The sequence below is a fragment of the Falco punctatus genome, assembly GCF_963210335.1.
Source record: "Falco punctatus genome assembly, chromosome: 7".
In the NCBI taxonomy this organism is placed as follows: domain Eukaryota; kingdom Metazoa; phylum Chordata; class Aves; order Falconiformes; family Falconidae; genus Falco; species Falco punctatus.
In genome coordinates this window covers 38159734-38387762 of record NC_137587.1, presented here as the reverse complement: position 1 = coordinate 38387762, position 228029 = coordinate 38159734, and the positions used below count along the sequence as shown (strand labels likewise).

Below are 228029 nucleotides of genomic sequence, written 5' to 3'. Positions count from 1 at the left end.
TGTATTAGCTGGGACATGACCGTGTAGCATGCCTTGCCCCGCTGGAGCAGCTATCCTGCAAACAAGCATCTCCCACCCCCCACCCCCACACCAAACTGCTCTGCATCGCAGGACAGTCCCTGTCTGTTTGATCTTCTGGGATGCAGGAGAGCAGAATTTCAGCAGCCTTTGTGCCCTCTCTTGTAGCACTTCCCATTTCCTACAACTTTGCCTGGAAAGTTAACTCTGGGCTTACCCACACCGGGAGTTTTCCCCGCAGCCGCTCTGCTGGCACGATGCTACAAAATTATTCCAGCTGAGTGACTCCCCAGCCATGCGTCCCTGGGTGGTGGGTCGATGGCAGAAGACACATAAGGGCACCGTGAGTCGTCACCGCAGGGTGGCCCTACCTGGTCCTGCAACCTTTCCCAGGGACAAGGAATGGGGACTCAGATCCTGCCTGCCCTCCTCAGAGCCTGAGAGCTGTTCTTCCCTGTGCCGCTGGGGATGTCACACTGAGATAATGTGCCATGACCAAAGCCGTTTGTCTACCGAAGGTGGCAATCGTGGTGTCATGTGCCAAAGCCACCTGAGATGCCAGCCCTGCTCCCAGGGCTCAGGCTCTCACAAGAAGGGGCTTGCTCTGTTGGACAGCAGGATCCATCCTCACACCAAGGTCCCTTCCAAGGTAGGACACGCCATTTATAACCAACCCTCCACATGCTGGTTACCCACATGGCCTTGGTAACCTCTCCTTTGTAATTCAGGAGTGACTTCTGCAAGATGGTGCCTGAATTTCCATGCAATTTGACAGAAATTTGGGGGGTTTTGCTGTGGGTTTTTTTTTTTCCTTATTCTTTCCAGTGCTGCTATCGCTGTTTTTTCCTGGCTGGACGCTGTCACCATCCAATGTGTCATCACTTGGGAGATGGAAGAGGAGGGAGAGGTGTTTCTTTGCAAGGAACAAATGTTGTAATAACCCATCTTTGCTCCGCTGGCAGCACCTCCAGTGCCCAAAACACACTGGAGAGATATAAGCAAAGCCTGGCCGCACCACAGCCCCGCAGGGAAGGACAGGGGGCTTGATGCTTGGAAAAAAAGTATTCTGGCAGCACAGTCTCCTGGACTCCGCCTTTAAAAAAAGAAATCTCCCAAAGGAACTCTTGGAACCCAACATTTTTGTTATTTAAAACAGAGCAAAATAAAGAGCTGGAGGCTGCAAGCTCAGTGTGAACAGCAGTGGCTTCTCAGGCCCTTAGTTAAAGCCCCCTGGGGAGGAAAAGCACATTAGATGGCCAAATAGGTCTCTCCTCCTCTCCATTGCTGTGTTTCCGTGTAGTTGGGAAAAGGGGTGAGGTCTTGGGAATACCTTTTGCTGGCTGTGCATTCAAACATGCAGTTGAGATACTTCCCTCTGCCACCTCCCCTCCCTCCGGTTCCCTGCCAAGCAGAAGCATTTGGGATTTGCCCTTCCCCATCTGCGTGGCCACCAGCGCAGGTGACAGCACTGGATGCAAGGTGCCACGGACCTCCAAGGGTCTGGCCAGTGCCAGGCAGGTGTGTCAGGATTTGGGCCATTGGATAGAGATGGGGCTTCCCAAAAGCACCCAGTGCTCGGCGTTGAGAGCTTTGGGGAGTCAGCACCGGGTCAGCATGTGGGCACAGCACCTCTGCGTAGGGGGGCTCACAGTGAACGCCGTGTCTGCATACCCTGGGCCTGTTTGTCACTTGACAGGCCAAGATGGGTGGGCATCAGGGGCTTGGGCTGGGATCCCAAATCTGCCCAGTGCCCCCTGTCCATAATCTAAAAGGTGACACTAAACATCCCTCCTGCTCATGACTTCAGTTCACGCTCCCCAGGGCTCTTGCTGCATTTGTGCCACCTGTGGAGCAGCAGTCCCAGCTGAAATCATGACATCCATCCTGGGCAATAACCACCCCCATCTTGGTAGGACAAGGGCAATGGCTTTAAACTAAAAGAGGGTTTATTCAGGTTAGGTATAAAGAAGACTTTTTTATGCTGAGGGTGGTGAGACGCTGGCACAGGTTGTCCAGAGAGGTGGTGGATGCCCCATCCCTGGAAACATTCCAGACCAGGTTAGACGGGGCTTTGAGTGACCTGGTGGAGTTGCAGATGTCCCTGCTCATTGCAGGGCGTTGGGCTAGAGGGCCTGTAATGGTCCCTTCCCACCCAAACCGTTCTGTGAGTCTACGATCTCTGCCGTGGAGACCTCTTCTCACACAGTGCATCTCCCCCTTCACCGGTCTCCTTCTCAAGAGCTTCCTGATGGCCTGTTAAGCCACTTCAGAGCATTGACCTGATTTTCTCCTCTTCCCCGTGCATCCCCAGGCTGTTTCCTATCATGCTGCCGTGGGGCTTGGCTTCTCCTCCCACCTTCCCACGGCTCTGCGCAGCCGCTGCTCACAGTGCATTCCTTTGCATCGTAATCTCCGCCTTGCTATCTAAGGAGCTGAAGGATATTTCCAACCCAAAATGCCAGAACATACTGGCATCCACCTCCGGCTACCTTCCTCTTGTACACGCATCCAGCTCCTTAAGCTCTCTGATACTCTGCCACGTTTAAACAACCATCACTTACAGTCAGCTCTCAATGCAGCAGGTTATTTTCTTTTCTGTCTGGGATTTTTTTTTCCCCTTTCCCAAGCCCCAGCTGGTTTCTGCAGTTTCTTGCTCTAGTGACTGGGCCTGACTCTTTGCAATGAGCACCTGCACCATGCCTACTGCACAAGGTGTAACTGGGCTGCAAAATATGCAGCACAATCTTGACTCGACCTCTCCGTTTTCCAGAGAGCAGCAGGTCCAAGATGTGACCAACCTTCTGCCATCATTGCCAATGCCATCGGTATCGTCCTGCGGCACCTCAGGAGCAATCCTAGACCAGCTTCCTATGGTGCTAGCTGGCAGCAGGGATGAAGGGTGCTAGTCCCCCAGCACATGCCACCTCTCTGCTTCCACCTGGCCTGTGTCACTGGTATTTTTGTTGGCCCATGGGATGCTCTAGCAGCGATGTGCTCTCCATCCTGAGGTCTTAGCCACACACAGCTGCAAGGACATGAGTGGACATCCATCTTTTCGGCGTACGGTGGGGTTGGGGCAGCCACAAGCAGTGGAGCACAGAGAGTTACCTGCAAGCAGGAACTGGGCCAAGTCTGTGCACGGCACTAATTTCAAGCCCATCTTTGGAGAGAATGAAGCTGTTGCTCTTCAGACCAGGCAGCAGCTCCAACATCCCCTGGTTTAAGCAATGAGCTGCCAAAGGCTTTTACTGATCAGAGAGGGAGGGAGAACCCCACTGACACAAAGCACGCATGTAGACCCTCCAGGACGTGTACTTTCAGGCTCAGCTTTAAAAACTGCTGATGGTGGTGATTCCCTTCCTTCTGCAGTCCTTCACATAAACAGTCTCCCCTGAGACCTAACCTGAATCTTTCGCTAGGTGATATGCCCACTGCTTTTGCCTGTCCATTGTGGAAATGGGAACAGAGCATTTTCTCCCTCTTCCATCCCTCCCTCTTCAGGTAAACCCTCATTTATCTACCTGAAGATGTTATCAGCCGTCTTTCTTTCTCTAGGGTAAACAGCCTGAATTCTTTTAACCTTTCCTCATCAGTCACCTTCCCGACTCCCCTCACGTGGTGATGAACTGGGAGTGGGGGTCTCCAGCAGTGACATCATTAAGCCCGCCTGTCCCCAGTTTGCAGGGGATGTGGGGCTGCCCCAGAAACTGCAGGTGCATGATGGCACCCTTGGCTACAGACCGCAGTATGTCTTCTAGGAACTCGCAAGTCAACACAATTTCATGCTCCGGTGGGGTTTTGGAGATTCCCGTCTCCCCATGTTGCCCATTCCTGGCTGGCTAAGCACCCACCTCTCCTTCTGACAGTAGCTGCTTCAGACTGCTCTGCTCAGAGGGGAAGTCCATCCCACCCGGCTGATTCAATAACATCTACCTCATTAAACCACTCTGATCTGCTCCGTCTCTATTTTTTCAGCACTAACGGCATTACCATTCCACTTGCATCTGACCTTTCTGGTGAAGACTGAGGCTGAAAAAGCACAAAACCATCCAGCTGTCTGGGCATCATCCGTCTCAGGCTTCCCCACGCGCAACAGGCTCAGCTGCTGCAGCTACACAGGGCATCTCGGGTGTCCGAGAGGCAAGACAAGGGATCAGCCCCCTCCCTGTTGAACAGATCCTTTTGTTTTCTGCTTGATGTTCCCCAAATGCCTTTATTCAGCTCAGAAAACTTTGGCGGAGCGCTGAGAGCTGAAGTCAGCCACAACTGAGAGACGTGGATTGTGGCTGGGAAGTGCCCACCAGTGTATGAACCCTCCTGTTTGTCTGCAGCCTCCCGGTGTTATTTCTCTGCAAAAGAAAGCAGCTTGGGGTTATTTTTGAACCCAAACCTGCACACAGGAGCTGTTTTGCTTTTCTACCATACCAAACCACACCAGCTATCCCAGGCAGCACGATCCCAGCTCCAGCGGGGAGCTGCATGGTTGAAAGTCACTGCTGTGCACCCGGCCTCAGCATCTCCATCTGTAAAATGGGGAGAAAATTTCTGCAGTTTCCTTGGCTGCAGCCATTCATACCCAGGTTTGACTGGGGAAGTTGGGTGACCTGAGCCCAGAGAGGCTGCTCACAGACATCCCAAACCCAGCGAGAGGAGCCGAGCTAGGCTTGTCTTGGGTTAAAAACAAGAGAGAAGAGCGGTCAGGTGGGAGCCCCATAGATGGCCAAGGGAAGTGGTTGTAGGGGATGATGCTGGGTTGCTCCCCCTGAACCCATGATCTGGGGTCTGGGGCAAATGTGGGTGATTCACACAGGGAAAAAGTGCCCTGCATGACAGCCCCAGCAGGGCTGCACAGCCAAACACTCCCTTGTGCCACGGGTGCCCGCGTTGTGTCCATGCCTTTGCTCAAGGACCTGTTATCAGTCCAGCTTTCACAAGCTCTGACGTGCGTTTCGATAAAAACACTTGTTTGGAGTTTTTTGTTCTCTGGCAGTGCATGAGCAAAGGCGACCAAATCTGAGCGTCTCCGTCCTCAGTGCCGCCCTCCTCCTCCTCCTCCTCCTCCTCCTCCTCCTCCTCCCCTCCTCCAGCCTTTGCAGCTTCCCACAGCAGGGGTGGGATTTATCAGGAGTGTGTGATTTATAGGACAGGTGTGATTTATGGGGCTGCTGCTATACTTGTTTGGCCTCTGGGGCTTTGCAGCCTTGAGGAACTCCCTGCTCCCCACACCAGTGTTCCTTGCTCTGAGTCCTTTATTCCTGAGGCTTTGGATGCTTCTTGGATCAGACAATGGGAATGAAGTGATGGTGTTTCTGGGGGGCTGTTGCTGCCAGCCCCTCCTTCCTTCTGGCTGGGCTTGGAGGCAGCAGGCAGTTCCTCCTCAGGGAGCCCAGGGCCACAGGGCTCCTTCCTAGGATGTCACATGAAGGGGAGGTGTAGGGTTTTGGGGGCTAATTGGTCCACGAGTGTGTCCCAGCTGCCCACTATTTGCTCTCCACATCATGGTGGAGTGTCTGGATTTCCCTATTCACCCCCCAAGCTGCTGCTATCGTACCCCTGCTCAGGGAGATGAAGAACAAACCCATCTTTCTGGGGCTGCGGGGTGGGGACCAGGACACCAGCACTGAGAGGGTCGGTGATGCAGCCACTGTCGAGCATTCCAGTACTGGTCAGAGGGGATTGGTGGCCCAGGCTGGGATTTCTGAGGTTTCCACAGTGAGAAAATCATCCCGGTCCCTCCTCATCCTCATGTCCCTTGAGCACCGCTGGACAGCCAGTCCCCAGGGCTGGATTTGCTACTCCATTTCACAGTTTGGTGATTTTTTCAATGCCATGGGGCTGAACAGCACCCTGGGGAGCTTATCTGAAGCTGAGCACAATTTGCACAGGGTGGGGGATTCAAGCAATGCCTGCAAAGAAAAACTGGCATGCTGAAACCCCAGGGCTGGGCAGGACACGAATCTGCTCTCGCTGGGCTTTGCCTCTGACCCCCGCGTGTCTTGAATTGATTTGGACCCCACTCCAGAGCACATCCATAGGGGTGGGAATGGTCCAGCATATCTCAGGATGCCCTGCACCTCCGCAGCCCTCGGGCCCCCTAATGAAGCATGACAGATGAGCTTCATGTCGCTGCTCCCTGCGCTGATAGAGGGAAAACCCATGGGCTGGGAGCCAGTTTCCCCAGACTGTTGGGGAGAGGAGAGCTGGGGCTGGAGAGATAACGGGAAGCGTCAGTGCCAGGGCTCAGGGTGGGGGTTTGGTGCTGCAGCACTTTGTGATGCCAGCTATGGGGGTGCTGCTTTGCAAATACACAGAAGGGGCTATGCAGGCTGCTGGGAATGGTTTTCCTCCCCTCCTTCATCACCTGGGGAGATCTGCAGGGTGCTGGGTGCCAACACAGGGTGCTTTCCTACAGCTCCACATCCCATCAAGTGGCTGCCCCAAAAGGGCCTGAATAGCAACTGTGAATAACTGGTGGTGTGACTTGGATCATCTTTTCCCCCCCTACTGCTTTCCAGTAAATCACTTCCAAACAGACATTTTCCACTCTCTGGCCAGCTCTGCAGATGATGGTGTTGGAGCCATTCAGATGAATTATTTTGGATTTTGGGGTTTTCTTCTTGCTGAATAGCTGTGGATAAATGATGCTGGATGTTTCTTCTAACATCCCAGAGTGACCAGCTTGAGGGATGGTGATGGAGCGTTGCGTGACATTTGAGTTTTCTTTGAGCCCCAGCTCCATGGGAGAAATTCAGTCTACTGGCCTGTACTTTGTATTTGTAGAGTCAAATGAATAGGAGGCCTTCTGAAGGTGGAGCAAAGCCAGAACGGGAATGGCAAAGGCTCAAAAAATCTGATGGACAATAGAAAGTGGTTTAATATGTTGTACATTACAGGACAAGTGGGTGTGTGTGAGATATTTGAACCTTTGGGCTAGAGTTACCCCCTTTCTCTTGGGCAAGCTCAAATCAGCAGTGTGCTAAAGTACCCTTCAAAGTCACTTTCAGACAAAAAACTCTACAGACTGATCCATTCTGGGATTACCTCACCAAAACACAGCCTTTTCCATCCTGGGTTTCTAGGAAATGCATTCTGCTGGCCACTTGCTGACAGTTCCATGCAAAGTATCTGCAGCATCCACAGGAGAGACGCCTCAGGGAGCTGGTAAAAGCAGCCAGGGAGAGCTACATTTGGGATAGGTTTTGCCAAAATAATTTGGAAACCTTGGCATTGGGCTGCATGGGGGCAATGGTCCAACATCCCTGGGGCTGTCTGAAAGACTGATGAGGATGACAGCAGCTGAGAAGGACACGTTCCTGCATCCCTGTGCAGCATTTCTGCCCCACCCTTTGCTACAACACAGGCTATGCACAGCAGCATGATCTGCTGCTGCAAAGACATGAAGAGTCCAAGGTGAGGATGATGAGAGGTGCCCAACCCATGAGCCAGGCACAGGAGATACAGAGGAAGATCAGCAAAGGGTGGGGGCACGGCCGTTGTGAGACACTCAGGCACCGCTCAGGGAGCTGGAAGGACATGGGGATGAACCAACTTCCAGGAGAATTTACCTGGGATTTATCCAAACTCTCCATCACATGGATTCAAGTGTTCAGCTAACAACTCCCTCTGGCCAAAACAGATGTCAAGAGGGAGCCACCATGACTTTCAGAGAGACACAAAGTTCAAGGACCCTTTTGACCCTGGGGATGACTGGAGAATGATTCGGGGCACGTTGCCTCCTTTCTGGGCCAAGGCAGGAGTCACACACAGTGGAGGTCACTCCTGGCAGCTGGAAACATCAGAAGAACAAAACCACATGACAGAAAAAGGATAAAAGACAAACGACAGTGCAGGGATTCATGTCAACAGGAAACTAATGCCTGCCACAGTCAGGAGAGCCAGCGGAGTTATTTGTTATGAAGAGCTGATTGCCAAGGAAGAGGTTGGGAAACAAACCTCCCAGCCTGAGGCTTCAAGAGCTTAATTGACACCAATTCCTGGAAAGAAGGTGAAGAGGGGGCAGAAGAGCCCTGTAGCAGGGTTTGTCCTGCGGCACAAGCCTAGCAGGCTCCAGTGCACCACAGCTGATGTTAGGCACATGCAGCATGGAAATGAGATGTGATTTCATAGCTGTAGGGCAACAAAACCTTGGCTTGACTTCTCAAGGGAGGAGGTAGCTCACTCGGGCTTTGTGTCTCTTACCTGAGCGTAGCTATCTCTTGCAAGCTAGGATTTATTCCAGCTGCAGGGATGTTTCTTGTAACCTTTGGGCATGAAGGGCCAAGCTGAATGGTTGTGATAGTCTTGAATCTTGGTCCCTGGCTTCATCCCGCTTGTCCTTGGCTATCAGGAGGAGAGCACCAGCCACACAGTCCTAAGGTCGATGGCTCTCACTTTAAGTAAGGACACTCACCTTGGCACCAGTGCTTCTCGCCCAGAGCACCCAGCTGCATTTCCACACCAGGTTGCCTGACCTTCCCTTGGGGTTACCAAGACAAACATCCCACTCTGAAGATGCAAGTACTTGAGCCTACAGCCCGACACATCCTTCATGGCCCTCAAACTCTATGAAGATACTGAAGTGCTGCTTTGTGTGTTCAGCCCTGGGCCCCCACGTAGCCCTCCAGCTCTGATACCGGCTGTCATCCCTGTTCTGCCCCGCAGCTGGTGGGAAAAAGCCGAAGACACCTTCCCAGGAAAGGGTGATGAGGCTCTGTTACGTACAGGCTCAAAGGGGAGACAAAATCCTGGGAATTCTGACTTCATTCATCAGGAGTAGACATTGCATCCTGCTGAGATGGAAGGCAATGCAGGAGCAAAGCAGTGGGATTGCACGGGTGGAGTTGCATCCTAATGGACATAAGCAAGTAGTATTTTACTGCTGGGCAGTGAGGTATGCAGATGCTAAACGATCTTTGCAAGATCACAAGACGGAATTGCTACAATCTAGAAAGACTAAACCTCCACATCTCAAGTGCCTCTTCAAGAACTTCATCAACATTATTATTCATCCTTTCATTACAAGGATACTGAACGACTCTACACATATACCAGGTGATTGCACATTTGTCCAACATGTAGCCACGACAGCTTCATTACTTTGCGTATACACTCAGAAAAATAAAAAAGCCAAGTAATGTGGACATTTCCGAAATGACAAAATTAGGGAAGAACGAATGTTGCCAGGAATAATCGAGGAAGTGGAGTTACCCAGCACGTTTCCTTTGCGACCTTCACTTTGCTGGGAAATGATCGTTTGTGAAAAGTGAACCCTGGCTACATCCAAAAGATGCTTAGAGGTGGAAGGGGATAGAGACACATGGAGAAAACCACCCAGGTGGTTCAAACCTCTCTCACTTGCTGTCATGCGGCACCGGAGATGCAGGACCAAGCAACAGGCAGCTCGTGGTGCTGGTCGGTCCCTGCCTGAGTTTATTTCTAGTGGTGCATTTTTTCAAAGGGACTCAAGCAACGCTCCAAGTCACTTTAGGGTTGTTTGTGAAGAGCTCAGAGTAAAACTCAAGGAGAAGTAAAGGGCTTGCAGACCCTCTGTGAAGAGGAGCAATACCAGTGGCAGTGGGCTGTAAAGGAGCACATCAGGCGTGAGGTGTTAGAGAGGCAAAAAGTACCACGAGGGGGAAAGCCAAGCATCTGCATTTCTCTTTTTTCGGGGTGGGGGGGTGGGGTGGGGGTGGTCTTTTGAAACTTCTCCCTTGTTAAGGAAGAAGCTGCAGACAGGGAATACTGAGACCCAAGTGAACTGGTGGGATGATGGGGGCAGAGCAGGGGCTGCCCACCACCGGGTCAGAGCAGATCGCTCTTGGCTGTGCTGGAGCATCTGAGGAAACAGAGCTTTTGTTTATAGAGATGCGGGGAATTTCTCTGCCTGTGTATGTGGAGCCGGGCCGGGTGCTCAGTCACGCTGCTTTTCCTCCTCCAGTCACCCAAACGCACAGGGCAGGTTTCCATGGCTGGTCACCCTGGAAAGAGCCAGTCCGACCGGCTTGCCGGCAGACCTGCAGCAGCCAAGCAGGAAAGCCAGCTGGTTTCAACAATTGCACATAACAGTTTAAACCCCCCAAAAAGGTCATGAATAAAAAAAGGGGGCAAAACAAGTCGAATAAACCCACAACAGAGAAGGAGCCACTCAGGTTCATTGCTGATTTCCGAAAGATGCCCGTTGAGCCATTTCATCAGAAAATCATCCCGGTTTCTGCAGAGTGGAGGCAGAAGGAGCGGCGGGCCAGGAGCTGTGCTGCAGGCAGATCTGGTAGGTATCATCCCTGTCCCGATGGAAGCGGCTGTGCGTTTCGGCACCTTATTTGGCTATTGTTGCTCGTAAGGAGTGAGGACTTCTTGCAAACAGTGGGAAGAGCCCCGGGGATGCTTGGCTGCCTCTGACGCAAGAGTCACGGCGGCCGGTGCATTTTTGACCTTGCTTTGCCTCTCGAGCCAGCATCAGAGCTGACGCTGCCTGCCTCTCCGCACACCCACCGCCCAGCAGCGGCACTGGGAGGAAAGGGGAGCCCCAGGAATGGCAGCGCCCAGCACCAGCTGGGATGGAGAGGGCAGAGAGAGTGGCTCTCCCCATCCTTAGGGAAAGAGAAACTCTGCAACTTGTCTGAAGAGCACAAGAAGCCAGCAGCCTGTACCTCACAGCATGCCATCAGCTGTACTAAAAGGTTACGAGCTCCGGCGGAGCCGTATTGAATTGCATCAGCTGGGAACCTCATCCAAAACGTTCGGGTTGAGAGTAACCCTTTCTATTTATTGCCCTATTGTTTTACGCTGGAAGAACACGGTGATACAATCTGCAAAAGCTTTGTTGTTACAGACTGGCTTTCCCCTGCCCTCCCAAACCATCACCCTGTGAATTATGGTCCAGTTTCCAAGTTTGGGGGGATGAAATGGGGGTGACACTGACAGGGCTTAAGGCCCCAGGAGGATTTGGGGGGGTGGAGTTCTGCTGCCCATCCTCCCATCAGTCAGGGCGATGTTACCCGTTTCCCTCTGGCAGCATTGGCCAAGTTAGCCCAAATCCCCTGCGCTGCTCGCGGGTAAAACCTGGTTTATGCTGCCCAGAGCAAGCTCGGGAAGTTTTTTATTAATGCATATGGGAAAACAAAGGAGGAGCCCTTTGTAAATATCTCCATTATAACAGCAAAAGCAAAAAGGTGGCAAAACCTTTATCATCCCCATTAAGAAGTTTTTGTTGCCTCCCCGATGGCAAAGCGCCCACTGCCCTTTGCAGCACAGGACGTGGGAATGGCGCTCGTGGAGAAAGCCCTGGGCTGGCAGAGCCATCCCAGAGGCTGGCGGGGAAGGCACGGTGGCATCGGGATGTGGCATCCCACTGCCTGGCATGGTAGCATCAGGATGCGGCATCCCAACACCTGGCATCCCACCGCCCAGCATGGTGGCATCGGGATGCGGCGTCCCACCGCCTGGCATCCCACTGCCCAGCACGGTGGCATCGGGATGAAACATCCCACCACCTGGCTCGGTGCTGGGGACATCCCGCCCACCACTGCCGACCACCGCGCTGGCCCTCGCCACGCACCGCCTTCCGAGTGACGGTTTTTCAGGAAGCCCGGCGGCCTTGGCGGGATGTATGTATCATTGGGTGGGGAGCTACAGGAAGCAGAGAATTTTTCTTTTCTTTTTTTTTTTTTTCTCCATTTGTGCCCGTTCAGACCCTTATTTAAAGACAGTTCCCATTTCCTAGCTTGGCTGATGATGAAGATGGAGGGAACCAGCATATCGCCCAGCCTCAGCGCGGGCACAGCATGGGCCCTGGGCTGCGATGCTGAGCTAAGGGCTTTGCTGAACGAGAAATACTTTGTTTATGAATTTAAGGATTTTAAATGGGCAGCGTTAAATATATATATATATATATATATATATAAAACCCAACAAAAGAAACCAAACCCTGAAGGCAGCAGCAGGGCGGGCAAGGCTGCCACGGAAAGGCGCTCCAAGCACTCACGCGTGTTTGAGACCCGGGGCTCCCACCGGCCACAGGGGCCGCTCCCCGGGCCGGCTCAGCGAACCGAGCCGAGCCGGGCCGGGCCGGGCCGCCCCCCGGAGAGTCCCGGATGTTGGAGCGGCCCCCGCTTGCTCCGTCCTTCGCTTCCATAAAAGGCCAAGGGGCCCGGCGGCGCGGGGCGCGTTTTTCCTTTAATTATTATCCCCCTCCTCCTCCTCCTCCTCCTCCTCCCCCCCCCCCCTCCCCCTCCCCCTCCTCCTCCTCCTCCCCTCCCCTCCCTCCTCTCCCCGCCCGCCCCTTCTCTCCCGCGGCGGCCCCGCAGGCAGCGGCTGGGGGCGGCGGGCAACGCTGCACCCCCCGAGCCCGCCCCGCCGCGCCCCCAGCCCACCCCCCGGGCGCGGAGGCGGGCTGTGCCGCGCCGTGCCCAGCCGAGCCGAGCCGAGCCGTGCCGGCGGGCGGGCGCTGAGGCGCGGCTGGGGCGCAGGAGGCCGGGGCCATGGCGCTGGACGGGATCCGCATGCCGGACGGCTGCTACGCCGACGGGACGTGGGAGCTGAGCGTCCATGTCACCGACCTGGGCCGCGACGTCACCCTGCGGGTCACCGGGGAGATCCACATCGGCGGCGTCATGCTGCGCCTCGTCGAGAAGCTGGGTGAGTCCCCTGGCACCCCCCCATCCAGCCCAGCACCCTGCCCCAGCAGCCAGCACCCTGCCCCAGTGCTGTTCCCCAGCACCCTGCCCCAGCACCCAGCACCCTGCTCCAGCACCCCGGCACCCAGCACCCTGCCCCAGTACTGTGCCCCAGCACCCAGCACCCTGCCCCAGCACCCTGCCCCAGTGCTGTTCCCCAGCACCCTGCCCCAGCACCCTGCCCCAGTGCTGTTCCCCAGCACCCTGCCCCAGCACCCTGCCCCAGTGCTGTTCCCCAGCACCCTGCCCCAGTGCTGTTCCCCAGCACCCTGCCCCAGTGCTGTTCCCCAGCACCCTGCCCCAGTGCTGTTCCCCAGCACCCTGCCCCAGCACCCTGCCCCAGTGCTGTTCCCCAGCACCCTGCCCCAGTGCTGTTCCCCAGCACCCTGCCCCAGTGCTGTTCCCCAGCACCCTGCCCCAGCACCCTGCCCCAGTGCTGTTCCCCAGCACCCTGCCCCAGCACCCTGCCCCAGTGCTGTTCCCCAGCACCCTGCCCCAGCACCCTGCCCCAGTACTGTGCCCCAGCACCCAGCACCCTGCTCCAGCACCCCGGTACCCAGCACCCTGCCCCAGTGCGGTGCTCCAGCACCCAGCACCCTGCCCACCTTAGCACCCATCCTAGCACCCTTCCTGCCCCAGGTCCCAGCACCATGCCGGTGCAGCCCCTGCCATAGCACCCCATCCCAGCCCTAAGCTGCCCCTGTCCCCCGTGCGCCCTCCCAGCTGCCCCCAGAAGCCCCCAGTGCCATGGGTGGCAGGACCCCCACAGCCCCCACACTCCCAGCCAGTGCCCTGGGCTGCGTTTCCCAACTGCCTCGGGCCAAACCAGCCAAACTTTCATACGCTGGGACCCTTTGCCTGCTGGTGGGGTTCAGCCCCCCCTCCGTCGGCCACTTTGCCAGCGGGGTTTGATACAGAGCAGGGTTTGATACAGAGCTGGGAAATGTTTTCATTTACAGGGTGCTGGAGGGGGAGCGGGGCGGGTTTTTGTGGGTATTCTCCAGTTTACAGAAAAAAAAATGAAATCTGAAGTTAAAGCTGGTTCAGCGCTGCTTTGGATGAGGAAAGCACCTCCAAGGGCCCTTCGCGAGCATGGGGTGATTAACGGGGTGGTGTGGGTCAGGATGGGGGGTTTGGGGCTGGGAACACCATGGTGTCCGGTGGCTTTGGGTGCATACCTGGACAAAGAGCCCATTTGTCTGGGACGCGTGGGAACGCACGGCCGAAGCCGCTGGGATGGCTTTGTGGCGGAGGAGCCAGCTTGGACGAGCTCCCTGCCAAAAGTGAGCGGCTGACCTGCCGGCCCTGGGGAGCTCAGCCCCGCCAACCACCCCCCACCCCCCCCCCCCCCGTTTTTTTTTTATCAGCTCTTTTTATATCAGCTCGGGTGTGTTTACTCAACGGTATAGACTGGGCTGATGACTGTAACTGCTTAAATGAAATATTAATTGCAAGGGCCCCGCGCGTGCCTGCGGCTGTGGGAGTAGTGGACCTGTCAGCTGTGCCTGCAAGTCCCGGTTGAGTGCAAAGCCCTCGTGTGGCTTTGAAAATACCATCTTCCACCATACTTAGGTTTTGATTTATTAATTATCTGAAGTTACAGGAAGGAAGAGATGGATATAAATATGCTTGTTTCGAAAGGAAGCAAGTGCTCGCATCAAAGGGTCTCGTGCTGGAGATAGCCTTGACTCTCCAAAAACTTGTTTGGTTTGTGTTTGGTTTGGGGTTTTTTGTAATTTTTATGCTGGAGCTGCAGAAAGATCAGCTGAAGTTGAGGAGTCAGTGGCTAGGGGGAAAAAAAAAAAAGCTTTCTAGAAATGATAAAAACCCCAACCTGTTGATCACAAATGAATAAGCGATGCTCCCCTCAGTTCTGAGCTGAGCTGGGTGTTGGGGCCAGCAGATGCTGAAGCAGAGCTGGGGCCAGCTTGTGTGCAGAAAGCTGGGCGCATGCACAGGGACAGAGCCCAGCGAGGACCTAAATTAGCGCTTGATGTAATGCACAACACTCCCCCCCCTGAAATGCGTTTGCCCAGATCCTCTCCACTTGTTAAATTAGGGATTGTATTAGAGGGAAGGAATGCAGTGGCTGCAGTGCTGGCCCCAGCGGAGGGAGTGGGATGCTGCTTCCCCGGGGGCTCAGCCCCTGTGCCCCCCTCCCTGGGATGGTTGAGACCTGCAGATATCTCCGGCTATTGCCTTCCCTTTCCCCTTGGCCTTTGTCAGTGAGCCAAGCTATACGTATTTAGTTCCTTTTCATCTTCCTGCATGTCAGCTCTTCCAGCCTTCTCATTATTTTTATGGTTCTTCTTGGAGCTCCTGCCAGGCTATTGGGGTCAGGTTTAGCAGAGCAGGGTGGGCCAGGGCTTGCTTCTTACCCTTGTGTGCCTCCTCAATGCCCTCCTTCATCCAGCCTCTGCTGCTGCTTTGTCTCCAAATATATTAATTTTGCAATTTTTCCATGTTGAAACCATTTCTCTGGGTTTTTAACCTGTCCCTCCCCATCGTTCCTCTGTCCCTGCTGGTGTTTTTTAACAACTCCCAGCATTACAAAAATTATTCATTTGCAAAGCAGATTTTTTGCTGACAGTTTTAAGGAAATTTCTTAAAAATCAAGTTTCCTTGCAGCTCTGAGATCTCCTATGGACTGCTCCACTTGCACATTGCAGGGGGAGGAAGGAAAGGGGGTTTGTGCCTTGGGCAGGGGGTTGCTGGCTCCATCATTTGGGACAAACCTCCCATAGGCTTTGTGCTGCCAGAGGGCCGGGAAAGCAGATTTCTGTGGGCTGCCCAGAGTTTCACTGATATTTAAGGCATTGCTGTGAATTTGCAGCAAACTGGCCCTGCTCTGCTGGCAGGATGCTGGTTGGTAGAAGTTCTCCAACCATTAGTAAGCAGGGGGAAGAAATGCCTTCCCTTCTGCCAGCAGCAAGGAGAGCTTGGAAAAGGGAAAGTGTAGATTAACGGTAGTATTTTCTGATGCTCGTAGGAGAAAATGATTGCAGTAAATAGCCCTTTGCCTTGGAGAGGACTGGGGTGGCATGCTGAGAGCAAGAACACAAGAGAGTCTCTTACCTGCAGCCTTGCCATTAGGGATATCAGTAAATCTTGTAGATTCAGTTCTTGCCTGTGCAGAGTCGCTGCAATTGGCCTATTTGGGAATTGGCAATTAAAATCTGTCACTAATGCAGGCAGGGATTGGAAGAAACCCAAGCAGCAGATAGGGATTCTGGTTACTCAAGTGAATTGCAATGACCTGATCACTCCCCTGTTATTTATCACCCTGCTGGATTAAACCACTTGATTAATTAAACGTGCCCTGTGCTTGGCAGAGTCATCTCTGAAAAACAGGCAAAAAAACCTGCTGAGGTTTTAAGAGCAGTAGCATTTAGTTGGTCTGTGTGGGTTGGGGTCTGTACTGGAAACTCCTGGTGCTTACCCAGGGGTTTTTAGGAATTTTGCCACTATTGACTTACAAACAAAAAAATGAGGCTTAAAATCACTGGGAGTAGAGGAAGGAAGGAAGTGAACGCAGGTTATTGTTGTTGTCAACTTTAGGCTGTTTTAAACACATGCAAGAAAAACCCCTGCTTTTTTGAAATGCACAAATGAAACGGAGCTTTGTAGGGTAAACATTAAATGCGGGATTGTGTTTGGGCAATGCTCTGTACGGTAGTCGGAATAAAATAATAGCTCACAGAATCAGGGAAGGGGGGGACGAATGTTGGTTGGCAGAGGAATGGCTTCAGACAGTTGGCCTAAATGTGCACTGAGCAGACTCAAAAAGTCTGTGGATAGAAGTTTTGCAGTGGAAATGCAGATTTCTCCCTAGGTGTCTTCTACAGGCAGCATATGCATGGCAGCCAGTTCCAGCAACGGCAGCTCGCTGGGAGCACTGGGTGGAGAAGTGAGCATCTTTAGGGGTTTGTACCTGAAGAAAACTGGGAAGTGAATGAAACCAACCCAGCTAGGTTTGCAATTACAGCAGTCCTTCTGGATCAGAAGGTGTTAACAGTTGCTGCATGGCCGAGCCAAGGCAGGAGGATGGCTCAGGTGCTGCCTGGTGGTGCGCTGGTGTCCCCATTTTATCAAGCCAGGATGGGCACACAGGCTGCACTGGGACTAAATGTCGAATCAAGCTCTCTGCCTTCAGAGAGAGCAGCTGATAATGCCAGGCACTGATGACATCTTCTGAGGCCTTGGGGTCTTCTGTGAATCACATCTTGGATAAGAGTTTGGGCAACTGGTTTGAACGCCATTGTTCCCCTTGGCAGCTCCTCCGCTATCTCCTTTCCATCATCTGGGAGAGGGCGGGATGTCTCCTGAGGACTGGCAGGGCAGTTGTCACGTGCAAAGTGTTTTGATTTAGGTGACATAGCATATTGTAGCACATCAAGCTCTTTTCTTTTGCTGGTTTTAGCCTGCAAATGTGCCTGGGATTCACCTGAGGGGCTCTGTTCACCGTCGAATGGACTCTGCCTGTGCTCTCTTGCCAATGACTGCAGCTGTACTAAGTGCAAGATCGATTGAAAATATTAGTGTTCTCCCTGTAAAATCTCTTTTTCTTAATGGACCCCTTAAAGGGTTATGAATAAAACACCAAGGAAGTGCAGCGTCATTGATTTCCCTGGGTTTGTGTTTGAGGTTTTGCAGTGCTTATAAATGCTCCAAGCCATCGTAAGACTAGCCGGGGAAATTCTTTGCCTTGAAACTGGAATGAACTCTTTGAAACAGCTTAAGGCTATGTAAGAGAAATGCAGCCCATTTCTATTGCAAACACAAGGCAGGATGAATCTGCAGTGCTGTCTTGCTGCTTTTGCTTTGGACTTCTGCAAGGAGACTTGCGTAGGGCCTCACTAGGTGACAATGTGTGCTTTGCTGTTAGAGGAGGCAAGAGAAATGGTTGGAGGCTAAAGAGAAATAAAGGAAGGGTTTCATTGTAGGCATGCTTTCCAGAAATACTTATTTGAGCATCAGTGCTTGGTGCCTGGAGTATGGTTGAGGCATTTCTCCGGTCCATGCTGCCAGGATGACAGCTGAGCATCTTGATTTGCAAGATCTGCAGATGCTCGTCTGGCTGTCAGTTGTCAGTTGAGATGAGAAGGATGTTTTGCATCAAAATCAGTGCTTGGTCCCTCTTTAGTATGGCTTTTCAAATACATGGCGTTCACAAGGGGACTCTGAGTGCCATTGAGTATGCTGGGATGCTTGCAAGAAGCTGTTTGTATTCCCTTTGAGGCGGGGTGGTGAGTGCTTGTCTCAAATAATGTGATAAATGGTGGCTGTGGTTGCTGCTGAGGGCAGCTTGGGCTGCTGCAGTTTGGGCAGGCAAGAGTCCTCTGATGCTCTGCACTGACCCTGCTCCAGTTTTCCCTGGGAAACCTCATCCCAGGTTTTTAAACAGCGAAACTTGCACAGCCGGCAGGAGGTGAGATGGTGAGCCCAGAGGCTGGAGAGGATCTGGCGTGGTGCTGAGCACAGAGTGCTCCTGCGCTAGAAACTGGCAGGTTTTTGGGCCGTTTTGAGGTGGAAGTGGTACCCAGGCAGCTGCTAGGCACTGCCTGTCAGGGATGCTCCCAGCAGAGATGCTCCTGCTTCAGCAGCATCTTCAAGGAGACCGACGGAACTGCTAACATGCCCTGCATTTACATATTGCCACTTGATTAATACCTTTGCTAGTGACCTGTGCAGAGTCTTTGTCCTCCGAATAACACATTTTGAATAATACTTAAGTAAGAATATGTAAGTGGCTGTTAATGCAGATACTCTCTGGCTATGCACATAGATCTGTGCAGGGCTGGCTCTTTACATCTAACAGGAAGCTTCTACGTAGGCTCACACCAAATCGCAGGATTGGCTCAGATAATGTCCTCTTTGTTAGCCTAAGTGGAATATTCAGCTGAACTGCCAATGACCAGAGGAATTCGGGGCGGGGGTAGGTAAAAGCTATACACAGGCAGCTCCAAGCTTCGATCACAGCAATTAGTACTTTTACCCACAGTGGTGATGACTCTTTGGAAAAAAAAAAAAAAATTTTTATTCTTTCACTACAAACCATCTGCTTTGGCTCAAAAGAGTCCAGCTGATGACACAGGTCCCGGTTGGAGGGGGAAGAGAGTAGGGTGGGAGGCAGCGGTGCTGTTCCCGCGAATACCAGAGACTGGGTTTGTCATACCACAGACAGGAAATTGTTGGGTTTGCTGCTCCCACCCAGCCCAAATCAGTAGTTTCCTCTTCCAGCTCCCTCAGGTTTCGATTTGACATAAGGCGCGCGGGGAAGCCGGTGTGGGGAGCTGTGCTCATGTCAGTCCGGGGGAGCTAAAATGAGAAATCAGCATGTTCACACACTTCCCTTTTGTCTTTCTGTCTGTCTTTCTGTCTGTCTTTCTGTCTGTCTTTCTGTCTGTCTTTCTGTCTGTCTTTCTGTCTGTCTTTCTGTCTGTCTTTCTGTCTGTCTTTTTTCCCTGTAGCCATCCTTTCCTTTTCCCCACCCTTCACCATCAGGGCTTGCATTTTGCCCAGGTATCTGGCTGAGTATCTCTTAACCATATAAAGGCCCAAACAAATTGCAATCAAAATAAAATCATAGAATAGTTTAGGTTGGAAAAGGCCCTTATGATCATCAGGTCCAACCATTAACCTACCATGACCAAGCCCACCATTAAACCCTGTCCCCAGGTGCCCTATCTACACCTCTTTGAAACAGCTCTAAGATGGCACCTCCACCGCCTCCCTGGGCAGCCTGTGCCAGTGCTTGGCCACCCTTTCAGTGAAGACATTTTTCCTCATATCCAGTCTAAACCTGCCCTAGCGCAACTTGAGGCCATTTCTTCATCTGTCACTTGTTACCTGGGAGCAGAGACCAACCGCACCTCGCTACACCCTCCTTTCAGGCAGCTGTAGGGAGCAATAAGGTCCCCCCTGAGCCCCTTCCCTCCAGGCTGACCCCCCCAGCTCCCTCAGCCGCCCCCCATCAGCCTTGTGCCCCAGCCCCTGCCCGGCTCTGGACACGCTCCAGCCCCTCGGGGTCTGTCTGGTGCTGAGGGGCCCAACGCTGAGCCCAGGGCTCGAGGTGCAGCCCCCCCAGTGCCCAGGGCAGGGGGACGGTCACTGCCCCGGCCCCGCTGGCCACACTGTTTGTGACACAAGCCAGGACGCCGTTGGCCTCCTTGGCCACCCGGGCACGGTGCTGGCTCATGCCCAGCCGGCCGTCCCAGCCCCCCAGGCCCTTTCCCCCCAGGCCTCTCCCAGCCCCCTGCCCCCAGCGCTGCGGGGCTGGTGTGACCCACGGGCACGGGGCGGGTTGAGCCTCACACCACTGGCCTCAGCCCACGGATCCAGCCTGCCCCGACCCCTCTGCAGAGCCCCCTGCCCTCCGGCAGGTCAGCTGCGGGTGGTACCAGCCAGGCAGAGGCTGCGCTGCCATTCAGCGAGGCCTGGGCAGGCTGCGGAGCTGGGCAGGTTCAGTAAGGGCAGGTGTCAGGTCCTGTGCCGGGGGGAACAGCCCTGCTCTGCCCTGCTGAGGCCGCACCTGGAGTGCTGTGTCCAGTGTGAGCTCCCCAGTTCCAGAGAGAGGGGGAACTGCTGGAGAGGGGCCAGCGGAGGCTACAAAGATGATGGGGGGACGGGAGCATCTCCCTGGTGAGGACAGGCAAGAGCTGGGGCTGTTGAGCCTGGAGAGAAGACTGAGAGGGGATCTCGTCAATGCCTACAGATATCTTAGGGGTGAGCGCCAAGAAGACGCGGCGAGCCAGGGTCTTCTCAGCAGTGCCCAGCGCCAGGACAAGGGGCAGTGGGCACACACTGCAACACGGGGAGTTCCACCTGAATGTGAGGAAAAAGGTCTTTACCGTGAGGGTGCCGGAGCGCTGGGCCGGGCCGCCCAGAGAGGCGGTGGGGTCTCCTTCTCTGGAGACATCCAAACCCGCCTGGGCTGTGCAGCCCGCTCTAGGAGACCCTGCTTGAGCAGGGGGTTGGGCTGGGTGAGCTCCAGAGGTCCCTTCCAGCCCCATCAGGCTGGGGTCCTGTAACACTCCTGGCAACTTGGTGTCCTCTGCAAACTTACTGAGGGTGCATTAGATCCCCTCATCCAGATCATTGATAAAGTCATTCAACAGGACTGGTCCCAGCACTGAGCCCTGGGGGACACCACTTGGGACCAGCCGCCAACTGAATTTAACTCCATTCGCCACAACTCTCTGGGCTCGGCCATCAGCCAGGTTTTTAACTTTGCTTTACCAGCGGAGAGTGCATCCATCCAAGCCACGAGCAGCCAGTTTCTCCAGGAGAATGCTGTGGGAAACAGCTTCAAAGCCTTTACTGAAGTTCAGGTAGACAACATCCACAGCCTTTCCCTCACCCACTAAGAGGAACAGTTTAATACAGCTATATAGAAGCCAGACACTTCCCAGTGTTTCCTGGCAGGGATTTCTGAACCCTCTTTCTGTGCTGTTATGTGTGTGATGGTTGCATTTGTAGCAGGCACATTCCTCCTCTGGCTACCAGAGTAAAATCATGCCCCACCTCTGATTTTTTTTTAGTTTAGAAAAATGGCATTTAGTACTTGTCAATCGGCAGCTTGCAGACTGCTGTGGGTTTATGAGCAATTTCTTGCAACCCAGCTATGGGACATTGTAAAGAGCAAACCAGGAGCCTAGATTTTAACCCTTGGTCTCTGATTATGGCAGGATTGTGGATAACTGCATGAAATTATGGATGTTGGGAGTGTTTACTGAGTTGGGAAAGAGAAGAGAGATTATTTGCACTGCAAACTTCAGTCATTTCAACATCACTGGTGATATCACCACTGCAAGGTCCTGGTTTGGGTGTTCGGGGGATTTTTTTAAATTTTTGTGTGTGTGTGTGGTGGTTTTTCTTACAGACAAGGAGAAGGAAGATGATATACAGTGCTTGAGGAGCTCTTGGCACAGACACACAGCCTAGCATCCAGCCCTGGGTGTGCTTGGGGAGGGAAAAGTCTTGTAGTGTTGAAACATCTTAAAGGAGATGCATTTCTTTGGTCTCATTCTGAAATGTGGATTAACCATTAGCTTAAAAATGGGCAGAGAAACAAAACTGAGCAAAGTTTCTTAGGTAGTGGGATTCAGTTGAGTGTTCTCAGTGGCTTTTATGGGCTTTCAGATGTTACAATTCGGAAAAATACTGAGAACCCCAAGTACTACAACTCTGCTCAAAGCCATTATTTCTCCATTCGGCAAGTAACTTAGTTGTCTTGCCCAGGTTTGCTTTTTGCATGTTGCTGTCGTTGTCCAGGCCGGAGCTTCCACTAGGTAGAACTGATGGGGCAGGGGAAGAAAAGTGCCCAGCAAACTAGAGGAAAGCTTTTTTCTATTTTTTTTTTTTTTTTGAGAGCTGTGCTTCTCTGCTTTTCTTGGGCTCAGCCATTTTCCAGTGAGGTTGCAGCAGCCCTGGGTGCAGCTCACACTCAGTGGCCATTGAAACATGAACCTTAATCTGGAGCTGTGTGCATGGCATGTCTGTGTGCCAGCATTCATTCCTCTCTTGCAGAGCAAGTGTGATCTTGGAGACCTCCAGTTTTTGGTAAAACGTGGCTGAATGTGGACAACAGGTTGAGAACAGCGTTGGGAGGGGATGCACACAGGCAAACAAGCACACCAGCACTTGCATAAACCTTCCTCTTCATAATCTCAGCTGGTTTTTAGCTTGCAGAACAATTAGACAGCAACCAAAACCTCTTCTTGCCAATTAAACATTTAAAATCTCTTAACAGTTGATTATACATGTTTGTTTGGTGGTTGTTTTCTTTTTTATTTTTTTCTCCTCCTCCCTGCAGGCATATGTACTTTTGGAAGGGTTAATTGCCAAAACTCCAAATTCAATTAGAAAGTCAGTGTTTTATGAAATTGCCTGGAAAGAGCTGTGTTGCTGTCTTGCTGAGCTTCCCTTCCTCGCTGATAATACACAGAGCTTTGCTTGACATGATGTCTGGCTTGAGAGCTGTCTGCAGCAGAAATTGTCCTTGCCGCCATCCTTCATGTCCTGCCTGGTGGCTTTTGTGCCTGAGCTTGGTGTGTGATGGGTGAGGTGAACCCAAACTCGGGTTAAGAGGTGTGAAAGCCCTTCAAAAGCGTGTTGCGTGCATCAAGTGATTAAGAAAAATGGTGGGGTTTGTCCCATGGCATCTCCCCATGGCTCTATAGAGGACCTATGGCAGAGAACAGCTGCTTCCCCCAAATCATGCTTTGCCCCAGGAGCTCACCCCAAAATGCATGCAAGGGAAGGCTGGTGGCATATGAAGTGCTTTTGGCTGCTGTTGCTGCCACAGAGGGGTGAGACGCTTTTCACTTATTCTCTGCCTGCGGGGATGCAATTTGGGTGAAACCGGGACGGTTTGGTGGATCCCACCAGGTCTGCAGGAGAGGTACCAGCACTGACTCACAGGTTTGGTGTGGGGTGCAGCTGCCCATGGTATCTTGACCCTGTCAGACCTTTCCAGGGGGCTGAGCTTTTATCAGAGTGATGATCATTAGGCTCCCTTGTGGAATTGCCTGGTGAGACTGAAGGTTCAGATGAGAGGTTGGGAATTCAAGTTGCCAGTCCTCCTTTATCTGCCTTATGCATCAATGTCCTCTGGCTCCGTTATTTGGTATGATGTCTTTTTGGCATCCCCATCTTTTTGGACCAGCTCCCCTCTGTGCTGCAAGTTCAGTGGGGATGAGTCAGGATTGCAGGCTGCTGGTACCGTCACCCTGGGGCACTTTTCCTTTTTGGTGAGGGAAGTGTGATACATGGCGGGAGGGTGACGGAGCACCCAGGCTGGTAGTCAAGGCAGTTGAGTGCTCCCTGGAGAAGTGGTTTTCCTTCCTTCCTTCCTCTGCTGCTGTGTTTCTGTCTGATGCTTCCTATTTTGTGCTGGATGAATCATGGAAACCACAATCCTTAATTGAGTTTTCTCCGATTTCTCGTGATTCTATGGGAGGCAGGGAGCAGCCAGTGAAAGCCTCCTCTGGAGGGGTGCTTGATAAGTGAGGGGGAAACACTCAGCAGAATCAGGCTGTAAAGATCCTGTTTAAAAAAAATAGAATTAAAAAAGCCCAATAATCCACCTTGCTCTCTTTATTCCTTCCTATAGGAAAATGAGCAAGCCAAATTGCTCTGAGGTGCTGGTGCAAGGATTTACATCAAGTCTGCACAGTCCTTGCAAAGACCTTCCTAAGCCAACTGATGCTTGTTAGCGTGGCCCTGTTGGGGAGCTGAGGTGGCCCCAGCTTTCAGCTCCTCTGGAGGGTTTTCTGATGTTTCAGCTGGGTTCAGCATCGCTGCAAAACAGCTCTCCCTGCTCAGGGATTTAAACGGGGTTGGGTATGGCTGTGCTCACAGGTGAGCAGCTCAGAGAAACCCAGAGACCCCCTGCTGCAGTAGATGCTAAAAAGTAGAATAGGGTTTATCTTATTTTTTTTAATTATATATCTATATATAATAAATTTATGCATAAAACTATAATAAAAGTATGCTAAGTACCACCAGGGCAAACACCATATGCTCAGTTCACAGCTTGTGGTACAGATTGCCAGTGCCTTTTGTATTTGTGGGATAGCATCAGAGCCGTAAAGCAAATTTAAAGGAGGTTTTGCTGTTCTTTCTGCAGGCGAGTGGCATCCGTTCAGGGCAAAGGAGCTTGCTTGTGTGGCCAGCACGAGATAAATAATTTCAGCCTGGGGAGGAGGAGGTATTTATGTTTCAGTACTAGTAGTGCAAGTAGTAGATACTGCTCTGGCATCTTAATGAATTAAATTTCCAAGTGCTAGTTGAGTGATCCTATTAACACTGAAAAGAGCTTCCTTCCTAGAGTTGACTTTACAAAAAAAGTAACTTTCAGGCTTGTCGCGATTTGCTCTTCTCCCTGAAGCCTGCGTGCGGACCTGGCTCTGACAGAGGTGCTTGAAGGCTCAGTTTCCCACGGGTGGATCAGCTCAAGTGCGGAGAAGCAAAGCGCGGTGGTGTCAGGAGCAGTATTTCAGGAGGGCATTTGGGTTTGAAGGACCAGCCTCATGCTTTTGATGCTCATTGATGCTGTGGGCTCATAAAATGTCCCTGCTCTGCACACGGGTTATAAAACAAACCAGTTGTAAAATTTCAGTGCCTCGTTGCTGGCCTGTGTAGGGGGTGAGCTCTTCAGGGCAGGGTGCGGGTTTTGAGCAACAAAAAGATTGGCCGCTGCATTTTTTTGTCACTTTTTCGGTGCTTCGGTTACCATCCCTGCCCCGTCGAGACATGGGCTTACCCTTGTAAACCTCACTTATAAATCAAATAAAAGGACGCTTCATTTTCCAGCAGTGCAGTAGCATGTTCCCTCATTAACAGAAGACACTCCATAATTTTTCAGAGCTAGGACACATTGAACATCTGCATTCAGCGTTGCGTCCTGATGTTCTCAGTGTCCTCCATAGGCTGCTTTGCTTTTTTTTCCTACCTCTTTTCCTTTTTTCATTGCTCTTGAATGACTCTCTGCAACTACATGGCGTGCTTTGACGTCAGGATTTTGTGGCGGTGAACCATGAGCGTGTCCCTTGGCACGCCAGGACGAGAGGGAGGCCTCCTGCACTGGGTCACGCTCACAGGAATCACAGCATTGGGAACAAGGCTGCTTTTGTCCCTTTTTTTTTTATTATTTTATTAATAAGTCAAACCTTTTCATGCAAGAAATGTTCTTCTTAAATTTAAATTCCAGCACAGGTCCACCCTGTTTTGGACACCTCTGTGGGGGTGTGCAGATGTTTTCCTGAACGTTTTTTCTCCTGAAAACAAAGTGGGATAAAATAATGGTGATAGTTGCCATTGACAGATGTAAATAGAGGAGAATTTGAGGTACCACTTCATATTTACCCATGGGTAAAAGCCCTTCTGCAGGTGGTTGCTGCAGATTGGCTGCTGTATACCATATTTTTCATAGCATGTGTCAAATATGTGTGGGGCATGCGATTAAAACCCCCTGTTAGGTATCATTAGTACCAAGAGCATCAGATTGGCGAAGCTACAGCTTTATTACAACAGTCTGATAATAATTTTATAGGATCTGTATCTCTGTGTTTCAAAGTATACTTTTTCAAGCATCATAACCAGAGGCTGGAAGGATTTTTGTTCCGTTTTGAACTTTGCTCTGTAATTAAATCCCTGTTGGGGGGTGGAGGGAAGGCTACTCTAGTACACACCATACCCCAAAAGACTTAAACCTGCACTAAAAAATAGATTCTGCCCCACGACAGCAGCTGTGTCACCCAGCAGAACACATCAGCATTTCTGTTGAGCTCAAGATAAATGAAAACAGCTCAGTTTTTAATGTTGGGTTTGTTTTTTTTTTTTTCCATAATTGTCCTGGAAGGAGTGGCCTTGGCATGTTTAAAGGAATCTGGGTTTAAAGAGGTCAGTGTGAGGAGGCTATGTCCCATCCCTCCACGTAGAGAACACTGTGTTCAGCTGTATAGATACGTGTGTGTATACACACATAAAATATAAATATACAAACACACAGCTATGTGTATACATAAATATATATATTTTAAAATTTGGGTTTGGTTTTTTTGCCTTATTTTTGACCACAACGGTGTTAGCTCAAAATAAGCTGGTCCACTCGCTGCATTGTAGGGTCGCAGGGCAGCTTGGGCACATCTCTCCCATCAAATCCCAGTCCCAGCAGTGGCTGGGAGGGTGTTCCAAAAGCAAGCGGTGATCCTGCAGCCATCCCCAGGAAACCATGTGCGTCTGGATCCCTTCCACTGAGATGCAGAAGCTGATCCCTGCACCAGCATTTGTAGGTGGGGGAAGGAAACACAGCAGTATTTAATGGTTGTATCAGTAGTTTCTGAAAAGTAAATAATATTAATGACCATGAAAGCGGCTGCTGGCTGGAGCAGGACCTTAAGCAGCGCTTCTGGCTGTAAAATGCTTCTTTATTCTTGCCCTACCCTAGTGCCTCTGTCCTGCTCCATGCACTGGATTAGCCATTTTTGGGTACTTCTGAACGTTTCAGGAACATTTGCAATATTCTCTGATTTTTTTAGTGATGTGAAGATAATGCCTTCAGACCTTATTGACACATGCCACTTGATAATACGTGGAGAAGGAAAAAATGCCAAAGCAACCACATGGTTATGCGCAATTATTTTTTGTGGGGTTTTGTTTTGGGGTTTTTTCCCCTCTTTTTTTACTTTTAGTCTTAAATTGCTTTCCTTTTCAAGTTTTTAAATATTTCTGCCTTACTTTCAATGAACGGTGGCTGTGCAGTGCATCCTGAGGAGACAGGAGGGTGGAGCAGAGGGTGCATCCCCTCCCTTCGAGCTTGCCCAGGGCACGCGAGGCACTCCCCAACTATTTATTGCTGGAGGTCTCTTTTCCTTTGAAGGAGTTTTTCTTCCCCACCGATTCCCGATTCCCAAGAGGGGTGTGTAACCAGCCAACACCCAGCCTCTGGTGTGGAGAGCCCCTGGCCGCTCCTTGGGGCTTGCGAGTGCTGGATTAATGCGTTATCAGCAGGTATTTGAGCTTAAAGGTACTTTAAACACCCAGCTGCCTCTCGAGCTGTCTGCTGCCTGCAGTCGGGGTTTTAAACAAGCTGTCCACATCTGTATTTTTTTCAATAAAACGTGTGTTGCATATTCATTTAAAAAAATGCAAACCCCCCCTTTTTTTTTTTCTTCCATCTTTTTTTTTCTTCCATCCTTATAAAAACTCTCGAGCGATTTCAGCCTGTCTGCACCAAACTCACTAAAAAGCTGGAACATTGAGGTGTTTTTTGTTGGTAGGTTGCCAAGTACAAAAATCACTTTTTGCAAGAGGAAAGGCTTGGCTTGTGAGTTGCTTTCGGTCCTTGCACTGTATCTTACATATACAGCATTTATATGTGTGTGTGTGTGTGTGTATGACATATATACATAAATGCTGTATATGTAAGATACAGTGCAAGGACATATTTTTATATGCATATATTTTATGTGTGTATATAATTATGTATGTGTATATTTTATATGTGTATATATGTTATGTAAGTGTGTATATATGTATATTTATATCCATAATGTATTTTTTACATACATGTATGTTTTGAGCAGTTTGAGGTATTGTGTGGCTGGCAAAAAGGCATTTTGCAACCCTGACTTCCCAAGCGTGACTAGACGAGAGCAGGACTAGCCATCGTTAAAGCCACCCCTGGTGCACAGTCACTGCTGGGGAAGAGCCAGGACTGGGGAGGGCTGCTGTGTAATTCTGCTCCTATGGAAAAACAACCAGTGGGATGGATGGGCTTTGGTTCTGCATGTTTTGTACCGGAGGAAGATGGTCCTTTCGGATTGCTCCCGTGGGAAGGCTGAAGATTTGAATCCATTGCTCTAAAAGCCATCACTTATAATTAAGAAATGAACTGAAACCTCTGCTGTGGCTGCATCCGCTGCCCCTTCTAAAGTGAAGAGAGTTGTAGGGAAGCCAGCTTCAGCTGCAGATCTTTGTTTCTAAAACTCAAACAAAAATGCACATTGTAAACCAGACAGGCTTGCAGAAGTTCCCTATGTACCTACTGAAGCTTATGCAGGAGCTTTTTATAATCTGCCTTCAGTGTTAGGGTGGTGGAGGTATTCGTGGGCTCTTTGCTGTCCCGTGGATTTAATCAGGGATGTGTGTGTGAAAGGGCAACTGGTGCTACCCCGGGGTAGCCTTGCCCAGAGGTAGGGACCGCCAATGCTGGAGTTTCCAGCTCTCCAAATATCAGCCTAGTGGAGTTTAACCGTGTTCTGGGGTGGGGAGGAAGAAAAGAGGTTTGTTTGGTCGTATCAGGGCTCTATTGTCCTGAGCGGTGCATGGAAGGAGAGCCCGTCTGCAATAGGGGATATCCCGAAATAACAAGGCAAATACAGTGTTTATGTAACGCTGGAGGCTTGTATCCTACTGCTAGTGAGTCGTAAGCTTGCCCAGAGAGCCTGCCAAGTGACAGTAATGCTGCTGAAGAAAGGAGGTTCAATAGCTGCTGCAGGAAAGGAGCAGAAAAGGGACTTTAGAAAGCCACAGATCGGCAAAGGGAAAGTGTTTGGAGCAGCTGGCCTCTGGGATAAATGGGCCATCAGGCAGAGCGGGTGCGGCTGCCTCAAGGAAATTCAGCTTTCTTGCTGAAGTGGTAAGTGTGTGTGTGTGTGTATCTGTGCAAGAGCAGGCCCAGAATCAAAATAATACACTTTGTGTGCATCTCAATTAAGGCTTACTTTCTGCTACTTTAATTCTAGATGTGAATTTAGTGGTAGCTGTGGGAATGAAAATCTGCAACTGTAATTAACGCTGGACAAGCTGGTGTGATGTGACTGTGGCGAGGCACTGGCATGAATTCAAAGCTAAGGATGTTTGAAGTTTAAAACACTTTATTGAGCAGCCCTTCACCTCTTCTCTCAATGTTCTGTCCTCGCAGAGGTCTCTGCAGCTGTCTGGATGATTTAAGATGCCTCTTGCATTTGCAGGACAGTCTGAACAGCTTTTCAAGGTGAACAGCGAGCTTGCTTCGTGGGTTTTGCTGTACAAAATGTCCTCAGCATCACCCGTCTGCCTGTCTGCCTCTTGGTGAGGTTTTGGGAGGCAAATGCAAAACCAAGTTCTTCCTCAGGAAAAAAAAATAAAAATCACATCTGGGTTCCCCAGCCCTCCTGGGCTCCCAGCAGCTGAGGTTTCAGGTCAGGCTGTGTGTGGGGGTGGAGGAAGCAGGGAGCGAGGTTTATTTTTGATGCCGGGAAGGAAGCTCTGTGCTTCCCTTTCCCGTGGGTGCTGCTGTTGGGGTTGGGCTCCTGGAGCTCCCTGTCCCCAGCCCGTGCTCCAGCTGATGCTGACAGCTCCATCCTCCACGTCTCCTCAGCGTCACCTGGCAGGTTCTTTGCTTGGAAGCAGAACATCTGTGCCAATGCTTTGCTGTGACCCTAGCAGGTGTGTGCAGCTCATTTCCAGGGTTCCCTCTGTGCTTTCCTTTGCTCGAGATGACCATGGTGGGAAGATGCTTTTTTATTGTACTAAGGACACCTAAATCCTGGCGTTCCTCTTCCTGTGCTGTGCCATAGGCAGGAATCAGCCTGATTTAGACTAATATGGGTGGATGTTCCCATCCCACTGAACAAGCGTGTTTCTTTTGCTGTTTACTTTGATTGAGATGCTGATGAATGCTTGCCGGCTTTGACCATTTCTGCTTTGCCTAACAGCATCGCTGTAAGGCTGGTGCACTTCATGGCTGGGAAGAGCAGCTCAGGGATGTGCAAGTTGCATTTCACAGCTCAGAGAAGCTTCTTGATCTGCAGACACCTCCACTGAGATTTGCAGCATGGCTTTGGACCTGTAGTAACCTTTTGAATTTGAGGTCTGGGATCTCTAAAATGAGCTTGCAGTGCTCGGTGACTTAACTGGGGTCTGATAAATAAGAAACAGCCAGTCCTGTGACTGACAGTAGTAAATCGGAAAAGACTGAGCTGAAATAATAACCCTTGTCGTAAAGCTGTAACCCCGACAAATCAGTAACTTGTGAATTGGGACCCTGGTGAAGATTTATAAACCTTTGATCAGATTTAACCAGGCAATTGGCATTCCCTGGCATGCAAGAATTGCTCTGAGCCCTGGGTTGCACCCACTGCCTTGCAAAGCACTGAAGGTTTCTTGTCAACATGTTAAACTCAACCCCACAAATCAGCTGCTAAACATTTGCCAAGTTCTTTTATATGTAACTACCCTGTGGGGCAGCCACGCCACAGACCTTTACCTTTCTGGCTATAGCCAGCATCTCACTGTTAATTCAAAGTGTTAATTGCTCTCTGGCCAGAAGACGATGCTGTGCATATTTGTGCCATGGCCTGAAAGGTTAATCTGCAGCGTAAACCCAAATCCCCTTCTGTTAGGCAAAAATGTTAGTGATTCAAAATGCCTTTTTCTTCCTCCCAAGACTTTCGGTGCCAATTTGTTCAGCTTTCAGTAGGGCAGAAGTTGGACTTCATTACCAGAGTCCATTGTAATGATTTCTCAGATTTTTTTGAGAGTAGCCAAGGCTTGTGCAAGTTTGCATGCTTTTCTATATTTGGTTTTGTTTAATTTGATTGTACAAAGCTGTTGAAAAGTCTAGCTGAACGTTTCCACTTTATGGCTGCGTGATTATGCCATTAGACCAGGAGTTCAAAGAAAAAAAAAGCTTCTGCTGGGTTTTCTCAGTAACCCGGAGCTTGAGATCCCATTTTCAGATAGGGACAGAAAAAAGTTCATTTGTCACACTGTTCTCATCTTTCTCATCTTGATTAAGTTCAGATGTGGCTCATGGGGATAATCATGATGTTGGTTCTGGAGTACATTCCTCAATACCTTCAGCCTGTTTGATGGTGGGTCTCCTGGGGCTGTGCCCCCTGGACTCGGCTGTGTTTGCCCTTGGCTTTCTGGCTGGTGCCCTGGGATGCACGAGCATCGCTGCCGAGGGGTGGAGAAAGGAGGCGTTGTGATAAACGTCAGGTGGCAGTTTTAATTTGGGTGAAACTGATGTTTTATGGTAGGAATAGAGGATCACAAGAGGATCTGGAGCTGAAAACTGAATTATTGTATCACTGGTTTGCTTTCAAGCTTCTTTTTTATTATGAAAATTAAAATAATCTTCATACAAAGTCCATAAGCTCAAAACTTATTGGTAACTCTATCACTTGCAGTATCAAGTATAGAAATGTCCCTGCAGCTTGTCCTGCAGCCCCTTGAGGTCCTTGTGTGCTTGCCCAGATGACAATCTGCGGAAACTTGGGATTTTCATTTGAAATGAGAGCTTTGGCTGTCGGCATCGGTGCTGACACCCCCCCCACACACACACCCTCCAGTCTGTATTTTTGGAAGCAGAGGCTAAACAGAGCTTTGCAAAATGTAGCTGCAACACCTGAACCATTCCCTTCCTCCTGTGTGGTGGGGGAACATTGCACAGTTAACACTGGCCAGTGGTTGTCAGAGTGGAAGATGCTCTGTGGGAATGCTAGGGGGCTGTGGGGAGAGCAGGGCAAGTATTAGCAAAAAATATTCCATGTATTAGGGAAAATACTGCGCGGTAGCTGTCTTTTGGAGTTACGACCATGCTTTGGTTCCCCAAATGCTTCCCATTTTGGACATGACCTTCAAAGCCCCGATGGTTACACCCCTGCTGGAAGGAGACGTGGCTGTTGGGTTTTGCACTGGTTTTCCTTTGGGAAGTAACTTTCCATTTGATTTGGGAATCTTCCTGGGGTTTTTTCTAGATACTGAAAAGACCTGGAGGAGACACAGTGTTTCTATTTAATTCTTCTTGCAAACCTCATTCTAGTTCTGCTTTCTGTGTGTGCTGAGGTGGCTGCACTTGTCTTCATGTAGTGCAGGTGTCTGATATGGTGGGGAAGAGGAAACCCAAGAATTGAGGTTAACCTGAAAATCTGTGCAAAATCCCTCCTGGGGAAGGTGTCAGGTCATTCATGACCCCCTTGGTTTCACACTCCAGCTTCATCACCGTCGGGCTGAGCGATCCATGTACACGTTGTGTCTCATTCTTACTCCTCTTGGGTTCTTCCGTACTTTCCGAGGTGGCTTCTGGATGCTACTGAATACAAGCAGTTATTTGTATCTGAAGAGGGCCGTCAGTGTTTTTGGATTGATAGTTGCTCTTCACTTAAATGCATTTCAACTTCAGCTTTTGTCTTTTGAAGGCTAATTCTGGTCCTAGTTTTAACTGGTAAAATGGTTTCTTTGTTCTAGATGTTAAGAAAGACTGGTCTGATCACGCGCTGTGGTGGGAAAAGAAGAAAACTTGGCTCCTTAAAACACACTGGACGTTGGACAAATACGGGATACAGGCTGATGCCAAGCTCCAGTTCACACCTCAGCACAAGCTGCTTCGCCTGCAGCTGCCCAACATGAAGTACGTCAAGGTGAAAGTCAACTTCTCAGACAGGGTCTTCAAGGCAGTTTCTGACATCTGCAAAACGTTCAGTAAGTAGCGAGTACCGAAAGCCACCGGTGGGGAGGTTGTCGTTTGCTTTGGCTCCTGCCTCTGCTTCAGTGCACGTGCTGTCTCATAAACTTACTAAATCGCGCGTATTTTCCAGCTTCAGACAGCCAACAGTCACTTGGGCACCAAGCAGCCTGGATGTCCGCTCTCTTTCCCTTGTGAATCTAACCTTTTATGTGCAGATAAATAATGAGACCAATTGTACCGGAAACATAAGAAGAAATACATATTCTGTGCTGAATTCTGTTCTGCAGCAAGACTGTTCCCGGTTTTGTCTTAGGCGAGGCAGTAGCAGCCCTGCTTTATGTTAAAGCTGCTGGTGTTGGGTCGTAATTTTTTTCAGCAAATTTATGTGCTAGATGAAAAACAAACTCTGAAGTAGGAAACCTGCCAGCTCCGTGGGTTCTTTCCAGTGGAAAATCATATTAGAGATTAAGTGATGATGCTTCACTGTAAAACTGTCTGGTGGAGGGAAGGAACCGAGTCTCCCTCTCTCCTCAACTCCATGCTCCTTTCCCACATTGAGAAGAAGCCCCAGAAGAAAGGGTGGATCATTTTCTACCAGATACACAGGGCTTTTGTCAGGCTGCTGCTTTTGTGCATCACTTTTTACTCTCTTCACAAATTTCTCATTCCAAAACCCAGTGCTTCTTTCTCCACTCCCGAAAAAAAAACCACCCAGGAGATAACTCTGCTCCAAGGAACTCGGATAAGTGCTCAGCACGGGCTCCATACTGATATCCTTCCTGGTTGCTCACCTCCGAAAGGAGCCTGCAACCTGACCTCAGACATAGTAAATCTATTTCTGCTCTCAAAAAGCAGCAGCTAGGGTTACTCTTGGCTGACCCAGTTGTTTCGTGAGGCAGGAAGAGCTCAGCTGTACGTGTGGTGTTACGGTGTGGCCACCAGTGCATCTGTGGTTAGGTCGGTATATATAGCTGATTATGAATCTTTGCTATTTCTTTCCTGGGTCTTTTTAAAAATATAAATATTGGGCAATTTCTCCTTAAAATAGAAAAGGCTTAGCCAGCGTTATTTCTGAGTCGATTTTGCTTCCCTCCCCCCGGTCTCCCACTGCCATTTTTACTGTCATGCTAGACAAGAGAGGTCACAAGCATCTGCTTGGTTGCTGATGAATCTTTCTAGCAGTGAGTCATGTCAGGAAATTCTGATACAGTTAATCACATAACAAGAGATCTTTCGCTGAGACCACTGAGCAATCAGAACCTTACATGGGTCTGAAGCAGCTATTTATTCAATTCCAGGTCCCTCAGTGTATTTATGAACAAACCAGCAGAATAATGCTAATATTTAAAGATGTGGAGGGGGAAAAAGCCGCTCGGATAGCTGCAGCCCAGCTGTGGTAGGGGCTCCCTGCAGCAGGCAGGCAGGACACATCTGTTGGAGATCGTTCTGACTTCCCTTCCATGGCATCCATACTGAAATAAATGTTCCCAGCTTTGGGGAAAGCAGGATTTTTGCTGGAAACTTCACTCTCCTGTTAGTGACTCTTACCAGCCCAAGCTGTTTGAGGACAGATGGAAAGTATGTGGCCGAATACAGCGATTAAATCTTGCTTAGCCCTTGTCTTTATGTTTACTGGGAGCCAGATGTTCAGCAGAGCTATGGGGAAGGCGGCCACATCAGCTTTTTATTGGCTTGAGGGGAGGGGGGATCAGGATGCGGGGAGGCGGCAGTGCTGGAGCTGGAGGGGCTGGGATGCTCTTTCCTGGACCGCAGAGGTATTTGGACACCTATATTTTTATTTTTAATTTTTAGGTACATGTGAAAGATGTAATATCTAACATACCATATATATTAGATATAATATACAGATGTATATTTTCTATATCTTTAAATATGTGTTCAAATACTGCTTTTTTAAAAAAAAAAAAATATATATATATAAAAAATATAGGTGTCCAAATGCCTCTGTGGTTCAGGGAGGAGCTTCCCAGTGGAAAGAGATACATATGTGGTTTGGTGCTTGCCCCAGGAATTTCTCAGTTCATGTGTATGTATGATCCAAAAGCTCCTCAGGGCAAACACCAACCCACTCCATGCACATGCCCATCACTGCCTGCCCTTTCTTCCTCTGCATGTGACCTTGGTGCTGTGCCATAGGTCAGACATGTCCTCAAGTGTGGGGTCCTGGTGCTGAGCATAGACGATGGAGGCAGGAGCTAATCTCGGCTGGGAGGTCACACACTTGCTAGGCAAGAGGGGCTGCTGCTTTCTACCATGCAAAATCATCCTGAGGGTGTCATGCTGAATTTGCACAGGACATTTCATTCCTGGAAGGCATGGGAGATATCTGCCTGCACCTCGGTGCCTGTGGCAGCTTGCCAAAAATGAGAGCAGCTGTAGGATGGTGGGGTCATCCTGGCTTGGGGAGCTTGCATTTTTCTTTTTTTCCAACGTAACCGTTTCTCAGGGTTGTACAGACTGTGCTCTAACACTTTCCCAACCTACCTGTTTCACTTTTCTGGTCCCACCCCCCCCCAGATTAGTGTTTAGGCTGCCCCATTTTTCTCCATTTATATTCCCCTGCCCTCCGCAGCATCTCTGCACAGGCTGGTGCAGAGAGCACTCCTAACGTGTATTAATCATGCTCATTGTCTCCCTAAGGAAAACTGAGTAGATATTTCAAGGCACAAGGGGAAAGAAGTAGTCGCTGCTCTAACAGCATAGTTTTGGTCTCTGCACATCCCCTGAGTTCTAAAGTTAGGGTCCAGTGTGGCCAACGTCCAGCCGACAAAACTGTGCTTGTGAGTTGCTCGTATTTTGGCTGTAAGTGTTTGCTGTCTTTGCCCCTGGAGCATTTAATTACACACTTCAGTAATTTTAGCGTATGGCATGATTAATGAGTAATTTAAGTAATTCCTCATGTTGCCGGGACTCTAGCTGGTTGCATTTATAAAACCCTCTATACACAGGCAGGAACACACTTGAGTGGATTATTTAGGGTTGTGCCTTATATTCCCTTTATATTGTACCCAGAGGTGTCCCCATTGCAGCGTACAGTTGCTTTTTAAAGAAAAGTCTCTATTCTTGTGCAGAGTGGAGTTATTGCAAAGGGCAGCTTTCGACACCGGTCAGGCTGCGGCTCCTGGGGGGCAGCTCGGAGGTGGCTGTGGGAAGATGCTGGAGCCACTCGCACATCCCTCGCTTTCTTGGAGGTCGTGCGAAGCCGGAAAAAAACACAATCTCATTCCCAGTCCCTGGATTGCAGCCCCTCAGTTCCCACAGGCACAGTCGGGAGGGTTAACAGCACGAGTTGACCCTGCCTGTGGTAGCACAGGCAGGAGTGGGCAGGAGGAGAAGAGCAGGGTGGTGGATGAGACGGGCAGCCCTCACCCGAAGGGTGGCCTGGAAGCCTGCCCGGGAGCAGCTGCTGGCAGGCAGTGAAGGCTTGAAGGGCCAGCTTTGATCTGCAATTAAAAACCAGAGAAAGAGAAAGTAAAACTTCACCTTTTTTTTTTTTTTTCTTTTTTTTTTTGAGCAGCACGGGTTTGTGCTGCCTGCCTGCCTGCCAGCAGGATGTGAAGGCTGGGATGGCATGCCCCCTCCTCTCGTCATCCCACTGGGGAAATATTTCTGCCCAGCGGACAGTCCTGTCAAATACACAAATGCAGTTTGATGGGGCCGCAATCAACGCTTTACTGGTGTGGGTGGGAGTATCCGCATTGCAAAGTGGGATTTGGGGAGACAGGAGATGTGGCTCCATTGCAGAGCTCCCACTAACCCATCATCCTACATAATAATAACAAACAGAAAAATCCTCTTTTCCTCCACGATGGCTTCGTTTGATTCCAGGACAGCAGACGCCTTGCTCATGCCCTTAAGCTGCTCCCTTAGAGCGATCACTTTTCTCCTGCTGCTGCCTGAATTTTTTTTCCATGTGTCCTGGGAGCAGTAGGGGACTCCAAGGAGGATCTGCTGCTGCTGTGTGGGCATGGGGGAGAGGAAAAGCAAACAACAAGATGTGAGTGTGATGGTTTTTTCCCATGCCTTGGCGTTTCCTGCTGCAGCGATGCTACTTCTCGTGGGGAAACAGTGTGTGTTGTGGAGCTGCAGGGAGAGGAGAGATGCTGTGATGGCATAAAAGGTTGCATCCTTCTCTTCTGGCTGTGAAGATTTGGGACCTGTGCTACCTTCCAGCCTGAGCAGAGGAGCAGGGTTTGTTCTGGATGATGCTGGTGGGAGCCGGGAGGGGGATGTGGTGCAGGAGCTGGGAGGAGGCAGCTCTGGGAGGAAGCACTCCAAAATTCATGACTACTCCCTCCCTTACCCACCCTGAGGCTGTGGAAAAGGAAGAAATTCCCTTCAGGTTTTTGTGGGGTTTATTTCCCCAGAGGCTGGTAGGGCATCACACCCAGCTCCTGCCTAGTAATCCTCAAAGAGCTTAATGTGAATTAATCACCTGTTTTGGAAAACAAAGGCCGCAGAGCATCCTGTGGTGAGCAGCAGCAGTTTCCATGCCCATATCCCCTCTTGCTCCAGTCCCCAGCTCTCCAGGAGCGAGGTGCGCCATGAAATGGGGACCCTTCTTGCATAAAGTTGTCCCATCCCAAGGAGCTTGTGGGGCAAGGGAAGGAGGTGTGGGGTGCGGAGAGTCCCACAAGGGTGATGGGCTGCTTCCCCTCACCTCTCCTGCCCCAAAATAATGAGGTGCCCATGACTGTGTGACTGATGGGAAGTGACAGTCAGTCTTCCTGCCTTCAGCCTTCAGCCACCCAGCGCAACCCGAGATGAGATGTTGGTGGCATTTGGGAGTGGCATGATGCAAGCCCAGCCCGAGGAAGGTGACACCATCCAGCAGTCTAGATGCCGAATGTGACCCTACCTTTTTTTTTTCTTTATAAATGGTCTCTGCTCCAGTACAGAACGTCCTCTGACTTCTGAAGTATTTGTAATATTTCCACACCCAGTTGCCAAAAAAACTTCTATAAAAAGCCACTGGTGGTTTTTTTTCTTTCTTTTATTTTATTTTTTTTCCCCAAAAACTGAAACCCTTTGGTAGTCTGAGATGCGCAGCATCCCCAGGGCTCTGCCAGTGCCTGTTAGCACACAGAGCCACAGCCCCGGCATGGTTGCTTTCCAGGAGGCAAAGCTGCCTGGAGTTACTCCTCACCATTGCAAACCTCTTCAAACCCTTTTTTCTTCCTTCACACCCCGCTGGTAAAGTAGCATTTTTCCTAAACTAGTGGAGCTGAAATGGAGTCCTGGTAGATGCATGTGCGCATCTCAGGCAGGTACTTGGGAGTGACTCCAGCATCTCGTGGTACAGCTCAGTAACGTCGTGAAGATGCTTGGAGATGGCATTTACATACCGGTGTGGAGACAGATACAGTGAAATACAGATGAAGGGTTTGCAGCCTTTTCCTGCCACAAGCAGAGAGGTTTGGCAGTAGCACAGCTATTTCTAAATATGTCTAGGGGATGGGTGTGGAAGGAAATCTTACCATTTAGAGAGTCGGCCAAATTGCAGTGTACTCAGCTTTTTAAATGGTGAGATCCAAGTGTACTGCTGCCAACTTCTTCATTTCGCTATTTTCCTCTTTTATTGCTTGCCTATATTCAGCCGCAGCTGTTGCGTAGGATCCAGATGAATACCAGAAACTGGTGTAAGGGAAATAATGAGATTTAATTGCAAAGTGTCTGAAATGGAAAAATACTCCCCTTATTCCCCCCTCCCCAACCCGGCCACTGTTCTGCCTGTCGAGTAGCATCAGGTTGCATGTCACCGTGTGAGTCAGTGAATTTTTTCTTCCTTACTCTGCTGTTGACAGCGACCCTTTAAATAGACTTTCATCCTGAAGACATTAGGAGATGCTGACAAACCCAGTGCCACTGCCTTCCTTAAGATTATTCCGATTGCTCTTTATGGTCTGATGCAGAGGGTGTAAGTGTATTTTTTCTCTTGTTTGTGGTGCTTAATTTAATTGAGTTTAATTTGAGTTTAGCTGCAGTTCACATACTTCAGGGGCAAGGCTTGAAGTACTGGCTATATTCTGAGAAGCATCCAGATAACTGGAGTCAGGATTTTGTCCTACTTGCAGAAAAAAAAATGCAAACATTCAGCATTTGCTGATTCTGTCTCTCCAATGGCCCTTTTTTTCATCCTTGCAATAGTTCTCGGCTCCGTCACCACTGGCTGCTTCCTCATATTCCTCCTCTTCTGGGTCTGTCCCAGACAGTGGTGCCTGGTTTCAGCTCTGGGTACCACTTGCACAGATGGGATTTGTCAGCTGATGCAAACCCCGCTGATTTCGGGTTTTGGGTGGGTTTGCACATCACTGCTCTGACAGCAAGTCAGCAAGTTAATAGGTACTTGGGTTTTCCACCCTGACGTAGGGAAGGCTCTGGCAAAACCCCTGCCACGGTCAGCCCCAGTTTGGTCTGTGCTTGTGGCACGCATTGGGCATCTCAGGAGGCTTTATGCGATGTCCTAGCTGTGTGGCCTGGGGCAGCAAGTGGGGAACTTGGCTTTTACCCAGATAAATACTTAAGCACCTGGGCAGGTGAAGAACCCATAATAAAATGTTCTGAATGTAGGCAGGTGTACAAACCTAGTAAACTGTGCGAAGGGGGTGAGGACCTGCTCCACCCTCCACCATCAGATACTGCCCAGTGTCCGGTACAAGCACCATCTTATCTCCAGGCTCGTCTAAAGTTATGTAAGCCTTTTTTTTTTTTTTTTTTTTGCCTCTGGTCTGTTTTGCGAAAATTTATCTCGAGTGAATTTATGTTGAAGATAAGTCAGATATTCAGTTCTGTAAATTTACACTGTGAAACACGATCCATAGGATCACTTATTCCAAAGAAAAATACTTTTTTTTTTTTTTTTTTAAGTCTGAAATGGGAGAGAAATGGGACTTGAGGTCTCATTTTTCCAAGAATCATTGTAGTGATGCGCAAAGGCTGTAATTTTTATGAGTCATTGCTTCAAGACAGTGGTGATCCAGTGCAGAGATATCCCACTTCAAAACACATTTCCTGATGGAGGGTAACTGGATCAGCATTAAAGAGAGGATTTCCCCTAAATGCTGTCTGCGCTACAAGTAAAATTACGGAGTTTTTATGGTTCAAGAGCTAACCAGGCAAACAAGCCCTCTAGCCTTTTAAGGGAGCCAGAAATTGGGTAGAAAATGGATGCTGAGAGAGCTTCTGTGGAGCATTAATTTCCTTGTCTACCAAAACTGTGAAACTAGTGTGATTTCCCATAATTTCAATTTTTGGGGAAGTCAGTACATGCTCAGAGAGCCCTTCCAGTCAATGTTGTATTGTGTATGTAGGTGATGCAAGAAAACTACAAATCTGATTTCTCATGGGAGTGAGTGCCCATCCCTTGGGGAACAAAAATCATCACTGTGTCCCCCTGACCCCTTGGTCTGCTGCTTGGCAGGATCTGGGGACCTTGCATCTTGGATCAGGACAAAGCAGCAAAATCACCCCTTCTTCCACACTGAGACACATGAATTTCAGTCCCATCTCTGACCGTGACTGCTTTCCCATCACAATACACCTTGGTGGTTAAAGGCGCAGCAGCTGCAAGATATACTTGGTGAATTTAACGCAAAAGAGCATAAACTGTGAATTTCACACCCTGTAAGGCAGGTGTGGTTTTTTTTAAAGCCAGTTTTCTGCATGTGGTTGGTGCAGTGCCCTGTGAAGAAAGGAGGGTTTCATCCCAGCTCTGCTGTTCTTCTCTGGATGGGAGATAAATGGGCACAGCTGGGCTGGGGGAGCTGGGCAGTGGCTGGATGAGAAATGAGGGATTACACGGGGGAAAAAAGGCCAAGGGTTTGCCTTCAGCAGGAGACAGCACAGGCACGAGTAGGCTCTTGCAGGCAAATGGAAAAGAAGATGGTGTAGAGGGTAAAATGGCTTCATCCAACAGTTGGAAAAATTTCTCTTGGAGGTTGAAAGCCACCTTCCCGGTCATGTTTTTAAAATGCCTCCCATGAAATGCATGTATGTGTGCTCCTCTCACCAGAGGGCATTTCCCTCACTTGATAAAATCATAGACTCACAGAACGGTTTGGGTGGGAAGGGACCTTTACAGGCCCTAGCCCAACACCCTGCAATGAGCAGGGACATCTGCAACTCCATCGGGTCACTCAGAGCCCCATCCAACCTGGCCTGGAATGTTTCCAGGGATGGGGCATCCACCACCTCTCTGGGTTGCAAATCCCCTACATTTGATGAGGCCCTTCTGCTAGGACATGGACATGGAGCTCAGCAATGTTAGGGATCAGCTGCAGCTGGTTCAGCGTGGGCTAGAGGAGATGTCAAAATACAAATGGTTCCTGCTCAAATCCAGCTGAAAAATAGTTTTGGACCAGTTTTTGGTGGGCGCTCTCCCCTCTGTATGGAGGACGCCACATACTGTCACAGATGGTTTCTGCTGGTGGCTGCCACCAGCAATGCTGGAGATGCTCAGTAAGGGGCCAGATAGCTGGGTTTTCACACACTTGCATAATAAATAGAAATAAAATGCTAAAAGGATCATTTACAGTAAATTCTAGTAGACGTTGCCAGTGCCATCTGTCTTGTGTGTACAGACAAGGAGTCTCTTTTAAAGCAAACACAGCCCTGGCCAACGCCATCAGTTGAAGAGTCAACACATCAGCCTTGTTTAGATGGTCACTTCTCCTGGTCCACCCACATTTCACTGACCCTTTTTCCTTCAAAGTGACCTTTGGCAGGAGCAGCCTGGCTTCAGCTGGAAAATGTGGCTGGAATAATTTACAAAGGATTTTGAGTGGGAATTTGGGGCCCTGGGGAGATGTTTTACCCCAGGTGAACAACTCTAGCAAATGGGCTCCTCCAGGTACAGTGGGACTTCGTAAAAAGCCCAAACCTGTATAAAAGACTTTAGTTTTTTGCACCACTTGGATACTTTTGGATTCTTCTCTTCCTGTTATAGCCAGAAAACAGGGGCTGAGGCTCTGGAGCAGTTCCTTGTCCCGGTTTCCAGTTAACTGGAGCCCTACCATCTGCAAGCCCTTCCATCCTGGGATAGGCTCTGCTTTAGTTACAGTAACTAAACACCATGTTTGCCAAGCCCAGCTCCATTCAAAACACTCTTTAAGACCCTTTGTATGCTTATTAAGCAGCAGCAAACATTTTTTTCATCAGTAGTTTACTGAAAGATTGAAACGTGCAAAGTTGCTTCTCACTTTTTCTCTAATTCTGGGGTGGGAGGTAAAAACCAGTGTCGCTCTTCTGCTGCTTTTCTTCTCTCTGCTTTTTAGCATAGCCAGCTTTATTTTTAATTTCCCCTGCAGCCCTCAGTTGGCTTCAGTAGGTTTGCAAAGTCTCGGGAGACAAGGGTACATCCAGCAGACGGCTGTTTGGGAGAAATTTGCAGCTTAGCAATGGGAAACGTGCTCGGCTGCAGGGGAGTGGGCATGCTCTGGCATCGCAGGGATGCCACTGCCTTTGCCATGTCCCACAGCCATGCGCTGTTTTGAAGCAGCTGCCGAAAACTTGCCTGTATCCTTTGTAATCTGACGATAGCGTCATGAACGACTGAGAGACTATAAAAAGTCGCTTTGATATCAGATGGTCAAGCTTTGGGCAGTCTCCAACAGATTGCTTTCAGGAGCCGAGCTTGGCCCGGAGCCCTTCTCTTGGCCTCTCTGAATGATTTCAGCGGAGAGGCTGTATCAGTTGCTAATGCACCATAAATAAACATCAGAGTATAAACCTTGCTAGCAAAATACCAGGGGAACTCCTCATTTTAGGCTATGCTGCATGTTGTCCCTTGCGCATGCCCCTGGTTGGCCCAGCAGATTTTTTCTCCATGAGGTAAGCTGGCAGTGATAAATGGGAATGCGTAGAGCTGTCTGGATTCATACTGTAGGTATTTATTGCTAGAAATGGTCAAAACGTTGTGCAGTGAAACTAACTCTTGGTTAGTGGTACAGAGACGGGCTTTAAGTATGACGATGTGTATGTAGTAATGATAAATCAATGTTAAATTCAAGTTTAAATTAAGTGAGGCTTATATATAAAAATAAGTTAAAAATACCAATATTAGATCAATAAATAGATATAAATATATAAATAAAAATAAAGCTTAAATTAAAGCTGTGCCAGATGAAGGTTTGGAATGGGAGACCTGCGATATGGCAGATGGTTAAATCCATAAGTGCCCAACCTTTGGATTCGGGAATGCTGGGGCTGGCGGGATCTATCCCTGGCTGTCACCTAAAGTCAGATCCATCAAATGCGACAGGCATGGCAGGGGTGGTGCACAGGCTGTTATTTAAAATAGCAGAAAAAATAAAGGGAAAAGCACAGGTTATTTAAAATAGCATCACGGGGAGGCTGTCACTGTGTCCTCCCCGGGAGGGGACAGTCCGTGTGCCAACCCCATGGTGCTCACTGTGTCTACAAACAGGGAGGTGAACCCCGGGATGTGACCTGTCAGGGAAGCCGTGCTTCAGCAATTTTTTTAAAAAAAACCCAAGTTTTGGAATGTACTGTTTGTAATGGCAGCCATCCCCTGACAAATGTGGGAAAGCACTTTGGGTTCATCGGCTCACAGTGTGTCCCTGGATGGGGCGAGTGGGGAGCAGAGCCTGGCTGCCAGGGTGATGTTTCCCTGCTTGTTTACACTAAAAAAAGGTGCTGGTGCGGGCAGGTGTGAGTTGGAGCAGTCACATCTGCCATGGGGATGTGTCCCCTTTGGTCACAAGTTGGGGACCAAATTCCAGCTTTAATTATAATCCCGCGCCTGGGAGCGTACAGCAAACTCCCACTGCTGCCAGTGTGGTGGTGAGATATGAGCCCTGTAACTTTTCCTTGTTAGAATAATGAGTTATTGTCTCGTTCAGCATTCCTCTCGGTGGGAAAAGTACAGCCTGGCTGCAGCGCAACCAGCTCCCTGTCCTCTGTCTCCTGACCTCCCTTGCAGCTACAGCTGCGGGCTTCGACGTACAGCCGGGATGGGTCTGGGGGCTGCTTTCCTTAGGGCATCCCAGGAGCAAAGCTTTGCACATCTCCCTGCAGCTGAGCATTTTCAGGCAGTACATGCGAAAAACCAGAGCTGAACGTGGACGACCAGCTGCAGAGGAGAGCTCTGAAACTCTTCCTTCCAGGCTCAAGCATGACCCATAATCTCTTTTCCAACCCAAGCTGTACTTCAGAGCTGTCCGACCGCCTTCCGTCATTGCAATAGGATGGCTTTGTGCCCAGGTGAATGCTTTTCCAGGTCAGTTCCCACATATCGACAGAGGACAGTTTAGATGGAGAGGGTTTTTTGCTCCTCTCTTGGTTTTTGCAGTGCCGGCGAGGGACTCCTGACTCCCCTCTAGTTCCTCTGTGGTTTCAGTGGTACGACGGATGGTGGGCTCCACGTTCCCAGAAAGGTCCTTCCCACTTAGAAGCGACTGCAGCAGGCAGAAGCAAACTCAGAGTACCGCCTTAGTGGGAAACGGCCCTAAAATTCTCTTTTTCATTAGCTCCCCATACTCCGATGGCTTAAAACACAAACACGCTGTGATGCTCTTCATTTTAAATAACATGGTTTTGAAGTTTTTCAGGCTGGTTCTGGGCAGGGAAATAGGAGAGATTTGCTGTGAAAAGGAAACACTTCGGCCAAGATCTCTTTAAAAAGCGGGTGCCTTAAATACAGGCTCTAAAATTTCCAGTCTTAGGTGTAACTAAATGGTTTAACTCTTGGATTGCTCCTATGGAAGTGAGAGTACCTGGCCTGTTGCCTAGGTGCCTAAATAGGGGGTTACATGCTGATTAATACATATATTTTTTTATATTAATATTTACGGTAATGGGTGGGAATGGTACTAGGCTCTGTTGCAGGTTCTGGCGGTGCTTATATTTGCATTTGAGTGGCTGTGCCTGGGCAGTTCTGCATTTTACCCAAATGCTGTGTTACCTCTCCAGCCAAGGACCATGTTTGTTTCTGACAGGCTTGCAGGGAAAATGTGCTCAACTTGATTTTTAACCACTGCAAAGCAGGAGTATCAGCCGAGGGACATACTGCACATTGCTGGATATTGTTTCTAATGGGAAGATATTCTTTTTTCCCCTTTTTTTCCATCCTGCCTTTATAAAAGTGGTCCATTTTCTCCCCAGACATCAGGCATCCAGAAGAGCTCTCCCTTTTGAGGAAACCCAGAGATCCATCAAAGAAAAAAAAGAAGAAGTTGGATGATCAATGTGAAGATGATGCCTTCGAGCTGGAGGGTCCGCTGATCACACCAGGGTCGGGTGAGCTGGGGCTTGCTTTGCGAGGATGAGCTTGCAAGAAAGGGGTTAGCAGGAGGCAAGCAGATAATAAAATGGGGGGAAAAATAACATAGCGGTGTTGGTCTGACCTAACTCCTTAAGGTCTGTGCAAGGAACGGACCCCAGATAAATCCCACGGATCATGCAGGGCTGCAGCACTCAGTCACGGTCACACAGATGCATGCCTGAAGCTGTCACGCATATAGGGGAGCAGAAGAATGCCAGACTTCATAAAATAAAACAGAAGCCAAGTGTGACCACTTTAACACTCAGATTGTGTTACTGAAAGGTTTTCTTACCCTATTAAGAAAGGAGTTAAATGGAAAATCTTTCCCAATGTCAAATTCCAGGTTTGTTTTAGGCAGTACCACTGCTCTACTCCTTATAGCCCAGCAAAACCCATTGCATTAGTGTTTGCTTATGTTAAGGGTGTAGCTATAGATCATAATGCTAAAAAAAACCCCTTTTATTGCTGGGAGGGTAGTTTACCAGTCTGGCTTACAGAACCAGAGCAGCATTGGTAAGAGAATTACTAACGGAGTAACATCACTAATGGAGTAACATTGCTGATGGAGTAACATCTCTTGCCCCAGGCAGCAAAGTGATACAGGGAGGTGTTTGCAAGCAGAGGGTTTTTTTGGCTCTGCTCCGTGGCTGCTGGAGGTCTGGTGTTTGAAGGCAAATGGCAGGAGTTTAAACCATAAAGTCGGCCAAGTGGGAGCACTTTAGCCCAAATGGACTTGTGGAGAAAGCCGCAGTGATGCACACTGCTGGGCAGGCAAGACGTGTCTGGCTGCCAGAGCTCTTGGGTTTAAATCCAGCGATAAGAAGGAAGCAGGGCAGATTTAATTAAAAAAAAAACCAAACTTGGAATTTCATAAAGTTGTATTAATTGGTCTTAAATTAAATGAAGTACAAGTGAAGGTCATGCAGTGTGGTTAGTGCCACTTGTGACTCTGAGCTTGCAAGGTTTTGGCTGTGCAGGGCACGGGCGAGGGCAATGATGCCCTCGAGCTGCCGTGCCAGAGTGATGTGCACATGGGCTCTGCAGGGAGCCATCAGCACGGGTTCGTAGCAAGGGAAAAATAATTCTTCTTTTGCTCCGGTCTTGCTCTTTCTCCTCTTAGTTACTTGAAAATATTTCTGGACTAGTCCTCTCCCACTCCTGACTCAGGCAGTTTTCGCTGCATCAGGCAAGGCTCAATTTTCATTTTCATTTGGCATTTTCATCTTGAAAGTCCATAATTAACCTTCCCAAAAGTCAGCATTCACAGAGGGCATCTCCATTAGAGTAATAGGAAATACTTGGCCTGCTTCAAGGGAAATATATGCAAAAGATAGCTTTTTATTTTAATTAATTATTGGTCTTTCAGTGAGTAGCTTTGAACTATCTTGCTGGTTTTGCTTTCCTTGTGAATGAAAGTACTTTTGCTGCAGGTTTTAATTACTGCAGCTACCTGCCATGTTTAGGTGCCATTAGTTAAAGGTCATGGTTTTAATCGGAATAAGCTTTTTGTAGTGTTCCAACATCAGTTTGTGTGCCGAATACTTCTGGAAAGTGGGTTAATATTTCAGGATCTGCTTATTTCAGTGCATGAAGATGTAATGGGCATGTTTTGTCACCGAGCTCCCTGTACCTGGCAATGAAACCATTTAAATCACTGTAGGCAGAGCTGTCAATACACCCACAGTACATGTTGCCCAACACTTTCCATTAGAAGACCTGTATTCACTTGTTTATAAGTTTGCCAAACTTACAGCTATTTCACCTGGAACTTTCCGTGACATTGCCTGCCCTCAGGCATATTCTTTAAGGGAAGCTTCTTCTGAGATGTTTCAGATGTTTGGAGAAGGTCATGAGGAGAACATCCGAGGGGAAGCTTTGCTCCTCTGGAGTAGACACTTGAACGGAGGAATGTGGGGAGATGTCCATGGGAAAATCTGCCTGATTTGGGGCAAGAAGTGGGGTTTTCTTCTGATGGCCCAGTTAATGCTCAGCCCTGTCTGCTTGAGCCACGTGAAGGTGGAGGCTGGCACGCTGCAGGGGCAGATGGGGAGGAAGAAAGAGCATCTCTTGGGATGCAGGTTACGGATGGTGATGGTACTGTATTGCTGGTTCTTGATAGACTGCTCTGCTCTAGCATTACAGTGGTCTGTGGGGAGAGCACGTTTCTGCCACCTTTATAATCATAGTATTGTAGAATATCTCGGGTTGGAAGGGACCATAAGGATCACCAAGTTCAACTCCCAAAGTATAAGTACCTGGTGTAAGTACCTGGCAAGTTGCCTCTGGCCTTCTCCTTGCAAGTGTGAAGCTTGAAGGTGGATATCTCCATCCCTTGACCATTTCTGCTGCTTTTTTGCTCATGCCTGGTTTGCTGGGTTTGTCCTGAAGGCAGGTACACACAGTGCTTACTGGTCCCCCAGGTCATTAATCCAAACCGGGATGCTGGCAAAACTAGCAGGAGCATTAAAAGCATCCTGGTGGTTTTCTTGTTCGATGGTGATGGATGGTTTTCACTTGTATTTTCCATTCTGTCAGGCAGTTTAGAATCATGTTTCTGTATTAAGTTTCCTAACCCAGATGTTGGCTGTCATTGACATGCCACTGATTCAAACCATTCTTACTGTTCCTTGAGATACCCATTGCAAAAACTGACAGTTTGGAGAGGTTTTTCTGTTGGTTTGGTCTTAGACTTTTCCAGATGTCTTAGCTCAGCGTTCTATCATGTCTTGCTCACTCAGAGAGGAGGGATCATTTCGAGTGAGGAGGTGGAGGGTGGCCCGAGGTGGTTCAGGACAGCAGCATGAGGTGGCACAGAAGACCTTGCTTGTGGCATCTCAACCCTGCCACATGCCGCCTTTGACGCCCTCAGTAGTGTTTTTGGAGGTAGAGTGCAAGAGCATCGACTTGTACATCTGAGTAGGCTTGTGATTTTAAAAGGACACGGATCTTTCCCAAAAAGCCAGTTCATTAGTGGTCCTTCTAGGTACTGGTGTGCAGATTTATGCCCAGCAAGTGATGCTGAGCTTATTGCCCAATATCCACATGCAGTGGAATTACTGACATTAGGATACAATCGTGGAACCTCCCTTATTTTGAAAATCTGGATTTTATATTCTTAACTTAAAAACCAATACTCCTGTGAGATGAATAGGGACTATTTAGCTCTCAGCTATTTTGGAGGATGAGGTACCAAGCTGGATCCGCTTTCTTCTCTTCAAATTTGTAATTTTAAGAAGGTTTTTTTTTTTGGTCTGCTTTGAGTCTGTATGAACTGTAAAGCTTTAAAAGGCCTGGGAGTAATGTGGGCTTTGGGATCAGTTTTGCACCAAATCGCACCACTTGCTCAGCATATTAATACCAAATTTGTTTGGCCGTCTCAGCAAGCTTTTCCATCCGTGAAATGCCGTGTTTCCGTGCCCAGCTGTTTCTTGTAACGTGAATAAAATAACGTGGAGTCACTTTGGTTGCTTTGCCTGCCGAGTCCACCAGCGCTGCTGCACACACTCGGTTTGGGTGGTTAAACCTTACCTGTGCTATTCTGCCCTCTTCTGAAAATGCCCATTTTCGGCTTCTGTCCTTTCCTTCTCTCCAAGTGACTTTCTCTCGCCTTCTCACTTCCCTCCTTTCTTTCCCTCTCTATAGGCACCGATATTCTTTACATCGGCCCCGTCAAAGGTGAGCTCCACCTCAGTAGGACTTTTGCGCTCTGCCTCTGGTCTCTTTGGCTGCGCCCTTAGTTTATTTTCCTGCTCCTCTAAAACTTTTGACTTCCAAACTCTTTAAGCAACAGGTAATACCGGTAAGTTGGGGGCTGTTCATGTCCCAGGTGCCACAGAAACACAGGGGGAAGGAGTTTCCTGGTGTGGGAGACCTGCGCCTTTTCCCATGAATTTGGGCTAGAATGAGTTTTCCATTAGTTTTGCTCTCGGAGAAGAGCCGAGAGAGAGGGACAGCTTTTCATGGGAAAACAAGCAGCACAGCGTTTTCCCATTGTGGAGAAAAAAATGGTAAAAAAAGGGAAGGTTTTTCATCTGCTGGCTTCAGGTTTGTGTCTCTGAGTTGGCTTGGTTGGGAGCAGGCAGGGCTTGGCCCTGAGCTAACTCCCAGCTTCTATTCCTCTTACCGGTAGGAAATATATATTCAAGCCCAGGACTGTATAGCAAAACGATGACACCGACCTATGACGCTCACGACGGCAGTCCCCTGTCACCCACTTCAGCCTGGTTCGGTGACAGTGCCTTGTCGGAGGGCAACCCGGGCATCCTGGCCGTGAGCCAGCCCGTCACCTCCCCAGAGTCCTTAGCAAAAATGTACAAGCCACAGGCACTGCTCGATAAAGCCAAAATCAACCAAGGGTGAGTTAAGGATTTTGTCTTCTGCTCTTTTCTTCCTTTTTTGTTTGTTTGGGTTTTTTTTCCCCAATATGTGGTTTTAAGTTGCATTCTTGAAAGCATCGCAACTGCACCAGAGTTTTTTGTGTGTATTATCCCATGTTGACAATTTACAGGTGGCTGGATTCGTCCCGATCTCTTATGGAGCAGGAGGTGAAAGAAAATGAGGCTTTGCTGCTCCGGTTCAAGTACTACAGCTTTTTTGACCTGAATCCAAAGGTACAGAACTGTTGGTTTTTTACTTACATCTTGCAGGCGAAGGCATTGAGCGAATGATGCCTTTATCTCTAATGTGCTTTTGTGTTGGTAAATCCTCCACTGCTTTGAAAATTGGTCATGCAGGCATCAAACCCAGGTTTACGTGCTCCCACGTACCAGTTCGCTAATGCTTAGATATTGCTAGAGGGTTGCTTAGAGCCACTCTGCTTCGGTGGCAGAGGCTTTTCAGTCTCAGATTGAAGTGTTGTGTTGAAATGAAACACGTAGTGGTGCGTCTTGAACTGAGCTCATACATTTTACAACCAGTCTGTGTTTTTGCACTGTGCTGTAGTATGACGCGATCAGGATCAACCAGCTGTACGAGCAGTCCAAATGGGCTATTCTGCTGGAGGAGATTGAGTGCACGGAGGAAGAAATGATGATGTTTGCAGCGCTGCAGGTAGGAGGCAGCCCAAGACCCTTACGGTTTTGGTTAAACTTGATTTTGTAGCTTTGCAGACTTCTCTGTTGATGAATGTTGATTAACACAATAAGGGAAATCTGCTGTAACTGGTCTTTGCCTTTGGTGGGAGCTTGGATTTCCCATGCTGGTAGAGGTCAGATCATTTCCCATCTCCTGATACTCACTTGAGCTTATTAGGTAATTTAAATATTTGCTGCTGATTACTTCTCATGAAAAGGAACTTGACCTTCTTTTACCAAACATGTTTATGTCTATCTTAACTTTTAGTTTTGCCCTTCTTAAAAATCCCCAGTAAGTACACTAGGTTACTGAACTATGTGTTTCTGGCACGCTGCCCCCCAGACAGCTGGTGGTAGTCTGTGGGTTTCCCAAAACTATTTATTTATCTGTTTTGTGAAATACTTGGTGTGATTTGGCATAAATACTACACCTGCTATTGACATCTGTAAGATGGATGGCAGGCCATTTACTACGTGTGGTCTGGCATGCCTTGTTGCTGTAGGAGGCAGAAATATCCCCATGAAGAGGCGGGCTGTCTGCTCCTAGAGCCCTTCCTAGGAAAAATAAGAGTGAAAACAGAAATATGAAGACTCTCCAAGTAGTCCAGAGTGGGTTGGATGTGGTCCTTTGTGTGAGATTTTATGGATGTTTTGGTTTTCTTGGGGTAAAAGATGCAATGGATCCTCCCAAATTGAGAGGAGTGGCTGATAACACCAGAGGGTCGTGCTGCCATCCAGAGGGACTTCGGCAGGCTGGAGAAATGGGCCAACACGAACCTGGTGGAGTTCAACAAGGGGAACTGCAAAGTCCTGGCCCTCGAGAGGAACAACCCCAGCACCAGTATATTCTGGGGGCCTCCCAGCTGGGAAGCAGCTTGGCAGAAAAGGACCTGGGGTTGCTGGTGAACGCCAAGTTGAACATCAGCCAGCAAGGTGCCCCTGGAGGAAAGAAGGTTGAATGGTATCCTGGGCTGCACTGGGCAAAGCATTACCAGCAGGTCGAGGGAGGGGATCCTTCCCCTCTGCTCAGCACTGGTGGGGCCACACCTGGAGTGCTGCATCCAGTTCTGGGCTCCTCAGTGCAAGGGAGACAGGGACACGCTGGAGAAAGTCCAGGGAAGGGCCACAAGGATGATGAAGGTCCTGAAGCACCTTGCCTGTGTGGAAAGGCTGAGGGAGCTGGGACTGTTCAGCTTGGAGAAGACAGGGTTCAGGGGGATGTTACTAATGTATGTAAATGCCTGGTGGGAGGCTGGAAAGGAGCTGCAGCCAGGCTGTTCTCAGTGGTGCCCAGTGCCAGGACCAGAGGCAATGGGCACAAACTGAAACACAGGAGGTTCCCTCTGAACATCAGGAAACATTTTTTTACTGTGAGGGTGACCGAGCACTGGCATAGGTTGCCCAGAGAGGTTGTGGAGTCTCCATCCTTGGAGATACCCAAGGCAACTGGACGCTGTCCTGGACAACAGCTTTAGGTGACCCTGCTTGCACAGAGGGTAGGACCAGATGACTTGCAGAGGTCCCTTCCAACCTCAGCCAGTCTGTGATGCTGTGGAAAGAGTTGCTCTGCCCCGTGAGGTCCAGAGCAGTCCTTCAGGGTTCGTACCACTGACTCCTTGGACTGAAAACAGCCAAGCTGGTCATTCCTGTCTCAACTGCATGTAGGTCTCAGTGCTCGCTAACCTCTGCTCCCGCGGAGGATACGGCTCTGGTTTTCCACTCTCTGCTTCCCAAGCGTGGCGGCTGTGTTGTGATGAGCCCACAGCAGCCAGCAGATCACTGGAGCATCCTGGTGAAGTGCTGTGCTTTGCATTTCAGTACCACATCAATAAGCTGTCCATCATGTCCTCGGAAAACCACCTGAACAACAGCGACAAGGAGGTGGATGAGGTGGATGCTGCACTCTCGGATCTGGAAATTACTTTGGAAGGTGGCAAAACATCGACAATCCTGGTAAGGGCTGCAAGCGTGTAGTGGCAGGGCAGCTTGCACGTCCCCTCCCCACCTCACACAAGGCAGGAATAATCATCCCAAGCTGGGAATTTTCCCAGGCATCCAACCTTTTTTATTTCCTTCCTCTCCCCTTTTTTCTATTTCTGCTCTCACAGCATGAGGAAGTTCCACAACCCAGTGAAGCAACACAAAACATAGACCCCAATAATATTTTCTTTAAAATAGTGGTTTTTTAAAATATCAAAAGGTAGTTTGGGTGGGAGGGAACCCCGGGCAGTGTCCAGCATGGGGCCAGCACCAAGCTGGAGCTCTGCTCTGAGCCCAGAACAGCATAAAACCTCTTTGAGCACGTATTGAACCGCAGGCTTCATTTAAGCTGTAAGACTGCCTTCTATTTTTGGGGGGTTTGCAGTTAATTTAGCAGGGATTGCTCAGCCAGTCCTACATACCCAGCTCTGCATTGTTGCAGAGGTCAAATGCAATATTGCTTTTTTTCCTGCTGAGACCATAACACCAAATGGTGCTGGAGAAGTCCTGGAGGAGCCAGGATCTTACTGAACTCACCCTCCCCCCCAGCACCAAGCCACCTTCCTGGTGAGATAATGGAAACCTAAATCAAAATTAATTTTGATTCTGTTCTCGCTACTGACTTTCCAAAATATGGAGTTCTTCATGCCGAGGTTTCTCTTCCACTGTTTTTAATTCATGGCAAACTTTTACAGCACCTAAAACAGCTGCTGTGATTTTCAGAAATAACTTATGCTTATGGAACCCTGTTTTTATTAGACTGGATTTTAGCCTGGAGTGGGTATGACTGAATTTCAGGGTTTTTTTTCTGATATGCTGTTTTAACACTGGTTTTCCATCTTTAAAAATGTAAAGTCCAAGAACTAAGCTGCAGAAAAACCACAAGGTCCAGTCAGACTTGGCACAGCACAGCTTTTCCAGGCATTTTTCACATTTATACCATCTCTGAGTTTCATTTTAAGTTCTTTCAAACCCTAAAATCCCTGAAATTTTCCAGTCTTGCACTTCATGTAATTTTTTTAGGCGTTTATGAAGGGTCTTTTTGAAGTTAACATCCATACTTAGCCTGCTTTACTAGCATTAATAACGGCAGAAGTTTACAGTATTAACCAGGCGCCACAGGGAGAGCAGCACTGCTTTGGTGCGACAGAAACGATGACAAGCTTTTATCACCAAGGGATCTTTTATAATATCTTTGCAAAACCAGATTTGAAACACAGTACTAAGGAACAGTCCCTGCCAGATAGGAGTGAAGACAACAATGATTCATCAAAAAAACTCCATCCTTTTCCATAGGGGTTGCTAACACTAGCCATTTCCAGATGCATTCGAGTAATTGAATATGGATAATGGGCAATTACTGGATTGTTTGTTTAGATTCTGCATTTTTTTCCCCGTGGTATCTATAAACAGCATTGCTCATTGCAGACGGAAAGTAAACTGTCTTGCTACTGGAAGCTATTGAAGCAGTTTTTGCTTTTTCTGTCCTTCAAAAACCCTTCAATTCGAGCTCGCGGGTATTGCGAGTACCACCCTGTATATCTTCCTCATGCAGAGCATGAATATAAACTCAATGCGAAAAACGCTGGGGGAGAAAAACCTTTCTAGACCGTCAGAAAGCCCTTCCCCAGTCCTCCAGGGAAGTGCAGAGCAGCATCTTTTCCTTTTGTTTGGAACATAACCTAATAACTAAGGGAGGAGAAAAATCCCTGTGTGAACACGAGCCGGTGTGACCGCCGGTGACCTCACGGGTGGGAATTGGCTCCGGCGGCAGCAGCAATTCCTGAAAGAAAAATAAAACCCTGTCCTCTGATTTCCTAACAGCACTTCTGTGCCATAGATTTTTTTTCTCTGCTTGCTTCTCCCCTGAAGTGGATGAGGCTTTCTCAGAAGCATTTGTGTGACCCCTGAGCCCCAGTGTTGGCCGGTGAAGCTGCCACCAGCTTCCTGCCCCGTGCAGCATCGCTCCCCTCCGGGCCCCACCACCGGGCTCCACTTGCTCGGGCTGGCGGGTCAACGGGATAATCTTTACTTTTCAGGGTGACATCACTTCCATCCCAGAGCTTGCCGACTACATTAAAGTCTTCAAGTAAGTGCTGATGGGAAGAGGTGCTTGTGAAACTGGTAATGTCTGTGAATAATTAATAGTCCTACCGCCTAATATCCTTTTTTTTTTTTTTTTTTAATCCCCTGGCCTTAAGATCTTGCTGCACAGCTCTATGTTACCTTGTGTGAAAAGCCACCCAGCAGCAGCTGCGTAATACCACAGCTCAGCATCTGTGCTCTTTTACTATTAAAACATTTTCCTTCTTTATCCTGTAGCACAGTCACTAAGTATTTCACACTGTTCGAAATATTTGATACTGGAGTTGATTGGTTCTTAAATATAAAACCCAGGATGTTTTCCCACCATTGCTGCCCTAGCAGGTACGCATCCCTCCAGGAGAGCTTGCTGCATCCCATAGCCAGCAGCATGTGCTGGAATATTTCTCTGATGTGGTTAATGCTCAGGAGATAATCAAGCCATCCTAAAATTAGGACTGAAACTTAGAAACCTCGCTCAAATACTTCTGCTGGTTTGCAAGAGGCCAGATGAATTCTAAGCAGCCGGGATCCCAGTCTAACTGCCTTCTCCTTGCCAAAAGGAGCAGGTTAAGCTGACTCCGCTCCTCTTCCAGCTCACTCAGGATTTAGGTGTTTTTTTAATTTCGCTTGGACTTGGACAGTGTATGTGGAAACTGGGAACAGCAGCGTCTGGACTTTGAGTAACAGTTTGGCAGCCACAACGGTCTTTTGCAATTTATTGCCTGCTGCGGCAAGGGTTACGGTGAAAGTTCTGGAAACTGGAAATAATGAGATTTCACAGCGTAGCTATAGGATATAGAAGAAAAGCTGTAGGCAGAGAAATAGCTCTGGAACAAGCCTTTATTTTATTGTTTGGTTCTGGAGCCAGAACCTAGCACTTCTGTTCTGAAAAGCTCTCCCTCTCTGAAGGCTAATTAATAAGGTCTCCGTGTGGGTCTGGGCTTGCGGTCTGTCTTAACTGGGGCAGAGTTTCAGGGCTGCAGCTTGTGCCCTGCATCTGAGTGGGTATTTTTTTCCCCCCTTGAACAAGCAAACAAACAAAAGACTTGCTCTTTCCTTTGATGTGCTTATTTGGCAGGACTTGGGAAGCTAATGGCTTGCAAATTGGAGCGCCAGTTGGTGGGGCAGGAGATGGAGCAGCAAGAAGCTGCCGGTTCCTCACCTGGCGCAAGCCCCAAACCCTGGGGTTGGGATTTGAGGCCGTTCTGCCACGGCAGAGAAGCACAGAATTGCCATTTGTTCCTAAAATGGAGGGCCAGGAGGTATTTTAGTGCCAGAAGCCCAGTGTAAATGGTGCAGTTAGTATCTGGCTCAGCTTTGGACGTGCCTCTTGTCACACTTCGGTTGGGGAGGAGCTGCAATATATGTCCCAAGTATGCCGTATATGTAAGTCCTATATATATGTCCCTATAAGTGCTTGGTTTTGCTGTAGAGACTTGGGATGTTTCTCTCTCCCCTGCCAGCCAGGTTACCTGCTGCACAGCACTTTGCAGTTTAAAGGAGCCCTCAAAAAAGCTCAGGACAGTAAAGATGTAGTAAAGCATCTTTAGTGAAGGATGGGAAAACCTGCATGTGTAGGATGGCTTCGCTGTAGGTTGGTGACTTCTGTTGTGGGAGGCAGCTTTCGATGGAGATTGTGGTTGTAAAGGTTGCACAGGGCACAACTGTGTGTGTCAGGGCTTTAGGAAGAGGAAAATCAGGAAAGGCAGGAGGAGGAGGAGGCAGCAGATGTCCCAGCCTCAGGTGCCCTTCAGGTGTGGGAGCAGCGAGGTTCAGGCAGATGCTGTTTCTCCCCCACCTCCCGTTTTCTCCAGACCCATGCACCCAGAGCATGCTTTTGCTTGAAAGTGAAAGTGCAGAGTCTCCCAGACCAGCAACTGGGGCCATCACGTATTTGATTTCTATAGATGAGGGTTCAGCAGCTGTTTCTGGGATGGAGACGTGAGAAATGCATTGCAGTGAGAGGCTGCACAGCCTTCGAATAAGGTTTAGAAATTAGGGGGGATAAAGAAATTCGGAAACATGCAGCTCTACAAAGGTCCTGGGCTTGTGGTGGGCTAAGCGGGCTCAGGGTACCACCATGCCAGGTGGTCGCTTTGCTTTGCTGCAGGCTTGCAGGGCCGTCAGCTGTCTGCAGAGTCAAGCAAAATCCATGTTTTCCATAGAAAAGAACTGAACCTTTTCTGATGTGAAATGGAGTATTTAAGAAGAAAACAACAAGTGTATTCATGCGTGTGCTTGACTGACAAGTCTTTTAGAAGTACCGCTTCCTTTCAGAGCTTGAGCAAAGTGGTTCCAGTTTAATGTGGCGAGCAAAGAGGCATATTTTGCAGCGGTTGATGGACATGTGTATTTTTGTAATACAGTTCTCCAGCTCCTCCCACCTTGTCCCAAATTAGTGGGACCTCCATGGGACTGAAGAGTCCAGACTTGCAATTGTAGCTCAATTTCTTGACCCAACGTTGTAGCAAAGGGATGGCGAGTGGTGGCTGAGGTCCCAGGCAAGGACTATCCCAGGGGCAAGCAAAATCCAAGCTGCTGACACCAGATTTTCAAGGGTGAAACAAGTTTCCCGGTGCAGCAGCTTGGTTTAGGAGCTTAAACCAAATGTCATGTCCCTCAACCTGTCTGGCAGGCCCAAGAAGCTGACATTGAAAGGCTACAAGCCATATTGGTGCACCTTCAAAGATACCTCTATCTCCTGCTATAAAAGCAAAGAGGAATCCAACGGGACTCCTGCACACCAGATGAACCTGAGAGGTAAGTTAAGCCGAAGCCCTGTTGCATTTTATTCCAGTAGCAGGCTGCTTGTCTCGCATCTTGTTCTCCCACTACTTTTATCTTGGCGTGCTATCCTAGGGTTGGGTAAATAAGTTTAAAGGAGCAAGGATGAGGGGGTTTGATAGCATGGGATATACTTAGCCTTCTAGAAAGTGAGTATGGGATATGTGTGACCCCCAGGGGAAGCGCCACCAGCTCCCCAGTAGCGTGGGGAGACAACTTGCCCTTCTGCTTTTTGTTGTGGCTGTCCGAAAGAACTGAACTAACTCCCTCAGCAGAGAATAAATTTGAGCTGGAGAGAACAGACCATTCTGTTCCTCCGCTGCTGTTAAATTTTTTTCCTCCTTTCCCCGGTGCTGGTTGTGAGCAGCCTCGCTGAAGTGCTCCCTGTGAGCCTTGCACATAGGGTTTTTAAATTGCTACGGTCGGTGGCTTTTCAGATGTCAAGTTAAACATTCCTGTTCCGGCAGCCACCAAACTGCAGAGAGCTCATTTTTTGCCCTGTGGAGGCAGGAGCAGATGTGATGCCAAGCGACCTCGAGCTGCAGTCAGAGCGAAGCCCGGCCCGCAGGACCTTTTTGGGAGCTTTTGAAATATCTGCTGTGACAGCACGTTTAAAAATTCTTGGAGGCGGCATTGAAGCAGCGCCCCGGCTAACTTGGCTGTTCCGTTCATCACTCCCCAGTGTTTATACAACTGCTTGTAGTTCTCTGCAGTTCTCTTAGTTGAACACCAAAAGTGGGATGCTCACACCTCGCCACTGATTGCAGCAGCTACGCACTCAGCCATAATAATGTGTAGGGATTTCAGCACCTGTCTAGCCACCTTTTCCTACCCCTTCATGAAAATTTCAGGGACACAGGGTGTTTGCCAGCCATCAGGTCCGTTCACAAGGCCACGCAGGATCTATGAGATGAATTCTGCGAGCACGTGTTAGCTTTGGCTTCATCGCTTTCAGATCAGGTCTTGCTTTTCCCCCCCTTTTTTCCTGTCTCTTGGAAAAAGAGACATCTGACACGGTTGTTCTCCCTGCTATGTAGAGTGTTCATGCCATCAGAGATGTGGTGTGAAACTTTTGCAGCCCTGAGATGCCATCGGAGACCCTTTAGTTGGAGAGCGTTGCTTTTTCTTCTCTTCTTTTTTTTTTTTTTTGGTTTTTATCTCTTTTTTAAAGCGTAGTTGTTCACAGCCTTGTTAAGCACTGGCTCCCTCATTGCAGGCTGTGAAGTTACCCCTGATGTGAACATCTCTGGTCAGAAGTTTAACATCAAACTTCTGATTCCGGTGGCGGAGGGAATGAATGAAATCTGGCTTCGCTGCGATAATGTAAGTTTATTGGACTGGCCGTCTCTTTGCCCTTTGCCCACCATCAGCTCATGCTTGGATGTGCCGTGTAGCTGGTGTCGAGTTAAAAAAAATGAGCAGATGCACTCGCATGCGTCTCATCTCAACGTTCAGCATTGCATGTGAGCACATGTGCAAATTTGGAGGAGAAAACCAGCCCCTGCTTTTCCTTGGCTTTGTCCCATGGTCGTAGCCTACACGTTGGCTGGGATTCTGCCCATCTTTGTGTGTGCTCGAGTCTCCTGAGGATGGAAGGGAAATAAAGACTCCCTGGAGTTTTACTGGGGGGAGTAGATGGTAGTCCCACCGCTCTAATGGGCACGGGTCTGTGTTTTGGGGGGCAGGAGACGCAGTACGCCAGCTGGATGGCCGCCTGCCGCCTGGCCTCGAAGGGCAAGACGATGGCAGACAGCTCCTACGGCATGGAGGTGCAGAACATCCTCTCCTTCCTGAAAATGCAGCATTTGAACCCAGACCCGCAGGTGATCCCAGAACAAATCAACACTGACATTAATCCCGAGTGTCTGGTTTCTCCTCGCTACCTGAAGAAGTACAAGAACAAGCAGGTATGTGCTGGCCCACTCTCCCGGAGCGGTGTTGGTGTTGGTGTGGACCAGGCTGACCATACACCCGTTTCGGTGGTAGCCAGACTTTAACACTACGTGGTTTGGATGTTGTCACTTAATTGAATGCACACGGTTACTAAAATGAGATGCCGACTGAAATATGTGGTTTCGATCCAGCACCTGGGGATGACACCCACGATCTTCATTATGCCACATGTTATGCGACGGTGCACGTACACAGCCTCGGCAGCGGGGAACCGTTTATTTTAAATGCATTTAAATTTTAGTTACGTTTATTTGAAATACATTTTGGGAACGTTTTTTCCCCCTGCTGATACCGAGTGATGGTGCAGCAAAGTATGGGTCAGCTGCCCCCATACCTCCCTGCACAGACGTAGCAGCAGTGAGATGGAATCAGTCCCCGGTGCTGGGACTAAAACCCCTTCCCTTGCACAGAGTCCGTGCAGAAATCCTCAGGATGAGCGGAGTTGCAGTTCCTTGCAGTGCTTTATCCAGACTTGGCTGTAATGCGGTTTGCATATTTCCCTCTTTGCTTTTCCACTACTTCCAAATGCCAGTCCTTGAAACATTGCTTCATTTTGAGTTGCTGTGACTTGTGCTTGAACTCCACACTACATTCGATCCGTGCATGACAGGGCTGAACTGTTCTGCGCTGGAAATGAATGCATGACTTTCTGAAAGACATTATATGTCAGGACAGCAGCAAAAATAAGTAAGGCATTGCTCTGTGGCCTTTTGGTGACTTAATCGTTCAGCTGTAGCTTCACAGCCTGCATGCTTCAGGCTGGCTGTGGCTAGATACGATTGCTCCAAACCCAGAAGAAGGCTGCAAGTCAGAGAAGCAGGAAAAATATAACTTTTTATTGGCACAGCATGATGATTTCCTGGCAGTGGAGTTATATTTTATATAGCCCTTATTGTTCTTCTGAATAAGCCTTTATATCCACTTGGATGGAGGAAACGCTGCATAAATACACCATTTTAACATATATAATACCTTCTAGGCTTGAACTCAGTAAAATGGAGGCACCTGGAAAAATATTAGCTTGCAGAACTTGCTTATCGTGCAGGTATCCTCCTTATAAAAATAACCTCCGTCAAAGTGCGGGGACAGGCACGAGCCCGAGCCCCACTCCAAGCCATGATGCAAACGTCGTGTCCCCTGTAGACATCAGCTAAACAGCGGATTTAGGCTTTTCCTTTATGGCCAGAGCCAGAGCTTGCAGCAGCGGAGGATATTTGCCGGCCGCACAAGTGCTGGCACAGCTGGGAGGGACGGAGGGATGGAGGCTGCGGGAATGTAAGGAATTCAGCCATGAGGGTCCCTTGGCGCCCCAGCACGGGGGAAGGAGGAGGAGGAGGAGGAAGAGGTCATGCAGCCTACAAATGGTGCCAAAATGGGCCTTGCCAGAGGATTTATAGAGGCATTCGGTCCTATAGCAGCCCCTGATCTACCTGGGTGATGTTTGTCTCCACGTGCCCTTGCAGCAGCATAGGGTTGGCAGGTTGGGTTTGGGGAGCACCGAAAAAAACCTACCCAACACAAAGTAAGAATATTCACAGCTCTCCAGTGCATTGCTGGGGTTCAGCGGCAGAGCAGCATCCAGCCGGTTTGCAAGGACAGATGCGTCCCCAGGAAGCCCAGCTGATGCTGTGCTCCAGCCACTTGTAACCCCAAGCAGCATCCTCATCATTTCTCTGTATATCTCAGATAAAAGGAACTATTGAGCTAAACAGCCCATAGCGAGCTGCTGAGCTTTGCATTGAGCTTCCTCTGCAAGTAAGCGGGCTTGAGTTTGTGCCGAGGCATGGGGAGGAGCGTGAGGATGTGGATTCTCCCCTGAGCTGGCAGCTTCATCCTCCCCTTCATCCACCAGCAGGACTAAAACCATCTCAGGACCAAAACCATGTCTACACAGTGCCAGCCAGCCAGGACCGCGCCGGTGCTCAGGCAGGGCTGGCACGAGCGATGCATCTCTGCTCGCGTGTCCCCTCTCCATCCTGACATTCACTTTGGCTGCTTCTCCGCCTAAGAAATTGTGCATGTGGTTTTTTGCTTGAACTTTGGTTTGCAGTTAATTTACACTTTTTCTTTGCTTTATTGCCATATTTCTGATTGCTTTTTTTTCTTTCTGCCTCCTTTTCTTTTTTTTTTTTCGCCTTGCCATCTACAGCCAGGCTATGTAAGAGACTTGGTAAGTGACGGCAACAATAAAATTAAGATAAATTTAAGATAAAAATTAAAATAGTCTAGAACCCCTTTGGTTTGGAGAGCAGTAATGAAAAGACTAACAAAATCTATGCCCTTCCTGAGAAACTTGGGCCCTGTTTGGTTTTTATAATGGTCCCCCAGTGATTTATGCTGCAAAACTGGAAACCCTACACCAGAAATCTGCCCGGCCGTTCGCTCACAACCTGCATCTTAAACTAACCGAGCCTGAGCAGCTCTGCTTCCAGACAGCTCAGATCCATAGTTGCTTTTATATATCTGGAGAGACGAACAAAAGCAGCGCCACGTTTATCACCCGTGGTTGCAGGCTTTGAGCAGTCGTAGCTAAAATAAGATCTCAGGGTAGAAATTACTGATTATCTGTGCTGTTTGTAACCGTGCTGGCTCCCAAATGCCTCCCAAGTCATTACCCATTTGCGTGATAGTCGAGATGCCACTGATGAACCCCCTTGCCTAAAGCTGGTGTGTCTCGCCGCCCGCAGATCACAGCGCGCATCCTGGAAGCCCACCAGAACGTCGCTCAAATGAGTCTCATCGAGGCCAAGATGCGGTTTATTCAAGCCTGGCAGTCGCTGCCGGAGTTCGGCATCACGCATTTCATTGCAAGGTCTGTGGGTCTGCTGGGCAGAACAGGAGGAATGTCATGGATAAATACGTGGAGTACGTTAACTGTGCGGCGCATCCTTAGCTGTGGACCTTGAACTGAAATTAAAAGCATTAATTGCATTGACTTACAAAGCTGATTTTATGAGTTAACTCAGCTGCTGATTTTAACATATGTAGCTGTGTATTGCAGGTGTGCATTTATTAATCCCTCACCATGTCACAGGTTCCAGGGGGGCAAGAAGGAGGAGCTGATCGGCATTGCCTACAACCGGCTGATACGGATGGACGCAAGCACGGGCGATGCCGTCAAAACCTGGCGGTTCAGCAACATGAAGCAGTGGAATGTGAACTGGGAGATTAAAATGGTGAGCCACTGGTTTACACCTCGGATGCTTCCCTCACTCCTGTGACATGAGACAGGCGCTCTCTCAGGGTTTTTTAAGTTGACTTTGAAAGTCGACCTTTAAAAAGTCAGGTTTTCACACTGCTGTTTTCTAAAGCGTGTCCCATTTGGCTGTGTTAATGTAATATATTTTCTCCGCCCTGCTCTTCCACCCTCCTTAGAGATCTAGTGGAGCTTGTCCTAACTGCTGGTGGAGCTGAGTATGACCCTTAAAAAGAAGAAAAAAAAACCTTGAATCTTTAAGCCAGTTACACACTTAATGCGTAACGATTTTCTCCGGTCTGTGAACACCCACTCAAAGGCAGCTAAATAAAATCAAACTTCAGAAATGATGCCCAAGCTTGATCCTAACCAGTGACATAAATGTACTGGGCCTTACCCATACTAAAATGCCTTTTATTTGCAGTACAGCTCAGACTTTCATGTCAGTAATGAAAAGCAACAGTAGACACTTCGCTAGGCTCCGAGATGGGCTTTTACCCGATCATTATATTTGGATGCACAAACTTTTTGTGCTCCTTTTCCACAGAACACCTAATTAAAATTGCCAGGGATACATGGGGCTGTTCTCCTGCGGTTTGTGGCTCATTAAGAGTTGCTGGAGAAATTATTCAGCTTCCTCTCTGCCTCGGAGTCTTTGTTTTGACCCGGTTGTAAGCCCCGATATCCCAATTATTCAGCTCAGACACGCTGCTGGGATTCCCCTTCCCTCCCACAGAGCTGTCAGTGATGGGGGCACAAAAAAATAGAGGGCATCAATAAAAGGTCAGTCTATCCAGTCACTCCAAAATGAGCTCTCCCAGCCCCCATAAAACATTTCTATGGCCAAAATTCAACTTACAAAACCAGCATACACTCAGGGAAAACTGGAAAGAAATCCCAGCCCTCGACAGGTCTGCACCCAGTCTCTGTTTCTCTTGAAGCAAAGGTGTCATCACATGCTCACTGCCAAGAGGTGCAAACACGCTGGCTGATTATCTCTTGAGTCACAGGAGATTAAAAGGTATAATGATAATTTAAATAAATAAATAAAATAATAGAAAATGAAATAAAATTCATTTTAGGAGCCATAAAAGGTATTTCTGTATCTGAACACGTGAACAATAATCATTGCGTCATAGAATTACAGAATGTCTCAAGTTGGAAGGGAACCATGATGATCATCAAGGCCAAGTCATCATGGACATGGTGGATTTTGCTTAGGCAATGGAAGAGGCGTCTGGGTTAACAGAAAAGAAGCAGCAGGCAGAAGGGGAGCGTGCGCGTCAGTGTAACTCCTTTGGGAAGGCACCGACAAGGCTGACCCCCATCTTTCTGCATTCTAGGTGACGGTGGAGTTTGCAGACGATGTTCGGGTATCCTTCATTTGCACGGAGGTGGATTGCAAAGTGGTTCACGAGTTCATCGGCGGCTACATCTTCTTGTCGACACGAGCAAAAGATCAGAATGAAAGTTTAGATGAAGAGATGTTCTACAAACTGACCAGTGGTTGGGTCTGAGTCCCATGTACTGTCCACCAAGAGGAAACCCCATGGCCATATTAATATTTAACTTTAAAAAGCTGTTCTTTGAAATATGCTGCTTAATAAAGCTTGAAATGTATCTTTCTTTTTTTTTTTTTTATCATGAAAAATTTTGCATTACCAGACCAGTTAATCTGTGTGCACTAATGAGCACTTCTGTTAATTTGCTATAACAAGACCGTATCTGGGCCGGGTGATCGTGCTGCTGGCCTTTAGATACAGAATCTGATGGGCAGATCAGGATAAGATTTGACTGACTTAAAACCAGCCAATTTTCTAAGAGAACTCTAAGCCATCTTCTCGTAAAGCCATCCAGGGCTTAACCTATATGAAGTCTATTTATCATGTTTAATGCATGAGTGTTTTCTTTCTTTTTTTTGTGTTTTTTATCCTGTACATTTGACCTGTTTTGAAGTCGTCCTACCCGTAAGTAGATTTGCCATCTCTCCTTTCACACTACATGCACCAGGACTGCTAGAGGTGCCTGACATGACTTTGAAGATAGTTCCGTGTGGCCTTGAAGATGATCTTCTGTTAGTCTGTTACATCTTGGGTTTATTTGTTAACTTGCCTTTTGATAATCATTTATATTGTCTTTTTTTTAATTTTATTTTATTTTTACACCATATTGTATTATGACACTTTTAGTATTCACCAGCATAGTCACTGTTCTGCCTATGATATGCAAACTTTTTCATTACAATATGAAGTAAAGGTCTATGAAGTATAGGTTTTGTGTAACTAATGTAAAAAACACAAATTTTATAAAATTGTACAGTTTTTTTAACTAGCCTCACAAGCCAGCTGGAATATTGCATAGATCTGGTGTATCAGCATTAACTGTAGTATGCCTGTAAGGAGTACGGGGAATAACCAAGAAACAAAAAAAAAAAAAAACCCAACCCCCCCAATTTCAGTCCATAAATTTTTATCTAAGTTAAATGGGATTTCAGAGCTGCACCACAGCACCCTCGATAATGGATACCTGGGGCCAGGACCTCCCCGTTTGTTAAGCCAGCACTGCGTTAACGCTGACGAGGAGGGATCTCCTGCCCTATCTAACACCAAGGAATAACCAGTGTTGTGTTCCTGTAGTCTGTGGTTTCAAGACTATGTACAAATACATTTTATTTTAAATAAAAGTCAAATCTTTTATTTAATATTCAGCTGCCGCTCCTGGTTTTTGTGGTTCGACTGTGCTACAGCAGGGCCATAAGCAAGTCCTATAGGATACAACCAGCCCGTGTCAGCCCTGCGCTCCCTCCCACTGCCTTATCTCGAGCTTGCCAAAACAAAATGCCACCAAAAAGCAAAGCAAAGTACAAGGACTGAGGGGGGAGAGTCCAAGGCAGCAGCGCTGGCCCCACTCCCTGGCCAGGCAGGCAGTGGCGAGGCAGCCCAGGGATGCAGGGAAGGATGCTGCCTGGGGTACGTGCGGTCAGTACCCTGCATCACCTAATTTGAAGGCTGCTGATGGAGCAAGCACTGGGCTGTAAAACAGCCTCAGCACACTAGGCTCAATTACATTGGCAAGAGGAAAACGGATCTAATGGCAAGTCAGGCTTAAAACGCTGTATTTCCACCTCTTAGTTGGCAGTGAAAAGAAACTGGGTTGGCTGCCAGCCTGTCTGGAGAGCAGTGCTGTGGTGGGAGATGCTGACGGCGGCCCCACAGCTGCTACAGCATTGATGAGGGCCCTCAACCCACGGAGCAGGGGCTTGGCAAGCCGCAGAGATGCTGCTGGGGGGGGAATAGGGATGCTGCCCGGGCAGAGAAGCCAGTGAGGGATTCACCACCACGAGGGCTTGGTGCCTGAAAACACGCCGAGAGACAGGCCAGGGATGCTGCTTTGACCACATTTGGTCCAGCTTCAGGTCATCCCATCCATCACGGCACAGCTGCAGCGGGGCTGGAGGGAGGTGAGGAAGGACAGGAAAGGGGTGCCAGCGCTGGGTGAGGATGGCTGCTCGCCTGCACCTCTGGGTCTGGGGGAGACAGAGAGGGACAGGCAACAGCAATGCCTGCAGCATCTTCCCCAGGTGCAAGCTGAATTTGCTGCTCTGCAGATGGGTGCTTGGAGGAAATCATGCATTGCCCAATCGCTGCTGTATTTCTGTAGCAATCCTCTGATTTTTTGCACCACGGGCTCTTGGATGGGTTGCACCCTTGCTCCATAAAAGCAATGGGAAGGGGTGGCCCAATGGTGCTGGGCCAGTCCTCCCACTCCTTGGTCCCATGGCAAGTGGGACTACAGCCAGGGCAGCGGTGTGCTCAGGATGTGCCAGGGATGCTCCCAACCCTGCCCCAAGCCCTCGGGCTTGTTCTTGTGGGTGCTGGCAGCTCCCAGCTGCCCGGCAAGCCCAGGCAGCCCCGAGAGGCACGCGAAGGGAGGAGTGGCATGCACGCTCCTGGCAGGCAGCAACGGGATTCTGGTTGGATGCAGGAGCGGGTGAGGCACAGCAATAAAAATGTGCCTGGCCTGGAACAGCACCGAAGCCGGGCGTGTGATGGGGATGGCTTGCTGAAAAATATTTACCTCCTGGTTTACAGCCTGAGGTTATGCAGGATGGGGAGGCGTAATGCGGAAAAGAACGGTGAAGGGAGAAGATGTGTGTGTCCCATGGTCCATCCATCGCCAGCCACCTCCGCAGGGCTCCGCGATGCTGAAGTGGGCCCCAACTTTGCAGCTGGGGGAGGTGATAAGGCAGGAAACGCTGAGCAGAAAAGCAGAGGAGGTCAGGGAAGGGGCATGGGAAGGCAGAGGCTGCTTTCAACCGCAGACCTTCCCCGCGCGGCTCCCCCGAGGACGGGAGCTGGGAGAAGCTGGGTGGGAAGCAGGGAGCAGTGCGGGTGCTTGCAGGAGGCTGGGGAGCAGCCAGGGGGTCACAGCGGGCTTTGAGGTGACCCAAAGGAGGCTATTGGGGTTCCTAGGATGTCTTTTCTTTCTCTTTGGATGAAAAGATGCACATGAAAATGAGCTGTGGGAGTGGAGGCGGGTGGGGGGGGAAACTAAAAAACATATCTGTGGTTTACCTAAAGTCTGGAGAAAGACCAGATAAAATACAGCACAGATGAGAACTGCTGCACGCTGAGGACAGACACGAGGGTGAGGAGGGAGCACGTCACAAGATGGCTTGGGGAGGGAGGCAGTGAGAGATGGAGCCCATGGGATGATCCACCCCAGGGACACACACCAGTGACAGCAAGCTGGCAAGAGGACAAGGAGGACCATAGCTGGTTGCTCTGCTGCTCCTCTGGTCATCAGACATGACCGGTGGGGTGATGCTGAGTCAGAAGAGAAACCAGGACATGGTGGGTGCATAGCGCTTCCAGTAATGTGCTGGGGAGAGGTGTTGGAGACCGGGTGGGTTCAGGCTTGTTTGGGCATTAAAGCCAACAACGGAGGATGAGGATGGTCTTGGCAAGCCAAAGCAATGCAAATCCAGTTCCCGCAGCAGCAGTGCTGAAGGGAGATGCGGAGGTTTATTCTGCTGATGCAGTGAAATACGGCTGTGGTTGACCCTTTTGAGTAAACAAAAAAGTAAACCAAATTTAAAACAAAAACAAAACCAAAGAGAAACCAGCCCGTGGGTGTCCACAGCCCCCTCGGGTGACTCAGTGTTGGAGAGGAAGAGCAGTAACTGTCTGGCATCCACAAACTGGTGGCTGCCCTGGGGAAAAAAAAAAAAAAATATCACCAACTATTTCAATAAGCACATGATGGGGAGGGAGGTTCAGCACCAACAGGACTGCTTAAACCCCAGTTTAACCAAAACAAGCGGCAGAAGTGCCTGAAGCCCTACAACAGCAAGCAGGTCCAGAGGGATGGATGCTCCTCCCTTGTTGACCCCTTCTAGGACCTGGGGGTGGGGCAGGGGGAGGAAAAAATAAATCATTTCAGTGAAAGGTACTGATGCAAACCAGCTGCCAGGGTGAAAAACCACTTCACTTAATGCACACGGGGGATTTGCATGCTGCCTGAGCAAGGTATCGGCTGGGGTGTCAGCTAGGATATGTGCAGCTTTTTAAACTCCAAGTAATTTAATACCACACAGATGGGCAAGTGACATAGTGGCTTCAAAGTAGGAATGGCAGAGTTTTGTATGGGGGAGAGATTTGCAGACCCGTGAAGATTTTTAAAACAAAGAAAAACAGAAGTATCTCCAAAACAGGGCTGCTGCCTGCTGCAAGGCGGGGGTGAGAGCTGCACGTCCTGTATTCAGGGGCACATCCCACTGCCATGAATCAATGGAAAGAGGACATTTGGGGAAGCCATTGGGTTCTGGGGGCAGTAACACAAAAAGACCCCCAACCACTACAGAAGGATCTGAGTTATTGCCTACAACCGGGACACATGGGAGCACAGGGCTAGTTTCCCAAAGCCCCCCCATTCCTCCCACCATGGGATGGCCACCCCAGGCAGTGGGGCTTTGTTGCGGCGGGCAGGGGCTGAAGAAAGCGCCTCAAATTAATCTGTAGTAAAACCAAGCTGGATGAGTCATTTCAGTGTCTCAGCCCTGCAGGAAGCACATTGGGGACTTCCCAGCCTTCGGGCTGGGAAGGGGCTCCCGGATGGCCAGCACCAGCTCCCTGGGGCCAGCTGGGTGCAAAGGCATTTTCCCAAATTCCCAGTGTTCACACCACAGGCGATGTGAGTGCCTTCCCTTGCCTCATCCAGCCCCTCCAAGCTCCTTGCTTGGTCGAGCATCAGAGGCTGGGAGCCCAGCAAGCCCAGTATCAGCAGCATCTGTCACCCTGAGCTGCCCTGTGTTGTGTGAGGCGGTGGAGAGGGGCCCTGGGCACCCTCGAATCTCAGGGGCCCTGAAGGTTCACCCAGCATTGAGCAGGGATGCAGAAAACCCAGACCAGGCGTCGCCACTGTCAGCAGGATCCAGCCCTGAGATGAAACCACATGCAGTTCTGAGCCGCCTGCTTCAGCCTGTCTGCCGAGAAACCCTCGCTTCCCGGGTGTATTAGCCCTTATCTCCGAGGCAGAAAAGGATGGTGAAGAGCCAAAGCCTTCAGCAACAGCAGCAACTTGATAGCAGGAGAGGTTTCATCACCCTAATTAAATTCAGACTGATCAGTGACCACAGTTGCACAGATCAAAACCTTTCTGGAAACCAGTGGGGTTTTTATTTGTTTGTTTTAAGTATCATAAAAGCACTGTATGCTTTTATTTGTGGCACCAAGGCACTAAAGAGATAAAAGATCTATAAATATCTGCTGGATGTTATAGATTAAAAAAAAAAAAAAAAGTGCCTCCTCACTTACATCTTTTTCCCATAATCACCAGTGCGATGAAGTCCAGGGAGCCCAGCCTCACACCTGCTCCTGTTTCGACTGGCATCCCAGCCTTTCCTTTGAAATCCCCTGCATCCCTCCAGCTGTCCGACATATTTCAGGCTTGAGTCTCCCCCTAGCAACTGCTCCTTTGGTTTTTCTTAAGCTCTCCCGTCTGGTTTTCATAACTGCAGAACACAAACGGGGACTTTTCCCAGGGTGTTATCGAGGCTGTGGGTCTGCGATGCCCCAGGAATGCAAACCTGGAGCTTCCCCATGCAGGGAGCTGAAAACAGCCGTGCTGATGGGCAAGTGCAGGATGGGGAGGGAGAGGATGGGAAACACCAGGTTAAGAAGAATTTAAAAGCCCAACATGACAAATTCACCCTGAAAAAGCTGCCAGGGAGCTTACATCGGTTTGATCAGCATTTTATCTGATCTGTGTAAGAGGCTGCAGCATTTTCACTTCAGGGGGGTTTCTTTTTTTAGCTTGACAAGAAGCATCAAAATATTTTCCTAGAGCCCGAGTGACTTGGAAAGGCCAACCTCATATTTCACAATGACTTAAATATGCAAGAACCTGTCAGATAACGAAATCATTCAGAAAGTTTTCCCTTTGATCTGTGGTTAAGACAAAGACCTGGAAACAGAGCTCCCCTGTGCTGTCGGCTCCCGGTGAAGCCGCAGATCCCCGGCTGGTGGGAAGCCTCCGGCTGGAGAACTCCCATTCCCACTCCTCTGAGAAAGCAGCAGTTTGAGCAAATAAAGCATTTGCTCTGGGGTTTTTGTTGGGGTTTTTTTTAGCTTTTGGTCAGCAGCTGGTCAGCCCCTAATGAGCAAGCTGGGCTTTGATTTCCTGCCTAGGAAAGGGGGCATAAAAGAAATAAATGGGAGAGGATTTGGGTTAGAAATTTGACTCACACCAGCAATCCCACCTGGGAGCTGCTCCCCTTTGTCCCTTGCCTAGGGACATGTCCCAGAGGGAGGCACCAGATCGGCTCAGCAACAAGCGTAAGGGGAATTGCAGTGGTGCCCAGAGAAAGTGAAGCCCCCTGCCCCCAGCCTGCCCAGGGAAAGGCACCGCATGCCCAGGGCTGCCCTCCAAACCGGGCTCACACCGGCCGGGGCTCGCGGGACCGTATGGCAGTGGCTCTGTTGTTCCTCTTGTGCAATTCCTTAATCCCGGGGCAGTGCCCCACTGCTGAGCTCAGGAGTTAGCTCTACCCCACTGCCATGTCCCTGCAGAATAAGCCCTTCTAAGTCCTACTCATGCCCTTCATTTCCAGCTGGCTCTATTGCCTGCTCGCCCAGGGCAGAAACCGGAGGGGCCAGCCCAGAAGCGGGGAGCCCGCAGCCAGCTCCCAGCCACCCACATCAGCGCCCAGCCACCTCCCCACAGGGCTCCTCGCCTCGCATGCTCCTCTCAGGGCCTGGGCATCACAATGCCGAGCATCCCCAAGGCAATCCACAGCACCTTATCCCAACTAGGCAAGTGTGGAGCTACCGGCAAGTCCCGGCTGAGCTCCCAACATCCAGCCCAGAAGCCAGAGGGGAGGCTCATCACAGGAGACAGGGAGGGGAGAGGGGGAGGGGAGGGGAGGGGAGGGGAGGGGAGGGGAGGGGAGGGGAGGGGAGGGGAGGGGAGGGGAGGGGAGGGGAGGGGAGGAGAGGAGAGGAGAGGAGAGGAGAGGAGAGGAGAGGAGAGGAGAGGAGAGGAGAGGAGAGGAGAGGAGAGGAGAGGAGAGGAGAGGAGAGGAGAGGAGAGGAGAGGAGAGGAGAGGAGAGGAGAGGAGAGGAGAGGGGAGGAGAGGGGAGGAGAGGGGAGGAGAGGGGAGGAGAGGGGAGGAGAGGGGAGAGGGGACAGGAATTAGGTGAGGAGTGGAGAGGTGAGGTGAGGAGAGGAGAGGAGAGGGGAGGAGAGGAGAGGAGAGGAGAGGAGAGGAGAGGAGAGGAGAGGAGAGGAGAGGAGAGGAGAGGAGAGGAGAGGAGAGGAGAGGAGAGGAGAGGAGAGGAGAGGAGAGGAGAGGAGAGGAGAGGAGAGGAGAGGGGAGGAGAGGGGAGGAGAGGGGAGGAGAGGGGAGGAGAGGGGAGGAGAGGGGAGAGGGGACAGGAATTAGGTGAGGAGTGGAGAGGTGAGGTGAGGAGAGGAGAGGAGAGGGGAGGCGTTTTAGGATTTCAGCTCTCCTCAGTTAAGGCCTTCACCGAGTTTCAAGACTTCAGCGCTCCCTGTTAGGGTGTTTGCGGGTTTCAGGAAGCGAGCTTACCTCAGTTAATGCCCTTGCCCACTTTTAGGGCTATCACGGAGTTTCAGGACTTAAACTTACCTCAGTTAGGGGCTGGGCCGCATTTAAGGGCCTTCACTGAATTTTAGGGGCTAAACTTACCTCAGTTAGAGCCTTACCCGGGTTTCAGAAAACTTAATTTCTCCTCCTAACCACCGTAATGCTAAACACTGTAACTGCCCTAACCCTAAGTAACTTTAATGCCCTTACCCTAAGCATACTAACCAACCTAACCTTAATCAGCCTAACTTATAGAGGAAGCCTAACCCTAATCCTGACCCTGACCCTAACCCTAACCAGAGCCCTAGCCTTAAGCCTAGCCCTACCACTAACCTTACTGTGCATAACCGTCCTAATACTAAACACTGTAAGCGCCCTAACCCAAGTAACTTCAATGCCCTTACCCTAAGTACACTACCCGACATAACCTTAATCAGCCTAACTTTAGGGGAAGCCTAACCCTGACCCTGACCCTGACCCTGACCCTAGCCAGAGCCCTAGCCTCCAGCCTAGCCCTACCACTAACCTTAGTCCCCCTAACCACCCCAACACTAAGCACTGTAAAGGCCCTAATCCTAAGTAACTTTAATGCCTTAGTATCCTAATTGCCCAAACCCTAAGTACCCTAACCCTAACCACCCTAACCATAAGTACCTTAATCGCCCTAACCACCCTAACCCTAAGCACTGTAACTACCTTAACCCTCTGTAACTTAAATGAACTAACCCTAAGTACCCTAACTACCCTAACCCTAACAACATTATTGTCTAGATGGTTCTCTCCTATCTTGCTTATTCTTGAGGCTCAGGACAAACCTCCCTGAGCCCACTGTCCATGTCAAACAGTTCCTAATTAAAGACAATGTCCTTTTCGTCAGGGGAAAAGTGCACACCCAATAAAGTATTGCTGAACAGACTGGTAGAATTCTCAGAAAAAAAGCAAACCCTACCTCTCAACATGAGAAGATGAATATCTTAATAAATAGATAATATTATCTATAATAGATAATATTAATTAGGGCTCTTAATAAAAGCCCCTCCACTCTCCTACCTGTGTCATGCAATGCGTTCAAGGGACTGTCTGGCTGTGTTTAGAGGTGGTGAAGGCCACCCTTGCCCCCACCCAAAGTAACTGTGTCTCTTGTCTCTCCCAGGTGGCAGGGATGGCCAGACCTCACCTGGGACACTTGGGAAAAATAGCATTCCCGGTTTTCCTAATGGCTTTCAGCAGATTTAGGCAGGAGGGTAGAGTGCTGCTGTTTGCTGTTGGTGACCTTGCAAAAGTCATGTGTGTTTTGCTTTTACCCTGAGGAGGCAGCGAGGGTGAGGAGGGCTCTCAGGAATGGTAATCCTGAAAAGAAGCAGCCCAGAAAGTCTTGGAAAGCTGGGAGTTTCAGATGTGCCCAGGCTCAAGCAAAGCAGGATGAGGAGGGCCACTGCAACAGGTCTGAGACCAAACACCACCCAACAGATGTCCCTTCCTAGAGTTCAGGTCCTGGCCTGGCAATCAGACCAGCCCGTCCCCTCTGCCTGGCTCCCACCATGACGACAAACACCCCAAGATGCACACACACACCTGGCCAAGCAAACACAGGGTAAAAACACCCTCAGCCAACTCAGATCCCAAGGTGTCCCCATTTCTGCCCATCCTGCCAGAGGGACTGAGCTGTCCCGAGGCCACCTCCAGCCCCTGTCTGTGCAGGTGGCTGTCTGGAGGGACCACATCTGATTCACATCATCTCACAGCTGAAAATCATGTGTCAGATGCTTCAAAGGACATGGCCTTATAGCCAAGGGGCTCCCCTTGCACTCAATGGCAAGCTGCTTGCTGCAGGGTGCGGGTGACGGCCGGGGACGGCTGTTTTATCTCCTGAATGTTTTTTCCCCTTCCTATAAACAGGAGGAGCAGATGGGAACATGCCTGAGACCAACAGGGAAATGACAAGGGGGGGAGGGAAAGGGGTGCTAAAACTTCAAAAGCACTGAAGTGCTTCATCCTGGAAGAGACACTGAGAGCAGTGAATGTTGCTGGTGGGGGAACAAGCTGAGCACTGGGGAGAGCACCAGGCAAGCACTTCTAACATTTTTCCTTTATGCAAAGTTGCAAAAAAAAGAAAATACTTTCAATGACCTAAAAGATGAGCAGACTGATGCTCCCAGCCCTGCAGCAGCAGCACGTGCTGGAGACGAAAAGCCACACTGGCCCAAGAGTTGGCATGCCCCCAGGCACAGCACGGTGCAGAGTCCAGTTCCCCAACTGCTCCCCCAGTACCTGCAGCCAAACCCCACGCTGTTGCAGATGTCCACATGGCCTGGGAAGGAGTACATCTGGAACCCATGCCTTCCAAATTGTCCTTCAAGCCCTCTGTGGCCAAGTCAATCCCCGCCCCTTAATGGTGCTGTTAATTAATCCAGAGTTCAAAAATAGCCCTGCAGGATTTCCTGCCTCCCTTCCCTCCTCTCCCACCATGCCACAAGGTAAGGGGAAGGAGGAAAAGCTCATAAAGCAGAATTAAGGGGAGATGCTCCACGGAGCCCATGGTATGACCCTGCATTATCACTTTCATTTCATTTGGACCGACCCTTGCCCTTTCCCTGCTCACACACCCCCAAAGCACAACTCATCTTTCCCATCCCATGCATACGACATGCAGACACAAGCCCTCCAAGATACTCTGGGTTTCATTAAATTCAGGTCATTAAATTCCTGGGAAGCACCTGGGCAATGCAGATGCAGGCAGAGTGGCAGCAACCTCCTCGTCTGCCTGGCTGCAGGAGCAGGTCCAGACACAGAGCGAGCTGAAATCTGATGTGTAATAACTCCACCTAGAGGGAAAAGGAACGGCCGGGCAAGAGAGACCACGGGCAACCGTGGCACAGCCTAGCTAGCCCATTCCCCATCCCCTGGGAGGGATATGGCTCTGCTGCATGTGGCCCTGTTGCACCAGAGCAGGTGCCACTCGCTGTGACGGTGGCACGATGCTCGGTCCCATGGGTGCATCAGCTACCATCAGTTCTCAGTGAGGCCGGCTTGGATCTGAAAGCCCAGATGTCTCTGTCCACCTCAACTGCCACTCACTGCTGTCACACATGAGATTTGTGGCCGCGTCATGGGTGACTCTCTGAGTCCTTCACTCAGGGCATTCCCCTCTCTTGGTATTTCATTGCTGACACCTGGAGTTTCACTGCTCTGTGGCACTTCCTAGGGCACGGAAATCTCTGTGGACAGGCCACACAGTTCAAAACCAGTGGGGAAATCAGCACAAACACATATCTTGTTACGATCCCCTTCCCAGTGTTCCAGTACACCCAGTGCTAAAATACCCCCCAAATCTGAGAGCTTGTTCTCCACAGCCATGTGCTCTGGCTTACTTTCATTTGCCTTTTTTTCAATAGCAGATCCATCTGCAGTTTGGTCAGAGATAAGAGCTGGGAAGTGCCTCCTGTCTCATCCAGACCTTCTGCCCTTCTCCAGCCAGGTCTGACTCCACCAAACCTGGGAGTCAGTTGGCCACAGAATCCCAGACTGGTGGAGGCTGAAAGGGACCACTGGAGCTCATCCAGTCCAACCTTCTGCTAAAGCAGGGTCTCCTGGAGCAGGTTGCACAGAATCATGTCCAGGCAGGTTTTGAATATCTCCAGAGGTCTCCCCCACCATGTGCAATGGGAGGGGCTTCCTTCAGAGGGAAATTTGGGGCTGCTCTCCCCACTTGTGGCTGTATCTGGCTGAACCTCAGGGTTGTTCAGGGATGGAGGATGCAAATACACCCAAGTGTGGATGGATGGATGGATGGATAGACAGACAGATGGAAGGAAGGAAGGATGAAGTCAGGGTGAAGCCACTGGCACAAGCTGTGGTACCTTTTCCCAGCACTCACGAGCTGCCACCAGGTCTGGTTGGTGTCCAGCCAACCCAGAGTCCAGGAAGACCTGGGGGAATACCATCATCCTGGGCAGGGCAGGTGGGAGCACAGTGCAGGAGCAGCTGCTCTCAGCGTAGCCCATGCAGAGACCTTAGCAAACTACTGAAGTTTTCACTGCCTTGCTCATCCTCTCCAGGCATGAGCAGCCAGCAGTCACCACCCTGCAATTCTGAGAACCCCCCCCCGTGTTTTCTCCTCCCACCCTTCCCGGGCCCCCCTTTGCTGACCAGCTGCTCAGTCTCTTTCAGGCCTCGCTCGCTTCAGCCCTGTTGCCCTTCCCACGGGACTCCTGCCCACACCATTCCGGCTCTGGGCAATGGAAGCAGCCACCGTTTTTTTTTCTTCTCCATAACCCTGGAAATTGGAGACCAAGGGAGCATCAGCTTCAGCATCTGTTTAACAACTGCTTCTTATCACTGCTCACACAGTGCAGCCCAAGCGGAAGATAAAGCATTTCCACCACAATGGATAAACAAAGATCAAGCCTGTCAAGCAGTTCACACAGCAATATTGTCCTCGGCCTGCTCAGCTGCCCAGATTCAGGATGTGCTTCTTCCCAAGAGCCATGCTCAGTTCCCCAGGCAGCCGGCTGCCGAGGGACATGCCAAGGCTCTTCTGGGACACTGCTGAGCCTTCGGCCGGGCTGGCCACATTGCTGCCATGCTCAGACTCATGTACAACCAGGGTGCGAGAGCTCCCTCCTGCCTATAGCTCCTCTCCAAAGCCCTTCCCACTGCTCATCCCACCAGGGTGGCAATTTCGTCTTCAGGTTTCAGATGATCTGACGGCGCAGGAGGGACACTCACCAATGCCCAAACCCTGGCTGCCCCATGGCTGCACTGGGGCCAGTTTTGTCCCTTAAATGTATTCCCCCAGCATCCATGGAAGCAGAGGACAAACAATCAGGGCTTCAGTTCCTTTGAGGAAGCTTCAGTCCTCAATTTAATTGAGCTTATAGAAATATAACCTTTGGGAAATAGACGACAGTCCTCCTTAACTGGCACACTGATGGGCGGTCAGGTGAGACAGAACGTTTGCAGAGACAGTTGCTAGACAAATGCCATCTTGGCACCACCAGCTTGTATTTGGTGGAAGGGAAAAAAGTAAAAGCTGTTATTTACTCACTAATCCATCCAGTGAAAATGGCTTATCAAATCCACAGTGCACTCATTTTTTACAGGAAGGCTAGGGAGATCCGTCATCCAGAGTACTCTGGTTGCGCCTGATGAGAAAATGTCCTTTTACCTGCAGGGACTGTAAATCTCTGGAGTTACCTGCAATTCATGCACCCTCGTACCCGCTGCATGCAGACTCGGGACACTTTGGGATCAGAAGTACCGTTTGGGTTGCATTCCCCATTTCTCAGCTCAAGGCCAGACCTGTGCTTGATCTGATCCCAGCTCCAGGGGGGGAGCTGATTCTATTTTACTTCTCATAAAATAGCCACATCCAAAGGAGGGTGAGAGCAATAAGTAAGTTTCTTGCTGAAGCTACTTTTTTGCACTTTTTTTAAGCCCCAACTTGGACTCTGAGCTGGGATATTTGAGTATTAATGAGGCGTAATGTTGTTAGCCTTAGGCGGGGATTTTCTCCATTAAAAAAAAAAAAAAAAAAAAAAAAGGTGTTTCTGGGCCATAGGGAGGAGAGACAAGAAAACCTGAAGACACTAAATATGTACTTTTTCCAGCCTCTGCAGACAGCAGGCTGGGGCTGCCTCTGCAAGGGGTAGCCTCTGCTTCCCTCTCGAAGCAATGGCTGGGGCAGAGGGCTGCAACACACCACAGGTGTCCTAACACTTCCCCTGCCCCTGCAGTTAGATTGTATCTGGCTTTGTGGCTAAAGATGGGATAATTATTTCCAGTGAGGAAGACATGGTCCAGACGCTCTTCTCCTTTCATAACTGCACTAACACTACAATAAACCCCAAAGAAATATCATTTCCCAGGTCCCAGGCAGCCATCTGGATGGTGGCAGAGCTTTGCCAAAGACTGCCAGGCTTCCTCTGTGACTTTATTAAGTTCAAGCAGGTATTTAGTTTCTCATTATCCACCCGTGGGCAACATTCGGGGAAACATGGCAGCATCTTTATTGCCTCTGGCAGAGAGATGGGGGTTAAGCGGCTGCCGAGCCCTCTGCAAAATCCAGGTGCCCAGAGCTGGTTTATGCAGCTCTTCCGCAGATATTTCCGCTGCTCGGGATTTACTGGTGGCTGGATACAGCCCAATCTACAAGAGGCAAAAAGAATCAGAGGCTGGTCCCAGGGTATACTGAGCCCCAAACATCTGTTTCCAAAACAGAATGTAAACAATTTTATTGTGGCAAGGATTTATTCATTCTTACTGCCTTGTGTCATACAGCCACAGGAGAGTCTTTTTCTCTCCTCATAAAGCAGGGTGTGTTTCAGACTCAAACATTTACATCAAGCAAGTGCTTCCTTTCCCATCTTTCTGACTGTCCCGCGGTCATGAATTTGCAATTTCCCTGCCTTGTGACTGTCTTGTTCCAGTGCTGGCAAATACAGAACAGCCAGAGGATATCACTTTGCTGGTTTGTTTTTTTCTTTTTTTTTCCTCTGCAACAAAATACACCGCAGTGGAACCAGCAGAGGAGATGAACGCATCCATGACACAAATGGAAATGAGTTATTTCAACTTTCCCCTTGCTCTTCAGCAACGAAATCCTGGCCTCGGAGGTACTGGGGAGATTTATCTGTTTGCTGCTGTGAATCCTCACCGGCCCTAATCGCTTGACCTGTACAAAGCCACCAGGTGGGACTTGGAGACGTCTCATGGAGATGTGAGAGCTCAGCAGCAGCCACATGCCTTTTGCCAAGCTTTTGGCAAGAAGCAAAGCCTGTTTCATGCGCGGACTCTCAGGAGCCTTTGCAAAGTGGCTGAGCCCCGACCCAGTTTCCTCTTGCTGGGTACGCTAATCTAATCCTTCCTGGCTGGCCACCTCTTCTTTAAAAGCCCATAAGAGCACCGCCACCTCCTTCCAATGTGGTTAAAATTAGAGAAAAAGCTTAAAACTTACCACATGGGAAGCGGGGTGGCTGAAAAACAGCTGGCCCCATTCTGCCCTGCCTGTGTGGTTGGCTCAGGTTTTGCCAGAGGGTTTTGAATGGGCCCTTGGGAGAGTGTAAAGAGCAAATCTTTGTGAGGGGTTAATCCTCTCATGACAGCGGCTCTTCTTCAAAGTATCTCTGGGTTCTTGAAATGGAAGAGGGTTTTGGAAGCACTGACAACAGGCACTGTTCAGTTTAAGCCCCTCCATCAGGGCAGGTTTCTTAGCTCTCAGTTTGCAAATCCAGTTGCAGGCAGTATGTTCCCACCTCTGCTCACAGACTGGCAAATTCACCTTTCCTTGGGAAGGTTTTTCCATCCAGATCATTTCCCTGCTCTGGTTTAGACTCATGCTGCTACAAAATCCATGTGCAAAAAAGGTTTCTGTCCTCAACCCAAGCCACAGTCAGTACCTGCAGTGGTTAATAGGACAGGACTAGTCTAAAGGGCTAAAAAAACAGCCCTGCTGGGGCAAGGCAAGAGGTTTTACCAAACCAAAGGATTTTTTCCTCATTCTGCAATGTTATGCTGCAGCACAGTAGGGGCTCTGGCGGTCAGAAGCTGAGATACATGCACAGAGGATAGCGCCATTCAGCTATTAAATACCACGGGCCTGATGCATCTTCTGGGTCGTTCCATTGTTGGATGGGAGGATGTATATGGATAAGTCTTGTTCAGAAAGACGTATTCCCCACACTGGTCCAGGACCTCGTCTCCGAGCCTCACTGGGGAGAGCTGGGCTGACACCATGTGGCCATGGCCTTGTTATGGCACGGGTTTTGTTTTTAAAAAGTCTTAACTTTTCAGTGATTTAGGTGAAACACAAAATCTATCTCACATCCATAAAATCTTTCAATCAGGAAAAGGCACTGCGGAGGGGAGTTAAGCTAAACTGCCACCTGCCATTTTTCACACAGTGGAAATGTGTCCACACTCCCAGTTTGTGGGTTGTTTGGGTTTTTTTTCTGCACAGAAGCGAGACATGATGTTCGTTTTTGTAGCATGAATGGGACCTTCCCAGTCCTCTCAACCCTTCAAAACGAAGGAAACAGAGAAGGAATAGGAGGGAAAAGCTCACATCCAGTTTGTAGCTCTCCCTTGTAATAAAAGGTTAATAGTCACAGTGATTCACCCATGCAGCCCCCAGCCCTGTTTCTGCTGGACAAGCATCGCCCCCAGATTTTGGGTGTGCCTGAGCCCAGGGAGGTTGGTGTGTGTCATCTGGTCACTCTGGGCCTGAAGAAGTAAAAACTAAGTAATGTTGATTGTTTCCATGGCAACAGTGATTCATTCTGAGGGTAGAGTAACACGGGGAAGAAACATGGAAAATGAAAATCATGTCTCAGAAGCACATTGTAGATTTATCTTGTTCAGCAAGGCCTCCTGCTCCATGCTGCATGCACGCCTTGACCTCAGCTATTTATAAAACAGCCTCTTAAGATGATCTCAGAGTTGGTTGGGTTTTTTCATTGGAAAGGAAGAAAAACCCTCACTCATGCCCTCTGCCAGTCTTGGAGGCTGATCAAGGTCTTGCCCAAAGGGAGTGATGGAGCCTCCAAAAGCAATCCCCCAGAGATGAAAATTATCAAAGTGAGGGATGCTTTCGTTACTAAAGCTGCTCCCACCTGCAATTCCTCAGGAGAAAGGAACCTGTGTATAGTCCTTTCATCTGAGCCATCCCTCCACAGCTACCCACGGGCCCCTCCGGAGCCGTGTCCAGCTCGGGGCTGGAGAGCAGCCCTCCAAAGGCACCAGGCAGCTTCCCAGAGGACCTCCGGAGGCCAAACCCCAGTGAAAACACCGGGAAAAGTATGCAGAGCAGTCAGCAAGGACAGCCTCTGAGCTGCCTGGCGTGTTGCTTCTGAAAATCATCACACAGACCCTCGCTGACCTCATGTGGTCTGGGCATCAGTTTTACCTTTCCCCCAGAAGCAAATGCAGCAGTCAGTCAAAATAAACACCAGTTATCTCTACAGGGAAGGCAGCCAGCTGAAAAAAAAAAAAGGCCTGCCAAGCCGTAAAGTGAAAGCAGGCGGGGATGAGGTGTAACCCAGCAGACACACACCCCCTCCCCACACCACGCTGAGGAGCCAGACTCCCACCACCCACGGAAGGAAGGAATCCTGCCTGCGCTGAGGGGCACTGCCTGTTCCCCTGCCACCCGCCTGGCTCCTGGGAGGGATGCCAGTGCAGGGAGCCGGAGGGATTTTCCTTCAGGCGTCAAAACGCTGTCAGTCGGGGCAAATCCCTCTGCCTGCGCGCTCCCCAGGTGGAGCGAGGCAGCCGGGACTGAAGCCCGGTTGCTCTCGCTGCCCTCACCCTTCACCCCGCCGAGCCCATCGGGGCAGCCGCCAGGGTGAAACGGCCGTTCAGGCAGAGGAGCGGCGGGCTCGGCGGGGCGGCCCGGGCCGCGCACAACCGCACCCGCCATCTTGTCCCGGCTCCGCCGGCCACGGCGCTACGCGCGCGCAGGGGCAGGGCCTCTCCCAGGGAGGGGGCGTGGCCGCACCCCCGCCGCCCAATCCGTGCTCAAGAGGGGGCTGTTCCCGAAGGTCGGAAGGCCGCGAAGCGGGGGCGGGGCCGGCGGTCGGTGATTGGCTGCGCGCTGGCGTGCGTGCGTGCCGGGCCACGCTCCCTTGCCACGTCCGTGCGGCGCCTGCGGTGGAGCCGGTGCGGGCGGCATTCGTCGCCGCGGTCTCGTGCACGGGTGAGTGCGAGCGGGACGGGGGCTGCGGAGGTGGCCCGGCTCCTCGGCGTCCCCCTCAGGAGTTGGGTGAAGGGCGGGCTAGCGGGGATGCCTCCGAGGGACTGGGAGGGACGTGCGCCTCCCCCCACGAGGGGCTGCGTGAAGGATGGGCCTGCGGGGCCCCTGCTGAGGGGGTGAGGGGACCCCCCTCCCCCCCCCTAAGGAGAGGCTGGGTCTGAGGTCAGGGACGCTCTGCTCCCCGAGCGGCTGGGTGTGAGGTGAGGGACACCCCCCCCCCCCCGCCATCCCCCCGAGCGGCTGGGTGTGAGGTGAGAGGACAGCACCCCCGGGGTGAGCTAAGGGGACCCTCGAAGGGCTGTGTGTGGGTTCCCACACCTGAGGGGCTGCTGCAGCTGAGAGCTGTGGGGCCCTCCCTCGGGGCCCTGTGGAAACCCCCTCGGGTCGGGGACAGCTTCAGGTGGGGACCCCGCCGGGGGCAGCGCGGGGCTGGCTCTGTCGCCCCATTCCCCTACGGCTGGGGAGCCGGGTGAGGTCTGACCGAGCAGCCCCCGGGGAGGGTCTTCCTCAGGCAGGCAGCTCATTCCGGGAGGAGCAGGCATACCGTGCTCCTTCACCGTGGACTTCCCGGAGCGGGGGAAGGTGTCCCGTGTGCGCAGGCACGGCCCCGTCCCGATGCTGACACGGGTGGGGAGCCCGGGATGCTCCGGGGGGGAGCCTTGGGGTGTGCACCAGGGCCAGCACCCGGGCTTGGAGTAAGCTCAGCAGGCCAGGAGGGGGAACCGGCTACCTATCGAAATAGGCCGGAGCTCCCCTTCCTGGCCATACCTTCATCCCTTTTTCTTTAACTGACCAATGCATTTCTGTGGAGTAAGTCATATTCCGAACTCCAGAAAATGTGTGAAGCTTCGAACTTCATCCTGCTCCAGCTGTGCTGGCTGTAGTTTGGAAGATAACTGTTTAGTTTGTTACTAACTGCTTGGAGAGCATCAAAAAACTTTTATTTCCTTCAACAGGGCTTTTCTAGTATTGTGTGTGCTCAGTATTCTGTAATTCTAAGGTGAAATTAAATTTATTTTATTCTGTACAGGACACTATTTGAATGTTATGAACGCTCATGAATTCTAGGAAGGCTTTGTAATGGGACAGAGTAACAGCAATATGACAATAATCGAGATCTAGGAACAGAGATAACAGATGTATTGCTGGAACCAGGGAGACATCAGTTTTGCTTAGCAGTGACATAATTAATATGCTCGTGATGGGCTTGCAGTCCTCTGCACATATCAGTGTGACCTGATCGCTAAAGCTCCAGACTGGGGCTCAGAAGAAACGGATTTTCACTTCTGACTCTGTTGTCTGTGGAAATGTTTTTCTTTGCACTTCACTTTTCCCACTGTTTTATTTTAAAAATTCTCATCCCATATGAATTTTCATTGTTGTTTAATTGCTCTAACAGCAAATTCTTTTAGTTTTATATGCAAGATTGAGATAAGAATGGGGGTTTAAAGGCCAGTGGATAACAGCAGGTGGCATAACAAAAATTTTGTGGGCTTTTTTTGATTTTTTTTTTTAAATAGTTCTGAAGCTATTATGCTGCAGTTATACTGAGATGCTTCATAGCTAACGTCCTCTGTACTTTCTCAGGACAGCTTAACAGGGCTGCAAGATGCCTTATTTTGAAAAGCATCCCAAATACATTTTTCTTGTTGATGTTCATTTGGCCTGTCCAATAGTGTGATTACCGTATCTTTTCTGGTACAGCTAAAATTCTAAATAATACACAATTCCCAGCATCTCTTTAATCATTAACTGTCATCTTGGCAGTTCTGTTTTACCTGTTAATGGACAATGAGGTGCTGTACTATACAGCTGAGATGGTATTAGATTTTGTAAATACATAGAGCAAATGTGACCTCATGAGAAACACAGCACGGGCTTTAAGCATGTGTGCAGGCTGTTGGATCATCTGTGTTTTCATCTGTGTGATGTAGTGCCTCTTCGCTGAGCCACCCAATATTTATGTGATGGGACCAGTTGAAGAAAGTGTACTATTCTGCCAGTTTTAAATGAAACATCAATGCAAATGATCTCCTCTGTGCTCAGTAAACAGTATGTAGGGAGGTTTCTAGAGAATGTGAGATGCTTTCGTTTTCTGAGGGCTATAGGGGTTAAGTATCCTGGTGAATGCCTTATCTGCTTGGTTTTTTCCAAGAGAAAAAAAACTTCCTTGATGAACCCAAGTGCCATAAGTGCTCGGTGTTGACTTTTAGATAACATGGGAGTGACCTTTGTTTAACCCCACAGCTTAGTCTGGAGAAGGTTGAGGAACTTCAATTGCAGATAAAGTGAACAGCAGCGCATTCACCTGTCCCAGGAACGTCCAGGAACGTCATGTGGCACGGCATAACCAGGGGACAGCATATTTAGAGATTAAAACAAGAGCAAACCAAAATGTTCCTTACACATGTGCTTTCTGTTCCAGAACACTTGTTGCAGCCATGATGCCTGTTGCAACAGTGATGCCTGATGACACACCGATGTTTGACCCAAATATTCTGCATGAACTTGACTGGAGTGAGAACACAGTGACGTTTTCTCCTGCTATTTCTCCTTTAGATCCAGGAGATGGCCTAGTTTTAAGACCGCTTTGCACAGCTGATTTAAATCGAGGTAGAATCAATCCTGTTTAATGATTGCCACAAGTGAAAGCTGGGTGCTGAACTAGATAATATGTATTTCTGTGTGATCTCTCAATAGATTAGGATTGCTGATTTTATCTGATTTGGGTTATTTTTATCAGTAAGGAATTTGAGTGCTTGGCACCATGGATTGGTGCTGTGTTTGGGGGACCCTCGAAACTGGTTTTACTGTTGTAATATCAAAAACAATGTTAACTTATGTCATATCTTCCAAGTGATCCACAGCTTCCTATTCACCACACCTTTAGAGAGGGAGTACAGTTGTTCATACTGTTCCCTTTTACATAAAAATAATGTGAACCAGCATATTATTCTTAGTGCATGAAGACTTCAGTTCTTTAATGTGGACAAAAAGATTGTTCTGAACATACAGTTTAATACCACATCATTTCAGGCTTATACTTTTCTTGCTTGAATGTGTGCATCTTCTGTGCTTGAGCTGCAGTTTGCTGCTGAGGCAGTAGCTGATTCTTAAGCATTGCTCAAGGCAGGAGTTTGATTTTAAGATTACAGTCTAGTTCTAGAATATGCAGAGTGTAGGCTTTTATGTACCACTGAGCTGGATGGTGCTGTGGGGATGTTAACTCTCCCAACAGCCCTGTCGGGTTCTTCTGTGCTATTTGGAGCTAATTGTGTCTCTGTCCCTCACTGAGGGTTGTTTGGTGTCTCCCCCCCACACTTCTTTTATAACAGGCTTTTTTAAGGTTCTGGGTCAGCTGACTGAAACTGGAGTTGCAAGCCCAGAGCAGTTCATCAGTGAGTATATCATTATTTGTGGCATTTCCATAGAGGTTGCTGGGAGCCAGAGGACACTGAAACTGACAGCAAATCTACTTGGGTGCAAGGCTCCCGACTGCCTGATGCCAAATGATGCCAAAGGGATTTATTAGCTCAGTTCCCCTGAGGCAGCCTTTGGCACTCGGCATTGTCGCAGCTATCCCAAAGGGTTTCTTGGCGGGGACAGGCCTAAATTGTAATACCTGCTTTGGAGACTGAGCTTTAGACACCTGGCAGAAGGGACTACTGGGTGATGGCTTGTTTGGGCTGACTTACTGCAGCACCGGTAGCGAGGCAGAGGCTTGCCTTTGATCGCAGCTCAGTGGTGTCCTGAGGTTGCTTCACTGGTTTGACTGAGACATAAGAAAACTTAAAGGAGATGCTGACAACTTTGTCACGATGCCTATCTGCAGAGATGCTGGGGAAAGAGGGCTCTCTTGGCAGCTAAGGAAAAGGAATGTGTTTAATTTCTGCTTTTTGCTGGTTGTGACTCTGGGGCTTTCAGGCGCTGGGGTCTTGGGTGCATCTTCCTTGTGATCCTGAACCCTGCAGTGATCTGCAGTTAGAATCTGTTGCAAGTGTTAGACTTCATAGCAATTTAATCTGAGATTAACAGTGGCTGTTCCACTGTCTGTCTGCTCCCACAGAAACCTTTGAGCACATGAAGAGATCTGGAGATTACTACGTTACTGTTGTAGAAGACACAAATCTTGGGCAGATTGTTGCTACAGCAACACTGGTTATAGAACATAAGTTCACTCACTCCTGTGCAAAGGTATATTCTCTTGCTGCAGCTGTAAAGTGAGGAGAAAGACCCTGTCCCCTGACTCCATGTATGGTATTTTTATGGTGTTACTGTGTGATGAAGTACCTTTGACATTTTAAAGACTCTCCCATCCTTGCGTGCTCAGCTAAATAGTAAAAGGAAGCTTTGGCTTTTCTTAAGAAAAAAGAGCAATTTTATGTCTGTTCCATTCTCCCTCACAGTGAGCTTTTGAACTAGTCAGACTTGGTTCTGACAGAGCAGATGGCTGAGGGTCTCGCTGCTGTGGAGTCCCAGCTAGATGTGTGAAAACGGGGAGCTAGAGACAAATCCCTTGGCAGGGAAAGTCTGTGGTGGGACTGCAGCTCCCACTTGCAAGGGGCGTTACAAGCGTGTTGACTGCCAGAGGAGTTGTATCTGAATAGAAAGCAGAAAATCCAAGCATGAAACGTGAAGCAGTAGGGAGACTAACACAACAGCTTTCTATTCGACTCACAGTTGCCTGTATTTTCACAGAGAGGAAGGATAGAAGATGTAGTAGTAAGCGGGGAGTGCAGAGGAAAGCAGCTTGGTAAACTGTAAGTATTTCACCACCTTTGCCATTCAACAGCAGGCAGGAAGCCCTTACTTACCCGGTCACTTTCTGTCCTCCCACCCTCCTGCGCTGATGGGTGCCAAAACACGCTGGCAAAGATCGCTCACCAGACCTACGGGACCAGGATTTTAGCTCTGCAGGGCGGATCTTCCCCAGCCAGACACATGAGAAGAATTTAGCCAGAAGGGATCACTAGCTGGCAGAGCACAAGCTGAGGTTGTTGTAACAGTGACCTAAAATTGTCTGCAAGACACTGGTGCTTAGTTGCTATCGCAAGAAATAAGAACAGTCCTGTGTAGTAAGGGAAAAAAACGCAGAGTGCTGTAGAACTTCAGTATTGTAGGTCTGATAACTTGAGCTAGTTAAATGTTAATTGATGCAGCGTTCAGGGCTGTTTAACTGTTGGTTTTGTCTTTTGCAGATTAACATCCACCCTTACGCTGCTAAGTAAGAGACTGAACTGTTACAAAATTACGCTCGAGTGTCTGCCAAAAAATGTGGATTTCTATAAGAAGTTTGGCTATTCAGTATCTGAAGAAAACTACATGTTTCAACGGTTCTTTAATTAAGAACTTCCAGTTTTTTGTTTTGTTTTTTTTTTTAAAGACTCTTGGTGGAGGAGCTTGTGCTACAAACATTCTCTTCGTGGAAAATTTCTATAGTTTATTGCTACAAATATAATGATCCCTATAAATAATTAACATCAAATGTGTAAATCATTAAAAAAAATTACTGACATTTTAGAAGGGTCTTCTGGGTTAGGAAATAAGCGCTTAGAACTAATTTTTACTACTGTTCAGTCTAAGTGAAGCTTTTTCTTGGTCTGAGTTACAAAGGACTCTTGTTAAAGGGATGGTTTTTAACCAAAGGTATATATTTTTATCTCAGATTTTTTCTTGCATTGTATTTTTCTAAAGATTTGCGCTTCTTTTTCTTGATAGCCAAAGTACAGCTCATGGGATTGTTCTGCCATCCGTACTTTGTGGAAGGATGATGTAGCTTGGGTGGGGATGATGCTTCTCTTATGCAAAATTAGCGATACAGAATGGGCATTTGTTCTGTTCTTTCCATGGAACCTCACTGAAGTGCTGTTGCTGTTATTAGTGTGCCTAAAGTTTTATAGGCACGATTTTCCAAAACTGAATTTGTTACTGTTTGTGCAAGTAGGGGAGAACCCTAATGGTCTATGCTGAAGCTGATGTTTCAAATCTAAAAATGGATGTGTACTTCTCACAGCAGGAGTCCTGCACTTTAGCTGATAACTTAGTTTTCAGGATAATGACTTTTTTTTTTTTTCTGAAAAAAAACCCCAACAAACAAACTCAAACATGGTTTGCAACAGGGCAAAAATAACTGGGAAATGGGAAAGTCTGGCAGAGGGTGCCCTGTCTCTAGTGGGGCTGGGGCTCTGGCTAGTACGTGATGGGAGTGTGGTTTGGGATTGGCAGTAGCATGTTCATCTTCACCCAGCGCACCTGGCCAGCAGGCTGTGGTTTTGCTGGTAATGGCTTACGCCTATGCCATAGCGAACCGGCAGGGAAATCCCCCATCCTGTACTGAGGGATTGTTGCTTCTTTGGAGCATCCCTCTTGCTATAAGGTTGGATAAATAATTGTTAGCACTTTTGCCAGCAATGGCAAGCAAATAACATACAAAGCCCTAGTTTCAACAGTAGTGTTTTGTGCAAAGAGAGTGACAAATCCTACATCTATGAATAGGGCATTATAAATACATGGTTTGTACAGAACAGCCAGTCTTGTTTGTGAACAGTTGGGCCTTACAAAGTGTTCGTTCATTGTGGTGTGGAGAGCTACTGTAAGCTGTGGTGGGGGTTCTATTTAATGTTCCTGATGGTACTCCACTCAATATAGTGTTTCTTTGGTGATGTCTGTTTTATTTATTATTTTTAATAATAATAAAAAAAATCTTTAAGCTGAATAAATGAAGACTGCCAAATGTATCTAGTCTAGTTTTCACATTGCTGTGTTGTGCCTAGTGGCAGGTATCTAGTGTGTACCTGTTGTCTTTCAGAACAGTACTGTCTGGCTACAACTACCTTAGTTTTCCTTTCCCTAGACAAAAAAAACCAAACCACTTTTGGAGACTTGGTGTTGATTGTGGGCATCTTTGCCAGCATGACTTCACTGAAACAAGTGTTTTAAAGGACAGTCTTGGCTTGTGCTGGTGGCAGAGCCTTTGCCTGCAGGCATGAATGCCAGCCCAAGTACCTCTTCTCCAACCAGAGGTGTGCATCTGAACAGCTGGATTGCTTACAGATGTGGATGAGAGCACACGGCCACAGAGAAGGCCAGAGCAGGGCACATGTCCTGGTGCTGGGTAAGAGGTTTCTAACACATTTTATGCTCGGTAGGCCTGGCACCCTGTTTTCTCAGGGGTGTTCTCCCTTGAGGGAAAGCAGATGTCCTGGTTTTGGCTGAGATAGTTAATTTTCATCCTGGTAGCTGATACAGTGCTGGTTTGGATTTAGGCTGAGAATAATATTAATACACTGATGGTTGAGTTGTTGCTAACTGTATATGAAGTCAAAGAGTTCTCAGGCCCTGCCAGTGAGCAGGCTGGGAGGCAGAAGGAGGAGGGGACACTGTTAGGACAGCTGACCCCAACTGGCCACAGGGATGTCCCCTACCACAAGATGTCATGCTCAGCATACAAACTGGGGGAAAGCTGGCTGGGCATTGGTTGGTGAGTGGTGAGCAGCTGCTTTGTATTTTCTGTATCTTTTAATATTCTTTTCTTCCTTTTCTGTCCCATTAAACTGTCTTTACCTCAACCCATGAGTTTTCTCACTTTTACCCTTCTGCTTGTCCTCCTCTGGCCAGCCGGGGTGGGGGGGGGAAGTGAGTGGCTGGGGTTAAACCCTGACAGCAGGGCTTCCCCCTGGCATGCTCTGCTGACAGAGCATCTACCTCAGAACTAACTTTATAAATCAGCTACAGCTTTCTGCTGGCCCGAATTTTCTTGCCTTTGACAGTTTTAGCGAACTCTGAATTTCCACTGATTTCAAGTGTATTATTTAAATACTATAGTATCTACACCATCTAAATAGCTCCAGGCCTTCATTGTTAGGAGTTAATGAAAAAATTAGTACAAGTGAGGAGCAGGTGCTTGTACCCAGCTTAGATCATTGTAAATGATGACATGCCTCATCAGCAGCCTTTAGCTCTGAAGAGCTCTTTGTTCCATAGCTGAGGTGACATTTGCAACCTCGGCAGGCCACCACCCCTATGCAAACAGCCATTCCAGCAGCTGTATTGTGAGAAGAAAGGCACTGTCACCTGCTGCATCTCGCTGCCAGGCTGGCTGATGGGTACACCCTTCTACTGGCAGGGTCATGGGTGAGCTGCAGAGCAGGGACCAGCCTCAGGAACAGAGGCAGGGGAAGAAGCATTGGCTGGCAAACACACTACACCAAGACAGGAACGTCTCAAACAACACAGTGGTTCCAGGCAGCTGGAAGAACACTTGCTAGTATGTAAGGAAATGTTCTTCTAAACTGTCACCGCTCCCAGGAACGTGGCACAAGTAACAGCATTCAACAGCAACAGGGGGTATTAAAAATTCTAAGCTGAAGAAGCCCTGTTAATTCACCTATACTACAATCAGGTCAAGAAAAAAGAGCAAGATCTCCCACTCCCAGGGAACAAAGGAATGAAGGATCTTGTCAGAAATCCCCAAGGATTGGAGAAGCTGTTATGTGCAATGCAACAGACCAAAATGACTGTAGAAGGCAGCAGTATGGGATCATGGCAAACATTTAAAAAAAAAAATGCTGGAAAAGCCTTAGTCATGAAGCCTGTAAGTTCGGGAGAGTTTCCCCAGGGAAGCACTAGGACCCCAGTGAGGTAACAGAACCGGATTACACATGAACAAGCTTCTCTGACAGAGGATATTTAGATGAATCAAGCATTCCCCCATCTGTGTTTTGTCTCTACCCCTTCCCAAGGGAGCTGAAATAGAAAGCAGTTTTATGCAGAAATTCTGATTCCCATCCTTGTTTCATCAGAAGCTTGTAGCTGCCAGTATTTGGTGAGCTGTGCAGAGATGGACACGCACAAACCCTGCCACAGCCTCATGGGGCAAGGGGGGAGACATCACTAAAGCATTTCCCAACAGCCCCAGAAACATTATTTTAAAGAGAGTCAGTTACCAGCACATAATAAACCCTACAACTGCAAAACCAGCACCGCATGCTCAACTTGTCAGTGTTGAGCTGACTGGCTGTAGTTCTTAAGGAGCTAAGTGGCACACTTTCAAGCTGAAAGTTTCCTGACTAAAGCATCATGGTTTTTAAAGATTTTTTTTTTCTTCCCCTGGAGGATTTGCACTGTTCCCTCACTGATGTAGGCAGCAGTAAAAGGAAAGTGCTGCTCAACACTGGTTCATCCTCACTGAAGCTGTAAGTCCTCCCCACACACAGCACTCCAGGGCCTTCACCTTCCACATGAGAAGAGGTTACTGGGCTATAAAGCCTCACCCCAGTGTCCTGGCTCAGCTCAAAGCCCTGACTCACTGCAGCAGGATTTCCTCCTCAGATGCCACCACCATCTGTTCTAGCAGCAGGCTTCAACCCAGGCAGTGGTTTTCAAACCAGAACCCGCTAGCTACTTGTAAGAGCCTTGACAAAGGCCAAGAGCTCAGGCTTGCTCCAGAGGGATAGCTCCTCCACAAGCCTTCCAAGGAGCTGCAAGACAAGGCAGAGGATCAGCAGCTAAGCAAAGATCAGCAAGTCACAGATGCAGGTCAACCTGCCTCGATTACACAAAGTGAGACAGAACTCCTACAGAGTAAACAAGATGCTGGGCAATCCTTCAGCAAAAGACACCATCAGAAGAAATCCCCAGTACAAAACGGCTTCACTGTTCAGCTTCCTGCCTTCAAATTCAAAGGTACCTGCCCTCAGAGTCTCCCCCAGCACTGGTTTCTCCCCACACACACACACACCAAGTCTGCCCTCGTGAAGCCGCACCTGGAGTGCGGTGTCCAGTGTGAGCTCCCCAGTTCCAGAGAGAGGGGGAACTGCTGGAGAGGGGCCAGCGGAGGCTACAAAGATGATGGGGAGACGGGAGCATCTCCCTCATGAGGACAGGCAAGAGCTGGGGCTGTTGAGCCTGGAGAGAAGACTGAGAGGGGATCTCATCAATGCCTACAAATATCTTAGGGGCGAGCGCCAAGAGGACGGGGCCAGGCTCTTTCCAGCGGTGCCCAGTGCCAGGACAAGGGGCAACGGGCACACGCTGCAACACGGGGAGTTCCACCTGAATGTGAGGAAAAACGTCTTTACCGCGAGGGTGCCGGAGCGCTGGGACAGGCCGCCCAGAGAGGCGGTGGGGTCTCCTTCTCTGGAGACATCCAAACCCGCCTGGGCTGTGCAGCCCGCTCTAGGAGACCCTGCTTGAGCAGGGGGTTGGGCTGGGTGAGCTCCAGAGGTCCCTTCCAGCCCCACCAGGCCAGGATACCAAGGCTGACAGAGGACATTAGCCATTGGCACACAGCCATAGTGCTGTACAGGGAGATAGCTGGGTGCTCGGATCCTCAAATGTCTTTTATATTCATTCAACTCCTTTGAGCCTACCTGTTCGCTGTTAAAACAGAGTCTAATTACAAGCTCAGATTTCCCAAAAACACTTAAGTTCTTCTAACAGCTTCGTAATTTGCTCAGTCACCACAGCGCTCTAAAGCGGCCACCATTTCATTCAGATCTTCTACACCACAGACCAACTGGCCAATGAAGCGGAGATCCAGAACTGGGCCTGTACTGGCACAACCAGTGGTTATCAATCATAGTGCTTCTGAGAAGGCAGAAGAGTTAAGTTGCACAAACTACCTTGACAATTCCCAGTTTGAAAATTTTAAAGCACTGGTAACTGTGTGGCCTTAATTGACTCTAATGCTTTAGAAGAGGCAAGGTGAATCCCTTAGGTCTTTATACTATTACAGCCAGTGCTTCAGGCCTCAGTTTTCAAACATCAACCCAATTTTTTACCTCAAAGGATGCAACTATTGTCTGAAAAAAGGAACTACTTCAACACCAGTTTGAAGATGCATTGTTCTAATAGACAGTTGGACCATACTGGCTTGTTCAAATTAGTTAGAAGTGGATTTAAGTTAACAAGCAGCTTTTTAATACTATAGCTAAAAGAATTCAGTCTTGATATGTGTGAAATCTGTAGCTGCCCTCTGTATTAATTCAGCACATGACTATTTTATTAATTAATCAGTCCTCTGTTAAACTTGCATAAAACAAGGTGAGATTTTTAGAACAGTATTTTGTCTTAAACTGGTCTCAGAGTGTCAAACTAATTCAGTATATAGTAAGGTTTTATAAAAAAGTAAATAATTATATAGTGATAAGATCACTGCTGTTGCTCAATTGCCAGTAGTAGTGCATCCTGCAGTTCATAAAGCACATTTCCACAAGCATGACCATAATATATACCGAGAACAAGGTGAGTTTTAGCAAACTTTTTCTTTACTAAAGTCTCTTGTTATAAATTACACAAATAACTTTATAAACAAATCCCCCCAGCTTGCATTTTGTTTAAAGTAATAACTTTATATCATACAAATAAAGAAATTTCAAGTATGAAAAGTGCATTATTGCAATAATACCTCTTTGCAAGTCCAAAAATCTTGGTTTAGAGTAAAACTGTAAAGTGTAAAAAAGGAGTAAAACAATCAGTGCCATTATTCATTCAAGAAGTCCAACATCTTAAAAATGATGCTTAGTGTGTTGCAGAGGCAGATTTACATCTGAAAGCAACATGTAATTGAAAAGAAGCTATGTGTGTGTTCATCATTTTGCATTACTAATTCTTTTTCCCTAGTTTTCTTCACCTTTCTTGGCAGGAATTCACAATACAAACAGTGCTTGTCCTCAGACATCATCCATTCTGTGCTGCTGCCACTTGCATGGTTCCAAGTTCTTCATCCTCTTCATGCATTCGCTTTAAACTTCCTGCAAAAGGCAAGAGGAAGGAGGACATGCCTGAAAAGATCAGTTCTAACAATATACAGCTGCAAACAGGACTGCATGGCAGTGGTTACTGTCTTCCTGCAGGGACTCTACCCTTTGAAGACATTCAGCTTTTGGACAGCCAGTTGCTGACAGCACTCTTCCCTTGCACTTCTCCACAGGGAAGAAATTTCCTAGAATCCACCAGGTTTTGTGCTCCCTTTACATCTCCCCCCAAACTGCATTTCCACTGCCTTTTAGCAGGGGTGGCTGCTGGCAGGCCTCTATATGATTACAGTAACGTTTTTTACATGCCCTAATCCCCTATTGTCTGTTTAAAAGCACAGCAAAACTCTTTTTTCAGAGCAACTGCCTTAATTTTAAGGGCAGGTCACTCCTGAATCCTCTAAAGAGCTCTGGGGTTTTGAAGCACAGGGCCCTTCTCCAGTACAGTATGGAAGTGCAGACACCACTGCTAAAGTTCAAATCCGAACAGGAAAGTTCAAACATAGGAGAACAGAATATTTAAGTAGTGCATAGTGAGGTCTGAACATCACTTGCATATCAGCTGCAGGCATCCCCTTCCCAAAAGCTTGAGATTCACTGCTGCTGGAGGTTTACTTAGGGAGTGCAAACACCAGGCAAAACAGGCGGTGTCACACACAGCAGGAGAGGCTGCTGACCTGTAGAACCAGGTGGAACCGAGAGGGATCTCTCCAACTGCAGTGGTGACATCATCTGGATGGTTAATTTTGCTAGATAGATGGCTTCATATTCCTGAAATTTTAATAATATATATTGCTATTAGTTTGGCATAATGCATTATAAGGATGAGGACTAATTCAGGGAGCTCGCTAGGATGGACTAGACAGTATCTTAGAGCAAGGCAGAGAGTTTAGAGGAGGAAAGTTCTTTGTTGCTTTGACACGAACAACAAAGAACTGTCAAGAAGAAAGAGCAAAGCCAAACAAAGGATGATAATAAAAGTTTACTCTCTTCCTTAAAGCTGTTTCTTAAAAAAAGTTCTGTGAGGATGTTCAGAGAACTCATTGTTGCTCCCAGAAGGCAATCCAGATGGTAGAAACAAACCAGACTTAGAATACAGTAGCTTCAGAGTTCTGTTACAACGACAAGCCATTCATGGCCTTAAGTTGTGTTCTAGTGACCCTGTCACACTTTCAGTGCTACACAACAACTCCCCACAGGAATTACCTTTTAAAAAAAAAAACAAAAACAAACACACCCCACAAACTCAGGAGATACTCGTTTTGCTACCAGCCACCTAAGTAATAGCAGAGACGCAACAAATCTGTTTTAACACACTGTCCTGATGTTTGCCCACCATTCACCCAACAGACTCCTGGAATATAATAAAACAACCTCACAATACTGCTGTTTGCCATTCCAGACCTGTGAATTTCCTATGAATGCAAGTGTCAAGAAGCATCACTGGTGAGTGCTACAATACTTGACTTTGCAGTTTCCTCAGCCACCAATTAAGCTGTTTCAGAGTCTCTTAACCATGCACAAAACAGGATTTTTATTTCTCCTCCATTCCTGGATTTGCTTTGTTCAAAGCTTAAGTCTAATGACTTCGGATACCCACTCATTTTCCTCCCAAGCTCTACTATAGCTTCTGACATTTACTTTAAGCATACTTCTACAGTAAATGTTAAGCTGCCTAAGTAGAAACAGCATTTTGCAGGAAGATGATTCATCAAATGGCTTTTGAGTTGTGACCAAAAAAAAAAGTCACCTGAAGTTGATGGACAAATCCAGCATTAGGATTAATACAGAATCTTCTTTCTTGAACATAAGTAAATGCGTCCCTTTAAAAAGAGAAGGAGAGAGAAAATACTTCAGTGGAAAACAGACATTGACAAAAGCCTCTGTGGTTTCAGGAGTCTTCCTTCCAATTATCAGTTCTTAGGAAACACACCACCTCTAAATGTTCCTCAGAACTCATTTGTGTAACTGAAATTGTTTGGGCAAAATAGGAAGCAGTAGTTGTAAAATACTATTTGCCCAACCCCACCTCCAGTTTTTAGCTTGCTGGCCTGTTTTCAACACACTTAGAACAGCCTCTTGCAGCCTCTCCTATAGTTTTACAGGAAGGCACCAATCTATGGAGGCTGGTATCCTGTTTCCATTAGCAGCAGGTACCTACTTCTTAAAGAAAGGACGTAAACAAACCTGCAGCGAAGTGAAATGGAATAATCTGCCCCATGTAAAGTCTTCACTCAATCTCAGTAGTATTAACTGGTTTATGCACCAATACACAACTGTTTTAAGATTCCCTCCAAAGTTATTATTCACTTACACCACTTGAGTTCAAAGATGAATACCTACAGACATATCAGACTTCTTCTCTGTACTAAAGTACTCTCTCACTTCAGCCTCTTCAGACAGATGATTAGCTACATGACCACATTCTGTTCTTACCTGTACTTCACCCCAAATGTTTCCATTATGTACGCAATAACTAAGGCAGCACTGAAAAGAAACAAAAAAAGAATTAGTAGAATGTATTTCAGTTATTTAAAAAAAAAATTAATAACCAGGATGGATAGTTTCCTACCTTCTAGAAATCCCTGCATTTCCATGGACAAGAACTTTTCCTGAGAAGAAAAAAACAAACAAAAAACACCCAACCAACCATACTTTTATAGACTGAAGAAAATTCTTTGAAATGTAGTTTTTCCTTGTTATGGAGAACTACTCAGTAGCAAGGCACATCCCTAGACTAATAGGTGTGTTACCTCACTCTTCATTACTAACTACACTCCATTCATTACTGCCACAGGACAGAAGAGCATGGATTCCTGCTCCTCTGAGGATTTTGAGTAACAAAAGCTGCATTCCAGACCACAATGCAGATTTAAGACCTTACATTGGAGAGGACAAAAAAAAAAACCCAAACCCAACAAAACTCATGCACAGAGCACAGTTGCATTTAAAGTGGGGAAAAAAACCCCAACCCCAGTATACAAAGAGGTTTGCTTTCCAGTTGGAGGCAAAAAGAAAATAACACTACTTTACTCTGAACTTGTATTATACAGTTCAAGTCAAGCACAATAAAACCCCAAATTTAAAAAAGCCTCATACTTAAGGAGTCCCTAATACATACCACTAAGTTACCTTTAAAGCTCTAACAACAATGTACTAGTAAATGAAGGAAAAAAGTTAAGACTTTACCTCCGCTTTGTAAACTTCCATCAATAAATTCTTTAGTCTACAAAGAAAAAAAATTACAAGACTCAGTTTCAGATAATTTTAGATGTTACTGCTACTTGCATTTAAATTTGCTAGAATTTTTGTATCAATCTTTATATACAGTGACAATAATGCACTCTGTTTATACAGTCTTAGACATCACTTCAACTGGACGTTTATACTTTTATTGTACTTTTAGCTATCCATAAAATCGTCAGTGAAAAACTAGTGCAAAGCCAGAAACAAAAATGTTTACATATCTATTACTACTATAATAAAAATTAACTTCTAAAAATCTTTGCTTAGCAGGGGGCAGGGGGGGGAATGCCAAAAAACCCAAAATCACTATCAAAAACCCACACACATCAACAACAGCAATATGGCCTGGACCACTCTACTGACACCTGTGTCCTCCTAGAAGTCCTTAAATGCTATTTTCAGTTCTAAAAGTAGGTCTAATCAAACTATAACATGAGACAACATGCAGTGAGGTCTGTAGAATATTGCCAGGCTGAAACATTTGTTTAGATGAAAAGCAAAAGCTAAATAATTTATTGTGGGGAAAACCTCAAACTAGACTCTTAAAAATACACCAACACAAAGCTACTAAGACATCAGTAACTGCAAGATTTGCAACAGATGCTGTTTGATCAAACAGCATTATACTTCAGAAAAGCTGTAAGCCGTAAAGTGATTTGCCACTTTTGCAAAAACATGACCACCTCTGCCATGAACAGGGAAGCCAGAAGAGCTTTTTGGTATTTTGGGATGGTTTTTTTGAGTGAGGGAAGGAACAAAGAAATGCTTTTGCTCTGTTGCAAGCTAACCTAAAACAAAGATACAAAACCGTAGCTCAAAACTAAGGATTTATTCTATTTCCAAAGGTCAGTATGTAATGGATACTGCTTAACTTAAGCTTACTTTTTAATTCCTCTACAGTAAACATGTTTAAGATGCTGTAAAACTTAGTTACACGAACTAATTACTATTTCCTGTTCAATTTTAATATTTTATACAAGAGATGTATCTGGTCTTCAAAACATGTTTCCTACAGGCCAAGTTCCCCAGCATTCTCCAATGATCCGATTTCTTTGTTTTGAGACCAGTCTTCCCCCTGCCTTTCTTTTTCTCATTTTTTTTTTGAGACTATAATAAGATACAGCTCTTACAACTCTGCCTCAGTTTCTATACTTGTAAAAAGGAGTTAATTACACTTACTGAGGTGGTAATAACAAGGTCATTTAAGAGTTCACAGCCCTTCCAGGTGCCTCAGGCTGGGTATCCCAAATTTGAAACTGCTATCTGTTAGTTCAGAAAACTCCCACTGGGCAACCCCATTCCCAATCCATTCACATTATCACAAATACTTACCATAGGGAAAAAACGTATTATATTCTCAACTGGATTATCTGCAATATCCAAGACTAAATACCTACAATGAAGACAGTTGCTGTAAGTACACAGTAACACCAGTACACAAACAGCTGATTCAACCCCACCACAACACTCAAACCTGAAGAATGATCCTAGCACTACCCTTCTGGCTTTACTGTCTGGTCTGAGCTCCAGAACTTCTACAATCAGTAACCTGTGGAGTTGTCCTTATCAGGAAAGGAAGCAAGGAACTTTCTCCAGCATCCCCTAACAAAATCACCTCTTGGAGTGGAAGAAATTCACACATGCTATGCTACAGGTGACTCAACTTTCTTTGGAAGCAACATACTACATACTCACATGCTCCCCATCTGTTTGTAAATATGGACCAGTGTTCTTTTCTGGGGCTCTACACAACTCTTCCAGAGGTACATGTATTCTGATTAAGTTACCTCAAATGTTTTATTAGCAGGACAAACCAAACTTGGAACTAATAACTTTAAAACCGAAGACAGTTACTGCAAACTAACGGATACTCCTCATTTGCAGACCTGCCTATGTCTAGTTTACTGGGATGAATAAACTTCATAGATTGGATTTAAGAGTCTTTCTGTACCTCATCACACTTTTCCAACAGTTTTGACAATGTGAAAATATTTGGAAAGAAACCAAGACAAAAAAAAAATCTTGATAATTTCTCACCTAAATAACTGTTGGAAGTTTGGTTTAATAAAATTTGCTTCAATGTTTTGTCGTATGCATATTACATGGGTTATTCCATGTTTCTGAAGTATAGGTAGCTGTGGGAAAAGGAAAACACATTTATTTTTCAATTACATAATCCATCTATTACACAGTAATAAAAAGCTATACATAAATACACAATAGGGCTCTACTGTGTCCTGAAGGAATATCAAGAGCTAGTTTTCTAACAGTCAAAGCAGTGTGAAAAATGTTGTCTTTCAAAAGAGATAAAAATGTAACCATTAGGAGCTGCAAGAAAAAGCATTACTAAAAACGATAAAAAGAACAGGCAGTAAAGAAGGTATTCAATGACCTTGTTTGTCTCTGCTCACCTTTCACTTAGCCTGAAATTGCAAGTCCCTACATGACGTAGTAATTGTCAGCTAGCATTGGATTCTTACTGGAATCAGACCATTGAAAGTAAGATCATTTAAACTATGAGGTAAGTTTACATATATAAGCTTTGTCTTTGCATCTACAATACAGTCAAGTGCTGCTATTTACCTTATTTTACTGCATATATACAAGTTCCCAGTTCTTATTATTTTTGTGTTGCAACACTTTAGCAAAGGAAACAGACTGCCCGATTGGCAACGTGCATGTCTTAAGTGGTTTACCTTCTTCTAAGAAAAATTCTCTTCAAGCTTAACTACAAGACTCAATTTTAATACAAAAAGCTGACATATGAATGCTCACTGCAATTAGCATGCAAGTCACTTTAAACTTGCACTTTTCTCTTGTTTGAGAGGAGTAGGTAAAGCAGACTAGCTGAATTGAGACAGCATGCACATGTGTGTGTACCAACACACGCAGAACTTCAAGCCATAAGGGAAAAAAAACTTAACCAGAGTTCTTAACTGCCCCAGCATGTGCCTGTTCAGATTCATTCTGGAAGGGGGAGACATCGACACCAGCCCCAGTCAGATAAGCTAAAAGCATCATTCCATAAATGCCCCATGTATTACTTCTGCTCTGGCATCTTTCACATTCCAGGTCAGGATTGCAACCGAATTCACACCTATATAGATAACACTTGAACACATCACCACAGTAACAAATCAAATCACCACAGCAAAGTTTCCTTATGAGACACTCTGAAAATCATACCTTGCTTTTCATAGCTGAAGAATATGGGCCTAAAAATAACCCAGGTAAAATTTCCTAGGAGGCAGAAGAACAGACATTTAATATTATCTCAAAATTATTTGAAATAATACATTGCACTCAACTCAGACTATGGCCGTGGAAACAAGTTAATTTACATATTAGTGAGAGATGTGTTACATTTAAAATAACAGGACAAGGGGTGGAAAAAAATACTAGTTTGGCAAAATAAAAGAAACACAATCTTTGTGCAGGAGACCTTGTTTTGGAACAAATCAAGTCCTTTATTTGGGTAAAGTTCCAGTTTGATTACTGCATCTTGTCCAGGCCCAGATCAAATGAAGGGAACCAACTTCGTATATAATAGTGTCTTGTAATTAATTCCAAATTGCTTTCATGGAAAAAGATATACACATGGCAAGCCTTCTAGCTTTGTACTAGTAGTAGGAAAATATCAACTTTTAACCATTTATCTCCCCACCAATAAAGACACACAGGTCTGTAGATCTTATCTTGTGCAAAGATTTGGCTGCCACCATGGTAGGAGAATTTTAATTGTCCATCCTACTTGATAACACCTACTTTCAACCAAATTTAAGTTAAAAAAGCAAAGCTCCAATAAATTTTTAGCAAACATCTAAAAACATTCACAAAGGCAAAAATGTCTTATTTGGGGGATTCTGAAGAAAACTACCAAATTACTTTTTTTTATGTACCTGCACAACAGTGATCCAAGCACACCTGCACACTAAGCTGGCAGTCCTCCTACATCTCTCCCACGGTGCTGCCTGACACTTTACCTCTAAAGGCTGATTCTGATACCAGCTCTTTTGCAGGGCACTTTTTTTGTTACCGAACACACTATGGGTTTTGACTTAAATGATAAATGTAAGTGTATCATACCTGCATCTCTCTCCTCATGGGATAGGTCCAATCCTTAAAAATAGAATAAAAAACAATTACATATGCATACAAAGGGAAAAAAACACATTCAGGCAGAGATCTGTATGTGCACGTTATATAAAAGAATCAAAACCTATTTTCTGCAGATTGCACAAGCTACCTGCTACGCAACAGGCACGTTGCTTACGCTTACTGCTAACTCTCCAGACAGGTACCAGTAACACTCAAGCGCAAGGAATGCTATTTTGAAAGCTAATGTGAAGAAACCTCAAGTATGCTACATCAGTGACGAAGCCTGGGCTGAACAGCCAGTGTGTTGTACATCCACACCTCAGCTTTCTGCTGAGAAACTTCCCTCTAGAATGGGGAGGAAAAAAAGAGAAAGAGGAAAAAAGCTTTAGAACATTCTGTACTAGCCACAGAAGTAAAAAAAAATTCCTTTGACTGATACATTCCTACAGCTACTGAAAAGGCAAGGTAGGTATAGCAGGTAACTCCCTTACAATCTAACACTACCTCACCTAACCCATTCAAACCAACTTCATACCGAATATTCAGGATTTAGCTTTAACAATTCTGTAAACAAATGTTCCCCCATGAACACAGCAAGCCATTGCAGTGAATCTCCACTGTTCTCCATCCTAGACAGTTACACTGGGAAGGATTCTTACACAGTAAACACATAAGCTGTGTTCAGCCCCAAGGACACGATTCTCCCTGCCTGTTAATTTGCAGCTAGCACATCGCACCCTTCGACAGAACCTCAGACCCTCAGGTTTGTGAAGGTTCACCACTCAGGAACCACCCCTTCCCAGCTGACTATTTACTATCATCCAACAGAACTGCCCAGAGCAAATGCCAACATCAACATTTTCATCCTTTGCTCCATTTTACAGAACTGCCAAAGCTGAACAGAAAAATGCTCTGGCAGACTCTATTCCTGTCTTTCCTTCTTTACAACTCCCACTGTCCTCTATTAACAGGCTCTTACTCATTCTTTGACCCTCACACATGACGGAGTTGTATCTGAGATCACAGTTACCAGCTGGAGAAAAAAAAGGAAATAGTCAAATATATCAAATCAAATAGACTGCATACATTTATTTACATAACTTTGCTGTTTGCTCTACACACAACAGCAGCTAAGGAAAAGCTTTGCCATATGTCATTATGCTCCAATCTCCTCAAAACGATCAGAAAAATAAACTCCAAATACTCCACCTCTGAAGTGAGGCCAGCATTACACCGAGAAAGATCCAGGTCCTTTAAACTGCAGCATTGCCCACCTTAGCACCTGCAGTTGTACTGGCAGCAGCAATTTTACATTAACCCTCTTTTTACTAAGACACATGAGAAAAATGCAGTGTTTCCCCTAGACACACACAGTTACACAGTGAGCTTTTGCTACCTCTTGGTAGTGGAATTAGAAAGGATTTTAATATCAGTAAAGTTATTCTGGAAACCACTTGAATAGAATCTGGGACAGTGTTTCTGAGAAAGCAAACAAACATTAAGCCACTCAAAACAATTCTTTGAATACTACTTAAACAGTAGTACAAACAGAGAAACAAAATGCACTGAAATAGTCTTTGCTAAAGACATCAAGATAGCTAAATTATTTCGGCATGTTCCAGCTGTAATAATAAAAGCTCCTGGTAGTAGAAAGTAGAAATCCTGTGACAAAACAATTATATTTACCGAACTGTATCCTTTGAAGTCTGACCTGAGTGTTTTAGCATATCCCTGTTGTCTCACTGCATATACAAAAGCTTAAATCACTCAAGAAGCAAGAAAACCCCAGTTTTATAAAGTATAAAACCAACAGTAAGAGCAATAAACTCTGAAAAGCTTATGCTACACTCCAGGAGTATACAAGCACTTCAGTGGGGTTTATTACTCTATTTCTAGAATTTAAGAGTCTTAACCTGGAGCACAATGAAAACACAAATTCACCTCTACTTTGGTCAAGAGGACTTCACAGTACATTATAAATATTCCTTTCAAATGCATTAGAAGCAGGAAATGGTGTTATTCCCAGCAGCTGTAAGCAGTGCAAAGTAAGTAGGCAAGAATTTAGCATTATACAGTCCAAAGGAAACCAAAACCCGTAAGACAACAGATGCCACAGATGTTCTGAACTAGAAAAAAAAGTCAGTATTGGCTCCAGACATTAGTCTTCAGTGTTCTTCAAGAAAGATACAGTTTCCAATGGGATCTAGTCTGCAAAATTAGTATCTGAAAGATTATGTACACAGAAAACATTTAATCTGAGACAAATACACAAACTACTGAAAGAGTGATTCTGGTGATTTCCTGACAGCCCTTCAAGGCTTTTAAAACTAACAATGCCAGATTATTCAAGTGTTATGCAAAATTATGTAAACAAAAAATAATCTATTACTGTAGACTGAACCAAGCAGAGTTCTCATTTTGAGGAATTCATTCATCAGCCATGTTTTCCACGCTGTCTGAAGCACCCAGACAAATAATAACTGACGGTTTCTCTTTTAACAGAACACATGCAAAAATTTTGCTAAGAAAATGATGCTTGTTGATGATGCCTGAGCTGGATAAGGTAACAGCATTCCTTGCTGCTATTTGGTAGGTTCTATAAAATAAGTGACAACTCCCTGGAAGACATATCTTCAATACTCACAAGCCACAAAAAGTAAAAAGAAGGAATGCAAAAATATAACCCGCACAACACCAAAGTTTTAAAGAGCAGCCACTCACCTCTGCCAGGTCTTCCCAAACTAGACAGATTCATTGATGGACAAGTTTAAAAGATACTGCAGCTGTTTTGCCGAGGGCATTCACAGCACATAGCTGGTGTATTTTGTATTCGCACAAGTGAAATGGCAGGGACTATCTAAAGCACTTCAACTAGTGTCCCAGAACAGAGCAACTAGCAAGAGAAAGGGGAATAAAGCATGTTTCAAAGCCCTCCCTTCCTCATCTGCAGCCAATCTCTAGCTGAAATAAATTGAAGCTATGAATGAATAGGCAAAACTTGCCTGGATTACAAAGCTTTTTGGTAACCAATACCCACACTACACCAAGAGTTACTTTGCCAACAGTTAAGGTTAACTTATCAGTATTTTACCATAGCTATACCTGTTATTCTTTAGAAGAACAATTTAATGGCAAAAACCCCAACACCTTACATCACCATGTGCAAATGCATGCATGTTTGGACTTTTTCCTGAAAGAGTGACCTTGGTTAGGCCTTAAAAAATTCATAATAAGAATTTTATGTTATTTAACAGCCCTGACAGAGACTTGTCTGCACTCAAGACCTGCACAAAATCAAGGACTGTGTTTTTAAACACAGCATCACAACATACCTCATGCAATCTGTGTATGCCTCACAAGAAGGAATGTAGTAAAATGGATATACGTGACATCACTTAACTGGTCCCTCATCGACAGTCCAAGTCTGAAGACCCATCTAATTTTCACATATAAAGGGTAAATCCTAGTTGGTCTTTGCCGAAGCTCAGCTTTGGTTGCAAGACAACCTGCAGTACTGCGCTTTCATTATTATGGTTAAACTCCTGCTGCCTTATAATTAGTAGAGCCTACAAACCACAGACTGCCCTAGATGAAGGAAGCAGCTCTCAAAGGTGCTGAAAAAACCACCAGTAAAATAAATCAAATCAGTGGATTAAAGGAGAATCCAACATCAAGAAGCATCTTTTCTAGATTTTAGCTGCTGCCCCTTATCTGCTCAGCATCACTGGGCACCAGCCACCATCTGCTATGGTTTTCCCTGCTTTCAAGACCATTACTCAAGTCCTTTTGAAAAGCTGCAAGCAACTCCCAGTAAAGCCTTCCTGACCACTCCAGGTTTCTGACCCTTCTCCAACACTCAGACAGCTCTTTTGTTGTTGATTAATAGCATCACTTACCTCTCTGTACAGATTTGTCTTCCCATCGTAATTCATCACAGCAAGACTTCTGCATGATTGATAGTTCCTCATGTACCTCAAAAATCTAGGGCTGTCAAAATTCTCTCGCCTAAATTTGTTTCCCTGTCTAGTGGAATATCCACATAAGCTGTAAGACTCAAAATCTCTCCTCCAAACCCGGTACAACATTCTTCCACAAGTTGTGAAATCAAAGCTGAAGACAACTGTTACGCAATGACAGCCACACATTCTGCTGACCTCCTTCAATTCCTTCATCTGCTCTGGCCTGCATCTGATCTCTTGGCTGTAATTTTGTACCACTCAGTATAGGAAATTAAAATTACAGCTAAACAGTGTTAAAGCAGTCAGAAGCCATGATTATATTGACTGCCAACACTACTGTCACCCCTCCTTCGGAGGTTACAGCTTGAACTGTGGACAGATCCTGATCCTTTAACGATTACCTTGACACAAAAGCTTTATGCTTAATTCTGAGGCAGTTTTAAATCTAATTTACACATTGAAATGAGGCTACACCTTGGTTTTGAAAGTATTTTAGACAATATTTTGAAAAAAAGACCTCCCAGCTGATACAGTCCAACAAAAGGAGGGGGGAGGGTCTTCATTAAAGACCTGCACAAAAATAAAGCTAGTTACACCAATGGCCTTTGTAAAAGAGAACAAACAATTGCCAAATGAAATCATGACATACTAAAATAGTAATAGAGCATACTTATTTGCCACTTTTTTATAAGACACAAGTTAAATGAAGTACTGAAAACTTACTCAAGAAATAGAATACTTGAATACTACCAAAACCTGACACATTATCGCTGGAAAGCACACTGCTTTAAGGTCCTCAAAATTAGCTACAAATCAGAATTAAATGAAAGGCTGTGTCTTCAGTTTCAGTCACACTGTATGTTCTTGGACAGTTATTCCAGTTAGAAGCAATTTTTTTATTATCTGTATTTTTAATATATATATTAGAATCCAGTTACTTCAGTTAAGAGGGGACCTACAACAACCATTTAGTCTAACTGCCTGACCACTTCAGGGCTAAATATATACACAATTTTTTTTTTTCCCCAGGTGGAAGCCCTAGTGCAAGTATATAAAATATAAAAAATTGAACCCAGTCTTTTTGTTCACTCAAGATGTGGGCGTGACACTAACAAGAACAGAGCTATGCTAACAAGGTTAAGGAAGGCTTTGACAGTACTGTTAACCCAACCAGTTACTGGTTCAAGGGCGAGCTTACGCTCCCACCCTTGCACAGTTGTTTAATCTGATGCTCAAAAAACTATGATGGCCCCAAATTAACAGCTTTTTTAGCAAAGCTGGTTGTCTACCAAGTAATCTCCCTGCTCCAGATCACCACAGGTCAGATAAGCACTGAGACAAAAACAGTGACAACATTGAGCGGTTGGCAGGGCGGGTAACGCCACTTTTTAGCAAAGCCAGCTATGAGATGTGCTTTGCTGTAACAGCAAGGCCCCCCTTGGTCACAGATCCCACTTCAGTCAGTCCCAATGATGGCAAACGTGAGCTGGGGAGCCACGTTTAACAGTACTTTCTGTGTATTTGTAAAGAGTACTTGGATAATGGGAAGTCCTCACCATACTGATATTTTTGCTTTTGAAAATACAAAAGGAATACAAAAGGAGGAAGGTGGAGAGGAAAAAACAATAGCAGGTGGGAATGACAGAGCACACAGAGGAAGGAAGACATATAACCGGGGAAAAAAGGTTATTGTAACGAAGAGAAACAGAAGCTAGGGAAAAGGATAAAAGGCAACTAAATGGAAAGTAGAAACATAAACATAGAAAGGAAACAAACAGTTCTTCTGTCCCATTCTGCAACATTGGTCCAAAAGATACCTCTACTAACTTGTTAAATACCAGTTAGTACACTGGGTCATCAGCACTGCTTTTATCAAAGCACAATAAAGCAGTGAAGGCAGAATTCTAATTCTTCAGCTTATTTGAAGCACATAGCCAACTGGCAGGACTACCATACATTTTGTATTATTTTCTTTTTAGATGAACCTGCACAGAAGCTGAGACTCATCTGAATTCTTTCTAGTAGAAAGTCTCCTGCATTTACCCCACAGCATTTCTACCCACTACAATAAAAGGCTTGACAATTCACTTTTTATGAAGAATCTGTAGAATGACAACTAATGAACAAGTTTTACTGACAAAGGAAAAATTGTATTCAGATTATTATAATTGTTTTTAATGGTACAAGTATGTCCTTTTTCATGCCTGATTTTTTGGGGCCCTCCCTCTTTTTTAACTACAGCCTAAAGAGCTGGGCTATACCAAGACAGCCAAGGAACGTACAGGCCTCTTTACAATCCTTATTTAGATTAAAAAATCCCCATGCTTTAAGTCCTCAGTTCTACAAACTGCTCCAGTTGTGAGCCACCTTCGTGTCTATGTGGATGCCTATGCACTTCAACAGGCTTCCCACGGATGCAAGGCATAAGTTGATCGCAACCGACAGGACTGCTCAACTTCAGCTGCCACAGTGCACTTCTCTTGATGTATGCAAAGTAGTCTGATAGTATCCCACAGAGTTACGATCAAAATCTGTCACCTGATTTACATTTCCCAGCATAACGTAGCATTTGTTTCAAGTTTCTTTTGCCCTATTACGTGGGCAGGTAAAATAAATCTTATAATACAGGCTTCCTACTTAAAGAGTCTGTAGAGGAGGGGAATCTCTATGTTTAAGGGGGTTATTTGTCTTTCCTATCAAAGATAAGAGTAAAAGAAGTTTAAAGAAATTTGTTCCACCTTTAGATGGACTGTGCTACTGCATAGTTAAAAAAAGCAGTAAAAAATACGTTAGCATTTCAGCTTAATATAACTGTCAAGAAATGTAAGCTTTTTTAAAAAAAATCATACACTAAAGAAAGCTTGGGTTTTACGCATAATAAAAAGACAAATATGACTGCTTAGTCAATAAGCTGGTAATTCCATTACAAAAACCACAGAAAGTCCTACAAAAAGTTCTAAATACATCACAAATACTAGCTTACTCTGCCTGCTTGCAAGTAATCATACTAATGTTTTAACAAAGAAGTGAACTGGTAATTATTGCTGTGTTCCCATTACATATATCCTAGCCCTAATTTTTTTTAATTTAATAGGAAAATTATTTCCATTAAATTCCTTGAATTATTCCAGTCCCTATTTACCATCTTATCAAAAGTGCTAAGATGTCTCAGTACAAATATGCCAGCATGCACTGTTATTAACCTGACGCTCTTTTACCTGGTCTTTAGCCACAAGGACGTGGTTTAGTGGTGGGCCTGGCAGTGCTAGGTTAAGGGCCGGACTCTATCTTAAAGATATTTTCCAACCTAAATGATTCTATGTTTATACTGGGGGGGGGGGGAAATCCCCAGCACTTCTCAAATTTAAGTAAGTTTAAGATTTCCATGCCATGTAGAATTACTATTACCTTTGACATACTCACTATCACAAATCTGTAAGAGAACACATACAGTTTACAGATATTCATGGCATATACCAGAAAAGCCTTGCAAGAATGATGAGTTACACGTTTAATATTCAAAAATCAAAAGTAGAAAACACTCAGATGGCGTAAGGACCTCTAAAAAGGAGTTCAGCTTTTAACTGCGAGAGACTCGCCAGTGAAAGACGGAAGCTGGTTTATCCCAGGCTTCATTAGCTCATCTTGCAGAACTGGACAACTCACCTAGACGCAGCCAGCACGCCAGAGCGGACTAGAGGAAACACCACAAGCCAGCACTGACATGCGGTTGTATCTAAGCGTCTCAAGACACTTGCCAATACCTGTCTGCGCTTGACCTACAACAAATACAGTTTCATCACCTGAATGAACTCTTAAGTACACACAAACTGCAGAAGGGGGGAGTTACACACGTCAGAGTACTCAGAAGAACAAACTTCTGGTCCATCGATTGCCAAGATGGTATCAGATGCAGAATGGAAAGGCGGCACAACTCTCTCCAGCAGAGAAGTATCACCAGCACTTCTTAACGCAGCATTTCACAAGCTCCGAAAAGTACCAACAGTCAAATAGCCTAAAAATCCAGTAATTCATAGTACTACGTATGGATTAGGGACATTGCAAACAATCTACAGGCCAGAAAACTGACCTGTTTATCTGGAGTACACGTCTGCAGTATGCCTAAGGCAATCCATCTGCAGGTTGCCATCACCCCCCTAACAGATAGCCTCGCCCACTCTCTGCTTTTAACTTGTGCCAACACTAGAGTGTGAAGCTGTGCAGTCAACCAGATCACCTCACTGATTTGACTTTTAAAAAATTATTAGTATTATTATCATTATTAAAGCTGTCACATGGTTATTCATGTTCAGACAGGAGAAGAGAGCTGGGGGGTAGCAGTTAGATTGCCTTAAAGTGACCACAAGGTTACACTTACTCTTGAGCAGCCTACATTAGGAAGTAAACCAGCGATTCCCCAAATTCTATCACCTCCCCTGCCCCCTCCGCTGTCTTGAAATCAAACCTACCAAGACAGCATTAAACCATACATAACCAACTTCCAGCAATAACATTGTAGAGTACTCCTCACAGATGAACCTCCTCACTGCAATACACAAGAGATTATCTTCAGCTTTCCACAAGTAACTACATTTTTCAGGCAGAATGATTTCAGTTTCCTTAGTTTGCTTTTCCAAAGCATCTTCAGGATTGGGCTGAAGCCCCAAGGCTGACATCTCTTACGCTTTGCTTAACAAGCTAATGCCACAAGAACTTTTTCATTCTCTACTGGCTTTAACTTTTCTGTTTCCCCCAAATACTCCAGCTATGGTGTATTTAGATCAAGTCAGACACAAATGCAAGGTGTTGAAATAAAATTAACTTAGACATTTTAAAAAATAATCCTTGAAATTCTCTGCTATCGTCTTGTCGCAAGTAAAGTCCTAACATTCTATATATTATACTATTGAGAGATAGAGCATAACAAAAAGCAAAACATAAAATACGCTCTGAAGGATACTGTATTATAATTTCAATTTTCATCAGGTGAGAGTTGTTACAGGCAGCAACCTCTGTTTTTAAAGCTATTGTAACTGCACACTTCTTTTTAGCCATTCCAGTTATAAACAGGTTTGAAAAAGCTATCCAGGCTAATTTAATTAACTATTTTCAGAAGTAACTAGGTAATATGATTGGTTTCTCGACAAAGAAGTTAAACCAAATTAATTATAAACCTCACAGGGTGGTACATAATTTGTGTTCAGATATAAACTGACTACAAGTTTCTGAAAACCATCAAGATGACTGGTAAATACCTCCATAGCTCTGAAGTGAACAGGGTATTAAATCTTGACAACAGAACCCAAAAAAACCCAACAAACACCCCCACCAAAAAAATCCACAATAACTTCCATACTTCAGGTAACTTAAAACAATAACAGTATTCAACAATAACTGTTAAAACAGAAATAAATGCTGACGTTTATGAAATACACAACGATACAGACCTCTGAAGAGCTCAGATACTATCAGCTTCCCGCATGAACGCTGTGACATTTTGCCAGAAATACCTGACACATTCAAAGCGGGACACTCCGGGCTGTTTGCGACACATGAAAACACACCACCAGTATCCAGGGTCAGAACTGAGAAGCTAAGCCAAGCTCAGAAATCAGACACCACACCGACCCGATTCCTCTGACACCGCACAGGGTGCGGCGTAGTCTTCACCACCTGTCTTCCTTTGCAACGGAGTCCTGGCTCTTGAGCACCGTAAAAATGCCTGACCGATAGACTCACCAGCGCGCTAAGACGTTTCTTGGGCACCTACGAGTTGGTAGGCAACTGTGTGGAAGGGGACACGCAGGTACTCACTGCTGGCAGCTCCTTTCTGCACGCAGGCAGCAGATGGAGGACAGGGCTGGTGGCCATACAAAGGGAGAGGGAACCGGCAGTGGGAAGCAAAAGGGCGGCTAGCAGGCAGGCCGTGACACGCTGGGGCACGGTGGAGGGGACACCAGAGGCGCCAAGCAGAGGGGGCCGCTACCAGAGGGCACAAGCCACGAGCCGGGGCAGGGGTCTCTGACAGCAGGCACCCTCCTCAGCGCGGCCCGCGAACCCCCGGGCGCAGGCAGGCGGGGGAAGGCCGGAGGCAGCCGAAAGGCGAGATGCAGGAGGGAAGGGGGTCCGGGAGGGCAACGGAGGCGGCAGGGGCCAGCAAGCAGGCCCGGAGGATGCGGTCGGTGGTCGCAGGGGGGTGGCACAGCGCCCCGGCAGCGGGGCTTACGGTGTCACCAGCACAAGGGGGAGACGACGGACCTGGCCCCGCTGGAGACCCGCGAGAGCGCGCACCCCCCGGCCAGGGGGAGCGGGGCGCACGGGAAGGGGGCCGGGGAGGCACCCCACGGCGGGGGGGGGGCTACCAGCGGGGTCCCACCGCTGGGGGACAGTGCCCACAGCCCGGGGAGGGGGGGGGGGGGGGGGGGGTCCGGGACCAGCCGCGCCACATGGGGCCGGGCGCACACGAGGCCGGCGGCTCTCGGCTCCCCTCAGGCGGGGCCGGGCGGCGACCCCCGGCCGCTCCCCTCCGCCGCTCACCTCAGAGTCCTCTTTGGCCTGCGGCAGCGCGGGGAAGGCCGGCTTGGCGAGCTCCATGGCCGGGCGCTCTCCGGGCGGGGCAGGACCGGGCAGGGCGGCTATTTGGGCAGCGGGCCCGCGGGCTCCGGCTCGGGAGCGGCGGCAAGAGGAGGCGGAGGAGGCGGCGGCGCGCTCAGCCGCTCGCGCCCGGCCGCCATGCTGCTGCTGCTGCTGCTGCCGCCTCTTCCCTCCTCCTCCTCCTGCTGCTGCTGCCGCCGCCGTCGCCGCTCCCCCTCCCTTCCGCCCGCCCCCGGGCTCCGCTCCAGCGGCGGCAGCGCCCCCACCCCCGCCCCGCCCCCAACCAGCCGCCGCGCGCGAGGGCGGGGCCGCCAACGGCCCGAGGGGCGGGGGCCCGGCGCGCGCGGCGGCCGCGCCCCCGCCGCTGTGAGGCGGCAACGGGCGCGCGCGGCGTCGCCCTCTCCCTGTCGGGCCGTCGTGAGGCGAAGCCGGGCAGCGGCGGGGGTGCCCCCCCACCCCGCACCCCTTCGTTAACTCCTCGCCACCCCAATTAAGAACTTCTACAACGGGCCCTCTGCCCGCCGCGGCTTCCAGGCGATCAAGGTCCAGTCGACGCACAGGCCCAAAGCGCCTCACGCCTGGGCCGCCACGGCACTTGGGCATGCTCCCCACCATGGCACCATGGCGCAGCCGTAACGCTTCCAAAGCTGTTCTTCTTGCTGCTCCACCCTGCTGTTGCTTGTAGCCTTTTCCTCCCCGTGCACAGATCAAACTGCTTCCATTTCGGCCAGCAGACACTTATCTGCCATCAGAGAGACACTGCTTGCCTCCCCATTTGAGCTGACACTGTAACGGGGGTTATCTTCAAACAGGGCCTCTTTGTGCATGGGAGAGGCCCTCTGACACACCAGTCTTGGGGCAGGAACCTATTTCTCTGCTTTGTTTGAGGTTACCTGGTCCCATGTTCTGCTGGACTCTGAGGGTACCACCCCAAACTATTAAAACGTTTTGCTTATTTGCTCATTTCCCGCCTTGAGAAACCTTTGACGATCACGTTTCAGCAACTGTTCCTTCAGCACTGCAACTTCCTTTCAGTGAACGATGGAAAATGAGTCGGCAAAGGAAAAAGCGACAGCAAAACTGCAGCTCCCACCTAAAGCTGGCATCAAGAATAGGAACAGGGATGTGTGTCAGTAGCCTTACTTATGCCTGAACTTCAAAAACGAGCTATAAACATTCACAGGGCTTCCAGAAACAGTTTGCCACCTTTTACCCTCCTCCAAGGTAACACCAGAAGCTCAGCTCACTGTTTATATCACTGCAGTGCTCAGAAACTTCTAATTGTTCCAAGCACACTGGCTGTAGTGCTCAGACCTAGAAGCTCTGTACAAGCTGCACTCAAAAGAGCCTTACGGTAAACTAAAAGTGAGATTTGCATTTTTACTCTCCTGACAGAGTCATGAGAAGAAGTTTTCACACTAACCAGGAAAAAAAAAAAAGGCCGTAATAACCATTAGCCATATAAACATGGAAATGTTGTTACCTGTCCTGTTGTAACTGTTCCACACCCTACGCTGTTTTGTCTCACGCTGATGGGGGAAGAAATAGAACATGGCTATTAAAACTGCCAGGGAGATGCTGTTAAGCAGCATGTTTCCTGGGAAGTCTAGAGTTAATCTAATGTATTTGTCTGTCAGCTGAGCATGCCCAGAGGATTAGTTAGGATAATTAAAAGTAGTCAGAAGTACAGTCTAGTAGACTACTGTTCCAGCCCAACATTTAGGTAAGTTGCACAGTGCAGTCAATCTGCATGCACACCCCTCAGGTGGAACTGATTGGGAAACAAAAAGGCATAGTGACAGATGCCCTTAAGAACACCAGCATCTTAGCCTCTACATTTTTGTTTCAGTGATTACTCAGCTGCAGCAGTCAACTTTCAGGGAGCACAAAGGCAACCAGCATATGGCCAGTTTCCAGCCTCAGAAGGTAAGTTGCATGGCAAAGCCCCGTTCAGCGCTCCAGAAGTATTAGGTACCCCACTTGGTGCACCTAAAGCACTGCAGGTTCAAATTATATTGGACAGTTCCTGTCTATACAGAGCAGCTGAAATGGGAACTTGGAAAGGAAATCCCATCTCGCCTATCTCCCCCACCCCCCCAAAAGCTGTAACCAAAACTTTTACCTATCAAACTGCTGTCAGTTTCTCCACCTCCACTTGGATGCGTTTGTCTATAGCTGGCATTCAGGACAGGAGTTATCCCAGCATAAGGAAAGACAGCAAACTTATTTAAAAGACTCACTGACTTCCTGCAATAATTACGCTAGCTCAGCTAAATTCTCTTCCCAGACTTCAGCAGTGGAGTAAACACCGCTTGTCTCTCCTCTGTCTGAGAGGGTGGCCTCCATTTGGTATGTAAGGCATAGGACTCCAATACAATCCCTACACCAGGGAAAAGTTCCTCTTCAAAGTCTGAAGACACATAATTCAACCCTCTTCAACAGTTACAGAGAAGGTACACCAGGATAAGCAGATTTAAACAAGTTTTATTCATAAATTGTTTGGGGAAAGGAAATTTACCGATATAAAAAAGTCACAAAACAAAATTACTTTCTGAAAAGTCTGCTAACCCTTTCAGGCACATTTATAAATTCCAACCGTAACTGCTAACAGAACACGTCTCCACACATTTTACTTAACCTGGGCTGTAATGAATATTGCATTTCAGAATTGTACAGAAAACACACTTGTGCAGCCAACTTGCAACTAGCGTTACCAAATTACTAGCTACGTTACACAAACACCTTAAAATAATAAAGAGGAACATTATTTCTCTCTTTTTATACATTAATCCAGCATGACATGTGCAGTCAATCACAAGTTATATGGTTAAACAGGTTTGTAGTCAAGCTTGGACTCCAGCTTCTTAGAATCAGCCACTTTTCTCACAGCTTTCATGAAGTCTTCCTGAACTACAAAGTCATGATCAGCACGGATCGCAAACATACCTGTGAAGAGTAATTTAACAGGAATAAGTTGGTGCTTCTTGCAGCAACAGTAGAGAAGACAGTACATAAAGAATCACTCAAATTGAAGTGAAAACAGATCCAAGTTACACTGTTAGCATGTAAACTTTTACATGCAGGTACTGGATGTGAGGAAGAGAAGTAAACTTCAGTGAGGTCACCTTTCTGAACTAGGTGATTGCTAAGATGAAATTTATGACTTGTGTGAACTATGAGTGCGTACGTACTGTGTTACTCAGTCTTCTCATGCAGGCAAACCCTACAATGAATTTACAATGTGGAAAAAGCATGTAATAGTATTAACTCTCCAGTCACCCAGGTACTAAGAAACTTGGATTCTTTACAAAAAGGAGAAAAAGGGGTACCGTCGCTGTTTCTGGAATCTTTTTAGTTCTCATGGGACAATATGACATATGTCACAATACTCGGCCAACAAGTGGTTAGAGGCCAGCTCCAGTTCAGAAATGACATGGCTTGGTTTTTCCTCCCATTGAGCTGAATCTGAACTACAAATAACCTTTTGTATCACACATGCCACAGGATAGTGCCCAAATCCACGTAACTCTGTGTGATCCAGCTTGCCTACGGCATGGGATATTAGCAGATGTCATGTCACACGAACGCAATGCTGCTGCTCTGAACTGGCAGCAGATCTGCATGTATCAGCTGGACTGCTGCTGTGCCCAGCTGGTTTATCTGCACACCTGCTAAAAGACTTGTTACTCATCGGTAACCTTAGAGGAAGGATGTAAAGAATCAAGTTCTGGGTGACTGTACAGATCATAAGGAAACTTCGAAGAAAGCAAAAATATTTTCTTCCAAGTTGTTCCATTGAAGCTTCAGGGCGTATCACCAGGCTGCTGCTAATGCTTAACAGTCCAGATGTGTGTGCCATGCTGTGAAACGTGCAACTCTTTCGGCATTTTGGTACTGTCCAGACACTAACATTTCCATTAAGTAAATGCTATCTAGCCCTTAAGAAAGGAATACAAAAAGTGAGCATCAGTGAACAAGTGCTGTGTTCCAGCAGAACATTTTTGACTTCCCGATTTTAATCCATTGACAGAAGTATCAGAGAACCAGCTTGAATGTTCAGCATTAACCAAGACTTAGCACACCAAAATTAAGAGTTAAGAAAATACCTGCTTCAGTACAGACATTTCTCAAGTCTGCTCCATTAAAGCCATCTGAAAGCTTCACAATTGCTTCATAATCTATTCACAAAACATTAATGCCAATTAGAAATAAATTCACACTTCTAATTACAGATGCCAACAAAATACATATCCAATTAAGACTCTACTTTGATTTTACTGCAAATAGATAGCTGTCCACTAGACTGATACGTTAATTTAACTGAAATCATCAGCTGTCTTACCCCTTCCATTAAATATACTGCAGAAATGTACTGCAGCCAAAAGCTTGTATTATATAATTAAATCCCAAAGTCACTAACTTGTGGTTACAAGCATCAACATGAAATGCAAGAAAAGCTACATCAAGGCAATATTCTTATCATTTAAATGATGTAACCAACCAGAAAACTTATCTCCAAGTGATCATAACTCAGTCTCTTCCCACTTAAAATAACTGCACCTACTAAAGGCATCTGATGTCTTGATATATTAAAACTGGTATTTTATGCACATATACTTACTAAAATCGTGGCTACGGTTCTAGTTATTAGAATCATTTTCTAAAACACTGCACCTGTTAAGCCTCCAGCAAGTTTTGGCTTTTGCAAGGCTGCTGATTTAAAAAAACAAACAAAAAAAAACCCAAAAAAAACCCACCATCAACTTTCTACAAAACTTTTCAAAACAGTTCACCTTCTGTATGAAATTCAAAACGTTTGAACTGAATATTTTTATCTTAAGAATCAAAAAAACCTTAAGAGATTAGGGTTTGTATTTTAATTCCATGTATTAATGCCACTGTATTTTAATTCCATGTAGCACAATGTCCAACAAACAAATTTTCCCATAACTGGAAAGTAAAAAAGAAAAAAAAAAGCAAAGGGACTAAGCAATATCAAACATTGCAAGGTTTATGAGTTTAGGTTCTTCCCACAGCAGGAGAATCTCATGCTGGAAACTGGAACAGGTCGTTACCTTTGAATTCTAATGCAATTCATACCCTGCCTTGCCGCTAAGTTCTGGCCTTCCTTTCAGGATAAAGCTGAGCATTGCAGTCTTCCCACATCACATTCTGAAATTTAGCTAGTACCCATCTGACATCTCAAGTTGTTAAAATGGTGTAAACAAATGATCCTACCCTGCTCCTACTCCAGTGCCCAAAGATACAGGAAACAGGATGAAGTACTTTACATCAGGTTCATTATTTGCTTTGGAGTGCCTTCTCTACCTTAGACTACGGTGGCATGCATGCACGCATGTTTAAGCCAACAGTGATACTAAGAAAGGCAATCCTTATCCCTCTCACCCTCCCCCAGCTCACTCCCACTCCCGAGCCATCCCCTTTGCTGAGCTGCAGCTGTTTATGCAGCCAGATGGTGAACGAGATCAGTTCCACTATCCAGATCCTGCTGCCTGGCTGCATGAATAGCTCATGTCAGCAAAGAGCCAGGGGCTGGGAACAAGCAGGCAGGGTCTGTGGGGCCTTACTGAAATAAAAGGCAGCCAAATGTCATTTTAAAGGCAAATCACAATTACTTTTTTTTTTAAGAAAGCTCTTAAGTGTCACTGTGAAACTAAGACTCTGGTTAGCTTAGAGGAACACAGTCATTAAATAAACCTTCCCCATTTCACCCAATAGATACTTCTCCCCCTTAACCTCTGGGGAGAGCGATCTACACCACTAACCAAAGACAAGCCTTGTTCCAAACAACGTTTTCATTACACCGTCTCCAAAGTAAGTTGCTCTGTGACTTTTAAAGATTCTTTAGTGTTTTCAGATTTCTGCAGTAACAATTCTTCTTTCTTTGCAGAGAAGGTGGGGGGGGGGGGGGGGGGGGGGAGCTAATAAGAATGCTGTTACTTGCATTAAGCTATTCCTTTAGAAACAGGAAAGTATCTGATGAGAATCATGTTGATTTTCCAGTTTACAACTGTGCTCCAAGGGTTTCTGTTCGGTTTTCCTTTGCAAAGGAAGACTTAGCAACAGTTCAATCAGGATGCATTAAAAGAAAAAAAAAGTAGAATCCCAAGAGAAGGAAAGTTGGGTGGCCAGTGTAAGGGTAAGAATTAGAAGGGCAGAGTCATCCTAACAACTCACACCCTTCATATTTTCACAAACAGAAGTAGGAAGGATATCCAGGTAGCTTCCTACTTACCTATTTCACCATGTTTAGTGATAGGACCTGCATGAATCTTCAAAATATCTAACCTGGCTTGTTCATTTGGTAGATCAATATCTAGGAAGAAATACAGCTTTAATAAAAGCAGAAAAGCACAATTCATGTGGATATCTTCCTTCCAGCCACTGAGAAGTAGTAACTCACGGATTTTTCTATCCAGTCTTCCAGGCCGCAGAAGTGCAGGATCCAGAGTGTCTGGTCTGTTCGTAGCCATAATCATTTTAACTCTGTGCAGAGTATCGAATCCATCCATCTGATTCAATAACTAATAGAAAACAGACGTTTGTTTTTAAACAACCCAAAACCTTCCTAGTGAGATCTATTTACTTATTTTCTGTGTGTTTTCAGCGAGGTGTAAAAGCAGTAAAGGTAAGTCAGAAAAAAATGCTACAAGCCTTTTAATGAAAGGCTGCAAGCTCCCTGAGTATTCTATAAGAAATAAAGAGCTGAAAAGAGACGCTGAAAATGTTTTGCCCAGAGAAAAAGATACTGAGCAAAGCAGAGCTCAAACGTGAAAGATGTGGCTAAAACAATAAAGCAATGAAAACAGTGCAAGGACTAAAGGAGCCAATGGCTGGCTGACACATTTTAATTGTATTGCACTAAGTACAGGACATTCAAATTAGACTTGGAGAACAGCCTCTAGAATACTAATACACACATACGAAGACATTTCATTGTGAAGATTCAAAGTACTTGCTCTTTGGTCACAGTAATTTAATTCTTTATGTAAGGCAGACACATTCTTTTGAATGAGGCACACTGCTTGCAAACATAGGCCAATGAAGTTTCCCATTAGCTTCAGAGTTCTTAATTGTCACCAATGGTTTTAAAATTCTCTTCACACAACCCAGTTTACCAGACCAATTAGCAGAGAAACAAAGAAATACAACTACTTCTCCTAGTTTTGAAAATTGAATTGCAACAGTTCTAAAATTGTTAAGTGTCTGGGACTAAAAGAGGGGCCCTCCAAAACTTCAAAGACTATGCAGTAAGCAGCAGCAAAGTCAAGTCACAGTAAGAAGAGAAAATATCCCAAATAATTTTCACAATTTTAAAGATTCTTTCAATTTGTCTCCAAGTTGAATTCATGGCTGAGTTATCAGGATGTGCAGCTGTCTTTTGTAAAAGTATCACCTAGTTCCTTTTTAGCTTAAGATTATTAACTCGGAAAAAGTTCTACCAAGCCAGACCATAGTGTAACAATTCCCATCTGTGTTATTATTTAATACACAAGATGTAGTCAGGGATCAGACACTCACCTCCATCAGAGTCCTCTGAATTTCTCTGTCAGCTGAGGTGCCTTCAGAAAAACGACGACCACCTGCAGCATACCAAACTCTTAAGTTATAATAGTATTATATGGAGGCAAAAATAATACAAGTCTGAAGACAATTAGGTATCACTTTTAGACTGGGGGGAAGGAGGGGTGGTATTTAAAGAGTTAAACACACACATTTTTAAAATGCTTTTTCATATAGTAAGAAATATCCAAGCCAGATATGAACAGGTATGGTTCTAAGCTAGCTGCAATAGCTACAGGAAGAAGCTGAACCACTTGTCTCATTATGTTTCTTCTGAACAAACACGCACACGGTCTCTAAAACAACAGATCATGGCTTCATAGCTTATTTCAGCATTAAAAGGAGACTCTAACCATCCTCCAGGCCATTAGCCTTACCAATAGCATCTATCTCATCCATGAAAATGATACACGGCTGATGGTCTCTGGCATAATTGAACATCTCTCTGATCAGTCGTGCACTTTCACCAATGTACTTGTCCACTATCGAACTTGACACAACCTTTTGAAAGACAGAAGACATGTGGATGAAGAGACTGGAGAGCAAACAGATCAAGCATGTGTATGACCAGAGGAGTAAGTGTACACTACCTTTAGGAAGTTGCAGTCAAGCTGGCTAGCAACAGCTCTGGCCAGAAGTGTTTTCCCTGTACCTGGACAGACAAGAGATTGAAGCTGTTTAACTAGTAATAGAATACTGCATGCTACTGACGTCCAAAAAAAGAGAAGGAATGAAAAAAGAAGAAGAAAGGAATAAAAAAAAAAAAAGGAAACACAAGAAGAAAAGAAAAACAAAGAAGGCTATTACCACAATTTGAGAGTGACAGCTAAGCATTCGCTATCCTTTCATGAGACTCACCAGGGGGGCCATAGAGCAAGCAGCCTTTTGGAGGTATAATTCCCACACGCTGGAATAATTCTGGGTTTGTAAGTGGCAATTCTATTACCTATGAAAAGACAGATAAACAAACAAAGACTGTGAGTTTTAAAATGGATCAGCAATCCCAGGAAGCTAATGGTACACTCGTCAGCCTGTTTTCCAGACACCTGTATTCTTATGTATCTGGGCAGCATATTTTGTATGAGAAACAGTCCAGTAAGAAAACATCAGATTGATCTAATGGATTGATCCACAATCCTGCCCTCGTTGCTCAGACTTTAACTCTGCAACGGCTTGTTTCCCTCAACACCGCTCAAACCATGTTTTGCTGCTGCCTTAACACCACTACCCAGAGTGATTCCAGTAGCTTTTGTGCAAAATTCAAGTTTGCTTTGCTGGTTGTCAATCCTAACTATGCCCTCCCACTTGACTTCATGGCACTCCCTTAGCCTAAAGGGTCTTGGATTCTTCAAACCCTCTTCTTTGGAGGATTTTCTTCATTTTAATCTCAATCCAAGCTTCTGTAACAGCAGAGATAAGATATCGCCAGTTTGAGAACTGGGCTTGGTAAGAATAATCTTTCCCTGCTACTGCTAAGTAAGCGCACAGCACACAAACAATCTCTGCTACAGTCAGTTAGCTCACAGCAGCACGAGTTCTTCAAACACCCGCATTCCTGGGCAGGCTTGCACAGCCGGCAGCACTGATGCCCCAACGAACAGGATTACTTCAGTATGAGCGTACCAGCACCCCACCATCATGCTGCTGTTTGCCACAAAGAGAATTACAAAGCTGAAAAACATTTAAACAATGCTTCAGAAGTTATCTTCCAATATAGGAAAATGAGGTCTAAGTTAATGAAACATGGGAAGCACTAATGTAGTAGGATCCTTTAACAGTCTGTCTCACGATAGTTTAGGATAAACATCAGTAACACATTTTTGCCCTGAAAAACTTCATTCAGAACATACACCACTATCTGATATGTGGGTTTGAGATATTGGATACCTCTCGCAGTTCTCTGATTTGTTCTGACAACCCTCCAATCTCCGAATATGAAACATCCCCTGGATCTTCATGAGACATATTATAAACCAATGGATCCACTTCCCTTGGCAAATATCTGGAAAAGAAGAGTTAAGAGTAGACATTTTTCATGGTGCAGACACATTTATAAAGTTATTGCAATAAATTTTACAGCAGCTATGAAAATTATTTTTCTCTAACCTTGGTAACAAGACAAGTATGTTTGTTGAAAAAACAAAATAAACCCCAAACCTAGCAAACTTGTTCAAGTTTTAAACCAAAGCCTGAAACACCGCTGAAAATGCTGAGTTGTAACTGAATTTTTTTGTTTTAGAAGAACAACCAATTTCTTTTTAAACTATATATAATAGATGCATAAGCATTCTCTCAGAGTAATTGTCCTTACATAAGCGCTGCTTTGCAGAAAACATTTACAAAATATTACAGAACCGATTACATAAAGGTTTGAATAACCTACTCGGATCACTACTTTTCCCCCTTTATATGATGAGCAGAAGAGCAGCTGTAGAGCAGAAACCTACCTCATAATAGTCAGGGTGGTCATATCCAGAGCAACTCTTGTCCCCGGCTTCAGCTTACTTTTGTCAAGCTAGATCACAAAGAAGGTATTTCAATTAGAACCACGCTCCAAAACAACGTATGGTTTTAGCCAAGATGCTTACTGTAGCTTGCACTCTTTGCTCAATCACACACAAGAAGAAAACAAGGCTACTGAGCTACATGCCAAGCAGCTTATTTAGTAGACTGTATCCTGTTACCACCATATTCACAAATGCTTAAACTGGGAAAAAGCTGGCCAGATGTTTCATGGGAATACAATCTTCAGAAGCAGCAATCCAGGAGCTGGCCTAGATCAATGAACCAGCTGTCACAACTGGACACCAGCTAAGCTAAACCAGACCAGAAGAATTTTTGTTAACATTGAAATGGGTCATTGAACAGCAAGTCATTAACTTACCTCTACCACTTTTGAAAACAAATACTATTTTCTAGACTGTAATTATTTTTATCTTTCTTTTAGTGCTGTCAATCTGACTGGATTAGTAAGAGATCTAATCCTCCCCTTTGCTCGACACAAGACAGAACCAGTTGTTTCAAAACAAGTAAGCAATCCTTCCAAAACACACAAAACAGCCTGCCTATTTAAGTCTGAACTTGTCACCCTTCTACTCAACAGCCTTCTCATTTCTGGACTGACAGAAAGGGTGAACAGATGTTCCTAACCTATTTTCTCCAAGCCTTCCATCATTTGCATATTTTCACATATCCACTTATATCCCATCTGCAAAGTCAGCCGTTCCAGTTATTCTCTTGGTAACATTTACCTCAGATGCCCGACTCATCTGCCTCAGCAGTTTCTGTCTGCTTACTCTTTTTTTATGAGATTTTTAAACACATTAGCAGTCCTATTCCAGTACACCCTGCTAAATTCTGCTGGGATTAAAATAACTAACTTGTGTTTCTCACCTTGTTTTTAGGAAACCTGGTCCAATCTCGCTACTCACACAACCCAACCTTGAACAACTTTCATAGAGATTACCTCACCGCTTTATAATTTTTTTTAAGAGGCGCTCAATCCACTTTTGAAGAATATGAAGCCTATTTATTCGATGGCATCTGAACAAGGATTTTGACAGCTGTCTACAAGCACTGCCTGAAGCTTCCCATCACCCCTGCTGTAGGGATTTATAAGGTCACTTGCTCACGTGGGTCCTCGAGTCTCTAGTAGTGTTTAGGATCAAATTGTCACTCTATTACTGGGGGCATTAGTAAGACCTCTTTCCAGCTGCCTAATCTTAAGAAATCTGTAAAGGCTTGAAATTCTATCAGATTCAACATTGACCAATAGATCAAAGTTATGCTGCAGTGAGAAGAAAACAAAGAGAAACCTTGAATTCCTTAGGAAATGCACTTTACATAGGGAAGTAATTTTGTTTCAATTTAAACAGCGTCACTCTCCTTCCTCAGTGGCACAACCACAAGGACTTTAATTAGAAACTAGTTCTTCTAGTCTGTGAAACACTCCATGGGAAATTATTTGCCTTGATATTTTGACATTTTGAAAACAATCATGGATATGTTTTTCTAGTCTCTGGTATCAAATAAAGGATCTTTTAAGATCAAAAGAGTGTTTTTACTGAAGAATAAACTTGAAAGTACATGCTGCAATGCCAGGTTTGTCCAAGCACAACCTAGTCCTTAGCATTTGTCTCTGTTTCAACACAGAACCTCACAAGACTACTTCACATGCCCCTAGGTGGAATTAAATACACTTATGTTCCAGAAAAAAATTTTGTTCACTCTGGCAAAAGAAAATAGTGAGTCTACACCACAACATCTTGAAGGGTATGAAGCTTAACATTATGTGTTTGAAGAGCATTTCAATAGTAGCAATTCTTGCAGTTCTTTTATGCAAGCAAAAATATATCACATCAGCATGCTCAAGGAAAGTCAAGGACATTTGTGTATATACTACAGGAACCAACACACTTACTGGTGCCTACACTTCTCAAATAGTTTGTCTCTAAAAGGAGGAGAAAAGGTCCATCCTTACTGAAAAACACACACCACAGGAAAATATTTGCTGCACAACTTTTGTTCAGTGCTTACTGCTTAAGTATTGTTAATTGTGGGCCTTCACCTGGAATTCCTCTGACAGCTGGAAACCCCTCTCTGCCCCTCTTTTTAAATTCTTCAGAGTACAACAGGCTCCCCACTCTGCCACTTGCTTGTTGCCTCTGGGCTCCTACAGCCATCACCATACCATTACAGATGAATCATTAAAACAGAGTTGGTTAACTTTTGGATATTGGAGTTCTATCACACCGTGCTTCAATTTAACTTCCACGTACAAATCTTAAGCTAATCCAGAGATTTGTGGCACTGCAAAACCATTTACATGTTAGTCTTGTGAACAGATTTTTCTGTCTTTACATAGCATCAGTAAGAGTTCAAAATTCTGTAATGAACATCAGATTCTCTTCAGAAAGAGAAATAAAAGCCACCTCTAACATCAATACTACCCAGTGCTCCTTTTACTGAAGGAATTCCTATTTTTCACCACTTCAATAATACAGGAGAACGTGCCACAATCATGATGTGTTAAAAGCTCAGCTGAGGTTACCTTTCTCCACCACAAAGGAATTAGTTCAAGATGCACTGAGAGGTCAGAGCTGTTAAAAGATTTTGCACTTACTTGTGCATTAAAATAAGCAAGTAAAATGCTGCTGCCTTCTCAGCATGCATAACGTTCCCTGGGGTCACCACTTCTGTTTAGAGATACCTTACAGCTTCACATTTCATACATATTCTTCTCTGCTTCCACTTCTCAAAGTCAGGAATGTAACAAAATAAAATTTAAAATGTAGTGAAATTTAACTAGAGATTCACTTTGCTCCCCCAAAAGTTCTGCAATTGTAGAACACTTTCACCAACTATTCTGGTTCCTGCTTAATAGGCAGCTTTGGTAAGGAATAGCAAATCTATGGGGTTTAATTACTCTAAGTGGGTCACACTCAGTGCTCAGTTAACCAACAAGCATTTACATCACATCTGCAACAGATTGCTTTACGTTTTTAATAAAAATAAAAAGCAAATAATACCTCTAAGTAGTTGTTGCTGATTGTAGCAGATGGATTATGCTGTAAGCAAGGTTCTGCATTAAAGTGTCTAACTTCTATAGGCTATGATGTAGGTAAGAAAGCTGTTGTCCTGTGAACTAGAAATGCCAGGGCTTTTTTTAACCATCATTAAGGACGAATAAAAATCCCTCAAAGTGTTTATAACAGAGGCCTTAACTACCATAATTATTTACGGGAGTGCAAAAGCATTAGAAAAAAAACAACATATACAGTTACACAACATTACATCTAAAGCTCAGCACTGTGACAGCAATGGTCACATGCTGCATTCACAACATAGTAATGGAGACCTTACACAGCTGATCAATTTTCATCGTGATGATTAACTTTCAGAGAGTTCAAAATCAGACAGAAAGACATAGCTTCAACTCAAGGAAAAGAATAAAACACACGTGAAGTTCCAGGAATGTTGTGAACTGCTTTGTCTTTACTAAGAAGTTACACTACTACCAGCTACAAAAGGAGAGGGCAAGCAGATAGTGGTATAAAACAAGGTGCTATACCTATTAAAGAAGAAAATACTTAATCCCAGTACGGACATTAAGGACCCAGCTTATGAAAAACAATGTTAATATTCAACCAAAACAAAACTTCGAACCAATATTCACATAGACCAGTTACCTGACGGCGACAGCCAACCACATATCTTGGTCCATTTGTAGCCTTCACAATGACTGGAGAGAGAAGAAAACAAATCAAATGTACTTGATTCACTGCTCTGAATTCTGCTTTTGAACTATTCAGTATGTTATATTTTTCTGCCAATACTTAGATTACCAATACTCTTAATTCTTTACTCCTCAGAATCATTAGCCAGATTTTAACTACAAAAGTTTATTTTCAAGATCTCAAAGAATCTAACACTCCAGTCTACTTACATTTCTCTTCTGTTAGCTGTTTAAGAACTTCGCCAACAATCTGCAAAAGAATAAACACAGCATTAACCTACAGATAAATTACCATTGCAAAACAACATTAAATTTGTGTTTCAGGACATGGAAGATGACCATCAGCTTTGAAATTCTTTCTCTTGCTTCACGCTGCTTGCCAGTACTTTTATTTCTTTAACACATTTCTGTAACCAGGACACAGAAAACTTCTCTACCCCACGTGCTCAGTATGCCCATTACTGATGGTAAGGCCCCCATTTCTGTTAGCCAGACTGTTCCCACTTAGTCTCTCTTGATGCCAAAAATGGACTTAAATGCTATTTCCAGCCAAGTTCACTGTCAACCACCACCACAGGATGCTACAATCTCATTTTTCTTACATACCTGCCCGACACTCTGCAAGGCCTTGAGATCGTTTTCTGATTTTTCATATTGCTTGGTGAGCTCTTTCAGCTGTTCCCTTACTAGAAAAAGGAAACAAACACAGGATTTAATCCAACAAAAAGGGACGATCACGCCCTTTTCGCAGCCGAAAAGCGGCGGGTAGAGCTAGGCTGTGGGAGATCGCACACCAAGCCCTCCTCCTGCAAGCACTGCTGCTCAGCAGCTCCAGAGCCTGCACACCCTCCGCACAGCGGTGCCTCTCACTCGTGACAGCGCTGCAGAAAGACATCTAAAAGACCAAGCCAGCCTTTAAAAAGCTCCAATTCAAAGGCGTCCGCGCCTCTGCACAGCACTGACAGGGGTACGGGAGGCCACGCTGCTGCCACAACGCTGTACAGACGGCACCGCAACAGGACAGCGAAAGGCTGACAGAAAAACATTACGGAGGGGGGAAGCTGCGAAAGAGATCTGCCCGGCTTCATCCCAAAGCGAGGGGGTTCCCAGGGCCCGGCTCCCAGGAAGGAGCGGGGGGCCCCGGCGCCAGACCTTGCCCGCCCGCTCGCCCCTCGGCCGGGCGGCCGCCGCTTCCCCGCGGGGCCCGGCCAGGCCCATGACGAAGCGCGGGCACCGGCACGGCGGCCACCGGGTTCCCTCTGGGTTCCCCGGGCGCTCAGCGAGGGTGAGGGCGCGGGGCAGCGGCCCCAGGTGGGCGCTCACACTCCTTGAGGCGGCCGTCGATCTCCTTGTGCTCCAGCAGCTTCTTGCGGTAGTCCTGCAGCGCCTTGTCTCTCGGGTCCGCCATGATGAGCAACCGCCGCTCATAGGGAATGCCGGGAAGGGCCATGGCCGCCGGGGGCAGGGCCGCGCGCCCGCCCCGCCCCCCGGAGCGCGCCCCCGCGCCCGCCCGCCCTGCCACAGCGCCCCCCACCGCCGCGGAGGGGGCGTGCGCGCCCAGCGACGCGCATGCGCATTGCAGCAGGCGCCAACACGCAGCCGGGCTGTGGGTAGGGACCGGCCTCCGCGCACACGGTGTGGGCCTGTGCTTATGTGCGGGTGTGTATACGTGCGCCCGTGCGCACACGCGTGGCCCGCGGTGTCTGGCGCGGGTGACAGACAGGCCGAGCCTCCTCAGCAGCCCCCCGCGGCTCCTCTCCTCGGCTGCCGTGTGAGGGTTCCCTCTCGCAGCCGCTGCCCCGGGCCTTGGCCGAATGGGAGTTTTGAGACCATCAACAGAAAAGCCGGGTCACTAGGTTACGGCCTGGTTAAAAACGCTATTAGTGGAATCCGCGAGGATTTGTTTTCAGTGCTGGCTGTTAGTAGTTTACGGCTTAAGGAGCAGCGGCTGCCTGCAGGTGCAGAAGCTGGACGTGTCCCTTGCACAGCCAGGGCCAGTACAAAAGGCCCGTGGGCCTGTGAGAAAGCGGGGCACGATGGGCCGCGGCAGGCCGAGGGCTGTTCCCTCTGGCGCTGCGCTGCTCGCCCGCTCTCGGAGACCGGCAGCGTGCCCTCACGGGCCCCGCCCCACCGCGGGGCCAGCTGCCGCCCCTGGCCCCGCGCGGGCCGGGGAGTTCCCAGGCACTGCCCGGAGCAGGTGGACCTGGGCCACAGGTCTCCCCCCCGGGACGCCGGGCCGATTGCTGCGCTGGCACGGCAGGCAGACCCGGGACAGCGCCCACACCGCAGTGCCCGGCCGCTGCCGAGGGCCTCGGGTCAGCAGCACCTTTGCGGGCGCGGGCTCTGACCGCGGGCTGGCTTTCGCCCGCCTCCCGGCAGGGCCACCCTGTCCCGACACAAGTGAGTCACCGCGGGCGAGAAGTTGGGCAGCCTTCCCGGGCCGCCTCCCCGCTGCCCGGTGAGGGCCCGGACGCCCTTCCGCTGCCGGCAGCCCCGCGGGCCGGGCCGGGCCGGGCCCTGCTGCGTGCGGCGCTGCGCGTAGCCGGCGGCGGCCGCGCCCCCGGCGAGGGGCGGTGCGGTGCGGTGCGCGGCTTCTTCAGCCGGCAGCGGCGGTGCTGGCGTGGCGAGATGGCGGCGGGCAGAGGGGTGCTGCGGGTGCTGGGGCTCGCTGCTCTGCTACTGCCGGTGGTGCCTTGCGGGCCGCCTGGAGCGGCGGAGCGACGCTGCTTCTGCCAGGTGGGCTCTGCTGGGGAACGGGGCAGGCGGCGGCGCTCTGCGTGGGGCTGGGGCTCCTGCCCTCGGGGCGGGCGGCCCTTCCGTGGGCACCGCTGGGCGCAGGTGCCTCAGCGCCTCGGCTCCTCTCCGAGCATCGGGAAACCTGCTGGGAGGTGTCTAGAGCAAAGGGACTCAGGGGGTGACTTCTGCCGACTGAGCAGCCCCGTGCCCTCTTCCTTGCCTTCTTAACTGTATTCTCTCCCTGCCCCTAGCAGGAAAGGTGAGTGTTTCAGCTGGGGATGCAGGTCTTCCCAAACCACCCAGGTACCTCTTGTCAGCTGTGTCAGGGATGTGTGTTGCTCCAATGCCTGGGAGCTACCACATCCCTCCTCCTGCAGGTCTGCCTTTGCTGTTCCTCCCAACTGCTCTCCAGGAGAGTGTGATTGCAGCAGGTGCCTGTTACCCTACCCTACCATGCCCAGGGGTGAGCTGGGCTGCCCTGCTTGTTAAAGCTCTTCCAGGATTAATTCCCCTTGTGCCAGGCATGATACTGTCTGGCCTGGTGCACTTGGTGCACTTTCTGTTGATGTACAGTGATGAAGGGAACTTGGTACAGTCAACCAAGAGGTGAGACCAAGGAGCTGGATTTTGGGGGAACAGTCACTATGCAGATTCCTTTTGACTTAACTTTGAATATCTGAGATCAAGGAGCAGTGATGATACAATGCACATAGTGAACTTCTTAAAAGGAAGCTACTGTAAAGCCTATTCTTGCTGTATTAACATTATAGTGCTTAAATGTGAGTGAGAAATTGAGAGTGGAGAAAGAAAACAAATGCAGTTCTGTGCTTGGCGTTGACTTTATGCTCTGGATGAGTCTTGACACTTCAGTATTGTGTGGAAATGGTAAATACAAGGTATGCTGGTAAAGAATTGCACAACGTGTGTCAGTTCTGTATCTCTATAGGGGTTTTGCACGTACGCTTCCTCTGTAGTTGAAGTTTGTCTCCTAAGGATTGAAATCTGAGTCAAGAGTGTGGTATGGGGTAAGAAGCCCAAACCACTAAATGAGTTGGTATAGTAGTGGCTCGCAGGCTTTTTTCCTTGGGTAGGAGGAACTGGCGTACTTTTTACACTGTTTGTTGCAATGCACTTCTTGTTTATGGAGTAGCATATGCTTTGGTTTAGTTTTCAATATAAGTGTTCAGGTTCAAGATTTTTTTTTCCAGACTTTATTGCCTTTGGGAAAGTGTGTTATGTAGGGTGGCATTTCTCAGCCTTACTAACCACTTAACCTTATAAAAACCACCTCAGGTAATGAGGGCTGCCTCATCTTTTTGTAAAAAGAAAAATAATCTGATCATCTTGTGCAGAACTGGTCTAGTGGTTTTTATTTACCACCAAATAAAATATATAGGGCAAGCCTTAAATGATATGTTTTACCTCCCCTTACATACTTGAAGGCCTGGGTATAGCTTTTGGGTTCCTCCTGTGAACCATCTCTTGCTGTCTTATGAGCTTGTCAGATTAAGAAACCTTGTTGTAGGGTGAATGGAAGAGCTTTGACTTGTGTATCAGCCTGCACTGGGACAGCTGACAAGGGCTGCTTTTGAGACTGCTTGCTCTAGCAATATTTCAAATGCTGACTTAAGTGAGCCGTAATTCTGGAATGGGTGTTGCAGTCTTATCTCTTTGTACTGTTAAGAGCAATGCCTCACCTGCTTTTTTTTACTGTTATTTTAGCTCCTCAATTGCTTGGAGAGGTTGCTAACCAGTCCTGAAACTTTCATTAGAAACATCCATCTGTTACTAAAAATGCTGAAGTTTCACATACTCTTTCTGCTTTCCAATCTGTCTCATTAGTGCTGAATAACATTTCGATATCGGAGTTCCCTCGAACTTTACAGACAGCTCATCCCCCACCCAGATATTCCTGTTTGTATTAATGCTTTAGTCAGCCATGAATCAGTTCTATGTGTTCCTATTAATTATTGCTCATTTGTTGTTTACAGACTGATGTAGTTGCATTAAGGATGTGCTGCAGGTGTTTGGCAGACTGGGATTTTGATGAAGTTTCCGGCCTGGCAGAGGGCTGGTTTCCTTCGGGGGTGTTTCTGTGGCCAGTATGCCATCATTAGGGGTGAGTCTGGGCACTGAGAGGTACCTTGTTGTTACCTGAACACACTTTCAAGCCACTCTTGCGTTCTTGTTAAATTGATGTTCACCCAACAGCCTCCAGGGCAGGAATTCATACCTAGCACAGTTCCTGATCTCTCTGGGGTGGCTCAAAAGGTACTTTTGAAGTGCAGAGCAGCTGCAGATCCTTCTTTGCTAGCAGATGCTTGGACGTGCCATCTGACAGCACTTCCCCTCTGTGGTTTAACCCCATCCTGAGGCTCTCACACAAGATTTGCTTCTTGGTGAGCTCCAGCAGCCACAGTCCTTGTTTTCTGGGTGAAGGATGGGGGAGAAAGCACCTGGGCTGGCATATACTGCTTCAGGTCAGGTGCTGCGCGTGACTGTCCTCTCCTGGCTGCCAGCTCCTTGCTTAAAGTGTGCTGGCAAGGATGGAAGGGAGAACTAGCTGGAGCAAGTGCTACAAGCAGAGCCACAAGTCACTTGTGTGGGGCGACTGCAAGGAAGTTTCTTCTGGGCTAGTAGGGAAAGCATCTGCTTGTCATCAGCCTGGGACTGGTGTGGCTTGTCTAGAAAAGCAGGCAGCTGCCAGTGAAGTTGGTACAGGCTAAAAGCAACTCCTTGGCCACTGTAGCATTTCACCTTGAGCTTGAGTTGGAACTACCAAAGAAATACAGAAGGGTGCAAGGTCCCACATTACCACAAGAGAGGGGATCCTTCTGCTCTATGTGGCAGTGGTGAGGCTGCACCTGAGGTGCTGCGTCCAGTTCTGGGCTCCTTGGTACAAGAGAGACATAGATATGCTGGAGCCAGTCACGTGAAGGGACACAAGGGTGATGAAGGGACTGGAACATCTCTCCTATGAGGAAAGGCTGAGAGAGCAGGGACTGTTTAGCCTAGAAGAAAGATGGCTCAGGGGGATCTTATGAATGTGTGTAAATACCTAAAGGAGGGGGCAAAAAAGGAGCCAGGTTCTGAAAAAAGCCTGATGCCTAGTGACAGGACAAAGGACAACGGGCACAAACTGAAACACAGGAGGGTCCATCTGAACATCAGATAATACTAGTTTACTGTGAGGGTGACCAAGCACTGGCAGAGATCACACAGGGAGGTTGTGGAGTTTCCCTCCTTGAGGTTATTCAGAAACCATCTAAACATGATCCTGGGCAGCCAGCTCTAGGTGGCCCTGCTTGAGCAGGGGGATTGGACAAGATCACTTCTAGAGGTTCCCTCCAGCCTCAGCCGTCATTTATTCCCTTCCCTGTGCCCTATTTTAGCTGCAAGTGGGAAATGCAGAAAAGTTTGCTGCCTTTCTTGCCCAGCCGCGCAGTAGATGGTGGTGTATGGGTCTGGGATGGAACATGTAGCAAGAGAAGAAAGCCCTAAATCCACTGCCCAGGGGACATTTCAGTGACACTGAGGAAAGCAGAAAGAGTTGGGGAGAGACAGACCAGCAGTGCAGGGAAGAGCAGACTACGGGAGCCTGGGAGGGTAGTAAAGGAAGATGAAACAAAGGCCAGTCCCAAGGATTACACAGTCCACGTGTGGTGGTGTTTCAACTTGTGTTATGCATATAAGGTGGGTACGTCAGTGTGTCAGTGTTAAGGGATTGAGAGCGGCTGTTGTAGAGGGCCAGCCAAATGCCTTCCTCAGTGCTTACTCAGCAGCCAGTGTCACTTGTGTCATTCCTGTCCCACCAGCAGCTCCGTTGCATCTCTATCTGCTGGGCAAACCCAGCCCTGCCTGTCAGTCTCATGCTGGGTGGAGTGAAACCCATTGCTGCTGCTGCTCAGCTCGGTGATTCACAGATGCCAGCAAGCACATGGCACATGTTTGGGGCTGCATCAATTTCTGTTTAATCTTAAACTGTTCTAATTATTACAGGCTGAGGATGTAGATAAATACTTTAGGGAGGTGGAGGGAAAGTGTTTTAAGGCACCACCCATTGCAGGGCATGTTTGACACATGCTGTGGCTCAACTGCTCTGACAGCAGGAATTGAAATACAAAAAAGTGAGTCTGGCTGCATACAGGGCTGAAAGAAACTGGTTCTGGGGTAGCAGGCTGTCACAGAGCAAGAGGGAAATTGGGATGAAGACCATGCCCTGCTGAGTGGTCTGATACTGCCTGCTGCCCTATGTCTTAAAGCGGGTCAGTGCTGTTTGGTGGTAGCATCACTGGGGCTTTCATCTTGGTCTCTGAGGAGACTTGGCTCTTGATGCTGTCTTCTGTACCCCTTCAGCTGTGAACTCCGGTAGGTTGGGCACATACAGGCGGTATGACCATGCCTGGCTGAGCTTTTTTCTCAGCAGCCTGGTGGCTTAGGAGGCAGAGCAAGAAGGTAAGCAGGCCAGTGATGCCTGATTAGCTGTGTGCAGGCTAGGGAAATTGCCTGTTTCTGCACAGTCTGACTGAAATCCTTAGAGGAAGAAGGAGTTTTCTCTCTGATTTGAGCAGAGCTCATGTTTTCCCCAGCATTTCCCCTCTGTGCTGCCCTCGTAGGCATGTTCTTGGTGGCATTGTGGCTAATCTTCCTACCAGTGCTTTTCTAAACTGAGCAGTGGATGTTAGGAGATCTCCAAAGTATGACCCCCATCTACTCCTGAGAGCTGTGGGAGCATCTGCAGTGCTTCACTCTGGGTTATTTTCAGGATGATGTTTTGTCAGGTTGGTTCTGGCTTGAATTGGTCGCTAGATATAGCAAAGACAGGCCTGGTGCAAATGGTGCGTCCTGTTTCAGTTGAGGGCTTACTGGGTGCTCCAGTGTTACCTCTTACAGGGGTGTCATTGCCTTGGTGTGACATGTTTGTCTAGTGTGGATACAGAGAGCAGCTGAAGATTATTCACAGATCTTTTTGTAGGCCACTTATAGAATGGGTCTAAAAGCTGCCTGCCTCAAATGATGGCAAGTTTCCAGGAAATAAAAAATGTGGTTAGTGGGTTGTTTTTTTTTTTTTGTTGTTGTGATCTGTTTGGGTTTTTTTCCCCCTTCCTAATTTTGAAACAGCTTTAAATTGGGTAACTGGATTAGCAAATTGTTGCTGGTTTTTTTACAGGGGTGATTCAGGCTAGTGGAAAGCTTAATTACTGTGCTGTTAACCTTCATTGCCATGCAATATGCATGACAGAATGCAGTACATGTGTGAGGGTGATGCGGTGGGCTTCAATGTGAACACTAGAAATAGAAGTGAGCCTCCAAATCATGGTGCCTTAACAAGAATGATTTGCTCAAGTGGAGCAGGGCATTCTGGCATGCTCTGATTGATTTCCCTTCACTCCCTCTCAAATCAGTGTGGCTAAGCCCAAAATATCAAAGCCCTTTTGAAAAAAAGCTGTTTCCAAAGTGCTGATTTGGGCTGTAGAGTAGTCTGGGGGCTAGCGCCAGGATTCCTTTCACCTCTGTCCAGGGTGGCAGGAAGAAACTTGCCCTTGCCTTTAAGGTGCTCTGTGCTTAATCCAGGCTATTTCCCCACCACCACCCCCTCCCCATTTCAGACTATGTGCTCTGAGGGCAAGTGCTCCATTTCTGCCCTCCTTGCAAGAAGGAGGGTAGGGAGCTTCATTTCCACAGTAGTAATTATAATGCTTTATGTAAGTCGATGTGTAGCTCTTGTTGAATTATCTGAGGGCTCTCCGGAAATGCGTCAAGGCAGGTGGCTCATGTTTCTCACGTGGTGCTGTTTTTCTCTCTGTACACAATATATTTTGCTCTAATTGTGAAGGCTGGAGTAGCACCTCTGCTTTGGATTCAGCGAAGCTTTTTCTTGAGGCTTGCAGGATTTTACTTGCTTTCCTGGGTCTGATTGCAGAGATGCCTGTGGCTTTGGTCATCTGCTGCTTTTTCTGCAAGGAGGGTGATGCCTGCTTCTGTTTGCTGTCCCACAGCGTTCAGCAACCCTTAGGCTGGTTGAGTGCTTTAAAAGTAGGAAAAGGGGGAGCCCCTTAAATACAATTCAGCACCTTCTTAGGTCTTGTACATCCCCTACCTGCTTGTTTGTTCCTGGCCTCCCCTGGGGAGTTGCCACTCAGCAGTGTGCTCTGTTACGCTTCACAGGATCTGCCTGTGCCGGTCTTTCCAGGCTTATTCTGCTTGTCCCTGCTTCCAGCTTTCCTGTGCACAGAGAGAAGGCAGAGATTGCACGTAACCCCCTAGAACAGTGTAGTGGGGAGGACATCGCTTCTGTGCTGTCTGCTACCAGGGCTTTGTAGGCTTTCTGGGACAGAAGTGGTAAGAGGCTTTCTTATCACAAGCTGTGGCAAACATCCCATTCTTTGCTTTATAAATCAGCAATATCAACTTAGAACAACTCTCTCATCTTAAACCCCTGAATTTATACCAGGGAATGACAGCTTGCCATGTGTTGCTATATCAACATCCAGAAAAAATCCTTGGTGTGGTGTTGAGAGTGAATGAGTATTAAGACTTGATTTTTGTCGGGGTGATGGGATGAGATCCACCCCAAGGTACTGAGGAAGCTGGTGGGAGTGTTCACCAAGCTGGTCTCCATCATTTATCAACAGTTCCTGCCTAACCAGGGAGCTCCCAGTTGACTGGAGGTTAGCCAATGTGATGCCCATCTACAGGAGGGGCAGAAGGAGGATCCAGGGAACTACAGGCCTGTCAGCCAGACCTCAGTGCTGAGGAAGGTTATGGAGCTGACCATCCTGAGTGCCATCACGTGGGATGTACAGGACAGCCAGGTGATCAGGTGCCATCAGCATGAGTTTGTGAAAGACCCATCCTGCTTGACTGCCCTGATCTCCTTCTATGGCAGGGTGACCCTCTTAGTGGGTGAGGGAAAGGCTGTGGATATTGTCTACCTGGATTTTAGTAAAGCCTTTAGCACCATTTCCCACAGCGTTCTGGAGAAACTGGCTGCTCATGGCTTGGACAGGTGTACTGTTCCCTGGGTAAAAAACTGGCTTAACTTATTGTGCTCTACAGCTTCCTGAAAGGAGGTTGTAGTGAAGGTGGGGGGCAGTCTCTTCTCCCAGGTAACAAGTGATAGAACAAGAAGAAATGACCTCAACTTGCACATGGGGAGGTTTAGACTGGATATTGGGGAAAAGTAGTCTTCACCAAAAGGGTTGTCAATCACTGGCGCAGGCTGCCCAGGGAAGTGGTGGAGTCACCATCCCTGGAAATATTCAAAAGCTGTGTAGACATGGCGCTTGGGGACAGGGTTTAGTGGTGGGCTTGGCAGTGCTGGGTTAACAGTTGGACCTGATGATCTTAAGGGTCTCTTCCAACCTAAACAATTCTATGATTCTATAATGTCCCTGAGCACTCATCAGACATGCAAAACTACTTCTGTGTTGGCAACTCTGTCATCCAGACAGTAATCTATGTGTCAGAAAGCCATGGCTGCAGTTGTACTACTTTTTTTTTTTAATAAAAAACTTTTTTCTCCAGGGTTTGCACAGTTTGTTGAGTTGTTCAGGATGATGCAAGAAGCATTGGCTTTCTACATCAGATTTAGAACAAATTGCTAAATGGCTCTGAGGCAAGGAGAGAGACTGTTGCAGTTGTGATTCTGATTGTATCAAAAAAATGGCTTCAGCGAAGTTGATTAACTACAAGGACTTTCTTTGAGTGCTGTAATCTTTGGTGGCATTGTTGTTGCCGAACTGGTCCCTTATGCAAATGCCAGCTTTCACCTGTATGCCATCCTGCAGCCCTGACATCCTGAGGCTAGTCTCAAACAGGAACCTGAGCTGGGCGTATAGGTGGCTCACAGCTGTTACAGCAGCCCATATCCAGCTTCTTTTCTTGCTGGAGGTGGCCCTGGAAACATCTGTGATCTCTACAACTGTGTCTGGTATGTGGACGAGGGCTGTGTGACTTTTGTGTATGTGTGTGACAGTCTAGTTGAATGTGCCTGTCATATCTGCTTTTTAGAGATGGAAGAGTCCATCTGATGCCTATTACTCTGACATCAGTGAATTCTAATATATCAATGTGTGTTAAAGTGTTCCCAAACAAAACTGCCTGTCCCCAAGCAACAAGTAGAGGACCCATCCTAAAGGGTGCATCAAAAGTTCTCTGACAAATTAGCAGTCTGGTTTGATGTTGTTTAATTCAGGTTACACTTACCTAGTTGACTGACTGGTAAAAGGAAAGAAAATTGGGTTTTTTGGGGTTTTTTTCATTGTCTGCAGTGTTAAAAAGTACTGGTGAAGTTGTTAGTGTTCAGTGTGTTTTGGTTTTTTTTTTTTAATCCAACAGGTTACTGGTCATTTAGATGACTGCACCTGTGATGTGGAAACCATTGATGCCTTCAACAACTACAAGCTTTTTCCTAGACTGAATGAACTTCTGGAAAGTGACTATTTTAGATACTATAAGGTAATTTTCTCATGCAAGAATTGTATTTCTTTTGTGTGCTGCTTTTTTTTTTTTTTTTTTTAATCTCCCTTGAAATTATTGCTGATCTCTTTAAAGTTAGTTACCTGCATTTTAATCCTGATCTGTTAAGAATGCAGTTAGTAAGTGGGACTCTTCTATTATCAGGAGAATCTTGATGTGGTACAACATGCTTATAAGATGCATACAGTTTTAAAGATACTTTTTTTTTAATGCATTTTTCCCTCTTAAGCAGTAGAAAAATGAAGTAACTTCTTTTGTTGAGCTGTGGCTCAAAACTGTTGATGACCAGAGAGCTGCATTGCATAATGAGGGTATTCATAGTGTGTCCCCATTGATGTGGAAAACCTGGTTTAGTCACCAGACCTGCAGGTGAATGGAGGGTTGTTACTGCCAGACCTTCATCACTGGATGGATTCTGCTCCCATTCGGTGAGACTGCATGTATATGACTACATGTGGGACTTGTCTGAGTGTGCTTGGGTCGTGGAGCAGTATTTTACCTGTTGCATACAGATACTTAACAGTGATTGTTGCCTGATTGTTTCCACAGACAAAAATAAATAAATAAGAGTATTTACTCTTCTGTAAGAACAGTTCTAAAAGTTCCCAACTTCACTGCACTGCAAACCAGAACAGGTGCATAGGTAAAATCACTGCTTTTTCCCTGCTCCCCCTCTTTATCAAACCAACAACATCTTGTTAACTGTTAATTGTTTTGGAAGAACAATACTTGATGCCAGCTCACAGAAAAGAAAGAGTAGGATTTGTCAAAGAAGTTAATGTCCTTTCCCCTCCCAGTGTTGGGATTTGTAATGCAAATACTAAGGTTGGTCTGAATGGAGCATGAATGGAGATGTCCATGTGTGAAAGCACCGGAAGAAACAGCAAAGCAAGGATTAAAAGAATCACCTGCACTGATAACAAGGGCATGAGCAATAGCAATCAATCTAGTAAACACAAAGGAATTAATTGTTCCTGTCAAGCCCAGAAGTCTTGCACACTAACAAGTCCAGAACACAGGTGACTTGACAGCAGAAGGCCTGCACCCTGGCTGCAGGGGGGTGGCAGCCAGGCTTCAGCACATCCTTCTGTTCCTCTAACAGAGAGGCAGGCTGTAGTCCTAAGCTGCCCCAAACAAGGAAACAAAATCAATGGGGAGCAAACTTCCACCGAAGATTCATGGAGAATGAAGTGAGCAGTATTCCAAGGCCAAAGATTGCCCCATAGTAGCTGTTGGCTCCTGAAGGGTACAACCCACCTGGCCAAAACCCAGTTTGTCATTGCTCAACGGGAGTCTTGGGATGTGATTAAGAATTGGTGGCTTGTGTCCTGTCTTCTGTGTTACCACAAGCAGTCCTGGCCAGGCTGTCTGGGTGCCCACATCTCATATGAGACAAGTGAATGAGTATGATCAACTCTAAGATAAATAACACCATCTGTTTCCACTCTGACTGCACTTGACCTTGCACTAAGGTCTGTTGTCTGAAACCTTGTGCTAAGGCGCTGAAGATGTGTGTCAGTAAACTGGGGTGTGGAAGATTGGCTTAGTTGCATGGAGGAAATGTGTAACAGGCTAATATGTTACTTGTAGGTAAACCTAAAGAAACCTTGTCCTTTTTGGAATGAGAACAGTCACTGTGGAATACGAGACTGTGCCGTAAAGCCCTGCCCATCTGTAAGTACCAAACCTATTCTGTTACAGCTCTTCTGTATTTGGCTTTTGCAGACCAAGAGGAAGAAGCCAGCAAATGACGTACTCCTAGCATTATTGTAGCTATAGCAGAACTGTAGCTGTGATGGAGCTTTCATAGGTGCAGTAATACTGGTATCCATGAGAAAGGCCAAAATGCTAAATTATGAAAGTTTAAAGAAAGGCTAGGCTTTTAATAGCTGACCCTCTGTGAATGGCCAAAAACGTGTCTGATCCCTCTTTTATTTTTGATGTTAGTGAGATGTTTTTTTGGGTAAATCCACTGTTGTTACAAGAAGTGCCTCTTGTGTTAATTGCCAGGATATTTGCCCTGTTGACGCATGAGCTACACTGTAATTTGCGGCTTTGGCTGACGAATATGACAAGGCCCTCTCCAGCCCTCTCTCTCTCTCGATGTGAAATGGCTCTTTGAGTCCTCTGTTTCCCGGTACAAAAGCAAATGCTCTTGTCCCTGTATCCTGGACAAAAAAGTTTTGTTATCTGAGCTAAAAGAAACTATCTTGACTTCAGGTGTCAGCCTGAAAAGAAGGGAATGAGAAAGTGAATCAGAACTTGGTTACTGGGTTGATAGAGGTGGAGAAAGTGCCACCCAGCCTGGCTTTGTGGGTTGTCAGCCAGCAACAAACAGCCTGTCTTACCCTCTCACTTCTCTCTCGAGCAGTTTTTGTGCTAATGGCACGCAGGGGTATGCCATGCCGGCAGTGCCGTGAGTGCTCTCAACGGAAGAGGCCTCCTCACCCTACTTGCATGTGTGTTTCTAACTCACTGGTTTATATTTCTGTCTGATTGAAAGTATGGTGCAGTGAAGCAGATGTCTGCCCCCGTCACCTGGCAGCTCTGTGGTAACCTGGTACAGGGTAGCTGTTGGCTGAAAAGAACCTGTCTAAGTTGACGTGACACCCTGAAGGAATCTGGTACAGGTGTGTGTGCGAGCATCACCTGTCACATAAATTCGGATACGTACGTTAAGTTCATCTGTCTTCTCAGCAGCTACCCTACCCCTCAAATGAGTGTTCTTTGCTTCCCTAGTCTTCAGAAAGCACCTATTATGGACCCAAAATGGAATGATGATTTTTTTTTTCTTAATAATCCTACATTTTGTTTAAATACTTCTTTTTTTCCTTAAAAAGGATGGGTTTGCTAATGATTATGACCAGTGTGACAGAGTAATATTACAGTTATGTTAGTTTTAGCTAGACATTGTTCTTATTTTAAGAACTGACTGTCACTGCTGGTTTTAGGTATTTTCATTTGGGTCCGTTTCACTCCGAAAGTGACAAAAATTACTCTTATTCATTGCTTATTTTTTCACTTCCTGTGCTATTTGGCATCATAGTATTTGCTCCTGCAGTGCCAAAGTGGTTTTATTGCCTTCCTACTGATGGAGGAAATGGAAGTTGAGGAGAATTTAGGGCCTGATTCTTGTGCATACTGCTCAGGTTGTGTGGGGCTGGCAGGCCTGACATTATGTGATAGAATGTTAAAAGGGAGGTTTTTGGATGACGTGTAAAAGGGGTGGTCGATGCAATATCTGAGGAGGTGCCTGGGCTCTGGCCAGGAATGCCAACATCACCAGGAGACAGGATGTCAGACATCAGCTGGTCAGAGGCAACTCCAGCTCCTCTGAAGTTTATGTTGGCTTCCTCAACCTGGTGCTTGGGTAAGCAAAATATAACCTGACGTAGCATCTGTGGAAGGCTGCTGACCTTTTGAGGAGTCTTGCGAAAAATCAAAATAAAATGCCAAGACTATTGCTTAACCTTAGTCTGTGGAGGAGCCAGAATGTGGGATCCGTTGTAAGCTGAGCTGAGTGCTTTGATTACCTTCTAACTTCTAGAAACTGTGGTAACCTTCCTAATCTTTCTCAAAGATTAGGCTGAAAGCCTCATCAGCCCTACATGTAGCACATGCTCAATTTTGTCTTTCAGGACGAAGTCCCTGATGGCATCAGGTCTGGAAGTTACAAGGTAGGTGTGTCTGTGTGTGCAAAATGGTGCAGCCTATAGGACTGGCTTTGTGTCACTGCAGCTGATAAAAGCTGCCTTGATCAGATGGGCAGGATTTGTGTCAGGATGTACTTTGTGGCTAAATTTTTACCCTCTTCAAGTGTTTGGCATGCTATAGAGCCTTTGAGGTGGCTGTCCTGAAGTCAGGTATTCCCCTCCACTAACACAGAGCAGTTCAGCAGACTTCTCCAAGAGCAGGTATTGTCAGGCACAAAACGCTACTACGGCAGTACCAGAGGCCGCTGTGTGTCCCAGCAACAGCTACTGCAATTGCATGAGCCTCTGGATATCTGCAGACATCCTGTGGAAATACAGGGTGGGATGAATCATAAAAGTGTTTCTGATGCTTAACCTGGTTAGTGCATTAAAGGCAGAATTATAACAGCAGAAAAACTGTTTTTTAATGCTCCTCTCTCCCCACCCCTTTGCTTTTCAACCCAGTATTCTGAAGGAGCCAATAACCTTGAAGAATGTGAGGAAGCCAAGAGACTTGGAGCTGTTGATGGCTCTTTGAGGTTTGACTTCTTTTTCCACAATCCTTACTTCTCTTGAAGGAAACCTAGCCATCAGCGCTCTTTCTGATAGTCTCTTTCCACTTTCTTTGCAGTGAGGAAACCCAGCAAGCTGTGCTCCAGTGGACACTGCACGATGACTCTTCAGACAGCTTCTGCGAAGCTGATGGTATGGAGACCTGTTAGATCTGACAAGTCTTGTAATGGGATTTTTAAGCACCTCTGCAGAACTTTCAGGCCAATGTGTAATATTTCAGCAAACCTGGAGCATATATAGCATTTCGTCTCTTTTTTTTCTGCCCTGCTCTCAGTAATCTGAAAATAATATGATGCAAATGTTTCTGACAGCTTTGTTGCTCGTCAGGGTCTTGCTGTGTTCAGCAAGTTAGCAGCTTGGGTGGAGCATGCTCAGAGTTTGCTTTGCCATCAGTGGCATTGCACTCCAATAGCTCTGAAGGCTGGAGAGCTTTGCTCTGCCACAGTGGGTTGATGTGTAGCAAATATTACGCACCTGCCTCTCTGGAGAGGGATGAACTGGTCTCTGCTGGCAAGACTGTTCAGTATGCAAAGGGGTGGCTGGGTCAGCCTTGGAAGATGTCATTTTCCTTCAGCATTTCTTTTGTCACTGACCCAGTGCTCTGCTTCACAGACATCTATTCTCCTGATGCAGAGTATGTGGATTTACTCCTGAATCCTGAACGCTATACTGGCTACAAAGGACCGGATGCCTGGAAAATTTGGAACAGTATTTATGAAGAAAACTGCTTCAAGTAGGTGTTTTGGGAGACAGGTTCCACAAGCCTGCAGGCCCTGATTTTTTTTGTAGAGGGGCTGCGTGAGCTTTAGCTGATCCACTAATCCCCATTGTCCTGCTTTTGCTGCAACACTCCTGCAGTGTGGGCTGTCAGAGGAGGGGACAAGCCGTGTGGCTGCCCCGTGAGCCCGCTTGGCTGTTCTTTGTACCATGGCTCACTGATGCAAGCCCTGCAGTGTGGTGAGACAGCAGAGGCTGCACATATCTTGTGTGATGCTGTCCTGGACACACAGTGCCGTCCTCCCTGGCCGTTGCATGGGTGAGGTGAGCTCTCTTCCCTGGCTGCATGCTGTGGGTACTTCTGGGGCTGGTGCAGCGGTGAGCATTGGTCTGTAGTCCTGCCTGCTGTGGTCTCTCTAGGGATTTCCTCCCCGTTTGTACTAATGTATCACGTTGCACCAAGGCCACGGAATGATGTCCACTAGCACCTCCGTAGACACTTGAGTTTTCCTAGCTGTTTTTTTCTAAAGAAAGAAAAAGAACCCCCTCCTAAAACCAGAGAAAGCCACGTTTTGCTCTATCCTTTTCCTGTCTGAGCAAAGCCAAAGCACAGAAGGCGTTCTTAGATCTCCTTAGGCTATTTCATTGCAGAGAAGTAACTACTTGTGTGGCACTGGTTTTGCACAGCAAGGAGACAGTAACTTATTTACATATGTTATTTAAATTATTGTTTTATTTCCTTTTAGGCCTCAGAATGTAAAAAGACCTTTGGCACCTGGTAGAGGTGAGTCATTTATTTATCTCACTAAGTCATTTAGTAGTGTACTGATCCTAGGTTCAGGAACAGTAAATGCTCTCTGAGCTACTTCTACTGAATAAGTAGTACATTATAGCTCTTGATCAAGTGTAGAATTTTATGGCTAATGCAAGGGCACCTGGAAGGGTGGCTTTCTAGCATCCATCAGAGAAAGAAAGTCTGATTCTCCGCTCCTAGAAGAAATGCGAGCTTTGGAGGGACTGGGAGCAGGACTGAGCCCTGAGTTCCTCCTGGGTGCCTGGTTTCTGTACTTGGCAGTGCCAACCTGACTGTGATGGTCTGAAATGAGAAACCAGCTGGGATCCTCTCTGGAAACCATCCCGTAAGAGCAACTCTGTCCCAGAGGCTAAGGCTAGATGGTGTACATGAAAGCAGGGAAGGGTTTTGGAAGCGTAAGAGCTTCTTGCCCAAGGCTGCTAAGAGCCCCCACGTCTCCTGGTGCCCCATCCTGCCCAGCATCTAGAACATCATCAGCCTCACTCCCCATCTGTTTGGCCTGAACACTGCTCCAGCAGTACCCTCTGGGGTGATCTTTTTTCCCCAAAACTGTGTAGGTGCTTTCCCCCCTCCCTTGACCCTTGTGCAAAGGAGTGGCATTTCAGCAGCAGCACTGAAGGAAATGTACAATGTCCTTTAAAATATCAGTGCTTCCCTTGACCACCTCGATTGTTTAGGGCAAGAGCTGAATGCCATTGCACAGGTACATTGAGGGGAGGGGGAAGGACTGCTGTTTTGCAGATGAGGAAGCAGGAGGACATGAAATTGAAGGATCTGACCTGATACCTGCCAGAGTTGTTGCAAGTGACTAATAAACCGCAGGAAGCAGGGATTGGGTCTTTGAGTATCTTGTCGGAGATCATACAGGAGATCTCTGGCAGAGGTAGATATTTATGTCCCTTGTTTTCTGGTCTTTGCTTCAGCTGTGTGGTGGTTTTACTTCTGTTGCAAATATTGATCTTTCCTGTGTTGGTCAGGTTATTCAGTAGCATTGCTCATCTGATATGTTCGCTGCTACAGTTTGAGATGATGTATTCAGAACACTTCTAAACCTCCCTGGAGAGGCTCATTCTCTTGTCAGAGCAGATTAACAGAGCAATCTTAATGCTTGCGCTTTGGAGTTTAATTTTGGTCATGTGTAACTTTTGTCTCCTCTTTTCTCTCCCTCCACCACTTGTGCTTTTTTTCATCAGATGATGGAGGTGAGTGGCACTCTGTTTTTACTGATAACTGAAACAAAGTGGTGTCTTTATCATGCTGTCATGAGCTGTACTGTTAGATAATGCACCTGGTTAGCAAAATCATTATATGGACAAATCGGAAGTTGTCTGAAAGTTCTGCTGTGTTCAGGACCCTGTGGGGAGAGCCCTTTGAGCTCCCTGTCCCTGAGGCCAGCCCATCCTTGTGTGGAAGCCCAGCAGTTTTTTGAGAGTACAAGTCCTGTTTGAAGGTAGTCACTGAACTTCAGGAACAGGACTTGCATTGTGGTTTTCTTTTTTAGTGCTTGTTATCGCTGAGAAAGCAGCACTCAGGTTGGAGCTTTGAAAAGACTCATAGTCCCAACAGCCTCTGACAGCTGGTAGGAGCTGGATGCCCAGCTCCCTTAGGCCCTGCAGGGCTCATTTCTGGGAAGGGCTATGCCATGGAGCTTCTCACCCTCTGCAGCACTGGGCTTGTGTATATGCCATGTCATTTTGTCTCCAAATTATCTTCAAGTCATTTTATGTTCTCCAGATTCCTTTCAAGCATGTAGCAGGGGTAGTGTGAAACACCATCTTGTGTGATTGCACACACTTGGTTGCACTGTGTGGGTTGTTTGGTTTATAAAAATACCCCTTTCCCCACCCTGGCCAGAAGAGAAATGCAATCAGTGATCCTTGTTTCCCCCGCGCTTCTGTCAGCCCTCACCGAGATGGGTGGGAAAGACCATGTGCTATGTTTAGCTACTGCCACGCTGTGTTATAGAAGAATCAGGCAGAAGGGTGGGGAGGAAAACTATGGTCACGCTCTTCTGATGTTCCTTTCCCCCCTCCTGCAAACTGGAGTGGGCAGAGGCCTTCTGGAGGCTGGCATCAGAGGTGGTTTCAGGGCATCAGGCTTGGGCGGTACTCTCGAACTGATGTGTTTGTTTTCCTTTTGTTTCCAGGGCATATGTTTTACAAGTGGCTGAAAGGTAAGCCTTCTTCCAAACTTGGTTTCTCTTCCTTGGAGGAACCCAGAATGGCCAGGGAGCGGGTGGGAGTTACTAGCCACACTCAAGTGGGATTAGATTTCTGTCTGACAGCCAGGAGGAGAAAATTCAGCGTATGCTTTTAGTATCTTAAAATGCCCATTTCTTTTCAGGTGTCTGTGTAGAGAAACGAGCTTTCTACAAACTCATTTCTGGTCTCCATGCAAGTATCAACATCCATTTGAGTGCCAGGTACCTTTTACAAGGTAAATGCTACTTCCTGCCTTAGCTCTCCTGTGTCAGTCCTAAATTGACGCTTCTGTGGCTCTGCTAAATGCTAGCTGGAGCCTGTTCCAGCAGGGCTCAGCCTTCTTCTGCGCTCTTCCCTTCCCTCCCTCAGCACACAGGTTGTGTAACAGAATTAGAAATGCAGTTACCACATGCCTTCAGGTCTGACAATGGCTGGACTGTGCTCTGTACCAAGACTTCCAGCACGTATTCCTTCTGCTCTTCCTCCAAGGTTATTTTGGAGTGGGTTTCTGACTGCATATCAAGGCTGTTCCTTCCTAGCCTGTCTTTATGGCAGTCAGTTTAGCAGTAATCTCACCTAGACCGTGAAAGGAAATGCGTGGCTGGGCTTTCCAAAGACCCTCAATCCATTTCCATGTGCTGTTTCCATTTCCTTTGCTTGCCTTTGTCCATAAGTAGCTATCTGAAGAATCCAAATTTCAGCCCTGGGGCTGAAAATTGAGGGCAACGTCTGTCTCACGTGGCCAGAGGCTGTGGCATGCCACTCTGGCAGCGTGGGGTGCAGATTCTCACTGACTTCCTGAAGGATTTAGCCATGGTAGTTTAGAGTGGCATCTGCAGACCAAGCCTACCACCTTTATTATGCTAAAGCTTACAAAACTTAAGTACAGATTTAGAGATAGCTGTTGGAATTTGGATAAATAATGCAGATTTACCTAAGTAATTATACTTAAGTCTCTACAGCCCACATAGGCCTCTCCTTGATGATGTGAGTGAGACTGCTAGAGTTGGGGGATAGAATAACAAGAGAAAAATTAAAGGCAAGAGGTGAGTTGGGACTACAGAGAGGATTAGGAAAATAAGGTGGGCTACAGAGAGCCAAGTAAGTGTCTTTGGCGTGCATAGAAAGGGATAGCTTCTGTTATGGAAGGCTACAGAAGGTGATCTCTGTGCTGAGAAGGTGTTCCTTGCCTCAGCTTGATCCATGCAGGGATTTCTATCTGCAGGTGCCGTGGTTCTCTTGTAGAGAGCCGACCTCAGATCAGAGTTGAGAAGGAGTCCTTTCCTGCTGGGCTGGTGATCCACTGGTGAATTAGAAGATAAATCTTCTCCCTTTTTTTAATTTTTTATTTTTGTATGTCAGCTTGCTGTATTATATCTTCCACTACCTACTTTCTATAGTCATAAAATACTACATGATAGGATGAGCAAACAGAAATATTCTTTGTGAAACCTGCGGGCTTGATAACGGAAAATAGGGGCCAGTCTCCTCTGGTCCTTGGCTGCTTTTGTTCTTGCCTTTCCATAACGGAAGGAATTCTATGAAGATGTCCCTGTTCAGTAGGAAGCCTCCCAACCTCTGGCCCCCACGCCGCTTCCCAGTGCGGTGGGATCAGGAGGCCTGCACTGTCTGCCTCTGCAGGTGCTCAGACCAAAGCAGAGACCCTCTTCCAAGTTCTGCAGTTAAGCCAGTGGCTTTTGTGGGTAGGAGTGAAGGGACTCCTCACTTGCAGACAAATGTTGAGCTATCACCAGCTTACGTAGAACTGCTGGTCAGAAACAATCACTTTGCCTGCTGAGAAACTCTTCAACTGAGTCTCAACTCTTCAACTCAAACTATGTTTAAAATGGGCAGCCTCAATTTTTAGCTCTTGCCTCTAAGCCTGGGTCATGTTTTAAACCAACTGACAAAGGTCTGCAGGAGTTCTGCATTCCTTGGAATTTGAGTTTGGTTAAAAGCGTTGCCCCTCGACTCTTGAACAATTTGTGGTCGGTGAAAGGGCTGGGACTGTTGTAAAGCTTGGCTCTGCCTGATTAGAGTTACATTTCACTGTTCAGCTTGGGACGGTGGGAGGAGCTGAACCACAACTATACCCACCTGCCTCACGTCTTGGGTTTCTTTTGCTCTCTCAGAAACGTGGTCAGAGAAGAAATGGGGCCCCAATGTTACAGAGTTCCAGCAGAGATTTGATGAAGTCATCACCAGAGGGGAAGGTCCCAGAAGACTCAAGAACCTGTATTTTCTCTACCTGATAGAGCTGCGGGCCCTATCTAAAGTGCTGCCGTTCTTTGAGCGCCCAGGTTTCCAGCTGTACACAGGGAACAGAAGTCATGATGCAGAAGTGAAAAACTTACTGCTGGAAATTCTCCATCTGGCCAAGTAATTACATTCGGTACCTGGGGAGGATGGCTCTTTCAACCCTGGCATCTCTCAGTGTGCTTAACCTTTCGCTTAAAGCGCCTAGAAAGGCAGGTTCTGGGTTCTTTCTTGTGGTGGGACAGCATGATGTGTGCAGTAGCTTAGTATTGCTGGGATTACGTTGGTATCTGTGTTCAAATTACAAAATAGAGTAATTAGGCCCACAATTTAATAGTCTAGGCTGCCTCTTTGATTTAGCAGAATTGAATTTAATAACGGCTTAGATGTCAGCCCTGAAACTGGCTACTTGTTTGACTCATCTGTGGAATACCAGCCCTGGCTTTGTGGTTTTGACTAGAGAAAAAATTCTAAACATGTTGGTAACAGAAGTTTGGGCTATTGGACAGAATTTGGACTAAGAAGAATCAAAGATAGCGGAACCAGAAGGAAACGGGTATCTCCTAATGTGATCAATGCTTGAACTGATCTTGTCACACTCCTGTGCCTTCAGTGCTTACATCTGTTAGAAAACAGACTACGATTGCTTATAAACCATAGAGTGATGGCTGAAAATGTCTCCAGGGTGAGATGCAAGCTAAAACTGAGAGCCTTCAAGAGATGTAAGAAACAAGCAGCTTGCACTTAAAATGCATCTAGAGATGCCCAGTGTCTAACACCTATCAGTTTCACTTGCACACCTGACCAGGTACTTCTGCGGAGCTGGACTTCAGCCATACAAACAAACAGTGGAGAGCTAAAACTCTTCGTTTTATTTCAGGTCTTTCCCACTGCATTTCAATGAAAACTCATTCTTTGCGGGGAATAAAAGGGAAGCTGCTAAACTAAAGGTAATTTGCCACCCTACCCTTTGGGACTCTTGCTATCTAAAGCATGTTTTCTGGTGTGTCTGGGATAATACTAGATCTGAAAGGGACCCCAGTACGCTCAAGGTACTGGGTCAGGTATTTCCGATACAAAAGAAAGCAAAAAAGTGAAAGTGGAAAAAGAAAGCAAAGCTTTCTGCATGGTTTGGGCAGGTGTGGGTAACGACAGACAGTTGAGTGTGCCTTAAGGCAAGTGGTGAATTGACCCCACTTCAGGAGGCATCTCCCTCACTCAGTCCTGCTGAATTTAGCTTGAAGTCCAGGACTGATGCATTATTGGGTTTGGATTAATACATGGAAGAACTCCTAATTAGTGTGTAACCACGATCAACTTGAATGTCTCTTCCCCTAGGAGGAATTCAGGCTACACTTTAAGAATATTTCTAAGATAATGGACTGTGTTGGCTGTTTCAAATGTCGCCTGTGGGGGAAGTTGCAGGTAAGCTTTGTCAGCAGCTGGAGACATGTCTGGATGCACCTCATCTGATGGGTCTCTGGCACTTAGATGTGGTTCTCAGATACCAGTCAGCTCCTAGATACAGATCAGGGCTGCTCGAGCTGGTACCTAGCTCAGGCAGGAGGAAGCCTGCGTCCCTTTCCAGTGGAAAAATGGATTAAGCTGCTCCCTGAGAGAGGGGAGGGGGTGCAGAGCCTCTGGCAAGTGAGGCAGAGGGTGCTGTAAATCTGGGAGTTCATGGAGATGGGGAGATGGGCACTGGTGTTTACACATGGTCAAACCTAGCCAGGAAGCATCTGTGTGACAGCAGAGCTACCCAAGGAATACTAAATAAATAAAGCATCTTGGCTGTGTTCTGCTCCCTTCCCTGAGCTGTGTTAAGTCAAGTCCAGGTCCTGCTCTGTTAAGATGATGTTAACAGGGATCCTTGCAAAGATGGAGGGAAGTTAAACTTGTGAGTCAGGCCCTGGATGTCTCCCCAGCTGTTAAATGATCTTGTTTGTTGCGCACAGACGCAGGGCTTGGGTACAGCGCTGAAGATCCTCTTTTCTGAAAAACTCATAGAAAAGATACCTGAAAGCAGCTCTTCCTATGGGTTCCAGCTGACCAGACAAGAAATCGTTGCCTTATTCAATGCCTTTGGAAGGTGAGTTTGAGACTTTTTTTTTTTCTTTTTTTTTTTTTTTTTTTTTTTTCTCCTTCTCCCTCCCTCACCTCTTGCTTCTACATACTGCTGTATTACATCCTGTTTAAGTTTCAACAGATCTTACTGGCAATATTGGTGTTCACTCCCATTCTGGTCATATCTCACAAAGAAGCTTGCAAATATCAAATGATGATAATATGGCATGCAACAGTTGAAATAATTTAAAACAACTTCTTTATGTTTCTGTAAATAATTCAAGGAAGCATTTGTATTTGGTGATTTTTAAGAAACTGTGAGTCCATCCTTGGAGCACATGTTCCCCAGACAAAGGTTGCTGTTCTTGTTCTGTGCTCGCTTTAGAGCTCTCCTTCAAGCTGCTTGCTTCCACCAGTTCATTCCCAGATCTGTTTGTGGTGATTGCATTTAACAGGAATCCATCAGTCCAGCCCTTGCAGAAAGCTGGATGAAAAGGCTTTGGCAGAAGAGGGGGGTAATGAGGCCTTTAGAGGAGGGAACAGCAATAGCAAGACACTCTGGTTATGTGTTACCACTTCATGGTGGTGATGGATCAGAGTTTCTGGCAAACGGTTTTTACAAAGGATTCTCCCAGTGATGTTGCTGCTATGCTGAAGCTCAGGGGACCTGCTATGTCTCACTTCGGACCTACTGGTGTTACCTTCTGCAGTGTGAATTGCCAGCAATAGGGAGACCCTTAATGTGCGTCAAATCTGCAACAGCCCAAAGCACCCTTCCCTGGGATTGTTGTGGTGCTCCCCTCCTGAGCGTGGCTGCTGCATTCCCCTCACGCCAGAGGAGCTGGGCTTCCTTCTGCCTTTCTCTTGCTGTGTCAACACAGCCTTTGGAAGCAGCGTGGAGACTTATGGACCCTCTGAAGGTCTGCTTTCAGAGGAAGCTGAGGGCTGGCAGGCAAAAAGCCTTTTTCTGTCTTCCCTTCCCACCTCTGCTGCCCAGCTGAAACTCTAACCTGGAAGCCCTCTGCTGTGTGAAAAGACAGGGGCCAGGCAGCTCTTTTTCAGGCTTCCACCTCATGTCCCGCCTACCTGGATTAAAAGAGCATTTTAAAGCAGACCTCCATCTTTTGCTCCTTCAAAAGCGATTTGGGTTATTCAAAACCTTCCTAAACCAGTAGCTTTTCCCAGCTGGGAAGAGCAGAGCTCTCTTTGTGGGAGAGGTACTCACAGGCCACATCCTCGGAGCCAAAGCTGGCATCCTTGCCGATGCTCTGGGGGTAAAATGCATTCAGCAAGAAAAACTAGGTAGGTGATTCAAAGGAGCCTTCAGCAGAAACCAGCTTATATCACAAGGAGACTGTGACCTGCCTGCGCAGCTCATAATATTAGTCTGTTTCTTGACCTCTAGTTAATGGGTTTGTCTGATCACTGCTGTGCTCACTGTAACATCCAGTTCCACTGTGTTTCTTCAGTGTTTGCTTTAAAAAATCTGTGAAATTAGCGAAGGGCCAGGTTATCACCAGAACCTGATTTAGCTGATGTCTCTCTCCCCAGGAGCTGTTTGAAGCTTTACTCAATAGCACTTCTTTTCCCTTGAATTTTAAATAAAGTGTGATGTGTGTGTTACTCTAATGTTTCCCTTTTGCTTTCCTTGCATGCAGGATTTCAACAAGCGTCAGAGAACTGGAAAACTTCAGGAACATCTTGCACAATATGCGGTGAATTCATTGGAGAAAGAGAGACTGAAAGTTTTCTGGCTCGGCTGTTCTGGGTTCTCTAAAAATGGACAAACACCACCTTCCATCTCTCTCCCAACCACTACACCCTGAAGACCACTTGCTGGACCTCCTCTTCCTGATTGTCTGCAAACTGCTGATGACAAATATTTTTTACGAGGAAAGAAAAAGTTACTCTACATACAGTCTCCACTTATTTTTTTTTTTTTTTAAAGATATAAATTTATATGGGGGAAGGTCATTCTGAGTAACTTTGGATGTTGCTGTACTCTTCTGAGGGCTTAGACGCTTAGACCCATCTCTTTGCCTTCAGGAGCTGGAGGTAGGGCAAGAACTATGACACCCAATAAATTTGGGGAAAATTCCTTGTCTGCTCCATAATTCCAACTAGCCTCTTGCTTACAGTGTCTCTACACTAAGAAAAGGAAGAAAAAAAAAAAAAAAAAAAAAAAACAGCTAGCTGCCTGAGCTCTAGGGCTGTTGCTGTACCTGGGTGCCTTCCTCATCCTGGTGAACCACCCTTATGGCACCTGGCTGTTCCTGATGGTCTCTGCGGCCGCAGCCCCGCAGCGCTGTGCTGCCTGTGTTTTGTAGGCTTCAGTCCTTGCCTCCCGGTTGAAGGCAGGGGGAGATGCCCCCTGAAGCAGGCCATGAGAGGAGTCCTGCTGGTTGCCATTTGGCCAGCCTTGTGCCTCTGTCTGGGCTAGAACCTCGGTGAAGCAATGGGGCTGGCATCCTGCACGCGGTGAGGCTGCTGAAAGTTGGTGCTGGGCTTTGGTCCCTTGTTGGAAGGAGAGGGGGGGTCTGCGATGAGGGGAAGGTGGACACAGGGTGAATGCAGCCATCTTCTGCCAGCTCTGCCACAGAGAGCCAGCCCTGCCCAGCGCCAGGACAAGGGGCAATGGGCACACGCTGCAACACGGGGAGTTCCACCTGAATGTGAGGAAAAACGTCTTTACCGTGAGGGTGCCGGAGCGCTGGGACGGGCCGCCCAGAGAGGCGGTGGGGTCTCCTTCTCTGGAGACATCCAAACCCGCCTGGGCTGTGCAGCCCGCTCTAGGAGACCCTGCTTGAGCAGGGGGTTGGGCTGGGTGAGCTCCAGAGGTCCCTTCCAGCCCCCACCAGCCTGGGGTCCTGTGTGGCACCAAACAGGGCTGAGTTATGAGCCCCACAAAGCCACTCAGCTTCCAGCCAGCACCCAAAGGCACCTGCTCTCCTCAGAGGGCGAGAAGAGCCAGTGGCTGGCTGTGCCTCCGCTCCCCACACCTGCCTGTGGGGCAGCATCCGCATTGCTTACAGCCTCTCCTGCAGCAAGCCGGGAGCCGTCATCCTGCCTGTCCCCCTCAGCCTGTGACAGCATGTTTGCCCTCTTTTGGGACCCGCCTGCCTGCTGCTGCTAGACGGCAGGGCTAAAAAAGGGAAAGGACGTAGCCGCTGTGGGGCTGCTGCTCCTCAGAGGCGGCACGGAGCTGCTCGGTGGCTGAAGGGAAGTTGAATTTTGCCACTCCAAGGACAAGCAGCTGGGGAAGTAGGGCAGAGAGCTGCTGTGGCCGAGCCAAGGCCCCCCCCTGCCAGCTGCCCATCCTGCACAGCCAAGGGGCTGGAGCCCCCAGCCCTGCTGCCAGCTGGTCCCACCAGCCCCGATTACACCATCCACCTTTGCAAGAGGGGCAGAGGGCCGGCTCAGGCACAGTCAGTGCCACTGGAGGACAGGCACCCCCAGCAGCCACGCTGCTCTTCACCCCAAGCCCTCAAAACTGTGCTGTGGGGGCAGGTAGCAGCTGTGCAGGAAGGTGCAGTGTGCTCCAGCTAAGCCGCTGCAATTTGCGGTGAGCTCAAGGCCACAGAGATAAACCTGCGCAAGGAGGTACGGGAAGCACAGAGTTACTGAGCTGGGGGTTCAGCTCCTCTGCTGCTCTGTGCCACAGAGGCGGCTGGAGGGGGCAGAGGCCCTGAAGCAGAGGCCATGGCTCCAGCACACTGTACCTCATGAGCTGGAGACACAGAGAGTATCACATCCCTCCAGCCCTGAGAAACATCAAAGAACAAAGCACACCATGAGGGCAGGGGGAAGAAAAGCTGCTCTGCCCACCCCAGAAAACCACTGCTGCAACGGGGAGCTGCAGGACCCCGTGCAAAGAAACCCTCCCCGTGCACTGCACCCAGCCGGCTTTAAGGCCAGCAGGACACACAGGCCCCTGCAGTCACACCGGAGCAGAGCTGGCTGGCCAGCCCCGAGCTGCGCCAGCTCAGCTCTCCAGCCCACCAAGAAGCAGCTTTACCATGTTGCCAGCCACACCTTGGCAGAGCCAGCCAGGGCCCTGCGCGGGCTAGGGCTGCAGGACCAACATCTGGAGCTGGTGGGGCTGGGTCACATCGAGAGCAAAACACAGCCAGGCCTCTGGCAACCTAGCACAGAAAGTAGGGTTTTTTTATTTATTTCAACATAGTAGTGCTTGGTTACAGTTTAGTGAAGAACAAATAGGTACATTCATTGGCCACAGCTTCCTGTCACAGCCAGCTGCTGCCTGACTGCAAAGCCAAAACACTGTTAAACCATACCAAAAAAAAAGTTTAATGAAAGGCAACTATGCATTAAAAAAGTCATTGTATTTCTCAGCTATAAATTACTTCAGTAAAACATGGGACCAGCCCCAGCAGGAGCAAGTCAGAGTTTTGAAATTAACGGCCATCCGTACAAATGAGTAAAACCAAAACACTTTGCCAGTCACTCACAAGTACATTAGCAACAAGACTCACTGCCCCAACCCCTGACCTGCCATCCTAATGCCAGGAAGATCGTATTATTGTTGTGTGCTTCAGTGCAATATGAACAATGAGCCTGTAGCCCTTTAATTCTTTATTTTAAAATTATTATTTTTTTTGCACTACACTCCTTCCCCTCCAAAGAAAAACTTAAAGTGCTCCTAGTGCTTTGGAATTTAAGCAAGAACAGGGGCCACTAGCATCACTTACTATCTTTGGTGACTTACAGCAGAAGAAAGGGCAACACACTGAGTCCAGGTCCTCCCTTAGCTTTGCCGTAAGTCAAGCAGTGATTGAGATGGAGCAACCTGTTTCTGTGCCCCGGCCGAGGCGAGGAGACAGGCAGAGCAGCCAGGAGAGCCACGGCAATGGGGGTGGGGCTCTGGTTCAAGTACTAGAGCAAGAGGGATGTGCTGAAAGTTGTCATCTCCAAGCCTTCTCCAAAAAGCAGCAGGGATTGCTCCTTTTCGGGGGCCAGCAAGAGTGAAGCGGGTTAGCAGGAAGGCCCACAAGCTGGCACAGACCACACAGAGGGACAGGGCATTCTTGGTGTGACAAGTGACATCTAGCTCAGTAAAAGTGAGGTGGGTGACAGGGTGAGCAGGCCATACTAGTGAGCACATGGCAAGTGAGGAGAGGCCGGGGCTGCCCCAGTGCTTGGGGGTTCTCTCACACAGAGCTATGGGGGCTCCAGCACCAGAGCCAGCCCAGTGTCACATGGCTGGAGCCAGGCAGTGCCAGACCGCTCCATGCACAGGCAAGTCCTTCACCCCCACCGGGTCCTTCAGTGTCAGACCTGGCTTTGACCTGCAGGAGCAGCCCTGGGTGGGCTAAAAGCAGTTCCAGTTCAGGCTGTCATGACAGGGCAGAGCAGCTGCCCTCCCTGGGCCAGGGCCTCCATCCAAGGCCACATCCAAAGCTGCTTCACTCATCCCCACATCAAGCTCAGGGCAAGCCAGGAATAACACCAAGCCTCCACCTCCAGGAGCCCAGTGGAGCTACCAGCCAGGTCAAACATGGCTGTTTTGGTTAAAGAGACAGAAACCTCCTCCCAGACCGACCCGGCACACTCAAAATGCTGTGTACACTGCTAAGCCCTGCTGATGCAGCTTCTGTGGCAGTGGGAGGACTCCAGGCCCATGGTCCTGCTCCATGGCCAGGTCTCCACAGTGTCTGCCACCTCCTTCTGCAAGAGCAGGCCTTGCCTCCACAAGCAGACAGACAGCCCCTGCACCTCAGCAGGGACCCCACCGGTTCACGTTCACTTGAAGTTAAAACCCTTGGTTATCTGCTAAATGCAATTTAATACTGCGGGGGAAAGGGGAGCCCCACCATGGGCTAAGAGGGGGGAGCCGGACTGCTCTTACCACCCCCCAGTTAAAGCAGCCCTGGTTCCACATGTGCTTTGGGCCACACACATTCCTGCATACACACTCTCACTGGGCCAGCTCCAGCTCCAAGCTTTCCCTGAAGGCAGCAGCCCATGGAGCCTTGCCCCACTACCCAACAGCAGCTACCATCCGAGCCAGCCCTCTTCCTTTGCCAGAAACTAGCAGGTTGGTTACAACATAGTTATCTCAGTGCCAATAGGAACACTGGGTCTCACCCTCATAGGCCTCTGCTCTAGGATATGCTTCGAGCCAAGCTTTGAACCCACAGTCCTAGGTAGGACAGTTCAGCAACCAGGTGAAACGAGGGCCAGCAGTCAGGGCAAGACCACAGTCAGCCCAGAGGCATCAGCCCTGCCAGGTGTGAATATGGCACAGTATGCTTTAACATTCACCACAGGAGGCCCTGCCCGTAATGCTCTGTTAAAAGAGCTTCACACTCCCAAGTGAGTCAGGATGCAGAGTACTTCACGGAACACGTCTTTGCAGGAAGATAGTGCCTCTCCCAGCTATGGATGTGCAATTAAAAAGAGTAACTAGAACAGTCTCAGACCAAGCACAGTCTGAGCAAGATTCGTTCCTTCCAAGTGTGCAGATAAAAGTGCAAATATGCATTTGATGTTTCTTTTCTAGTGAGGAAGCTCTGGTGCATTTAGCTGCCAACATCTTGAAGACCAGACCAAGAAAAAGCTTCCAGAGAGTTCCGCTTCACTTTGCTACATGGTACCTTAAAGTCACAGTTCTCTTGCTTACTGCCTGCAGCCATAGGCTCAGTCCCGCTTACAGCTGCAGCAGGTAGTGGAATGTTTGTGTCGATGAGTTAGATGCTTTGGGGAAGAATGAAAGAAAACCAGGTTACAATCCTATACATGAATGCCACTTCTGGGAAGAAAGGGACCTCGCAGCCTCTTCAGTTCTGTGGTGCAGGGTATGAGCTATGGTGATTATTCATCTCCGAGCCGCCTGCGGCAAAGAGCAAGGGGGCACTGTCTGTAGCTGTTCCGCTGAGGTGGGGACCCACCACGTAGCTGTCATTTCCAGCCAGGGACCCATAGCAGCCAGAGCACTGAGGGGTAGCCAAGCTGGGAGAAGAGACAGAAAAACCAGACGTGGACTCTTAGAGATGGATAATTTGGCTGCAGCTAGTCTCCGCTGCTAGGAAAGACTTCCGCTGCCAGCACCGACAGGGTTATCCAAGCCTGCAGAAGCAGGCTATAACATGCAGGCACAGTATCTCCAAGGAACTTGGCTTCAACAAGACAGGTACAAGGAGAAAAGCACCAGGCCCTAAACACACTGGTCAAGAAGAGCCAGAAGCTCTGAACCCCTCACTACGCCCCTGAGCAGCGGGCAAAGGACAGGGCTGTCAGGCTTCCCCCCAGTTTTGCTGGGGATATTGGACCATTCTCCCGGACACCAGGAGCTTCCTGCAGACCACATCCCTCCCAGTGGAGAAACAACTCTTGAGGCCACTTCAGAGCCCTCTGCCCCCACAGCTGAGGAGGGATCCCAGCAAGATCAGCCCCTCTGGATGAGGCCTTCCCGTCTGTAGCCACTGCGTATTTTCTACCTGTGAGCACCCAGTGCGATATCCACCTCTCAGAGCTGGTCACTTCTGTCTAATAAAAATAGCTCCTTGTGAGCTGCAGGAGGGAACCAAAGCAAGCTCAGTCAGAAGGCTTCTTGCCCCACCCACCCTGCCCAAGCTGTCTCTTAACACTAAATTTTTCTCCTAGGAGCAGAAGCCAACAGCTCTGTTGCTTCTACTCAGGGCAACAGAATGGCAGCTGTGCTTTTACTTGTCCTGCAGGACACTTACCCTCCATCTCTGGCCCCAAGCCGTGACAAGTCATCATCGCTGTCATAGCGCCTCGGATTGTCAAAGAAGTAGGCTCTGGAGCTGTAACTGTGACTATTCACCATCCCCGCTGGAGTCTGTTAAAGAGAAAGGAGTTAGGCCAGAAATGGGATATTTCTGACAACCTTTCTGAAGGCCTGCCCCCACACCCCAGGCATCTCCATTGAGCTACAGCAGCTTGCTCAGGCTTACCAAGTTCTGACTCAGTCTCTGAGCCCGGAAGAACAGCACCACAAAAGTTGTCGGCACCAGCTCCCAGAGGAAGAGGACCACTCCAAACACCACATACTCTTCACTGCTCACTTCCACATGCACCTGCGGACAGAAGTTAGAAGTCTCTGTATAAACCTAGCCATCAGCAGAGCCACACAGCTCCCAAAGCTGGACACACAACACAGCTTAGAACCAGGAATGCAGAGAAACCCTTACAGTTGCAGGAATCCCCAAACCAGAATGGTGACCTTCACCTGACTGTTGCTACTGGTTTTAGTGAGCTCAGTGTGCTACCAGGGTACTCTTAGCTCCCTCCCCACGCCAATGACTCCCTTGCATGCAGCCACGCCTGATTAAGCATTGCTTTTCTGCTCTAGTTGACATGTTCCTCCTCTTCCCCAAAAGAAGAGTTGGCAGGCTAGAACTGAAGAGCACAACAGGGAATCCCTCCTGGAGAAGCAGCCAGATAGAAGATCAAGGTTTGCTGTGGTGGAGAGTGCAAGCAGGGCTTCTGAAGGCAGAAAGCCAGCTCATCTGGGGATTCAGCTGAAGAGACACCCCCATGTAGCTACCTTCTCACCTACGCACACCCTCACAGGAAGGTAGAGTAACTGCCGTTCACTTTACTAACTCTGGATTGGGGGTCCCAGACACTCACCTTGTCTGAAAGGTTGTCCCAGCCATAGTTAAAAGGACCAGGAACATTGTCTGGAGATATGGCCACAGCTACCAGGTTATAGCAAGCCCTTGAGGAATACAGAAGAGCAACTACAGATCCCACAAGAATAGCCTGGCAGACAGATGTTCCCTACAACAGGAAGAAAAAAACCACCCAGTTTTAATACAGACCTTCCAACAGAGCTGCAATTCCACACACACCACCACCACCCTCTCCTTAAACACATGAGAAGCTATGCAGGCAAGAATGACCTAGAACATTTGTATGGTGCTGCTAAAATATTCAGAGCTGGTTAAGAGCTTTCTTGTGTGACGAGTTCATTGCAGTAGCAGAGCTACACAGCCAGTGTCACCTGGGAGCAGGCAAAGCTTGAGGCACAGGAAAATTATTCTCAGAATCTTATCAGTCAGCTTCAAAATGGTGGTCCAGAGAGATGCCATCCCCCCCCACTGCCATACTGTGGTACTCTCCAAGAGAGCAGCGAAAAACCATTAAGAGAATCAACTTTCTGCTTTACACCCTGATCAGACTCCAGAGCAGGAGCATCCACCCAGCTTGCTCACCCCGCAGCAGTTCAGCACCCCTGACACCAAACACATTTGTCTAGGCAATAAACTCAAATATTTGGAGTGGGGAACTGTGAGAACAGGCAGAAAGACCCAGGACCTGAACCCCAGCACTGCTGTGGGACAAACCAGGCTTTGCTTACAGAGCAGTGTACTGAAGGGTGGCTAGATATTGCGGGATCTCCAACTCCTGCTAGCTGTCCTGTGCTGGTGAGGAGCTTCCTCCACTATTGTTTCAGATGCAGTGCTGTCAGAGGTACATGAGGTACCTGAAGGTCATGGTACCTACCTTTCCTGGACAGCTAGTCATGGGAAAGGAAGCCACTTGAAGATCTGCAAGCATCTCCACTTCTCTGCTAAATATACCCGTGAAGCCTTTTAATAGCTGCTGGGAGCCACCAAGTCAGTGAGCAGGCAGACAAACACATCTCAGCAGCTGACTTGCCTTTGTGTTTAAGCAGATAGTCTACTCACTCATTGGCCTGCTCCCCATCCAAGCTAGGGGCATGCTAGCTCTGCTTTCCTAGCTTTAGAGCACTTGCTCAAGAGAGTATCTTGGAAGAGTAATCATGAAAGTGCTGCTAACAGACAAGTCCCTGTGACACCACTGGAGCACAGGAACACAGCCTGTTCTAGCACAGTTAGCTGAGCCCTTGGTGTCTAGTCCAGCAGATCAGGAGGCAGAAAGGCTAGTGAAACAAACCCCCAGCTAACAAGGACCACCGTACTGGATCTGGTTGCAGTCTAACAGCACAGCCTCCTCAAGTATCAGATGGCTCAAAGCCTTCCTACCTTCAGGAGTGGAGGCAGCTGCCTCACTGGGCCCCTCCAGCCTTGCTGTATTGCTTTGAGTCAGCAGGTTCACAGCTGGAGCTCAGGAGGCAGGACAACCTTTTCAGGTATTTGTGTAACACTTCTGTTCATCCCCCATCCTATTCTTGCAGCTCCTCCACAACAAAGTCAGGGAATGCCTCCAAGGTAGGGAAGGGAGACAGCATTTGAATGCAAGAGACATTTACCAGACAGCCAGGCTGAGTATTCAACCTGAGATTGGACTTCTCTATGGCATTTCTGCAAGAACAGGGCCCCACAGGCAGCCTCAGGCATGTAAGTAGAGGAAGTTACTGCATTCATAAACTACTGCTGGGTGAACTTGGTAAGTTAATTAGTGTCCAGAGCCAGTCAGAGCTGGATACCTGGCCCATGCAAGAGGGATGCGAGCAGGTTCTCAGCTTAGTCATGGCTCCTCTGTATCATTTCAGATCACCTGGCTGCAATCAGCAGCCTCTGTGGAGAGCAGTCACCAGAGCCAGCTGGATGTCAGTCCTAGCCACCCAAGGCCCATACATCCTGGATTCTGGGCAACCACCACCACTCTCTGCTGCTTAAGAAGCCCAGACTTCTACAGACAGCCTCGGCTTGAACTTGACAGCAGAGGCCACCCTCACATCTTGCTTCCCTAGGAGAAGGGGCAATGGACTGCAGCCACTTTGAGTGGTCATGCAGATGGCCTGCTAAGCAGCAAGGAGATGCCTCCAGCCAATGCAAGGCAGTTGCCTGGATCCAGAGTATCTCTGTAGCAGTGTCTGCTGCAAGGCAGCTTGTCACCCTCTTCATCCTCTTCCTGAGGGGGGATGGAGCCATCTAACCACCTCCAGAAGCTCTATGCTGTGGGCAGCCTCCCAGCTGAGCCACATACAGTAGTGCTTCAAGCTTATGTAGATTCACCTGAGGGCACATTGGAAACAGGGTCTCTGCAGGAGGCCAGAGCCCCACCTTCTGACACTGGAGAGTCACAGCATACAGGGTGAGGGGCTGTACTACGGGGATAAGGCAGTAGCTCCAAAGTACTAGAGCCAGGCAGCTGGCTTCCCTGAGCCTGACTATGCTCAGGTGTGCAAGTTTTTCCTACGGACATTTCCAGGCTCATCAAAAGACTGCTGCCTGCCCTTCTCAAGAGGCCAGGTCCCCCTGGAATCACTGCCCTTGACAGGAGTGATATGGCTTTCCAGAGGAAGGGGTGGCAGCTCAGGGGCACTCTTAATGCCAGCCTACTGCCACACTGAGACTGGTGGTATCTTATCTAGTTTCCTACCTGCTTAAGAAGAGTATGTTCAGACCCTCCCCTGTCCTTCTGCCTTGGGGCAGGACCTACAGCAATTTCTCCTCCCCTTTTAAGATGCTCACCTCATCCAGGACAGGCAAGCACTGCCTCTGGCTCAAGGAGGCAGGCAACTAAAGCTGGACTGCTGGGAGGGATGCCCTTTGCAGAGAGCTGTTCTGCATCTGCCAGAGATATGACAGAGACTTAACTGTCCTTAGTGACAATATACTGCAGAAACTGCATCTGCTATTCTTAGAAAGCCCTCTCTTCCAGTCAAACCCTAAATTATACTTCTAAACCTGAAAAGCGTAAGCAGGTCATGAGTCTCCTATCGTGCCAGCAAAGCTGCAGACAACATATTCCCCTAAAACATCCAGGGCACTTCATTCCTACAGCAAAAGCATTCACTTTCTGGAGGGAAGAGTCCAAGAGCTGCCACCTCCATGCTGGAAGTAGTGTTGGAGCAAGAGTAGCTCAGGTGCCACCAGGCCAGCATTGCTCTGACTAAGCACGCATAAATCCAGTTGAGAATCCAGCTGACTACTGCAGTTCCAGTGTAGTTTGAGGTATTTACCTACCTTGGACTCGAGGTAGACATTCGCTGAAGACATCTTTCCTAGTTTGCACATGCAGCAAGCCAGCGAGATGGCACAGAGGATGAAGAGGCTGTCATTGACTAGGGCACGGGCAAGGACTGTCCACCTCAGCTGGTTCTCTGGGACCTCACCATGGATTAACATTGCACAAGTTAAGTTCACAACTAAGAAGAGAAGGCTGGTAAAGATGGAGCCCAGATACAACAGGACCCTGAAGAAATAGCAAGGGAAAAAAAAAAATAAGTGGAGTTAAAAATTAGACAGTTCTGGGCTCATTCTGCACCACCCTCTTGCCTCATCAGACAAGAGAACCTCCTAACATGCCCAGTGCTCTGCTTGCTATGAAGATCAGACATTCCAGCAAGTTTCAGCAGTTGTATTGACAGCCCAAATCCACAGAGTATTCGTCTGAGCTGCTCTCATAATGCATAAGCAGTGTAAGTAGTCATGAGTTACAAGACTCATCTTCTGACAGTCAGGTTCTTATCTTGCAGATTTTAAGTGTTGCTCTAGCTCTGCATTAACTTCAGTCAATAAGCTATGAGTCATCACAGCCACTGCAACTTCTTTATTGAAAGCCACTGGAGCTCACATTTTCCATTGTGGGTTTCCCTAGAAATGGCCAAGAAGTGCCTGGGCTGCACTAACAGTGGTCTCACCTATCGCTCAAGCCTTATCCTGCAGATCTTTTTTAGCTCAGAATGACCTTGAGAACTCATCTAGTTTGCTAGCAGCACTGGTATTGGGATGCTAACAACATGGATGGAAGCATGTAGTATATGCTTTTAGCTTCCTTGGTACCCTTGAAGCTCCCAGTCCTGCTCCAAGGCACAACACTGATTCTTGTCAGAGTATAAAATTAGCCCTGTTGAGCCTTTGGGGTCTGAAGCTCCTGTTCCTAGCACTGGAGCATGAGTTTTACCTTCAAAGCTGGCTTAAGGTATGTTAGAAAAGTACCACTTACTTGTACTTGTTGAATTCAGCTGCACATTTCACTTTGAATATGACCTGGGGAAAGATTTGCACAGCATTACTTAACATGACCTATAGCTCTCCTTTAAACTTAACAACACTGGAGCCATCATCCAGCTGGACATCTTGAAGGACTCCAAATTACCTATCAACACCAAGCCTTGCACTGGACCCACTTGCAAGAAAGAGTACCAGTCTTTCTTGCAAAAGCCAAAAGCAAATGTAGGTGTCCAACAGGCATAAATGTGTTTAACACCCCATATGTGGCAAGGGCTTTAACACCACACCTAAGGACTCTGAGAAGATCAGGAAGTTTAGCACTCAGGTCATTCAAAAATACATCTACTTTCCCCAGTGTTCTCTGCTGCATATTTTAGGACCTCAATCATCCTTGATTCCCATGTTAGAGAAGGCTGCCTCAGCAAGACAAATAGCTGATCTAAAATAGCCTTCTGGTATTGGATGATGGACCTGCAGGCTATAACAAGCATTTGGAGCTCACAGCTCCTCCACCTTTGAGATGTTTGTAGGCCAAATACACCTGAAATGTAACCCTGAGATGGTAGGAAGTCCTCCGGAGGTGGAAGACCCAGCCTACCAAGTTGCATGGCACACTTGTCAGACAAGTGTATTGGATAACAGTTTTGCAGACTGTTTCACTCTTCAAAGCGACACGTGCTGTGTCCAGGAGTGGATCTGGGTTCTGCGAATCTCCTCACTACACAAGGAGTTAGGAGACTCAAGATGAAAACTGCACAGGAGAGACCAGTGCTTCAAAGCAAAGGCTCACAAGCCATTCCTCAGACTGCAGGGGACTGAACCCATTTGGGTTGGGAAGGCTGGAGGAGAACCATCAGCTCATACTCAGGCAGCCCTACAGCACTCTTCCCAAGTGCCAGACACCCTTCTATGCCCCTTTGGGCTGCAGACTGGCTCCTGCTGAAGCATGCAGGGGCAGGACTTCTTGCCTAAGGAAGTACGGACAGTTTAGAGAGGTGCAGAGACACACTCCCAAGTCACAGATGTGACCACAACAGTCCCACTGCAAAGGGATAGGTAACCAGTGCTCACATATTGTCAGGACAAGCAGCATGCTGACAGAGCTACATGGAGCTCGCTTGTCACATACTGATTTAGCACAGCTATGGCAGGAACTGGTTTTTGTCCTGTGAAAAATGCAGATCCTGGTACAGACTCCACCAGGAAAAGTCCCAGAGCTGAGGTCACATTCAGTCTCAGCCAAAGCTCATTAGAGACTCTGAAGAAACTTGGAAGAAGCAGAGAGCCATCTAGCCAGATCCAGCAACCATGTACTTGTGGTCAGCACAAGACCACTATGGGATCACTGCACAGGTGCAGAGGTTTAGTTTCACTGCTTCTGCAGGGAGTCCTTCCTGTCAGCATCCAGACTCTGGCTGCAGTGAAGGATCAGTCATCTCTTACAAGGCACCCTTAGTCAGCTTTTTTTCCCCCCCGATGGGATTTCTTGGCTCCTGCCTTCCAGTCAGCACTGAGGCAGAAATGGCACTCTGAAGCTTCAAAAATAAGGCTCCTGCCAACAGGATTTCCAGAGACATTTCAGGATTTGAGGGTTGTCTGATCCATTGTAGTAATGTCAAGCATTTGAAAACCCCCCTACAGGGCATGGGACAGCTTCAGCAATCCTGATCCGAGAGCCAGATTCACTGTCTGGCTCCTCTTCCCCAGTCTGAGGGAGGATGAACTTGAGTTCACTTGAGAAGCACTTAATGGGGAACAAGACACAGTACTTCAGCAGAGGGAGGTATCCAGCCCCCATGGCTGAGGGGCACAGTAGTACAAGCAGTCTCTGAAACCCTCTACCCTGTTGTCTTGGCCTACAGCAGCTCAGGGAAGTACAGAAGTGTGGCATAACACACTGAGCCCCAAAGCTCATCTGAGTTACAGGAAACCTGGACCTCAGAAGGACCACGTGGTGGCTTCAAAACAGAAAAATCCCCAAATCCTCCTCTGTCCTTAGCTTGCCTGTAGGTTACATTCAACCCCTTTGGCAGTGTCAAAACAGACATCAAGGACGTCAGGCTGGGAAACCTCTTTGTTCAGCACCCATTTGCACAGCATGGAAATTCATTTAAGGTATTTGTACATCTGCTCCGTCTCCCAGAAGAGTCATTTGTAACCACAGCCTCTGAGTAGTGGTGCAGACAGAGTCCCTGGCTTGTATCTCAGCTGCTCACCCTGGCTGAGAACAGCCCTTTGGCTAAGCACAGGAACACCACTGGCCAACAGAAAGATGCTGGCTTCTGCAGTAGCCCCGTGCAAGATAGTCCACCAAGACCCTCCTCTACAAACCTGAGGATTAAGGCACACAAAGCTGTCTCAGGGTTAAGAGCACAATAGCAACCTGAGACTTGCACTTGGACTGCTGCCATGAAAAGCAGAAGGGGACCAGGCCCCAGCCTTATACTCCTATTAGCCCCCAGCTACTTAGTCCTATAACTTCAGGAAGGGAGCAGGCACCACTCTTTACAGTGGGTTTCATTATTAAGACATGACAACTCATCTGAAGCTTGTTTTTAATTCATAGTGCTGGGTCAGTAGGTGACATCAGCAGTGTTCACACTGCATCTTTGGGTTCTTGTCCTCAAGATAATCTTGCTAGCCTTTCAGCACTGGACTAGCTCTGCTGCTTTCCAAGCCCAAGGACAGCTTATGTAGAGGGTTCTGCTGTGAAGAAATCAGTGCAGAGCGCTCCGGAGTAACCCTATTCTTCATAAAAACAGGCAACACCGACCCATGCCCTCAGACAAGTGCGTTATGCCAAGTTGCTAGTGGCAACCCTTGCAAGATGAACAGTTCCTTCAGTTCCTAGCTGAGATCAGCCCCAGAAGCCATGCAGTTGCCTGCTGAAAATAGGGAACAGAGGTCCCTGCTAGCCCAGCCTCAGCAGGGCTAAGAAACTTACTCTTAAGCAAGCCTTTTTAACAGTTAGGCAATACTCTGTTGTCTTTATAGAGCCACAAATCCTTTGAGCATTTTACATCAGCCAGAGACATGGAAAGAAGGCAAGTGAGAAGAGCTACAGACCTCAAAGTCCCTTGTGATGCTGGAGGCTTTTTTTTTTTATGAAGAGTTGCTATATTTCACAGAAGTGCATACCTTGCTCACATCACTGAACCCAGAAAGTGAACTTGCTAAGAGTATGTTCTCAGAGCATTGTTTAGGGAACACAGTCATCCTTAGAAGGTGTATTGGAGATGTCACAGCTCCTAAGAGAAGTGACAGACACCATATCCCACAGATAGCTCTAAGGACCACTTTCAGTACCTGTACAAACCAAGATCTCAACCCCAACACTGAGCCTCAGATAGCATTTCAGCTTGGTTTTGTTACAACCATTCATAATTGATCTGAAAGATCCAGGAGAGCCAGAAGCTTGTCATTGTTTGATGGAGTCAAAGTCTCTTTTGCTCCTAAAGAAGTCATGTGATTGGGCTCTCCAGATACAAGATATAACCATGTCCTGCCTTGACATGAACATAGACCTCAGTTGCAAGAGTTGCATCCACCAACAGATTCCTTCTCTCACCACAGAGATTCAGCAGCAAGCACTGGAGCACAGCACAGACTATTTTGGGACTATGCCCCATAACAAGTGTTCAAGCCCCAACTTGTCCCTCAGAAACAGTTGGGACTATCCGTGAGGATCTCTCACCATTCCTACTAATACTGGGATCATCCTATGCCATCAATAACACAGGGTACAACTTGCTTGGACCCTGATTTCCTAGAATAACTGGTTGCTGGCATAGCCACCTGTTCATTCAGGAACAGTGGAGCCCATGGGAATCATCAGCTATGGGATGGAGCAGTTTTGAGCTTAAGTGACCCCTTACCAGTCCCTGAGGCAGAGGGCACATGCTAGGTGTCTGGCAGACAAGGAGAATGGAAGGGTGCAAGAATGATTGAGGCTTTTCCAGTTTTCCATCTGAAAAGGCAGGAAGATACAGGACAACAAGGACAAATGGCTCCCAGGCTGGATGCTCTTCCCATGCATGTCTGCTTCAGTGCAATTAGAGCAGCAAGGGATGAAAGAGGTTGATGTCATCACAGATGGAGCACTTTAAGAAACCCAGACAGGTTAAGGGTTATGGCCCCACCAGTCTGGCAGAGCCTGATCACTCTAGCAGAAGACCTTACTCATTGTTGCACATAGCTGCTGACTCCCAAGTGAGACAATGATGCCAAGTGCTCAAGAAGGTCTTTGAAAGGGTCAAGATGGAGGTTGGGTTGTTGTGGCTACATTTCTATGTACTGGACTCCTGACAATGACCTGGGGGAAAGCAGGAATTAGCACAGACTCTTGGGAAAGGTAGAATTACTCAAGCAGATGTCTAGCTGGCAGCAGAGGAGCTATTCCAAAAGCAAGGCAGAGAAGGACCCTGGGCTGGTTATCAGAGCCACTGTTCTGCCAGTTTGAGGCAAGATTGGGAATGAATCCGAGGAATCCAGACCTGATATACTGCGAACTCTGAATTTCCTGGAAAGGAACTAATTCTGTTACAAGCTGAAGCAGAAAGGAAGAGATCTTCCCAAGCAGAACCCGTTACACTTTTTGATGTTCCAGGTGGAAATAAGGCAGTGACAAAAAGAAACTGTTTCCACCAAGTAAGTGTTCTGGAAGTGTTCAAAGCTCCATCCAACCTGGCCTTGAGCAATCTGGTCTAGTGGAAAGTGTCCCTCCTGTAGCAGGGGGTTGGAACTAGATGATCTTTAAGGTCCTTTTTGACCCAAACCATTCAGTGAATCTATGAAATAAGATTTTTGTCAGGTCTCCACATCCTCTCAGGAGCTACGAGGGGACAGGAAGAAGATAGCCTCTCCCCACAGAAAGGTGGAAACACCAGGTAGTTTCACGAGTTTGAATTTCACAGCCTGGAGTGCAAAATAATGCTAGCTCTCCATGGGTATTTATTGTTCCCTGGAGCTTTTCCCCCACCCAGCACCATTTCACCCTCAGCTTGTACATAGCCTGAGGAGCTCTGTAAATCAAGCAAGATTAGCTCAAATAACATAGCACAGGCCACACTTTCTTTCTCTGCTTAGACAGATGCCATTTCTCCAGTATCTCCACAAAGGAGGCACTGTATACAAAAACAATTACCCAGGCCTTCAGCACAGAAACAGCCTATGCTTTTATCTGAGGACATCTAAGACCAGGACACCACCCCCAGCATAGCAGAAGCCCAATGCCCTTCTACAGGTTGCTACCAGCTGTCCTTTAAGAACTAGGAAGGGATGGGCCCTCCACAGCAGGTTCTGCTTGAAGTCACACTAGTAAATGTACCAGTCACCTCCAGATCTTGAGCCACTTCAGGTAAACTGCTGTGGTTCTACCACAGCTTCTCTCCTTCCTCCAGATAGGGACAATTCTTGTTTAATTACTCCCTAAGCCCCCTTAAACACAACTGCTCCTGTGCCTTAAGGCAAGGACCAAACACAACCAAGCCAGGCACATCTCAAGTTAGCTACCAGTACACAGCACCCTCCCACCTAGAGAAGGATGGGCTAGTTTTATCAGCCTGTAGCCCAAGCAGAGACAGCCAAGTATCACTGCTCAGGATCATTTCTTTTGTTAAAATGGAAGCCAGAAAAGCACCAAAGACTTTCAGTCCATCTAGCTGCACTCTTTCTCCAAACCTCTGGAGCTGCAAGCTTCACTACGTACCACCACTGTGAGATCACCCACAAATACCATGAAGCGCTGGACACCCATTCTGCTTGCGACAGCCAAGCATCAGACCCTCTTTGTAGCTGAGCATGCATACCCATTTTCTTAAGTCATTTTATCCTTCCCTACTCTAGATTCTGAGCTCTTATTTCCTCAGACAGGATTCCCCTTGCCTCTGGGTCTTCAAGGAGAAAGAAACAGGGTATATTCCACCGAGTCCACTCAAAAACAGATGACTAGGGATGAAGGGAAGCCCGAGAACCTATTTGAATTTATCTTGCCCTTCTTTAAAGATGCCTTTTAACGAGCCTACAGAGGCAAATCTGCTGTCAGTCAAGTCCAGTGACTTAGAGGAAAACAGAAATCCAGCCACTTTGTGGTACCAGAACATAGGATCCCTTCCTCAGCTTGCCTTTCACAGGACACACAAACACCTATTGGTTGGAGCATTTGGTAGGTCAGGCTCCCTTTAACAGACAAGATGGATTATGCACACTATGCACCATTTGTTATTTTGCTGCCACTCGATCAGCAGCATATCTAACACTGATGGCTTTTGCAACAGGCAGTTTACCTTAGCTTCCAGGTGTTTATTTCAGGGCTGGGGGGGGGAACAGAACACAGGTGGGGGGGGAAGAACCAAAAGAGCCGAACAACCTAATTGCTCCAAGTCTCACATTATCATGTGAATGTTGATGTCCTCGGGAAAATGAAATCATAACTCCCATCGGTGACACATCGGAGCGATTTCGCTGTGTGTTAGCGATTCCTTTGTGAGGCTGGTGAACAGCTGAGAGCTGCAAAGAATCTGAACAACAACAAAGCTGGAAGGAAAGTACTGCCTATTTATGAAACAAGTCACCAAACTGGAAGGCAGGCAAGCAAAGGGCTGCTCATGAGAAACTGGAGCAGAAACAAAATATTCAGAGGAAGAAGGGGAGGGGAGAGACAAGGCTTTAAAAGATAAAGACAAGTGAAAGGACTAGAGAGAGGGGGATTAAAAAAAACACCACAAAACAAGTGATGGGAAGCCCAGAAAAGAAGGAATACAGCTCAGCAACAATAACAAGCAGCCCTGCACTGTCCCAGTCACGATCTTTGTGCTAGGAAGGGGCCCACCTCTCCAGCCCCAGGCTGTTGTCTGGGGGAGGCAGAGGGATCTCGGGGTTTTTGTCTGACAACAAGCTGCAGAACAACAAGCCCAGTTCACAGCGGAGCAGAGAGATGGAGAGAAGGAGGGAGCGCAGCAACAATAGCAGAAGAGGCTCTAGCTGGTGACGTAATGGTTGGCATCACTCCAGGCCAGAGCAGCCCCTGCTGCTGCCACTTTCTGGTCCCCTTTAGAGACGGGGAATCAATTAAAAAGATGCAAAACAGTCCCCCAGGAGAGCCCCGCGGCGCTGCAACCCCTCTTGCAAAGAGGAAAGCCCCACCCGGGAGCAGGGCACATCTCTGCACCCCCCCAACCCCAGATTCAGGGCATGTGCCCCCCTCCCCCCCCGGTACCCCCGTACCACCCCGCGGGGTCTGCATTCCGGGCGCACCCCTGCACTCCGCCAGCCCGGCACTAGGATCCAGGGCACACTTTTTGCTCACACAACCCCCTCCATCCCACCCCACCCCCAAGCCTAGATTCAGGGCATTAATCTACGTGCCTTCGCCCCCCCACCCCCCCAGCCTGGATTCAGGGCACAACCTTGTACCTCCCCAACCTGCCCCAGAGCCTACACTGAGGGCACCCCTCTTCGCACCCTCTCCCACCGAGCCTGGTCAGGGCACACATACACCCCCCCATCCCACCCCAAAGCCTTGGCTCCAGGGCACACCTCTGTGAACCTCCAAGTTTGGGGAGGGCGGCTGAAAAGGAAGCTTTAGCCCCGGCGTCCTGCAGGGTGAGGGCTTGGAGCGTCCCTGCCCCCCCAACGGAAAAAACTTACCTCAGCGAAATAGAGGTTGAGGAGGCAGAGGCTGGAGAAGAGCAGGCAGCCGGGCAGGCAGTAGAGCAGCCAGTGGGCGAAGGGCTGCTGGAGGCGAAGGGCCTGCAGGGAGTTCTGCAGGTAGAAGGAGAAGAGGGTGGTCCTGAGGGCTGCCCAGAGCAGGCAGAGGAAGAGGCAGAGCGTGTGGTAGCTCAGCCGCCGCTCCCGGTAGTAGAGGAGCAGCCAGAGCTGCAGGTAGGCGAAGAGGAACAGGGCGGCGTAAAGCGCCGTGTGGAGCACGGTCAGCCCCAGCTCCACTGCGTAGGGCACGGCGGCCCCCTCAGCCAGGGCCGCCCCCTCAGCGAGGGCCGCCGCCGCCGTAGCGCTCATGGGGCAGCGGGAGGCAACGGCCCGCCAACGGTCGCCGCGCGCGCCCGCCCCGCCCCTCCCCTCAGCCCCGGCTGGACACCCCCATGCAACAAAGGGGAGCCCCCCGCCTCTCGCGCTCCCTCGCGCGCGCCCGCCCTCCTGGCTGCGCCGCCCGCCCGCCCGCCGCCAAACAACTCTCTGCCGGGGACAATCAGCTGAGCCCGATTATTTGAGGCGCTCGCTCCTGACAGCGCGCTCTCCCCATTGGCTCCCCGCCGGCCCGCCCCCACCGCGCCCATCCGACGCGCCGAGTGGTCGCCGCTGCCTGTCACTCACGGCCGCCCCCGCCGTTCGCTTCTTGCTTCTTGGGTTGCCGCCGCCGCCCGCCTCCTCCCTCTCCCGCACCGCCTACCTGGAGCGGCGGGAGGAGGCCACGCCCCTCGCGGAACTGGCCCCGCCCATCGCGTCCTCCCCCCGGGGGCGGGGTCTCGGCCGGCCGTGGCGGGGCGCGGCGGGGCCCGGCGGCTGCGGGGAACCACAAAAGGGGGAGGGGGGGGGAGCGGCTCTGGGGGTCTCCGTTACTGCGAGCAGGGGGTCCCCGCCTTTGGGGGTCGGCGGTAGCAGCACCCTGCTCCGGGGCCGGGCAGGGGCCTCCGGGAGGAAACAGGGAGCGTTCCTAGAGGGGTTCCTGGAGCTGGTAGCGGGGGCACCGGGGCACCCCCGACAGGCTGCGGGGAGGTGCGGGGGAGGTCCCACGGTGGTGGGTGCAGGTTGGGTCTCTGCTGGTGTGGGGATATCCCAAATGTAGCTGAAAGACCGCCTGTTCCGTACGAGCAGCCGCACCTATGGCTGTGGGGAATGCTCAGAGGCCACAGCAGCCAGGGGAACCTTCAGAGACCCCCCAGTACTGAGAGCCCAGCTCAGGTCTCAGCGATCCCGCCGCTGGGGGGGCACAGACCCAGCAACTTCGTTTTGGGCATCCCACATTCTCCAGCTGTGCAGCCAGGCCGGGGCTGCTGGGGCCAAGGGGAGACCTGGATGCGGGATGCTCTCCCAGCAGCTGCGGCGGTGAGATGAGGACTTCAGCCCGAATGCTCGGGACACCCAGGTAGGTGACATTCCTACTTGGAGGGAGCTCAGCCTTGTTGTCCCTCCAGTGCCAGCTCTTTCCCAGCACCTTAGTCCCCAAGGCCAGACTAAGTGGGTGCAGCAGCTGTCTGTGGGTGCCGGGGCATCGGAGCACTCCTCTCGCTGCGTGGGCAGAGGGAAAGGCTGTGGCGTGTCCCTGCCGCAGCCTCGGCCAGCAAGCGAGGCCCAGCGGGGCTACTGGGTGCAGGGAAATGGGACCTGGGATCGAAAATGAAAGTGAAACTCTCTGGACAGGGCAGCGGTGGCAGCATCGCTGCAAAAAAAAACCAAAAACCATCGAGGCAAAGCATGCCAGGCAACAGGCTGGGATGCACTTTGATGTCCCACCTCTGCTGCTGACCCTTGAGAAGAGTCCCTGCACTGCCAGGTGCCCCTCACCGCAGCTGTCCCTGCGGGCCCCCTCCTGCCCTGCCTGCTGGCCCCTATCTTGCATTTGCACGGACAATCGGGCATGTCTGGTGCAAGGGGTCAGAGGCCGGGGAGCAGCAATGACGTGGGAGAAAAGCTCCGTTATCATCCGACGCAGTGTGCCAGATGTGCCTCCGGTCTCACGAGCTGCCCCAGCATGGATTTACGCCGCAGGCTGGTTATGCAGCAATCTGCACCATCCTTACAGCGCTGCTGGTCGAAAAGCACGGCTGCCTCTGCACACAAAAGGCCGAGCAGCTTGCTGGCTCAAAACGGTGCTTGTGGATAACTGCGAGATAAAGAAACACCTCTGAGGTGACGGCGCTGGTTTCTGGCTGGAAAGCAGCAGTGCATGGGGGCTACTGTGGGTCCTGGCATCACAGCCTGGCTGGGAGGCTTGTGGGGGCATCCAGTACCGGTGGAAACATCTCCCCACAGCTGTAGGGTCACGGTCATGGCAGCGGCAGCGCAGGATGGGGGGGCACAGCTGTAGGGGCCTCGCAGTTGCAGGTGGCAACTCCTGCCTCCTCCACAGGCTGCTGGGGAGAAGGGGGTGGGTGGGTGGGAAAAGCCAGCAGGTATTTCAATGCCATGATTGCAAGCCCATCCTGAAGCGGCTGGAGAACGCTCTCAGTGCTGTTCCAGCTCCAGATGCTGGGGAGCTGCAGCTTTTTGACCTTATTGAAGTCAGCTGGGTCAAAAAGTTACCTTTGGAAAATTTGAAGGGAGCTGGGTTGAGCTCTGTTCCAGCAAAACTGGGTAGTGATAATTAGCCTGACTTACCTGCTGATTAGGAAAAGGCTGGTGATGGCTGCTTTTTCAAAGATGAAAAATGTGCAAAATAATGCAATATCTGATAAAGAAGTAAGGTTATTCCCAGGCAGCTGTAGGATTCCATAAAACTAACACATAACCTCACCCAGAAAAAAAAAAAGCATAAGCAATATTTCAACAGTTGTCAGCAGTACGTGTCAGCAATCATCAGGCGTGTGATGTGGGGCACTGTATTCTCCTAGTGAAATAAAATCCTGCAGGACAAACCTCGTCCCCCACCCCCAGGCAGTGAAGTGGACGCAGGGTGACAGTTTCCCATAGTGGGTTGCCACCGGAGGGTCACCGTCATCCAGATAAGCTTCAGTGGGATCCCAAGGATGCTTTCTTTGGCCCTGAAGGGCCAATTTATCATCTTTTCAGGAGAAAAGAAATTTGCAAACTATACAGCTGTTGGGACAGCTTCCATCTCCAGGCAAGCTGGCTGCAAGCTGGATGTGTTTGGGAAGGGCTGGCTGGTGGGGCAGTGACGTGCAGCAGATCCGCAGAGCAGCAGGCTGGAACAGAGAGCTTTTCAGGGAGTTTTTCTGGACCCCTTTAAGGAAACCTGTGTGCATGGTCCAAAGAGCAAGAAGAGCCATCAGCGTTACACTCGTCTTTGCGTTTTTCAGCTGCAGCGGCAGGAGGTATATTTGTGCTGGGACATCCAGCCATGCCAGGGAGAGTGTTTCAGCGTTGTTTAGCCTGCTGTAGCTAAGGGGTTGAGTCAGCCCCACGTGGATTTGGGGTCTGTCTTGTGCCAGCAAATTTGGGAGGGCAGCACACTGGTTAACTGCTGCCAGAAGGGCAGGAAAGGCAGGCAAGCAGGCTGCCAAAGCATTGTGCCAGCTGGGAGAGGGGTGAAGGTCCTGCTGCAACAAAAGTCTTGATCTGCATTGATCATGACAGGAGAGGCTGAAGTGACTGCATTTAGGAGCATTCTCAGTGCTCCTGGTTTCAGAGCATCTACCTAGGGCGTTACAACCTGCCAACTGAGGGCTCTGCGGGCTGGAAGATTACTGATAGACTGAAATAAAACAAGGGGGAAGCAGCAGTGTAACATATTTGGACCAGACATAAAGTGTAGGGGTTTTGTAAGAAGGTGATTGATCACCGGGAGGAAAATATTCTGCTGAGGGATGGGGGAGATTTTACATCACTGGCATTTAAGTCCAGGTTGGTGGTGTTTCTCCTGAGTTCGGGGAGGCCCATAGGTGATGGAGATGGTACCTGGCTGTCTGTGCAGTCCGCGATTCCAGTAGGACAGTGGTTCTTCCTCATCTTGTGAGTCATAAAAACCACCCCCCATCACCCCTTGTTGAATGAAATGTGCTGCAGCTTCCTCAGTAATAAATATTGGTAGCCGGGGGCTCTGTGGGGCAAGGTGTCAGGGAAAGCAGCTGGGATCCCGGCAGTGTGGCAGGGCTCCCAGCCCGTGGTTGCTGCTGCAGGACTTCCAAGCAAAACTGATGTGGCACAAGCAATTTATACCAACACAAGCATTTGTGCTGGGTGTCTCAGGTGTATTTGGTTTCATTTTAGATCATCTACAGTAGCCTTAACCACTTTGCCTGGCTCTGGCTTGGAGGTATGACACTGAAGACATCAGCCGGGCCTTTCTACCACCTATGCTGTGCTCTGCTGCCCTGTGGTCCGTGGGCTTGAGGGTTTCCCAGCAGTGACAGAGCTGGTTCACACATCCCTGGTATTTTCACACATCTCTGGTAATCCCGCATGTGGCTGCGGTACCGGGTTCTGGCTGTTTCCAGCCCTATGGCGTTAATTTTCTGTTGATGGAAAAGAGATGACTGAGGAAACGGGCTAAAAGCTGAATACTCAGGTGTGGACTGGTGGAGCACAGAGGGAAGCTGCTGGGCAGGACAGAGTAGGTGAGGATGTGGGTAGGGAAGGGAGGAGCACGCTTTTTTGTGTGAAAAAAGCATGGGGAGGAGCAAGGTCGAGAGTGGTGGGACAGAGTGAGGGGTCGCAGTGAGGCAGGCAGGGCTGATTTTGGGGGAGCTGCAAGGAGAAGAGCAGCAGTCACAGAGGGATGTGGAGAGGGCAGAAGGTGGATGCTAGAAAGGCTACGAGAGCCAGAGGAGACATGAAGCTGGGTAGAGTTGTGTGTTAAGCTGCTGGCACCCTCCTCCAGGTATAATTCCATGAAGTCTTGGAACTCCGTGGAGTCATTGGAGGCTGCTCCTCTTTCCTCCTTGACAGTAAACTCTCCCATTTGACCTGGGCTGGTACCCACATGCCAGGATTTATTTTTCCATCTCGCTGTAGCCAAGTTTGTCATTTAATAAACATCCCCCTGCCCTCATCCCCCTCCCCTCTGTAAATCAGAGGAACAGATGGGAGGGCAAAGGACCAGAAATGCCTGGCACTTCCCAAAGCAGGAAAGAACTGAAGACTTTGAGATGAAAAGAAAAAAAAATTCATGCCTTTCTCAGCTTTGTCTTTGTTCCTTTGTGCCATTCAGGCCTGATCTGCACACCCCACCTGCATGCGAGGGAGCCTGTGAAGGCTGAGCATCCCTGGCTGTCACTGACTGGGAGCAAGGCAGGGGGACTTTGCTTGGTTTTGAGCCTTTGAATTTGGGTTCCTTGCAGAGCAGCAGCAGTAAGCTGACAGCATCTGACAGGGTGTTGGAGGGAATGACAGTCAGTGGACACAGGGGTGTTTGTTAGTGGAAACAGCTGCAGCTCGTGATGCAAAGCAAACAGCTTCTGCATGGCTTCAGTTCCAGCTCTGTCTCTCTGTCGGCCAGGGACCAGCCGTGCTGCAGCACGCGCAGCAGCAGGGAGCGATGCCTGAAGAGCAGGCTGCAAAGGAACCTGGTATTACACAAAGGAATAAAGTGGGAAGAAGGTGTTTTCTCATCCTGAGCCCCTTAATCTGAGCAAGAAGAATTAAACAGCCGTGGCAGGGCAGCCACTTGCATGCTTGGTCTTTGCTCCATTCTCTGAAGCCTTTCACAAATTTCCTTGGCTCCACTCCTAACCAGCTCCATGTGGAGACCCGGCATGGAAGGGAGTAGCTCAGGGGTTTTGCTCCCATGCCACTGATACCAGAATAATGTGAGGCTGGACCGAGCCAGGAGTGACAAACCCGAGGAGCCTGTGCAAACCCCTCTCCCATTTGGTGGAGGTGAAACCTTGAACGGTGGTGAGATGGGGCAGGCACTAGGGGAGGGCTCTTGAACCTGCCCACATCATCTGGCATGGTCTGAAGTGAGCAGTATGGCCCGTCCCTTTGTGAACACCCCTGTCAGTGGCACATGTAATGCTAGTGGCATCCTCAGAGCTTTTTAAAAAGAATTGAGGCATCTTAGGTGGTTGGAGTTTGTTCTTGTATAATACTGTTGCAGAATTCTGCCTGTACATGTAATTTCTGTTTGAGTCTTAAAAAAAAAAAAAAAAAAAAAAAAAAAAAGAGGAAGAAAACCAGCCCTAAACTGAAAGGACCGAGGGTCTGTGCAGTTGCACATGCTGCTCAGAGGAAAGAGAATGGCCTTTGCTGTCATCTTTGCAGTTGTCTGAATCATCTGCTGTTCTAGCAGCTAATTTGTAATGTCCTTAAGATGTTTGTGTCACATCTGGAAATTACAGTCATGCTGTGCCTGCCCAAACAGACAGACACTCTTATATATGTTTGTGTGTGTATATATATATATATACACAATATATATTTTTTTTTTTTACTTTTTTCCCAGCTGTGACTCTCCTGTGCCTGTATCTGATAACAGCCATGTCAGCTCAGAAGGACAGATGGGTGTCTTCCTTCTCTTTCCTGCTCTTCTGCGTTTTCTCCGTCCCAAGGTGGGGAAGTGCAAGGCTGCTGCAGGAGCTGAGCCCCCAGCGGTATTTCAGCAGCTTGCAAGCCGGCAGAGCATCCCTGGCTTATTTCAGCCATAATGGTGTGTATTTAACAGTATGGATTTACATCAGCCTGGGTTTTCAGCAAAGGCTTGGTGAGGGTGTGTGTGAGAGTGGGACAATGAAGAGACAATTCTCGAGACTTTTACACCCAGAGTTATTTTGAAGAGCTGGTTGAGCTCAGCTGGCAAATCTGTGTTTACACAGTTCCAAGTGCTCCTCACAGGCAGAGATGTCTTGGGGTGGGATCTTTCCTGGCTGTGTCCCCAGGGACACTCCTTCAAATCTCTTTGATAATTTTCTGGATTATTTTCTGGAGGTACCATGGAAGAGAAACCCAGCATCCTAAGGACTTGGCCAGTCAAAGGGGCTGGGTTTCTCTGCCATGGTACCTCCCAGGGAAAGGGGGATCCCTTGCATGCAGGGGAACTAAGGGCTGTCAAGAATTAGAAGATCCTTGGCCTTGCCCTTCTTGTTCTGCTCCTTCGTGACCCCCAGGTGTGGTTTCCCAGAGACACTGGTGTGGGCTGAGGTACCAGCACAGCTCCCATGTCAGCGCTGAGGAGCTGGGTGTGTTAGAAAGGAAGGAGGGGAGTCTGAGGCCATTCATGTTGTTGCCTGTAATTAGTTTTGTTTCGGTAAGTGCCTTACTCTGAGTAACAGCAAGATCATATCACATCAAGCACTGTCTCAGTGCGCGGCAGAAGGATGCTCTTGACTTCTGAGGACTTGTAGCCCAGCACAGCAGCACTTGTTTGACAAAACCTATCCCAGTCCCTCTGCCTCCCTCAGCCACATCCCTGCAGGCACCTCCGCCAGCAGCGTGCCACAGCTCCATTTGCCCTGCTCAGACGTCCCAGGGTTGTTTGCCTGGAGACCTTAACATGCTGTTAGAGTGCCAGAGCACGGTGCTTGCCCTGAAGGTCCTCCCATCTGCCTCATCTGTAAAGGGAAGGGATGAAAACCAGGGTTTTTTGTGTTTCAGTTTCTCCTGGTGCCCAGCCCTTCTTGGAGCAGATTGAGAACGCAGCCGAGGCCCTCCAGGACTATGGCATTTCGGTGGTGAAGGTAAATGGGGACAAGGAGTGGGACAGGCTGTTTCTGCAGATTATTTCTGCAGGGCTTCCTGCAGGGTGGGCAGAACCACCCTGGGTACTGACCCCAGAAGAAAGCAGATGTTGGCAGGCCAGGGCACACCATTTTATCCCTTGCCCTGGCCTTACATCTGCTGCTTGGGTGTTGCATCACACCTTCAGCCTGTGGGATGTGGGCAGGTTCCTGTGTCCCAGAGAGGCTCGATGTTGCACCTGTGGCTCCAAACACCATGAAGCGGAGCACTGGCAGTGCTGTGGCTCAGACAGGGGCAGCCCTGAGCTGCCCCCAGCCTCCAGTTCAGTCTCAGTAGATGAACCTGTGTGCTTTGTTGGGCATTCATGGGTTTAGAGGGCACTGAGCGACTCGCATATTTCCCGCTGTTTGGTCTTCTTCATGGGCAACGCCACGTGCCTGGCTTAGCTGGCTGATCTAATCTGGCCTCCCAGCAGCTGCATGGGTGCGTGGAGTTGCCTGCTCATTGCTGGGTACCCACAGGCATGGCACAAGGAAGAGTACGGTCCCCAGTGTGCTGCACAGGAGGGCATCAGCCCGCTCATCTCACCTGGGTGGGACCTGCCCAGCTCCCTCCGTAGCTCCCTCCTGCCAGCTCAAACTGCCGGGAATGATGGATGGGGAGAGTTCACTTTGTTTCAATTCAGTGCAATAAGTATTTCTTATAAAGGAGTTTTTAGCTGCAACTTCATGCAGGTTGAGGTGAGGGAACTACAAATTCCGTGTAATTAGATTATAGAAAGTGCTTATATGTTTGTGTGTGTGTCTTAAATTTCCTCCAGAGACAGGCTAAATTTAATAAGCAAACAGTGATCTGTCACTTTGAATATGCTGGGCAGATCACAAGATCTCTTGATCCCATTAGACCCAAATCAAGGCAGGCTGAGCTGGAGAACTGAAGTACAAGCTCCAAACCCCATCTCTGGACCCTATTTTCTTGTATTTTTCTCTCCCAGCAGGTCTGCAAAGGCTATATTTAGACTCTTGAATGGAAGAAAACCGTAGTGCTGTATGTTTGTAGTTATTTGTGGAGCTGAGTGTCTAATTACATGCTTTCAATGTCTAGGTTCATTGTCCCAAAGAAGATGTCTCAAGATATTGTGGAAAGGAAAATACACTAAGGAAAGCCTACCTGTTCAGGTGAGGAGCGCTTTCTGGGCACCATGATGCCACCCGGCCACAACTGTCATTGCTTGCCAGTGCAGATGTTTGAAGGCAGTGCTGTCAGTGATCAGAGAAGTCTGTGGAGGAAGAGAGGAGCCATGAGGACAGCAGTGACATACAGACTTTAGTGAAAACTACCCCTGAAAGGTCCAACACAGGCAAAGTAGATGCTTTGTTCTCCGTGTCAAACCTCCCGTCCTGCCCCACGCTCCTTTGAGCAGCAGAGGGTTGTGCTGCTACGTGAAACCACGAGAGAAATCCTCCATCAGTGTTCTTCTGTCCTTGTGGCCTCCTACACCAGGTCCTCCAGAGTTATGCTCAGATCACTAGGTTTTGGGTCTAGCCCTAGAAAGAAGTTTTCTTTGCATTTGCTCTTCCTGTGGGTGTGGTTAGCTCATCTGCCCTGGATGTGAAGGTTGAGCTCTTGGTCTCTCCATGGGTTGTCATCTGGAAGCTTCTCCATGAATTGGCTCAGTTCTCATTGACTGTTGTACAGGACCCACAGAAATATTTCCTCTGGTGTAAGAATCTACGGGGTGATGCTTAGTGTGTAGAGAGCTTCTGTCAGCCTGTGCTAGGCTTCTTACCAGCATCAGAAGCTGAGTGAAACAGTAGTGGCGGAGGTGGCTTCACTAAAACGGTGTTGCTGGGACACCTTGTTCTAGGAGATCCCCAAATTAAATTCTAACATTTTCTTGCCAGCCATACCTGCCAGCAGATGTCTGGAAGTATTCAGCAGAGTAAAAATTAAATTAGTACGTGTAGCTAATCTTTCATAGTTTCTTTGGTGATACTCTTTCCTTCCCTCCGTAGAGGTAATATGCTGATCCGAGAGTTCCCCACCGATGCCTTGTTTGACGTGAACTCCATTGTTGCTAACGTTTTGTTGTAAGTACAGACCAGATGCATCTCGGTGAAATCCTTTAATTTCCATTTGCAATTGTTGATATAAAATTTTGCATAAATACAACCCCCACATATTCTGGAGGCTGCTCTCAGCCAAGCAGGAGGCTGCTTCTCTCTTTGGGATAGTTTAACCCTGTTAAATCTATGCCCTTGAGATAACTCACCAGCACACATCTGGGCAGCTGTATTTGGCTGTGAATCTTCAATCTGCCAGCAAGAAACTGGAATTTGACCTTGCTTTTCCCATCACGGTTATGTAGCTGCAAATTTGCTCTTAAAACAGTTGCTGATGCATTTTTTTCTGACTCCTCAGTGCCCTGCTCTTTAATGAAGTTAAATACGTTGAAACACTGGCTGAACTTCAGAACATTGAAAACGCATTGAAAGGGAAGTCGAACATGGTCTTTGCCTATGTACCAGCTACTGGCACAGCAGGTATTAATACTCAGATTTTCTTCTTTGCTCTCCTCCAGAGCCTTTTTTAGTGAGGGGCAAGGGAGCTGGGTTTCTGACCCAAAATCCTGCAAATGGAGGATCAGGGAAACCTGAAAGGGCCACCCAGCCACAAGTTCTCCACCTCTATATGTCTCACTGTGTTTCCAAAGGGATGAGTTGCACCAGCAAAGTTTTGCTGGGAGCATTAACTTTCAGAGATGGACTTGAGAAGGAAAGCAAGCCAGAGGTTACTGTCTTTAAAAATAACTTCATAGGCAGATCTCTGGTTATGCAGTGGAATGGATTCACATCCATCACCTGTGTGTTTACAGGCAATCAGCAACTGGGTCCAGCTCCAGTTACACTGTCACCTTCATAGTGTGTCTTCAGACAGCTGTGGCATTTTACCGAGAGTTTCTGAAAGCCTGGGCACTGGGTGTTTACAATTGGGAAGGATGAAGAGGGAGATCTGGAGGGAGCTGAGATGAGTTCATCTTGCTTTTCTCTTTCCAGAGCACAGAGCCGTGATGGAGGCAGCGTTTGTCTACGGGACTGTGCACCAGTTTGTTCTGACAACTGAGGCAACACTGTTGAAAGACGCTGGGTATGTCCAATGCACCCCCACCAGGGAGAGCTGCTCCCCTGCCCTGTTTGCTCTGCTCTGGGTTTCTCAGATTCCCAGGTCAGATACTGGGGTGGTATTAGGGTGTTATGCCAAGGGTGGGCAGTCAGATCTGGTTTTCTTTTCCAAAACCAGCTGCTGCTTCTGTTCCTGGACTTGGACTAGCCATGCTATTTGTGACTGTTCATGGAATGGGATTTTATGGGAGAAGAGCCCACTGTCTCCTTTCCATAGCTGACTGATCAAACCCCAGCCATGGGTTTTCGGGAGGGCCGATAGAGCTGATGTTACAGTCTTAAAACACTCAGCTTTGTGCTTTGATGACCAAGTCTGGCCAGCTGAGAAGGGTAAGAACTGCTGTAGCAGGTCAGAGCAAAGACCACCCAGCTCCATATCTTACCCCTGCAGTGGCCACAGGTGCTTCACAAAGGACCTGAGGAAATGGATGTGCGTTGCCTGCAGCCTCCCATCTTCTGGCAGTCAGAGGTTTCAGGACTCATGGTGTTAACAGCCACCAGAAGTTTTTAAACACATTTTTAGTTTTCATCTCAGCAACTTCTGGCAGCAGCGAGTTCTCCAGTTCAGCTGCCTGAGACACTGCTCATGTATTTGGGACTTCCCACCCAATGGGAGCTGCCCAGCTCAAGCCATCCTCTTCCCACGCAGGAGGAGCTGCAGTAGAGGGGCAGATCCTTTAACGTGACTTGCTGCTGCTGTGACCTGCTGCAGTCAGGAGGCTGAGCAGGAGGAAGGTGGGAATATCACATAGCACGTTGCATCCTCGGCAAAGCATTTGTACAACGATTTGCCTACCACAGTGGTCCTTCCCAAGGTGCCAGCCCGTCGTCATCAAGGACAGCGCTTCGTGGCCGCCACTAGGTGGCACGCTTGTCATTTGGACAGGAATCGGCTTCGTTCTGCTTAAAGCAGAGGAGACCCCAGCAGGCCATCGCCTTAGCTGGTGAAATGGTGGTAGCTTCACCAACATGACAGCCTTCAGCCAACCGGGACACTGCAGGCTTTGAGGTCTTGCTACTATACTCTACTCTTCCACAGAGAGATCTTAAAACCCTTTACGAAGAAGGTCATCCCTGGTTTAGATGTAGGGAATGGGTGCATAGGGAAAGGAACGTGACTTCCCAGAGTTAACACACAAGCCAACACTAGTGATGGTACCAGAGCAGGAATGACTAACCAGAGACCCATCCCAGCAACTCAACCTCACTGCTTCCTGTGGTGCCGCCAAAAAAAATGCTGTCCAGAAGGTGCAATATTCCTTATACAGTCTGTAAGATGTCATCAGTGAGGTACAGGGCATGAGCAAAGCTGTAGATTTTATCTCTCCATCTCCTCTCAGGGTCTTCACTGCAATGGCATGACTGGTTCCACTGAGAAAAGCTGGTCTTGATGATCTTCTGGAGAAGAGAAGGCTCTGGGCAGACCTTATAGTGGCCTTTCAATAATTAAAGGGGGCTTGCAAAAACGTTGAGGACAGACTTCTTAGTAGGTCCTGCTGTGATAAGGCAAGGGGGTGTGGTTTTAAACTGAAGGAGGACAGATATAGATATGGGGAAGAAGTTCTTCACTACGATGGTGGCGAGGCACTGGCACAGGCTGCCCAGAGCAGCTGTGGATGCCCCATCCCTGGCAGTGCTCAGGGCCAGGCTGGATGGGGCTGGGAGCAACCTGGGCTGGTGGGAGGTGTCCCTGCCCGTGGCAGGGGGTTAGGAACTAAATGGTCTTTAAGATTTCTTCCAACCAAACCAGTCTATGATTCTTGGATTCTGTGATCTTAAAGGTCTTTTCTGACCTAAGTAATTCTGTGATTCTCAGGCTGGGCCAACTTTTCTGGGGTTGGGCTCATTTACATCTGGTGAGCCAGGGTCTTTATTATTTGTTCAGCACAATTCTGAAAGGTACCTGAACCCGATTATACCTGTCAGTAGTAGGGCTATTGAAGAGGTCCTACAAGCCTACCAATCCCTGAACTTGAGGATCATCTGCTCTGTAAAACATCAGCAAACATGGTGATTCTTTTGGGGCATTTTAAAAACCCTGTGGTGGATGCTCAGCATGGGTTGTTTTTTTTTCTCTCACAGCAATGATGAGCCTGATGTGCCATCTGCATGGCTGTTGTTCTGCCACTGCCAGCAGGCCACGGACCTGGCACAACCCTGCAGGAGGACAGCTATGGGGCAGGCTCTGACAATGCTCAACATCCACAGACACCTCAAGCTTATGGGAGCTCCTCTGGTGGTATGACTGGGAAAGAGGAACCACTTGCCCTGTGGGCACGAGGGCAGCTGGGGTGGATGTGAGGATGAGGGAGGTGTGAGCAGAAGGCAAGGCTGAGTATGAGAATCTGCCCCTTCCCCGTGAAGTTAATGACAAAGCTTCCAGGTCAGGTCCAAGGAAGACACAGGCACGGGGCTGGATGGGAGCGACACTGCATTGCACTGCTCAGCTTGCTTAGACCTTTCCAGGGAGCCCTGGCACCAATGTCTGGTCCTCTAGTTGTCTGTAAGCACCATGAGTGGGAATGGGGTGGAGGTGTTTCTTGGACTTTGCTGGAACATTAGGATAGGGTAGGGTAGGATAGGATAGAATAGAATAAAATAGAATAGGACTAGACTATTTCAGCTGGAAGGGACCTACAACGATCATCTAGTCCAACTGCCTGACCAGTTCGGGGCCGACCAAAAGTTAAAGCGTGATATTAAGGGCATCATCCAAATGCCTCTTAAACACCGACAGGCTCAGGTCATCAACCACCTCTCTAGGGAGCCTGTTCCAGTGTTTGACTATCTTCTTGGTAAATAAATGCTTCCTAATGTCCAGTCTAAACCTCCCTTGGTGCAGTGTTGAACCATTCCCGTACATCCCATCTCTGGATACCAGAGAGAAGAGATCAGCACCTCCCTCTCCATGGCACCTCCTGAGGAAGCTGTAGGGAGCAGTGCGGTCAGCCCCCAGCCTCCTTTTCTCCGAACTAAACAAACCCAAAGTCCTTAGGTGCTCCTAGGCTCCCCACAGGAGGCTCAGCACCCTGGGGAGTTTGTATCAGTCGTCCTCTGAGGCCCCCAGCATCAGGGGGACACGGCCCTGCTGGAGCGAGTCCAGAGGAGGCCACGGAGATGCTCAGAGGGCTGGAGCCCCTCTGCTGTGGAGACAGGCTGAGGGAGTTGGGGCTGTTCAGCCTGGAGAAGAGAAGGCTGCGGGGAGACCTGACAGCACCTGCCAGTACCCAAAGGGGCCGACAGGGAAGCTGGGGAGGGGCTTTTTACAGGGGCCTGGAGTGCAGGACAAGGGGGAATGGCTTTAAACTGAAAGAGGAGGACAGATTTAGGTGAGATACGAGGAAAACATTTTTTACTGAGGGCAGCGAGGCACCAGACCAGGTTGCCCAGAGCAGCTGTGGATGCCCCATCCCTGGGAGTGCTCAGGGCCAGGCTGGATGGGGCTGGGGGCAACCTGGGCTGGTGGGAGGTGTCCCTGCCCGTGGCAGGGGGTTGGAACTGGATGGTCTTTAAGGTCCCTCCCAACCCAAACTTTTCTATGATTCATGCCTTGGTGAACACAAGGGGCTGGAGGTTCCCTCCTATCTCCTCGTCCCATGGGGCAGTGAACTTCAGCAGGCCTCCAGTTCCCACCGGTGACATCTCTGCCCAGCCAAAAGGACAGGTAGATGAGCTGGGAAGTGCCTCCTTCAGCCAGCATGGGTTAGGCTCATGGAGGGAAGGCACTTTGTTAAGCAGCTCCGTGCTGTCGTGAAGTAGCACGTCCAAGGCAGGAAGGGAGAGGATGCCAGCTCTTGCATGTTGTGGCTGGGACTCTCAAAGTGCCCCAGGGAATGGATGGCAGGTAAATAAAAGTTAATGGAGTTCTGACATCTGGAGTTGCTAAGTCACAAAGAACGTGCATAATAGTGCCTGGGTTTTTAACAGGGAGAGTCATGACAGGTTAGAACAATTTAACTGGGATTGTGTGGGTTCTGCTTCAATTGATGTTTTAGAATCAGAGTTGGAGGCTTTTTTTCTCGAGGGCCTCATTATTTTTGTGTCTGGGGAACACACAGTGGCTTGGGCTGTACAGGAGAAGACCTGAGGTATCTTCAAGTGGTGTGGAGATGTGCTGCAGTATAACCATTTCTCTTCTCCAGACAGAGGTTGCTGAGGACCCAGAGAAGGTTTCCACCGTTCACTTACAGCTTGGGCTACCACTTGTGTTCATCCTTAGCCAGAAAGAGACCTACGAGGCTGACAGGAGGACAGCAGAGTTTGTGGCCTGGCGGCTCTTAGGGAAAGCAGGAGTTGCCCTTTTGTCCAGGTATTTGCTCTTGGGTGTTTTGGGGTTCTCCTGGCTTTTTGTGGTGTTTCCAAGCTCAGTTACCCCATCGCCAGGATGAGATTCAATGGGCTTACTCACATTTGGGTGAGAGGCATTAAAACTAGGCTACGTCCTGCAAGAGGGTGTCACGTTTAAGGACTTGCCCAGAATCAGATTAGTTTGGTTTCAGACTGGCTGGAAGCGTAGAAACATTTGAGTTTCTTGCTGACTTAGAAGTGGAAAAACAGACTAAGAGAGATTTTGGAAAGGAAATTTAGCACAGATGGAAGGTTTGTATTTTGCCCTCAAATTAAGGGCAGAAGGAGATCCAGTAAAGGAGGTGGACTGTGGGTGCTAGGATGCGATCAAGGTCTCTGCTCAGTGAGTGATGCCTCCTGAGTCAACAAGGGCTCTTGGAGTTAAAGCAACACGCTTGCTCCCCAGGAGCGCAGGAGACACGCTTGTGGCTGGCCATAGGGCAGCTGTGCTGAGCATACCTGCCCTCCTCCATGGCTGACCTTCGTTACTTCTCTCTGCTCCATGGGCTCAGGAGCAGCCTGCGTACACCAGACTGGCTTGTGTTTGAAAACGCTTCCATGCTATCTTGCCAAAGGAGGTGTGCAGCCCCCGTAGGCATGGTTGCACAGCCTCTGGGGATGTCTGCTGGCGGCTGTGCAAATGGGAGGAGGTGGAGGAAGGATGGGTGTGGGTTCTTTCATTCCAGCTTTCTGCCACCGTGGTACCTCCCTGTATGGAGGCACTTCTTGGTTCCATGTAGTCATGAGCTGAAGTCCACCAGCAGAGCAGCTGCGCTGGGATGTGGCTACCAGTGTGTGAGCAAAGACTTGAATCACAGAAAGGGAATCCAAGCCCCTTGTGAAATAGGCATGTTGTGCAGTGCAGTGCCACCAGAAGGTCATTTAGAGCCTATTTCTCCGCCACTGACATTGATTCTGGGTTCCTGCAAGTTCTTGGGAGCCTTGAAGCACAACTCTGTGAGGACGTGGTGCTGCTGAGAGGTGGGCTTGCCAGCCAGGCAGGCTAAATGGAGGGGGTGACCTTGCGTGTCACACCATCTAATGTTCACTTTGTATTTTGGAAGGGACCACGTAGATTTGAACATTCTGCTCCAGTCAAACGTCGCTCTCAAGACGCCAGATGAGGTTAGATGCTGGATTTCTTTCTTGTACAACTCTCATTTCCCTATCTGGGCATGGTGCTCTTGAGAGGTGTTGGGATGTTGCTTGGCTCCGTTGTTATCTGACAGCCTTCCCAGAAGCTCAAGGGGAAGTGTCTTTCCCTAGATGCATGCATGTATTTGGAACTGCCCGAGTCTGGTGCTGCAGAGCAGTTGTACGTGCTGGCAAAGATAAAATACGGAGTTTATTTTGGATTCAAAACGTAGGGTGACATCTCTGTTACACCTTAAGGCAACACAAGGTTGTGAACTAGCTAAGGTAGTAGTCCAAGTGCAAAATCCCCAAAGATCTGGACTTCTGAAGGCCCTTGCCCCCTTAGGAAAAGCGTTCAAAAGACGGGAGAGGAAATGAGTGTGAAACTAAGAGCAGACAACCAAAGGTCTGTGCTGAACTGATGTAGCTGAATGCCTCTGGCAGAGATCTGGGAAAAGGGCAGGGTGTAAGTTAAATGAGGTTGATCAAGATGAGCTAAACTCTGGAGGGACCTGACCCAGCTTGTGAGGCAAGATGGAATTCAGTGCCGACAAATGCCAGGGAGCACACGTTGCCCCAGATTACCTGAACTGTCACACTTGTGATTGCAAAGATACAGGATCAGACCTGAACCTGAGCATCCCCTGAGGGCTTCCCATGCCCTGGTGAGAGATGTGCATGTGGTGTTTCTCCTCCTAGAGCCAATGGGAGGTGCCAGCAGTTTGTCATTTCTCTCAGTTCATTATCAAATCAATTTTTTCTGAAGTGCCTTTCGCTGAGACAGTGCCAGAACATTTTTTTTTAAGCTGACAAGGTCTCCTTTCTGAGAAATGCATTTTGCTCTTTTCTTTCCAAATACATTTTGCTCCTTTGTTTACATGGATTGGCAGCCTGTGTACACTGGGGAGCACTCTTTTTGCTTGAGCTTCATGAGATAAAGGATTTTTTGTGCCAGTTTCCTAGGCTGTGATGGGCTGCTCTGACCAAGCCTGACCCCTCCTAGTCTGGGGGCAGCCATACAGACCCCGTACCTCCCCACTCTCCTTCATTGTTTGGCCACTGGGCTTTTTCTTGCAGTGGTAGATCTATGTTGAGACGCTGGGAGGTGCAGTGGGTGTTCACTTTCACAACTCCAGGCACAGGATCCCACATAGACACAGTTACTTCCTTGCAAGGAGATGTCAGTCTGCGGTGAGAAAAACTCATGCACGGGTGGAAGTGGGCAAAACATCAGTCTGGAGTGAAAAAAACTCACGCACAGGTGAAAGTGGGCCAAAAAAACACATCCCAGAAGCTTCCTTGCTTGGCAGCTTTAAGAATCTGTTGACATACACCCAAAAGTAAGAAGTTGGGTGATGGTGCCCCATCAGCCTGGAGTTTGATTTGCAGGCAGAAGAGGCAGAGAGTGATGTTTTGCTCTCACTGATTTATTCCGTTTTCTTTAGGGAGTGCCAATCAAATACCTGGTCTTGGAAGACACTGATGAAGTTATAACCCTGGTGGAAGATAAGAACAAGGTTGAACAAATCCAGAAGGAGGAGAAGGAGGAGGAAGAGGAAGAGGAGGAGGAAGAAGAGGATGAAAAAGAGAATAACAATCAAGGTGTGCAAATAACAGTGAAAAGCTGATTGTCATCAGATAGGACATGCAGTCAGCACCTGCTAGGGACATGCAGGCACGTGTAAAAGCATTAGAGAACACTTTTGCAAATCCAAGGCAAGCTATCACAGTCACATCACGGCTGTACAAAGTGGCTCTTTCATTCTTTGCAGATCACTGGAGTTTCGTGACAGACAGGAATAATTTTTAGGGGAAACACTAGGGAGAAAAATCAGCAGCCGTTAGAGAAAGTGTTGCAGAAGTGCTGCATGTGAAGTGCATGCAGGAGTGGAATGGGGGTGCTTCTGCTTGAGCACATCCAGCTTCAGAGGCATGAGGAGTTTAAAGTACACCCAACACTGTCTCCTTTTCAAGCATCAGAAGAAAAGCCTCAGAATTGTCAGTCCCTTTGGAAAGCTTTGAGACATGTTTTTGTAAGAGCTGTTCCAGACTTGCTTTCTGCAGGGAGAAAACACTAGGCCCTGCAATGTGTCCTTGAAAATGCACTTGCTTTCCATACAAAATTGGTTTCCTTTTCCAAAAAAAGTGGCACAGGATCCTAGAGGAGCCAATGTGCTTGAAGAATAGTGTTCAAATCAGGGGGCACAACTGGTGTGAGATGGCATAAGTGCATTTTGATGAGTTGGTGTGTGTGTCTGTGCCTCCACTCCCCTATACGAGGCAGTTGCCCCTGCTGCCAGTCACCGTGTCTCTGCTGAGAGGTGCTGGCTAACATAGGGGGACCTTATTGCTCTCGGCAGCTACCTGAAAGGAGGGTGTAGCGAGGTGCGGTCAGTCTCTTCTCCCAGGTAACTAGTGACAGGACAAGAGAAAATGGCCTCAAGTTGCGCCAGGGGAGGTTTAGATTGGATATGAGGAAAAATGTCTTCACCAAAAGGATTGTCAAGCACTGGCACAGGCTGCCCAGGGACATGGTGGAGTCACCATCCCTGGAGGTGTTTAAAAGATGCACAGATGTGGTGCTTAGGGACAGGGTTTAGTGGTGGGCTTGGCAGTGCTGGGTTAACGGTTGGACCTGATGATCTGAAAGGTCTTTTCCAACCTAAATGGTCCTGAGATTCTATAAGAAGATGCCACTGGGGTGGCACAGGGGGCTGCAGTTCCCTCTGCCCTGTGTGTGTGCGCTCATGCAGGGCTGTGGGTCCCTTGCAGACGTTCAGGATGATCAGGTGGTGGAAGCCGTTTCCAGGGACAAGAAGCGAGAGCTGCCCCTGGAGCAGATCCTTGTCCTGACGGAAGAGACCTTCCACTCTGCCCTCTTGGAGACTGCCCGGACTGTGGTGCTGTTCTATGCCAGCTGTGAGTATGACGTGTAGCCTTCTCTAAGCTTGCACTGCTCGCCATGCTCTCCATAATGTGGTGATCCTGTAGACAAGTTTAAACGATAAATAAATGCCGCATCCTGCCCTGTGGGCCTCCACCCACTGTTAGCAATCAGATTAATTCTGGTGATGTGTGCAGACAGCAGCTCCCAGTACAGAAGACGTTCATAGGTTTTTAACCTTCATTTTACAGGGACTGAATGTAGGATAAGAGGGGAAATTGTGATAGCATGGACTCAAGGGATAGCCTAGACAGCCTGGTTGCTGCCAAAGTCCAATTATCCTTATTTCTTTCAAGTCTTTTGGAGCTTGAAGCACCTTAGGATGCAGAGAATCATAATGTGACATTATTAGTGGGCGAGGTGGGGCTGGTCTGTCACCTGTATGTCCCTCAAGGCTGTGTCTCTCCTGTGTTTCAGGGGAGGCAGTGTCCCTGGCAGTGCTGCGGTCTTACACCGAGGTAGCCGATCACCTGAAAGGTAAGGTGCCACAGGGCTGGGTGCTTTACAGCTGGCATCCACCTGCCCTGGCAGGAGGAACCAGAAGCCTGGGAGGGTGTTGGTAGTACTTCCTTACCCAGAATGTACACATTTTTTTCCCCTCAGACTCTTAAGAAAGGCATACCCACATCAGGTTGCTTAAGAAGAGTCCTTTGTTTCTTATTTAGGGATCTTTGCAGTCCATTTACGCCTCTATAAAGTCATGGGACCGGGCACGCAGCCTTGGCATGCAGCCTTCTGCAGTCACCTTATGTTGTTGGTGTAAATTGGCACACGGCAGCTGCTCCAACTGCCTTACAGCTGAGGTGGCGATGTTGGTGGGCACAGTGGCAGCATGATGGACGGTGGTGATGGTGGTGATGACGATGGTGATGTTGGTGGGCACAGTGACTGTGTGATGAATGCCCAAGAGTGTGGGGAGGACCAGGGCAGAGCATCAGCAGCAGTGGGTGACATGGGGTGGGTGGGCTTTGGGGCGAGGAAGAACAAACAGCAGGCACTGTAGCCTGCATCTTGGAAACAGGATCCTCTCTGTGCCCCTCAGTGCTAGGTCCTGCACAGACCCAGGAGATGCACAGCAAATCAGTGTGCTGGGTGGCACATCAGATCTCCTGTCCTTGGAAGTACTTAATCTAGAAAGGGGCAGTAATTTGCCCTGGTTTTGGTGGAAAGCATGGCAGACAGGTGTGGGCAGGCACTGCCTGGGCAGGACAGTGTCAGAGGAAGAATTTACAATGATGATGCCTTCAGGGCCTGGAGACTGTCTTAATTACATAGGAAGTCTTGCAGGCAGCCACAGAAATCCATAAATAACACGTGACAGTAAAGAATCAGCTACACTTAAAGACAGCACACATTGGGTAGTCTGGTAGTAAAGGCAGAAGGGAGTGATCTTTCAAGAGGGTCTCAGCAGTTCTTGAGCAGTGTAAGCCCCAGTTCAGCTTCGTTCAGGTCTTCAGCCCCATCCCTCTGCGATTAGTGGAAAGAGGTGGGTTCTTCTGCACATCCATCATGAGCTGAATCTCTTCCAGAAAGGTCTCTTTCACCCTCTGGCTCCAGGGAACTCAGAGGTGGCTTCATCCCCAAGTCATTGCAGCACAGTGGGGAAATCGGATGGATCTGGGCAAGAGCTGTTCTGGCACCCCTGGAGGTGGCTGGTGCCTTCTCTTGGTTTTCTTCTTCATCAAGGTGGCACTCCCCTGGGAGTGGGCACCACATTCTGCAGAGTGCAAGCAGGATTCGGGCTGAGCTGTCAGCAGTGGGGACATGTGTAGAGCCTGCAGAGGACCCGGCCAACTTTCTGGGAAGCAGATTCAGTGGGAATTGCTTACAAGAAACCCTCCTGGGAACGCTGCGGACAGTGCTGTGGTTTGGATGCAAGTGATTCTGCATTCATAGATTGCATGGAGGGAAAGTCATCAGCAGCTTTGATCTGGACCGAAATCCCAGGAATAAACAGGAAAGCTCAGAGGGAGTGGTTGTTGTTAGAGATGTTATGGTTGTTGATGGTTTGGGGTTTCTTTTAGACTGCCCAGCAGTCAGACCAGCTAGGGGAGCAGCTTGGGAAAGGCAGTAGATGAAACCCTGCCTCTTCCTCAGCCAGTGGCCAAGCCTTGGCTGATTCCGTGCGTGCGGCCAGGCTTTCACCATGTGTTTTTTGAATGATTTGATAACAATCTCGGTACGTGGAAGCAGACACCGGCAGATTCTCAACAGAGATTAGGAACCAATTGGGGTTAGGGCCTTTCCTCTGTGATCAGTGAGATCCCACCGAAGACTCCCAGGCCAGATGTGACCTGTGGAATGTCTCCAGTCTGCTTTCCCTACTGCAGCCTTGGAGAGGATGGAGAGCGGCTGCATTAGTGGATCTGGAGTTCTTTGTCCCTGCTGCTGAGGGAGCCTCAGGCACAGGTGGGCTACCAGGGGAGCTGGAAGACCTAAAAGGATGGGGGTCCCTGGGCTTTCAGTTATGGCCAGGGCGAGGGGAGATCCAGCCGTGCAAGGGACAGGTCTGGATCAAGAAGAAGATCTTGAGCTGTGCAGGACTGAGAATAAAACCTGGGGCATGGCTTTGGGGCAATCTCACAGCTCCCCCAGAAGTGCTGGTGTTCCTGCCTGCTCTCTGGGGTGGAGCTCTCCCCCAAGGGCTGAGAAGACACGACCAGCTGTCTGAGGCATGAATCACCCGCTCTGGAGCCACATTTTGAATTGCAGAACCAGGTCCCACTTCTGATGCCAATTCTTTGTGCAAAATGGCACTAAGAACGGGCCCTATGAGATCAAGTGCCAAGGGAGTGGGGGAGGCTGGAGACTGGAATGACCCTGTGAATCATCCAATAACAGATGTTCAGCATATCGTCACAAAATTAATTTTATAGCCTCCCAAGTGTTTTTCCTTTGTTGAGAGATCCAATCTAGCAAGAGAAAAAGACAAGCACGTCTGTCTTGCTGAAGCAAGCACGTTTTCTGCTCTGGCAGCAAGAGCGTGCCATTCTCACTGCCACTGGGGCTAACTGCTGCAGGTCTTGGTCTCTTCTGCAGGATGGGAATTTATGGAAGCAGCACCCATGAAGGGGGTGTGAAGGTGAGGCAGTGCTGAGCATTTCTTAGGTGTGTCATTGGCCTTTTTTGCAAAGAAGAGAGGAAAAAAATGTCTAAGAAGAACGATAGGCTATGATGAAACACAGTTCTGCTTCCTTCTTCTGTGCTTCTGTGGTCTTCTTGGCCAATGACTTCCAGAGACAGGGGTCTGAAGTTGTAGTTCAAAGGCATGAAAATCACTGGTGTGATTTAGCAATGTATATTCATGGAACCTAAATCTGGAGTAAGGATTCCATATTGAATTCGTCCTCTTGAAGTGCAGCACCGCGTACATAATTTACCTGTCTTTCATGTTGTAGCCTTTGGAACAGCTCTTCAAGTGAGCTGTTTCTAATGCCAGTTCTGCCCTCCAAAGGATTAGAAGTTTAAGAGATTCTTGATTTTTCTTGTTCCCTGTAACACTGATGATTTGTCTTGTCCTGGTTTTATAAGACCCCCAGAACAGAGGTCCTTGCTGTTTGCTGGTTTTAGTAGCACCTGAAATCACAGAACAGTAGGATCTCGTTTTCCTCTTTCAGCTTTCTTCCCATCCAGCAGCCCAACAGTGACCACAGGGCTGAACAGTCTGTTGCTGTTACTCAACTCCTGAAACTGCTGCTTGTTTTGTAATTAATAATATTGTGCAGATTGGGATGGGAGAATGGTCATCCTGTACAAGGTGTTCCTCAGGCCAGATGGGGCTCCTTTGGAGGTAGTATCCAAATACTAAAACTCATATACGAGGGACCTTAGAGCAGCCTTGCAACTCAGTTTTAATGAGACATCAAAGCCCCGTTTCCATGTCATTATTTTTCACAGTTGGGCAAGACACAAGATTATGTGGTAGCAGATGATGAAAAACAGCTATACTGGATCAAAGGTGTGAAAAAAATCCAAGGGCAGGCTTTTAATTTCAGATGTTATTTCAGAGCCTGGAGAATGACACAAACCATTTCTGCTCTCGTGGAGTGTTTTGACAACTCCTGGCTGTCTGAGTGGAATAGACCCTTAGGCCCATGCTGCTGCTTGCTTTTTCTGTACATGAGTTTGACACAAGGCAGAACAGCAGCGAACTCCTCATGTGAGCTGTGAAAGCAGAACATAAAATGAGGGTGGCAGAAAGTGGTCCAGTGGGATGCCAAGGACGTAGGGATAGGAGATAGGAACACACGCTAAGATCACATCTGCCATCACCCTGGTCTGTGGAGATGCCTTGCCCATCCCTGGCAGACACGTTTCTGACCTGTGATTAAAACCCTTCCACAGCTTCTCTGCCAGAAAGGCTTCAGCTGTGCTTGGTTCTCAGTTGCTTGTTTTAATATTTGGGCAAAGCTCCCTACCTGGGAATGGGTTGTTGCTTGTCCTTGAGCAACACTTGAGAGCGTTCTCACTGTTGCCTCCAAAGCTGACTTTACATATTATTAGTAGATTTTATTGTTTCTTTCTTCCAGGCAATTTCCAATCAAAAGAGACACTCTTCTTTGGGTTTTTCCTCAGGAGGCACGTCTTCCAAAATTCTCCAGATTCTTTCTCATCTGCTTCAGCCTTTCTAAAAACATGTTTCACTTCTGGGCTCTGCAGAGGTCTCACTGGGACAGCAGAGCATCGTTTTCCTCTCGTGTCTTGCAGACACTGTTGAGAGTTCATCCCAGAATGAGCTTTGTCCGTTTCTGCAATACTGATGATATCTGCACATCCTGCTTCTCATCCCAGAATGCTGCTGCTGTTAGACTTTGCCCTTCAAATTCCTTTCTGCCCCTCTGGGCTTGGGGTCATTTGCAGATTGCATGTGTGTGTTATTCCATCAGCCAGGCCATGGAAATAATGATCAGAATCAAACCCAGGCCACACAGAGAAGAAAGTTCAGCTGGTTTTGATGTGCCATACTCTTGAGAAATCGTCATCACCTGCCCTGACCCTGGTTTCTGAAGGACACTTTGCGATGGTCTGCCTCCGTGTGTGTGCTAGTCTCTAGGTTTCATCCCAACTTTCCCATGTAACTGTTGGACCCTGTTCAAACAAATTTAGGGAAGGTATGAAGATTGCAGAGATACGACATTCCTGCAGTGGGCATGGACAATGTATGGCCTGAGGACTGTGTGCAGCCCTGCCATCCTTGGTCAAGCCTGATGTAGGTAGGAGGCAACTTAGGTGAGGCTGGCAAGCAAGGGGTGGTAGCCAGGTTCACCTGCCACCTGGTTAGCAGGGACTCAGCCGTGAACCAGCAGCAGCATGTGCTGGTCTGCGCCCAGCCTGCAGATGAAAGAAAGGACATGGTGGAGTTGCAGGCACTGTGTCTTGGGCTGATGGAGAACGTGAGGGGAACAGAGCCTTCATTTGTTTTGCTGCTTACAAATCCCTTGAGTGTATTGCTTTGGTGAGACCCATAAAAAGCTTTTTCAAGACTTTTCCCAGGAACCAAAGTTGGACTGACTGCTCTGTAATTCCCAGGTGCTCTTCCTTTGCCTTAAGACCCCTTCTTAAGGTCCTAAAGGAACCTGCTAGTGGCTTGGGCATGAACAGCTGGCATAGGTAGGATAGGGGGAATGCCATCAGACTGCCAGCCTGTATTACACGTGTCTTACATCACCTTTAACTGCTCCTTATGTATTTTCCTTCATACTTTAGTTAGAACAGACACTTTTCAATACCAGGCACCTTAGTAAATGAAAAAGCTTTGAATTATAGAGGCACAGAATGGTTTGGGTTGGAAGGGACCTTGAAGACCATCTAGTTCCAACCCCCTGCCACAGGCAGGGACATCTCCCACCAGCCCAGGTTGCTCCCAGCCCCATCCAGCCTGGCCCTGAGCACTCCCAGGGATGGGGCATCCACAGCTGCTCTGGGCAGCCTGTGCCAGCGCCTCGCCGCCCTCACAGTAAAGAATTTCTTCCTACTGTCTAACCTAAATCTGCCCTCTTTCAGTTTGAAACCACTCCCCCTTGTCCTATTGCAACAGGACCTACTAAGAAGTCTGTCCCCATCTTTTTTGCAAGCCCCCTTTAAGTATTGAAAGGCCACTATGAAGGCTCTCTGGAGCCTTCTCTTCAGCCTTCTCCATGCCAAGCTTTATCTTCCCTTTTCCCTGTGAGGGCCTGTTTCTTTGTCTTGGCCTTAATCCTAAATTATTTTCAGTACATTTCCTTACTGCCTTTTATGCCCCTGGACAGTTGCCTCAGGGTTTCATGGTGTCCCTTTGAGTAACCAGCCAGATGTGAACGTCTCTGGGAATTACTTTCTGCGCAGTGCAACCTGCCAGTTCCCTGAGTTTATTTTCCCCCATGGTCTGTTGTTTGGATCAATCCCCACCTGCTGGGGTGTTTAATACATTCACAGGCTGGAAACAGTTACTGTTATGCTCAAAAGTGTAAGGCACATCCATGAATGATTTCAAGAGGGAGGTAGCCCGTACTCGAAAGGATTGTGTATTTAGGGCTGGATTTTGACATCCTGCCCACACAAAGCAGCGGTTGACTCCAGGAATGGTCCAGCAGCTTCTCAGCGGTAGCCCACCTGGGCTCACTTCGAGTGCTGGGATCCAGCCCTGTAGGATGCGTGCCAAAGCCAATAGGAGTTCTGGCAGCGTTAATACAAATAGATGTGATAATACCCAAAGAAGCTAATAAAAAGGTCTCTTTTTCAACCATTTCATTTTTTCTTTTTCTGCCCCACCCTCCCAGATTATTTATATGTGTTTGTATTCCATTCTAGGAACTCAGGGGGTTTTGCTGTCTCGGGTGAACTGCTGGGACTGGCCTGGCATTTGCACAAAGGAGAATGTCACTCAGTTTCCTGCCATCAAGATTTATGAGAGGGGAGAGCGATCAGTGAGGTACAACGGCATGTGGGGAACTGAAGAACTGACCAGCTTCATCATGCTGTAAGTGTCTGTAAATGAGTCCCCACACAGTAAGGCTGGCACATCTGCTAGGTGATGTTCTGGATGCTTCACGGCCTGTGTAATGGAATCCTTTTCGGAAAAATAATGTCAGGTCTGGTTGTAGACCTGGTTTGGAAATGAGCTGAGGAACTTTTTGTGCTTTTCAATATCAGGGAACATCTGTTCTTGGGCAGTGCATCCACCTGTTGTCACTGTCCCTCTCTCTTTGCTGGAATTCCTTCTCTGTTATTTTTAACAGGCATCTCAAAGATCTCAGACCAGCCAGTTTAGCTCAGGGCTCTTCTCTCTTCCCCATAACCAGCTCCTGTGCCTTTCTGTGACTAGGCATTGTCCTTCCTTCCCAGGTGACCGATTTTTGTGCCTAATGAGGCATAACAGTTGTCATATTGGGTTGGGGCATTGCTGGATTGAGGTTGCCCTTTTGTCTCTTCATCCCGAAAGTGAACAAGGTGGCAGCCAATGTTGTTTCTCTGCCTTCCCATAGGAGCCGAGTTCCCTGCCCTCTGAAGCTGGCCACCATTGAGGAAGCAGAAGGATATTTAAGAGGAGAGTTTCCATCTGAGCTGTCATCCTATCACCACACTGTGCTTCTAGGAGTATTTAGTCCAGCCACCAGTGAAGGTTAGTGTCATATTTGTGGGTTAAGCACTCAGCTTCATTCCTAATGGGAGAGGGATGATTCCAGGTGCTTGGAAGTTCCTCCATGTTTCATCTCTAAATGTGTTTACTCACATCACAGCCTTGCCTGGCACCACCCTTTTTATTTTTGCAAGAAGATAGCAGGTGATTCCAGATGTGGGACCTAGGATCCATATCCTGGCTCAGGGGACATTCGGCTGCCAGGCACCTGTACAACATTCAGTGTGGTGGCATCTGGCAATCCTGACAGGATCAGGACATGGTGCTTGGGTAGCAGCACAAAACACCAGTGCCCTGGGTGACCTGTCTCTGCAAAGAAAGTTTGCATATGCCCAATCTGAATTTACCAAGCCATGATTTGTGCCTGTTGTCCCTGTTGTATCTCCTCCCCCTTACTGCTCGAAGTTTGGCTCCGTCCTCGTTATGAGTCCCCTTCAAACAGTTGTAGGCTGCCATTAAATCCCATCTTGGCCTCTGACTGAACAAGCCTGGATCCATCAGCCTCTTGTTGCAGTCCATGTACCACATATCACAGCATATTGTTTCTTAAAGAAAGCCCTTTCTGCTATTGGATTGATAGTCATCTTGCTGACACCTCCTGCAAATGTGGTAGTCCCAGTCCTTGCAACCAACACACAATCCAAAACATATTTTTTTTAAAAAAAGGCAAAGCAACAATGAGGTAACGTGCAAATTTATTGCATCAAATGAATGAAATATAAATAACTCAATGAAATCTACTTCTGGACTTTGAAATAGGTAGGCACAGCCCCCAGAGTGGTGGACATCAGCTAGAAATGCTAAGAGAAGTTGCTGGAAGGAGTGTTCTGAACTTGTTTGAATTTGTCTGGCTTTGTAGTCTTGGTCAGTGTAGTCCTGGCCAGTGGCTGAACTGTGGAGCAGTTCTGCTCTCCCTCCCTTGCCTGTACATGGGGTACTCTTAGCCACGCAGGTATCATTCGCTGCATGCCATGGCTGTGGTCCAGGATCCATCAGGTTTTTCCACAGCCTTGCAGAAAGACAGGGAAATGGACCCGAGAGCTGCAGTGATTTTTCTTGTGACAATTCTTTATGGTAACAAGGGAAAGGGAAAAAAGTCAGTCTGGAAAGGGGACATGATGTCATGCTTCAGTCAAATGCACAGTGGAGAGCTAGGGCCTTCCAACCCCACAGTCTCTCTGTTACCAGCTGCACCTGGGAATTACTACGTTAAAAAAAGGAGAACTTTCTGATCTTTCTTAAGATGAAAATTTTAGACTATTTTTCATTTTGAAGCTCCATTGTGCCTGTAAACGTTGGTTAAATGCAAAACAAGCTACTTTCTCACATGAAGAGGTCCAGAGGAAATCCACTGTACTCAGAGGTAAGAACAAAATAAAATGTCTGGAACCGACCAGGAAACACTTGAGCTGTGTTCACCGAGCCAGCTGACAGCTAATACACCTGCTTTCTTCTGGAGAGTCTAGGTCTGTTAAATATAGCAGAAAATCTTACTGAGCTTAAAAAAACTGTAGTCCATTTCTCCCTGATTTTCATCAGTTCAGCTGCAGAATCTTCCTTCTATTCAACATACTCCACGCTGCGGTGGGTCCTGGATTAGCCCCATGGTAGGACCTTGGACAACACGGGAATGGTGAGAGGGGTTCATGGAAGGAACCTGCCTGGATCTGGCTGGACGTGTGAGCTCAGATTCTTTCCTATATAGAAGCTGTTAATTTCCTTCCGTGCAAAAATGAGTCTTGGAGCTTTCAGATGGCTCTCTTGCAGAGCCACAAGATTGCCTCTTCCCTCGGGGCACGCTCAGGCTGCAATCTGGAGCGGCACCGCAGTCTGGGGTAGCTCAGCCGCAGATGCCAAGGGAGATGAAATTTGTGATGCTTTCACCGCCTGGAACCTGCGGGGCGTTCGGGCGTCATGCAGAACGACCTGAGGGGGCAGAAAACTGGAGCCAGCTGTTCTGGCACCAAACCCAGGCCAGAGTCAGGGAAACCACATTGCTGTTCTTATCAGCCTGCAGGCTTACCTGGAATTTCCAGTGATTTTCTCACGGCGAGAATTCTTGCTGTAACCTGAACCAGCGACAAACCATGCCATTGCCATTTCTAGTTAACTGAAACAGAGCAGCAAGATGTCCAGTTAAATAAAGCCCTGGATTTTTTCCAACACTTGGCGTCACAACTATGTTAAGAAGCCCTTCAGTGGGTCTGAGCTAAAAGAGGCTTGTTGGAAAAAATTTAATTAAAATGTGTTACGAAGAGGTGAATGGTATTACTAGGGCAATGAATGAGCATTTTCCTGGAAACTTGGAGAACTTATAGGAGAGAAATTTGTTTGCTGTGCAGAAACTGGAAGCATGCTTGGAAGTAAGTCTCTGTCCTAAACCATGCAGGAAATGTTTAAAAATATATCTGTATTCTGCAAAGCTCTAGTGCCGTTGTAGGGCTTCCCAGCATTGGTATAAACCAAGTGCAGGTGGCATGCAAAGATGCTGCAGGTGCTGCTGGAGGGCATGGTTTCATGAGATGCCTTCTGCTAGAGGGATAAGGGGTGATACTCAGATCCTGTCTCCAGAAATCTCTGCAGGAGCTGTAGACCCTTCGTCATCTGGCAGTTTTATTCCTTTTTATTCTCAAATCCTGCAGTGAAGCTGGGCTTGTGCAATTCGTGGCAGCTGTCGTGGAAGGCAGCTGGGATTCCAGCTCAAGGCATGTACCACAGTTCACGATTGGGCCCTGCGGAGAATTAAAACAGTGCTCTTGGGGAGGAGTAATTTTCTAGGAAACAGCTTCTTTTGAAGTGCTTCATGTCTGTAGTGGAGCTGTGTGAATTTGGGGGAGTTCTTGCACTATCACTGTGAGTTGTTGAGAAAGACAGTCTGCTGAACGGCTCTGGGTCTGGAACAGCCCCCAAAATATGGAAAAATTTGGAAGTGTGATAGGGAGGGAAGATGGCATCGGGAATGACACTGATGAAAGGAGTAAGCCTGGACTCTGCTGAAGGTTGTCCTAATTTAGGAGAGAATTCCTGCAGCTAGGGCTGTTCCAGGGCAGCACTTCAACACAAGCTTAAGTCTCAAGTGAGGGTTTAAAGTTAAATGCCTGTAGAAGTGCTCCCCTGAGGGAGTTTGGACGTGAGCCTGCTCTTTCCATGTCAGGCTGTGTCCTTCAGTGCCTTATGGCACAGGGTGAGCTGGTGGTCTGCTCTGTGGCCTTTTCTCCTGTAGCTGGGACACCGATAACTTCCCAAGGGGGTTGTTGGTGAAGTTCCCAGCGATCCTTACCAGCTAGTCCTATGAGTTGCTTCTCTTTCAATGCTGATAAAATCAAGTAGCCGAAGAGCTGGAAACCAGCATCAAACTTCTGCAATGGTGATTTCTCTATATCACGAGATGAACCAGCCAAGCTGTGTCACCAGCTTTGTTGTATGTGTGTTGTTTCCTGCATGTCTGAACCCTCATTCAGCCACGCCCTTAAGGATCTAAGCTTCCACTTGGAAAGGAAAATAGTGTAAATGAAAGTGTGTGGTTCCTGCACTTTCATGTGTGTTCCAACACAATGGAAAAGACAGCTTTGAGTGGAGCTGGAAAGCAGGAGGCAAAGAACCAAAAAGTGACCAGTTGTGACCCAGCCTCAGTCTGTTGAGGTCTGAGTCACCGGTCCCAAGAGCTTGGGCTGGCCAGTTGGGATATGACGGTGAATATTGTGAGGAACACTAAATAGTATCTGAATGAGATCTTATTTCAGTTATAAAGCAACATCTATCATGGCTGTATCTGAGATGTAACTTTAATTCTTGGGATTTTTTTGAAGAGTGTGGTTTCTCACTCTCCTTAAGTCGGAAGAGCCTTCTTATTGCTTCCAATTGCTCAATACAAAGTGGGAGGAGGGGTGGTGTTGTAATACGACCCGGTTTCACCCCACCTTTGGCAGCAGCAGTTTTGATCTCTGTTCTATAACGGTATTTTACAAGCTCACGTGGTATGGCCCTCATGTTCTCATAAAGCTTGTACCTCCCATGGATTCAGCTGCTTAAAACAGGCTGGTTTATAAAGGCATCTGTTTCCAGCCTCTCAGCACAGATAGATTCAGCTGTGATGGATGAAGAAAGCCCCAGCCCTGTCCTTTCTTCTTCATCCTCTACCTGACCTCGCCATCTCCATAAGATGAGCGGTGGACCCTCACAGCCACTGCAAGTGGGTTTATGCTGAGCTGTGACAGCAGAGGTGCTGTCCTCTCTTTGCATAAAGCGGCAGAGATGCCGTGTCTGCAAAGCATGTAGCTTTGCAGTAGACATCCTCCCTGTCCCAGCTGGGTGCCTGAAACCCTGACCTGCTCTGAGGAACTGGATAAAACCAAAAGACTCTTGGGGGAGAGGCTGGTTTATCTGCTGGGCTCTTAAAACTAGTCCAGTTAAGTCATCATCAGTCATTTCTGAAAGGTCACTGTGGTTTATAAGATTTCTATTTAGACTTATAATTGGTCTCCTGTTTCTAAGAACACTTACGGACTTTAAGTCCTTAAAGCCATTTCATTTTCCATCAGTGCCTCTGTCACGCAGATCCTGGAAGCTCAGTGCTGGTGGCTGAAGAGCAAATACTGTTCTCATAATAGGAACTTTCCTTCTGGTCCTTTCAGCCTCTGCCAAGTCCTCCTCCCGTAGCCTGCAGCCATGAGACACATCCATTTCTCATGAGCCTCTAATCGTAGTTTTGTTCCCAACTGACAGTTTGCTGTGGGAGGGTGTTATGTATGCAGACAGCGAGCTAGCTTCCAGGAGGAAGCTGATGCTTCTCTTTCAGTTGTTTGTTTTTGTATCTTTGTCTTTTTTGCAGCCAGGGAAGCTTTCGAAGAGGCAGGAAACATCTTAAGTGGCCATGTGACAATGGGGATGTATTTTGAAGATGATGCCTTGGCTTTGTAAGTAGATTCTTTTTTTCTTTGGGGAGAATTGAGGCTGTTCTGCATTTAGTGAAAGCCAGTACCTAGAGCAAGCTTCAATGGCCACGCAGGGTGTTTAGCAGCAGCTCCAAACAGCTACAAGTGACTCAGTCCTGTAGGAAGATTGCTCAGGACTCAGCCAAAGGAAGATGTAGCCCTGGCTCTGCCACTGATTTGCAGCCCGTCCATGGTCAACTCATTCTGTCCTGTTGAAATGAACTGTCATCTCCCTTCCCACTGTTCAGGTTCACGCTGGGTATGTTCAGTCCTCCAGCCCTGCCAGCCCCCATGCATCTGTTGCATTCCTGATACAAACAGGACCAAGCTTTTATGGAGGAAAAAACAGGCTAGAAAAATTATACCCTGTAACTAGGATCAGTGTGTGAGGAAGAAAAAAACATCAGGAAGAGGTGATGAATTGTTACTGGTCTTCCTCCTTCTACAGTCCCTCCACCTTCTCATCTCCCCTTCCCTGTCCTGATGTAGAGGAATGAAGCTGGGTTAATTAGCATTGATAATATACAGCTGTGGGCTGGCTTCAGGGGCGGTGGGTTGGCTGTTGTAGATAAGGTGCAGCTGTGGCTGGTTCTGTTAAGTGGTTGAGAGCCAATGAAGAGGGAGCAGCCGAGGAAGAAGTGGAGAGAGGAAGAAGCAAGAGAAGAGAGACCACATGTCCTGGATGAGGCAAGAGGAGGAGAAGGAAGCAGAGGGACTGTATGAAGAGTGTGCTGGTATGAGGTGGTAAAAGACTTTGTTGCAGCTTGATAGTCTGGAGAGTGCTGCAACACCCTGATGCTGTGAAGGTGCCTGCCAGTGGTGGGGAAGGGGAGGGCAAGGGGATTGCTGCAAAGCCTGGTGTGTAAATGTGAGCCTTGCTCTGATGGTTGCCCCCCAGTTGCCAAGAGCAGCCAAAAGAAAGGCTGCTTGTGACCACTTGCAGGCTTTCTCAGGTAGCAATGGAGTGGGAATTGTGTCTGGAAAATGATTTGAAAGCCCTGAAACAAATGCTGTCTGTCCCTGGAGCAGGTGGCCTTTCTACAGCGCTGCAAAAGGTGTTACACCACTTTGGTCTCATCCAGCTTCCCGGTGGACACTCACATCTGGCTGTGAGGTGTTTGTGGCTGCTGAGGACAGGGAAGAGCCTACCTCTATGTTTTCAACAGTTAATCTTACTGTGGATGTTTTTTTTCTTGAAAGATGTGCCCACACATTTCCCTCCCCTTGGCAAGACGTTGCCACCATTTCCAGACAGAGCTTTGGGGAGGTGCATCCTCTTTCTGATGGAGTGCTGGAAAAATATAGCAGCTGCCTTCCCCTACATAGGGTAAAGGTGAAGTCAAGGCTTTCTTGGTCAGTTTTTGATTGAATAAGGGCGTCAGCTGCAGCCCTAACTTCAAGCCAAATTGGAGCTAATGGGATCTGAGCACGTATCAGCCCATGCACTTAACTGTCATTGACTCACTCCAGTAAGGGGCAAAGTGCTTTGGATTAGACTGCAAGAGATGCTTCAGTGGCTATAAATGCAGCTAGAGCCGGGAGGAATCTTCAGCTTGTCCTGGCATCTCATTTCCATCAGGAATTAGCTATCAAGGCAGAGTTAAAAATCCCAGAAGGTCCTTGGCCTGTTTTCCATGTGTGGGTTTAAAAGCCAGAAATGCAACAGATGCAAGCGCATCTCTAGCATGTCTGATGAGTTGTGGGCATTTTTGTGTTACGCATGGAGAATGAAAATGCAAATACCGTGGTAGTACATCTCTATTAACCAAACTGTGCTCGAAGCACTGGTTGTGGTTGGGTCTTAGAAATGAGGCAACACCAGGCTTGTTCAGTGATGGGGTGGGAGACCACTGGGAAACAGAGCTACAGGAGCTGCAACCAGGTGAAAAACCTGACCCCCCCAAACTAAAAGGCTTTTATGCCCTAAGGATCTTGGTCCAGCTGGTAGAAGAAAAAAAAAAAAGCAAAGGAGGGTAGGGTGATCTTACAAAACAAGGTACCAGCGGTAAAAGCCTCTTAGCAATGACACATGCGAGAATACCCCTCCATCCTGCTGCTCCACTCTGCAGCTGTGCTCCTGTGTAGCTGGAATAATTAATACAGTTTATATTGATACTCGTTCTGCCAAGTTTGGATTTTGGCTGTGATTTGTGGGTGAAGCTACTGTAGCTGGTCATCTTCTCAACTGTAAGCAGAAAGTAAACACTTACAGGAATTCCTTATGCAAGAGCCAGGCTCACTTCCCTTCTTAAGAAAAGAAAAGCTATTCTGCTAAACACTCAAGGAGGAAATATTTGTGGCTCCAGGTCACGGAAAGCTGAGTCCCCTCTTCCCAGAGAAAAAGGTACACAAAATAAACAAAGAATGTTGTTAGCAGTAAGCACCTGTTTGGTTGGTAACTACTGAAAAAATAAGAAAGTGTTAAGGAAGAAATGCTTTGAATGAAGTCATTATTTATTTCTCAAATACTGAGATGTCATAGATTCCTGCCAAGTATTTGTTTGCAGATGTTTTTGATTTAAATGCAAGTCTCATATTACCCATAGAACACCCCTGCTACATAAATAGAGAGCTGTTGAAAGCAACAATACAACCACTCAGTACCAGTAAGATGAGAAGTGATTTCAGGGTAGACTCTAGCTACTAGATGGGGAATTTGTTGGCTTTTCTGGTGGTATATAAGAATCTTCCTTATCAAAGGCTGCTGAGCAAGTTGATGTAGTTAGACGTAGGGAGCAAGAGTCCTCACTGCCTCTGAGACATGATCAAGCCAGGGAGTCTCTTTAAAGCCTGTGGAAGTTTGGGAAGTTCAAAATCCCAGCTTTAAAGAATTTTCTAGGGTTTTACCATTTTTATTCAATGGCAAATACAAGTTAATTTGAAAAACAACAGAGAGGAATGTTCGGGATCTTCCTGATAGCTCAAAGGATTTCCAGTCATGACCAGAGGTGTGAGAATCAGCTGCTTTGAGTAGCAGAGCTTGGAGCTTAGCTCAGGGCTGGTTTTATGCAAATAAATTAAAAAAGCTAAAATGGCTTGGATAAGTGCAAGAACAGTTTAGCAATGGATTCACAATGTTTGAAGGCCTGCAGAAAGTCCATGGTTGTTCATTACTGCTGTTCTTTACCAAGACATCTGTGCAGATCTGGGGTGCCCCTTAGAAATTTGCAGTGGGTGTATTATTTCCAGGCAGATAAGTGCAGTGATGGAGGAAGTGATAGGCCTGCATATGAGCTGAACATCATGGAAATTTATCTTCAGTTTCATCCACGTGCTTTTTCATTGATGACCTAAACCACCAAACACTGACCTTTTTTTAAAGGAAATTTGAACAAATCTCCATCCCATTCAGAACTGCTAAAATAGGTGTCCAAACTGAATTTGCCTGGGCAAACCACAGAGGAAAGTGCGATTGGTTGTAATATGACTTTTGTATGAGCTGCCTTTGCGGTAGGCTGGGTCTTTGTTGAATCTTTCTCATATAGAGGAAAAAAAAAAGACGGACCAGATAACTTCTGAAAAGGAAAATCAAAGGCTTTCCACCTTCCCAACTCCACAACCCAAAATGTCCTTACACCTCGCTCACTTCCCCAGCATTTCTGGTGTCATGGCCTTTGAAAAATTACCAGTAGCCTTTGAAAAATGAACTACAGATGCTCCCCATAAAAAGTGTTGAGGCAGCTGACTTCCCCTGTCCTGCCCTTCCTCTGGGCACTGACATCTGGAGCCTCCAGGACTGAAGTTCCTCAAACTTCCAGAAAATTACTCTCCCGTCTTGGTGGACCCCCTGCCCTTTCATTGCGCAGACTTCTCCTATTTTTGCCCTTTCCACTTTCTCAGCTTTTATTTAAATACCCTTGAACCCTCTTACCAGAAGAATCTTGGGAAATAAAGGATGAGCTGGCTTCTCCACCAGGAGTGTATGTGTGCAGGCTGAGCGTGTCGCTCTAACGCAGGGCTGGCCTTCAGCAAAGTTGCTTGTGTTCACCAAGGCAAAAATCGTATCTCCTGGAGCTCATGTGGTGTAGGTTGGTGTCCCTCAGATGGAGTCTATGGCCTTCTGTTTGCCTTGGCTGGTGAGGCAGAGTAAGGCGCTGGGTGTGTATTTGCAGCACCTAACCTTAGGTGCGAAAATGAAAGAGAAGTGGCAGCAAACAGTTCAGACGGTGGTGGTTTGGATTTTCCCTGTTATTTAGCTGCTGGTGCCTTTTTGCAGAAGAAAGTGCTGGTTTAGTGTGAGTGTGTGTGTGTGTATTTAGCGGCTGGTGTGAGCTGGGTAAGTGCTTGTTTCAGAAGGGTAAGAGAGGACGTGTCAGCCCCATTTCTCCCATCAAATGAGGGCTGTGCAGGGGCTGGAGCGGGTGATGGGGCAGGTGACCCTTTCCTCCTGAAGTCGCCTGGCCCTCTGACAGCAGCCTTTCCCTCCCCTGCACAGAATCTGTATCACAGAACGGTTTGAGTTGGAAGGGACCTTAAAGACCATCTAGTTCCGACCCCCTGCCACGGGCAGGGACATCTCCCACTAGCCCAGGTTGCCCCCAGCCCCATCCAGCCTGGCCCTGAGCACTCCCAGGGATGGGGCATCCACAGCTGCTCTGGGCAGCCTGTGCCAGTGCCTCATCATCCTCACAGTAAAGAATTTCTTCCTAATATCTCATCTAAATCTAGGCATCCCCAGTTTTCACCATGAGGATGCCAGCTCTGCATGCAGCAGATTTGGAGTGCATCAAATCCCCCAACCAGTCCTTTTTTCCATACTTCTTTTTCAGATCCCGTAAATATGCGGTGTCTCCCCCAGCTCTCCTCCTTGCCAGGAGCGGAGGTCAGAGAGTCGAGGGCATGGCTTTGCCCAAACAGAGCATACAGGAGATGGTGCAGATGATCAGATACAAATTGCTGGACGCTTTTGTAAGTTAAAAAAAAAAACAACATCCTTTTTCCATTGTGGTCATTTGCAGAAGCACTGATTATAGCATGGAGCTCTGCAAGATAAATATGTTTACTCATTATTTTTATCATGCTGTGTTATGTTTGTTTTTAAATTTTATGGCTTGGATCAGACAGTCTGGACAGGAATCTGCTGTTTGCTGTGTGGTCTCGTGGGAGGAGACCCTGGGGGGTGATTGACTGGCTTGTGCCCATAGTCACAGACCCGCTGCTGTGGTGGGTTGCCCTCTCGCAGGGTCTGCTCCCTGCCTCTCACACATGCCTTTCAGAGACTGGTCATAGCCATAACATGTGGAGCTCTGAGCTGGCCCTGCTTCTGCCTTCTCTGCTCGTATCCCTTCATCTCAGAGTGCACAGCTGCTCCTACAGGCTTGGCTTGCAATGGGCAGGGTTGGGCAGAGGCATCTCTAATGTGCACCACCATCCCAGCACCCACACTCATTTTCAAGCTGCTTGCGTTATATGCAGACACTACGGTGTTGCTTTGCCCCCGCACCTCTTGCATGAGGACAAAAAGTCTAACTTTCTCCTGTTCTCCCCATAACCCCCGACTTCTTGTTTTGGTATCTTGCAGCCAGAAATCACTGTGCAAAATCTGCCCTGCTACCTGCAACTCGGAAAGCCCTTCCTCATCTTGTTCAGCGATGGTGACATCGGTCAAATGGAAGGCAATGAAATGCTGAAGCTGGCAAAAGGAAGACCCCAGCAAGAGTTTGTGGCTTGCTGGTTGAACTTGTGAGTGTGTAAAAACCTCTTTTCTTCTTTCCGTTAGCTCGCTCTTAGCATTTCAGGGCAAGAAAAAACTGAGTCTGCAACTACTGAAAACACTATCTAGCGGGTAACGTGTCTCTTTGGTCTAAAATCGTCATGAGTTGGGAGGTCAAATCATTTGGCAATGAGTCAGTACGTGTTCTGGGCAGCTGCAAAATTGCACGACAAAGTAAAATTAGTAAACATTTAATTGATAGCAGATATAATTTTCAATAGAATAAAATGTTCTCAAAGATAGCATATAGTAGCTTGACCCTGGCTCTGGTGTCATTTGTATTTGTGTCACATGTGGGAGAAAAAAGTAGACTGGCCCTCCTGGTGTGTCTTCTGGTGATTTTCCACTGGCAATTAGAGGGAAGCACAACAAAGCAATTGCAGATTGCTGACTGGGGTAAAGGAAGTTTTCAGAAGGGACAGCCAGAAGCCCTGTAAGGCAGACTTAAAAAATATTCAAGAATCAAAATGAATCCAGGAACGAAGAAACAGAAGGTTGTAGGAGAGGGTTTGTTTTTTTTTTTCAATCCTCCCCTCCCTAGTTGCATTTTCAATTTTTCGCCTTGGTTTGTTTTGCCCAAGCCCAGAGACACCTCACTGTCTTAATCATAACGTCCTTTGAAGTCTGGGCAGTGCCTCGCAGCGTGGGCTGAAGTTTAACTAACAGGGAATGCACGTTTTTGAAGAGAAGACGATTTGTTTGCCAGTAATGCAGAATAGACGAGAGCCCCTGGAACTTCCCCACCTACACATCTGCCTTTGCACTCCCTTCTTGAGAAAGAGCTGTCCTTTGTCAGAGCAAAAGGGCATTGCCACAAAAAAGGGCAGAACACAACCATTGGCTTGGAAAAAGAGTAAGATAGTCCTAGAAAGAGGACCTCATTCCCATGGTGAGAGCCAGCTCAGACTTTGAGCATCACTCCTCAGCCTGAAGATAGTGTCAGAAGGACTTGGCATCTTCGTGGGCTTGCTGTCCCCCATCTCGATGTCCTCTTTTGGCTCTTCCTGTGTCACCTGGGGAAGTTGCCATCCCAGCTCCTCGGGCTGTGGGGAAACACCCAGCAGCTGTCCAGGGGCTGGACCACCTGAGCACAGCCCTCCGCATCAGCTCCTGCCTTTCCACCCGCTGCGGGCTGGCTGCAGCCGCGGGACAGTGGCAGCAGCTGGGCTGGAGGGAGCTAGTAGCTCTCCCTGCAAACAGGGGCTAACCACAGCAGGCTGCAGGACCTGCCCCCCTCCTGTCTCACCTGTCCTTAAAAACCTAGGATAGAGAATGTTCCACACCCTCAGACGGAGTTTACCCCAGCTTGTCCTGCTCAAGGATTTCTTTACACACCGAAGGTGCTATCTGCTTCCCTTCCATGGGACTCTAATGGCTTGCTTAAGGTGTTATCTTATAAATAATGTGGTGAGCTTCTACAGGTGTCTTGTAGGCAAAACCGTGTGCTTTGCTGGATGTGGTTCAAGGGCTTTGGTGCTTGCTTGGCGCTCAGTCCTGTTGTGCTGCCAAACAGCTGGTGAGCAAGTTGAATCTCCTCTTCCCATCAGGAAGAAGACTCCAGTGGGACGCGGGGTCCTGAAGGCATACTTTGCCACCATGCCATCGCTGCCTGTTCTTGTCTGGGTGAACCTTCATGCTGGGGGTGAGGTATTCAAGTTCCCATCAGAGCAGTCCATCACTGAAATGAACATCTTGTCTTGGCTGGAGAAGCTAAAAGCAGGACTGGAGATTCCCAGCAGTAAGTGGACACACGTTTGTAACGTTCCTAAGCACACACTGTTAGCTCCGGTCTGTTTATGAGAAGATGCTACGTGCAATAAATTGTCTGCCCTGGAATTCAATGATGGAAAAACTAGCTATGCTAGTTTAAGAAGTACAAATAGTCCGTCCAGAAGAGAATACCCGCACTCACAAGTTTGCTTCGGGACTGTTTACTGTTCAGAGCCAAGCGTGAATATTTCTGAATCAAATCTCTTCCCTGCAATAATCCCCAAACCTGACTGTGCTCTCTGGTTGCTGTGAACAGACCTTCTGAAACACAGCTTGCTAATAAAACATCTCCTGACTCCCAGTTGCAGGCATAAGAAATAGCTACTCTTTAGGCACCTTCCAGCATTTTTTTGAATGGGAGAGGATAATGAAGCTGGTTTCTTGCTGTGGTCTTTGAGACATAAAGGGTTGGCTTGTACCATGAAGCTTTTCACTGCATCCCTTCTGCCTTGATCAGTCTGCTGAAGCTTTGGAGGAAGGCAGCACAGATATGCTTTCCTCATGTGTTACTTGTAGCCATGGGATGCTACAGGGATCCTGGGAATTGTTGGCTGCCAGCCGGCTCCAGGCTCTGGAATGGTGATGGGGTGGCTCCATTTGATCTTTGTGAATTTTAAAATGACCCTTTCAAAGCAAGTGTTCCCAAAAGCTGGTATCAGCCTGGTGGGGTAGGATGTGTAGGCTTCTACCAGAGCTTAAGACACCATTTCTGATCCAGGAATCGCTGGGAGAACCCTGTGAGCCAGCTGTCCTCCCACACCTCTTTCCATTGCCACAGCTAAAGGCACCTGGCTGTCATGTAGATCTCTAGGTAGGGGCTTAGTTTTCAGGGGTGTTGGGGGAGGGGGTGTGTGCGCACACAGCTCACTGCATGGCCAAGGGCTGTGCCAGCCATCACAGCCTCCCTCCTCCGGCTTTTCAGTGCTACAAACTGTGTGATCAGTGTTAAAAGCGTAAATTAAAGAGCATCCTCTTAGAGGCTGCTTCTTCCTCGTGTAGATGGCGGTCTCCCCTCACTCCTAATGGCATCTCAGTAACGCACGGTCGTTACCTGGGGCCTGAATGAAACATCCCCCCAGTGGTGGGCAGGCATCCAGTGTGGCCTTTGCAGTGGGGGTGACTGAGGACAGAGGGACCCTGCTCAGCCTTTGGGGAGCAAAGCCTTGGCCAGCTCCAGTAAACATTAACGCACCCCTGGCTGGTTTCATTTGGGTGGTGATATTAGTTCTGGAGGAAAGAGGGTGATCGTTAAGAAATTATCTTTAATTTTGCATTCACTGGCAGAGCAGAAAAAACCCCAGTGGGGCTGTGTAACTCTTGCTAACCTGGGACTGTATTTGTTTCTCAGGTACCTTGTCTGAGGAAGACTGGAAACCACCTCTCCCTGCTTACGACTTCCTTCAGATGATGGAGACCGCCATGCCTGAGCTCCCCCTCCACAGCTCCCAGCGCCACGGGGACATGCCGGCACGGCACCTGCCCGAAAGCCTGGGAGGGGACACTGCTGTCCAGGAGGAGCAGTCCCAGGAGACCAAGGCAGAGAAAGTCGGGTCCCCTGGGAGGGACCTGCGGGGGACAGCCCCGAGGCTGGCAGCAAGGGAGAAGCAGGGCAAGAGGCACACTGAGCTCTGAGAGCTGGGCATCTCCCTGCCTGGGGCAGTGAAAGATAGGGGACAGCGCCCAGAAAACCTTGTCACTTCCCCAGCCCTCCGTGAGCCTTTACACCAGGGAGAGAAGTGCTTTTAGCTGTAAATTAATAGTGAAGGGTAAAACAGCCCCTAAGCCCGAGTGTGAGCGCCTGGCTGCAGGGTGCTGGCTGTTCTGCGGTGGCTGTGGTTTCTGATGCCAGAAACGTGTCTGCACGGCGCATGTCGGCCCCCCGGTGCTGTTGGGGTTGCGTTTTTCAGAAAGCGGTGTGAGCAGATCTGCAGGGAGGTTGCTGTGAAGGAGCTCAGCCCACTCTATCGCTGGGGAGAGATGGGGTGAGCTCACCACGTGCTAGAGGCTCACCCACACAACAAACTATGCTGGAAAAGTCAAATCAATGCAGCCCTGCTCTACAGTTTCTGTATGTCTCACCTAGACGCTTTGGTTGCCTCTAATCAGGAAGGGATGAGTGATTCCAGGTTAAAAGGCACATTTCTCTTCCCTGGGTTACAGTAGCTGCTCTGCTGATGTGTGTTGGCGAGCCCTGCTCTCAAAAAGTGGTTACGCCTGCGCTGTAGCCACGTGGAGCTGGGAGGGCAAGTGTGCCACCCTCTCCAGGGCTGCTTCAGCTGGCACCCACTTGTGTTCACACCTGACTTGTGAACCAGATTTGTGAGCAATATCGTCCTCAGGGGTAAGAGCAGTATCTGGTTAAAGCAGTTTTGTTACAAAGGCCAGAGCTCAGGTCATCACAACAGCCGTGAATAGCTGGGGCAAAAATCTGCCAGCAAATCCCAAGGGCAGGCAGGGTGGAAGATGGCTTTGCTCAGTGCTGGCATTTTCTTGGTTACAAGCCCGGGGGTTATTTGCAGCCTCCATTTTTCTTTGCTCTCGGTGACAGCAGCAAGGTTGGTGCCTCCTGAGCTGGAGACAGTGCAGGGAGTGAGGTCTGCAGAAAGCCCAATGCTCTGGAAATGAGGGGAGGGAGATGAAGGGCAGGGCTGGTGCTGCTGGGGACAGGTCCTTCCAAGGTGGGATGGAGCTGCTTCACATCCATATCTAGATGGGGAGATCCAAGACCTGGCGAAGTGGCTTTCCACCCTCTGCCCATCTCCTGGGGACAGCAGAAGGTCTGTCATTCCTTGCTGGAGGACCTGAGCCTGCAGGCCGATGTGGGCTGGGGTGAGCCATGCATTTGGAGGGAAGCTTTGTGTAATCCCACCCATGCCATGACGATCTCCCCACCCCGTTCAATAGACATCTGTTCCCTTTGACAGCACCGCTGGGAGGGTCAGATCCTCCTCCTTATGGCTCTGAAGTTACTGGGAAGGGGACAAATAGATGGTAAGGAACTGCTGAGAGCATTGTGAAGGCTGTATTTCTCGTCCTGCAAGCAGCCCACATGGTTGGGAGTATTTTGAAATGCTCAGAAACAGACCATTAGTCCAAGGGCTCTCCTTGAAGCCCTTAATTGAAACAGACTGATTTTGGACTTAATGACAGGCTTAGAGCCAAAATGTGTGTATTTAAATAAGAAACTATAGCATGCAGATCGGAGCCTGCCATGCAGCTGAGTATTCCCAAGGGAAGGAGTAGGTCAGGGCGTGAACAGATCCTCTGTGAGTTCCCGTCATTTCTCTGCCGTATAATGTCGTTACACTGCTGGGCTCTACAAGCTGTACGTCGGTCATTTCCCATCCTGTCCCTACCGATGCCACTGCTGCCGTTACAGCATCTCTTTCCCACTTGATGCATGTGAAGTGCGATATTTGGGCTTGCAATTGATGTCTTCAATAAACTCCGTCTCAAATATAGTCAATCTACATCTGCTTTGGGTGCGGCGTGTTGAGTGGAGGGGCTGGTGTCCTGGGCTGAGGTGGATGCACCCCTACAGGAAGGCTCCCCCAGCCTGCCAAGCCCTGCAGCCGAAGGACCCCTTCCTTCAGCAGGGTTTGTGCAAGACAAGAAGCGTTCCCGCATCCTTGCTCTTTGCCGTGCATCCTTTTTCAATGGCATCCTTGCTCTTCTTTGCCACGCATCCTTTTCAATCGCAGCCCTTCTTGCACGGCATCGGGGCGGGAGCTTGTCACTAGGGGTCAGTGCCACATCTTGGTTATGGCTGTAAAAATTGCTGCCTCTCCCAGTGCTGCTTAATTCATGCTGGAGCATTGCCACCAAAGTGCTGGGGGGTCAGAAACAGCGATCCGGTGGGGTCCCGTGGGCATGCTGGTAGCTAAGGGGTTGTTTGCTCCCAGGGGCAACAGCGAGCCTGAAGGGTTGGCGAGTCTCAGCTCTGCAGGCTTCAGCCCTGACATCAACAGCAGGATCCGTCAGCTCGAGCCTCCCAGCTGGGGTCTGGGGTGCCAGGAGCCCCCGGCCAAGCACAGCCAGTGGGTCCCTGCAGCTGCCAGTGCTATAAGTACCTGCGTTGACTTGGGGAAGGGACATGCTTGTGCATGTCCCACTGCTGCCAGCATTGAACTGGGTCGGCAGCTGTTTGCTGGAGCTGCTGACTGTGAGCATGGGTGTGGGTCAGGGTCCTGGACCACATCAGGGCACACGGGCCTCGCTTTGAGTTCAGGCTTTCTTTAATACAAAACGTCTTTTCCACTGCGTAGCACAAGCAGGCACTTAGGGCAATCTATTGAGGCTATATGTGACAGGATATGTATGGGCAGGGAGAAGATGTTAGGGACATTGGGGACAGTTTGACTGTGGTCTGCATCCTACAGCACACTCATTCGCTGGAGGAAACATTCCTGCACGAGGTTGTTCTTGATAGCTGCGGCTCAGGGAACAGACCAGTGTGGAAGGAGATTTTCAGGGGACAGTATTTATGGAGGAAGAAGAGCTCTGGGCCTGGGGGCAGCAGCGAGGGATGGAGTACATCCCAGCAGGCTTGAGGAGCAGGATGCTGTCCTGCACACACTGCTTGGCAAAGAAGTGGAAGGCAGCCAGTGACTGCTGGGCGACTGTGCGCACATCTACCACTTCTCTGTGTCTCAGCACGTACTGATGCTGAACTGAGGCGAGGTTACAATGAACACTGATGCTATCAGCTCATTTTTCAACCATTTAACACTAAAAAACACATCTATCTGGGTAAACCACAGACCTGGCTCCCTAGATGATGCTTGCAAGGTGCAGGCTGAGCTGAAGAACTGATAAACTTTCTGACAGATACGGTATCAACTATTTATAGCTTCAGACCAAACTCTTCTCTTGATGGTGCTTTATTCCAGCACTATGCCAAAGGTGGGCATTTGCATCTGCTTTGTGCGCTTTGTAGCCTTTCAGGGGATGTTTACATGTCAGTGGTTGACCAGAAGATAAAATGATAATACACACCCCGAAAAATAGATTAAGTGCTTGTCCTGGAGAGCAAAACAATTTAAATTATTGTCCAAAACAATAGGAAATTCTCCGTGTGCTGTGGTCTGAGTGATGTTTCGCCATCTTTGATGAGTCCTGCAGAGCCATCATCATCAGTTCAGAGGGAGGAAGGCTTGCAGCAGCAGTGCTCACTGCAGGGCAGAGGGAACATTAAGGGTGCACGTTGTTTTGTCCTTGTTTAAAAAGCTTTTAGAGGAAGAGTTACAGAGGTGCTCGCTGCATGGCTGGGCCAAGGGGCATTGGATTGAATAGCATGAAAGCCTGGAGCCGGCTGCAGGACGAGGGTTCCCATGCCGTCTGCCACCCTCGGTGTTTGGTGCCAACTGACTCAGGAGCCAGCAAGCTCCCACCTGCTCCCACTGACATCTTTGCTGGGTGCTCTCCAAACCATGGGACATCGGGAAGCAATTATGGCATTTCTCTCAGATTTTTCTCCCTTTGAGCAAAACGAGAATGGTGAAAGACAAATCCTTGCGGTGGAAGGTGAATTTTCCGAATCAGCTGTTCTCAGCTCATCCTGGAGCACTGATGGCCACAGTCCCTCCCAGTAAGCCTCGCTCCATGGCCAGGCTCTCATCTGGCTCTGCCATAGGGATACAGCTTCAGGGTGGTGAGAGAGAAGGCTGTGGGGAGGAGGTAGGAGAGGGCATTGCCTCCAGGAGGGAGATGCTGCAAGGCAGGAGCCGGGGCACGGGGAGGACACGTCTGCCTGTGTGCAGGCAGTGGCCGTGTCAGCGATTCCTGGCAGCGCTGCCAGGATGTGAATCAGGACAAGACCTGGTGGGCTGGCTTGTGTCTCTTGGGCTCATCGGTGCCTGGTGCTACGCAGGGACAGGGGGTCTGGCAGGGCTGGGGGATGGTGGGAACCAGTCACTCCATCCCATCTGGTGGTTCAGCCTGGCAGAAATGCTTTCCCTGCTGCTACCTGACAGGGCAGGTTTGTCTCCAGCACAGCTTGGCCGTGGTGCCTGCCACGGGGCACTGTTCCCTGCCACAGAGCCCTGCTGGCACTGACGGAGCTGTGGCTGGGGCTGTTTGCCCAGAGTTGCTGGGTGACACTGGTCTCCTGCTGAGGCTTTCTCAAATCACCTTGGGCAGGCAGGCAGCCAGCCCTCAGCCCGCTCTTGGGGGCATCCAGTTTCACAAGGCTGATGCAAACCACCCTGATACACTGGGGCTGGGGTCCCCGTGCCCTGGCATTGCCTGAGGGGATAAGAGAAGGGTCCTGTGGCTCAGCAGTGCCCGGGGTGGTCTGTCATTGTCAGCGGGCCCCCCTGCCCAGACCCAAACCAGCTCCCCGAGCCCAGGCAATGCCCTTGCTGCCTGCTGATTTGGGGCAGGAGCGGTGGCTGAAGCACAGTGGTGGGGAGCAACCTGGGGGGAATATGGAGATGGACAGATGTTGGTCCAGAGGTGGGATGGGAAGTGGTCGGTGCCATATTGGCACGGCTGGAGGTGGCAGAGGAGCTGCACTGGGGAAGGGAGGGTGCAGGGGCAGGATGGAGCTGGGATGTGAGATAAGGAGTGGTGACTGGGTGGGATGGGTTTCCTCATTGCGTAGGGTGGCTTTTCCGCCTGACACTTCCATTGCTAAAAATACAGCTGTGCTTCTACTGCAGACCCAGGGCAGGTACCCACAGCACTCAACCCCACACCGCCCACAGCAGCTTGCAGGGTGGCCATGATGGGGTCTCCATCCCTTCTTCCCCATGCTCAGCATGGGCAGAGGTTGGGTCTCAAGGGTACCACTGACTCCATCCTCCTGAAGCCAGGGATCAGGATGGAGCTGCAACAAGCAGCCTGAACCGGCTCCTCATAGAATGCTTTCTCCGTATTTTCCCTTCCCAACAGAGAGTTGCTCCACCTCCAGCATCTTCTGGGACTACGCCCACAGCTACAGCATCCTGCTCTGTCTCCAGGCTGAGTGACGTGGATGTCCATGCAGGGACCTCGCTGTTCGCGCTGCTGGCCTCTCAGAGTGACTCTCACACCCCATGGGTGAAGTCAAAGACCAGGCTGGAAGAACAGCCACCTCCATGGACCACCCCATGGCAATCCCTTCACAGTGCCTTTCCCTGCTTCTCAGAAAGCAGGAGCCCATGGGGTTCCACAGGGTTGGGAAGGGACCGGAGGTGGCACGTCCCCTGACACCACGTCGCTGGCTCCATTGTTCATTGTTCCCTCTTGGCTCAGCAGATCTGGCATGGGGACGGGAAGCGATAAGGGGGGAGAAGGCACCACTCAAGTTCCTGCTCTCCAGAAGGTTATTTCCCAACTCCCCAACCTCTCCTTAGGTAAACGCAGCACTTCACCTCCCTTAGAGTTTGCTTTGCTCTCCTGCACTCACCATCCAGCACAGCATGGGGCCCAGGGAAAACAGCACAGCTCTATTAATAGCCCATGGGGTTGCCAAATCCCTTCTGTATGTTGAAAGAGTGGCTGAAATACCATGATTCAGTCCTTGGTGGTAACACACCACGGGCCAGTTCCACGCTGGGAAGGCTCCCAGTTTCGCTCCAGCCCTGGAGGTCAATGCTCAGCTCTCCAGCAGGGGAAGGGCCTTTGCTCCATCGGCTGGGGATTTCTTGGCTTGCTTGCAACACAAATAGTGGTATCGTTAAACTTGGTGGTGTTCCTCTCCATTGGCAGGTGCCCAAGCTCATGGGCTGGACTCACTCTGCACATGGATCTGTAAAGAGTAGAACCCAAGACTTCTGGTGAAGGCAAAGCCATGCATCTGTTGTTGCAGCTACTTGTGCCCAGGGCTGAAGTGGGGTCTCAGGGATGAAAGCCACGGTGTCTCTGGCCCAGCCCTGCTCCATGTGCAGTCCTGCCTGGAGGAAAGTGGACAGCAGAGCCCCTCAGTGCAATGCTTGGAGCATTTCCTCAGCCCCCTTTTGAGTTTTAAGTCTTGGAGTCTTCTCTCCCACAGCTGGGCTTCTGAGAGACCCATGTTGGGGAGTGGGAGCTTTGGAGAGCTGGGTTAGCCTGGAGAGATGCTCTGGGTGACTCCCTGTGGACCCTGGACCTCCTGTGGGGAGGTGGGTGGGAGAAGTGGCCCATGGTGAGAGGTGGGATCCTGGACAGTGAGGGCAGCAAGGAGGGCACGCAGCAAGCTCACTACTCTGGGCTTCAGGAGAGCAGGCTTTGGCCTCTTCAGGGATCTGCTTGGTAGGGTACCATGGGATAAAGTCCTGGAGGGAAGAGAGGCCTGGGAAAGCTGGTTAGTATTCAAGGATCACCTCCTCCAAGCCCAGCAGCACAGAGGAAGTCGTGCAAAAGTGCCAGGAGGCTGCATGGATGAACAAGGAGCTCCTGGACAAACTCAAACACCAAAAGGAAGCCTACAGAGAGTGGACGCAAGGACAGGTAGCCTGGGAGGAATACTGAGACACTGTCCCCGCATCCAGGGATCAGGTTAGCAAAGCTAAAGCCCTGAGAGAATTAAATCTGGCCAGGGACATCAAGGGCAACAAGAAAAACTTATGTATGTTGGTGATAGAAGGAAGACTAGGGAAAATGTGGGCCCTCTCCAGAAGGAAATAGGAGACCTGGTTACCTGGGACATAGACGTGGACAAAGCCAAGGTAGTAAATGGCTATTTTGCCTCAGTCTCAAAGGCAAGTGCTCTGGCTGCACTACCCAAGGTGCAGAAGGCAAAGGCAGGGATAGGGACAATGAAGAACAGCCTGCTATAAGAGAACATCAGGTTCAAGACCGTCTAAGGAACCTGAAGGTGCACAAGTCCATGGGACCTGATGAGATGCATCCACAGGTCCCGAGGGAACGGGCGGATGAGGTGGCTAAGCCACTGCCCATCATTTCTGAGAAGTCCCAGTATGAGGGGGACGTGAACCTGTTGGAGCGAGTCCAGAGGAGGCCACGGAGATGCTCAGAGGGCTGGAGCCCCTCTGCTGTGGAGACAGGCTGAGGGAGTTGGGGCGGTTCAGCCTGGAGAAGAGAAGGCTGCAGGGAGACCTGACAGCACCTGCCAGTACCCAAAGGGGCCGACAGGGAAGCTGGGGAGGGGCTTTTTACAGGGGCATAGAGTGGCAGGACAAGGGGGAATGGCTTTAAACTGAAAGAGGACAGATATAGATGAGATATAAGGAAGAAGTTCTTTACTGTGAGGGCGGCGAGGCGCTGGCACAGGCTGCCCAGAGCAGCTGTGGATGCCCCATCCCTGGGAGTGCTCAGGGCCAGGCTGGACGGGGCTGGGAGCAACCTGGGCTGGTGGGAGGTGTCCCTGCCCGTGGCAGGGGGCTGGAACTGGATGGTCTTTAAGGTCCCTTCCAACCCAACCCATTCCATGATCCTATGACATGGAGGCACCATGGGGCTGTGTGAAGGGTGCTACAGCGTTGCACAGCAGTGAGCAGAGGAGGAAGCTCCAGCTGTGGGCCGGGCCAGGCACTAACACCAAGGCAAATATTTGGAAAGGCAGTTACTGCCCAAAAATAACTGCAAATGCTTTCAGGAGCAAAGCTGGAACAGTGTCCATGGGCAGCTCCCAGCATGGGGGACGGAGGTAGAGCAGGGACACGGCCAGCACCTGACCATTTACCACCCTTTCTGTGGCAGTGTGTGGGGTCTATGGGGCTTCTTTTGGCTGAGCTTTTTGGAGACACCACCCCACCACGGACCTGGCAGCTGAGAAGGTAAAAAGTAGCTCTCCTCCCTTGTCAGTACATGGATGCTGAAATATGGGTACCAGCATCCAGACAGTTAAACTCAATTCAAATTCAGACAGTTCAAATTCAACCTCTCTGTTTAACTCCAGCCAGAAGAGGATATTTGAGAGCCTAAAGAGATTAGCACCAGCCTGGGGGCCTTAGGTAGGGGTCCCTGTCCCCACAGACCTGCCCAAACCCAAGCGCAGCAGGGCTGGAGCCCTGGCAGTAGCACAGCCTCATTGCAGGGGAGCCAGATGTGCTGCTGGCAGCTGTCTTTGGGCAAACGCGGGACCACAAGCACAGGCTGTGACTCACCAGCCTCCCACCAGGCAGCATATCGCATCTCTGCGGTGCAGGGCAGCCTGCTCGCTCCCCCTGGGTTTGCAGGCCCTTGGGGAAAAGTGGGGTGTGGGAGTCACCCAGCCAGTTGCAGAGATTTCAACCCCATCATGAGACGTCAACCTCGTGTCCGGGTCACTCGGGAACTCTCCGAGCTCGGAGGTGGCAGGGAGGGGACTGTCCCCTCCCAGTGCTTGAGCATCCTGATTCCCTGGGGACTGAGCTACCTGGGGAATCAGCCCAGCATCGGAGACAGGAGTGTGCTGGTGGGGCTCACAGGGACATGGAGATCCTGGCAGAGTTGCTCTGATGGAGTATTTCCGTTGGATAGCCAGAGTGAAGCCAGCAGGCTTCAACTGAGCTTCAGCCCCATCCTTGCCAAGGACCCACGTGGCCCCAAATCTTGTCCCCAAGCCTCCAATCCACTCACCATCCCCAGCAGCAGTCTAGCCAGGCCACCTTGGGGTGGGACATATGAGAAATGCTGACTGTGACTGTCACATGTCCCCTGCCACCAGCTGCTCTGGCAGAGACCCCTCTGGGGTGGGACCCCCTGGCAAGGTGCCAGGCCCCCCAGGTGGGGAGTCCGGCCACAGCCTGCTCAGGGTCTTCTCACTGATAGCATCCTTCATTGCCTGTAGGTGGGTCTGAGCTCCCCGGGGGCTGTGTGGTTTCGCGGGGCATAAGGCGGTAGAGGGATGGAGCAGACCCCCAGTGCAGACACTCAGCTTGGAGCTCCCACCAGCTCAGAAACCTCAGGCAAAGCCCCTGCCTGCTCCTGCTGAGCCGCAGCTGGGTGTAAACCCCAGCAGGCAGCAGCAACAGGCACCGGGGACATCTAGGTGGGATTCCTCACCAGGGTGACGTGCCCAGAGCCCTAATCCTGCCTCTTCCTGAACCATCCCCAGGCTTCTGCGTTTCCCTCCTGCCAACCCCCCCACATCTCTTCCCACACCGCCACCTGCTCCCCGGGAAGAGCACAGATCCCGAAAGGCTACGCGGTGTTGAAACTCATCTTTCAGGTGTGGGAATGGGTCGATATGACAACCAGGGTGTGAACAACCGTGCTTTGACCCACCAGCAATCGTCTCCTCAGGTGGTCCCTGCCCTGGTGGCACTCGTCCTTACTCCTCGTGCTGCAGGCAGCCGTGCCCATGGGCAGACACTGCTGCCTGCTGCTGGCCCTTTGCACAGAGCTGGGTTTCTCCAGGATTAATCGACCATGCTCTGAGCTGTCCCCATGTGCAGACCTCAGGGTCCAGCCTCTTGTCCCCCTTCAGCATGGTGCCACCTCCCCTGTCTACTCTTAATGAAGAGCATGAAGATTATGAGTTTGCAACCCTCTAACACAGCAGCTCAGGGGCTCTGGCTCCCGGGGGACATGAAGGCCAGGTGAGGACCTCAGAGGGAAAAATCCCCAAAGCTGCAGGTCCCTCTGCCTCTCCTGCAGCCTCTTGCCCTTCCCCTCGGGGCGGGGAGGAGGCAGCAGTGAGGCACCACAGGCTCCGGGTGCAGGCAGGGACCTGCTTCATTTCTTCTCCTTCACTGCAGAGGACTCCTCACCAGAGCCTTCCTCACCAGGGATGCACCCAAACTGCTTTTGAAGCCTTTACATGCTGGTGAAAGCTCTGACTCCATATCAGGGCTGGCTGTGACATTCATGTGTCCCTGGGTCCCACCTAGCTCTTGGGCAGTGCTGCTCTGTGCTCCCATGGATCCCTTTCCCTGGTGGATCAGCAAAACCCAGGATCCATGAAGAAAAAGCCACCAGAAGCCTAACCTGATTGTTTATCCTCACCCCACGATTCGTAGTGAGGTTTGAGTCAGGAGCTGGGGATGTCTGCAGCTGCCAGCTTGGCACTGCCGCAGCCTCGGGCAGTCAGACAGTGGAGCAGGGCTCAGAGACTGGTCCCAGGGGGCTCGGAGGTCCCAACACCCATACTGGGGATGGGTCATCTCCTGTGTGACACCCTCACAGGCCCCCAGGACACCAGGACAGCCATCCTGGGTGGGACCAAGACTGTATCTGCAGCGGAGACCGAGGGCAAGATGGGGTTGGCATCCAATCTTGCCTCTCCCCCTGTCCATCCAGAGGGACACCCAGTCCTTTCTCCCAGTTTGCAACTGGTGGGCACAGGCTTTCTGTGTCAGAGGCAGATGGGTCCCTCACTCCCAGCGCCTGACTGCAGCAGGGACAGGATGCCCAGCAGGGACTGTCCCAGTGCTGGGACTGGGCAAATGGGGATCTCCCTGGGAGCAAAGGAGGTCAGGACAAAGCCAGGCCAAGCCATGAAGAGTGAAACTGGAGGGTGGGAGCATGATTCAGGCTGTCACCCCAAGGCAGTGCAGCGCCAGCCAGAGGAAATCCATCTTGATTCATGGCTTGGGAAGTCCTGTGGCTTACTGGGACTGTGATGACCATGCCACCCCACAGTGAAGAGGGCTCTCGGTGATGGGGCACAGCCAGATGCCAGCATCATTCCCTGGCTCACCTGCAGCCCAGCCGTGGGGGATGCAGCAAAGCAGTGAGATGCCAAGGGTGAAACACAGGTTGCCAAAACAATGCATGGGTTGAATAAGAATGAAAATGGGGATTTTTCACCAGAATGGATTTCTCTCTTCCTTTATTGCAGCCAGGAGCACAGCACGGTCTGTTTTAGGGACTCAGCTCCAGCTGGGATAAGGTCTGAGATATTTTACTTTATCTCTAGATTCCAATTCCCAGGGAACGGGAAGGGCTTCACAACACAGCCCAGCTGTCCCCAGCTTCCCGTGGCAAAGCTTCAACTATTCCCCTGGCAAGCCGTGTTCTGCGGTACCGGAGGAGCAGAGCCAGCTGGCTGCTCTTCCCAGCCTTTCCCTGGTGCTGACAGCCCCAGTGACCCTGCAACACTGGCAGGGGGTGGGGTGGGGGAACTGTGAGGACACCCCACCGCATCCCCTGTCCCCACAAGGTGGGTACATCCCTGGCTAGACCCCAAGCTCCTTGCTGCAGGTTGGTGGTCCCTTCAGGAAGAGGGCAGGTGGATTCAGAGGGGCTGCGTTGGCTCTAGGTGACTGCTGACCATTGCCAGCCAAGGCTGTTCTGACTTGCCCTGTCCTTGGACTCATTCCTTGAATCCCAGCTAGTGTCTGCTGATGGAGACAAGCTACAGAGAGACCTTCAGCATGAGCCAGCAGGGCCAGCCTTGCATTCCTCTTCCCAAACAGCTCCCAAAGCAGATCGATGTTTTTAAGGATATGAGTTAAAGCCATTTAATCACAACCTTCCTGCTGTCCATTTCCTTTGGACCTCCTTGACTTTCCATGATTTTTCTCTTAAGCAACATCCCTCCAAGATCACGAAAAACAGTTGAAAATTGTGTCATCAGCCGTGAGGAATATTTAGCCCTGCTGTCTTCTCTTCTGCACCACGGGTCTTCCCTGATTCACCATGAGATCAAACTCCTCTGTGCATTCACCGTCACGTGGTGTGTCAGGGTTTTCCAGGGAAAACAAGTGCTCCAGCTGTACGGGGAAGCATCCTGCAGTCTCCCAGGAAAAAGGGGCTGGGCTTTTAGCCTGGAGGGTCTTGCTTATCCTCTGCCTACAGCCAGCCAACCCCGGTGACAGTCCCAGCTCTACCATGGATGGAGTCCCTGCCACCCAGCCTCAGCAGTGAGCAGGACCAGTCTTCACACAGGTAATTGTCTTATTTTACCCAGCCCAGTCCTCCAGTCTGGGCTCACTGGTGGTGTCCCAATGCCACGGGCACATTAACATCCACGTTCCCTGCATCAGCATCAGGTTGTTGACACCCATTTGTCCCAGCTCTTCACCCAAGCCCTTCCATCAATATTGAGGATCGGAGGTATTTTTCTTGGACTTATCAGATAGGCCCCCTCCATTTTCTTGCCCAAATAGAGAAAGGTATTTTTTTGTTCCTCCCAGTGTGCAAAATCCAGCTGGCAGCAGGCTGACAGCGCTGCTGTCGTTGTTTTATTCTCTGCAAATCTCAGCTCTTGCTAATTGCTCTTTCCTCTGCTGGCCATTGCCTTCTGGTGGTGACCTCCACCTGCCATGTGCCCTTTGCATTGTGTTTTCCAAACCACAGCAGGTGTTGGTCTGCACTGGCACCAGCTGGGAGTCCCACAGACCAGGGTGGGACATAAGGCAGAGCTGTGGGCTGATGGGGAGTTTTCAGCCAGCTTCTTGTCCCCCTCCACCCTGGCTGTCCCCCAGTTATGCCATGCCCTGGGATGTGGCTCCCTGTGTATGGGAGGCAGCCCTGCTCCCCTCGGCTGCTGCAGTCCCCTGTGGACCACCTGAGAGGACAGGGATGCCCCACCTGCAAGGACAAGGACCCCCTATGAGGACAAGGGCACTCTACAAGGGGCTTAGACCTTCTGCAAAGATGAGGACCCTGCAATGACCCCCTACAATGATAGGGACCCCCCTATGAGAACAGAGACCCTGATGCCCGGACAAGGAGCCCACAGTGACCCCCTAAAAGGACAAAGACTCCACAAGAGCTTCCTCCAAGGGCAGGGAACTCTTGGGAGGACAGAGTCTGCTCTGCAAGGATGGGGACCCCAAAGGTGTCTGCTGCTCCAGCAGCCATATAGCCCTGCAGGCTGTCATCACCCTTCCACTCCCAGAAAGGTGCCAGCAAATTCAAGCAGTGGGAAAGGGCAATTAAATATGACTTCAAAAATGCACTGGGTGCTGCTGTGCAAAGGCAAGTCTCAAAGCAAACACACTCTCCAGAAGAAATCCTTCCCAGCTTAGTGTGTCCTTCTAAAAATGCAGAATCACTTCAGAAATATGTGAGAAAACATAAGCTGCTCCCCCTGAGAGGGAAAAAATAGAGCAAAGCAGCAACGTGATGGTGTTTGCTGACTGGACCTGTGTCCTTGTGCTGGCAGGGGACAGGGACTGCATTCCCGGGGCCTTTGGGTAGGCTGGATGGAGGCGTGAGTGTATCAGCAGCAGATACCCCTGAAAGCATTGCTGCAATGCCCAGGCAGAGCTGATCTCCCTTAAAAAGCTGTCAGATGCTGAATATTTGTTTGAGTGCTCCCAAACACCCTCCAGAAGGGATGTGCCACACCAGGGCCCTTCAGCTCCCTCTCAAAGAGAGATTGATTATAAACTTGGAAAATCTTCATCATTTATTCTAATAATTGCAGCACATTGATAATAATAAGAAACAAGAAAATCAAGATCCTTTTGCGTAGCTATTTGAGAAGCATTTGGTATTGCAGGAGCGCCAGCTATTTGAAGGTGGATCCAGCTGCTCTGTGGTGCAGTGGTAACTGGTGCTGGTGGGATGCACCGGCAGGAAAATGCTGTGCCCAGGGAGGAAAAGCTGGCCCCAGTGCCCTGGCTTGCACAAGCAGCCCCACCAAGGAGGAAAAAGTTGAGCAAGCTGCCCTGGGAAGTATGCTCAGAGAGAAGGACCTCTCTGAGGGTGCCTGAACCAGCGGATGTCCTGCCCTGGATTTCCTGGTATTGGTTTTTGATCCCTGAACTTCTCTCAGGCAGGTCAGAGGTTCTGTGTTTTACTGTCCTGGGATGCCCCCAAACCCCCCGGCAGCAGCCAGCCTCCAGCTCTCAGAGTATCTTGCAGGGAGCACTCGGGTTTCTAGGCTGATCTAACTGCCAAAGCTTGGGAAGGCAAAAGGCAATGAAACGGGGGCTAAAAGTATTATCTGCAGAGAAATCCTCCAGGCACAGCGGTTTCTAACGGCCAAACACACCAAGACAGAGCCTGGAAGCCTTTGCCCTGTCCCCTTTCTCCTTTCCCCTTTCCTTTTTCTCTTGCCCCCTTTCCCTGGTCCCCATTCCCGTTTGCAGAGCTGCAGGGGGTTTGCAGAGGCTCCATGCTCCTTATCCACGTCATGGAGGTGGTCCTGCAGCAGAAACGAGAGATGGTGATGGTCTTGCAGGGAACAGAGAGATGGTGATGGTCTTTCAGGGAACAGACCTGGCAGACCAGGGGATGTCGGGGACAGCAATGACCCAAGGTACTGGAGGAAGCAGGAGCACTCTCACAGGGTGCAAGAAGTTTCCAGAACTGATGGGTGATGTAATCACTCCAAGACCCCAAGCAGCTTCCTCCAGCAGCCCCATGGACCAGTCGGCAGAGCCTCTCCGCCAGGGCACGGGCTGCCCTTGCCTTCCCCAGGCGCTGGCTACACACCGGTCTGCTGAGAGCGAGTGCTAGGGACTTGTCCTCATGGAGCTACGGGTCGGTCCAGCTTCCACAGGGCTCTCAGAGAGTTCTCACAGCTCTAAATGAGCATTTCCCATCCCTGATTGGATGAAAAATGTCTTTAGTGGAGGAAACAGCAGCTGCTCATGACAAATAAATGTTCTCTCATGTATACATCCACTCAGCATGACAAACTCCATCAGTCTCAATTAGCTGTATGGCCAAAACTCGAGTAGCACGAATGTCCAGGGATAAACACAGGCAAACCAAACAGCCCTGGAATGGCTTCTTGTAAACACAGTTACTTCTCTTTTTAAGTCTGTGCAGAACACTGCTTTGATGTTTCACATCTGTCCCAACCAACACCATCTCCTCCTGCCCTCCCACACACAAAAGAGATGAAACCTTGTTCCAGTGTGCCATGGCAGTGGTACTGGGGACATTTAGCTCCCAGTAAACAGCATCTTTAGTGGTTTTGATCCATCCCAGTTCCACTAACCATTGCTATGCTGCTTATTCAGGAACTTCCGGGTGCTTTCTAGGGTTCAAATTACAGTACAGGTGAGAGCAAAGGAAGGAGTTCAGTGAGGACACTGGTGCTGGAGCAGGTTTGGGGAGGGCGATGGGCTTAATAAGCTCTGGGAGTTTCTCCCTCTAGGCAGAGGGTGAGGAGGCAGTGGGGAGCAGAGCCCTCTTCTTGCACGTCCTTACAGTGCTGTGCATTGATCGTGCCTGCTCCTCGGCATCCTAGCTAAGCAAAGAGCCATGCAAAAAAAAAACCCAAAAAATCAGTAGCCTGCTGGGAAAAGCCTGGCTAGAGACGTTTGCATCTGGTGGGTGCTCTTTAGAGCTGCCAGTGGAAGGGATAAATCTGTGGGTGCTCAGCATGAGGTATGGCTCTGCCAGCCCTGTGAGAACCTCGCTCATCTGGGGCATAGCAGCTCATCCAGGCTCCTCTCGGCACAGCACGGTGCCGGCAGCATGGGGCTGGCTGTGCGAAGGGAAAGCTGAGCCAAAGCAGGGACCATTTGTCACTGCAAAAGCTGCCAACGCTAACAGGAGCAAAGCTGGTCACAGCCAGGAGCCGGAGGAAGCTGGAGGGACCCAGCAGCTTCAGGCTGGCAGAGCCCTGTGCCCTGAAGCAGAGGCCATATCCAGCCCTGGTGCCCAGGCAATTTCCCTGTTATTATTTCCCCTTTTTATTGCCTTTATTAATTTTATGGAGTTTCCCCAGTCAATGCAGGGAGCTGGGGGGATAACCATGGGAAGGATGCAGCTCCCACCTTGGGAAGAGATGCTCCCAGGACACAGAGGGGACACTGAGGCAGACTGTAGGACTGTGTGGCTGGGGTTTTGACTGTGACAGGACATTGCTCACAAACTGGCTGCTCAGAGAAACACACTTTTTCGGGTTTTGTTTGTTTGGTTTTGGGTTTTTTTTTTAGAGGGTTTTTATTTCAGCCATGAACTGGCACCTTCTGCAACTGGGTCAGCTCAGCAGGAACCACAGCAAAACCAGAGCAGGGGGTGGCTGCTCTCGGCCATGGTGCTGGGACCCAAAACCCTCCACAGATTTATAGTCTGTCTTGCTTGGAAGCCCCGGGACCTTTACTCTCCTCGTTGCATGAGCTCAGCTCACGAGGCTGCTAACAGGGTCTTGTTTTTACCTAATAAACAGGGTTTGCAGGCGAGGTCACAGTGTTTAGCACGTGGGGCAGGGTGGCAAGTGATCCATCATGCTCAGCGATGCCTCATAACTTTTATGGCCTTTTAAAAAGCCAGATGCTTGACATGAGTTCGACACTGTTTAGTCTCCTGTTTTTGAAGATTTAGAATGCTTTGGGAACTGCACCAGTGCTGGCAGATCAGCAGCATTTCCCTGCGGATTTGATGGGCGCGGATGTTTCCACGTTTCAGGGAAATCCGGTTAAAAAAAGCAGCTCAGCATGGGAAACCCTTGCGATTTCCAGGAGCCTCTCCAAACACACATTGCCCACCTCGGGGTCTGGAGTAGATGTGCTCCTTCCAAACCTCTCCCACTGCCTTTGCCCTCAAGGCAAAGCCCATGAGCACTGGAGAAGCATGATCCAGCCCTCGCTGCCAGCTTTTCCCACTTGGAGAAAGGCGATGTGTCCCCCTTCAGCATGAATCAACTGTATAAAGAGCAGCAAGTGAGAACATACACTATCGCATGCCTCATCTAGATGCTCTTCAGGGAGAGGACTTTCGCCAGGGGCAAGCACCAAGCTCACCACGCGTGCACATCGCTGCAGCAAACAAACAAGTGGTGGCTTTGGATGGCTTCACTCCCTCGCGGAGCCACCACAGTTGTATTTTTAGCTCTGCATCCTAGTTGGATGTGTAAAACTTTCCCTCCTTGTGTTTTCAATCAGTTGTAGATCATCTCTGAGCTCTGACTGGAGATTTCCCAGCATGTTGCTTGTCCCCCTTGGTTGCTTTTCCTGCAGCAGCACGTCCTCCAGTTGGCGGGGGGAGGGGGGGAGACGGGGGACCCTTGGGGGGCTCTATTCCCTCCAGTCCTTCCCCTGCCCTTTTTGGCTCAAGGATGGCTCAGGGTCTGGAGGGGATGCGTGGCTGGCCTCACCATCCCAGGGCCCAGTGCCATGCCCAGCATCCTCCAGCTTACCCTCCCAGCACACCCTCCTCTGGCTGTGTGGAGATACATTCCTCCCTTACACATCAGCCCCTAAAGCCACAGCCAGGTACCGGGGAGGGACAGAGACCAGGGAATATACCGGGAACCAGAAAGACCCCTGAATGGCCAAAATACCAGCAACTCAGCCAATGTGGGGGAAAATTCAGAGGAGACCTTCACTCCCCTGCAACACTGGACCAAAAAGCCAGGATAAAAAAAAATATCATTATTATTCATTCTTTGCAAAAAAAGCTTGAAAATATGGCTGCAGAGATGTAATTCTGCCACAGCCCTGCTGCTTCCAAGATCTCTCAGCCCCTCATAATGACAGGGGACAGGCCACAGGTTACTCTTTCTAGGTCTCGGCATTGGACGGCAGGCTCTGATTTTAAGCCTATGGTGTTTGGGGTACCCCAACAGCCCTCCTGGGAAGGGCTGATACCTTTGCTTACCAGGCTGTAAGGTAAAATGTAGCCTGATTTACACTGCAGGCTCTCCCTGCTGGGGATGCTGTAGGACAATGCTCTGTGTTAGTGCCCAGTGACCAAAAAGGGACCTGGTTAATCCAGGAAAATGGGAGATGTAGGGTGACTCAAGGGACCCAGAGGAGCTGGAAAGGTTTCCCATTAATATGTGGGGATGCAGAGATCTGAAACCAGCTGCAAAAGCAGAACGTGGCTACGGTAAAGCCAAACATTTCTCTTTTCCCTGCAGTCGAGCCATGGGGAATTGCCATCAGCTCTGACACCCGATGCTGAGGTAAGCCCTGGCACCGCTGCAAAGCTGGTTTGGGAGCCCAGCTGTGCCATCTTCCCTTAAGTCACTTCCTTGCCTAATTCATTTAATGCAGTTTAATAGCTATCACGCCACACACCCTCCTGGAGCCCAGGAAGATGGGCTCACTGCCCATCCTCTGCCCAGAAACGCAGCTCTTCCCTTATTCTCAGGGCTCTGCTTTCCTCCCAGCCTCCCAAAAGACCAGACCAGCAATCCCAGAGATATTCTGCAGGGATGCTGGGCTCAGACACAACACTGCACACAGCACGTCAGCACATCACCCACCTTTGCAGGCTGTCCCCAAATGTTGCCCACATTTGCTGACCCCCATAAATGGGCTCATGGGGCTTTTGTGGTCCCCAGCAGAGCCACAGCTGAAGCACTCGGGCTGGGCCAGGAGGTCAAAACAGCCAAAAAATGAGGGCTCTCTCCTTGCTGACAGCACACAGATGATGTTCCAAACAAACCAGAAGAGGAGCGAGCAAGAGGGAAGCTCCGCTCCTTTCTTCCCTGCTCTCCAAAAATGTCCCTCTTCCCAGAAACACTGCATTGCATTGCCATCATTTCCCATCCAAACCATGACCCTCTGCCTGGACCCTTCAGGTTTGTCTTTTTAAGACAGACAGCCCAGAAGGAAAGGCA

General features: G+C 48.6%; 7 protein-coding genes and 1 long non-coding RNA gene across 14 annotated transcripts; 4 read left to right on the top strand and 4 right to left on the bottom strand.

Annotated features, from left to right (window-relative positions):
* Positions 1-12303: 12303 nt before the first annotated feature.
* Positions 12304-64724, top strand: FERMT2 (FERM domain containing kindlin 2). Of its 4 annotated transcripts, XM_080394403.1 has the most exons (16): positions 12304-12654; positions 32433-32666; positions 44794-44928; positions 48596-48628; positions 49083-49308; positions 49461-49563; positions 49895-50002; positions 51844-51978; positions 54045-54094; positions 56726-56850; positions 58091-58197; positions 58560-58781; positions 60977-60997; positions 61515-61639; positions 61862-62003; positions 63367-64724. In XM_080394403.1, the coding sequence occupies exons 1-16, from the start codon at positions 12498-12500 to the stop codon at positions 63538-63540; spliced, it is 2097 nt and encodes a 698-aa protein (XP_080250529.1). In that variant the 5' UTR covers positions 12304-12497; the 3' UTR covers positions 63541-64724. The 4 variants fall into 4 exon arrangements, with proteins under 4 accessions (XP_080250529.1, XP_080250531.1, XP_080250530.1 ...); XM_080394405.1 differs by lacking the exon at positions 48596-48628 and having other exon boundaries at positions 12305-12654; XM_080394404.1 differs by lacking the exon at positions 60977-60997 and having other exon boundaries at positions 12305-12654.
* Positions 64725-80710: 15986 nt separating this feature from the next.
* GNPNAT1 (glucosamine-phosphate N-acetyltransferase 1) lies at positions 80711-86964 on the top strand. The gene is made up of 6 exons (XM_080394447.1): positions 80711-80820; positions 83303-83490; positions 84213-84275; positions 84944-85071; positions 85576-85637; positions 86076-86964. Exons 2-6 carry the CDS (start codon positions 83319-83321, stop codon positions 86221-86223), a joined length of 573 nt encoding a protein of 190 aa, XP_080250573.1. The 5' UTR covers positions 80711-80820; positions 83303-83318; the 3' UTR covers positions 86224-86964.
* A 5158-nt stretch (positions 86965-92122) lies between these two features.
* On the bottom strand, positions 92123-112597 carry STYX (serine/threonine/tyrosine interacting protein). Its single transcript, XM_080394413.1, has 11 exons — positions 110474-112597; positions 99966-99998; positions 99066-99119; positions 97917-98014; positions 97212-97272; positions 95823-95859; positions 95206-95245; positions 95070-95120; positions 94384-94456; positions 93311-93404; positions 92123-92630 (listed from the first exon to the last, which is right to left on the bottom strand). The coding sequence occupies exons 1-11, from the start codon at positions 111143-111145 to the stop codon at positions 92557-92559; spliced, it is 1287 nt and encodes a 428-aa protein (XP_080250539.1). The 5' UTR covers positions 111146-112597; the 3' UTR covers positions 92123-92556.
* A 397-nt stretch (positions 112598-112994) lies between these two features.
* PSMC6 (proteasome 26S subunit, ATPase 6) lies at positions 112995-125831 on the bottom strand. The gene is made up of 14 exons (XM_080394417.1): positions 125673-125831; positions 124956-125035; positions 124560-124599; positions 124303-124355; positions 120562-120629; positions 120002-120116; positions 118973-119060; positions 118705-118766; positions 118492-118615; positions 118073-118134; positions 116955-117075; positions 116787-116867; positions 114637-114708; positions 112995-113476 (listed from the first exon to the last, which is right to left on the bottom strand). Exons 1-14 carry the CDS (start codon positions 125797-125799, stop codon positions 113358-113360), a joined length of 1212 nt encoding a protein of 403 aa, XP_080250543.1. The 5' UTR covers positions 125800-125831; the 3' UTR covers positions 112995-113357.
* Positions 125832-126782: 951 nt separating this feature from the next.
* Positions 126783-149811, top strand: ERO1A (endoplasmic reticulum oxidoreductase 1 alpha). The gene is made up of 15 exons (XM_080394408.1): positions 126783-127085; positions 135426-135545; positions 137157-137240; positions 139205-139243; positions 139724-139797; positions 139890-139963; positions 140444-140564; positions 141295-141332; positions 143509-143535; positions 143706-143798; positions 145696-145942; positions 146700-146769; positions 147158-147244; positions 147775-147908; positions 149542-149811. The coding sequence occupies exons 1-15, from the start codon at positions 126978-126980 to the stop codon at positions 149600-149602; spliced, it is 1377 nt and encodes a 458-aa protein (XP_080250534.1). The 5' UTR covers positions 126783-126977; the 3' UTR covers positions 149603-149811.
* A 2204-nt stretch (positions 149812-152015) lies between these two features.
* Positions 152016-169053, bottom strand: GPR137C (G protein-coupled receptor 137C). Of its 3 annotated transcripts, none has more exons than XM_080394418.1 (7): positions 168406-169043; positions 160751-160794; positions 159769-159997; positions 156500-156649; positions 155821-155943; positions 155590-155705; positions 152016-154852 (listed from the first exon to the last, which is right to left on the bottom strand). In XM_080394418.1, exons 1-7 carry the CDS (start codon positions 168772-168774, stop codon positions 154681-154683), a joined length of 1203 nt encoding a protein of 400 aa, XP_080250544.1. In that variant the 5' UTR covers positions 168775-169043; the 3' UTR covers positions 152016-154680. The 3 variants fall into 3 exon arrangements, with proteins under 3 accessions (XP_080250544.1, XP_080250546.1, XP_080250545.1); XM_080394419.1 differs by lacking the exon at positions 152016-154852 and adding an exon at positions 154859-155413 and having other exon boundaries at positions 168406-169050; XM_080394420.1 differs by lacking the exon at positions 156500-156649 and having other exon boundaries at positions 168406-169053.
* A 123-nt stretch (positions 169054-169176) lies between these two features.
* TXNDC16 (thioredoxin domain containing 16) lies at positions 169177-211170 on the top strand. 2 transcript variants are annotated; one of them, XM_080394390.1, is made up of 20 exons: positions 169230-169861; positions 174836-175039; positions 175984-176066; positions 177172-177245; positions 178083-178157; positions 178489-178610; positions 179124-179214; positions 181332-181488; positions 183392-183558; positions 184661-184721; positions 186176-186332; positions 187503-187649; positions 188092-188151; positions 194464-194632; positions 195138-195274; positions 200124-200208; positions 204996-205134; positions 205748-205908; positions 207487-207677; positions 209058-211170. In XM_080394390.1, exons 2-20 carry the CDS (start codon positions 174871-174873, stop codon positions 209339-209341), a joined length of 2529 nt encoding a protein of 842 aa, XP_080250516.1. In that variant the 5' UTR covers positions 169230-169861; positions 174836-174870; the 3' UTR covers positions 209342-211170. The 2 variants fall into 2 exon arrangements, with proteins under 2 accessions (XP_080250517.1, XP_080250516.1); XM_080394391.1 differs by lacking the exons at positions 194464-194632; positions 195138-195274 and having other exon boundaries at positions 169177-169861.
* On the bottom strand, positions 195975-204988 carry LOC308066758. Its single transcript, XR_013929284.1, has 2 exons — positions 204098-204988; positions 195975-198024 (listed from the first exon to the last, which is right to left on the bottom strand). It is a non-coding gene; the product is annotated as an uncharacterized lncRNA (long non-coding RNA).
* Positions 211171-228029: the final 16859 nt, after the last annotated feature.

Bases quoted from the DNA above. Each gene is read 5' to 3' on its own strand.
- FERMT2 (XM_080394403.1), top strand. From the start codon at position 12,498: ATGGCGCTGGACGGGATCCGCATGCCGGACGGCTGCTACGCCGACGGG. The intron at 58,198-58,559 runs GTAAGTTTATTG...TTTGGGGGGCAG, and splicing joins TCTGGCTTCGCTGCGATAAT to GAGACGCAGTACGCCAGCTG. The intron at 61,640-61,861 runs GTCTGTGGGTCT...ACCATGTCACAG, and splicing joins ATCACGCATTTCATTGCAAG to GTTCCAGGGGGGCAAGAAGG.
- ERO1A (XM_080394408.1), top strand. From the start codon at position 126,978: ATGGCGGCGGGCAGAGGGGTGCTGCGGGTGCTGGGGCTCGCTGCTCTG. The intron at 145,943-146,699 runs GTAATTACATTC...GTTTTATTTCAG, and splicing joins GAAATTCTCCATCTGGCCAA to GTCTTTCCCACTGCATTTCA. The intron at 147,909-149,541 runs GTGAGTTTGAGA...CCTTGCATGCAG, and splicing joins TTATTCAATGCCTTTGGAAG to GATTTCAACAAGCGTCAGAG.
- PSMC6 (XM_080394417.1), bottom strand. From the start codon at position 125,799: ATGGCCCTTCCCGGCATTCCCTATGAGCGGCGGTTGCTCATCATGGCG. The intron at 120,630-124,302 runs GTAACTGGTCTA...TTTGTGATCTAG, and splicing joins TGGTTGGCTGTCGCCGTCAG to CTTGACAAAAGTAAGCTGAA. The intron at 116,868-116,954 runs GTGAGTTACTAC...ATTTCTTCCTAG, and splicing joins AAGACTGGATAGAAAAATCC to ATATTGATCTACCAAATGAA.
- STYX (XM_080394413.1), bottom strand. From the start codon at position 111,145: ATGGTGGGGAGCATGCCCAAGTGCCGTGGCGGCCCAGGCGTGAGGCGC. The intron at 99,999-110,473 runs GTGAGCGGCGGA...TCTATTTTTAAG, and splicing joins AGGCCAAAGAGGACTCTGAG to GATTGGACCTATCCCATGAG. The intron at 95,246-95,822 runs GTAAAGTCTTAA...TTTTCTTCTCAG, and splicing joins TGGAAGTTTACAAAGCGGAG to GAAAAGTTCTTGTCCATGGA.
- GPR137C (XM_080394418.1), bottom strand. From the start codon at position 168,774: ATGAGCGCTACGGCGGCGGCGGCCCTCGCTGAGGGGGCGGCCCTGGCT. The intron at 160,795-168,405 runs GTAAGTTTTTTC...ATCTTTCCCCAG, and splicing joins TCAACCTCTATTTCGCTGAG to GTCATATTCAAAGTGAAATG. The intron at 154,853-155,589 runs GTAAGTGTCCTG...CTCTTCTCCCAG, and splicing joins CTTGGGGCCAGAGATGGAGG to CTTGGCTACCCCTCAGTGCT.
- TXNDC16 (XM_080394390.1), top strand. From the start codon at position 174,871: ATGTCAGCTCAGAAGGACAGATGGGTGTCTTCCTTCTCTTTCCTGCTC. The intron at 176,067-177,171 runs GTAAATGGGGAC...TTCAATGTCTAG, and splicing joins ATGGCATTTCGGTGGTGAAG to GTTCATTGTCCCAAAGAAGA. The intron at 178,611-179,123 runs GTATTAATACTC...TTCTCTTTCCAG, and splicing joins ACCAGCTACTGGCACAGCAG to AGCACAGAGCCGTGATGGAG.
- GNPNAT1 (XM_080394447.1), top strand. From the start codon at position 83,319: ATGATGCCTGTTGCAACAGTGATGCCTGATGACACACCGATGTTTGAC. The intron at 83,491-84,212 runs GTAGAATCAATC...CTTTTATAACAG, and splicing joins CACAGCTGATTTAAATCGAG to GCTTTTTTAAGGTTCTGGGT. The intron at 84,276-84,943 runs GTGAGTATATCA...CTGCTCCCACAG, and splicing joins AAGCCCAGAGCAGTTCATCA to AAACCTTTGAGCACATGAAG.